The sequence below is a fragment of the Solanum stenotomum genome, chromosome 3, assembly GCF_019186545.1.
Source record: "Solanum stenotomum isolate F172 chromosome 3, ASM1918654v1, whole genome shotgun sequence".
NCBI lineage: Eukaryota > Viridiplantae > Streptophyta > Magnoliopsida > Solanales > Solanaceae > Solanum > Solanum stenotomum.
Genome location: NC_064284.1, coordinates 1,168,300 through 1,447,405, shown reverse-complemented (window position 1 = coordinate 1,447,405; position 279,106 = coordinate 1,168,300). Strand labels below are relative to the sequence as shown.

General features: G+C 33.4%; 34 protein-coding genes and 1 non-coding gene across 52 annotated transcripts in view; 20 read left to right on the top strand and 15 right to left on the bottom strand.

Annotated features, from left to right (window-relative positions):
- The first annotated feature begins 757 nt into the window (after positions 1 to 757).
- Positions 758 to 3,451, top strand: LOC125860947 (beta-fructofuranosidase, insoluble isoenzyme CWINV1-like). Of its 2 annotated transcripts, none has more exons than XM_049541004.1 (5): positions 758 to 931; positions 1,206 to 2,224; positions 2,529 to 2,770; positions 2,894 to 2,993; positions 3,242 to 3,451. In XM_049541004.1, exons 1-5 carry the CDS (start codon positions 769 to 771, stop codon positions 3,422 to 3,424), a joined length of 1,707 nt encoding a protein of 568 aa, XP_049396961.1. In that variant the 5' UTR covers positions 758 to 768; the 3' UTR covers positions 3,425 to 3,451. The 2 variants fall into 2 exon arrangements, with proteins under 2 accessions (XP_049396961.1, XP_049396962.1); XM_049541005.1 differs by lacking the exon at positions 758 to 931 and adding an exon at positions 1,086 to 1,126.
- Positions 3,452 to 3,988: 537 nt separating this feature from the next.
- LOC125860952 (uncharacterized) lies at positions 3,989 to 4,648 on the bottom strand. The gene has a single exon (XM_049541013.1). It carries the CDS (start codon positions 4,646 to 4,648, stop codon positions 3,989 to 3,991), a length of 660 nt encoding a protein of 219 aa, XP_049396970.1.
- Positions 4,649 to 6,220: 1,572 nt separating this feature from the next.
- On the bottom strand, positions 6,221 to 11,770 carry LOC125860949 (nucleosome assembly protein 1;4). 3 transcript variants are annotated; one of them, XM_049541008.1, is made up of 11 exons: positions 11,646 to 11,770; positions 11,527 to 11,570; positions 11,345 to 11,440; positions 8,099 to 8,191; positions 7,877 to 7,964; positions 7,730 to 7,791; positions 7,462 to 7,649; positions 7,198 to 7,378; positions 7,070 to 7,113; positions 6,732 to 6,909; positions 6,221 to 6,484 (listed from the first exon to the last, which is right to left on the bottom strand). In XM_049541008.1, the coding sequence occupies exons 1-11, from the start codon at positions 11,716 to 11,718 to the stop codon at positions 6,434 to 6,436; spliced, it is 1,098 nt and encodes a 365-aa protein (XP_049396965.1). In that variant the 5' UTR covers positions 11,719 to 11,770; the 3' UTR covers positions 6,221 to 6,433. The 3 variants fall into 3 exon arrangements, with proteins under 3 accessions (XP_049396965.1, XP_049396966.1, XP_049396967.1); XM_049541009.1 differs by lacking the exon at positions 6,221 to 6,484 and adding an exon at positions 6,567 to 6,605; XM_049541010.1 differs by lacking the exon at positions 6,221 to 6,484 and adding an exon at positions 6,591 to 6,608.
- A 1,691-nt stretch (positions 11,771 to 13,461) lies between these two features.
- On the top strand, positions 13,462 to 17,604 carry LOC125860948 (heterogeneous nuclear ribonucleoprotein 1-like). Of its 2 annotated transcripts, none has more exons than XM_049541006.1 (7): positions 13,462 to 13,607; positions 13,734 to 13,868; positions 13,995 to 14,035; positions 15,970 to 16,133; positions 16,243 to 16,345; positions 16,416 to 16,585; positions 16,687 to 17,604. In XM_049541006.1, exons 2-7 carry the CDS (start codon positions 13,768 to 13,770, stop codon positions 17,263 to 17,265), a joined length of 1,158 nt encoding a protein of 385 aa, XP_049396963.1. In that variant the 5' UTR covers positions 13,462 to 13,607; positions 13,734 to 13,767; the 3' UTR covers positions 17,266 to 17,604. The 2 variants fall into 2 exon arrangements, with proteins under 2 accessions (XP_049396963.1, XP_049396964.1); XM_049541007.1 differs by having other exon boundaries at positions 13,554 to 13,572.
- A 702-nt stretch (positions 17,605 to 18,306) lies between these two features.
- Positions 18,307 to 23,546, top strand: LOC125860951 (glyoxylate/succinic semialdehyde reductase 2, chloroplastic). Its single transcript, XM_049541012.1, is given in 12 exon segments — positions 18,307 to 18,526; positions 19,099 to 19,180; positions 19,500 to 19,565; positions 19,824 to 19,899; positions 20,000 to 20,055; positions 20,626 to 20,710; positions 20,868 to 20,928; positions 21,989 to 22,041; positions 22,113 to 22,183; positions 22,278 to 22,350; positions 23,054 to 23,158; positions 23,238 to 23,546. Coding segments are annotated over 12 exon segments (1,014 nt in total). The 5' UTR covers positions 18,307 to 18,393; the 3' UTR covers positions 23,391 to 23,546.
- Positions 23,547 to 27,132: 3,586 nt separating this feature from the next.
- LOC125859666 (uncharacterized) lies at positions 27,133 to 31,665 on the top strand. The gene is made up of 10 exons (XM_049539454.1): positions 27,133 to 27,650; positions 28,170 to 28,264; positions 28,425 to 28,492; positions 28,604 to 28,647; positions 28,823 to 28,900; positions 28,986 to 29,139; positions 29,808 to 29,960; positions 30,605 to 30,715; positions 31,117 to 31,182; positions 31,449 to 31,665. Exons 1-10 carry the CDS (start codon positions 27,340 to 27,342, stop codon positions 31,545 to 31,547), a joined length of 1,179 nt encoding a protein of 392 aa, XP_049395411.1. The 5' UTR covers positions 27,133 to 27,339; the 3' UTR covers positions 31,548 to 31,665.
- A 4,089-nt stretch (positions 31,666 to 35,754) lies between these two features.
- On the bottom strand, positions 35,755 to 37,720 carry LOC125860169 (transcription factor MYB26-like). Its single transcript, XM_049540068.1, has 4 exons — positions 37,588 to 37,720; positions 37,029 to 37,158; positions 36,324 to 36,867; positions 35,755 to 36,157 (listed from the first exon to the last, which is right to left on the bottom strand). The coding sequence occupies exons 1-4, from the start codon at positions 37,718 to 37,720 to the stop codon at positions 35,855 to 35,857; spliced, it is 1,110 nt and encodes a 369-aa protein (XP_049396025.1). The 3' UTR covers positions 35,755 to 35,854.
- A 9,857-nt stretch (positions 37,721 to 47,577) lies between these two features.
- Positions 47,578 to 143,864, top strand: LOC125859714 (protein phosphatase 2C 16-like). 8 transcript variants are annotated; one of them, XM_049539521.1, is made up of 6 exons: positions 47,578 to 47,582; positions 138,813 to 138,868; positions 139,908 to 140,611; positions 140,911 to 141,270; positions 141,415 to 141,520; positions 143,266 to 143,864. In XM_049539521.1, exons 3-6 carry the CDS (start codon positions 139,967 to 139,969, stop codon positions 143,598 to 143,600), a joined length of 1,446 nt encoding a protein of 481 aa, XP_049395478.1. In that variant the 5' UTR covers positions 47,578 to 47,582; positions 138,813 to 138,868; positions 139,908 to 139,966; the 3' UTR covers positions 143,601 to 143,864. The 8 variants fall into 8 exon arrangements, with proteins under 8 accessions (XP_049395478.1, XP_049395476.1, XP_049395479.1 ...); XM_049539519.1 differs by lacking the exon at positions 47,578 to 47,582 and adding an exon at positions 66,960 to 66,964; XM_049539522.1 differs by lacking the exons at positions 47,578 to 47,582; positions 138,813 to 138,868 and adding an exon at positions 138,552 to 138,739.
- On the bottom strand, positions 50,295 to 52,970 carry LOC125859718 (protein IQ-DOMAIN 8). Its single transcript, XM_049539525.1, has 5 exons — positions 52,795 to 52,970; positions 52,441 to 52,695; positions 51,684 to 51,899; positions 51,369 to 51,476; positions 50,295 to 51,272 (listed from the first exon to the last, which is right to left on the bottom strand). The coding sequence occupies exons 1-5, from the start codon at positions 52,858 to 52,860 to the stop codon at positions 50,634 to 50,636; spliced, it is 1,284 nt and encodes a 427-aa protein (XP_049395482.1). The 5' UTR covers positions 52,861 to 52,970; the 3' UTR covers positions 50,295 to 50,633.
- LOC125859724 (IQ domain-containing protein IQM1-like) lies at positions 54,873 to 63,023 on the bottom strand (the record flags this gene model as incomplete). The annotated part of the gene is made up of 10 exons (XM_049539531.1): positions 54,873 to 54,958; positions 55,089 to 55,190; positions 55,579 to 55,809; positions 56,153 to 56,240; positions 56,548 to 56,636; positions 56,835 to 56,900; positions 57,489 to 57,603; positions 57,700 to 57,730; positions 62,904 to 62,918; positions 62,990 to 63,023. Coding segments are annotated over 10 exons (849 nt in total), but the record flags the coding sequence as incomplete, so codon positions are not given.
- On the top strand, positions 65,339 to 66,516 carry LOC125859725 (serine/threonine-protein kinase STY8-like). The gene is made up of 4 exons (XM_049539533.1): positions 65,339 to 65,505; positions 65,598 to 65,784; positions 66,090 to 66,224; positions 66,346 to 66,516. The coding sequence occupies exons 1-4, from the start codon at positions 65,339 to 65,341 to the stop codon at positions 66,514 to 66,516; spliced, it is 660 nt and encodes a 219-aa protein (XP_049395490.1).
- LOC125859723 (coatomer subunit zeta-1-like) lies at positions 71,356 to 74,268 on the top strand. Its single transcript, XM_049539530.1, has 6 exons — positions 71,356 to 71,482; positions 72,084 to 72,243; positions 72,584 to 72,731; positions 72,832 to 72,909; positions 73,085 to 73,169; positions 73,997 to 74,268. Exons 1-6 carry the CDS (start codon positions 71,459 to 71,461, stop codon positions 74,054 to 74,056), a joined length of 555 nt encoding a protein of 184 aa, XP_049395487.1. The 5' UTR covers positions 71,356 to 71,458; the 3' UTR covers positions 74,057 to 74,268.
- On the top strand, positions 75,780 to 80,552 carry LOC125859712 (probable phospholipid-transporting ATPase 4). The gene is made up of 9 exons (XM_049539512.1): positions 75,780 to 77,661; positions 77,750 to 77,860; positions 78,109 to 78,385; positions 78,469 to 78,645; positions 78,720 to 78,929; positions 79,021 to 79,146; positions 79,341 to 79,439; positions 79,548 to 79,739; positions 79,825 to 80,552. Exons 1-9 carry the CDS (start codon positions 75,869 to 75,871, stop codon positions 80,470 to 80,472), a joined length of 3,633 nt encoding a protein of 1,210 aa, XP_049395469.1. The 5' UTR covers positions 75,780 to 75,868; the 3' UTR covers positions 80,473 to 80,552.
- On the top strand, positions 82,086 to 88,464 carry LOC125859716 (casein kinase 1-like protein 2). The gene is made up of 14 exons (XM_049539523.1): positions 82,086 to 82,539; positions 82,630 to 82,670; positions 84,395 to 84,464; positions 84,563 to 84,711; positions 84,786 to 84,881; positions 84,972 to 85,042; positions 85,837 to 85,898; positions 85,999 to 86,062; positions 86,152 to 86,236; positions 86,317 to 86,443; positions 86,575 to 86,657; positions 86,734 to 86,797; positions 87,187 to 87,323; positions 87,816 to 88,464. Exons 1-14 carry the CDS (start codon positions 82,464 to 82,466, stop codon positions 88,104 to 88,106), a joined length of 1,416 nt encoding a protein of 471 aa, XP_049395480.1. The 5' UTR covers positions 82,086 to 82,463; the 3' UTR covers positions 88,107 to 88,464.
- On the top strand, positions 94,775 to 97,481 carry LOC125859717 (glycylpeptide N-tetradecanoyltransferase 1-like). The gene is made up of 2 exons (XM_049539524.1): positions 94,775 to 94,914; positions 95,951 to 97,481. The coding sequence occupies exon 2, from the start codon at positions 95,976 to 95,978 to the stop codon at positions 97,272 to 97,274; it is 1,299 nt and encodes a 432-aa protein (XP_049395481.1). The 5' UTR covers positions 94,775 to 94,914; positions 95,951 to 95,975; the 3' UTR covers positions 97,275 to 97,481.
- On the bottom strand, positions 98,674 to 105,078 carry LOC125859719 (single myb histone 4-like). The gene is made up of 6 exons (XM_049539526.1): positions 104,753 to 105,078; positions 102,786 to 102,985; positions 101,558 to 101,642; positions 100,387 to 100,470; positions 99,224 to 99,680; positions 98,674 to 99,061 (listed from the first exon to the last, which is right to left on the bottom strand). Exons 1-6 carry the CDS (start codon positions 104,900 to 104,902, stop codon positions 99,030 to 99,032), a joined length of 1,008 nt encoding a protein of 335 aa, XP_049395483.1. The 5' UTR covers positions 104,903 to 105,078; the 3' UTR covers positions 98,674 to 99,029.
- LOC125859713 (uncharacterized) lies at positions 109,225 to 127,293 on the top strand. Its single transcript, XM_049539513.1, has 10 exons — positions 109,225 to 109,523; positions 112,464 to 112,983; positions 116,070 to 116,217; positions 117,972 to 118,082; positions 118,667 to 118,772; positions 120,682 to 120,903; positions 122,857 to 122,926; positions 123,743 to 123,897; positions 125,971 to 126,037; positions 126,930 to 127,293. The coding sequence occupies exons 1-10, from the start codon at positions 109,368 to 109,370 to the stop codon at positions 127,058 to 127,060; spliced, it is 1,686 nt and encodes a 561-aa protein (XP_049395470.1). The 5' UTR covers positions 109,225 to 109,367; the 3' UTR covers positions 127,061 to 127,293.
- On the bottom strand, positions 130,474 to 131,363 carry LOC125859722 (mitochondrial import inner membrane translocase subunit TIM23-1-like). The gene has a single exon (XM_049539529.1). The coding sequence runs from the start codon at positions 131,242 to 131,244 to the stop codon at positions 130,669 to 130,671; it is 576 nt and encodes a 191-aa protein (XP_049395486.1). The 5' UTR covers positions 131,245 to 131,363; the 3' UTR covers positions 130,474 to 130,668.
- LOC125859720 (tRNA N(3)-methylcytidine methyltransferase trm141-like) lies at positions 132,039 to 135,864 on the top strand. 2 transcript variants are annotated; one of them, XM_049539527.1, is made up of 9 exons: positions 132,039 to 132,297; positions 132,539 to 132,628; positions 132,693 to 132,797; positions 133,800 to 133,907; positions 134,059 to 134,130; positions 134,235 to 134,285; positions 134,681 to 134,743; positions 134,830 to 134,954; positions 135,561 to 135,864. In XM_049539527.1, exons 1-9 carry the CDS (start codon positions 132,106 to 132,108, stop codon positions 135,613 to 135,615), a joined length of 861 nt encoding a protein of 286 aa, XP_049395484.1. In that variant the 5' UTR covers positions 132,039 to 132,105; the 3' UTR covers positions 135,616 to 135,864. The 2 variants fall into 2 exon arrangements, with proteins under 2 accessions (XP_049395484.1, XP_049395485.1); XM_049539528.1 differs by having other exon boundaries at positions 132,044 to 132,297; positions 135,407 to 135,863.
- A 2,769-nt stretch (positions 143,865 to 146,633) lies between the features above and the next one.
- On the top strand, positions 146,634 to 148,965 carry LOC125860342 (pollen-specific leucine-rich repeat extensin-like protein 1). The gene has a single exon (XM_049540281.1). It carries the CDS (start codon positions 146,877 to 146,879, stop codon positions 148,602 to 148,604), a length of 1,728 nt encoding a protein of 575 aa, XP_049396238.1. The 5' UTR covers positions 146,634 to 146,876; the 3' UTR covers positions 148,605 to 148,965.
- A 1,407-nt stretch (positions 148,966 to 150,372) lies between these two features.
- On the bottom strand, positions 150,373 to 150,923 carry LOC125859572 (putative lipid-transfer protein DIR1). The gene has a single exon (XM_049539339.1). The coding sequence runs from the start codon at positions 150,875 to 150,877 to the stop codon at positions 150,557 to 150,559; it is 321 nt and encodes a 106-aa protein (XP_049395296.1). The 5' UTR covers positions 150,878 to 150,923; the 3' UTR covers positions 150,373 to 150,556.
- A 2,774-nt stretch (positions 150,924 to 153,697) lies between these two features.
- LOC125857925 (threonine synthase, chloroplastic) lies at positions 153,698 to 155,661 on the bottom strand. The gene is made up of 2 exons (XM_049537583.1): positions 154,036 to 155,661; positions 153,698 to 153,936 (listed from the first exon to the last, which is right to left on the bottom strand). Exon 1 carries the CDS (start codon positions 155,615 to 155,617, stop codon positions 154,058 to 154,060), a length of 1,560 nt encoding a protein of 519 aa, XP_049393540.1. The 5' UTR covers positions 155,618 to 155,661; the 3' UTR covers positions 153,698 to 153,936; positions 154,036 to 154,057.
- A 1,935-nt stretch (positions 155,662 to 157,596) lies between these two features.
- Positions 157,597 to 159,202, top strand: LOC125859353 (uncharacterized). Its single transcript, XM_049539083.1, has one exon. The coding sequence runs from the start codon at positions 157,962 to 157,964 to the stop codon at positions 158,991 to 158,993; it is 1,032 nt and encodes a 343-aa protein (XP_049395040.1). The 5' UTR covers positions 157,597 to 157,961; the 3' UTR covers positions 158,994 to 159,202.
- Positions 159,203 to 160,684: 1,482 nt separating this feature from the next.
- Positions 160,685 to 165,531, bottom strand: LOC125860371 (PHD finger protein ALFIN-LIKE 4-like). The gene is made up of 5 exons (XM_049540312.1): positions 165,271 to 165,531; positions 165,155 to 165,187; positions 163,030 to 163,258; positions 161,640 to 161,775; positions 160,685 to 161,325 (listed from the first exon to the last, which is right to left on the bottom strand). Exons 1-5 carry the CDS (start codon positions 165,368 to 165,370, stop codon positions 160,990 to 160,992), a joined length of 834 nt encoding a protein of 277 aa, XP_049396269.1. The 5' UTR covers positions 165,371 to 165,531; the 3' UTR covers positions 160,685 to 160,989.
- A 611-nt stretch (positions 165,532 to 166,142) lies between these two features.
- On the bottom strand, positions 166,143 to 170,800 carry LOC125860370 (nuclear transcription factor Y subunit A-3-like). Of its 2 annotated transcripts, none has more exons than XM_049540310.1 (6): positions 170,602 to 170,800; positions 169,658 to 169,834; positions 168,780 to 168,871; positions 168,570 to 168,641; positions 167,117 to 167,284; positions 166,143 to 166,625 (listed from the first exon to the last, which is right to left on the bottom strand). In XM_049540310.1, the coding sequence occupies exons 2-6, from the start codon at positions 169,824 to 169,826 to the stop codon at positions 166,275 to 166,277; spliced, it is 852 nt and encodes a 283-aa protein (XP_049396267.1). In that variant the 5' UTR covers positions 169,827 to 169,834; positions 170,602 to 170,800; the 3' UTR covers positions 166,143 to 166,274. The 2 variants fall into 2 exon arrangements, with proteins under 2 accessions (XP_049396267.1, XP_049396268.1); XM_049540311.1 differs by having other exon boundaries at positions 169,658 to 169,826.
- Positions 170,801 to 172,114: 1,314 nt separating this feature from the next.
- Positions 172,115 to 183,533, bottom strand: LOC125858499 (polyadenylate-binding protein-interacting protein 4-like). Of its 3 annotated transcripts, none has more exons than XM_049538288.1 (15): positions 183,381 to 183,533; positions 181,740 to 181,927; positions 181,524 to 181,670; positions 181,126 to 181,259; positions 180,695 to 180,885; positions 179,445 to 179,622; positions 178,590 to 178,826; positions 177,384 to 177,508; positions 177,152 to 177,221; positions 177,013 to 177,046; positions 175,593 to 175,909; positions 175,321 to 175,467; positions 174,387 to 174,479; positions 174,178 to 174,240; positions 172,115 to 172,540 (listed from the first exon to the last, which is right to left on the bottom strand). In XM_049538288.1, the coding sequence occupies exons 2-15, from the start codon at positions 181,870 to 181,872 to the stop codon at positions 172,508 to 172,510; spliced, it is 1,902 nt and encodes a 633-aa protein (XP_049394245.1). In that variant the 5' UTR covers positions 181,873 to 181,927; positions 183,381 to 183,533; the 3' UTR covers positions 172,115 to 172,507. The 3 variants fall into 3 exon arrangements, with proteins under 3 accessions (XP_049394245.1, XP_049394247.1, XP_049394246.1); XM_049538290.1 differs by having other exon boundaries at positions 177,152 to 177,200; XM_049538289.1 differs by having other exon boundaries at positions 183,385 to 183,533.
- Positions 183,534 to 185,704: 2,171 nt separating this feature from the next.
- On the bottom strand, positions 185,705 to 192,549 carry LOC125857978 (phospholipid:diacylglycerol acyltransferase 1-like). Its single transcript, XM_049537637.1, has 6 exons — positions 191,964 to 192,549; positions 190,378 to 190,600; positions 189,978 to 190,258; positions 189,092 to 189,419; positions 186,998 to 187,254; positions 185,705 to 186,424 (listed from the first exon to the last, which is right to left on the bottom strand). The coding sequence occupies exons 1-6, from the start codon at positions 192,395 to 192,397 to the stop codon at positions 185,941 to 185,943; spliced, it is 2,007 nt and encodes a 668-aa protein (XP_049393594.1). The 5' UTR covers positions 192,398 to 192,549; the 3' UTR covers positions 185,705 to 185,940.
- A 9,471-nt stretch (positions 192,550 to 202,020) lies between these two features.
- LOC125860699 (protein BIG GRAIN 1-like A) lies at positions 202,021 to 203,692 on the top strand. The gene has a single exon (XM_049540706.1). The coding sequence runs from the start codon at positions 202,373 to 202,375 to the stop codon at positions 203,582 to 203,584; it is 1,212 nt and encodes a 403-aa protein (XP_049396663.1). The 5' UTR covers positions 202,021 to 202,372; the 3' UTR covers positions 203,585 to 203,692.
- Positions 203,693 to 223,447: 19,755 nt separating this feature from the next.
- Positions 223,448 to 231,458, bottom strand: LOC125859566 (developmentally-regulated G-protein 1). Its single transcript, XM_049539335.1, has 12 exons — positions 231,265 to 231,458; positions 230,310 to 230,394; positions 229,184 to 229,251; positions 228,886 to 228,962; positions 227,077 to 227,257; positions 226,908 to 226,964; positions 226,177 to 226,251; positions 225,530 to 225,649; positions 225,255 to 225,425; positions 224,577 to 224,690; positions 224,196 to 224,366; positions 223,448 to 223,833 (listed from the first exon to the last, which is right to left on the bottom strand). The coding sequence occupies exons 2-12, from the start codon at positions 230,377 to 230,379 to the stop codon at positions 223,735 to 223,737; spliced, it is 1,203 nt and encodes a 400-aa protein (XP_049395292.1). The 5' UTR covers positions 230,380 to 230,394; positions 231,265 to 231,458; the 3' UTR covers positions 223,448 to 223,734.
- Positions 231,459 to 232,946: 1,488 nt separating this feature from the next.
- LOC125859267 (uncharacterized) lies at positions 232,947 to 239,207 on the bottom strand. 2 transcript variants are annotated; one of them, XM_049538965.1, is made up of 9 exons: positions 239,050 to 239,207; positions 238,574 to 238,710; positions 237,077 to 237,251; positions 236,856 to 236,917; positions 235,249 to 236,070; positions 234,639 to 234,776; positions 234,144 to 234,428; positions 233,967 to 234,023; positions 232,947 to 233,303 (listed from the first exon to the last, which is right to left on the bottom strand). In XM_049538965.1, the coding sequence occupies exons 2-9, from the start codon at positions 238,679 to 238,681 to the stop codon at positions 233,130 to 233,132; spliced, it is 1,821 nt and encodes a 606-aa protein (XP_049394922.1). In that variant the 5' UTR covers positions 238,682 to 238,710; positions 239,050 to 239,207; the 3' UTR covers positions 232,947 to 233,129. The 2 variants fall into 2 exon arrangements, with proteins under 2 accessions (XP_049394922.1, XP_049394923.1); XM_049538966.1 differs by lacking the exons at positions 238,574 to 238,710; positions 239,050 to 239,207 and adding an exon at positions 237,336 to 237,356.
- An 11,300-nt stretch (positions 239,208 to 250,507) lies between these two features.
- Positions 250,508 to 279,106, top strand: part of LOC125860549 (25.3 kDa vesicle transport protein-like) — a 49,771-nt gene continuing 21,172 nt past the window's right edge. Inside the window, exon 1 of the mRNA XM_049540533.1 lies at positions 250,508 to 250,517. The gene's annotated coding sequence lies outside the window, so the exon portion shown is untranslated. The remainder of the gene's footprint in view (positions 250,518 to 279,106) is intronic.
- Positions 255,919 to 265,280, top strand: LOC125860545 (transcription initiation factor TFIID subunit 12b). Its single transcript, XM_049540528.1, has 9 exons — positions 255,919 to 256,812; positions 257,292 to 257,501; positions 260,210 to 260,710; positions 261,176 to 261,250; positions 261,509 to 261,587; positions 262,831 to 262,895; positions 263,663 to 263,698; positions 263,779 to 264,005; positions 264,924 to 265,280. Exons 1-8 carry the CDS (start codon positions 256,039 to 256,041, stop codon positions 263,950 to 263,952), a joined length of 1,914 nt encoding a protein of 637 aa, XP_049396485.1. The 5' UTR covers positions 255,919 to 256,038; the 3' UTR covers positions 263,953 to 264,005; positions 264,924 to 265,280.
- On the top strand, positions 266,135 to 266,207 carry TRNAA-UGC (transfer RNA alanine (anticodon UGC)). The gene has a single exon. It is a non-coding gene; the product is annotated as a tRNA-Ala (tRNA).
- Positions 266,948 to 268,489, top strand: LOC125860547 (trihelix transcription factor ASIL2). Its single transcript, XM_049540531.1, has one exon. It carries the CDS (start codon positions 267,328 to 267,330, stop codon positions 268,432 to 268,434), a length of 1,107 nt encoding a protein of 368 aa, XP_049396488.1. The 5' UTR covers positions 266,948 to 267,327; the 3' UTR covers positions 268,435 to 268,489.
- The window catches only part of LOC125860544 (COP1-interacting protein 7-like), a 10,648-nt gene continuing 2,966 nt past the window's right edge, over positions 271,425 to 279,106 (top strand). Inside the window, exons 1-10 of one of the 2 annotated variants that reach the window (XM_049540527.1) lie at positions 271,425 to 271,733; positions 272,055 to 272,180; positions 272,268 to 272,450; positions 272,529 to 272,628; positions 272,720 to 272,747; positions 273,335 to 273,377; positions 273,486 to 273,638; positions 276,052 to 277,615; positions 277,664 to 277,957; positions 278,102 to 279,106. The exon at positions 278,102 to 279,106 is cut by the window's right edge and continues 394 nt beyond it. In XM_049540527.1, the coding sequence (XP_049396484.1) occupies positions 272,122 to 272,180; positions 272,268 to 272,450; positions 272,529 to 272,628; positions 272,720 to 272,747; positions 273,335 to 273,377; positions 273,486 to 273,638; positions 276,052 to 277,615; positions 277,664 to 277,957; positions 278,102 to 279,106 (3,429 nt within the window). In that variant the 5' untranslated portion in view covers positions 271,425 to 271,733; positions 272,055 to 272,121. Of the gene's footprint in view, positions 271,734 to 272,054; positions 272,181 to 272,267; positions 272,451 to 272,528; positions 272,629 to 272,719; positions 272,748 to 273,334; positions 273,378 to 273,485; positions 273,639 to 276,051; positions 277,958 to 278,101 lie in introns of both variants that reach the window. The other variant, XM_049540526.1, reaches the window with a different exon arrangement.

The window sequence follows — 279,106 nt, the reverse complement described above, 5'->3', positions numbered from 1 at the left end:
AAAATTTTTATTTTTTACCTCATCTCACCCCTACCGCTCCCCCCTCCCCTCCCATCCCAAAAAAAAATAATTTAAGTTTGTTTTTAAAAAATATTTTCAATTTTAAATTTTTAGTTTTTTCACCCCAACCCTACCCACGACCCCCCATCAACCCCCACCCCCCTCCAAAAAAAATAATTAAAATTTGTTTTTAGAAAATATTTTCAATTTCAATTTTTTTTTTATTTTTTCATCCCACTCCACTCTCCACCCTCTACCCNTTCAATTTCAAAAATTATTTTCTACCCTAGTAAAAATAAAAGATATTTCTCAAAAAATAAAAATCATTCATAAATCAAACACTACAAATCTTTTCCGGAAAATATTTCTACTCACTAACCAAACATGAGAAAATAAGTCAAAAATCAACTTGTTTTCCAGGAAAACATTTTCCTTNATAAAAATCATTCATAAATCAAACACTACAAATTTTTTCCAAAAAATATTTCTACTCACTAACCAAACATGAGAAAATAAGTCAAAAATCAACTTGTAGTGTAAACAACCCCGGTAACTTCTTCCCATCATTAATTTAACGCGTGCCAAGAAGAATGGTCCATTTCACTTTTCAACTTATGTACAACATATCCAAAAACCAACTTTGCACATGGCAAAAGTTAATTTATCAGTCACCATGTCTCTAACAACTTCACCCACTACTAGTTGATCAAACTTATATATAGATATAGTTGCCTCGAAGTAGTACGTAAGTAATTACTTCAACTAAAAATGGGATATGCTAGTAGTGTTTGGCTTGGAGTTTTGGTATTCATTTCAATTCATGGCTATGGCAATATGAGACTATTTGAAGCTTCTTCTCGTGTCATACAGACACCTGATCAGATATACCGCACTGGTTATCACTTTCAACCTGCCAAGTATTGGATGAACGGTAAATATTCGGAATATCACTCATTAATCAAAAAGACATTCAACTACGAGAAAAAATCGATCCTTCTAGGATCATTTCTACCTTGTGCCATATAATCTTAATTCTTTTTGTTGTTTTTCTTATATTGTGTTGTCACGTGCGACTTCACGGTGATCAAATTTACAATTGTTGGTTTTCGTTCCGCAGATCCTAATGGTAAGTTTCTCAAATTATTTGTTTTTCTGTGAATGTGTTTGGTACGACAAAAGTAAGGTCGCTATAATTATGCATGCAGGACCAATGATATACATGGGGATTTACCATTTCTTCTATCAGTACAATCCTTACGATGCACAAGCAGGTAACATAGTATGGGGTCATTCCACGTCGACCGATCTCATCAACTGGACTCCTCAGCCGCCGGCGCTTCTCCGATCAGAGCCATACGATTTCAAAGGCTGTTTTTCCGGTTCTACAACTCTTCTCTCCGGCGGAAAACCGGCGATTCTCTACACCGGCGTAGATTTCTCCGATAACCAGGTTCAAAATCTAGCCGTCCCCAAAAATTTAGCTGACCCGTACCTCACCGAATGGGTAAAATCGCCTTATAATCCATTAATCGCACCGAATTCGGTAAACAAAATTGATGGACAAAATTTCAGAGATCCAACTACTGCTTGGCTAAATCCTGACGGAAATTGGAGAATGGTAGTTGGAAATCAACAAAACGGGAACGGAATTGGCTTATTGTATAGAAGCAAAAACTTCATTGATTGGATTCAAGCTGAAAATCCACTGCATTTTATGAACAATTCTGGAATGTGGGAATGCCCTGATTTTTTCCCTGTTTCAACAATCAGTCAAAATGGTCTAGAAACTTCTACAATGGGTCCAAATGTGAAACATGTATTCAAGGCAAGTAAAGCAAGCACTGATTTCTACACAATTGGTACATATAATCCGAATAAAGATATTTTTATCCCGGATAACAAATCACTGGATATTGGATTAGGATTTCGTTACGATTATGGTAAATTTTATGCATCGAAAAGTTTTTTCGATAGTTCTACTAGTAGGAGGATTTTGTTTGGATGGATTAATGAATCAGTAAATAATCTTGAGACGAATAGTATTAGAGGATGGGCTGGTCTTCAAGGAATTCCTAGAAGGATTTGGCTTCATAAATCTGGAAATCAGCTGCTTCAATGGCCGATAGTTGAAATTGAAAAGCTTCGAATGAATCCAGTTATTGGAGAAACTACAGTGCTTATGCCGGGATCAGTACGTGAAATTACTGGAGTCAATGCTACGCAGGTAAAGAAATTTTTTGCTGTAAATTTATTGTTAACATGTTTCAAACAAGTAATCTGTGGGCCGTGGCCGAGCCAGAATTTCGTGGATATCTCACTATCTTTAAGGAGATTCAAGTCCAAGGCATAAATATAATGCCCATCAATAAACATAACATGATATATTACTATTAAAATGTCACACTACCACTTTTCTATAGGAAATTGCTTATTGACGAACCAAATTTTGACGGGATATCGTCAAACGATCACCAAAGCTTTAGATTCCTTCTGTTTTTAACTAATTGTAACTATGATTTGGCTTACAGGCAGATATAGAAATGTCATTTTCAGCTAAAACGTTGGAAAAGGCAGAGAAATGGGAAGCAAATTGGACAAATCCACAACAAGTGTGTAGCATAAAAGGTGCATCAGAAAAAGGTGGGCTTGGGCCATTTGGGTTACTAGTTTTGGCATCTAAAGACATGCAAGAATATACTGCAATTTTCTTCAGAATTTTCAAAGGAGATAACAACAATTTTATAGTCCTCATGTGTAGTGACCAGACCAGGTAACAAATTTGATCTCTCTTTCACTATTAATTGTCAGTGTAAGAAATTTTTATGCAATCGAGTTATTTATAATACCTTTTTTTCTTAATTAAGTATTCTTTTTTTTTTTTTCATTTTTGTAGGTCTTCCTTACACTTGCCTTCTAGTGATTATGACAAAACAACTTATGGGGCCTTGTTGAATGTGGATCCTCTTCAAGAAAAATTGTCTCTCAGGACTTTGGTATGTTTTTTTAGTCATGAATAAAAGTCATGATAAAATTGTATACAATTCAAGGTGTTGGGTATGATAGGAAAATATTTTTAAGAAATAAGTTACTTTCTTATAAAAAGAAGAATTGCTTGAGAAAACATTTGTACGACTACCAATCTTTAATCTCTCTAAACATTTTCTAAATGACTTCCGTTATACCAAACACATTCTCAGTTTCAACCGGAATATAATGAATATGTTTTGTTTTGTTTTTGTAGATTGATCACTCAATAGTGGAGAGCTTTGGTGGAGAAGGAAAAGCTTGCATTACAGCTAGGGTTTACCCAACTAATTTAGCAGTGGATGGTGCAACCCATTTATATGTCTTCAATAATGGTTCACAGAGTGTTGACATCTCAAAATTGACTGCTTGGAGCATGAAAACAGCTCAAATTAATTGATTAATTCCAACATATATAGATTTATTTTCTTAATTTGATAACATTATATTTTATTAATAGACTATGTAATCTGCATATTGTGACACACGTAGTCGAATAAACTGTATTTCTCTTAAAGTATTATAGTTATGTAGCACATGAAGTATGTGTTTAGTCCGGTCCAATAGCGAAGGATATAGATTGAAGGGTGGTCAGTTGAACACTTTTTTAAAAAAATAAAAAATTAGATGGTATATACAAAAAAAAAACTATATTGTGTATATATATAAGACAAGAATTACTTAATATAGGTAATTACTTTTACTATTGAACTATTACATAGGAAAAAATTTCAAACTATTGGTTGAAAATAAGACGCACAAAAGACCAAATAAAAAAATCCTACAACTTTCTTGAATAAGTGAACTCTACATTCTGAATTCACCTTTATGCAGATCAAGAAGACAACACAAAACAACAAATTAGCAAGACAAACAAACAAAAAAAAGATCAATCTTACAACATTCTTGAACAATTCAACCGGGTCAATTGAACTCCAAATTCTAAATCTGCCTCTATTCATGATCAAGACGGCAACTCAAACCGGCAAGTTGGACAAACCCTCTTTACCCCTAACCAATTCATCAAACAATTCCCATGGTACACATGAGAACAAGGCATTTTTGTTGCTTCCCTTCCAACTTCCATCTTTTCCATACATATCACACACACAAAATCACTTCCCAATTCTGTTTCTTCAATTTTCACTTTCTCCAATTTTTCTTCAACCAATTCATTAGCAGGACGAATTTCCTCATCAATATTTTCATTTTCTTCAATGAAGTAATCAATAGGAAGGCTAATATAAACTTTCATTGGCAATATTTTCTTGTTCCTATTATAAGGTTCATTAGCAATTCTATCAGCAAAAGTACATATTTGACGTAATATCATTGGTTGTCTATGTACCGGCACTTCCATTATATGTAACATTCTTGTAACGTTATGCCACGATAAGTTGTTATGGGGCAATCGATCACATCGCTCTTGAAATATTCCGATTTTAATAATGCTCTCTAAACGAGACACATTGAGTTCTTCATCTTCATCTTCACCTTCTTGTTCTCTAAGAAATTCGACCTCGAATTTGATGAAAAATTGATCGTAGGATGCTGGTTCAACACTGCTTGTGTCAAGACTTTCATCTTGGTGAGCATCACAATAATCATCTCCTGCATAATCCATTAGGAATTTTTTAAATGGAATTTGTTTTAGGTTGATATATTGTATTGTGAGCTTTAGAGTATTATATATAAATTTTTAAAAACTAATGGAGAATCCTGACATACTAGGAAACATTTAAAATTTGTTTTTAAGTGGGAAAAGGATTAAGGTGATATCCTAAAAGTATAAGGAAAGCTATTAGAGTGGGTTAGGAAAATATTAAAGTTGGTTTTAATTTGGAATGATAATAATGAATTTTCTTTTTATGGCTTTAATATGGAAAAATATGAATATACTATTGTTAGTCTATATTAAGTGAATCAGTGAGACAATACATACCTAAAAATAATTTAGGACATAAATTGAATATCATTTTCCATTTTTGTTGTTTTAGTTATTCTTATACTATTCTTGAAAATAAAAATAATTCAAAGTAAAATCATAAATATAAGCAATTAAGTCTCTTGAACTTACAATATAAATGAACGACAAAAATGGAACAAAGTTCAAACATTTATCTTAAATTTTAAAAGAGTACTCCCTCCGTCCCTTTTTAGTTGTCCACTTTAGAAATGGCACACAGATTAAGNTGAACGACAAAAATGGAACAAAGTTCAAACATTTATCTTAAATTTTAAAAGAGTAATGATTAGGAAACATTTTAAGTAATATTTTGATTACATTGAAATTTGAATGATTATTGTTACAAAAGAATTGTTTAGTAACTTACATCATAATGAGGCAATGTTGAGGATTTTTTTAAATTTGTCCTTCATATCAAAGATATTATTTTTACACATTAAAAAAATATGAAAAAATAATCATATTCTTCTACTCAAATTGTTAGTAGTCATAGGCTATTTCCTCCTTGTGTTAAGAAACTTTGATGAAATAAAGCTAAAATTGAGAAATTTGTTAATAGTTATAGGAGGTCATTTCCTCTCTATGTTAAGATTTTGATGCATTAAAGCTAAGATTGAGAATAAGGGTTTGTTTGAATATGTGATATGGAATCATAATTTGAAATGAGATCAATTTTAATTGAAATTGAAAGTTTTGTTTTAACATGCAATGTGAACTTTTCAAATTGTATTATTACTATTCATAAACATAAAACCACACAAAGTTGTGAAAATTAGCCAAAAATTTTCAATTCTTATACAATCTTACAAAATAAGCAAATTATACTTCAAAACAAAATAGCCAAACTTCATAAGGCCCTGCATCAATTAACCGCATACCTTTATATTCTTTTTATAAGTAAAAAATGTGTGATTACAAGCCACATAATTTTATAAATATCTCTTCACACTAAACATAATTTTTATTTTTTCTGAAATCTGAAATAAAGGATTTTCTTTTTACAATATAAATTTCAGTCAAGTTTTACATTTTAAAAAATAAATAAAAATGGAACCATAATTTGGATGGTTTTTAGAGAATTTGGAATAAGAATCATAATTTTATATCACCATGTCCAAATGTTGATTTGAATCATAATATTAAATTGCATGTCCAAAAAAAGACAAAGAAACTATCTAACTTGGCTGAACAGCTGCGTAAGTTGAGCTAAAACGAGCCCAGATGTTGATATAGGCAAAGAACAGGACATAAATATGAAATTCTTGTTATAAGCAAAGCTGACCCCAAGCAAACACACAAAGCCCCACTAGATTTTACAAAATTGATAACTAAACAAAAAGGAAGATCGGAAAGAAACAGCAGACATAAAAACACGGCCAACGCGAAATCAACAACGAATGACATGGTTGGGGTTCATGAGCTGTTATGGGCACACAACACAAACTACTGCTGCTTGCACTCGGGAGCTTCTCCAGCTTGTGCTTTGGCACTCTTCTGCAATTTTGTCAAATAAATACACATCACATGCTCAAGAAAATGAAAGGATATTTACATTATCACCTAAAAGAAATGATGCATCAAAGCAGTTCCTTCATATAAACTTTACTGTTGAAGACTACTAGGGCAATCGAATAAACCATTCGGGATAGACACAAAAGAAAAAGAAAATAAAATCAGCATCACCAGAAAAACAAGAGGAAAATATGAATTACTTTGTAGAAGCAAGCTAAACAAATAATACCTTCTTTTTGCTCTTCTCCTCTTCTTCTTCTTCATCTTCATCTTCATCATCATCCTCTTCTTCGTCCTCATCTTCGTCTTCATCATCACCTTCAATATCTTCAAATTCATCCCCCTCAGCAGCCTCACCAGTAAACCATGACACAGCATGGGGGATTATTTTATCTCTGATTGTCGAGCTGCAAACATGGAAGTCCCAAATGGAAACGTCAGACACTCATTCAGTGTAACACATAGAAAACATAGCACCATAGAATTCTAGAACATGTAGAAGTTATTGGGACACCAAGTTGTAACGAATTCTAAAGGTAAAGGGGAAAGGTGGAAGTAGCGACGGACCCAATATCATAATCTTGTTCCATTAGATTTTGCAGGTCTTCAGCCTGACAAGACAGTGATTACCAAATAAGATCAAGAACATTCTGCATTACATAGTAAACGAACAAAATCAAAGTTGTTGAACCTACCGCATCTTCATCTATATCATCATCATCATCTTCAGGTACTTGGGGTGGATTAAAGAAATTGAAAAAGCTCTCACAGCTTTCAGTCTTAATTACGAATTTAGCATTCTTTGACCCTTTCTTTGGCTTCCTTTTTAGGATCTTCTGTGTCAAGCATTTACCGGGATACCATTCAATGTTGGTCCTGCAAGACATCTCACATCAAATAAACAAACAAAAATAGGATAACAGTATGTAAAACCAGAACATAGAGAAGTTAGAACTTACCCTATGGCCTTCTCCAATATGGGATCATCATCATCATCAATCATGTGATAGGTTTTAGTCAAGACAGAATTCTTGAAGAAAGGGTTTGTATCGAAGAAGAATTCAAGCTTAAAGCCCTTTCGATCATCAAGCTTGCACCACTTGATATCCTTGAGGTACTTCAAGGCTTCTTCATCACGCTCAGAGATCTACAGCAGTCAATTGCGATCAGTTAAAAGACCAATAATTCAGACCAAGAAATATTTGTATCATTATTATTATTATTTACCTCCTCTGCCAATATCTCGTTAGTCTTCATTGCAGTCAGCCAAAAGTTGGGAACACCTTTCTCTGGCACCAAATTAACAGCATAAAAAATTAAAGTCTGTGTCAAGATCAATCTGCATGGATGAAAGAAATGCAATAAATAGTTTACCATTTTCAGTCTCATTATCCTCGCCCTGGATCATGGGAGCTTCATCAACACCATCCACTTCGACAACCCCATTTACTATTTCATATCTCTGCAACACATCCATAAAACAGCCAAACCATAACTCATTTCCTTTCTCTCTTTTTTTGGGGGGGTGGGGGTGGGTTAGGGAGGAGTGGGAGAGCTAATTTCAACTGCAACCATGGACAGAGTTATTCTTCTCACCTTTGAATACAATGGTTCATACAGCTTTTGGTATTTAGATTCTAGTGCAGCCCTCTCCTTGAAAAACTTTGCTTCCAGCTCATCATGTTGGCTCTATATTTAGATAAAATCATGTTAAGGTTTTTTCTTCCATTTAGAGGGAGCAATCGGAAATATGCCAGCCTCATATAAAAAGCTAATCTAATCCACATATAAAAAAAATGGTAGGAGAAAAGAGAATGGTCACTGCAAAATGCAAATTAATCATTAGGTTAATAATCTGTTTCTCTGTGACCATATTTCCCAAATTTTAAGCCTTATTGGGGAAAGAAAATAGGCATGGCTGAATAAGAGGCCATGCCATCACAAAACATAGCAAATTTATCTGCAATATGCGCGTCTTTCTAGATGGGCACAGTTTATACCAAGTTATATTATGTAAATAAAGGATAACCAGTTGCAACAGGGCACAGTCACCAAAACCATGATCATATTCATCTGTTAGTCTGTCTTCCTCCCATATAACTGTAGATGAATATCAGGCATGACTAGTAGCACACCATGATCTTCACTGTTATCTGTCATAAGGACATCCCTAACAGCCTGCTATTATGTTAAAACAATGAATTAATAGCTTGCTGGTTTAAGAAATTTAAAGTGAATATTCATTAAGACCAAGTGTGATATTAAGTCAAAGCAATCTTTTCCTCACTCTGGATCATATAAAACAAAATTGTCTAGACACAGGCTTCTGACGAGTGTGACCTTTTTGAAGTACTCAATCTTTTAAGGACCTAAATATGGTTACTAAAAGAACTACACTGCCATCACATATATATCCCAAGTGATATATATATATATATATATACACGCACACACACACACACATATTCAGATTCTTTTGAAACAAGATTAACGGTGCATTGTTAAAAAAAATTATAAGTAGAATAACAATGCATTATCCCCACAGTGAAAATACTTTCAAGGTCTTATAATTTAAGGTATGATTTTGCTTGAATCTTCTTCTTTAATTTTCCCCCATCATCTTCTTGAATTTCCTTAGCTGCTGTTGGAAACCAGGAGTGACATCGGATATGTCCAGGTTGGAAATATGCTAAACAAAAATGGATAAAATATTTGACCTACCCATATTTAACAAAGATAAAAAATGGGTCAAGGTTAACTGACAAATAATATGGATAGTTTCAGGAATAGTTAGGTGAGAACACAAGCTAAAAGTCAAATAAGCTTAGACTCCAAGAAAGTAAGAACTCAAGAAATATTAAAGCAGACAAATGGGTATTGATAATATGGATATCCATATTATCCATCTGGATATCGATTTTTAGTGGAAAATACGAATAGTATCCATATTTGATCCATTTTTACTTAGTCAGTTATCCAACTCAGATTTAATGGGTTGGATTGGACGGTTACTTGTATATTTAACCATTTTGTCGGCCCTTCCGGAAACTGTTAACTGATTCAGGTGTCTGCTTATTGCTTTAGGTCCTTAACTTAATCAAGCCTACTGCGGCTGTGAGAAAGCTGTTTGTCACGCTTAGTTTGTCTTCGGATTTGCCAGAAGTTGCTTTTGGAGATGAAAAACAGCTTATGCAAATTCTTTTAAATGTTGTTGGCAATGCTCTAAAATTCTCAAAAGAAGGCAGTGTGACAGTTTCTGCGGTTGCTGCAAAATCAGATAATTCAATAGATCCTAGAGCTCTAGAGTCTTTTCCTGTGAAAAGTGAGGATCACTTCTATTTACGTGTACATGCATGTTTATAGGTTTATTTTAATGCTTGATATTTAGTATTTCCAGTATAAATGGTAGTTGCTCTGTAATTCATTTTGGGTAGTGATTGTTGTTGTTGGTTTTACTGCTACTGTTCCGTGGTACTTGGGTAAAAGATACAGAATCAGGCATTAATCCTCAGGATATCCGATATCCCAAGTTGTTCTGTAAATTTGCACAAAACCAGACACTAACAATTAAAAATTCTGGTGGCACTGGACTTGGCCTTGCAATTTGTAAGAGGTATCTCACTTCACTGGTGTTAGTTTTGAATGCGGTTTTCAGTTTGCTATGATAATTGAGAACTGCTCTAGATTGAGTTCTTTGTGTTTTTTGGGCTGATGCACATTTCTTGGAAATTTTATTTATGGGATGTTGAGGCACTTAACAACAGTGGTCATACATCTGATGTTGGCCTGAATCAGGTTTGTTAATCTCACGGAAGGACACATTTGGATTGAAAGTGAAGGTCTCGGAAAGGGGTCTACTGCTATCCTTATTGTTAAACTTGGCATTCCTGGCACATGCAGATGACTTTTCAAGGACCAAAGGTCTTGGTTATGGATGATAATGGATGAGTGCTCATACTACCTCTTATCTTTAGACCTCTTATTTGTCTTGCATTTTCTGTCCAATAAATCTTTTTCTACTGTACGTTGGTCTATTTTACGTGAGACTGGACATTTACAAGCTGACAAAAGTGGTATTTGTTGGACATCACTTTGGAACAAGGACCCTGACCATCTATTAAATGTCTATGGAAGTTAGAGTCTAATAACTTCATGTATGGTGGAATGTTCTAAAACTTAAATATATTAGGAGTATAATCTAGATGATGAGCATCCGAAGGGTAGCGATTGCGAGTTCTCTTGTCATGAAAAAGAAGTCCAAGGTAGGGACGGTAAAAACAAGAGACTATTTTTCCTAAATAGTTCATTTAACTATTTCTTGCAAAGATCATAATCATTTGGTTCTGGTTCCACTAACGCTCAGAAAAGATAGAAGAAAGGAAGCACATAGTCAGTATCTATTGTGGATATTTTTTTAGCTTATAGTTGGTTTACGGCACGTGCTAGCACGGGCCATACCCTATCTAGTAAAGAGAGAAAGGAGTTCAACCAATTTGGTGAAAAAAACTCTACAGATAATAGCAAAAGCCTATATGACACTCCTAACTTCTTTCCCGGTGCCACTATACAACATGGAACATGAAAAACTTTAAACTTCCAAAAACACAATTTGTTCTCCTAAAATAGTACCTCAAAACCTTCAGATATCACTCACATTCCTCTCTATATTTATCAACCTAGACATTATATTCAAACTATAGATTGAATTACAACGCAGCTTTAACTCAATCGTTCACATACAAAACAAAACAGATTAATCAGTCCTACTATACCATCAAATACCAAATTAAAAACATAGAAAAACAAAAAAAAAATGAACATCTTAGCGATGAATAAAAGCACCTGAAGCTCTCTTAGAACATCTACACGCTTCCTAACTGGTGGCGTCAAAGTCTCGAGTATATCCGTATGCTTCCCAGCCAAATTCTGAAGCTTATCCTACAAATTCCACAAAAAGAAACAAAGATGAAAACAGGTAGCATTTAGATAGAAAACAAGTGGAACCAAAATATTATTAACCAAACCTTGAGCGCGTTGACTAAGCCAGCACGATCCTCGGCACTCAAAGCTACACAGAAACAACCATAAAATCAATGGAAATAATTTTAATTCATCAATAAAAACAAACGATTAGGGATTTTACCGGCGGCAGCGGCGGGGAGGGAACCACCGAGATCGGACATGTCGAACTGATCTTTATTGGAATTATTACTCATGGTGGACGGATTAGAAATCCGTGCTGGTTTTGAAACGACAGAAGTGAAAAGGAGGGAACTGGTAAAGGGTTTTGGGTGCGAGCAGTTTTTTTTATGGTATATATTCAAATTTATAAAGCCACCTTCGGCGGTGCCGCTCGTGCGTGTTCGAGAAAAAGGCAATAAATCAAATCGAATTGAAAAATAAAATAAAACTATCGTATAAACACGAAAAATATGTTCTGTCAAAAATGAATTAACATAAAATAAGTAATAATCTACTCTAAAATCTCACTAAATCAATATAAGTGAGATCATAAATATTATTATTTTGTAAAGACATTATTTAATTTTTTTTGTGAAAACATCATTCATGAACTTGAGGTCATTATTAATGATCTTGGTTACAAAAAAAATAAATTGACATCAATAGCCTTAAAGATTACCCGAATGAAAGTGATACATGTTTAGAGGTCCATTATTTAGGAGAAATTGTGGATATCATCGAATAAAAACAATGTTCATGATGAAGTTGAAGATAATACAATACTTTTGCAGTTAGTTACGCGTAAGAAAACACTTATCGCATCTAAAACTCTTCACAGTTTTATGGTGCACTCGAAAAGACAACTCCATAACTTTTTGCTGCAAATAAGAACAATAAGGGATCAACTTCAATTATTTAAATTTTAACAAAGAAACACAATAGAATCATTTTACTAAGTTGTCTTAGATATATTTGTGCTTTTAAAATAATTATTACTTATAATATTGATGGGACCATATATTTATAAAGGGATCTTCTGAAAATATATTATCGTATTGAAATGAATGATTTTTTCCATTAGTCCAAATTGAATAAAAAAATATATATAAATATATTATCTTAGAGAGATTATTAATTTACCAAATATCAATTCAGTGAGATTGTATTGTAATCCGTTTAATATAAGTGCAAGTAGTTTGGATGACATAATGNCTGGAAATATATTATCGTATTAAAATGAATGATTTTTTCCATTAGTCCAAATTGAGTAAAAAAATATATATAAATATATTATCTTAGAGAGATTATTAATTTACCAAATATTAATTCAGTGAGATTGTATTGTAATCCGTTTAATATAAGTGCAAGTAGTTTGGATGACATAATGGATTGCCCTATATAATGGTGCTTTACTTTAAAATTTAATATTTAGATGAAACTAATAATATGATAATTAATTGAAAAAATTATATGAAATAATAAATTATTAATTTAAATTAAATGCTATAGCCATAATTTATTTTATTTGTAATTCGCAATAAATATTCCATTTTCTTGTCATTTGATTTGATATATAATTAGTCATTTTCGATATACAATTACCCATTCGGTATACAAATGTATAAAATGCGTTTGTATTTGTATAAAACGAGAGAAAAATGTATATACAAATACAAATACATATATTTTCGTTCTATACACTTATAATTATATAAATACAGATCTTATTATACAAATTACAATATATCTAGCGAATTATACAAATCAAAAGTTCCATAGCAAACATAAAATTTAATATGAAGTGCAATTATATAAATTATAATTATAACATACAAATATGACTTTTATATTTGCTAAATGTGAAATTGCTCTAATTAATTTGTAAGAAATATTATACAGTATACACTAATTTTCGTAAATCACACTGCTGAGATTATAATGAATATTTAATTAAATTTTATTCTAAAAAAAAATGTAATCGAACCCAACCTATAAGAAGTCCGACTCGACAGCAACTTCCCCGTCTCCACAGTAAGAAAAGGGCAAAGCAGCTAGGGTTTTTGTAATTACAGGCACTCTCGGCCTTCCGTTACTCTCCTCAGTATTCAGTTTCGTCTAAATTCACAAGCTAGTTACGCCTCTGGTATTTGCCAAGGTTTTGTTAGGGTTTCTTCTTTTCCCCCTTTAGGGTTTAGACGAAAAACTGCGGAACCACGGGTAAAAAGAAAATATAAGGTGTAGTTGGAAATAATCTCGTATTCATTTGCAGGTATCTCCATAGTTAGAGAAATAATAGGAACCAAATGGATTATGTAGCTGAACAAAATGTCTCAGAAGAGCAGGAACGAAACGATGGTAGTGCAGGACATGAATTAAAGCATTCACTCGATGATTCTTCTGCAGGGTTAGTTTGTAGTTAGTAGTTTATAGCTTATAGTTTGGGTCTTTAGGTTTTAGATAATGGCAAACCCCCTTTCCTGCATGAGGCCATGCCGAAATTATTGTAACTGCTGGTTTTGCTTGTTGATAGAAAGCTTTTCGTCGGAGGCATTGCTTGGGAGACCAGAGAAGGTACTCATGTTGTTAATTTTCCATACTACTTATTTGCTGTTTTAATGTCCCTTTCACCTGTTTTTTGGTGGGTTGTTTTAACAAATACTTGGTGTATACAAGTATTATAGCTTTTCATTAATATATGAATCAATGATAATTTTGAAGACAAATATTAGTTGATTTCCTAGTATAGCTGTATAGCAGTCCTGCTTATAGGAAAATTTCCATCTTACATGGAAGTTAGTATTTTAATTACAAACAACAACATGCCCTGTGAAATCCACGCGAAGGTAGTGTATACACAAACCTTATATAAGTTGTTTCCAATGGACCTTCATCTCAGGTGCAACAAATCAAAGTAGTTATGAAAAGAAAAAAACGATAGTGAAGAAAACATAACAATCATTAAGAAAAACAGTGTAGAGCATTCAAGAAAGGAACATTAACAACAACAAAATTGCGCGATAATTGATACACAATAAACAACAAACAGTGATAGATATGAAAATCAAGGAACTACAAGAATAAGGCTAACATGACAAATACCAACAAGCCTAAATTTGTCGAAAAGCAAGACAACACTCTACTACCAACTAAGTACTAACCTTGTATCCTAATTATCCACCTCCACACCCTCCTATCTACACATGACCAAACCATCTCAGCGTCACTTCCCTTATCTTGTCCATCACGGATGCCACTCCCACCTTGTCATGGTATCTTCATTTCTAATTTTTTGCTCCTAGCCTGCTCATACCTCCATCAGACCATCACACCATCCTCATTTCCCCAACTTGCAATTTTTGAACACGAGAGTTTTTGACTGGCCAACACTCCCTCATACAACAAAGTTGATCTAGCCACCACTCTGTAAAATTTACTTTAAGTTTATGTGGTATATTTTTGTCACAGAAGACTTTAGAGGCAAACCTTCATTCATCCACGCTGCACCAATACAATGTGTGACATTAATGTCGATTTCCCTCCTTGAATTAAAGATCCAAGATATTTAATATATAAAATTTTTGGTCTTCATTTCATAATTTTATTTCTTGAGCATTTTCTTGCCCAACAAATATGAAATGTTGAACTTTTCTGAATCTTATAACTCATAACCATCTTTGCTTACTGATTTATTCACAATGAAGTCATGCTCACACATTTAGCTCCATCACTAGGTGTAGTTCCATGGTTTGTTGAATTTGGTGTGCATTGGTTCGTTTTTTCAAAAAAGGAGTAACAAAGTGTGTTGTGGTTCTTCTCCAAGAGAAATTTCTTTCTGAATGCATGACACAAATTGGTATTCTATGGAGGAAGTTCCCCCTACGTTGATTGTCTTCTTTTTTCATCATATATCAACCATAATGGAGGTTATAGTATCACTACACATGGGTGGGGGCGGTCAACTTAGTGTGGGAGAAGTGTGACTGAAGTTTGATCTTGTGGTGTATTCTTGAGTACCTCTGTTGGATATACATCAGAAACAACAACATACCCATTGTAATTTAGAAGTTGGGTCTGGGTGGTGTGAACCCAGACCTTACCCTCCTTGTTAAAGTAGAGATGTTGTTTCCGAAAGACCCTCGATTCAAGTAAAGCAATTCCAAGTAGGTTTGACAAGGAAATACACAGTAGTGTATAGGATAGACCTCAATAGAAAAGTAGAAAACACTGCAACCTTTGAGTTATGCTTCTTTGACATGAAAATTCTGCTTTGTTTGAGCTTTCTTGTAACTATTTGCGAGTTCATTATCTCCTTTCTTATTGGCCTGTCTTTTTCTGCTTTGGGTGAATCTTTGTATTTTTAAACAGACAAACAATTATATTGTTGTATAAATGCACTTCCAACTGGTGTATGTTAGTTAATGCATATGTATCCAGTTTGTCTATACTCTGTACTCTTATATCCTATTCTCAGCTCTATGCTTAATTTGTACATGTTATTTTTGCAGAATCTTTTAGGAAGTATTTCAGCAGGTTTGGAGAGATAACAAATTGTGTAATAATGATGGATAAGGTCTCTGGAAGGCCACGGGGATTCGGCTTTGTAACATTTGCAGACCCAGAAGCTGCAAATAAGGTTTTAGAGGAAGAGCACATCATAGATGGTAGAACGGTAGGATTTATGTGTGGGAGTATCTTGTACTGTCATATTTTATCTAGTTTATTATCCTATTTTATGGAAGTTTATGTGTTTAGTAAATATAATGCAATTTGTGTATCAGGTGGAAGTGAAGAGGATAGTACCTAAGGAGGACATGCAAGTTAAAGGATCTCCGAAAACAAAGAAAATTTTTATCGGCGGTCTTTCATTAACTTTAACTGAAGGTATAATCAAAGACGAGTTCTTATTATCTACGATCTAAAAGAGATGGTTTAATCCAGTGATTCATTGTAGATGAGTTGAAGGAATATTTTTCTTCTTATGGCCATGTTCTGGAGCAACAAATCATGCTGGATCGTGAGAGTGGTCGATCCCGAGGCTTTGGCTTCATTACTTTTGATAGTGAAAATGCCGTTGAAAAAGTTTTAAACAATGGCCGTATGCATGAAATCCATGGCAAACAAGTAAGTTATGCGGACTCTGTGCTAATCATGATTGTGTTTGTCTCTCTGGTGCTTATGTTAAATGAAATGCATCTGTCTCTTTGACATTTTGATATTTTCAGGTTGAAATTAAGAGGGCTGAGCCAAAAAGAGCTGGTGCTGAAAATGCAATTGAGAGCCGGCAGCATCGTGGTGGCAGTGGTTCGAGATCGTACAATAACTTTGGTGGGTCTGAAGGAGGGTATGGTGGTGGATACGGTAGAGGGTATGGTGGATATGGAGGCTATGGTGGTGGCATTGGTTATGGTGGTGGTGGCGGTGGCGCTGGATATGGCGGTGTCGGCGCTGGCGCTGGCTATGGTGGTTATGGAAACATTGGAGGAAGTTATGGCGGAGGTGGTACAGGATATTTCTCTGGATATGGTGGATATGGTTATGGATTTGGGTTTAGTGGACCTATGTATGGCGCAGCTGGATACGGAGGCACTAGCTATGGTGCTCCTGGTAGCTATGGTGGTGCTGCTGGGTATGCTAGCGGTAGAGGATACACAAGCAGTGATGATGGTAGCTGGTATGGTGGGGCTAGAAGCTCTGCATCTTTCAATGCTAAAGGGTATGACACCGGGGGTAGCACTGGAGGTGCTAAAGCATATGGTAATGGTGGTGCTACAGGTGGAAGGTTTCATCCTTACATGAATTGAGACCTTCCTGACGAGTCTAATGTTGCAATTGTTTTGACTACTCTTGGTTGGCTCAAGCTAGACGTAAAATCTTTGCTGCTGAGTTTGTTTTCTTTGGGGTTGATGATTCAGTTAGATGTAACCTGCTTATTTTTTGAGTAAACCATCTGTAGATTGTATGTATTAGCATACTGATCTGCGTGAACTGTAACCACACTGTCTCTTGGCTTAAGTTATTTTACCCTTTCTGTTAAGGTAAGGGAAGAAGTTACAAACTCTGTAGTATTGCCGTACTGCTCTGAAATTTGGATGATACGGTTGCTTTTACCTACAGGGACGATTGATAGTTGTTAAATTAGATATGTACCATAGATCCCGAATATTTTTCATTTTATTTGAAATTAAAGAAGTTGATGTTGAATGTGGAGTTATGCTTGGTTAATATTTTTTTCTGAAGAGATAATAAAGCCATTTTCTCGCGTTTGGTGCATTTTATCAACTTGAAATTAAAGGTGAAGTTGGTAAACAAGTTTGGAGTAGTTTTTCAAATTTGAAATTCAACTTCAAGTTAGAATTAAAAAATTTCATGGTCATGATTTTTAAATAAAGTGAAACATAATTTGGGTAGTCTATTTTTAAGTCATATTGAAGTTTACAAGTTGTTTGGTAGTTGATTTGAAGATGTGACATCTGAAGATTCATAAACCACGTTTAATAGTTGATTGGAGGTATTTGTGAAGAGAAGGAATAACTAGTTATGGAATTAATTTTATCATGAGTTTATTTCATGTTTGATTGAAATAAAATTATTGAATAAATCTTAGAATTAGTTAATTTGGGATTATAACACTTTATCTCTCATGGAAGGTGGATAACAATTCTGATAGTAACTAATTTTAGAATAATAACTGGTTTACCCTCGAAACCAGGTATAAAATTTGTAAATCCTACATTTGGGAATATTGAAATTCAGTATTTAAGGCGAAACATGGATCATTAGGCAAATTTTTAGTGAGGCCTTGAAAGAGATAGCAAAATGACAAAAGTGTGTCAATAGGCAGAATAGCAAAACGTATTAATGGCTTAAACCCAATTGCAGTTTCGACATCCTCCTATCCACTTGCACTGTTCAGTTCATCATCGGAAGCCATGACAATGTGCTCAACATTTTATCCCCGGCTATCCACTCACCTAAATTGCAAATCTTTCTCACTTTTTCCAGTTAAACATCGTTTTTTGGTTTCAATCAAGGCCTTCTATTCTCAAACTTTTGCTCCCAAAGGTATATTCTCTTTTTTTCCCTTCAATTTTCACTATAACTAAGTGCTTTTGTTTGTCCTTTTGTAAAATTATTCTCCGTTAGTACACGTCGACTAATTTCACAGGATAGTTACCAGGTAAACTCTGTCCACCAAGGCTAGACATGAGAGTTCTCTCTTATCGCTAGACTTTGTGATTTAAGTTGTCTATTGCTCACCTATACTTAAAATTCAATTAATAGAGCTATCGGCTACACTGCCTGCTACTACTGGCTGTCTATTACGGAAAAACCTTAATATTTTGCAATTTTACAGTACTGTAATGTATAGTTTGGCACCATCAGCTAGTAGCAATAGAAAAATTTCAAGGCATTTGTCTTGATCCGTTCACCTGAAAGCAAGAAGAAAGTATCATGGCAGCATGACATCATGTGAAAATTGAAATTAGTATGAAATTATTGATTAACAAAAAAAACCTGATTTTCTCTTTTATGGTGTCATTTTGTGTCGAGTTATACCTCTTTCGGATGCTATTTTACTACTGACAAAAATATTAGGTGTTTATTTTGTCTTATGAAGTTTTAGTTTTCTGCAGCTGATGATCTTCCAGCAAGTATTGGCTTTCTAGGTCTTGGAATTATGGGCAACCCAATGGCACAAAATCTCATAAAAGCAGGGTATGTTCCAATTATTACTTTGATACACTAATTTGATGAATTTCAATGAGATTTTGCTTTGTGAACTTCATAAATCAATGGACAGCGTGTAGTTAACTTTATACTCATCATTGTTAGCGTTCTTTGTTAACCAACTGAATTATGAGTACTCTAAACTGTTCATCTTTCAGAAGTACACATTGTTAATACCAATGATGTGCAGTCTGACAAAGTGGTCTTGTTGGAGCAATGAGACATTATTCTTATACTTAAACACCTCTTTCTGAATAATCAACTTTCAATCTCTTACAATTTTATTGTGTTTGTTCTCATGCTGCAGATGTGATGTGACAGTTTGAAATAGGACCAAGAGCAAATGTGAACCCCTTATCTTCTTGGGTGCAAAGTAAGTATATGCCAATTTTGATTTATGTTGCAGACTTATGTTTGTTTATGTTGGTATCCAGGAAATGTGGGTTTAAACTTATAAGATAACCCAACAGTGAAGTACTCAATGATAATCTATGCTAATAATCAACATCAAGAAAACGAAAGATCTATGCAAATGCTTGTATGATATCACTTAAAGTTTTCTCAACTGTTATTACTGCTTGTACTTGAAGATAATTTGCATTTCAAAGTAAGTTGAGGTTATTTTCTGCAGTTACAAGTCCTCCCCTGAGGAGGTTGCAGCATCTTGTGATGTCACATTTGCCATGCTTGCAGACCCTGAGAGTGCAGTGAGTTTAAAGTTTATTTAAGTGCAATTTCTCATCTTTATGTATATTGACATGTCTAGTAAGCTGTAAGCATATAGAAAGTATCACCTTATTTTTCTAGGCGGATGTTGCTTGTGGAAAATATGGAGCTGCAAAAGGAATGGGTCCAAGAAAAGGGTATTGGTTACTTTCTCTCCTCTAAAAATTTAAAGGTTTGGACTTCACAATTGTTCTTTTTAGCACTGAGTAACAGGTAAAGAATTCTAGTTAGTGTACTGTTAGTTATATGATTCAGTTTAAAAGTGATTCTAGTTAAGAGTGCAGCAAATGCTTTGTTGGTTTTTTTGATTTGAAAATGAATTTTCTTCTTCCTGCTGCTTATTGTGTTAGATGTCTGTCTTTTATATCTAGAAACATGAGGTTTATGATTGTTCATGATGCAAGAAATTGGAATGAAAAGAAATCCAAAGTTGTCGTCCTTTAGGAGGAACTAATTATAAGTTACACCTTTATGGCAGATTTTAAGTCAATTTTTTATATAATCTGTTTTTTTGGTACTGCAAATATTATTTCAGTTTTAACAAACTGTCATATGTAAAACTGGTGATTACATCATTCTAGTTATTTAAGAATTTGTTAGAGCAGTGTTTTCTGAACGCAAGTTTCTTTGATTGCTTTTTTTATGGCTCTTTCATACAGCTCTCTGAAATTTATTTATGCCTTTTTACTCTGTATGGGTAAATGCAGTTATGTAGATGTCTCAACAGTTGATGGGGAAACATCTAAACTGATCTGTGAACATATTAGGGCTACTGGAGCTCATTTTTTGGAGGTGAATAGTTCCCTCTCTGTCATGAATTCCTTATATGAAAGCTTTACTTCAGTTTTACGGCCCCACCTTTCCCCCAGATCAAAGAAAACCCAAACAACAATAAAATATTATCTTGTGCGCGTTACCATGTTGAATAATGTTCCATTTTCTCGAACAGGCACCAGTATCAGGGTCCAAGAAGCCAGCAGAAGATGGACAGCTAATATTTCTCACTGCAGGTGAAGCTTGTCCCTTCAATGTATTTGAGTCATTGACTATGAAACCTGCATTAGTTAGATACTGTTACATGTTTTTAATATTTTTAACTTTTCTTGTTGTTACACTTTTAAGTTCATTGTTATCCGATGATCGATATATGCTTCATATCTAATTGCTGAAAAGTCTTCGCTTTTCTGTTTGTCTTGAAGAGGGAAGAGTAAATGAGATAGCTTAGTGATTACTAGAAAAATGAGGCAGTTCTATCTACAAGCTAACCTCTCATATCCAAAACCACCTTCTGACCATATAATAAATATGATACTAAGACAAAATAAAAAGATCTCAATTAAGGAAACTCTCGTTAAGTTGGGAAACAGAGTTAATGCAGAAAAGATATATAAAAGTGAAATAACAAGCATCTGAATGTCGCCTATGTAGAGCAATTGGTCATCAGAGGGATGAACTTTGGGTAGTGTATAAACCTATCTATGGTGTTAACTGTATTTTGATTTGTGATTTCAACTGGAAGACAACACACCATAACATTATGTAAATTGATTGGGTAATATATTTCCAAGGGATGGGGGTAAACTGTGAGTTGTGTATAAACCCATGGGTGGTCATTCTTAAATTGTGATTCATAAGTCTAAATATAGATGCAACACCTAACTCTATCTCTCCCTTCGACCATCACCCAGAGAAGGTGTGCCCTGTATTGGGGACTGGATTTTTAACTCTTAGTTGACATTTTATGAAATGTACTAGTTTTAGAAAGATAAAAAAAGACGTCGTTGTTACTATAAACTTAGAAGCATGACGACTGGTGTCTTACAAATTTAGGAAATTAGCAGTCACCCTTTCATTTATAATTAGTTTGTATTGCTCGAACTTTGTTTATAGGACAACCTATTTTTGACAAAGAATTGACTTTTAATTTGTCCACATGATACTTTTACCTACGAAATGTATCCACAGACAATATATGTATATCTCTAATTTTGACAAAAGTTGTTCAGTCAATTTCTTGTGACTATCAAAGAAAAAAGAATTTAATTAAAACCATGGATGCAAACTTTTCAGGTGACAGCGTGCTGTATGAAAAAGCTGCTCCTCTATTGGATATCATGGGGAAGGTCTCATTCTGCCTCTTCACTGAGTGTGATGCAACTCTTTCCACCTTCTAATATTTTGCCCTTTATATCAGTCAAGATTTTACCTTGGTGAAGTTGGTAATAGAGCTGCAATGAAACTTTTTGTCAATATGGTTATGGGAAGGTGCTGTTTTTTAATCCATTTTCATCTCTTCAGAGTTTTCTTCTATCTAACTAAAACTAACGTCATCCTTCCTTTCACTAAAAAAAATTTGCAGTATGATGGCTTCATTTGCTGAAGGATTAGTTCTCAACGAGAAGGTTGGACTTGATCCAAGTGTATTAGTGGAGGTATTCCCTGATAAAAACAAATAGCTTATTTTTGAGGTTGGCCTCCCGCCTCTTGTGAATATGCTTCTTGTATCACTTTATCTTCTTAATGATTTGTAAATTATCTTGAACGATTTTCTGTTCTTTGCCTAGTCTAGAAGCAGCACCTGTGCTCTTTAGGGTTTCTTAACTGAATTTCTGTAGAATAATTAATGTTGATAAGATCCCAAAAACTTCTTGGATTTCTAAGGGAGAATTGAATTCCACGTCGATTGAAATTGTTAACAATTTACCTTTACTCGGATATGATTTGGCCAGCAGTAAATACAAAAGGAAAAACAAATGGGAAAGCCTATGTCCATGACCAATTCTATTTGCGAATGGAAAAGTTATAGAGATGGCTACTTAGTGAAAAATCTGGACTGGCTTAAAAATAGTTCCTGGAGTTTCGGGACAATGCATGGTGTGAGAAAGATGTAAAATAGATAACTGTGCCCGAGGAAAAGTAAAATGAGAAAACGCATAAGATGAATCCTTAATTGATTTTCATCTTCATTTGAGTATGCAGGGTCAAGATTTGCAGCCTTTCTTTTTGCCTCTAATATGCAAGGAGATCTTCATCCTCTTTTCAAAGGATTTCCTACTATAAGATTTCTCACATGGTGCATTGAACCTGGAAATATGTCTTATATGTCGCTAATATTTGCTCCATGGTCTAACACAGGTGATCTCACAGGGTGCTATTAGTGCTCCAATGTATGCCGTTAAAGGTCCTTCAATGGTTAAATCTTCGTATCCAACTGCGTTTCCTCTGGAGCATCAACAAAAGGTTTTCTTAACCCTTCCAGGACTGCCTAATGTATGCAAACTAAACTTTGTCTTCTAACTGAAAAATATGCTTGTCTTAGGACTTTCGTCTAGCTCTGGGTTTAGCGGAATCTGTTTCACAACCTATTCCAATTGCTGCAGCAACTAATGAACTCTACAAGGTTGCGAAATCTCATGGACTTAGTGACCAGGACTTCTCTGCAGTAATTGAAGCATTGAAAGTGAAATTGTAACAGTAAACATAAAAACAGTCTTTGCTGGTAAGTTTGTGTGCATTATGCTATATATCCACCATGATATGGTAAATCTTTTAGGTTCAAAACTAATGTTTTCATTGTTAACCCATTTCAAAGGGTTTTACATGTATACCTCCTTTCACATTTTTTCAAAATATGTCTGGTGTCTGTTGAAACTTGAAACAACGTGTCGTGAATGATCTTTAATTTGGATTAGTTAGCAAAGCCTTAAACGAGGAGACAATGTAGTCATTTTCTCTCGACTAACTTGGTAACATAATTACTATTATTATTGGTGTTGTTATTATTATTACTATATTGTCATCATATATGTTCTCATTTTACTTTTATTATTATTGGCAATTGTTTGTAAAGATGGTTGAGAAGCTAATGGTTTTATTTGATATCATAACTGGTATGGTCTCCAACGCCTTGCCCATAACCGGCTTCGCATCCCCAAAAGGGAAAAGAATAAAGAAAGGAGTTGGTGAAGTTATCATGGATGCCTGTCGAAAATATCAGGTACTTTGTTCAATTAATGGAGATGTGCGTGTAAAGCTGATCCGAGCATCATAATTATAAAAATAATAATAATCAAACAGGAGGGATCTATTTGGTTTATAAAAAAATAAAACTTGGATGGTTGCAATGGATCCGTCAAAGCCTATATTTTCTCTCCGAATATTCTTTTTCCGACATTTGTCCACGTTAACCACTCTTCTTTTTGGTTTTTGGGGACTTCGTCAGATGTTATCTTTCAATATCTCTGAAGCGGATTAATGAATTCATAAGTTACCTAAAACTAATTAAATCACACTTTCTTATAATCACAAATATTTAGAAAATCTATGAAACAAAGGGTGTGTTCGGTGTTTTCTAGAAAATAAGTGAGTTTTATTTATATTTTATTTTTGATAGATAAGCAAAAAATCCCAAAAGTATTTATAAATAATTTAGAGTGATGCTAAGAGAGGTGGTTGGTAGGGGTCGGACTCGGAGTGTTGGGTGGTGGGGATGGAAGCTACGAGGGTAGAGGTGAAAATGAGGTATGTTAACCAACAAATATACAAAAAATGGACAACATTTGAGGTGGTTGGTAGGAGTTGGGGGGTTGGGTGGTGGTGATGGAAGCTACGAGGGTAAGGATGAAAATGAGGTATGTTGACTGATAAACATACAAAAATTGGAAAAAAAACACTAGTATTTGATTGGACAAATCAGGAATATGAACCCCTTTTTCCTCTTTTAAAGATCTAATTGCCAGATAGAAAGTAGTTATTTTACAGCTAAAAGATCAAATCAACTTTGACATATGAGTTTCATTTTGAAATGAAATGGTGGGTCTGAGTATTTAATTTCAAATGTACTACTAATAAAAACAGAAGAATAGTAGTAGTAATGGTGAGATCCAAAGGACAAAAAGAGTTGTCTTGTAGCTAGTAAAAGAGCATTGTTGTAAGATCTATTTTCATACAAATGAATGGTCCCTTTTTCAAAAATATAGACCATGTCCTTTTCTCATCAAAATATTAGAAATTAAAATACATAACACTAGTTTTCTTTGGTAGGTATGACTTTGGAATTTCATAATGTGAAGCTCATTGAAATGTTTAGAATATACTATTAAATGTTATGAAGTGAAAACATTACACAATTTATCTATTCTTTAGTAGATTTATTTTCACAATTGTAAATAGGCGTTTGGACATGAGTTCGATCACAATTGAACGAAAAAAAGTAATATTTGAAGTTAAGTTAAATAAAGAGTATTTAAAAATTGAAATGTATAAGATAACTTTATTCTGTAATGACACATATTTGGTGTATAAGAAATACGTAAAGGTATTATAAATGTATTAGAAAACTTTATTCTATTTTTTTTCTTCATCTTACTCCATGTTGATGCTTAGATTCCTTTTCCAGCTGCTCTCTTTCTGATTCTAGTCCAAAACAATACTCTATCCTCTTGTGTCTTACTTCTTCGTTTTAGTTTATTTGTTTAATTTTGATTTAATATAAAATTTAAGAAATCTTTTTTTAATTTATAATCTTAAACTAAAAACATGTAGCGTATATCAAAATGTCATTTAATTTTGTGATTTTAAACTTGTCAGGTAGAAAATTAAAATAATTTTAAAAATGTCAAAAATGAAAGAAGTATTTAAATAACTAAAATGAAATGTATATAGAAAGTAACAAATTTCACCTCAACTTTCTATGTAATGTTGACAAATACTCTATTACGTTCGCATTACTATTATTTTTGTTGTAATTTGATCGCATTCCTTATGAAACTACTAGCTAGTAAACCATTTTGCTTTTTCATATCCAAATTATTCCTTTTTCTTTCATTATACTGATTCAAATAAAATGTAATAGTAGTAGTTATTTAAAACATTCAACTTTTCATAATTATGGGGGTCAAAATTAACTTTATTTGACCGAGTTGAATTATGAATATATTAGTACTAATACTGTTTTTGTTGTTGATTATAATTAAGAAAGTTGAGATTATGTAGACAATGTCAATTTACAGTACATTATTGAAAGGCTAAATGCATCATTAATCGAAAAATGGGACCCAACAAAAACAATTTCGCAATTGCAGGAGGCCACGTTGATAATTACTTATACATCGTCTATTAGTTCTCCGTGCCAATTCACGCTCTTTCACCCTACGTGTCAGGCACGTCGCCAATTTCAAAATCATTGCCGCCCAATCATATTAAAACGATGAATAATTATAAATATATGATATTTTTATCGTATGTAATGAGTGTTCATGTATATAACGGATATTAGCTTGCAAGATTTTATTTACTTATTATGGAAAAAAAATAACTAGCATATGATGTTACACCTCAAGATTCTTAATTTTCATGTGCTTTCTTCTATTGTAATCCAAATAGCTAGAATAGGGAACCTTTAAATATTTAGTTATGCCCATAATCACATGAATAAAGAAAATAATTAAATTTTCTACAATTAAATATATTAATTAATGAAGATCACCTTAGATTTTCTCCAAATGTACTTTTCTCATTAATAATTCGTCTTAATTAGCAAAGTTAATTTCAAACTTACAACGAAATACATAGTACTAATTGAAATTATAGATCCCATACATTGAATGCACTTTGTGTGTGTCATTTTACCATAGTTATTATTACTATAAAAACTCTTTGATATATACTCGCTCCAGTCACTTTAACATATTAAAAGAATATATATTAATTACTCAAAATAATTTCATAATTGCAGGAGTAAGATTTAAGACATGTGCTAATTAAAGAATGTGATAATAAGAAATATATTTTCGTAATTATAATTTTCTTCATTCCAAAATAAGTATCACTTTAGTACAAAGAATTTACCCAAAATAAGTGTTATCTAAGAAATTTAAGATAAAAATATAGTATATGTTTTTCTAACTATATTTTTATACTTCATCTTCTTAATATTGTTAAATTTTCAAAAAAAATCTATTAAATACATGTAAATAATTTAATAAGGTACGTATTATATTTATTAATTTCTTGATAAATTTGAGTTTTATTAAAGTGATGTTTATTTTGAATCGAATAGAATATTAGTTTATTGTGGAGTTGAAAATTCAACCCAATAGATGTGCTTTTTAATTAGTACGTGTAGCTAACGCGTCGTGAATGAGAATGGGGTTTGTTTTGGTTTTTATAGGCTTACAATTTCATCACTGTTCCTTCAGTCTTTTCCTTCCTCACGGTACCCCATTGGAGAAACAAACCATTTTCTCTCATTCTCTCTCTACTTTCTCTCTCTAGAAAAACTCCATTGCGACAAGTATATCCATTGTTTAAAGTTGTTTCTAGGGTTTTGAATTCCATTCCTGTAGCAGCACAGCGAAAAAGGGGGTCTTATTTTCATCATCAAAGAATTACCCACTTTTTTCTTCTTCTTCTTCTCTGTAATGACGACTTCTGCTGTGAAGAACAACTTCTTGCCACCGGGATTGGTGTCAAATCTTCAGGAAGTTCTTCTTAACAGAAAGGGTGCTCAAAATGATAAAGATCAGCAATCGAAGCCGAAAGTTGATGACCCATCAACTCAGCCGTCGTCTTCTGACTCGGTTCCCGACGTTGCTGCCGATGACGCCGACAGTACAAAGCCAGTGGTATTGGTTACTAATGCTGATGGGATTGAATCTCCTGGAATAACTTGTCTTGTTGATGCTCTTGTTCGTCAAGGTCTCTGTAATGTTAATGTCTGCGCTCCCCAATCGTGAGTTTCTCTACTTGTGTATGTTTTTTCTTTTCACATTCATATGCAAGTTAAATTTTGTTTATGATTTTAGTGTGGATAATTTTGAGATAATTTTGTGTTTTCAACTGATATTGTGTAGAAGTTTGAATTTTGAACCCTCGAGTCTGCTTTGCCAGTGTCTTTTAGTTAAAGCAAAAAAGAAACATATCCGAGATTTTGGAGGTTTATTGTTTTGTGGTTAAAGCATATCGGCTACTGTTGAGGTAAATCGTGGCGGGTCACTCTGTTTTTTCTAAAAGAAACTGCAGCAGTTACTTGGACTTACATTCACGGTGCTATTGCTATTGAAGTTAAGTGTAGTTAATTTTGAAGTTCTTTTAGTATGTGTTCAACTGAGTTTTGTGTTGTTGTTTGAATGTGGATCATTGAGTCTGTTTTGCGAGAGCCTTCTGGTTAGAGCTAAATATCAACATATCTGTGATTTTGAATGATCTTGAAGGTTCCATTTTTGTGATTAAATGTTATCTGTTATTGTAGAGATAAATCGGTAGCGGGCCATTCTTTTACACTTAAAGAAACCATTGCAGTTACTCCGACTGACATTCACGGTGCTACTGCTTATGAAGTATCTGGTACGAACAGACAATTACTGTAGGGTTATTCTGATTCTTTTGTGTTGAAGAGTTTGCCAGACGTATTAACTCTATCTCATAGAACAGTTTGTATGTTAAGAATTCTATACCATATTTTAGCTTAACAGTGTTATGGTTTGTGGATTTAATCTTCTTTCAGGGACTCCTGTAGATTGTGTGTCATTAGCCTTGTCTGGGGCGCTCTTTTCCTGGACAAAGCCAGTCCTGGTATTCTTAGGCACCCTTTCTATTGTATATCATTTCTTTTTAAAAAAAATTGGATTTGGTATTGCTTACCTGCCGTGTCTGTCTGTTATTTCTTCCCCCTTGGATGGTTAGGTAATAAGTGGAATCAACAGGGGTTCAAGTTGTGGCCATCAAATGTAAGTATTATAGTCTTTGTTAGTAATTCTAATTTAGTATGCATGTATTCCTGAAACTCTTTAGTTACTAAGTTATTCAAAGTTCAAACGGTTATTTAAGGTTTCTTGTACTCATATATCTTTTGTTTTTGTCTCCTTGGGGATATGTGATTGTGCTTATTACTTCGTTGTACAGGTTTTACTCAGGTGTAGTAGCTGGTGCTAGGGAGGCATTGTTTAACAGTGTTCCATCTATATCGATATCACTTGACTGGTACTTACCTTTCTTTTTTGATCAATTGAGGTTTCGTTCGTTCTTCTTGTTCTTAACTAATAGTTTGTTCAATAATCTACTTCAGGAGGAATGATGAAAGTCAAGAAAGTGATTTCAAGGACGCCGTGAGTGTTTGTTTACCATTGATAAATGCAGCCATCAGAGACATAGAAAAGGGAGCATTTCCTAAAAGTTGCTTGTTGCATATTGGAGTTCCAAAATCTCCTCTGACAAACAAGGTCTGTAAAATGATCCTCCATCTCAACTGCACCTCTTTTGAAAAAAAAAAGTGAATGAAATCCAGCCTTTTCATTTCTCAACACAGGAATCTTAAATGTGTAATATAATTTTAGTTAGGACTTCCTCTTATTTCTATTATTAATACAAAGCAGTGAGATTTGGTTTAGAGGGGACCTGTGGTGATTAGAGGTTATTTAGAGATAAGCTACAGTATAATAAAAATGTCTACCTTGGAGTTTTATTGTCTGTTAATGAAGTGTGAATATTCGACATAAAAGAAATAGTTTTAAATATTATACAACACCTAATATGCCATGGGACATGCCATATTAAATACTGCTAAATGTATCACACATGTGTTTGCTATAGTGGGTTAGCGCCAAAACAGTCATTCTTGCACCGACTCCAGTTTCCAGAAAGGAAAATGATATCATTTTCTTTCAAATTGGGAAGAATAAAGAAAAGAACATTTGATTTATGATATGGTCTACCGACCATTGCATTATAGAGAGGTAATGACTAATGCCCTACTATTAGTCATACATGGACTTATCACTATCATAACTTCTGCAATGGTTGCTGAATCACATCTCCATTTTTTCACCAGTCCACCTATTGGTGAGATTTTAAATAACAGATATATCATTTTGAACCCTCTACTTGACAGGGATTCAAATTGACCAAGCAAAGTCTCTGGAGCTCTAAGCTTTGCTGGCAAGCTAAATCATCCACCAGAAATCTTGCTGCTGGACGTTTTCTTCCAAATCAGCAAAGCCTTGGGATGCAGCTCGCACAATTAGGTCGAGATGCTTCTGCAGCAGTGAGTAAATGACACTGTATCTGGCATAACTGCTCCTTTATATAATATAGTTGCCTAATAACTGCATGCTGGTGTAAACAAGTTCATAATAGAGTGATCTTATGAATCTTTGGAGTAGAGCGTCTATGGAGCTAAACAAGTAATGTTCGAATTGCACATTGTTGTGTTACAGTTGTAGAAAATCATGAATTAACTTATCCCCTGTTCTTCTTCTAAAGGAAACTTGTAAAGAGTTGAAATTATCATGAATGAGTGTAGAAGTATCAACCAATCAATCATGTCTCTATCCACTGTATTTAATACCCCATTTAGCAGTACAATCTGTCGACCCAAAAAAGAAATAGAAAATCTAAACTTAGAACAGAAAGAAAAATAAATATAGGATTCCAAGTGCTTAAGGGAAAGGCTAGTTATTAGGAAGCTATTCGATAACCAACTTCAAGTTTGCTGGGTAGTATTTTCAGATTCTTCTTGATTCCTTGTCATATTAATTAAGACAATAACGGGCCTTAAATGTTTGAGAAGTGTGACTTGTGTTTGGAAAATGAGTAGTGGCATACCTACTTCTTGTTGGTTGTCCCAGTCCTCATGTCTTTCCTCCTCTCTTGGACATCACTAACCTCTGCCTTCTTATTTTTGCACAGGGTGCTGCTCGCAAATTAGTTACTCAGAGAAAGAACATAGAGGTCGTTGAATCTGTTGGTATTGCTGGGAAAGCTGATCCGGACAGGAAAGTCAAGTACTTTAGATTGGAGGTAAGAATACTTTTTCCTTTTTTTGCTACGTAGTATTTAGTTGCTGTGCTCAATGAGTACAAAGGGTCAGTTGGATTTTTAATTGAAACTTCAAATTGTAACATCATAGTCTCTCTCAATGGAAGTAATTTTTAATTTCTCTGCTAGTTCTCTTTTCCATATATATGGCTAAGTGTTGGTCACTTTGATGATATAACATGCTTCTACAGTTCTACTGTTGATTCTTGAAATGCTGCAAAATTGTGGTTTATACGGCCAAATACGGACACCAGCATTCCTTCTGCTACCTTTCACATCTCTGCCATTTGCTCTCCTTCCCCTACACAATCTTCTTTTAAAATGTGGTACCAACTAGGTTTAATTTGTTCTCTTATATGCTTTGTTGGTTATTTTCACTACAGTTGCTTGACAAGAAACAGGAAGAAGAAGACGAGGATTTAGATTTTAGAGCTCTCGAAAACGGATTTGTAAGTTCATTTCTGCTAATTCTTGATATGGTTTTCTTTCTTCTACACGGCACTGTGGGTATTCTGTTCCAAACTGGAAAGCTTTCTAGTCTGCTTAAAGGATGAGAACTCATAGTCAGAGAGTTCTGTGCTCAGAGTGTCATATTGTTCTCTGCCCTTGTAGAGGCATATGCAATATCAGAAATTACCTTACATGTTTTCGGACCTGAGACTATGAAAATCCATCACTGTGGTCTTGACCAGTGGGTCTTTTTGTGCTCTTTCAGGTGGCAGTCACTCCAGTATCTCTTGAGATGCATGTGGAAGCAGATGTTAATGCAGCTGCATCAAAGTGGATTTCTTCTGCATTAGAAGTGGAACAATGAAAAGATGAAGCTAATGTTCAGTACTGTTTGTTGTACATCTTTAGATGACTTTGTTCAGGTCATATTGCAAATTTTACATGGGCCATAATTGTGATGCCTCAATTATTTATTTGGTTTTGCTTATTTCATACAACCTTTTGATTTGTGTCCCGCAAAGCCAATGCTTCCGCTGTTTATTTAAAAGGCCAGCATGTTGTAAAAGTGCCATACTTTTTTGCTTGGTACCACAAAATTGTGTTTTAGGTTGGTTTTTATTGGGCAAATTTGTGCTGTTAGGCAGGATGATGGAATCCTTGTTTTAACCTTATAAACTGGAAATAGCTTGATGAAATATAGTGGAATGATGTTGTCTGTTTTTACTGGAGTTGATTGTCTTCTTTCTTAAGCTTCTTATTATTCATTTGGTGAAACCAGAAAAGGACTTGAGTTTTCATGGGCTCAAAACATTGCTTAGATTAAAGATTAAGAGGCCATTGACTCAGGATTTATTATAAAACATCTAATTTTACCTTGTCTGGTATAAGTCGCATAATATTAATACGGTAAGGCATAAGTTTAGAGAATTTTTGTCTTGTCATGCAAAAGTTATGTAGAAATAAGTTAGGAAAAATTACTTAAATACACAACACTTTTTTACCTATTCTCAATATTTCTCTACTCTTTTATTAAAATACAAAAATCCCTTATTTTCCCTCAATTCAACTTAACCGGATACTTTATTAGTTTAAGTATCCGTCCGTTATTAATTAAAGTATCTGCGCTGCTATATTATGCATCCGCCCGTTAATTAAGTATCTGTGCTGCTAACAACTTAATAATTTAAGTATCCGTCTGTTATTAATTAAAGTATCCGCGCTATTATATTATGCATCCGCCCGTTAATTAAGTATCCGTGTTGCCAACAACTTAATAATTTAAGTATTCGCCCGTTATTAATTAAAGTATCCGCGCTGCTATATTAAGTATCCACACTGCTATATTATGTATTCGAAAAACACTAAAAAAGGGATTTTTGGTAATTAATGAAAGAGTAGGGAAAGAAAGTAATTTCTTTCTTATACTATGTCATTTGCCTAATTTTTACAATAAGTTATGTCTCAACTTTGTGGATTTTGAAATTGGACCCAAGTTAAGTAAGAACAAAGGCATAACTTGTGGCTATAAGTAGGGGTGTTCACGGTTTGGATAAAAATCGATCCAAACCGAAAAACCAAACCAAATCGATAAAATAAAACCGATTTTATTTGGGTTTGGTTTGGTTTGGTTTTAGATTTTTGAAAACCGATAGTATTTGGTTTGGTTATGGTTTTATTTGAAAAAAATAGAAGAAATAACTGAACCGAACCGATGAATTATATACATATATTTTATTAATATACATACTTAATATATTGTTTTTATAAACAATTTTAAATATCTTATACATATTTTCATTAAAATTTCTTTATAATTTACTTATTGAAAGCAAAAATTCTCAAGATGAAACATTTATTTTATTGATTTCATGTATATGAGTGTCTGACAATTCTTTGTGAAACTGAAAATATTATTTNTACTTATTAAAAGCAAAAATTCTCAAGATGAAACATTTATTTTATTGATTTCATGTATATGAGTGTCTGACAATTCTTTGTGGAACTGAAAATATTATTTTCTCTTCCTTCTAGACCAATATAGTGAATTTTAAAGCTATATTGATAGTAAATTTAGTGATCGAAAGTTCAGTAATTTAAGTCATTCTAACTATTTTTCGTTTTGAATGGATTGTTGTCACTTTTATCACATTTTAAATGAATTGTTTCTTTTATTTTTGTGTATGGTTAATAACCGAACCAAACCAAACAGAAACCGATAACCACCAAACCGATAAATGTATATTATATTTGGTTTGGTTTGGTTTTGATAATTTTAAAATCGATTAAGTTAGTTTGGTTTTGATTTTGACCAATAACCGATCCAAACCAAACCGTGAACACCCCTAGCTATAAGCTTCTTAAGGCATATGTTTTGAAACTATACTTGTGCCTTTGCGAATTTTGCCTTGCAAGATATAATATGCCTTGCGATATTTTAATTGTTTTTTTTTTTTTTTATGTTAGGGCCTTGGGGGTATATGGGTCATTTGGTATGGAGGATGGAATATTCCATGAGACTGTTTTAGTCCATATGCTAAACCATTTATTAAAATGTTGAAGGATAAAAATTAAAGATCAATCAATTTAAAAACAAAACTTAATACCACCTCAAAATAGGAATTTTATCTCTTCTAAGTTATATTTGATCGATTTTGTATGATTTCTTCACCTCTTTTTATCAAACAATTAGTAGCAACTTCATAATATGTATTAACTTTATAAGAGCAATATTTTTAAGTTCCAACTCATAGGCTTATATATATATATATATATTCTTTTCATTAAGCAAGCCAATACATTCAACAAATGAAGAGATAGTGTATACGAAGACTTTACTTCTATTTTGATAAGGTAAAGAGGCTGTTTTCGAGTCCAAGGCAAAACAATTTAAATCTGCACTAGGATTGTGGAAGGACTAAAAAATCAAAGGTACAAATTCCATCATTATATTTTCTGAATTGTATGTATAGTACTTTTATGTTTGAGGAGTCAACCCAATACAATATAGTAATGTATACGATTTCAAAAGATAACGTCCTTTTACACAATTATATGCACTTATCAGCAGATTTATCTTTTTACAACTTTCAACGCCAAAAACTCGATGGACTAAAATTGTTCACGTACTTTCCTACTTTTATACGATGGCATTTGACTGAGCACTGATTCTAAAAATATCGATAAAGACTTTTGACATATATCAAAAGTTTCCTTAGAACATGTAGTATTAAATATTTCATAACATTTTCGTGGCTAATAACATTCGGTTATAAAATGAGAAGATTAAAATTAAAGAGTTTTCAAATTAATAAACAATATGTCATTCTTTTGAGAGCAGATTATAAGACAGATTTGCTTGATCTTCTAATTAATTAGCATATAATAATAATAAAATGTAGTGTGGTCAAATTTGATTAGGAAATTTATAGGATGTTGACACCTCGTAGAACAAACATTACATCTACTGTGGAAAACATAGGAATTTTTTTCCAAAATTGATAATAATTTTCCATGAATTTTTGTTCTTTATAAAGCTACCAAACATAATTTCTTTGTTTTTTTTAAACTTCTTTTGGAGAAGGAAAATGAAAATTAAAAAAAAAAGTTCTTCTGGACCAAACACTACGACAATTAATAATAAAAACTTTGATTCATTGACTGACATATATTCTTAATTAAGATGTGAAAAGGAATAATTAACAAATGTAGAAATTAGAGATTTACGTTGAGAAAAAGAAACGAAAAGACTAGAAATTAAAAAATTAATGGGAATATTAAAAATTTCCCAATATGAACAATGGTCCCCTTAGTATCTGCAAATAGCTTGGGTCTAAATTAACTTTTCAATTCAGTATTTTGACTATTAGAGATTAGGAAAATTATTTACTTCTTCCTTTTTCATATTATTTGACAATATTACTCAAATTGTCCATCCTAGAATACTTGTCAATTTATAAAATTAAGAAAGAACTATTTTTAAAAAAAAATTATCTTTAAAATTAATTATTTTTGAAAGTAAACTATATTAGTAAAAAACAGTTCTTATTAATGATTTCTTCTAGAATATATATGTATAAAAGAAAAATATGACAATTAATATGAAACGGAAGAGCAAAACTTTAGCCACACAATTACTTAAATTGGAACTTGCTACTGTCCCAACTCAAATGAAACTTTGTTAAAGTGAGAGAATATTCTAGTTTAAGTTTTATTCCTTTTTAATCTTTTCTTATATATACTAGTTATGTAAAGAAATTTTACGTAGTGTCTTTTATTTGTTATAATAGATAATCTGTATTTATTTTTTTCTCTCTATTGTTTTCTTTTGTTCAATTTATATGATGCATTTTTTCTTTTAATCTGTCATATCGATTTACAAGTAAAAACAAATTGTTCGAACACATGAAATTACGTAACTACTTATAATATTGATATCATAAGTATTTATTGTTACAATACAAAGACTAGTACTTCACGGGAGGGAACAAAAAAAAAACTGCATAAATTAACATAAATGTAACAAAAGTTCTCAATTTAACTATGCAAATTATAATAATAACTGCACAATAATAATATGAAACTTCCTTCATCATAAAAACTCCCTTAGAAAATAAAAAGCTTACCATCTTTTTCATGACCATTTTCATCACAAAAGCCAACATGTCTCTATGATCAATCCCAAGTTCTAGGGTTCATCATAAATTGACTGCATGAAAGTGCTGACAATGACGATGAATTTGATGATTTTGACGATGATGATGATGATGACATGTGTAAGGATTTCATTAGCTCAATTTCATTGACGACTCTATGCACATTATTATGTGGATTCATAATATAACTAGTTGGGAAAGTACATGGGAGAGTACTATTGACCACCATGGAGTCATGTTGTGACACAATTGGAGTTGATTCTAGAATGCCATCTTCGTTCTCCTTTATAATTTCAGAAAGCTTAGGCAAACACGAAGGTGTCTGTTGAAGATGTAATTAAATAAGCAAAAGCGTTGAATATTATAAGATGGTCACAACTGACATGTTATCAGAGCAAGATTTAAACGCGACTAGACATGTTGAAAATATAATTTAGTAAAAGTATACTCTCTAACAACTTAAACTGTTAGATGAATAGTATACGTACCATCATTAAATCTTGATGAATTTTGATAGCCGTGTTTGTTGAATCCATGAAATTCTCCCCATTAGTGCAATTCAATGAAATGTTGGAGGTGAGCATGGAATTAATGGAGTTGTCTTGTTTAATAACACTAGGGTTGTATTCAAGATCATATTGAAGATGATTAGGATAATTGAAATTAAACCATGTAGGATCATTTGAAATTGAGTCAAATGACAAATTTGGAAGGGAATTAGGCATCACTTGATTAGTTAAATTCAAATCCCCATTATGATTAATGTTGTTCATTTGGTCAAGAATTAGGGGAGAATTTATACTTGACATGAAACTATTAGTAATAGGAACATTGGGGTTGAATGAGTAGAAATTATCAAAAGAGGGATTAGGGTTTGGATTAGTCATGAGATTATTATAATTAGGAAAGATGATGGAGAGATCAGGGAGGATTCCATGAGAAAGATGGAGCTTCTTCTTGATGCTTGAATTCCAAAAATTCTTCACTTCGTTGTCTGTTCTTCCAGGTAAATGCTTTGCTATTTGTGCCCACCTGTAAAACAAAACAAAATGTCTCTTTTGCATGAAAATAATACAAACATGGATCTTTTTGTCAAAAAATTACACAAAATATTCTTTCAAAAGCTATTTTTTGTTCTAGAAAAATCAATTGACATCCTTTCATCGAAAAATTACATTGTATATATTAATTACCTGTTGCCAAGAATGCCATGGAGCTCAATGATAAGTGCTGCTTCTTGAGGGGAGAAACTCCCACGTTTCAAATCTGGTCTTAGATAATTTATCCACCTCAATCTGCAGCTCTTCCCACATCTTTGAAGCCCTACGCCGTCGAAACGAATTCAAGATATAAATTTAATTTAAAAAATGCGAGTATAAGAAAAAAAAAGAAAGATGTTTGCTCCACATGGGCATGTTCACAAACTATACTAATGGTGGAAAAAACGAGGTGAGCTCAAGATATAAACTTGTTGAGTTCATTCTTTGAAATTGAATTATGAAATTAATTCTGGATCAATATATATAAAAATTCTAGTAATTCTTTGTTGTTTCGTATAAAAAATACTCAATTGAATGGAAAAAGAAGATGAATATCATAGTAGCTCTAAAAAATCGACTCAAAGATAGGCATACTAATTATGTTACGATATAAGTGGACTACCCCGGTCAATCTTTGCATCACGATGTTGATTTATTCAACGTTATGATGCAAGGAAACCCGAAAATAAAAAAAATAAGAAGAGAATAAAACCTGCAAGCTTAGGAACAGAGCTCCAACAAGCATGACCATAATTAGTAATGTAGTTAATAAGTTTTTCATCTTCTTCAGGAGACCATAGCCCTCTCTTCACTTTTTGTTTGTTACAACATGTATGATGTCCCATTTCTTATATATAAACAAACACAAATTAATTACAAACAGGTTCTACAAATAGATAACAAATTTTTTAAATACATTGAGTTTGTGTGGAAAAAGAAGTGGAGGGACTCAATGTCTTATATAATAGATGCTCATGAGAACTGATGAGTACTACAGTACAATAATTTTTTGGATTATAGTACTATCATATATCGATAGTGTAAAGAATTTTTTATATTATCGATGTAATTAATTAGGCGCGAAGTTATAATGGTAGTTACATATTCGACAAATTCATTTTGAGTCAGCATTATTATAGTCGTATTAAAAATTCATTACTTTTTTTATTTTAATTTGTTTGTTTGATTTGTTTTGACATGAAATTTAAGAAAATAAAAAAACATCTTTTTAATCTTATAGTTATAAACTAAGGATACATAAAATATACCAAAATTTTCTTTAATCTTTTGGCATTATGTTACATATCACATGAAAACTTGAAATTGAAGAGTTGTCAGAAAAGGAAAGAAAGATAAAAATATTGAAACGGATACTTACAGTGTGATGATTTTTTTTTATATCGGTGTAATTAATTAGAGGAGTTATATGATAGTTGTGGAATTAAAGATTTAGTAATTTTGACTCAAATTTTGTAATTGTATTAAAAATTCAGTCAATTAAAAACATTTAAGTAAAAAATAAATAAATTATGATTACCAATTCATAAACTAAAAAACTTATTGGTACACAAATAAAATTGTTATAGCAAGTTATCAATCATCTAGTTCGGATTACTCATAAATATTAGTATTAAATAAAATTATTCATAATTACTTTTAAGTAATTTAAGATCCCTTTTGGACATAATTTGAAATCACGGTCATTTAAAGTTGAAATTATGTTAAGACATGTAATTTGAATTTTTTAAAGTTGTAGACCCCCCCCCCCCTCTCCCACCCCAACCAATAAAATAAGAAAATTTCACAAGTTGTGAAAATTATAAATCTTATACAATTTTATCGAATGAACAAGTTATAGTTCATAAACAAGATACTCAAAATATTCTAAGACACCGCATATCGTATATCTTCATGTTCCTTCTATTAGCAAGTGTTTGCAATACAAACTTTCAAATACACAAAAATTTATAAAAATTCTTTTGTCAACAACAATCCTAACTATCTACTCCATTTCTTAATATAATCATTTCGCATGGTATAAACAATATTTTCACATCAATCATAAGTCTTGTTTTTTCTGTAAAATTGAAAATGATAAATCTTTTTTAACAGAACATAAATATATATTATTTTAATAAAATTAAATTCATAATTTAAAATTTAAAATTTCACCATTTTAGAGATTTAAAATTTAAAAAATCATAATCTCAAAGCACGAATCATCCATTCAGAAATAGTAGGTCCCACGTGGTTTTACAGTGTCCCACTTAGGAACCCAAAGAAAATTTGACAGCTGCCTACTAATTTGTCTTGACAAAAAAATCAACTAATTTAAAGGGAATATGCATTTTTTTTCCTTCTCTTTTTTGGGTTTTCACCCGATGTTCGATATTTATATTGGGCTAATTTGACTAAAATCAAATTCATGCATCGTGAAACTCTTTTTGAAATCTCGAATTCAAAATCTCTAATTAAAGATGAAGTAATTCCAACTATCTCACTCCAATTCATGTTAGGACATGAAAATGCTGTCATAGTAATAATAATTATGTCGCACATTATGTCAACTATGCTTTTCTAATTAATTATTAATCTGGGGGTCATGAAGTGAAGGGTAATTAATTGAGTACATATGAATGTGATTAATTATATGCAACAAAACAAAATTTCATGAATAATAGTAGTAGGACATGATTAACATAATAATTAAATAAACATATGGTCCATGTGTGTGTATGTTCTTATTCCCTTCTACCTACATATTTAGCAGTACTTGAAGAAGATGCAGTGTAGGTTAAAGTACCCTAATGACAGGGGGCCTCATTGATTTTATAATATCTATACACAATAACAACAATAACATATCTAGTAAATCTCAGAAGTGGGGTCGCATACGCAACGTTACCTTAGCTTCTGAAGGTAAAGAAGTTGTTTACGATAGACTTTCGGCTTAAGTAAAACATACTAGAAGGTTAATGGAAGAAAATAACAATAGCAACAACAAATAACATGATAATTGATGCAAAGGAAATAATGAAATAATATTAACAATAATATTGATAAGAAAAACTAGACAATACACGACTACCTACTAACCTTCTACCCTAATCGTTGACTTTCATACCTATCTAGCATTATGTCCTCAATGAGTTGCATGTGTTTATAATATCTATACACAAACAACATAATTTTTTTTATATATATTTTATTATCAATTCGTCCCACTGCTATAAGTTTTACTAAATTCCAACTAACTTCTTGTTAGAATTTGACTCATCGGTTAGGGAAACATTACTAATCAACGTGCCAAATTCTATAGAAAATGAGTGATTTTCTTATCGTAGGGACTAAAAGAATTTTGACAGTTAAAAAGTACATCACAATAAGGGAAATTAATTTGTATCCTAGGTAACTTGAAAATAAGTTAGGCAACTAAACATGTCACAATAAGTTAAAATAGGATGATCGATCGCGGTGTTTAACTAAGTTAAATTTTTGCTATGGACAAGTGGAGTATTAAATAAAAGGAACCATATAGTCATATGATTAGACAAATTGGTGTTGAAAATGGTTGAAATATACATAGTGCTAATTAAGTAAGCTTTCAATATAAAAAATGTCATGCTTACAATCGATTGGTTACTACAATCTCAAGTCAATTGTGACACTTCCTCTATTTAACGTCTTCCAACTTATTTGTCTCTCTTTATTTACTCCTATAACACTATTAGGTAGGTACATTGGTAGTGGGCCAAAGTAGTCTACCGGCGATGAAAAGACGATAGTAGACCAGACGGGGGCACCACCAGAACACCCGAATAAGGATGAAGAACTTTCAACCACTTTTAATTCATATATATTTCAATTTAATTTTAATTATGTAGGGCTATTTTTAACCAATTTTTAATCTATATTATCTTGAACCTTATTTTCAAATCATGGCAAACAATACTCTTTCATTCAATGCCCCACAAACATTCAGTGGTGAAAATTATCAAATTTGGACAGTTAAGATGAAGTCTTATCTTAAGGCATATGATTTATGGAAAGCTGTAATGGAAGACAAACTCATACAACAACTCTCTGAAAAATCTTCTGATGCTGAAATCAAACTTCACTCAGAAGAGAAAATCAAAAAATACAAAGCCAAAATTGTAATTTAAAATTCAGTTGCAGAATCATTTTTTTTCTAAAATCATTGTATGTGAGACAACAAAAGAAGCTTGGGAATTCTGAATTTGAAGGAGTACCGAGGAAGTGAACGAGGCAGACAAAATTAAATTATGAATTTGAATTTGAGATTTTGAATCTCTTAGGATGCAAGAGGGGTGAGACTATCACTAATTATTCTGACGGAATTTCTTTGATTGTCAACAGAATCAGGTTGCTTGGTGAGAATTTTAAAGATAATAGAATAGTTAAAAAGATTCTTGTGACTATTCCCGAGAGATTTTAGTCTAAAATCTCTGCTTTGAAAGAGTCTAAAGATCTCTCTATCATCTCTCTTGTAGAATTGATAAGTGCACTTCAAGCACAAGAACAAAGAAGAGCTTTTAGACAAGATAAAGTTATTGAATATGTCTTTTATGCAAACTATCAAAAAAGAATAGTTGATTATCCTCCTTGTAAATACGGTAAAAAGAAAACACACTTGAAAAAATTCTGTTGGTGGAGATCTAATGCACTATGTGGAAGTTGCAAACAAACATGTCATGTTACAAAAGTGTGTCAGTTCAAAGAACACTCAAGATAAATCATAAGCACTACTAGTAGAAGAAGAATGTGATGATGAATTCTATTAATTGTCACAACAAAAGTAAGGAGAAAATATTTTTCAAGAATAACTAAGTGTTCAAACACAAGTTAGATACATCAACTTGAGTTTGAGGGGGAATGTTGAAATTCGGTAGAATCTTTTTACCTTTTTCTTTTTAGTCTAAAAATATTCTATAGTATTTAATTTCCTTTAAAGTCTAGGGTTTACATTAATTGTAAAATATTTAGTTTTCTTTTAGTTTAGTATCTAGAAGGAAAATAATATATTTTATTCTCCTTAATTATTTATAAATAATGATGTACTCTTCTATTTGAATCAATGCAAGAATCAATACAAAGAGTTATCATTCATTCTCTCTTTAATTTTTCTTACTAGTTCCTTCCATTCCATAACAGTGTCAAATAAATGAACTGAATTGCATTTGAATGAATTAAAATAAGTTGAGCTAATAAATGAGTAAATTATTGATCCGCTCAAAAGTTACTTAGACAGAAATAAATTAAAATGTGAGTCATAATCTAACATGGCAATTTTCTACTAAGTTTTAATTATTTTACTTTCTTTATAAATATTTTTTTTATACCTAATAAAATTATTATTTTCTTTATTGTCTCCTATAACGCTATTAGGTATGTCGGTATGTAGAGGCGGTGTCAAATAGACCAGTTGGTTGCATTTAAACGAATTAAAATAAGTTGAGCTAATAAATAAGTAGATTATTGATCCGCTAAAAAGTTACTTGGACTTAAATACACTAAAATGTGGGTCATAATCTAACATGATCAATTCTTAGTAAGTTTTAATTATTTTAAATATTTTTTTGTAAATTTTTGTACTTAAAAAAATATTATTTTCTTTATTATCTATATAACATATTAAATTTTAAGAAAATATCTTTTTAAAAGTTTTTTCATTAGATTTCTGATAAGTTAATTTGAACAGATTAAATTTAATTTTATCACCCTTACAGACTGTATCTATTGACTATTGCACATGTAAAAAAAGTTCTACCTATATATCTTCGATACTTATACAAATTGAAATGTGACGTGAAATGAACTATATTCTTTCATCTTTAATTACAAGTTAGATAGGAAAATCCGTATTATAAAGAAATTTAAAATCTCATTAATGAGATATATGCGACACAAATTCAATTTTATAGGTTGAATGACAATTGATTAATAACATTATAAGAATTTAGTGAGAAGACAGGAGTTTACTTTTTTTTTTGGTGTGTTGTAGTATTATTGACGTGGAACTGAAATTTGATGAAATGACGTGTCCTTAAATTGTTCTAACATTGTGTTAGAAGTTGCTTCTACTTAAGAAATTCTTTGATGTTGGACATTTTACATTAAGTGATTGGACAATAAATATATTTTATTCTTCTTGCTATTTATATTTATGCAACGTTATTTGATTAAATACATATTTTTTCTAAAATATTTTAAAAATTTAAGATCTAAAACAAATTTTAGAGCTTGTTGAATTAATTTTTGGCGTATGACTTATAGGTCATAAAATTTTAACTTATAACTTTTGGCTTATTTTCATTATTTTGACCTAATTTGTTTTTAATTCAAATATTATAGAAGTGCTTAAATTTGATTTTAGCTTTAAAATACTTAAAACAAGACAATTCAAACATAAAAGACATTTATATGACAAATCACGAAGGAATTTTAAAGTTAATAAGTTATTTTTAATTATAAAAAAATACTTCCTTCGTTTTCAATTTGTTATTGGTTTTGACTTGACATGTAGCTTAAGAATATAAAAATGATTTTTGAATTTTATGATCTTAAATTGAAGATATGTAGAATATACCAAAATGTAATGTTATTAATGTTTAAAAATGTCAGAGTCAATTCCCTAAATGGTCACCTAAGTTTGGGGAATTGCCTTGAAATATCATTTATGTTTCACTTAGGACCAAAATATCACCCAACTATCGCTATTTTCCTCCAAATATACTTAAAACTTTAAAAACTTTACTCTCTCCTAGTTGGTATGCCATGCTATTAAAGTCTTTTTTAAAATAATAGACTTATTCAATTCATCAAACTCATTTAACTAAAATAATAATCTTATTATTTTTAATATATATATATATTTGTTTATTAAGAAGAAAACTTCATACTAAAGAATCTTTTATCATAATTAAACTTTTTTATTTTTTTATGCTATGAAAAAATAGGGTTTTAAAATATACTATACTGTCATCAATTTTAAATACCTATAAACACATATATTCAAAAAATAAATAAATTGATATACAAATCACTCATGAATGTTAACTTACATCAATTAATCATAAATTGTATAATGAATCAATAATATTAAATGTCAATTAACTACTACAATATAATTAATTGTGTACTTTGAAATTCATGCTTACAATATTATTTTTTAAAAAAAAATAGGAAGTGACTAATATTATTACTAATTTATTTCCCCCAAAAAAAATATACTAATACCTCAAAAGTCCCCTTCTATTCTAGTTGATATGCCATGTCATTAAATCATCATTTTAAAAAAAAGAATAATAGACCTATTTAATTCATTAAACTTATGCCTCTACAAAACAAATATATAAATTACGTGAGAATTTATGAAGATTATAAAAAAAATACTTTTAAAATATCTAATTCCTTCATATTGTTCTACCAAACAAAATTCAATGAATTTTTTTTGTGTGCAATTGTTACCTGAGAATTTTTGAAATCTCTAAGTAAATTATTTGAAAATTTTAAGTAATTTTTTTCATAAAAGTATTCAAATAAAGTTGTAAGGTTGACAAAATAGTTGGTAAAAAGGAGAAATTTATTATTTAACTTTTGTTTTTAATTTAATTATGATCAGTGATTTATATATCAATATTTTTTGAATATATGTGTTTATAAGTATTCAAAATTGATGACATTATAATAAGTTTTTTTTAAAAAACTATTCTTCATAGCATAAAAAAAATAAAAAGTTAATTATGATAAAAGATTTTTAAGTATGGAAATTTCTTCTCAATAAATTTATATATATAAAATTAAAAAACAACAAGATCATTATTTCAGTTAATTGAGTTTGATTAGTTAATAAGTCTATTATTTTAAAAAAAAGGCTTCCATGACATGGCATGCCAACTTAGAGAGAAGGGTTTTTTGAAGTGGTAAGTATATTTGGAGGAAAATAGTGATAGTTAAGTGATATTTTGGTCCTAAATGAAACATAAATGATATTTTATGGCAATTCAATAAACTTGGGTGACCATTTAGGGAATTGACTCAAAATGTCATGTTGAAAGTTGCAAAATTAAGAAAAAAGACATTCTTTTTTAAATAGACTAAAAAGTAAATTAAGATAAATAAATTAAAATAAAAGAAAAAAGAAAGTAATACTCTTTTTGAGATTGACAAAAAAATTAATGTGTCATATACATAATTTTCCTTGAGAAAATATTTTTCAAAACTTTTTAATCATTCAATCATAAATTTCTTTTTTTAGAAATCCTTGATACCAAACACACCCTCAACCAACAATAATTTTCGATTCAAATTTTGATAAAATGTTGCTAATGAATATTCAAGAGGGCATTTCAAGTAAACACATATGTTATGATTTTGTAAATTTGATGATTTGAAAATATGACACTCAAATATAATATTTAATGATTTTAGAATTACAATATTATCTACGTATCGATATCAATAGAGTTTAGTTCATTGACTAGTTCAAAATTCAGTAAATTAAATGAGTAAATCAAATGAATTATATTCCGAACTTAATATATAAATTCTGAATTCATCTTTGTTTAATACTCCCTTCGTCTCTATATACTTGTTAAATTTTGACTTGACACACTTATTAAGAAGATAATGATTGATATAGTGAGTTTACCATTTTATTCTTATTAATTGAGAGAGTCCTGAATATATTTACTCACTACATTTTTCAAAGACATCAACTCAATATTAAAAACTGAGAATATAATAGAAAAAAAGAAAATTATCCTTTGATTTGTTAAAAATAACAAGTAAATAAAGAAATCAAATTAAAAAATATTTGGACTTCCCTATATATCGTCTAACACTATGTTCTTTTAATTGGATAGATTAATAGCATATCCTTATCCAATCATTCCTTCTAGATTAATGTGACAACTAATTGAGAACTTCATTGAATTTGCATCAAAAGTAAAAGGTACATTTCAATATGTCTCTAACTCTAACTATTCAATTTTTCTAAATTCTAACTAAAGATAAGAGATTGAGAGTTACAGCTTAACTTTTTTAATTTTAATGAGGAATATTATACATGATATAATGATTAGAAGGAATTATAAGGAATCTTCATAGTAGTTTTGTTTTGTAGAGAGGTTTAAAACATCTTCTACTAAATTTTCTTTCGCATAAATTCATATTAATCTTATGAGTGGACTCTTGATACTGAATGCTTGAGGATTAAAATAAGAATCACTTAGCCAGTGTAATCCTTCAAATATAAACTGTAAAGGTATTACAATCTGGGGCTAGATCATATCTAGCCTATAATAGAGAGTGCACGTGCACGTGCACGTGCACCTGTTAATCACAGAGGAAAAAAAATGATATATATATATATATATATATATATATATATATATATATATATATATNATATATATATATATATTCGATTGGGGTAGTTGGTTGTTGTGGGTGGCTTGAGTTCGAACCTTGGGGCAACCTCTACGTATTTTTATTTTTCTTCTTGAAAATCCTTATTTTCTTTGTTGGAGTAGGCTATACAACCAGGGGCGGAGCCGACTAGGGTTTCATTCGAATCCCACTTTGACAAAAAAATTATATTAGTATTAATATATGATTTTAATTATTTTTATGTATACGTAAATTAATATATGTTGAACCCTCACCAGCAAGTTCATGTGTTTACTTCTTTATATTTTGAATCTCTTTAATGAAAATTCTGATTCAATCACCGCATACATTTGTATACTAAAGTTAGTGGTGCCCTTGTTGAACTTAAATTCTGAGTGCGCCTCTAATTACAACAATAACATATCGCCTATGATCACACAAGTAGAATTTATAAAGAGATGTACACCGACTTTACCTCTAACATATGTAATACTCACAAAAAAATAAAAAATATAACAAACATTTATTTTCAATGGGAACCCTAAGTGAGGAGGGGGCAAAGCCTATAACAAGAGTAGATATCTAAAAACAGTAAGCAGTTTCGTTAAATGACATTCGATCATGTAGGCAATTTTGGAATATATCGACCACCATGAGAACCACATTAAATGCATAGATTTTTGAAAATGATCATTCAAAGATGTGGTTAATGGTAAAATAAAAAAAAAAAAATTCAAAAAAGCAAAGAAATAAATGGGACCAAATGCTCTGAAATAGTCTTCTATTCATTGTCAAGTTGGTTCGAGACATCTCAGACAAAATTGAAATTTGAAATTTATGAATTCTGAAATTTATGTATTTTTCTTAAGTTAATAGATTCTAAATTAATAATTTATAGAATTTAAATTAAAAATTACTGTGAGTCGACTGAATATATAATCGTCGTTGAAAATGATCATTCAAACATGTGGTTAATGGTAAAATCAAAAAAGACTTCAGAAAAAGCAAAGAAACAAATGGGACCAAATGTTTGAAATAGTCTTTTATTCCTTTTCAAGTCTTGCTTAACAAATCAAAAAAAAAAAGTCATTGGTTTGAGACGTCACATCAGATGGACTTAGAATTTGAAGCTTATGAATTTTAAATTATTTTTAAGTTGATAGATTTTAAAATTAATAATTTATAGAATTTGAACTCAAGTTACTTAGCTCGACGGAATAAGTAACAACAAATTATATGTTGATGCTTGAGAAGGAAGTATAAAAAAATTAAAGGGGACCAAACAAAAATCTTGAATTTGTATATAGTTTGCACATGCAACAATTAATGGCACAAGGTGTTTGATTGCTTTATTAGGGGACACATCCTTTGCTTCAATTTTGTTTCTTATCCCAACTTATTAATAAGGAAATTCCTATCAACATTCTTGTCTTTTCTCTACAAAAATCATAGCTTTTTGGTACTTGTCACTTTCACACACTCTCTAATTCTTTTTTCTTTTCAATTTTAATGTGTTTCAGTTTAAGTAGACATTAGTGAATGCAATAAAAAAAAAACTTAAATATAGAGGACCAAAATCAAAAAACAAAAAAACTATACATTATATTTTGTAACTTGTATAATCAATTAAATTATAATAACAATAGAAAATATATTTAGACTATTTCGATAACAGGTTTTGGAGGTCGAGAATTAAGGTAAAAGACTAGTAATGGGTAGTTTCATGTTTTGCTTTTCCTTATATTTGGTATATTTATTGTTTTTGTATTTCTCATTCTTAGTTTTCTATTACTAAGGGTTGTTTCTTATATATGCTTCAATTTCTTACTATCTCGTTGTTATTACTATTTATGTTTCAATAAATACTGTGTTTATAGTTTCCTTGAGCCTATGGTCTATCTGATACTCTCTCCATCCCCTAAAATAAGGATAAAATCTACGTACACTCTATTTTCGTCAAATCCGAATTGTGGGCTACAATGCAACTCTTACAGCAGACAGGAACATTGGATATTTATACCTAGGTAAAATCTTTGAGATAACAATTTAACTATGAAGACAAAACTTACAAACATTATATTTGTGACATATTAAATCAAATCTTAGCGTTTTCATGTTAATTAGAGAAAACATAACTTGCAAAATTCAAATTATATGTTCAAATTAAATTTTAATTTTTAACTAACTTAATTTCAGATCATGATTTCGTATCATGTCTTAATGGTCCTAAAATCAGTCAAAATACAAACTCGAGCAAGTAGTACTTCTTTGGCTCTTACTATCAATTATTTCCATCCCAAACAGAATCTTATAACAGAAATATTAAGCTCCAAATCCTCACATGCATAACTTATGACAGCTCGGCACACTAAGCTCCCGCTATGTATAAGATTTGAAAAAGGATTGGATTATAAGGATCTATACACAACTTTATTCCTACATTTTTGCAAGAGACTGATTTCACAACTCGAAATTAGTTACTCCAAGACTCCCAGCTTCAAGATCTTAAGGGAAATTCAGTACACTAAGCTCCCGCTTACATGTGCACTACAACAAAAGAAACATTAATGTATTTTTGCTTTTAGTATTGCAACAAAACATTTAGCAACAATTGAGTTAAAGACATTTCATTCAAAGTTGTTAAAACCTTTAACGACATTTATATAAAGTGCTAGTTATATATATTCATATTTACTATTGTCGCTAAATATAATAATAACGAAAAATTATATAATTAATGTCACTAAATTCTTAGTAATATGGTCCGGAGAAATTAAACGTCAAACCTGCACAAAAATCTATTTTATGCAACTCAAACTTGTTATCTTCTGATCACATAGCAACAACTATTACGCCGAGGCTATATAGTCAAACTTCTTCTGTTTTCTCAAAAGTTATTATAACGAATTAAAGATTATTTTTTTTTTCCAAACTGATCAAATGTCCTTCTTGAGATGGGACTCACCAACGACATATCCATTCTTCATGAGTAGTCTATTTGAAGCACAAAAATGGGATGAAGTTTGAAAACTTCAAGATGAGATTCATCATTATTTCTTCTCTTATCAAAAATTCATCATGGTCCAAATTGATGCATGCATGTGATCCAATCTTTAAGCAAGCCCAAAATATGGGCTTCAGTAATTTTTCATTCACTTCCATATTTTGTACCTTATAGTTGTGACCCATGATTAGAAGAATGAAAGAAATATACCCTCTATTTCAATTAATGCGATATAATTTGAATCGACATATATTTCAGGAAAGAACAATTTTTTTAATTGAAATGCATAACTCTAAATATGTCATAATATTTGTGTAATAGCTAACTTCAAGCAGAGATAGAGTAGAATGTGTGGATTCGGCAGAACCCAAATAACTTTGATTTGGACTTTTTCATTATCTTAAAGAAATTATCATTTAATATTTATAAATTATTAATCTAGATTTCAATCTATAACACTAAAAGACCGTAAATTTACTTACACCAGTCATTTACAGCAAACTAATAGATGCATGCTTAGCCATAGTGTGACACCCGGTTGGGGTAAGGTTTACTCAAAGTGGCTAGCTAGAATTCAGAACTTGAAGTTCTGGATCAGCCTCTAGATCTGTGACCTTATACATGTCATAATTATTCATGCGACTATAAACTTATCCACAGACCACAAAGGTAACACAAAATGTGTTAAAGTTAAATGTTTTCAAATATAGATGTGTCATTTTTTTTTTGGAATGGATACTAAAAAGGAAATAATATCACATAAATTGAAACAAAGTGTGTGTTTTCTCTAGTGATATTCCAGTTCTAAGTCTTGTTGACTTGTTGTTTACCAATTGAATATGAGAGAATATGAACTTTTAACATTAAATATAAACTTAACAAGTGAAGTTGTTCAAGACCTTCATACATTTCTTTAAAAGTCCTCATATATCTGATTTGATATACTGGAGATGTTATATTTCTAAAAATTTACCTGCATAAATAACCCGAATCAAGAGCAAAAACATTATCCATCCAATATATATGTTAAGGCAACGAATAAGTTGTCCGAAAACAAACAGAAACTCATACACAATCAACAAATAGAACACAGTATGATACAAAGACTTTCCGAGATAATTACTACTAGTTGAGTGATCATCACAGCAATCAACTCGTAAATCAGCTTTCTAGAGAAAATCTCATCTAATGCATTATGTATTGGTTAAGTCTAAATGTATGTAAACAAAAGAAACTCATTTTTACTATCAAGACAACAAGTTGTTGAGCTAAATGGACAAATAAAACTCACTAACACTCCCCTTTCATAACACCAATCGCCTTTCGTCTTCCAGATTAATTGATCAAAATGCATTTGAGGGAGGGTAGAGATCCTTACACAGATCAACTGAATACAGATCATAATCAGCACTTCTCCTTGCTATCGTCCTCGAAAGTGGACTTAACTTCCTATGGACTTGTAAGTTATCAGTTGAATTCCTCTGCATACTGTGAGACAAGTAATTTGAATTCCTCTGCTTAACCTTCGCCTTAATAGACTTTGTGAGATTCATGTAGTTTGGTTTCTTGCTATGTCCCTCTTCTGGAGGTGTCTGATTCGATCCAAGAGTTTCAGAAGTCGATATGGAAGAATGAGAAGTCGTACTATCATCATATTGATAATAATCAGTATAAGGCTCAGAAGATGAATTAGCAATTTGACAACTCATTGGTCCTCTTGTAGATATCCTGGTAGACATGTTATTCCGCCTAATGTTCACCGAACTACAGTCAGTGAAAGATCCAGCATCATAATCTTCATACTTCCTAGAACTCGGAGTCATCCCTGATGCATCAGTATGGAAATCTTCTACCAGTCTGTTTTCCCAAGGCTTATTCGCCATCCAACGTTCTAACCAAACTGAATCCCCATTAGCCTTAAGCTTATTCGGGGTTTCAACTTTCCTTGTTCTTGAATTCGGGCTGGGGTTTGTTCTCAGTTTCTGAAATAGATCAGTTGAATATATTTTCAGGCCAGTTAGTTACATGTATAGAGAAATTTGTGTCATATTACATGTTTAAGGAGTTAAACATGATACCTGTTGGGCATATGCAATGGCTCTCTCCCTCTTAATTGCTCCAACTTGTCTCATTTTCAACTTACACCTCACTTCATCCACTGTGCCAGGGCTATCACACCATCCACCCTGAGAAAACGAAAAGTAAGATAGTTTGAAGCAACAATAATATAGTCAAACTTCTCAATAACAGTCATCCTCTGTACTAACATTTCACTATTAACAACCATGATTTTGGTGGAACCAATGAATATATTCTCTATAACAGCATTTCGCTATAGCAGCTAAAAAATACATATCAGGACAAACAATACTGTTTATAGAGAAACTACATACCTCAGCTTGCTTAATTGGATCAGCTTGGCTATCAACAAGAGACCCTTGTGTAGCATCAACGGATGTTTGATGGCATCGGGCTCTAACTCGAGACTGCAGCTTGACAAGAGTCTGCATACACTTGAGGGTTACATCAGCTTGCTTTCTCACCTGTCGCCCACGAAATATAGCTTGTAGCCTAACCACTGCTTTGAGTGCCCTTAGCGCACGCCTTGCCTTTTGACATAACAATAAAAATTTCTCATTAACTATATAAATCATTTGCAAAAGATCAAGTGGGAGCAAAAATATTATAAGGACATAATAACATCTCTACATTTAGAGAAAGAATACCATACAACAACTATGCCTCAATCTCGAGTCAACACTAACATAGTCGCTCCATTTAAGCTCATCTCACACAAGAGAGAGAAAAACATAAGGATATAAGGTGTTATAGGTCTAGTTTTTGTCACTCAACATACAATCAAGCAGTTACCTATCTACTAATTGTACAGAAAATGCACAATAGCAACAACAAATTGATACGATAACCAAAACACAGAGGATAAAAGATGGTAACAGATATCAATAGCAAGAAACTACATGAATAGGCTAATACCACAACAAACACGGTGCTCTAGACTATCACCAAGCCAAATCACATCGAAAAGCAAGACAATGCTTAACTATCTACTAATCTTCTACACGGATTAATAAGCTGAACCAGGTATAACAAAAAAGTTAACAACTTTGGGTCCCAAGTCATTCAAATTACCAGAAAACCACGAAACGCAGCCTGAATTCGAAGAGCAGCCCATTCTTGTTTCACAACCACAAAATCCTTGTGTGGAGCTCTGATGACAGTAGCCATAGCAGCAGCCAAAGCACTGTCAGACAGGAATGAAGATTCAGATTCATCCGAATCTCCTAAATTCCCACCCCCTTTTACACCTTTCGAAAACGCCATAGCAATTCCACCCGATGCACTCCTCCACAGCTTCCATTTTCTATTCTTTCCACTACCCTTCTCCTACAAAATCCCCCAAATAAAACAATTCAAATTATCAAAAAACATCAACAAAAAATAAAACAGAAACAGAGTATACTAGAATTAGCCAATTCAACTTACAGAATCATTTGATTGATTCTTTTTTAAACCGATTAAAGATTTAATCCACTTCCCCGAACCACCCATTTCTTCACGATTCTTGAAAAATATGATCTTGATACAGTTTCTGCAGCTTGATAAATGGTTTTTGTTTTGAGGAAAAACAGAACAGACAGAACAATTTTAGAAAATGGTGTCTGGAACTTAAAGATAAATGTTGGGATTTGAGAATTCGAAGAGATTTGAGGAGCTTTAATTACTACAGCTATGAGTTTCTTTGATTTTGAATTTTAAAATTCGAAAAAAAGGAAAAAGCTGTAACGGATAGTTTTTGGAAAGAAGAACGACGTCGTTTTGGATGACTTTTGCACTTTCCGACCTTAGTTTAAACTGACGCAATACAATAAACTAGTGGGAAAGTGAAAGGAATTTCCGGAAAATAAGATTAGTTAAAACATGCTTTTAAAGTTTTAATAAATTTGCGTGTAAAGTGCGAAGTAATAATCAAACAAACTCCCCGCGCCTCACGACGTGGGTTCCGTGCGCCTTATTCCATGAACTATTGCTCCCTCCGTCTCGATTTGACGGAGTTTGACTAAACACAAAATTTAAATTATATAAAAGACATAGCAATGACAAAGTATAACGGCCAACAAGAGTTGTGGTGGAGTGGTAAATACTCCTTAATCCTTAATCAAAAACGTTTTGGGTTCGAGCTCTCTTGAGTACAAAGTCACCTTTGTTAGAGAGCGTTTTACTCCCAATGTGGGACTTTTCGGTGCAAATCCGAATTTAGTCGAGCTCTAATGTGAATACCGAATACCGGATGAAAAACCAAAAAAAAAATGACAAAGTACGATGAAATTAAGCATATTACCTTTCAAATGAGTTGATTTTTATTTTTATATTTTGAAAATTGGACTTCTATCTGGCAGGACATAAGTTCTTTGAAGGGTAGAAGTCATGCGGACATAATTTGTGACGTGATGATTAGAAAATATAAATTTGTACTTCACAAAAAAAGTTATTTGTAATGATGGACAAAAATTAAAGACCAGGACAAAAGTGCAAAGGACCTTAAAACTACTTCCATGTTTCGATTGTAAAAATTTCATGGATATCTTATTTGGATATCATTATTTGATCTGTATCCTCTTTTTTTCGGGCATCTATCTATTTTGATATAATTATGAACTCTAATTTAAGATATTTGTCAAAAATTGTATATACATTTCATTGGTCGCCTGAAGCCTTGAGAGCTAGGATGCTTGCTCTTGAAGATGAAGTAAATACGGTCATGGGCCAACATCTCGATGCTGTTGAAGTTATGAATGAACACTTTGTCCTAACTGGTTGGTAAAAATGACTAAGTTTAGATAAAATGGTTGAGTTTCAATCATATGTGCGTGGAATTAACCATATGAAATTCCAGACACACAGTAATTTCAAAATCTAGTAATTGTGTACTTTGGTTGTTCATTTCCAAGCTTGCAAAAAGTTGTTCTCTTGTATTGTATTGTTTGGTTCGTGAGCAAAGTTATATTCTTTGTGTTTTATTTTAGTATGAAAATGAGTTAAAATTTACCATTTTACTCTAAGTTATTTCACTTAAATATTGTCTAATCGACATTTTTTTTGGTTCTTTCTCATGTCGTTTTCTGAAATCAACTGATGTTCCTCCCTCTTTATATCTGGTCTTTTTCCTGGTAACATTTATTAGAGAATTTCAAATTTTAAGATTTTAATTTTTTTGAATTTGAATCATTTTTTGTTACTTGATTTGAATCTTGAATCCAAATTAAATTTCATGGACATATCCATACAGGCGTAAATTTAATGACAAAAGTCAAAACATGTTTCTATATATGTTTAAAATAAAATATATATTTCTCTCTTGAATATAAACTAAAGGTACTGAATAACAGGGTGCACTAAAATCATATTTATTTTTGTTATACTTTTTTTTATGAAGTAGACGATGATTAATAAAGAACACTACTATTATAATTTCCCTATAATTTGTTTACATGAAAGTGCTTGCAAAAAACGTATAGGAAACTTTCTCCTCCTATGACTTGAGTAAAATGATTTATTCGAATTTTCTCTTTTATTTGGTGCAATCATCTTTTGATTCATTTGATATTTTTGACTTGTCGGGTACTATGTCATCATCTATCGCGAATTTCTGGATTAAGAACAAAATAAAAATAAAAATATAGTTAGTTAATTAATCCTTACGTACCTTAATTATATTAATAATCCATATTTAGCAGATCAACTAATTTAAAATAGCATCAATTTATAAATATATTGACCTTAACACTGGTGAGGTCAACATGGTGGTCCTGAAGAAAGCTTATTATCTCCTCAAAATGCTCATCTGTTGGTCTATAATGACCACTGTATGCCCATATTGCCTGTCAAAATTAATTACATGAGGAAAAAAAAAAAAAATTCACCAAAAATATTTATCAAGATATATTTTTTTTAATCTATTTTTTAGTGCAGATTGGTAAGTAATAAAAAGTATTATCACAAAAATACTTATATATAATTCAGGTAAATATTATGGGGTGGGATCGGAGTAAGGGGTGTCGTGAGATGTGTTGGAGGATGGGTATAAGAAAGATAATTTGTATACAAAGACATCGATCAAAGGCGGAGCTAGAAGCCTGTAGGTTGTATATGTTTTTGTTCATGAATAGAGATCTCTTCATGAATATGTACAAATATTAAATTTAGAATATAATTATTAACACTTGAAGTGATTTGTTTTAAAATTCAAAACTCATAAAATACACGTACCTCGAGGTCCCCATTAGAGACGACCAATCTTCCAGATGAAAGAGAAGCACCTCCAGCTAGAAAACTGGAATGGTGAAAATGATGTCTTTGCTTCTGACCAACATATAAGGTCCTTGAGGTACTGAGAACAAATATCCATTTGGTACCCTCAATTGTGTCCACACAAACACCATTTTTCTTGTAAATAAGCTTTCCATTCTTCACAATTACTTCATATGCTTCCCTCTCTTTCTGCATTAATTACAAAAAAATATTTCATAGTAAATACACTATCTCTACCAACAATCGTCTTCTATAACAACATTTTCCTATATATATATATTCGGATTTTCTTTTCATGTTATGTCGTTATATATGTTCATTATAATACTAACATTTTGTTATAACAGTAAAAAAAAAATATCTGGATAAACGACGTTTTTAAAGGGGTTTGATTGTAGGATACAAGAAATCATTAGAAATATTGTTATAAAGGATGACTGTTGGACAAACATTAGAAATATAAACTATACTGATAATTATTATATCCTTATTTTTACTATAATCAGACTAAAATTGGCAATAAAATGCCTACTGGTCCAAGATACTTGATGCATTGGGACTGTAGATCACTCCTTGAACATTGCTCCACAATAACTTCTTTTCCATCACCAATATCTAACCTGTAATTTTTATAGTGCACAAACAAAATTAATAATAAAAATAAGTAGCTAGCTAGTGATCACTATTATATAATTGAGCTTCTAAAAGTATCACCAATTTTATTTTTTTTGGTTGTAGCTACTAAAAAGCTAAGAAGTAGTTATGGATAAATTTTGTAGCTAAACAAAAATTTCATTGTTAATCCTAGTAAGAATAGATTAGCAACACTTGTTTTAAAGAAATGTTAGGTACGAACAATTTAACAACAGATTATCAATGAGATTTATAACTAATTTTAGTTTTATTGTAGTTCTAAATAGTACATACCAGTAGAAAAATGGTTGTGAACTTCCACTGTTGCACCACACATCATGATAACGATTTAGGTTGACACCATATCGATGGCGTGGGTCTATCTGAATTTGCATTAAAAAAAAATGTTGTCAAGAAAACTACTAGCAATAAATTCGTAATATATATCGTGAAATTAGCTCAGAAAAATAACCATAATAAAAATTGCGAGAAATTAGCTATGGATTAAAAAAAATGGAATTAATATGAAGTGCATAACAAATATTAATTTTGTGCTTTATAAGAGAACATATTTCACTTACAGCTTCTAACCAGCTCTTGATAGCTAGTTTTTGAGCCTTCTGATTCTTTGACGAGCCCTTTCCAATCTACACCAACAAATTATATAAAAAATAAATAAATAAATATATATATATATATATATATATGTATTAGTAAATGATTTTCACGAGTCGAACAAATGACTCTTTAATTTAGCCAAACTGAACGATTTGCTTATTTGACTCAAACAAACATTGATCAAATGTTGGTCGACCTGCTCATTTGACACCTTAGTCTTTAGCGATAACTTTAAGATCTTCTTTCCATGGTATAATACTATAATATATGAAAAATCCAGTCAAATCTCTTTATAATGACAAATATGAAATAACGTTCTGATAAAAAATTGATCATTATAGTGGAAAATGTTACTCTTTTTGTCTCAATTTATATGACATTTTTCATTTTTCGAGAGTCAAACTATTTAAGTTTGATTGGCAATTTACTTATGGAATCTTCAATTTTTTTAAATTAAAATTTTTATATTTATAAACTACGTAAAAAGTACTAATTGACAATTCAAAATATTTAAAAGATGTATAAAAAATTTTCGGTCAAAGATAGACTTGTGTAAATTTCGAAATCCGAAAAGTGTCACATAAATTGAGACGGGCAGAGTAATTGTTATACTGTACCTTTGAAGCTCGGATTTGAGCTCGCGCCCAGCGCGAAACTGTTGTCTCTGTCTTTCCAACGTCAAAGAAAGAAACAGAACTTTGTGCAAGAGTTGCAAAATTTAGTGCCTTCCATCTGTATAAATTATTATAATTATAAGAAATAAAATTCAAATTGTTTTGATGAAAATTATACAGAAAATAAAAATGATAGAGATTAATTTAAACTAACAAGAATTCTTCAAGGATAACTGCAGAATCAGTCATTAGAAATTGCGCGATTAATGAGATTGATTTATGATTTGCTTCGATTTTCCTTGTTCTTCACTTCGATATTCTTAATTAAACCTGATACGTGCTCATAAAAAAAGTTATAATATAGACACATATAACATTTCAAAATTAGTTGAAGTCGAATATAAATATAACACGAAAGAGTTAGAGATATAGAGCCTTGTTGATATATGGAAAATATTTAAAGTCATGACTTCTAGTTTATTAATTTATACGTGACCTTTGAATAATATTTTGACCTTTGATCTTTTCTCCAATCTCTGACCATTTTTATTTTTCCTCCTTCCGTATAGGAAGGGGTGGAATTTGCGCTATTGTCTTTTTTTCTTTTTTTTTTTGCAATTAAAATCCTTATTAAATATTATGCATTTTTTAATAGATTTAATCTGTTGTTTGATTTCTGGTCATTCAAATTTTGCAATTATTAATATCTGCATAACACGATTAATGTTTTAATCTCAGCACAAATGTACTTCTCTGCCTTTGTATCTTGTGAAAGGTTTATTTTCTTGCGATTCTTTCAATTATTAGAAACATAAGTGTTTTTCATCTTAAATTAGTGGAGAATTTTTGCTATTGAAGATAATTTTTTTCATTCATTTTCTACCAAATCAACTTACTAAAAAAATACATGATGAAAAATATATGTCCATTGAGTAGTAAGAAACTTTTAAATTTTTCAATATGAAAACATTATTACTTTTTTTTTCACCATTTCATTTTAAATAACTTTGAGAATAGCCACAGAATATTTTTCAATAAAAAGTATAGTGGGAAAATAGATTTTTTTTTTTTTGGTAGTGTTCACGAGGACCAAATCAAAGAACGATAGGGGGAAAATGAAGTAATTAACAAATATACAAAAATGAGAACTACCGTGAAATGCTAGTTCATTGACTTTTACCATTTGTTTTCTGCAATTTGATATCTTATATTTAGCTATTAGCCCTATCTATTAGGCATTAGCTCAAATGTTCATTGCTATGCCTAATAACCTATATATGAAACCACAGTAATTTCCCTAGATAGTCAGTCACCCATGTTTAGGTAAATTACCTAGTAATATCATTTATGTTTGTTTTAGAACTACAATATCACCTAACTTTACTATTTATCTTAAAATATACTTGACACAAAAAAAAAAAAACATTATCTCTCTCCTAATGGGATGTCATGTCACATTTTTTTTAATTTATTAATAATATTTTTTTAATTCTTTAAGCTATATCTTTTAGTTTTAAATTCATATTCTTTAGTTATAGCTTTATTATTTTGGATATCGGTAATATCTTGTAGCTACTTTGAGTATAAAATCAATGATCGATGACGAAAAATACTTTAATTATGGACATCTTAATGAACCGCTTCACATTAAATTTGCGCAAACAAAAAGTAACTAACAACTTAAAATATCTAAAATCATATTAAAATTTAATTAACTTTGTAAATTCTATCGACATCACATAAATTAAAATAACAAATATTGAGCTTGTGCTAGCATAGACACGTGTGTCTAGTCATGTATTTTTTAAATTTTAGTTCTTTAAAGTAGAGAGTTCTAAATCAATATTTTATATATTTTTTAATAACTTTAAAATCATAAATATAACTAAATTCTGTGTAACCGAAGGTTAGCTCCGCTCTCGATTTCTTGTGAGAATCGACATGGTTTTATCTTTACGATTAATAAGGAGATTTTTTGTGCGAAGAAAATCACGCACATAATAAATACACATGTATCCTAATTAATTACTTTTACTTGTTTTTATAACATAGTATTTTTTAAGTTAATAGTAAAAAAATACTTAATTAAATATTATTTTTCACGAATTTCATATTTTAACTATCTATTATTTTCTTTATTTATCTAAATTGTTATTTTCTTTGTATTAAAATAAACCTCGATTTATAATGGTGGTTAAATGTTTGAAATAAATAGACATGCAACAGGGGCACAAACACTTCAATTCCTAATGTAGGAGTTCTGCAACTAAACTACTTAGTATTAGGAGCCTACAGACATTTAAAGAATTAAAAAAAATTATTAATAAAAAAAAAAGTGGCATGGCATTTCAGTAGGAGAGAGATAATATTTTTTTGTGTCAAATATATTTTGACGAAAATAGATAAAGTTGGGTGATATTGTAGTCCTAAAACAAACATAAGTGATATTACTAGATAATTTTCCAAACATGGTGACTATCTAGGGAAATTACTCTATGAAATCAATTATTGTACCCTAAGGCCTAAGCCCATTTAATTGTTATAATTTATTCCTAATTTTGTATTTTAGAATAACAATTGAATTTGTTTAGTCTAAGTGGTTTAAGAACATACCGATTATAATGACCAAATAGTGAGTTCTTGATGCTATATTTTATTGATAAATGTAATTGATATAATGGATGAAAAATTTAGACGATGAAGTAATTAATGTCAGAAAAAATAATACTATATCTTATTAGTTTTTCCGATTTAATCTATCATATGGTCATTAGTTTTTTCACAGAAAGTTATCCAACTTTCTTTTAACACAATTTATTTTATTATATTCTCTAAATTTCTCTACCATTTGAAAAAATTACAAAAATCCCTACGTTATGCGATGTATCGGTCGGATATATTACTTTACGTGATGTATCTATCGGATACATCACTTTACGATGTATCGGGACGTATGTGATGTGTCGGGATGTTACTTTACGCAATGTATCAGTCAAATGCTATCACTTTACACAATGTATCGATTGGATATATCACTTTATGCGATGTATCGATCGAATACATCACTTTACACGATGTATCAGGATGTACGCGATGTATCGGGACACTGAGTGATGTATTCGAAATCGAGACGCGATGTATCAGGACTTTGAGGGATGTATCCAAAACCAGGACGCGATATGTATCAGGACGTTTTTGGAATGTATCGGGATTCCACCTAATTTAAGAGATTTTTGTAATTTGAAAAAACTATGGATTGTAATTAACTCTTAACACTATGAGATTTGTGTAAAATCTACTTCTTTTAATACTCAAAGTCACTCAACTAAATATTCTTCTCACATAAAGTCACTCAACTAAGGATTCTTCTCACTCAACTTTCTTTTATAACCTCAAAGTCACTCAATTGTGAATATTTTACCTACAAAGTCATTCAACTATTATATTTCGCTTAGAAAGTCACTCAATCACAAATAATTTTTTCATTAAATTTTGTTGAAACACAAATTTTATTTTGAACTATTTTTTTTAAAAAAATAATAAGATGCTCATTTTAATAATTTTATTAAATTTTATTGATATTAATTAGACGACTAAATATTAGAAAAATTACAAATCAATTTAAAATAAAGAATAAATAATACATTATAATCATTCTTAGAACCTTCTATTTAATTAATCCCCTTCCATCTCGAAAATGGATTATAGTTTCCTAATATATAATCATTTAGGTAAGCTCATTATATCTATAAAAGTATTTACTAATTACTACTATTACTATACCATATATTATACGCGATGGTGGACACATTACAATTCATTGTACATAAAAATCTACTACTTAATATTTGAGAATTAAATCCTTTGAAAACTTATTGTCATTTGAGGTTTGGAATCAGCTTACAAAGGCCTTTAAGATGAAAAACATGTTTCATGTAAATACTAATTTTCATTCATGTATATTTTCTATTGCTACTTTTCATTCAAAGGTAAATTTAAAATAGAATATGTATATCAATTTTTCTTATAATACATATAATATAGTATGAATGAGGGGTAAATGTAAATGACCAAGTAGAGTTGAGTAACTTTTGGCAATTAAAGGCATAGTTTAATTTGTTATTTCGGATTTGAGTTTAATCTATTTTTAAGTTGATAGTAATAACTTTTTTGTAGGGAAATTCAACAAGGTAAGGTATAAACATAGTAATGTGTATAATAAAATTTTAATGAGTATAAATCTTGATTCACCCTATTAAAAGTAAGCTAAAAGAAATGGCAAACCAAGTCACTCCAATAAAATAGGTGACCTAAAAAATTCTTTTAAATAAGGTCCTAAAATATATGATAATTACTTACAATTGATAAGTAGTATTTTTTTTTTTCAATTGACACCATAATATTTTTTGTTTTTGTAATATTTTGAAATCACAAATAAATAAATATATATATATATATAAGTATCAAAATTATTCTAGAAGTAGTAGAAATATTTAAAAATAAAATTAAGACTTAATCTTATTGAATAACCAATTAAAGTATCATTTTTACTTGTATAATATTTCATATTACTTTTAATTATGAGAACATAGCTAAATCATCAATATTGTAGTGATTATTGAGCTTTGAAAGATGTTCATAATTAAGAAGACACCATTATAACTTTATATATTTAATTATTTGATAATCCAATTAGTTTGAACTTGAAATATCTAACAAGACATCTCAAAAAACTGAAGACAATCTTACAAAGCCAATATTAAACTTGATTGATTCAAATTGAAGTAATTAGAGAAATTTAGAAGTAGAAAATAACGATAAATTTAATTTCCTACGACTTTAAATTATAACTGATTTAGTGAACACTTTGCATGTGTGTCTCGTATCAGTCAATAAATTTATATAAGCAAAAAAAGAAAAAGAAAGCTTCCATAATCTAAAATCATAAATATTGTAAAATATATAACTATTAATTTACAATTTTAACTAGTGTGAAATATATATTCAAAGGGTAAAAAGGGCAACCAATTATTTTCTAAGGCCTTAGTGCATTTGTAACGACCTGTTCCCGTCGTTATATAAATGTCAACGGGAGAAAATTTGGGGTCGAAAAACTTTTTCGTAGTATATGGATTTTCCTAATCTTGTCCAGATTTGGACGAAATCAGAGTCCTTGATGTGTAGAGAAATCTGGTAACAATCGGGTGATTATTTATGATTTTGATTACATGAGTGGTTAGATAACTCGTTAAGGAATCCATACGACTTTACAAAATTGAATTTGGGTGAATAGAACTCCTGGAATCGATCTTAGCGTAAAAGGGTATTTTCTAGGCGTCGTTGGTTAGAGGTGTGTTATGAAATGAGGATTTTGGATTTCTCAAAATAGCTCTCTGTTTCGTTCCAGCCGCTTTGGCGCTAGATTTTGCCGCTCTGGCAGGGCCGCTACAGTGGGATGATGGCCGCTGTGGCGGGCTCGAACCGACTTAAGGTCGTTAATAAACCTCTAAACGACCTTATTATGCACTTTTCGACTTTTAGAGCTAAGGAACGAACCCTAGGCGACTCCTACTCATTTTTCACCTTTCTTGAGGCTAAAGGTAAGTTTTTCACTCCCCGAATTCATTTTTCGATCCGTAGAACGTAGTAGAATGGGTGAATATTAATGGGGAAGGGTTTTGTTATATATTCTATGATGGAAGCAACCCTAATTTGGATAATTGGGATCATGGGTTTAATCTAGGGTTCATAGAATTGTTAGTAATTCGGGTAATTAGTGATTGTTTATTGATTCCCATATTATATCGATTGTTTGTAAACCAAGAACAAGCGGAACGAATCCAAAAAGGGAAGGATCAAGTTTCTTAGGGTTTCAAGCTTGTTTCGAGGTAGGTGATAGTCTCTGTCAGTATCAAATTCCAATAAAAAAAATTGCGATTATTTACCAACTAACATAAAACTTATTAATTCATTATGAAATATTGTAATACAGTAGATTTAAAACATTTTTCTTTTTAAATAACTCTTAACTAATATGTATTCAACTATATATTTAAAACTTTGAATTAGGAGTGTTAAAATGAACTCAAATATAGGTAATTCATCCAATTCGCTCATAATTTTATGGGTTGGAATCAAGATAATTTAAATTGGATTCAATCTTAACTCATTCAAGCCTTAATTCATTTTTAAAGAATCTTTAATTGAGCCGAATGTAATCACCAATTTCAACCCATTATAAGACTCTTTATTTGATTAGTGTAATGTATCATCTGATATTGAATGTATGAATCAATATTTATTTCATATCTTCTAGGATTTATCTATCCATTTTAAACTTATTTTTGTTATTTTATTGAGTTGAAATTCAAATTTTGGTTATAAAAGTTGAATAACAATACATTAAAATTATTGAGATTAAGCAGGTCAAATTGAGCAGATCATGACCCAACCCAACTTTTAGCCCATTTGAACCCAAAGTAAATTTAGACGGGTCATGATTCAACTCAATTTTTATTTCAACCCATTTTAACATCTCTAATTTCAACCCAACCTGTTATATACGATGAAATAATTAGTTTTTTTTTTTGTCAAACTCACTAATTGAGCGTTCTATAAATATTTGGTGGGAAAGGGAAATAGAACAAAAAGAGGAAGAATCTAGAAGCCTAGTATTAATTATATTATTTGATTTCACTTTAACCGGCTATTTAACTAATTAAGCACATTCATATAGGAAACAGATTATAGTTTCCTAATATCTATCTTTCAAATAATAAACCAATTCCAAATAGAAAACAATTTCCTAATATCATTAAGCCTATTCCATATAGAAAACGAATTTACTAATTACTATATATAATTATGGGTGGGAGACATCACAATTTCAACACACAAAAAAATTGTTAGCAAAATATTAGGTCGTTAAGTAATACTAGCTAGATTAATTAATATGAAGATCACCATGGAGAAAGAAGAATGGGAATTGAATCCTAAAAAACTCAGAGTCAAAAAACTCATTGGCTATGGAGGTTTTGGATTAGTTTACGCAGGTGTTTATGATGGAAAAAAAGTCGCTGGTGAGTACTAACTTTTTTTGATGGGTTCAATCTTTATGATTTTTAGTATTGTTATTATTCTAATTATGTGTTCATAGGTAGTATGCATTAATAAAAAAATTGGTGACTTTTAATTAATACACGTTCTTTCTATGAATTTCAGTTAAAATATTTGATTTGGGAGATGAAAAGAAGAATTCATCAGTAGAATTGATGGAAGAGGTATTCATGCAAGAAGTTTCTATTTGGAGCACTCTTGAACACTCGAATATTGCCAAGGTACATATCTACTTAATTATTTTCTCTTTTTCCTTATAATATTATTCGTTTATTTACAAAGTAACTTCCCATCTATTGAAGCATTTATTTGAAATATGCGTAATACATGAATATGCCTTTTAACTTGGTATCAACTAGCATCTACGCCTTCTAATTTTGAGTGTGTACACGTAGACACTTAAACTTGTATAAAATTAAACAAATAGACACATTCATCCTATGTAGCGTCCTACATGAAAGTTTTGTATCCTATGTGGTATCCTACATGTATTATGTATGCGATGTAGGACTTGTGTGTCTACCTGTTTAATTTTAAACAAATTTAAGTTCCTACTTATGCACAATCAAAGTTGGAGGACCTACCATGCATGTCCGTTGAAGCCAAATTAAAGAAATATCCTCCTTTCTTTTCTCATTGAGCCAATAATAGAATATTAGCTGATGACAATTATATATATATATATATATATATATATTAATTTTGTGCAGTTTATTGGAGCTATAAAAAAGAATGATATGTCAAAAATAAAAATGAAATGTCAAAAAGGCTCAGTAAATGGATGTTGCATAGTTGTGGAATATGTTGGTGGAGGAACTCTTACATCCTATCTTTCAAAATACACAATGAAGAAGAAGTTACCTTTGGATACTATTCTACAACTTGCAATCGATGTTGCTAAAGGGTATGTATGCATCTTCATCTATTATCTAATTCATAAACATATTAAGCCATATGCTAAACTTTTTATCTAATAATAATACGTATAAATTGCAGATTAAGTTACCTTCATTCAGAAAAGATTGCTCATAGAGATGTGAAGACTGAAAATTTACTTCTTGACAAAACTGGAAGAGTGAAGATAATTGATTTTGGAATATCAAGTCATTTTTTTTCTCTTGGCTTGAATTATCCTCCTATGATGGTTGGAACAACTGGAACTATCGGTTACATGGCTCCTGAGGTACGTTACATCATTTTTCAACTATCGACCCACATCTAAACTCGACGTAATTTGTTAATTAGTTTCATCTCCGAACTATTAATAGTGTTAAAAACACCACTTTACTTGACAAGCTAAATTTAAATACACCCCGATCTTGCAACATGAATGAAATACACCCCTAAATTCTCGGCAAGTTTAGAAGTGTTTCCAACACTTCTCTCGACTTTTTATTAAGAGTTTCATGCTCCTACAAGAACTTCAACACTTACTTTGTAAATTGAAGTACTAAATTATCTTTTCTCTTTCTTTTTGTATTTCACCAGGTTTTGAGCGAAGTGTCGTACGATCATAAGTGTGATGTCTATAGCTTTGGAATTTGCTTGTGGGAAATGTACACTTGTTTAGATCCATATCCTGAACACATTTCTCGTAGTAAAATCTCAAATCAAATTTATATGGTACTTACCCTTTTTTCATCGATTCATCAGTTAGTTAAAAACTCAACATGTTATATATATGTACGTACTTAAATGTGAGTAATTTGGCGTACTAACGATCGAGTTGTTTTGGAAATTTCAGGATCGAAGGCCTGAGATACCAAAATGTTGTCCAACAGCATTATCAGATATAATGAAAAAATGTTGGGATGCAAAGCCACAAAACAGGCCAGAGATGAAGGAAGTGTTGCAAATGTTACAAGACATTCAGACAAGTACAGGAAAACGAAAGCACATGTTTTGTTTTGCCTAGAAAAACATATAACCAGAGGAGTTCATAAGAAGAAGGAGATTATACTTGCATATAAAAGAGACAACCAATGAAGGCAATGTGAAGTATTATTAATTGTGAAAAGCACCATCACCTTGTTTGGAAGTTGCTACCCGTTGTATTGTATTTTATTGTTAAAGTATGTTTGACATTGTTGTTGTAACGTCAAAAACACTTATTTTGAATGAAAAACATTTATTTACGTGTTTGGGTAATCACTAAAAATGCTTTTAAATAGAAGTAGAAGCCAATTTTTTGCTGTCGGGGAGAAGTAGAAGCAAAAAGTTATTTATTTCTAGCAGAAAAATATTCTATTTGGGTAAATCAAGTATATTTAGTTGATAGGAAAGTTCTTGGCTTGTTAGAAGAAAAGGAAGGACTTTTTTGGTGCCCTCTAATCCCAATATATCAAACTGTTCAAAATCTTGAACACACAGAAAGCATGGTCATTGAATGACAGAGACCACAGTGTATCATCAAATCATTCACTGATTGAACATCAATGAAAATAAATAATACTAAAAACACAGTACCCAGAACTCTGAAATGTACATGATATTGTTTAACTAACCTTGGCTTTACTATTATCTTCAATCTTTTAAAGAACTCATACTAAAATCTGGGTGGAGCTACAACTTTACTTATGGGTTCAGTAGAATCAAGTAGGTTTGCTTAAATCCCGTATTTATGTTATAAGTTCACTTAATATATAAATACAACAACAACAACATATTTAGTATAATTCCACAAGTATGGTCTAGGGTAGGTAGGATATAATACGACGCAAGGTTGCAAGGAAATAAGATGGCAAAATAAAAAAAAGCAGCAGATAGTAGTAACAAATAATTTATCAAAAACTTAATGAACAGTATTTTCTATAATCCCAAAACCATATGCTATATACTACATTGCTAACACCTGACTTTGTCTGCACATGCTACTTCACTGCCATACATCAGCTAGTACTAAAGCAAAAGAAAATGAAAAACAGTGCATTGAAGGGTACTTATCAGCTTTCCTTTTATATGTGCTTGCTTCCCAGGTTTGGTTTCACAGTTCTTACCTAAAATGTATAAAGAACCAAAATAAAAAGTTTGTTTAATTATTGGCTCCTCATTCTTTCTTCCCTATTTATTGCAACTCATTATTCAATGGTGATGCTGCAATCAGCTGCACTTACTTCACTTAGTTCAACTTTAGCCTAATGCTAAAAGTCAATGAAAGGCTTCATTTCTTTGGATAGATAAATTCAGAAACCCTTTCAGGATCCAATAGAAAACCAAGCTCTTCTTTTTGGATAATAAGAAAAACTATTTTGGTCACAGTGCTCCCTAGCAGGCGCGGAGCCAGAGTTTCAATAACGGAATTCAAATTAAATAGGAAAAGTAAGCACACAAAAAGATCAAAATGGTTTAAGTTTTGTCCTACTTGGCTGCGCCCCTAACGCTTCCCTATCCATGAAAGTAGTTAACTACTCATACATTTTATTATGTACTATATATATAAGTTTTGTTCACTAACATAAATTAAGATTTTTTTTTGGTACTGAATCTCTCAGACATTGATTCTGTGTACTTATTTCTTGAATTTAAAAACTCAAAAGAATTTAAAGAAAGATTTTCCTTCTTGTCCAGTTCCAGAATATGACCAAAAGGGGGAATAGGTGGCTCTGCAGTCTAGGCACCCACAATTTTTCCCTGTTAATTAACGTGCAATTTCTATAGGCTGCTGTATTCAGGTGTTGCTCAGAACCTAAAAAGGGTACTTCCAGTTTCATTTCAAGATTTGAAGCAACGTGTACATAGAGAACAAGAAAGAAAGAAAATACGTAGATACTTTGAGTTGTCAAAACAAGACTAGTACAACTAAGAAAAATAAAATTGAAAGAAAAAGTTGTAAAGGTGTAGGCTTTTTAGCCAGAAAGATGCAGGATAAGAGTAGTATCACTTGTTTGAGAAGTAAAGATTTCGTTTTTACCAATACAACTTACAGAGTGAGAGAGGCTTAGAGAAATCCAAGGAGCTTTGGAGGGATTGCTTTTTGGGAAATGGGAGCTTGACAATTTTTAGCCTCCTCTTTTTCCTTTGCTTCCTTTATAAAGCTATCATGATATGGACACCCTTTGAAGTGAACCAAATGATCAATCTCCAATTATTCTAAATCCCCTGTTTTTTTTTGTCTCTTTCTCTTTCAGACTTTCATTGCCTCATTTATACAAACACTTGGTGTGCAAGTAGAAAATGAAGTGTAAATTCTGCTATTTCGTCCTAATCATAATTGCACTCTCTTTATCATGTGTTAATTGCAGGCCATTGACATCAAATCAACAATCTCTACACAACAAATTGAGTACAAATAAGGTAATTCTTGACATCCTTTGCCTTTTGATTTCTCTTATTTCAAATAGAGTAGTACTAAACAAGTTCTTTCCCTTTTTCAATTTAAGGGAAATATGAGCATAGAAGGAGAAAGACAAGTGAAGGAAGTAGAAGAAAATAGTAATGTGAGTAACGAAGAGATGAAATTGATAGGATCTAGTCCTCCAAGCTGTGAGCACAAATGCTATGGATGTATGCCTTGTGAAGCCATACAAGTACCGACCAACACAGGTCGAGTGGGAGTTCAGTACACTAATTATGAGCCTGAAGGATGGAAATGCAAGTGTGGCCCTGCATTCTACACTCCTTAGTCGGCCTAATCTGTTCACGCGTTGTAAAACATCCCCGCGATGGGAAGGTTCTCGAATTCTACCTTATACTCGTGTTAATTGGATTACTTTGATGTTGTATGAGTTCTTATGAGAGTATGTATAGAGAATTTTGTTGTTAGTGAAAGTTGGGTAGAAAACAAAAGATTTGTTTAGTTTTCATGGATGGTTTAATCTTCTAATTCTTGGTATAAATTTACTATCATTACTTGACATTGTTTTGGCACTCCGTTTTTTAGAAAAAGATTACGTTCCAGATAAAATATTTTCTAATAAAAATGACTTCATATCGAAAATAATTATCACTTTATTATAATCATGTTTTCACAGTTGGCTTAATGGTTTTAGGTGGCCAATATGCTGTAATTCGAATCACTATTAACTTCCAGACTATGAATTAGCAGCACTTTTCTTTGTTTATTAAATCAAAATATTTTAAAAGGAAAAAAATGCATACGGCAGCAAAAACGTTTTTTAGTTGGGTTATTTTTTTTCTTTCAAATATTTAATTTGTAGCCAATATTGACAAAGTTTAGCTCCTTCTCCATAAGTAACTTCAAGCAAAACAAATCAAACATAATTTAAGCGCAACTTCAACAAGCAAAATGCCAAAATGAAACAAGCCTTTGATTTAGATACTTTTCTTTTTGTGACATCAGTTGAGAAGGAAATCATCATTCTTTACTTTTGCACCACTATGATCATGCTTACCTAAATTTTTAATTCTGATTGATTGTCTAAATTTTTAATAACTAATATGATCGCGTTGTTTGATATTTAGTCTAGAAAAAAAGAATAGTTAAGATTGTCTAAATTTTCAATAACTAATATGATCGCGTTGTTTGATATTTAGTCTAGAAAGAAAGAATAGTTAGGAGAGTTTACTGAACTTCGTGCATATATATTTTTAATTTTATTTTTTATCAATAATCTTACAACCTCAAACAAAAATGACAAAAGTTTCAAAGTTTCTTTGCATACATATTAGAGAAAAGACATAAAGTCACCATTGAAGCTGTCCCGAATTTTCAAAAAGACACCTTAACTTTACAACCGTCCTATTACCCCACTAAATAATTATAAACTGATATTATTATATCATTTTTCGATCATCCCCAGATTTTAAAAAGCAAGTGTGTTCACACACCAATCATTACATGACACGTGTTAATTTTTCTTTTCTTTTTCTTCTTCTTCTCCAATCAAATTCTTTATTTCAATGATTTTTTTATTTTTTAAAAAAATCATACTATTTTCTAGACTTTATTGAATTATTGATAACAAAATTAATTATTTTTCTAAGAAAATTTTAAATTTTGATGGTATTATCAATTACTCTTTTTCATATAACTTCAAAATTAGAAATAATAATTTAAAAAGAATCAATAAATTCCCCGAAAATTGAAAGAACTTGATTGAAATTGGATAAAAAAAATTTATATGATACCTCTTAATGATCTTGAAATCTAATGGATTTATCAAATTGTTCGAAATGTAAGAAAATATTTAGATAAAGTTTTAAAATTAAAGAGAGTAAAACTAATGGTAGTAAAAAAAAGAAAGGTAAAATTATGGTAAAAATGATGACATTGAAAGTGAGAAACTTCAATGGAGATGACAATGAATTTTTGAAGAAGAAAGAAGAAAGAAAGAGAAAAAATAATAAGGAAAAAAAGTTCGTAAAATAATAAGAAAATATATTTATAATAAAATTATATTAGTTATTTTAGGTTGTTCACTCTCTTTTGAGAGAGTACACGCACTCTCTATGTAAGGTGGACGAAAAATGATGTAATAATATCAGTTCTAGATTGTTTATAGTGGGATAGTAGGACACCCGCATAGTTCATGTGTCTTTTTAAAAATTTAAAACAAGTTCAGGTGTCACTTTATGTCTTTTCTCTACATAATATCTAAAATTTGACTTTAACAGGATACATATGTCTCGTGAATCTGAAGTTATTTAAATTGGCTAAACTTGTAAATATGTATGAAGTGGCTATTTGTGAACTTTCCCCCATGCTACAAGGATGGGAGTCATATGGGCTGGGCTTTGTTGAACTCTCAAAAAGTCCATTTCATTAACGGCCCAATTTAATCCTTGACCGTAAATATTTATACTAATGCCCCTCACAGTTTCCAAATCTGACGCGAATAGCTACTTCTTTCACTGCAAATCAACAAGAAATTTTCCGGTAGTGAATCGCTCTTTCATCAATGGCCGGTTTCCTTCTAAATTATGTATGTAATCTTCCTCCTTCTTCTATTCTATGTTTTATTAGGCGCAAGATTTAATTAGATTCTTCAACAAAGTTTGCATTTTTTGTTAGATCCGATTTTTCAATGCTTAATTGTGTAGTGATCTCGATAATCTTCTTGTTTTAGTATATCAATGGTTGCGATGTAATCAATATTGGATTTCCCTGGTGTTAACCATCATTTGTTAGTTATTGCCTTTTTTACTTTATAAAAAATTAGATCTCAGTCGGTGCAGATGCTCATATGTTGTTAGTAATCGCCCTTTGAATTTTAGAAATTAAATGTGTGTTATTGAGGAATCGTGTGTTGGAGTACCTGTTTAGTTAGATACTCCCTTTGTTTTAATTTGTTTGTCCGTTTAGACTTGACGCGGAGTTAGTTTAAGAAAATAAGAAGACTTTTGAACATGTCCTGTGGAAAGCTACAATCGAAGAGTTGCCAAAAGAAAAAGATGTGTACTTTTTGAAACAGACCAAATAAGAAAGTAAGACAAATAAATTGAAACAAATGGATTAGTTTGGTACTTGTCTGATGTGAGTGAATGGTTTACTCATGGCAAAATGGTGATTGTTCAATTGTATAGGATTCTTGTCCTGTGGTGAAGAACATACTTCTTTTGGATTCGGAAGGAAAGCGTGTAGCTGTTAAATACTACTCTGATGACTGGCCGACAAACAGCGCTAAGGTTGCCTTCGAGAAGTCTATTTTCACCAAGACTCAAAAGACAAATGCTCGGACCGAAGGTATTGGGACCTGTTCTTGCTTGAATGATCCTTGATTGTCATGTCTGAACTATTTTTAGCATGTTTTTGTGGAATACCGTTGCATTCTGTCTTATATAGTGAAATTCAAAACAAGTTACATTCTTGTGACCCACAACAACTAATAGGGCCAACATTTTAGAACTAATACTATTTTTCTTTTTGCAACTACATACTTTCTTGGAATAAGAAAGAAAGCCTGAAGGTGACTTAACTACTTTTTGTTGAGTTTTTCTATTCTGTCTTCTAACTACTGTGAAAGGTTTGATTTTTAATGTGCTTAAGTTGTTTTTGGGCTTACTCTTTGAGTTCTGATCTGCAGCTGAAATAACAATGTTTGAGAACAACATTATTGTTTATAAGTTTGTGCAAGACCTCCACTTCTTTGTCACTGGAGGTGATGATGAAAATGAATTAGTTCTAGCCACTGTTCTTCAGGGTTTCTATGATGCAGTTACCCTTCTCCTAAGGTATTTTTAGTGAAGGCTCTAAAACTACTCCTTGATTTTGGGATTGAGATCTTTTGATCTGTTCGAATTTTCTGCCTTATTCGAGGTGCAATTGTTTCAGGAATAACGTTGAACAGAGAGAGGCACTTGAGAACTTAGATCTCATTCTTCTATGCCTTGATGAGATTGTGGATGGAGGGTAAGTCGGTGGTTCCCTAGTAGTTGTATTCTAGCAAGTGCACTGAAAGAAATTTTATTCAAATGTTCATTCCTCCAGTATTTTGATTGTGATAGAGCTCTCTTGTTCCAAACTTCCAATTTCTACAATCAACACTTTTACTTGACTTTTTGGTGCTTGGAATGTATGCTTGCAGGATGGTTCTTGAAACTGATGGTAATATTATTGCTGGAAAAGTTTCCAGTCATAACATGGATGATGGAGCAACCTTGTCTGAACAGGTAAGCAACGTATTCTTTGCATTGCTGAATCATACTTTAGTCATGTGTATATGTATGTGTACTTATGTAGAATCTCATATATTTCCTTGACTTTATATAACCGTCGGAATTTTATGGGTTTTAGGACAAGGTAAAATAACAGGCTTAAAAAATAGACCCGTAGAGTAATCCATCCTTCCCTTGTAAAGGTCTAAAAATCAAGCCCTTCCAGATCTGTAATGTTGCTTAGGCTGAAACTTAAAAGGGGTGAGGAAAATTTTCTAGTGAGGCAATGTTTTAAGATATCCCAAAATGCTCCTGCTCCTTGTTTATAGCTTATAAAGAAAAGCAACTGTTATGGTAATTTCATAGGATATTCATTTTACTTGTTAGATTATACTCCCTCCGTCCCAATTTTTAGTCTTAGTTTGATTAGGCATGGAGTTTATGAAATATTTGTGTAGTCCTTTAAATCTTGTGATCTTAAGTTTGCCATGTAGAATGTTGGAATTGGAAAAGTTATATTTGGACAGACCAAAAAGGTAAGTACGACACTTAAATTGGGACAAAGGGAGTAGTTAGATTTACGATCAGTTCCCCTAGTTGGCTTGTTAGCGTGAATTTCTTGTACCATAGCCTTTTGTAATAATAAGCTATTGCATATTAAATCAGTTGAAGAATCCAAACCGAACAGTAAACGTATCCAATGGATGAATTGATTTTGAAGATTAAAACAACTTAATTAGTTGAAATGTTCACCATCTCTATGATTCTTTACCAGCTTTGCTTTTAAAAAAGGAACCACATCAGATGTTGCCAGCTTACACTAATTTGTTTACAATTTTCAGACAATAACTCAAGCATTGGCAACAGCGCGCGAACATTTGACAAGATCACTTCTCAGATAAAAAAATTCTTCAAGTTTGGAGAGCAATTATTTTTTGACGTAATTCTTTATGATCATATACCTGTAGTTGTTTTTATTTCAGATGGTGATGGTTGCGTATTCGTAGAGTCAGTTATTTTATACCATTTATTATGCTCCGTTGCCTGTACTATCTTGTAAGATGAGGATATCCTTATTGCATTTTGGATCAACATGAATTTCTGTTTCTTTAAACCTTTTCCTTTTGACTTGTTCAAAGTCCAACAAATCATAAACAAACCGTCAAGCCATGTATTTTTTTTATAATTTTTTTTTTATTACAGTACTAGTATAAAGGGAAGCTCATTGCACTAATCCTACATTATGTGTGAGGTTTGGGGAAGGATGGGACTACAAGAGTCTATTTTCGAACACTTTAGAAATGTTTCTTCCTAAACTAAACATGTTTTGACTCGAAACATGTGTGTTGCATCCAAGGTGTTGTATAGTGGATGCAATTAAATAGATGTAAACTTTGGAGATGGAAAATACACCAAGCATTTGGATGATAAATATGAAATTGTACAAGACTAATTGTTACAGGAGAGATTCCTAAAAAAAAAAAACTTATGTACTTCTTTTGTGTTTGACGACTAAAAAGTTATTATTTGAAAGAATTTTCTCCTTCGTCAGAGAAATAAAAGAATATACTACTCATAAATAGTATACACGGAATTAAGCAGATACGAAGAGGAAGTAACAAATGATAATAGAAAGACCACAAAAAGTTGCACCGAATTGAACACAATCCTTCTATTCTAAATAAGAGGTTTTAAGTTTGAGTAGATGAAAATGAAGAAAAACTTTTGATATGGGTGCACATTTCTGCCTTTAATGGGTTTTACTTTTCGATTAATTGGTTTTAAAAAAGATATCAAACATCAGTTGGAATTTTTTTAAAAAAAATTACTACTAACAAAAATGTGATCTAGTGGTCAATGAAGTGCGTTGATAACTAAAAATATTAAGGTGATTTCTTTTCATTTGTCCAAGCCGAAAGTGAAAAAAATAGGAAAAAAAAAAAGAGAGGCCCGTAAAATACTGGCATTTATTGGAGAGTATAGAAGGGAGAGAGGAGTTGAATTACTTGTGATTCCTAATTCTACGTAAAAACTTGTCTCTGCATTCTCACGTTGCAACCTCCGTTTCTTCCTCTCCCCATCTCTCTTCTTTTTTTTTCTTTTCTTTTTTTTTTTTTTTTTTGCACTTTTTCTCCTTCAGGTAACTTTTTGTTCCTTCACTTTTCTCTGTTTTACGGGCACGTTACCAAAAAAATTAAATAAAAATGCATAATGTATTTCCCTCAAATCCCATATTGTGATTCTGTGAATGTGTTATTCTGGATTTTCACCTTCTGAAGGTCAATAATATCTCTTATTTGTTTACCGTTACAATAGCTGAATATTTTGTCATTTTCCATCATTTTTTATATTCTCTTTCAACATGGGATTGGCGTTCTGGGTCGAGCTGGTCCGTAGTGCGGTTTATGGTTTACCTTTCATGTGATTTGCGCACAAAAGCAGTTTTCTGTGAAGTATTTGGTTTATAGATTTTCAGCTCTCAAATTTTTTTATTTTATTGATCTGTGGACTCAAGACTTTATTCAGATTAATTGATGCCAAAAAAATGTTTTTTTTTTTTGGATGTTTTCAGGTTAAGTAAATCTCAACGTTGTTTAACTAGAGTTGTGGCTTAAATGATCAGTGAAGCATGATGCTCGGGGTGTTTAATTGTGTTATTGTTGAAGGGAAGCTATAGCTGTGTGTGTTGAATCTTTTTCATGTGGTGATAAAGAATGGCTGGAGGTAAGATAAGGGCGAAGATCCGTAGGAGTAGTATTTACACATTTGGTTGTCGTAAAAGGCCACCAACTTCTGAGGAAGAAAGTCCTCATGAGTTAGGACCTGGTTCTTCAAGAGTAGTCCATTGCAACAAACCTCAACTCCATGACAAGAAACCTCTCAAGTATTGCACAAATTTTATATCCACTACAAAGTACAATGTCATCACGTTCCTACCCAAGGCCTTATTCGAGCAATTTAGGCGTGTTGCTAACTTGTATTTCCTTTTGTGTGCAATCCTAACACTTACAACAGATCTTTCGCCATTTGATCCGTTTAGTACGGTGGCTCCTTTGGTATTTGTTGTTGGTTTGAGTATGGCAAAGGAAGGATTGGAAGATTCAAAGAGATTCCTACAAGATATGAATGTAAATCGTAGGAAAGCTAGTGTACATTCGATAGATGGTGTGTTTGAAGATAAACCATGGATGAAAGTCCGGGTTGGAGATGTCTTGAAAGTGAAAAAGGATCAATTTTTTCCATGTGATTTACTTCTTTTATCATCTAGTTACGAAGATGGAATTTGTTACGTGGAAACTATGAACTTAGACGGAGAGACAAACTTGAAGGTAAGAAGAGCTTTGGAGGTTACCTTACCCTTGGATGACGATGAGGCTTTCAAGGAATTCAGTGCCACCATAAAATGTGAAGATCCCAATCCTAGCCTTTACACTTTTGTTGGCAACCTTGAATATGATCGTCAGGTTTATCCTCTTGATCCTAGTCAGATTCTTCTCCGAGATTCAAAACTTAGGAATACCGGTTATGTCTATGGAGTTGTAGTATTCACTGGCCATGATAGCAAAGTTATGCAGAATTCTACAAAGTCCCCTTCAAAGAGGAGCAGGGTTGAATTACAGATGGACAAGATCATTTACCTCCTTTTCGCCCTCCTTCTCTTGATATCATGTGTTAGTTCCGTTGGTTTTGCCTTGAATGTAAAATTCGACATGCCAAAATGGTGGTATCTGCAACCTTTTGACAATACCAATAATTCAACTGATCTAAGCGAGCCTGAGTTGTCTGGCCTTCTGCATTTGCTCACTGCACTTATTTTGTATGGTTATTTAATTCCCATATCCCTCTATGTCTCCATTGAAGTCGTGAAAGTCCTACAGGCATCATTCATAAACCAGGATATCAGTATGTATGATGATGAGACAGGAACTCCTGCTCAAGCTCGTACTTCAAACTTAAATGAGGAGCTGGGGCAGGTTGATACAATCCTCTCGGACAAAACTGGCACTTTGACATGCAACCAAATGGACTTCCTGAAATGCTCTATTGCTGGTCTTCAGTATGGAACACGTGCTAGTGATGTAGAACTTGCAGCTGCAAAGCAGTTGGCAGAGGACATGGGTGGGCAAGATCTTGAACCTTCACAGACAACTGATGGGGGCAATGGAGGAGTCCAATTAGAGACTGTCGTCACCTCTAAAGATGAAAGAAACCTCAAACCTGCAATAAAGGGGTTCAGCTTTGAGGATAGCCGCCTAATGAAGGGATGTTGGATGAAAGAGCCAAATACAGATGTCATCTTGCTTTTCTATAGGATACTTGCAATTTGTCATGCTGCTATTCCCGAGCACAATGAGGAGACTGGAGGCTTTAATTATGAATCAGAGTCTCCAGATGAAGTATCATTTCTTGTTGCAGCCAGAGAATTCGGTTTTGAGTTTTTCAAAAGAACTCAAGCAAGTGTTTTTGTAAAAGAAAGATACCCTTCTTTTCAAGATCCAATTGAAAAGTAAGACCAAGTTTCAAACCTCTAAAAGTTGCTCCCAAGAATTGCATTACCTTTGTTGCGCACTTACATTTTGTTCCATTTACTCCAGGGAATACAAAATTCTTAATCTCTTGGACTTCACCAGCAAGAGGAAGCGAATGTCTGTTATTATTCGGGATGACACTGGCCAGATTCTTCTCTTGTGTAAAGGAGCAGACAGGTCTTTCTTTCGTTACCCTTTTTTATTCTCAATTATACTCCTGCATATCTAAAACTTGGTGATTCAAGATTCATTCTGCTGTAAAACATACTGTCAACGCGAATGTCTTGTTCTCCGTGTGAAGTAGTAAATATCATAAGGGATGAATTTCCCTTGTTTGTGCTATTTGTTAAGTTTGTCAATGTAGCTTATGGCTACCTGTCTTGTTTAAATTTTAAAATTAAACGTTGTCTATTTGGATTATTCAGCATCATCTATGATAGATTAGCAAAGAATGGAAGGAAGTTTGAGGAAGCTATGACTAAGCATTTGAACGAATACGGGGAATCAGGGTTGCGTACTCTTGTGCTTGCCTACAAGAAACTGGATGAGGCAGAGTACTCGACTTGGAATGAAGAGTTTACTAAAGCAAAAACTTCAATTGGTGGGGACAGAGATGTAGTTCTTGAACGTGTATCTGATATGATGGAAAAGGATTTGATCCTTGTTGGTGCTACAGCTGTGGAGGACAAACTACAGAAGGGAGTATGTTCCTTTTATTACTATAACTAGAAAATGAAAGTATATATATTTTCCTTCACTGTCCTTTTGACATACGTTTTCACCAGGTTCCTCAGTGCATAGATAAACTGGCGCAAGCTGGTCTCAAAATATGGGTTCTGACAGGTGATAAGATGGAAACAGCCATAAACATAGGGTACGCGTGTAGTTTGCTTCGACAAGGGATGAAACAGATATGCATAACAACAGTGGATGCAGACTCAGTGGCTCAAGATTCTAAACAGGTAGATTTTCTGGAATTAAATAGTGGAATAAAGTATCATTTGTGACAGTTCTCCGTTTGTTTGTTACTGATCAGGCTACAAAGGAGAACATTTTGAAGCAAATCACAAATGCTTCGCAGATGGTCAAACTTGAAAAGGATCCTCATGCTGCATTTGCTTTGATAATTGATGGGAAAACACTATCTTATGCATTGGAGGATGATACGAAGCTTCAATTTTTGAATTTAGCTGTTGATTGTGCTTCAGTCATTTGCTGCCGTGTCTCTCCTAGGCAGAAAGCTTTGGTAAGATAGTCTCGAACTTGATTTAGTTTGCTTTTCCAAATCTATCCCGAATATTCTTTCTTCCATAAGTGAACCTATTCATACTTGTCAGGTAACTAGGTTAGTGAAGGAGGGAACTGGAAAAATCACCCTAGGCATTGGTGACGGTGCAAATGATGTTGGGATGATTCAAGAAGCAGACATTGGTGTTGGCATTAGTGGTGCAGAAGGAATGCAGGTTGGTAATGCGTATACCGGGTTTTTGCCTTATTAATCTATTAAAAGCAACTTTACATTATTCTTGGGACTATAATATGCATATACGAAGGATTCTTGCATCAGTCTTGAGGAATGAAACAAGGTCATATTTTCCCCTTGGCGAGTATATCCTCCTGCTGTAACTGCGCTTAAATGGTTATCAGCTTCTTGCAGGCAGTGATGGCTAGCGACTTTGCTGTTGCACAGTTTCGGTTCTTGGAGAGACTTCTCGTTGTACACGGGCATTGGTGCTACAAACGAATTGCTCAGATGGTAATTGATTTATATCTGTTTCATTTTAAGCACAGAACATGAAATACATACATTACTTGGATCCTTTACATATTTCATCTAATCTGCACCATAATCTTCTGTATGCAGATATGCTACTTCTTCTATAAGAACATAGCTTTTGGCCTCACACTCTTTTACTTTGAGGTTTACGCTGGCTTTTCCGGACAGTCAGTCTATAATGATATGTATATGATTCTATTCAATGTGCTTCTTACCTCATTGCCTGTAATTGCACTCGGAGTATTCGAGCAGGATGTGTCTTCTGAAGTTTGCTTACAGGTGAGTGAGTCCTTTGGCAATAACTTCTTCTTGGAGTTCCTTTTCCTATCTGTTAACCTATTAAAACCTTTATTGCCCTCTGCAGTTTCCTGCACTGTACCAACAAGGCCCCAAAAACTTGTTCTTTGACTGGTATAGAATACTTGGGTGGCTTAGCAACGGTATCTACACCTCCCTCGTGATTTTCTTCCTCAATGTTTTATTCTTCTATAATCAGGCATTCCACTCTGAAGGCCAGACTGCTGACTTGGCTATTCTTGGTACTTCAATGTTTACCTGTGTCATCTGGGCTGTCAACTGCCAGATCGCGCTCACAATGAGTCATTTCACATGGATACAACATGTTTTTATCTGGGGGAGCATTGCTGTTTGGTACCTCTCTGTTGTTCTCTATGGTGAGATATTCCCAGGTTACGCTAAATATGCCTTCAGAATCATGCAGGAACACTTAGGTCCTGCTCCAATCTTTTGGTGTACCACCCTCCTAGTAACTTTAGCCTGCATTTTGCCTTACCTTGCCCACGTGGCTTTCCAAAGAGCGTTCCATCCGAGGGATCATCACATTATTCAAGAAATCAAGTATTATAAGAAAGACGTTCAAGATGAACGTATGTGGAAGAGACAACAAACTAAAGCAAGACAGAAGACGAATATCGGTTTCACAGCCAGAGTAGATGCCAAAATTAGGAATTTGAAAGGAAGGCTGCAGAAAAAACATTCACAGATGGAGTAAACATAAGCATAACTGTGCATTGCTTTTTCTTCTTTTCCCCATGAAATGGAGGTTGGCCATTTCCAAATTTTCCCCCCTGGCCCTTTATGATTTATTTTCTTTTTTACTCACAAGTATAGTGATGATCAACAAATTAGATCATTCATTAGCTAGGAAGTACTTACTGTGAACATTGCAGTGTACAAATACTTATACAATCCTTGTAAAGTTATGAGAAATAGCTAACACACATTTCTCTTGGTTTCAATGTCAACAATTTATGAAATTGTTAACAAGTTTACATGACTAATTCAAGATCAAACTACCTAATCCATTTACTTTGGATACATATAGCCAACTTATCATTAAAATATAGTATGATATTTTGGAATTGATGTTGACTAATTAGAATTAATAGAACATAATGAAATCAAACTATCCATAATAACAATTAGTTGGGACTGAGATTTAGTTGTTGTATATTGTAAAGTACACATTATGTTTGGTGTTTGTTAAATGTTTTCTTTTTCATCATAACTCCTTCACAAGTTGTTTAGATGGTTGTTAACTTGTTATAGTATATTGTATTGTATTATATTGTTACTTTAAATCTTGAATGATGGTTTGAGGAGAAAAATAAAGTTAGGCTTGACGGTTCAATATTATTAAAACAAATGTTAGTTTATTTTCAGACGAAGACAATGTTTAGTGTGGATGATAAAACAATATTGTTGTTTAATGATTTCTAAGTTTGATATGGGATTATAAATATATATTTATAAAAATTACACATTTTGGCATCACCTATATAAATGTGAAGAAGTGTAAGTCGCTTAAGGAAGCTTCTCTAAGGTCAATTCTCTAGGTACTAATAAAATTGAATGATGTTCATGGAATAAAGCAATGAAAATCAAAGATGGTTAAAGAGTTGATCGTGTGATATGTGGTTGTCTAGGTATATACCAAAACTCGATGGTTCACAGCTATCAGATTTACCAATTGACTAATAGTATTATGAAAGTTCAAAGAAAAACTTACTCATCTAAATGCAATAAATTCATATTTGTGAGTTGCACAATTTTTTTCATGCCTCATATAGTTATTTCCCATTCGTATGGGGAATTGTTGAATTTTTTTTTGTTGAAGATGTGAATTGGAAATAATGAAACATAAAATAGATGAAATTTAAGTTCATTTGTCACTCATTAAATAGGAAAAAAAACTTTAGTTGAACTTTTGTGATAGAAATTTGAGTTGATGAGAGAATTTCACCTTTCATGAACCGTTGAATGTGGGTTTGGAATAAAAGAAGATTCAACCCAAATAGCTATTTAATAATTAATAATTCAATTGATTGAACTAAAGAATAATTTTTATACACTAACTACAAAAAATAATTAGTAAATTTATCAATTATTTATGTAAAGATCTCATAGGTAAATTCTCTTATAATACTTTTTTTTATTGCTTAATAATCAAATAACTAAAAAAAAATTACTACTTTTTTTTCAAAAAAAAGAAAAATCTTTTCACTAAAATATTTTCCTTTCTTATCAGACACAGCCTAAGATAATATTAGTAATTAATTGATTGAAAAAGATGGGATATATTTTTTAAGAGCTAACACATTTTGACAAAAGTCATCACCAATTCACCATAGTCAAGTTGAGAGAGAGAGAAGAGGAGAGAGAAAGGGAAAAATGGTGGATTGAATTGAAATTTGGATCAGAAGCAAAGCTGAAGCAGTAATATGTAAAGAAGATTCATCATGCTTCTTCGCCATGAGGCAGAGGGACAACAAGACAAAAAAAAACCTAAAATCTGCAATCTTTTTGTTTTATCCAGTCATATGGATCATCTTGCTCCATACGTTGCTACTTTCATAAACCTAATTAATTAATTAATTAATCCCTTTTTTGTATTCTTAGATCCCTTTTTTGGATTCAAGATTTCGCATTTATAATTGGGTATCCTTTAAAAAAATTCATAATTAATCTTTGAGCCTCCAATCAATGGAGCCTCGTGTTGGTAATAAGTTTCGTCTCGGACGGAAAATCGGAAGTGGTTCGTTTGGTGAGATCTACCTTGGTAATTTATGCAACCCCATATTCTTCAATTTTGCTATTTGTGATTTTTTTTTTCTTTTTTCTGATTAATTCTGGTTTTTGTGATGTTTAGGGACTAATGTTCAGACCAATGAAGAGGTTGCAATTAAGCTGGTAAGTATTGATTATTATTTTTTCATTTGTTTTCCCCAAATTTTTAACTTTCTGTGTTTGCCTGTTCGTATAATTCTGTATTTTGTTGCTTCCTGATTGTGTAAGTAAGGAATTTGAGCTGCTGTTAGTTGAAAGTTGGAGTCTTTCTCATTATTTTTTAGTTGGAAGTGATTGAAGTTTTTCCTTACTTGCATTTAGATCAAGCATCTGCACCGCGCGATTTTTAGTAACTGATTAGAGGATCGTTGTTGTATGGGTCGAGTGTTGGCCTGTCAAGAACACTCATGTTCTGAAGATGAAGGTAGCGGAGATGAGGATGCTCTGATGGATGTGTGGGCATATTAGGAGAGATATGCTTAGAAACGAAGTTATACGGAAAAAGGTGGAGTGGCCTCTGTGGCAGACAAGCGAGACTGAGATGGTCTGGGAATATGAAGAGGAGGTGCACGGATGCACCAATAAAGATGTGTGAGAGGTTGGTTGTAGCAAGAGTTAGGAGAGGTAGATGTAGGCCAAAAAAAACTGAGGGGAGGTGATTAGACAAGATGCGATACAACCTCATCTTACTGAGGACATGCCCCTAGATAGGAAGATTTGGAGGTCATTGTTAGGGTAGAGAATGTTAGTAGGTTGCCGAGTGTTGTCGCCTTTTATGTGTGAGAGAGAGGTAGGATGCTAGCCTCCTCCTCTCCTTATCAGTAGTATTATTTAATAGTCGCGTAGTCTCTTAATCTTCAATGTGTACTACTATTTGTTGCTGCACTTCGTATCTTGCTATTTTGAAGTCATATTTTTCGTGCGATCCTTCTTTGGTAACTTTTCTTTTGAGCAGAAGGTTTATCGGAAACATCCTACCCTCCCAATACCCCACTTCTGGACTACATTGGGTATTGTTATTGTTGTCGTTGATCAGAGGATGTTTGGCAATAAATGAAAAGATGTAAATAACCTAAAGATTCTAGAAGAATTGGAGTGCTATATAGCACACTGATTTTAGACAAGGTTCGACACTAATTTCCAGCAACAAAATAAGTATAAACTCCGAAAACTAAAACACAGCATTTTTGTGAAAAATAGCAAGTTCATGAAACCAGCTCCTCTGCTTATCAGAAACATCACCAAGATTAAGCAAATGTAGCTGCACAAGAGATAGAAATTTTGGACTTGTAACTTGAGGTGACGTCTGATCTTACCATTACAATCTGGCTAATGTGCTGAGTATCAAGATGCTTTACATGGAAACATTTAGGGAACCAACTAATAACAAGACCACTAATACGTGAACGTGTATAAATTTGTAAAGAATTTACTGTACATGTTTCTCATGGCCGCTTTTGCTGGCTGATATGTTTACCTTAGATTATTTCCTGCCATCTAATTTGCATCTTGAATTTGCCTGTCGATTTTGTAGATATTATTAGAACAGCTTCACTGCTTTAATTTCGTGGAGATTTGGTAAACTGAAGTTCTGCTTTTACTTGCTGATATTCATGGCATTGATTTCTCTTTTTTCCATTTTGGCATTTAAGCTGACATGTGGTTTTATGACTTCTGATCTCTTTAAAGATACTCATGGCATTGATTTCTCCTTTTCCCATTTTGGCACATAAGCTGACACGTGGTCTATGACTTCTGATTTCTGTAGATATTAAGTTATTTATCTTCCATCACTAGTGGAATTCTTTTAGTTTGTGATAAATGCTTCTGCTGTTTCCTTTGCTCAGGAAAATGTGAAGACAAAGCATCCTCAACTACTCTATGAATCAAAACTGTATAAAATACTACAAGGAGGAAGTAATTTCTCATTCTTCTTGTTGGCTAGTATTGCTTCTTTACTATATAATGTTTATATCCTGTCCTCATCGGTTGGAATTTTTTGTTGACATTGATAGCTGGAATTCCCAATTTAAAATGGTTTGGAGTTGAAGGAGATTATAATGTCCTTGTGATGGATTTACTGGGACCCAGTCTTGAAGATCTCTTCAATTTCTGCAGTAGGAAGCTGTCCCTAAAGACTGTTCTTATGCTTGCAGACCAGATGGTAAGTGTGAAGTTCTGCACTTGTTTATTTCGTTAACTATTTAAAACATGTTTTCATTTGTATTCAATTTTTAGATAAATCGGGTCGAATTTGTTCATGCCAAATCTTTTCTTCATCGAGATATAAAACCAGACAACTTCTTGATGGGATTAGGAAGACGTGCAAATCAGGTATTGGGATCAGAACTATTGATTGCTATTTCATTCACCTGTTGCTGATAGGGTAATTACTGATTCATTACTACCATCGGTTACATATAGGTCTATATCATTGATTTTGGGCTGGCTAAGAAGTTTAGGGACTCCACCACTCATCAGCATATTCCATATAGGTAAGCTCCCCCACCCAACAAAAAAATGATATTTGATTTTTGATTTTTGATTAATCATATAGTAAGCTCCTTTTGAACTTATTCAAGAGAGGATAAGATAATGCTTATATTTCATGGATTGATATAGTTTTTCTAAGAAGGATGGTTCATAGCAAGTATTAAGCTCTTTGTGGTCTCTTTGCTGCATTTTCTATAAAGGTACCTCTATAGGATATTCTGGATTACCTCATTTATTGCCAACTACGGTAAGGTAGTGAAATAAACCAAAAACTGATAGCTTTTTCCCATGTCCGCGTAAAGATGGAAAGTTGCGGTAAGATGACGGCTAGCTTAAAGATAGTGAAATTATGATATTGTCAACCCCAAGTTCCAACTAGTTTGGAATTGCGGCAAGTTGGTTAGTTCTCCTATGGTTATAGCTTATTCTCCCGAGTTCTCGGCATCAATTTTCTCTCTCTCTCTCTCTCTCTCTAAGTTACTGGTGAAGACACCATCAATCTAGTGCCACCATGTCTAATTGCCTTGGAGATGTTTTCATTATTTATTCAAAAGACACTATTTACTGAAATCTAAGTAGTGAGAGCAGAGTTTGCTGTTGGTTTGTATTGAGGTGGGTTATTGACTTTTTTCTATTTTGAGCATGTCAAAGTTGTAGTTTTTGTTTTGTGGGTTGAGTTCCATTACTGTAAATGTTTTTGGCATTCTTTTCTCATTTAATCTATTAGCTAAGGAAATTATGTATCTCTAGATAATGAATGGCTAATTTTGTTTTATTCTTCTAATTTCAAATACAGAGAAAACAAAAATTTGACAGGAACTGCCAGATATGCAAGCATGAATACTCACCTTGGCATCGGTAAGATTTTGGTTTTATTAACTTTTGTACACTTTTGTGTTTGTGCATTGTGTTTATTCTTGAAGACATCCTTGATTCTTTGTTGCTTTCAAACTTTTAGAACAAAGCCGAAGGGATGATTTGGAATCACTGGGTTATGTCCTAATGTACTTCTTAAGAGGAAGGTAGAATCTATTCCTGTAATTCTCGCTTTGTGTTTGTCTTTCGCTCTTTTTTCATGGTACTTCTATTTACTGATTTCCAAAATGTGTAGTCTTCCTTGGCAGGGGCTGAAAGCAGGGACAAAGAAACAGAAGTATGAGAGGATCAGTGAGAAGAAAGTTTCAACATCAATAGAGGCATTTTATGTTCTAACATTTTTCTTGTGCTAGCGCTATGATTTTTAATAATGATACTGACACATATTTTCCTTTTCTAGACATTGTGTCGCGGCTATCCTACAGAGTTTGCATCATATTTTCACTACTGTCGATCACTGCGGTTTGAGGATAAACCAGATTATGCTTATCTCAAAAGAATTTTCCGTGACCTTTTCATTCGTGAAGGTATGATCATTTCTTTTGCTCCATGCAATGATACTTGCTGTATAGACAATGTTAAGTGTTCAGTTAACGTTTTGCTCAAGAGTCTGTTTTCAGTTTTTCTTTTCTTCTCCTCTCTTTTTTCGTTCTTTCAGGTTTTCAGTTTGATTATGTATTTGACTGGACCATTTTGAAATATCAGCAGTCACAGCTTGCCAATCCTCCATCTCGTGCTCTTGTGAGTGACTTAGGTAGATCAGATTATGTGTTAATTGGCCCCAGGATGTTAAATGAAATGATAATTTTTTGTACAGGGTGGTACTGCTGGACCAAGTTCCGGGATGCCTCATGCTCTTGCTAAAGCTGAGAGGCAATCAGGTGGGCTTCTTATGTGTTGTTCACTTCAAGCATAAAAGAAGATTATATGCAATCAGTACATTTTAGAACTTTTGTGTGCATATAATGGCATTGGTGGTTTGCTGATGATAGATTACAATAAAACTGGACATAACTTGCAACAGAGAGCTTGTATAAGTTTCTTTTATGTTTACTACTTACTGTGCAACTCATTTCACCCCTCATATCTTTCCTAATAAGTGCCATCTTTAGCCTTTTACGAAAAAGATAATATTAACATGTATTTTTCACTACTTCATCATGTTAGTTATTTTGACTGTCCCAGGTTTGTTAAGGAAAGTATACTACCTCCAATCTGCTAGTTTGCTATTTATTGGGCCTATAAACAACATGCTGTGCATACTGTGCAGGTGGTGAAGAAGGTCGGCCTACTGGTTGGTCTTCAGGAAATCTTGCTCGTAATAAGAACACGGGGCTGCAATTCAACTCTGGAAGCTTAGCAAAGCAAAAAGGGACAGTTGCCAATGATTTATCCATGGGTAAAGAGGTGACTATCTCACTCTGTCACTCTTGTTATTTTACAAGTATCTCCCTGCTTATGTTGAATTCAAAGTGGTAGTAGTTAGTACTACATCAAACTAATTGTGCTTTAGTAGAACACAAGTTGGCACAAGATTATGAGTGTATTTTGATCTTATTAGTAGACTATAGATGGCATAAATTTTGCGTCATTAAAATTTACCAGGTAGGGATATCATGAATTTTGCCTGTCTTTTTTTTTTCTTCTTTTGTTGCTTTTTATGTGTATTTATTTCTCATCAACTTATTGCACATTCTCCTAGTCGAACATCACAAAAGTTTCCATCCTTTGACATTTTCTTTCTACAACATAAATGCTAAGCTGAGAATATGAATTCACTCCACATGATAGAAACGTGATTTAGCACAAGGTCATTCTGCAAGCAAAAATAAACCCATGTGTTGTGATTCTATTGGCAACCAATGGAATAAAGGAATTTTGACTGAGCTCTTGTTGCAGTTATCTAGTTCAAGTTTTTTCCGGACTAGTGCATCAGCAAGGCGTCCAGCTGTCTCTAGCAGTCGTGATCCAGTGATCACCGGTGTTGAACCCGATCCCTCTCACATTCGGAAAACAGATGAAAGCCCAGGACATCTCCGTAAAACTTCCAGTGTTGCTCAGAGAAGTTCACCAGTCGTGTCATCAGATCAGAAGCGCAGCTCCTCCACTAGAATGGATAAGAACTTTGAAGCCGCCCTTAAAGGAATAGAGGGCCTAAGTGTCAAAAATGATGAGAGGCTGCATTATTAGCTTTGCTGCTTTATCTCAGTTCTCTGGTTACTGTAAAATCTTGGCTAAAAAATTGCACCAACTTTGGGGATTTCGCTACGATTTGCCATCAGGAAAGGCTAAAACTAGAAATTAATGTGAGATCCCTCTGGTAATCTTTGGCGTATGCTTCTTCTGTACATTTGGCACTTTGTTTTTCTCATCTCCTTCTCTCTATCCCCTTTATAAGAGTTCTTTGTATTTTTAATGGTGTTATGTTGTGAATTATGAAAGTATTTTTGTATGGTTGGAGACTAAATATTCACTTGAGACTTATTGTATTGGAATTACACCCATCTTTTTGCTATTGTGCATGAATCTGAATTGCAAGTTGTTGAGTGTTTATGTGCTTTTTTAATATTAAAGTGCATCATATATTAGTAGGTATAAAGGGGAGAAAGGTGTCTTTATTCTTTGTATTTAATGTATCCACTATGACATGTTCTTCTCATTATTTCCTACACCTATATAAAAGATTATTATTTTTCGTTGTTGTGTAGGTGAGAAGTGGATGAGAAGTATTATGTTTGTTTATATTTTGAGGTTAGTGTAGTTAAAAGGAGGAACAAAATAATATTTTAAGTCTCAAACTTATATAAGGACGGTGTTCTTTTAGTTGCGTTTTGTATTCTTCAATTATTTTAAAGTTGTTTGAGTTTACTCATACTTATGGAGGGGACAATTCAAAATTTATACTAAATTGAAATTGAATCTTGTTAAGTGAGTGAGACAATTCGTGACTCAATCTAAATATTTATTTATTTATGTTCAACGGTAATTTATGATATTTTCACCCCTAAATTGAACAATATTAGGTATGTTCAATTTTTTTTTAGCAGATTCTTTGTTTTGGAATTCACTTTTTTTGTCCAATAGATAGAAAAAGTGAAGTATAAAGTAAAAGGAAGCAAAAAAAAGAAAAGGTACCCTTTCTTTATGTGTTAGTCAGAGATCAATTCATGGGATTTTAAAGACAGTATGAACCACTCCCAAATTATTTATTTTTGAACAGGTAAACATTAACCACTCCTATTTTCTAAGCGATCATCGAAGCGTGCTCTTTTTTTTTTTTTAATAATCATGGCGTTTGATTATTTTGCTGTATATATATATATATATATCGACATTACTAGAATTTATTATCTTTTCATCAACAAGATATTGGTTAACTATGTTGATCACCGTTTAGATAGATGAAAAGAGATTATTTTTGTTTATTTTCCACAAGGTGTTTGATATTTGCATTGAAATCTAACTATTTCAAATTCACACCACGTATGATCCACGTTGCCTACCAAGAATTCTTCTATACTTAGAATTCGAACTCGAAATATCTAAGTTAAAGGAAGCACATCTTTAAGGATTTTTTTCCCTTTTTACCCTCAATATTCTCTTTGTGCTAAAGACAAAAACTCCGACCCACCGGTGGAACCACCTTGTATTGCATTTTTTCCCGTCAATTTAGAAAAAAAAGGACCAATATTTTCCCTCAATTTCCTTTTAACAAAAGTGTATTACATATTACATAAAACTCATAAACACAAAATCTCAATTCTCAATAAAAGATGAATCTATATAATAACATTAATATATTTTGCAAGATCACAACCATCTAAGAAAAACACCCCAACCCCCACTTTTATCTCTTCAATTCAACAATAATAACAACAAACTCAATATAATTCTACGAGTAGAGTCTGAAGAGAGAGTAATTAATGTATACGCAACCTTGTAAAGTATGAGGAAAATAGTGTGTAGGCAAATTTCACCAGAATCCATGGACAACATGATTGCAAGTATTTTTGATCCACCTGAAACTTTTTCTAAAAGAACCTTTCATTTTACCTTCCATAGCATAAGATTTATATCCAAGAACTCTTTTTTTCCTCTGTAATTCAGGGTCATTAAAAGCCCAATTTCTTGAAGAAGAAGAAGATGAGATTCTGCTTTTACTCTTTTTTATCTTCACTTCTTTATCCCCATAGGAATAATATGAATTAGTACTATAACTCCTCAAATCTTGCATATTTGTTGGACCCCCACCATAGTAAGTTTCTATTTGCATATTTCCTTCTCTTGTTGACATAGATCTAAAATTCTCCATTTTTTGAGGAAGAAAGAGGTATTGAGTTGTGTGAAAAATTGGGTGGAGTTGGGTTTTGATCTTTTTATTTGTAAATAAATCTTTCAGTCTCTCTTTTATGATATTTTTTTTTTTTACATTATTAAAGGCATGCTTTGACTTTTCCTATATAGGAATAGTAGAATGGTCTAAAGCTTTCAAGAGATATTTGTTCCGTTCCTTTTTATATGTCATTCTTGGTCGTTTAATAATTGTCATTTCATAAAAAATTATGTATAAACTAAAATATTTTTCCTATTTTACCTTTGTGAGTTGTTAGCCTTAAAATTATATATTTAATTAAAATTAATTAATTTATCATTAATTGAAAAGTTGACTTAAAAAATAAATAAATAAGTAAGGATAGAATAGTAACTTACTTAATTTTTTAGTGCACTTGAAATAAAAAAATGGTGACATATAAATAGAAACGAAGGGAGTACTTTATTTTTACTTCGTCACACTTTAACTTGACACTCATTAAGAAAATAATTAAATAATATATGTATTTTACTAAATTATTCCTATTAAATAATATTTTAAAAAATAATTAGTAAAATAAGTGTTTAATACTGAGGGTAAAATATGAAAAAAAAATTATTATCTTTTTTTTATATGAAAAAATATTTTTAGGAATAAGTCATAAGTGGCGAGTAAAAGTAATTTTTGATAGTTGGATAATTTAACCACTAGTAATTAATAATGCACGTATTAGTTATAATTGATTGTTTTAATTTTTTTTCTCATACAAGATAATATATTAATTCTCNAAATTATACTCAAATATCATACTAAACGACCCATATCATAAGCTTGGGGACACATGACTGGAAAGTGGAAACTAATTATTTTTTAAAAACTTCTTCAAACAGTTTATAAAGTTTTTTTTTCCTTTGAAAAATATGGTCAAATACCTTAATTTTGAAATAAATTAATTAATTAAAAATATCTTTAACTTTGAAGAAACTTGGCCATTGGCCAATAAACAAAATAAAATCGCATAAAATAGTTGAGGGAGTACTTCATATTGAATTTATCTTTTATACGTTATAGCAAACAACAACAAACGTGATCTTCTATACGTAAACAATATATTTAAAAAATTTAACATTATCAAGTTGTATAATCCCCTATGAAAGTTTAAATTAGAAAGCTGGCAAATAAAGCATTTAATATATTATACTACAACATGATAGAGTATAAACTAATATAAAAACCTTTATAAGTTGTTTAATTTTTTTTGTTTCTCATTCGATATTCGATATTCATATTGGAGTCTGACTAAATCTAGATTTACATCGAAAAATTTCATATTAGGTTGATAAAAGTGATCCCTAACAAATGCAACTCCATACCCAATAATTCAAATCCGAGACCTCTAATTAAAAATAATGAATTACTCTTTGATATGCTTAATTTCTTTCATATTAATACAATATAGTATTATTTAAGAAGAGGTTTAGTTAAATGTGACCGAAAGTTCCTTCCTTTTCTATTTTGTCCTCTATTATTACTAAAATCAATGGCTGCCAAGAATATTTAAAATAAATAAAACGAGAAAAATCACATGCCACATTTCATCAATGTTGACTGTTGAATATCACATTCAAATTTTGTCTTTCTTTACTTGTGGTCAATATATAAAAGATGTATACTAGTAAAAGAAAAATTTCATTTGTTTTAATTTATTTGATTTAACACAAAATTTAAAAAAAGTGATCTATTTTTTTAAAAAAATGTTATGTTAAATTAAAAATACATAGAATATATTGAAATATCATTTATTCTTATGATTTTCAACATTTTACCATCAGAATTTGAATTAAAGAATTAGTAGTTTTTTTTTTAAAGGAGTACGATAAGCAAATTAAAAAACATGTGATCTAAATGAAATGATTGGGTTCTTGAGGAATATAGATAGCTTTCATTTTTCAAATTGAAATGATTGTTTTGTCTATGACCTTGATTGTGTTTTAATTAGATCTAAGAAGTCAATTAAAAATAAATTAAAAGGAGGAAATTTTGCTATTCATTTGACTTTTAACTTCAAAAATCACACTTGTACGTTACCTATAGGTATGGTATATTATAGGATATTTAAATACAAATTTATATTTCTATATATCTATATATACACACATCAATATTATAACAAATCCTAACACTATCAATACAATTTAAATGCGTAGATCAGTTGTTATGTTGCTTTCAAGATTATCTTATCAGGTTGGATACTTCATGAAGTGTTATTCGTTATTCTATCTGTTTTGATTTATATATGACAATGTTTAATTAACTAATGCGGTTTTTTAAAAAAAAAGAAAATTTTAAAACGTATGATCTAAAATATGTTATAAATAATCATTATTGCAGACGCAAAATAAAATTTAAATAATATCATTGTGGAGCAGTCTATTTTTGAAATGAGTAGGTAGAAAATTCTAATCAAATAAGTAAGAGCTTATATGGACTTTTAATAGTTAGTTACCAGAAAGGAAGTCTGACCAAGTAGAACTACTTTTAACTAGCTTGCTTGTTTTCACACGTAATTAACATTAATTGATTATTGTAAAAATTGTTTAATGTTAAGTTAGTAATATAACTAAATTTGTACAATTTGGTCATACTTAGATGAATTAGGTTAGGTGAGAAGAAGGTCTGGAAAGAGAAGATGATGTGACCTCGAAATTCATGTTCGGTTGGTTCAAAATTGTAACACAATTAAATGATGTGTTTGAATCAATTTATTTGCAACTCAATTATATTTTTCACTTGGTTAAAATTTATACGTAAAATTCTCCTCCTATGTCATTGTCCCATGAAATACGAGAACCAGAGTGTAAAGGACAAAACACAAAGGGTGTGTTGGATGTGAATGGAAATATTCTTAAATTTTCTCATATTTTGTGGGTTTAGATATTTTTTTCATAGATTTATTTTCTTTAGATTAAAGGAAAATGACTTCCATTGATAAAATAAGAAAAATATTTTTCAAAATTCTCTTTCAATCTCATTACCCAACTCCTAACTCAAGTTTTGGATCTCAACTCTCGATCCCGACTCTGACTTAGGTTAGGGTCGTGTCCTGGGTTAGCATCGAGATCGAAAATTGGATCAAGGTCAGAAGTTCAAATCCGGATCGGGATCAAGATCGAGGATGAAGTTAGGTCTCGGGTAGGGGTTGAGATCGTGAGTCGAGTCTCAGCTCGAAGTCGGATATCGAGTCTCAAATCGGGATCGGGTTCATGTCATAGTATTCATCCAAATTATACATAAATGCTCTTGAAACAATATTTTTTTTTCTTACTAACCGTTAACCAAACACCTAAAAATAAATAAGAAAATCACTTATTTTTCAAGAAATTTTTTTTTAGAAAAACATTTTCGGTGGGAAACATTTTCTTTTATGCCAAACACACCCAAAATTATATTAGTTTTTTTTTTTTTTTGGTTGTTAAAAGGTCCTATAGTTGTTGCTTCAATATTAAGCAACCAGATCTGTCTCTTGGCTATTTTTTTTGTACTATGTGTGATAAATTTGAAATAGTTAAGAATGATTACATATGGTTAATGGTACTCCATTATTGATTACCACTATACTAGTTTTGGCTCATGTGCACTTGAAGTGTAGAGCATCACTTGCTCAAGAAAATAATTGAATATAATTATGTATAGTACATAGTTTGGTAAACTATATTTCCATAGTAATAATCCCACTTGATATGTTGGATAAGGTTACAATCTTAGCAAAGGTCTCCTTTTTTTTATCTACTTTTTCTGTACTATTCACAAGCCCAACCTTGTTGAGCTTGCAATTAATAGCAATTACAAAGTATCCTTTATTGGACCTCCCCATCATCTCCTCCTTAAAATAGGAAAGAAAGAAATTATTGGTAGGTATCTCTTTTTGAAAAACTATTTAGTAAATGATCTTTATCTTTCTTTCATTTATAATTTATGAACCCTTTAGATAACAATAACAATAATAATATATTCATTATAGTCCCATAAAGTGAGATCTAGAGAGGGAAGAATATATGTAAATCTTACTTCCATCATAGAGGAGAAATGTTTCAATACACATTCCGCTCAAAAAGACCTTTTAGATTACATGAACAAAATTGAACAAGTTGAAGATCTTATGAGAAAACATATGATCATGGTCTAAAAAAAATTCAACCTTAAACTATTGTCTAATGTTTTACAAGAAATTACATTTTATGGCTTTAACAAAGGGTGATCTTGAATTTTTTTCTCCCGCTTACTCAGGGGTGAACCTTTAAGATCAAAAGTTTAAACTTGATGTATTCTTCATGTACAACCGGGGTCAAAAGTTCAAGATCTCCACCTCTAAAGTCATTTTTGAAAATCATTAATTTCAAGGGATATATTTGCACAACTTTTAAAAAAGGGCCCAAATTTAAATGGTGGCTAAATAAATTGGACATTTGTGTAAACCCAGCCCAAAGGAGAATGATGAACAAAGCCCATACGGAAAATAAGGCCCATCTCCCATTTCGATCATTTCATATTCTCATCCATAGCTTCGATTCTTCCAATTTCAACAATTTCATATTCTTTGCTTTCTCCGGTGCTCCTGCAGGTAACTCAGTACGGCTCTGAAACCCTAGATCTCTGTCGCCGGTCGGAATTCGAAGACGCTGCTAGGTTTGATTTGATTCTATCCATTCTCGGAAAACTAAATTCTATTGTTTTCGTTATTATATGTGGAAGATGTTGATTGATTTTGATTTTGAAATTGTGGAATTTTGGATCCTGCTTTGATGCTCTATTCTTATATATTAGCGCACTCTGCACGATTTTGAATAAAGTGTTAGTTAACGTGAATAGGAAGTCATGCAATAGTGGAAAATGATGTTTGATTTAGTTTCTGAAAGAACATGTAATTTAGCTGGTAAACTAGCTGGTCATTCTCGTTTAAGAGTTAGAATACTGCTTATTTTACCATTTAGTTTCTTGGAGACAATCAACTTTGATCTAATACATTGTGCCTGTTGTTATACAATGTTCATCCATCAGTTTGATATTCTGATGGATTCTATGTGTATGGTGGATTCTTCATTAGTATTCTTGCTTGCAAGTTGTAACTAAGTGAAATCGACTAGTCTTGTCGAACAGAGTTACTTCATACTTGTTGCTCGTGGGAAGTGGAGGTATCAGGAATCCCATGGAATTAGTCTGGCCTGAACACCACAGTTACCAAATAGAGAACGTCCTTACATAATATATAAGATGTTTGAGGGATGGTGCCTAGTTGAGCTGATTAGGGCTACTTTTTTAGTTTAAATCATACATATAAAGACAAGTGACTTTTGTTCATTTGATATCAAGTAGTTGCTGAGACTCTCTTTTTACTGCAAAAACTGTCTTTATGGTTACAATTCTATTCATCTATTAAAAAAAAATAGGAAGCAGATAAAATTTGAGAAGAACTTCCATGTTATTTATTAAATTTGTTTTACGCCAAAATGCTAAAAGATTTAAGTACATGGATCTTTCGTTGTCCTCACAGACTTCACTTAATAAAGACTGTTGACTGATTCCGTCAAAGTACGTGTCACAACCCCTTTAATCCCCCTGATGCTTAGTTAAATTTCCAGATCTCTCTCACCACTATATTGCATTTTGTTGCTTATTCTTTTAGTCATTTGCTCTTGGTTTTGAATTTATGATGTATTGACAGAGAATAATACACTGAAGCTGGTGAAATGGCTGACAACAGTAAGTCAACCGAGAACCACAACCAAAGTTCTGATGATAATTTAGCTCCGGAGAATGGTAATGAGGTAGCCATTGATTCCTTGGCACGAAAGGGCCAAGAATCTCTCCCCCTCTCAAAGAGACATAAGTTCTGGGAGACCCAACCAGTGGGACAGTTTAAGGATCTTGGGGATTCAAGCTTGCCTGAAGGCCCTATTGAACCTCCAACTCCTCTGTCAGAAGTTAAGCAGGAGCCTTACAACCTTCCAAGTCAGTATGAGTGGACCACCTGTGATATGGACTCAGAGGAGATGTGCAATGAAGTCTATGTTCTCCTAACAAACAACTATGTTGAGGATGATGAAAACATGTTTAGGTTCAATTACTCTAAAGAATTTCTTCGATGGGCACTTCGCCCTCCAGGTTTCTATAGGAGCTGGCACATTGGAGTCAGAGTGAAGACCTCAAAAAAGTTGGTTGCTTTTATTACAGGGGTACCTGCAAGGATACGCGTCCGAGATACTGTTGTGATGATGGCAGAGATCAATTTTCTTTGTGTTCATAAGAAACTTAGATCAAAAAGACTTGCTCCTGTCATGATAAAAGAGGTCACAAGGAGAGTTCATATGGAGAATATCTGGCAGGCTGCTTATACAGCTGGGGTGGTCCTTCCAACACCTGTATCAACCTGTCAATATTGGCATAGATCTCTGAATCCAAAGAAGCTAATTGATGTCGGGTTTTCCAGGCTTGGTGCAAGGATGACAATGAGTCGAACAATAAAGCTGTATAAGTTACCTGATCAGACTGTCACACCTGGGTTCAGGAAGATGGAGCCCCATGATGTTCCTGCAGTTACTCGATTGCTTAGGAATTACTTGAAGCAGTTTGTGGTTGCACCTGACTTCGATGAAAATGATGTGGAACACTGGCTTCTGCCGAAGGAAGGTGTTATTGACAGTTATCTGGTTGAAAGTCCTCAAACTCATGAAATCACAGACTTCTGCAGTTTTTACACACTCCCTTCATCAATTCTTGGTAACCAGAATCATACCACTCTAAAAGCTGCTTATTCGTATTACAATGTCTCTACAAAGACTCCATTGATTCAGTTGATGAATGATGCCCTTATTGTGGCAAAGCAGAAGGATTTTGATGTTTTCAATGCCCTAGATGTTATGCAGAACGATAGTTTCTTGAAGGAACTGAAGTTTGGCCCCGGTGATGGGAAACTCCACTACTATCTCTACAATTATCGAACAAAACATGTTTTAAGATCATCAGAGCTTGGGCTTGTACTCTTGTAGTTGGAGCTCACAAAACTGTTTATTACTTGGGACAGAGAAGCATTTTTGGTAATTTTATTTCGATGTAGAACTCTCTATTTTGCTCTATCTGTCTCTTATCCCTCTCAATTGGACTTTGTAGTTCCTGATCTTGCCTGTTTCATTGTAACTATGGATAAGTACCAGTTCAACTCTTTTTGTGGGTAAACTATCATATCTTTCAACGTCCTTCCTAAATCCATTACTTGCTTGATTGACGTTGTCATTAATAAAGCAGTTATACCTCCTTCAGAAATATTTTGGATCGCAATTGGGCTTAGTTTGTGCGACTTCATACTTTGAGATTCAGACGGTTTCTGGATTGTTGCATTAGACAGTTTCCAGAGAAAAAAACAAGAAAAAAGGGAGACTTGTTTGCTGAGATTTTTAAGTTGACTTGATTACAAGTGTGCTATGGAAAATGGTTGAGTTTTTTATTATTCTAAAAGTCTGTATATAATCTAGACTGAGGGTGGGAGCTACAGGATGTTGAAGTGAAGATAAAGTGCGTTGAAGGGTGTGGGTACACAATTAATGTGGAATGTCATTTGTGACTTTTTTTCCTTATTTTAAAGGAATTTATTTTCTAGAGTATTTATACTATGTTTTTTCCTAATTTTGACCTAGGGAACATGCAAAATTGAATGTTTTCCTCCAAAGACACCAACATTCATTTGAAGTCCATTGATGAAACTTCATTACCATTGGATGGTACTTTTACAAGTTCTACAGAAGCCTCTAACTATATGCGTGTATCGGAAACAACTTCTACCTCACAAAGGTAGGGGTAAGATATGCATGGTATGTATGTTGTATATTTTTGACAGGCAGATCTTTCTTTTTTTCTTTTTGTAGTTACAGAACTGAAAGCAACTTTTCTTAGCATGATACGTATAGCTGCTTTACGCAGGAGAAGCAGAGGACTCTTTAACAATTTTTAGCATCTTAAGAATTACTATACTCTAAGCAAAATGAATACGACATGCAAATTTGAAGAGCTTTTCATTTCTATATTGTAGCTCATTGTGATCAAAAGGGGATACAATTTTATCACTTTCACAGTTTCAAAGTAACTGCAACAACATACCACAGACCTTACCCCACTACCTTGGTAGATAGAGAAGAGATTGTTTCCGATAAACATCGGCTCAAGAAAAGCATTTCATAGCTGATCCAAAAAAAGAAATAACAGGAGTGAAGTTGATTCACTTTGTTGGCGAACACTTTTACCTATATCCAGAGCACTTTACCCAGTGTTTTTCCTGGTCAGTCATTTGGTGAATTGTTTAAAGCCTAGAAAGTAAAAACCCAAAGCACGTTGACGCCAACACAAGAAACCTCAGTGAAATTTGGTTCCAGGAAATAGTTTAACTAGCATGCCAAGTTATTGCAAAACAATATCTCCGCAGAGCTGTTGATTGTGTATGCCAATAACAATAAAATTCTCATCTATATAGCTTCCTCTCGCTAAAACATAAGCGAAAAGGTCAATAGCAAATCTATGAACTGGATTTTGAAATTTGAAACATAACCTATAGTTTGTAGTCTGTACTAAAGAGCTTAAATGGGTAGATAGTAATGATCATAGTCTCTGAAGCTCCATTATTTTTCTCAAGTATACTTCTAAAGGAAAGTAAATTGGTTGGCACCCTAAAGTTTGGAACCCACTGCTATCAGAAAATGAAAAGCATCTCGGCATCTCAACGAGCAGTATATACAAGCCATTCCACATGGTGATCAAGCCAAGAGAATAATTTCACCTTGTGAACCTGGAAACACCACCACAAAAGGCAACAAGAAAAGAAACATTTGTTCAATTAGCAAATCCAACCCAAAGATTGGGAAATGACTGCATTTAAACACTGAACCATCAAAAAACCTAAATCATACGTACAGAATTTAGCACGTTAGGTAACAACCAGAATACTTACAATGATCATAGATCTCGTTGATAATTTGTAACATTAACTCTGCTTCCTCAGCCATTTCTAGCTTCATTTCTGCATCTCTGACTGCTGCAACTTCCAAGCAACGCTTATTTTCTGCATCAGCAACCCTGTCAGAAGCAATCCTAGCAGCTTCTTCTGCTGTTCCACTGGAGACTTTTACAGCCGAATTTGGAACTTGCCATGACCGGACATCATTTTGCTTTGGAGCCATATTCGGAACTGACCATGACCGGACATCATTTTGTTTCGGAGCCGAATTCGGAACTGGCCATGACAGGACATCATTGTGTTTTGGAGCTGAATTGGGAACTGGCCAAGACGGGACTTCATTTTGTCTTGGAACTGAATTCGGAACTGGCCATGACCGGACATCATTTTGTTTTGGAGTAGGTATATTGGTTTCTAATGATGCATCTTTCATCTTATAGCACTTCTCGACCTGCAATTCATCAAATAGAGAGGAATGCTAAGCTTAATGTCAAAAGTGTTTCAAAGCAAGATTTTTCCGGGTTTCGAAAGTGTGAAGACTATTTGTAATCCCCCCCACCCTACCCTTTTGTTTTTCAGGGTGGGAGGATTGGGGGGTTGCCAAAGTTCTAGTTGCTGGAGCTAAAGTGATGCTTATTGCAGACAAAAGAGTAACAGGGTATCCTTGTCTTCAAGTGCCAAAAGATTATGCTTCCCTCTATCTTTGTTTTCTGTCACAAAGAACTGGACATAAGATGTTATCACCCCATGAAATACAAAGAACAGAATTCCAATCGAAGGTTCTGCAACTACTTTGCAGGTCAGAAGTTGGAAATAACCTGTTTCACCCTTCATTTTTTCAGAAGGCTAGTATCAGGCTTAATTAATCAATGGCTGCTGACTTTAAGCTATGTGCAGTGACTACTTAGATGCATCATCAGTTATATGCTGATGAATACTTGGTGAAGATTCTCCACAAATAACATAACACTGAAAGCAATTTCAAGATGCAATAATCCTAACGGAGCATTAGATGCATCAATCAAACCACATTTGTCCAAATTCCTCAAATTGCATGGTAAAACAAGTAAAGTCATCCATCAACATGAGATAGGCAGTAAATAAGGAAGAGATCATTACTCCGGTAGCTTACTTTAAGGAATTCAGAAACTATTTACCTTTTCAAGTTTTCCTTGCATAACCAGTCTTCTCAACTTGGAACTCAAGAACCTTCTAAAGTTTGGTGGTACTTCATGTCGTTGCTGCAATAAGAATAGAGAGTCGACTTCCTTTGTAAAGTTTAAATGCAACGGTAATCAAATGGAATTGTCACTGAAAGTTACCAGCAGATCATACAGCCTCTCTTTTTTGTTTTTCCTTTTTAAGCAAAAGACAAAGGATCGCATGCAAGAGTTTGACATATCAACAGATAAAAATATAAACAAAAGGACATTACTTCCTCTATTTGAGTTGTTAAGTGTTAATATTTAAGCTTATAGGACATCAAATGTGTGTTTGTAATACGCAGAAATCTTCTTTTTCTTCCAATAGGGAAAAAGATAAGAGAACTACGTGTGCAGTTCAAAGCCTTCTTTTACCGTTATCAGTGGTGTCCAGGCATCTGTCCAGCCCCACAAACAAAGTTGCCAAGGTACACTTGCTAACCAAGCTGAAGCAAGTGGGCTCACACCAAATGTCATAATTGTAATTATTCCCATGCCCCAACCACTTAGCCATCCCCTTAGGGGCTTGTATTGCACAGAAGCATAAGCTCACAGATTAACGAAGAAAGACAAGTCGACATATTTGTATTTTTTCAAAAAATCATATTCAACTTCAAAAAGAAAAGAAGCTGAAAAGGGGAAAAGCTGTCTGGTTTGGCATTTCAATGTTTATTAGAAAGATAATAAGAACCTTAAGGGCCTATCACAAACCCCCAACAGAAATTGAACATGGTGGAAAACTCACATGAACTGTCATAGAACTTTTGAAAGCAAATAGAGGGCAAAACCAAGAACCATGATTTGTCGGAAAATAAAGCACAAGTATTCTTTGCAAAAATTATAGGGTATTCTTTGCTAAAGTAAATTGCCTCCATATATGACTCAAGAAATCTAAGAAAGTATATATGGAAAAAAGGTTGAGGTTAATGAAATTAAAGCATTTGATACAGAATTCCAACATGCATTGACTAATTCAATGACCTCTTAAAGTCTGAAATCATTATGATGTCAACTGAAAAGCAGAAGAAGCAAAACCAAGCATGTCAACATGATGATCATGAAGTCATATAAAGCACGACTTTCCAAGGAAGTTCTAATGCAATAACGACAAGCTGATCGAGCTCACCTCAATAAATCCCACAATGGCACCAAGATCAGATCCATTTGAATCCCTCATGGATGACAAAGCTTCAAAGATCAAATCAGTATACCTGGAAGTATGGCAGAGATATCAATATATAATGAAAGCCAGCAAACTTGCATAAATTAGTTTGAATTTCAACAACTGGTGTAAAGATGGACCAGTAGATCGGCTACTTACAAAAACAATCATACAAGCAGGATGAGAAAGATTTCTATCCTAAGCATTTTTAAATTCAAAGTGCATGAAGATCCACATGCTCTCATTAGGAAGTCCAAGTGTGCAGTACAAAGATTGACAATAACAATTCTTTCCAAGCCCAAAACATGCAATATGCCTTATCAACCTCAATATGGCGCATGTAGATAATCTCATATTTATTTTAGTAATAGATATTTGCTTCTCCCCACTTCGACTTACACCATTCCAATTTTGACCTTACATAGTGAAGAATTCAGGGGAAGAAAAAGAAGAGTAACTATGTCGTAAACACATCTAAATGGAATAAACTTCATCAAACCAAGGATATATCCCAAAAGAAAAGATCCAGACATCCACTTCTTAAAGTACAAGAAACTAATGCAAATAGCAGACTGTACAACAGCTTTGCAAAAGGTCCTATTAAATAGATTTAACTTCTAGATAATGAAAGATCACCCAGTACTGTCATACAAGAACAAATGCATTTTCAGCTCTTTCCTCTTTCCTTTCAGTTGACTTCCTTTCTCTCCTTATCCTTTTTTTAATGAAGGTATTTCAAATATCACAAAAATCCATCACCCAAAGGATGACGGGGAGGGGATCTACAGTCCAAATCGGACACTGGGATGAGCAAAAGCTTTACACTTTTCCTAAGAAATCTGCTAAATCCTTCATACCCTTTTCTTGGGGAGGTGTAGGGAGGAAGAGGTGAGGGTAATCAGGAGTAGAGAAGAAATTTCCTTCACATCTCCTTTCAAAATTATAACTAATTCCTTGCTCCCCCCTCACCTAGAAAGAAGAAGAAAAACGTTACTAACAAGCTTGTTTTAAAAAAATTGTTCCCTGGAGGTACATTTTAAACAGTAAACATGCATACAGTTGGTTAGCCTTGATAAATTCAACAATAAAGTAGTCAGTTATAAACAAAAAAGTATTAAACAGTTTCAAAAAAAATACACAATAAAGTAGTTAAGCATACAAGTAATACAAGAAACGGAAATGACCCACATACTTTGGAGCATTCAAGCCTTCTTGTGGGATTTTGGGAGAATCCTCAATGGCTTCATTCTCGAATGCTGAAGTAATAGGCGGAAGACTTTGAATGGGGGAAGGCACAAATGCATCTATTTCCATTGGTCTTGAACGAACAACTATAGATTTATCTTTAGAACCTTGTCCAGCAGTGTAAATACACATATTTCTCCATTTGTCCTGTTCAAGGAGAACAAAGAAAGTTTGATGACTATCACATTGAATCTGAAAAAATTCTAAAATAATCCTACTCTGGATGAGAGACTGTGACATTTGTAAATTGGCAAAAGTTGAAATTCTAAACGAGATTAATATCTTAGTTCCATAAGCAAAGATTTTGCTGCATATCCCTAATTAGAGTCCCTCCTTTTTCCGATTGAGTTCCTTCAATCTGGAACACTCATTTAGATTAATGTATTGCATTTTAATGATCGAAAGGAAACAATGCTCGCTCTCTTTTGTATTAAGGAAACACACTCCTAGTAACAGTTTTTTCATAAATGGACATCGTCCAAACAAATATTTGATATGTATGTGAAAGAGGCAATGTTTGGACATGAGGCACCAACATAAATAAGAGTTGCATGTTCTGAAAATTACTCCCTCTATCCCCAGTTTGTAGTCTTACTTTGACCCCACATGGATGTCATGATTATATGTTGGTTTAGACAAAACTGGGCCCAAAACTAGAATCAAAGGTAACTTCTTAAGGTGTGAGTATATTAGGTTTAAAACTGCCCCATATGACTTTTGAGATTGAAAGTATTAAGCACTACTTATTTAAGCAATGGCTAGTGAATGAAAATAAGAATCATGAGAAAATTGAGCTTGATTTTGGGACAAACAAAAGAAAGGAATGTGAAAATTATTTTAGCAATAAAGAGAAAATATAACATAGATCCCATTCAGAAGTCTATGTTCTTCCCCATATGGCTCTATGTAAAGGACAAATCAAGGTCACTAACAATGAAATCCAAATATTTTGAAGGTCGGGGGGAGGAAGGCGAAATAACATTTAATTAGCAAATCTAATCTTTAGTTGCAATCAAGCCATCACTTTATGAACAACACAAGACATGAAGCTTCAATCTGACTGTATCACCTCCTAATGATTAAGAAAGGAGTTGCAATACCCATAAAGTATGAATCAATAGCCCAAAATTCACACAGTTAAAAGCAGTCCCATGACAGGTGAATACTACTATACTGCATATTCCAAAATAATTGGGACAGATTCGCTATGAAGCCACTATCCACATTGTAACCAGGGACGGATGCAGCATTATAACATCGAGTTCATCTGGACAGTATTTTCGATGCTGTGGTATAAGTTCATGTGTAAAATCACTAACATTGCAATAAATAGTAGGTATGAACCTGTAATTTTAAATTTTTAATAGGTTCAATGCTAAGAAAGACTGAACCCATGGAGTTCAAATCCTGGATATTTGCTGATTGTAAACACATTAACTCAAGTCCTTTTCAGTTTCAAGTATAAATTAAGGGTAGGTAACCCCAGAACAGAAGACAAATATTAAAAACAAAAAAAAGGAAGATAACAACAACAACATATCTAATATAATCCCACAAGTGGAGTCTGCCAATGGTGATGCATACACAGTCTTATCCCTACCTTGTGAAGGTAAAGAGGATGTTTCCGATAGACCCTTGGCTCGAGTAAGCATATCAATTGTAGAGATAGCAAATAACACGATAAATCAAGCTTGGCTCGAGTGAGCATATCAATTGTAGAGACAGCAAATAACACGATCAACAAGTAAAAACATTAATAATAACAATACCGATAACGGAACTAGACAAAGCCCAATTACCTACTAAACTTCAAACCTAATTCTCAATCTCCGTATCTTCCTATCTAGGATCATGTTATGTAACACAGAAAAATGATCTTACGGAAAACGAAAACAAAACGTGTGAGATACAAACCTTGAGGTCGATGTTAGAGCGATTAATCAAAACCAGGGCAAATTCAGGATCCCTGAGAATATTCTTCCACCTTCCGCTACCGTGCTTTGTCACACCGGCTTTTAGGGCATCTTCCTCCTCCGACGTCCACTTCACCTTCGGATTCCCCATCCCTCTCTATCTCTAACGCTCAATCTTTTTCTCTTTCTCTATATGTATCAGAAGAATTGAAGAAATTTCCAGAAAAACCCAATGAGGGAATCAAATAGTGTTGAAGTGAGATTTTGTTAATACTGTCAGATTCTGTTGGAGGAACAGATTACATCCTACTCATAATTCTCCTCCCCTCCCGCCCAAGGACAATTTTAGTTATAGGAGGTCCCTTTTCACCTTATTTATTTATTTATTTATTATGTGTAATAATGTTGGCTAAGATAATTTTATTTTAGAGAAAAAACATAAACTCACCACTGAAGTTGTCTTGAATTTTTTAAAAAATACATTAACTTTGCAACTGTTCTATTACGCCACTAAACAATTTTGAATTGATATTATTATATCATTTTTAGTCCATATGACACAGAGAGTGGTGTGCACTCTTTCAAAGAGAGTGATCAGCCTAAAATAACTAATATAATTTTATTTTTACAAATATTTTATTATAGAATATATTTTCTTATTTTTCTTATTATTTTAACTTTTTTTCCTTTTTATTTTTTCTGTTTCTTCCTTTTTTTTCCATTTTTACCACAATTTCACATTCCTTTTTTTACTACTATTAGTTTTACTCTCTTTAATTTTAAAACTTTATATAAAAAATTTCTTACATTCGAATAATTTGCTAGACCCATTAGATTTCAAGATGATTAGGAAGTATCATATAGTTTTTTTTATCCGATTTCAATTAAGTTCTTTCAATTTTCAGAGAATTTATTGATTGTTTTAAAATTATCATTTCTAATTTTGAAGTTATATGAAAATGAGTAGTTGATGATACCTTCAATTTTTTTAATTTTCTTAGAAAAATAATTAATTTTGTTATCAATAATTCAATAAAGTCAAAAAAATGGTATGAATTTTATAAAGAATTTGATCGGAGAAGAATAAGAAAAAGAAACGGAAAGAAATGGGAGTGGGGTTCAATTTGACATGGGGGTGGGAGGTGAAGAAAAAGGAAAAAAAATGGAGGGATGAATCACTTGAAAGTGGGAAGGCGAAGATGAAGTGAAATTTAAGATAAATCAAAATTAAAAGTCAAAAAGAGAGAGAGAGAAACAAAGAAAAAAAAGATAAAGGAAAAACTTAGAATGAAAAAAAATACATTTTAAATTAAATTAACATGTGTCATGTAATGATTGATGTGTGAACACACTTGCTTCTTAAAATTTGGGGCTGATAAAAAAATGATATAATAATATCTATTCAAAATTATTTAGTGGGGTAATAGGACAGTTACAAAGTTAATGTGTCTTTTTGAAAATCCGGGATAACTTTAATGGTGACTTTATGTTTTTTCTCTTTATTTTAAATAAAAGAAAGAAATGTTAGTGATGATTCATATAATTTGGAGATTGAAACATTCTTTTTGTGATAATTAATTAACAAAATGTTATAAAACTAAAGCAAAATAAGACTAAGTATAGAAGATGAAAGCAATAAAAATAGGGAGACAAGAGAATAAAGTTTTTCTTATTATTCCAAGTATTCAAGTGTATCCAACTCTAATTCTTCTATTTGTAGTATTACATAGAGGCACACAAAAGATTAGTCATAAACATGATATTAACCATAAAAGTTATCGAGTTACTATACATTATGGTGTAATTACACCTTGAAGTTATGGACATTCACATAATTATATTTACAACACAAGAGTAATTGTTTTTATTTTTCTGAAGTATTTTTGTATTTTGAGGCGTTTAATAATAGAAGTTATTTGTTTTGTAAGGGGATCAGTGGAGTAATATAAGAAGCGGAAAAAGACTTGCACATAGTGCTTATCGATCTAGAAAAGTTTTATGATTAAGTCTCTCAAAAATATATATGAAGATATTTAGAGGGTAGAGGTGTATGTGTTACATTAGAGTATGTATGATGAAGTTGAGACTCAGTTAACGGATATGGGTGAAAAAGCGAAACACTTTTCAGTTTTGATGGGAATACACTAAGGATTAGCTCTTGACCCGTTTTATCCACATTGGTGATAAATGAATTGATGCGACAAATCTAAAAATTGGTGTTGTGGTGTATGTTATTTGGGAATGACTTAGTTTGACTGATGAGACTTGTGACNCTAAAAAAAAGTATGAATTTTATAAAGAATTTGATTGGATAAGAATAAGAAAAAGAAAAGGAAAAAAATGGGAGTGGGGTTCAATTTGACATGGGGGGTGGGAGGTGAAGTAAAAGAAAAAAAAGGGAAGGATGAATCACTTGAAAGTGAGAAGTCGAAGATGAAGTGAAATTTAAGATAAATCAAAATTAAAAGTCAAAAAGTAAGAGAGAGAAACAAAGAAAAAAAAAGATAAAGGAAAAACTTAAAATGAAAAAAAATACAGTTTTAATTAAATTAACACGTGTCATGTAATGATTGGTGTGTGAACATACTTGCTTCTTAAAATTTTGGGCTGATAAAAAAATGATATAATAATATTTGTTCAAAATTGTTTAGTGGAGTAATAGGATGGTTGCAAAGTTAATGTGTCTTTTTGAAAATTCTGAACAACTTTAATGATGACTTTATGTTTTTTTTTCTTTATTTTAAATAAAAGAAAGAAATGTTAGTAATGATTCATATAATTTTGAGATTGAAACATTCTTTTTTGTGATAATTAATTAACAAAATGTTATAAAACTAAAGCAAAATAAGACAAAGTATAGAAGATGAAAAGCAATAAAAATAGGGAGACAAAAGATGAAAGTTTTTCTTATTCTTCCAAGTATTCAAGTGTATCCAACTCTAATGCCTCTATTTATAGTATTACATAGAGGCACACAAAAGGTTAGTCATAAACATGATATTAACCATGAAAGTTATCGAGTTACTACACATTATGGTTACACCTTGAAGTTATGGACATTCACATAATTATATTTACAACACAAAAGTAATTGTTTTTATTTTTCTGAAGTATTTTTGTATTTTGAGGCGTTTAATAATAGAAGTTATTTGTTTTGTAAGGGGATCAGTGGAGTAATATAAGAAGCGGAAAAAGACTTGCACATAGTGCTTATCGATCTAGAAAAGTTTTATGATTAAGTCTCTCAAAAATATATATGAAGATATTTAGAGGGTAGAGGTGTATGTGTTACATTAGAGTATGTATGATGAAGTTGAGACTCAGTTAACGGATATGGGTGAAAAAGCGAAACACTTTTCAGTTTTGATGGGAATACACTAAGGATTAGCTCTTGACCCGTTTTATCCACATTGGTGATAAATGAATTGATGCGACAAATCTAAAAATTGGTGTTGTGGTGTATGTTATTTGGGAATGACTTAGTTTGACTGATGAGACTTGTGACATAGTTAAGGCTGAACTAAAGATTTGAAGACACCAATACATAAAGTTTGGAGTGTAAACGCACTGAAATGGCGTGGAGGTGAGACTTAACGTGTTTAAGGTCACAAAGTTAAAAGACATTTCGATACGTCAATCAACATATATTTTTAATTTAAGACTGTTAGATTCAAAAATGCTTTTACTTTTCTAATTCCGTGCCAAGTCAAATTCTAACAATCAAATTGAAACTGACATGGAGAATTTTTTTGCTTTGTTATGCTTTAATTTTTGTTGCTTCTCTGTCTGAATTGCTTTGGATTGTTTTTCCTTGACCCGAGGGTCTATTAAAAACAATATGTGTACCATTGAGGTAGGAATAAAATATGTCTACGCTTTATTCTTTTCAGACCTTGTTTTGTGGGACTACGCCGTGTATATCGCTGTTGATGGGTAAAATGCTAATATGATGTGATTGAGACGTTTTTAAAAAAAGTTAGAAATCATAATTTCATACCATATGTAAGATCAAGTCAAACAAACTATGACTACTGACTAACCGTATCACACTTCACTAAAATTAAAATTTTAAAATTACCGAATCATACTGAATTACTATAATATGATTATAATATAATATTATTAAAAATAAAAAAATTATAATTATCGAATTAAAATTTCCAAATACCGTACCATTGATAAGTAAAATATTATTTATTTTATTTTGATTTGACATAAAATTTTAATTTTTTGTAATCTTAAATTAAAAACATGTCAAATATATTTTAATTTTATAATCTTAAGACTTAAATATACTATGTGAAAAAGTAAATAAAAAATAATTATTATTTTTGAAACGAACATAAAAAAAATTAACAAATAAATTTAAATAAAAAATAACATATATTGGACCAATAGTTTCCCATTAGTAGGGTAAAAGTGACATTTTGTGAACTTTTCTTTAACACCCTAAAAAAGGGAAAACCCCAATTCCCCCCAAAATATCCCAGGGCGTTAAACCCCATGCTTCTTTGCATGCACATTGCATTTTTTTTTTTTATCGAAATTCTCCTTTCCGATCACTGATTTTTGCACCACCAACTATAATCTAGAACTAGAACTAGAGCTAGAATCAGATGACGGAAAAAATGGAGGTGACGGAGAAGGTGTGTGCAACAGAGGAAGTAATTCAGGCGTTGCTGGAATGTATGGTGGAGCCGTTGTTAGGGCACAGTTCTTGCAAATCAAAGAAAGTTCCGACACTTGATCAACAAAAATCCATGGCTAAACAGGTACTTATAGCCTTCCAATTACTGTTCATTCATTTGGTATGTTTTTATTTGATTAATTCAATTTGATCTTTTTTTTTCGCAATTGAATTCACTGAGTAAAATTAAAAGATTTCTCGATTAGAACTCCGTGTGAAGTTTCTATGCTTTAATAGAATGTGTATGGAATCTCTGAAGTTTTAGACTATTCGGTGTAATAGAAGGGATTGAAAGGAAAATGATAACAAGATAAACAGTGGAAATGAAGCAACATGTAGTAGTGAAAATTGAAGAATAAGATACTACCTGAATACCATCTAATACTACTTAATTTGGAAAAGATGAGAAGAGGAGACTGACCCACTGCCTCTCCCACATAAAAGTACGACAACACTCGTCTACCTTTCTACCCTTTATCGTCACCTCCATACCTTTCTGTCTAGAGTCATGTCCTCATGAGTTAAAGATGCATCATGTTTTGCTGTCTAATCACTTCTGCTAATTCTTTTTCGGTTGACCTCTACCTCTCCTTAGACCTGCTATAGGCAACCTCTCACACCTCCTCTTTCACATGCCCAAACCGTCTCACTCCCACTTCCCTCATCTTGTTCAACACAGAAGCCACTCCGACCTTGTCATGCATAATCTTATTCCTTATCGTATCTCTTCTAGTATGTCCATACATCAATTTGTTTGATAAAGTTATCACTTTAAGCTTCCAGGCCTTATCTTTTTATTACTTTTGAATATTTAATAAGTGCAGAAGTTTGCGAGTTTTAGAATATTACATGTGGTTTTAAATCTAAAGTTAAACAGGGGGATCCTCTTTCCCCATTTTTATTCATCTTAGCTATGGAAGGAATGAGTAACCTTATTAAAACAGCAAAGGGAAAGGGGTGGATCAAGGGGTTCCAAGCAGGAGAACTTTCTAGTTTGGAGATAACTCATCTACAATATGCAGATGACACATTGGTTTTCTGTGAAGCTGAGACAAAACAAATCCTGATTTTGATGGTTATTTTTGTCATTTTTGAAGCTGTCTCTGGTCTCCACATAAACTGGGGGAAAAGCTTCATCTATCCTATCAATAGTGTGCTTAATACAGAAGTTCTGGCCAGAACACTTGGAGGTAAGGTTGGGGAGCTTCCAACTACTTACCTAGGTATGCCTTTGGGAGCTAAAAGCAAGTCCAAAGGCATATGGAATGGGGTCTTGGAGAAATGGAAAAGAGACTCACCAACTGGAGGAGTCAGTACTTGCCCTTGGGAGGAAGATTGACTTTAATTAACAGTGTGATGGATGCATTACCCTCTTATATGATGTCAGTCTTTCCTATGCTTGCCAATGTATCTGATAGCATTGATGCTCTTAGAAGAAATTTCTTATGGCAAGGAAGTGAAGATAAGAAGAAGTTTCATCTTGTTAAATGGAAGGAACTGATTGTGAGTAAAAATACAGGAGGCCTAGGCATAAGAAATCTGAGGAAACAAAACCAGAGTCTAATGATGAAGTGGTTGTGGAAGTTTGCAAATGAAGATAACATGCTCTGGAAAGAGGTCATCACAGCAAAATATGGCATGGAAGATAAGTGGATGACTAAAATGATAAGTACTCCATATAAATGCACTGTATGGAGGGCAATCAGAAATCTATGGCCAGTGCTATATCACAGAACCAAGGTAGAAGTGGGAGATGGGTCAAAGACATCCTTCTGGGAGGATAAGTGGAATGGGTCTGTCCCTATGAAACAGTTGCATCCTGAATTGTTCATTTTATGCCAACATCAACAGGCCACTGTGGCTACAATGTGGACTGGACAAGGATGGAATTTGTTCTTAAGGAGGAACCTTCAGGATTGGGAGATAGACAAAGTGGCAGAATTTCAAGATTCAGTAGGCTCTTTCAGCAACCTCACCGAAAAGGACTTATTAGTTTGGCAGAATGACACCAAAGGTCAATTCTCAGTAAATTCAATTTATAAGGAACTCAACAAAAATGCTGGACAGGAGACGGAATGGCCATGGAAGAACATCTGGAAACCAAAAGTACCCTACAAAGTAAACTGCTTCATGTGGTTATTGACAAAAGAAGCGGTTTTGACTCATGAAAATCTAAAGAAAAGAGGCTATCAGTTGGCTTCTAGATGTACTTTATGTGAAGAATATGCTGAGACAATTAACCATCTTTTCTTGCATTGTACATGGACGGAACAATTATGGAGAATGTTCATCTGTCTAAAGGGGATAAGATGGGTGAAACCAGGGAGCATTAAAGGAGTTCTGAGCAGCTGGAATAGAGATGGCAATGCTTCTGACAAGGAGAAGAGATGGAAACTTGTCCCAACATGTATTTGGTGGACAATCTGGAAAGAGAGAAACAACAGGAGTTTTGAAAATTGGCAGAATAGCTTACCGAAGATCAAGATGGACTGCTTAACTCTTTTCTATTTTTGGTGTAAACAAGATATATTTAACTAGGACAGAAGACATCTTTAATGTGCTAGATTGTTTATAGGCAGCAGTTTAGACTAAGACTATTTTATTCTGTAAGCTGTAACATTTTTGATGGGGAACTACACTTTTGTTGTAGTATACCTGTGGATATATAGACTAAAGTTACCAGTTTCAAAAATAAATAAATCTAAAGTTAAACACGAACTTATCCATACACATTTTTCTTTTCATCTGTATACTCTAAACTTCTATATCTCATGCAATTGACTTTGGGGAAAGATCTTCTGTGATGGGGATGGGTGGATTCTATGTAAATGATTCTAGGGGAAGTGAGCTGCATTTTGATTGAATTTAGATTAATTAGTGAGCTAGCATACTCAAGCTTGGTATGGAAGTTGAGTAATAAAGGTTATGATATTTTTTGGTTAGTGAGAAACCTTCTTGCAAGCGCTATGGTATGTTTGTTATGTTCTACTTAATCCATTCTTCTACTGGCTGCTGATGTTGGCAGGTGGGTGCTGTTGTGTTGCTCTACAACTACTACTACAGGAAGCAACATCAAGATCAGAAAATAGAGTTTCTTAATTTTGCATCATTTTGCCAATTAGCTGTAGTTCTGAAACCAACTTTGATGACATATGTGAAATTAATGCATCGATCAGATTACACAGACGTGGACAATTTGGAAAGCCAACTTTCACTCACTGAGAAGGAAATTATGAGGGCATGTGATATATCTTCAACGCTGGATGCTGCAGAAGTTGTTCCGCTATCACAGAAATGGCCTACTTCCAAAGTTGCTGTATTCTTAGTTGATTCAAGGAGGGAGAATTGCTTGCTCATGCATAGTTCTATGACCTGTGCAGTTTGGTCCATTATTGAGAAACATCTTGATGTCTCTTCAAGTTATCTTTTTGATTCAAAGAGCATAAGCAAAAAGAAAAAAGCTAACATGTTTTCAACTGGTCTTCAGTATGCTGATGGATCATCGCTCCAAGATCTTGCGCTTTCCGCTGCCACAGAAGCAACAGGTATATGCTTAATGAGGAATCAAAATTCTAGAGTTTTAAGTTCTCAAAATTTGCCTTTGGAAGTGATTTTCTCCTTGCCCACCAAATTGGGTTTGAACTGATCTTTCCTGTGGTGCCTGCTTGTTCTATCAGTACTATGGAAATAGTTCTTTTGGTTTGTTTGTGCTTCCTATCAGTACTAAGCAAGTGGTTCTTGTGGTTTTGTTTGTGAGAAGTGATGTCCATTGTGGTTCATGTTGTGAAAAGATGTTTCATGCACCTGCCACTCAAGGCTATTATAACTACATTTTATTTCTTTTAATTACAATCTATATATATATATAAAGTAGAATATGAAAACGGTGATGTGGCACCTTTCAATGACCATCATTAGTATTTATCTATTTTGTCAAATTTTTAAGCTTTTATCTCATTTTTCTAAATTAAAAATAAAATATATTCATGATAGGAAAACACATTAAACCCCTACAACCCCTACAAGATTTAAAGAGACACGTTCTATAGATTACTTCAGCCTTGCATTTATCTTCTTTTAGTACGTTTCTTTTGACCTTTTGTCTTTCTTTTGATAACAAATTTAATAGGATTAAAAGAAATCACATTTATTTATGCATTTATATGAATCATTGTAACTTCTTTCATCACTTTACCATACTATAAATGAATGAATAAAATAGTGTTTGCAAACAAAATGTGCATGATTTCTCTCAAGAACACACAGCTACATATGCTCGATAATGTTTGCATATGAAATCATATATACATGCATACAAAGATGCAGAATATGGAGTGAATGTATGTATTTTGTTGTTTTCTTTATTTTCTATTTTAATATTTTTTCTTTTCTCTGTTGCATTTTTATTCGTGATGATATTACTAATACATGAAGATGGTAGTTAATTTTATGGATGATGTGAGTTTATTTTTTGCTTTTATTTTCAGGAAATTATACATTACATTGCAATCTTATTTTAACTAAAAAATCATTTTTAAGATATACCAGGATTGGTCAAAATTTGGTGAAGTTTCTAATTATTTGATTTTACCATTTATTTTCAAGTTTCGAATATGTATTTCTTTGTTACTATAGTTCTGATCCATTGAATCCGGATGGAACTTCCACTCAATCTCAAAATTCACCCCCTAAGAGTCAAATAGAATTAAACAAAAAAACCAATTAAATGTTTACCGTTCCTATTAATAGTGGACAAAGAGATGTTGAAGTTATCATGAAAAACTTTAATCCTTAGACAGTAGAATTTGTATTTGACATGTATAGTCTAGAAATGACTATTATGAAATTCAATTGATAATCTACTACCTAAATAGCAATTAATGCTTGGCCATATATATAATTAAAAAAAATATGAAGCCCGGTACATTACGTGTATAAGCAAAAAACCAAAAATACAAAAGCAACCATTTTACATAGAATAATATCTTCTTTACTTATGTATATGTCTTTTCCTAATATAACACACAAAGTATCTCGAGTCTCCACCATATAATGAAACTTAATCGCATATATTCAACTAATGCGAGGCTTCAATATTGCAGAATAATTTATTGTCAAATCTATATACAATAATAAAATTAGAAATATAAAAAGTGATGCGATAGCGAAATACAATTATTATTTTTCTCCTTTTGGGGGGGGGAGGTCTCATTTTCATTTCCCCCCGTTTATGTGCTATATTCAAAATATTAAAAAAAACACTCATCTAATCCTCTTGATTATATTAAAGCAATGTTAAGAAACTAAAAAGTCATTTCTTTAAAAAAATTAAATGTAAAACTTAATGGTCTTTATTTCATTATTCTTACAACCTTTTATCATCATAACACCTAAAATAATTAATGTCATATTCATGACATTATTTGTTATTTCATATTGTAGTCCTATAAATAGAGACAATAATGATCATATTAGCATTTTAATTTGTTATGTTTTCATTCATACTTTGGACTTGAAGAATAGGATGAAGGCTATTGAATGACGATTGACTTATGGGAGTAGATGTCGACCAGAGCTCGGAAGATTGTATATTGATTTCATATATATATATTTTTTTTTTTAATGATTATGATTGTAAAAATGACGTCGTATTATTTACTTTTTTTGTATGCTCTCTCTATAATTACTCTTCATTTTATATTTTATATGAATTTTTGATTATCGTAAGTCTATGATTTCTTTTCTTTCAAAATATAACTCATGATTTTGTTGAAAGGTTACTAACAAACCAAATATTCATAGATAGATAGAGATAGAGAGATACATATAGTAATATTTAATTTTAAAAGATGATATCTTATTATCTTTTATAACCGCGCGAAGTGCGGATAAGTTCACTAGTAACTACATAATACAAAGGAAGTTGAGGTGGTTTTATGAATCGTCACTGTCCATATTGTTCCAATTAAGTCCGTCTCAGTTCAATTTTATTTAAAAAAATGTTCCACTAGGACTAAAGGTCAAATTATTTTTTATGAATATATTGAATCTCCTTGACTTCTTCGTGTGTTTGCTCTTTTACATTTTTAATCTTAGTGAAAATTGTGGTTCTGCCACCCACAAAGACCTCAAGTTAATTTACAATAATAACTTAGTTGACAATCATTTTTTTTCTTGATATTTAATGATTTTTTTAATGTATAGGGGTCTGGGCAAAAGGTAATGAGTTCCCGTGAATCCATTGGTTGTGTTCTAGATCTGTCACTGCCCCCATGGGTCTCTATCTTTGAGTTATAAGAATCTTCCTTACATTTATTTTGTTTGTTTGAAAAATACTCTCAAGTTTGGTTTGATTTTTTCTGTAGCTAGCTGGATTGATCTGTAGTTATTTTTATTCCACTAGAATCAGTCATGATTAGTAACCATTTTCCGCCCTTTGATCTCTTTGAAGTAATTAACTCTGCTACTAGTATATTGATTAATATCCTATCTTTTAAGCAACCTTATATTCTTCACTTAGCCAAAGGCAGCTTCATATGTAATGTTGGAAATATTGCCATAATACTTCAGTTTATGTGCTGTAATATTTGTAGAATGACTAAATATTTCATGTAATTTGCATTTGAAACAGGCATCAATAGAAGTGATCTGGTTGTCCTAGAGAGCCACCTTGTATATTCCTTGGATAAAGAAAAAGCATCCGCGCGATTATATCTTGTACAATCCACTAAGTTGGTGAATGAAGGTTTTATGATTCCTATTCGCGACATCATTGAAAGGTTGGTTCATTTCTCTACATATTCAAGTGCATGCTTCAAGAAATTACGACAAAAACAATAATAAACTGGACCTTTAAAACCAAATACATCTCTTGTCAAATGTGAGTCTTGTTACCAATATTAATGCATAATATATAAATCTTTAATGTGCTCATAGGAGATCCAATTTTGCATTTTTTTATCAAGTAAAATTATTTTCATTCATAAACATGGTCAAACTAGGCGTATTCAAGTGATATACTAAAAGGTAAAGAATCTACAAAGTATGATTCTCTACAAATTCCATCCAATCGTCTATACAATAAGGAATTTTTTAATTACACCAAAAGAAAATGAAGAAACGGAGACTACTCCTCAACTGAGAGAAACTTGACTCTACACTTTCAAAAGCTCTCCTATTTCTCTCTCTCTCTCCACACTACCCATATTAACGCATGTGGAACCACGTTCTAAGCCCTTTATCTCCTCCTCCTTCTCCCACTTTTCTAGCTGAACATCAAATCTTCACAGTTTTTGACATCACCCAAAGAGTGGCAAACCACCTAAGCATATCTCACCATAGTTTCATGGTTTGCCACAATGAAGTAAAAGATGATCCAAATCCTCACCCGCATGTAACACCAACTGACGCAAGCAACTTTTCACTTTCTAAGATTATTTGCTATCAAGATCACCCCTTTATTGGCCAAGTGAAGAGACCGTCCTTCCTCAGCACCTTTGGAACCCATATTGCATTACATGGGACTTCAACCTCCTCCCTAAATAATAGTTTCTCATCGAAGTACTTCATGCTGACGCTCCATTGTTTCCCAAGCCCCACCGCAAAACATCGAGATTATCCATCGAATTGACTTGCCTATGCAATAAGGCTAACAATATTTGAAGCTCATTCACTGCCCAATCTTGAAAATCCTTTCTAAATCTCAAGTCCCAAAAAGTCTCTCCATCGTGTGTGCTCCTAATTTGTTGAATTGTAGCATCAAATCTTTAATTCCAACGCCTCTCATTTTGTAGGAGTTGTGACAGGCTTCCACCGCACCAAGTGAAATTTTCTTGCCCCATTCGCTGCATCCCAAAGAAATCTCGTCTGAATCTTTTCCAGCTTTTTAGTGACCACAGTTGGAGCCTGAAACAAAGACATGTTGTTAGTGGGGATGCTCGATAATGTGCTCTTTATAAGCACTTTGTTCTGCTTTTCGATATTTATCTTTTCTGCCACCCTGCTAGTCTCTTTTCAACCCTCTGAAAACCCGGTTTTCACACCGCATGATCCTTGTTCGAAGTACCTAACGATACTCCCAGGTATGTAGTCGGAAGAGTCCCAGCCCTACAATCCAATACTCGAGCAAGCAATCCAAGGTCATTCACCTCTCGAACAGGAACAATCTCACACTTCCTCAAATTAATTTTATCAAGCATGGTGACAACGAATGAGGCATTCATACTTTTTTTGAATTCACCTCTATCTTGGAACTCAACAATAGTATTCATCACATCATTTTGCACTTGTATGAGCATAATTCAATTATGTTGATCTATTGATGTGTTAAGTAGCCTGATAAGTGCATTTCATGGATGAAGGATCAAATTTTATAAGGAATTGATCTTTCCTTAGTTTATTTCATAATCTGTTAGAAAAGCTGAATTTTGCATTGCATAAATGAATATTGCTTTAAGTTTTATTTTTAGTACTATAAATATTGCTCCAATGTCGACCAATGGCTGATTTTCCCTTGAATCTGCTTCTGGAGTAGCTTGCAGGGTCCTTTAATCAAGAAAAATTCATGTGAATGGTCGGTTGCTCCAGCTGTTGAGTATTTTCACTTGCTTCCCTACCGAGAGATTTTGTCGAATTGGCATTCTAGGTAGAAGTTGCATCTGGTTTCTTTTGTTATTTCTTTTCCTTTTTTTATTGCAAAATGTTTAGTCGAACATTGCCCTCTAGTCTCTGCAGCGAAAATGCTTTTTATTCTCAATTTAATATGCTCCATCATACCTGTTTTCCTTCCAGTAGAAACTATCCTATGATTTTTCTTTCTCTGACGGGATTTTCACAAACTTGATAATATTTCTATTATGGTGGCATCGGAAGTGTCTTCCTGTGCTTTGTATATAGAGGCTGCAGAGGCTTTGCTTGTAATAAGCGTATAGTCTTCCAGTCAGAAGTGGTATTTTTGGCCTTGTTCTTTGCTTGGGCCCTTTTCCCTGGGGCGTTGTAATAATTATGTATTGCTTCATTTGGGCCCAAATTAGTTGGACCTTTTGCTCCTGAAACACTAGCTTCATTGTGCCTGCTTACTTTTGCCTTTGAAGTACAGCAGAAGCACGTGGGTGGTCAGATAATTTCTTGTTTATTTCCTAGATATCTAGTTTCTGCTCTTTCAAAAGGATCGTGAGGAGGATATTAAGCATAGTTCCTTTTTTGTTGTAAATGGTGTTCTCATCACAGGGAGCGGTTGTCAAGTGGCTTGCAAGATCTACATGTAGAAGTGGTAGCTGCCCATGCATATGATGTACACGTTGGAGGTAGCTCCAGCGAGAAAGAAGTAAATCAGGTGAAAACTAACTCCTACAGTAACTACACTATAAGGAATTCCAAGAGATGCACCTTTTTCAAAGAAAGCTGGTGATAAATGACTTGTTTATCCAATTGGCTTGGTGGTCCTCATCAAGTATGTGTGAACGACTGATGTGATTATCATTTAGGCAAGAGATAAAATCGTAACAATTTTTTCAGCATTTATTATCACCAAATGAATCCTATAGTGCCTTATATGCTCTTTTCTGTTTAATGTAGTACATGTGGAACTTTCTTCAATTATTTTCCCATCTCATAGTAATATTTTATCATATTTATTTGTTTATTTATGGTGGAATGGAGTAAGAGGGTGAATGATAGGATTATGGCTATTAAACTAGCTGTGGGAGGTCTGACTTTTGACATAGTGCATCAGGGTTTCGACGACGAGTTCAAGAAGTGGTTTTGGGAGGATCTGGATGAGGTTGTGAGAGGTATCCCACACATCAAGAAGACATTTATGGGAGGTGATTTTAATGGTCATATAGGGAGCACTTGAGGGGTTACGATGATGTGCATGGCGGTTTCTACTTTGGGGATAGGAACGAGGGGGTTATTGCACAAAGGTTGTTGACTTTGTCATTTCTAACTCGAGTTTTCAGAAGAGGAACACTTGGTGACCTACCGTAGTGCGGTGGCTAAGACCCAAATAGACTACCTACTTCTTAAGAGGAGAGATAGAAGCTTATGTAAGGACTACAAGATTATCCCGAGCGAGAATCTAACAACCCAACATAAGAATTTGTTTAGATATTTAGAGTAAGAGGAAGAAGAGGGTTGTAAATGTGGAGGCTTGACAATGCCAAAGCTTTGGAGTTGGGAGAAGTTGATAGCTATGTGAGCTTGGGGGAGTAGCGGCCAGAAATAGTATGTGCACTAGGACAACTAACTGCATCAGATAAGCAATAGCTTCTTGATATTTATGCGACTGTAAAAAGGAGTCGACTACAGTTTCCTAAAGACAAGACACAAGTTTTTAGACAGTGAGACATTTACAAACATAACCCGTGTTAGGTTGCTTAAGTTTACTTTTAAACTATGTGTCGCTGAAGTATCAAAAAACAAGAAAAGTGTCATCCTAAATATTATATTGCTATATTAGAAGAGCTACATAGAAAACAAATTACACCAATTCAATTGATTATGTATAACTTACAAAATGTTGTAGTTTCCTTCAAAAATTTCAATTATTCATTACTTACATATGGTTTTAAAGTTCAATTGAAATGAAGCATATGTGCAACACACATGTTGCACATGTCTAGAGACTAGTAATAAATAAAACTAGGAGGAAAAAGAAGCATATAAGATGCTCCAAACTTCTAAAAAAGAAAGACAATGCTCACTTGGGCATATGTGCAGATCTCTTCACATGCCCAAACATCAAATTTCCTCTGTTTGTCCACCACGAAGTCTAGTCCCCCACCTTATCTTGAAAAATAATTGAATTCATGATAACTATTCATTTTAAGTTAAAGGCCTCTTGTTTGATTAAATGACTGGACTATGCCATGTCATGCTTTTCTTAATAAAAATTGAGGCCATTTTTGAACCATAAGGTGAAAGGAGGGAATTTTTGTTACGCGAAGGACATTTTTTATCCTTTTTCACATGACGTGTTTAAGACCACAAGATTAAAGTGCATTTGGTACATTCTACATATCTGTAGTTCAAATGTAGTTCAAATCACATGATTCAATAGTCCTCTTTACTTTTTTAAACTTTGTGCCAAGTCAAAATGGACAAACAAATTGAAATGGAGGAAGTAATAATTTCTGAGTAATAACTTTGAATTACCTGCAAGTTTTGTTATCACATCATGCTTTCAGAGTCAATTTTATGGACGAAAATGTTTGTGAGTATTCAATATTCAAGCATGTTGACAGGAGAATGTGGCTCCACCCATGATTAAGTCATGCATTACTGATTACGATGATGAAAAGATTGTTGAAGCGAAAAGAAGAAGAGTTATGCAAGGAGTCTCTGCAGTAGGCCTGTCTCAGTTGGGTTCCCAACAATCTGAGGATGGAGTAACCACTTTGGCTTCAAAGGAATATGCAATATCACAATCTGCCTTGACTGTTCTTCGCTGGAAAAGAGAGAAACTGGTAACTGCCTCTGATATTGCTATTCTTCCTACGTCTTCCTAGGTGCATGCCATTTCTAGTTTCCATGTTGACAATCTTTGATTCTATGGTTAATAAATATGGCTTCTCGTTTCACTTTTGGAAAAATTGTTAATGTTGGATCAGAATTTGCAAATGAAACTTTGGGTATTACATTTTCTGGACCTCCTAAAAAGAGAATTTTCACTAGTTGATCTGACAAGTGACTAACATCCTATTCCCTTTCGATGATTTTTTTCCCCAATTTTCCTTGACGAACTCTGGACTCGTTTTCAAGAATGTTCCCTTCATCTCACGACCACCAAGATAGGCATAGTAATTCGATCTTTTAATCACCCATTTTTTGAAAACCATTTTTAGGGGCTTCCGCCTTACACTCGGAGGATTGGATTGCCTGAATCACGAGTCTTACGATCACCTCATATTGATAAAAAGTCGAGAGAACAATTTTTTATGAAAATCTTATTCAAAGGCGAGCAGCCCTTAAACAAAAAGGCCCCGCCTCCTTTGAGCCTACTGGCCCTTCTCCTATACCTGGTTACTTCTCGCTCATTTAAGTATACTTCGTTTCCCAGGACGTGCAACTCCTTTCTTCCTTCTAATTGATAAGAAAACTGTTTTTCTTTTCCCTCTGGTTTAGATTTTATTTTAGTAGTTATTTGTTTCCTGCATGAAGCATCTGTTAACCAACTGGAGGAATCGACTGAAAATTCCTCCTGTTGGTTATCCTGAGTTAGGATAACATCTTTGAGGGTTGCCCATGAGAAGCATTTGACTTTGGTTGGGATTTTGGTCTCTTAAATTAGTTTCCAAGACCATTGATCTATCGTTCCATTTGATGTGCACAGCCTACTATATCCTTCCTTCACAGTTTGGATTCCTTTTTCAGAGCTACTCCATCTTAAGCTATCTGGGACCGGAGGATTCATTGAAACTCCTTCAAGTACTTTAATAAATCAGTAAGCTCATTTAGTTTCCAGTCCTATATGTTCCTCCTGAAGTGAGGGACCCATATTTCACCTACTCTGTTTTGTGCCACTGAAGAGTCTGGGTCAGAAGCCAAGTGATAGAGGTTAGAATGGGAGGTTCTGAGGTTTGATTGTTAAGCCACCTGTCCTTCCAGAATTTTGACTGTGTTGCCATTTCCAGTCCTGAAGGACACCTCTTGAAAGAATTCATCTTTCAGGTTGTTATCATACTTCCAAGGTCCAACTCCATGTGGAGCTCTATTCTGTTTTGTGTTCCTTTTGTCCTGACTCCCGTATTTGGCAGTCACAACCTCTTTCCATAAGCTTGCTGGTTCTTGAGCATACCTCCACCACCATTTCATTAGCGGACTCTTGTTGTGCTTCTACAAATCTCTAATTCCCAGTACTCCCTGTTGCTTTGGCATAATCACATTTTACCACTTCACTAGATGGATCTTTTGGCCTTCATTGTTCCCCTTCCATAGGTCCATAGGAAGGGCCTTCTGATTTGTCTAGTTGTTTCTGCACCTTGAACAGTGACATGATGTAGGTGGGAATACTGTCAAAAAAAGACATTGCATCGTCCAATTTGCCAGCCTTTTCTCATTTTTTCTCAGTAACTTCATTCCAGACATGTACTGCTTTGAACTTTGCACTTACAGAAAGAACCAGGTAAGTTGTTGGAAATGAGCCAATGCCACAACCCATAATGGTAGCTGTTTCACTCCCACTTTTCTGTTTCTTATGTGTTTCTATTTTTGCGTGCTGTATATGATAGGGGTGTTGTTGTTCCTGTTCATGCTCAGATTGGACATGGAAGACCATCTGTGTGAAGGTTTAAGGAAGTCCACATTTTTAGTTTTCTCGATATGGTGATAGAAATGGTAGAAAACTGTGGATTATGATTTAGGTCCCTAATGTGCTGTCAAATTTTGAGATATTCACTTTCTTTCTATATTACTTTCAGCATTATCAGCTACGCATTTTGGAAGATGAGATTGCTTTGTGCAATAAAACTATTCAGACAGAATTAAATGGTACGATCTTTTTTCCATTGCTAGCGTGTTTCATCTGAATCAATGAATATTAGATTCTTTCCTGAAAGTTAGATTTTTATTAGGCAGGAAGTTCGTTTGTTTCCTTTAAGGCATTACATAGATTGATGTGAATGCAAAGCAACAAACTGCCAGTTGAAGGTTCCATGTATCATCAGTTTTTTTCTTTTTCTTTTTTTGTTCTCATATATTCTTGTATTGCTATCTATCTTGTTATTTACAACTTGAAAAAATCAGAAATGAAACTTCCCTTCTCGTGTTTGTTTTCCTGTTTGCTCTTCTTCAAGGATCATATTGTTCCTTACGAGTTGGTAAGGGTTTGTTTTTCTTGTTTTCCTGCCATGACAGTAGTATTTTGTTCTTCAAAGGTGGAAAGAAAATTTGATTATTCCTCAACTAGTTATCTTCAATCAAACACCTTCTCTGTTCCTTTTAGAGACGCAGGCCCAACATGGATCTAAAAGTTGCATTTTTGATAAGTTTCAAAATTTAATGAGATAAATCGAGACCTATTTGTTTCTTAAAAAAATGATAAATAACGAAAGGAGTATCTTTTATTAGAAATAGCTGACATTTTTGTGTCACTTTAATTGGAACTGAGAAAAAGAATGGGCAGAAACTATTCTGGTACCTTTTCTCTTATGACAGGTGACATTATCTGTTGCTAATATTTGATGTTTCAATACCCATTATGATACTTTATGTCAGCCTTTGGGAGACTTTTCAGTTGAATAGCATCAGTTTAATCCAATTGGACTGGGAACTGTCAGCATGATTTCCTTCTTAATATGTACGCAGGGGGTGAAAATGAAGCTCTTATAGATGGCTGTAATGACATGTGTATAGAAGACGAAGACAGTACCAATCAACTGGTAGAAGACTCATGTACTATTCAATATAGCAATGGAAAAAGATTGTCCGAGGCTATTCTTACTTTGCAAAACCAATGTCAGGCAAGATGAGGCATCCAAATTTGACACATTATTTTTTTTCGCTTTTCTTATTTTCTGTCTGTCTTGTTTTTTCTTCTTGAGAATGGTAACCGTTAATCTCTATAGCCACATGTATACTACATCAGAATATGTTGTCCCCCTTCAAAAGTATTACAACTTACAACTAGATCACCTATTTGTTGCTTTTCCTACAAATACTCTAGAACATCAAAGTAATCTTCTATTTGAGCTAACAGTTCCTGTTTACACCAAAAGTAATAAAGAGCTAAGCAATTCATCTTGAACCTCTGCAAATTGCTCTGCTTGTCCTCAAAACATCTTTGATTTATTTCTCTCCATACTGTCCACCAAATACATGCTGGGACAATTCCATATCTTCTCCTTTTTGGTGCATTGCCATCACCGTTCCAGCAATTTAGAACTCCTTTTATGCTCCCTGGTTTCACCTACCTAATCTTTCTCAGGCGGATGAACATCTTCCATAGCTGATCTGTCACTTGCATGTAAAAAAAGATGGTTAAGTCTTAGCTTGCTCCCCACATAAGAAGCATCTAGAGCATAGGTAAAAACCTCTTTTGTTCAGGTTCTCATGGGTCTATGCTGCTTCCTTTGCCAAAAGTCAGGTAAAATAGTTCACTTTATAAGGAACTTTTGTTTTCTAAATCGTCTTCCATGACCAACTTTCCTACTTAAGATTTGATGAGTTTAGGTCCTTATATGCTGAACTAACAGAGAAGAACAGCCCTTTGATATCCTTCTGCCATACCATAGTATCCCTTTCCCCAGATAAGCTATTGAAAGGTGAAAACTGGCGTTGTAGAAGGCTGCTATTCTTTCCATTTCGCGATCATTCAAATGTCTTCTGTTTGTCCTCTGTTATTGGAAATTTTCTTCATGTTTGATATTTCTAAGATTTCCTTCAATATACATAGGAAGTCATTGTTGAGACACATATTGGACATGCTTGTTTTATTGAACTAAGAAAGATGAAGTACTAGTTTTGATTTGGATGCATTTGTTCCTTGTATAAAATTTTGTATTGGGTTACCGTATGGCATAGTGAAAACTTTCAACTGGTTATTTCTTCCTGAAATCAATTCACTGTTTTACATGTAAAATTTTGGGCTAGCTGCGTTTGCTAAACTAGTTCAGCTGTCAATACGCGACTCATGACTTGAAAAGAAGACGGCAGTATTTTCCAGTATGTCAATGTGATTTTTGGTATCAGAATAGTTTGTATTATTCATCGGTAGAGTATACAATTTATTTAAGAAAACAAATCAATTAAAAGAGGAAACTTAATTCCTTAATTTTAGATGATCCAAGAGTTGAGCGATAATTCTGATCTAATTCCTAAGAATCTGAAATCTTCCTAACTTATTTGGTCCAGTTTGATATCTTTAGTTCCTCCTCCATTTTCTTAAGCCAAATCATCTCATAGATTCCAGGATCAACCTTATGCTTGGTGTCCAAATTATATTTAGGTTTTGGTTTTCAAACTAAATGAACAGCTCATGTGTGGCTAGGGTTATCCCAAGGCTGTAAACCCCTCCAAATCGACCACTCTGACATTATTTGGTGCTAGTTTTTGACCATAGCTTAATTTAAGTGTATCTATGAACTTGAGGGGATCAGCAGACTGAGAAAGTCAAGTGGAATGTATTTATATTTGATTATTGAAGATTTTATTGATGAGGGACAGCACCAATACAATACTAGTGTATGCCAAGGTTAATAAGAGTGCAAGAAACTGAGTCACTTTGCTAAACATGTAGGAAACTGAGGAAGTCAAGTGAAGTATATTCATATTAATCTACGCCGAAAATCTATCCAAAAGATATATTTGTATAATGTTTATTTACAAATATAGTATTTGGTTATATTAGTTGTCTACAAATACATGAAAAGATGAATGTGATTCTCCCACAAATGCTTTAGAAATGATGTAGTTTCACATTCCTGTTGTGAATTACTTATCCTAAAAGTATTAGTGTCTTTTCTTCTTTGTTCCAATTTTTACTTGCTGGATAATTGTAACATGCATGCATTTATGTTTGAATTCTCTGTCCGCAGCAACTGGATCAATTGTGCTGCAGGAATAATTGGGTATTGCCAACATATCAAGTCTTTCCACTTGAGGGTAAGATGTTAAAACTTTCCCATGTACCTCAAAAGTCTATATATTTTATATCAATTAGGATACATGCTATTGTGCTATTGATGGAAATGATTGGACATTTGATGAGATCTAGCCTAGGAAAAAATCTATTCTAAACTTTTGACCATTTTCCATCCAACTTTTTTTGTATTTGTTTGATTTTGATGAATCAATGGATCTTGGGTGTAACTCAACCTCAATAGCGCTCATGAGGGAATGATTGCTCATGACCTTGTAAGGAGACCACAACTCATTCCCTTAACCAATGTTGGACTTAACACACCCCTATACACCTAGTACTGGACAACTGGAGCATGGAGAATATAAGGCGTCAAGAAAATAGTCTATCCTTGTGGGGACACTCTTTTTTCTTGGTGAGAAATTAGAAGGGGAAGAGAAGAGAATTTGGAAATTAATGTCTTGATTATTCCCTCAAGCTAATGGGATTAAATAGTGGTTACAAAAAATGTATTAAGGTAAGAAACTGATAAAAATATTACACTATCTCCTGATTGCCTAATTATGAGGATTTGGCGATTCAACCCACACTATCTAATCATACAATATTTAACACTATATTGCTTTCATGGTGGGATATGCGAGTAGGAAAACAAAGGGAGGGATGCTCTGTCAGGGAGACGCTATTGTTCCTTTACCATCTTGCAGTTGATTAAGGGGCTGTATTACAGGCAATGTAGTTATCAATTGCCAAATGGTATAGCCGCTCCACTAGAAGGCTTGTCGTAGACTTGGTTAAACCTCTTAACTTTTAGTGTTTTTTCTTTCCTATTGTCGTCTCAATTAACCGAGCACTCCAATTCTAAAATGTGTTGCAAAGTTGAGCTAATCGTTGTCAGTGTTTACCCCTGTTAAGGTGGATTTCTTGCCAAGGTCATTGTAAAAGCTGCAGATTCAAAAGTTATCAGTAAAAGCAAGATCTGTGAGAGTCCGCGCAAAGCAAGGGAATCCGCTGCTGCACACATGATTTCAAGCTTTCAAAAGTGAGCGTCCGCGTGAGTCTGCTGCTGAAAACATGAATGCAAGAGTAGCTCCGTGGTAGTTCAGAATCCATAGCTTTGCATGGCTATGGCTCTTTGCAAGTTGTACCAAAGATCGAATCTGTCCCAACATTTTCCCGTGTAAACTCGACATGTACTCATAAGTTAAAATATGTAAGCATGTGTGTGTTAACTTATCGATTCTAGTTATGAAGAAATACCAGCTGTTGTCGACTCTAAGATATATGCTTGTCGATAATGCTCAGCACCAAATAGATAATGGCGCCTATAAGTTGTTGTCTGGCTATCTACGTAGTATGTCAACGATGCCTAAACAAAGGATCAGGGTAGATAAACAGGGCATGAGAGATAACGAAGCCAATTTCTTTCAAATTTCAACTCTGTCCCAACAAAGAAAGAAAAAATTGCAATATTATAGATCGGGTTAAAAGTAGCAAATTTGAATTTTTCCTTTGTATTGAGCAGTGGGAGTTAATTCCTTTTCTGTAGTAAACATCTAAAGTGAATGTATTTTACAGCAGTTTCCATATTTTGGTAAATTGTTGATGATTTTTGAAAGCTATGGTCTATTGATCTCTATAACAAAATTTTTACGGTAAGAACCCACCTTTATTGCAACATAAGAAACCACTTATTAAAAAATCATCAATTTTTCATGTTATATCATGTAGCATATTTTGTATAACAATATACCCTATTAAAAACTAAAATTTATCTGAACAAACTTTGCCGTTGTGGGTGTACTTCAAAATTGCAAGTGTCATCATACTAGTATATATGTTTAATGACATTTCATTTTGGAATGAGATATTTCCCGTTACTCCCTCCGGATTTATATGGAAGATTTGATCTTTGCTCACTACATTTTTCAAAAACATTAACTCAATATTAATAAATTGACATGATAGAAAAAGAAAAATTGTCTTTCCTTGAATTGTCAAAAAAATGACTAGTAAAAATAGACATCAAATTAGACAGTATTTGACAAGTATATCCGAACAGAGGAAGTAATTAACATCTCTGATTTAAACTTAAATTTGAGCGGACACTTATACCATACGAAGACCACTAAACCAAATTAAAGTGAAATTGACGCTTTCTGCTCCAATTTCACAATCAACTGGAAAGAAAAACTACACTTTTTTTTAATCCAATATCAATCAAATTCAAAATCTAATGACATAACACACAACACATGTTCCATAGACAAAACTTCTACGTCTGATCCAAGTCACAAGTACTAAGGGTTTGCTTCTTCTCCCCAATATCTCATTGTGTTATGTCTGCTAAACATTTTGGCGCTCTCTTTTATGCTACACGGTGTGTGAACATACATGGCCTCTCATAGCATTTTCATAACAGAATCTGAGAGGGTAATGACAGCAGGACTTAGGACTCCAACCCAAGGATAATTTCCATCTCTTGTATCCCTTTGAACACTGCAAGGACCTTTACATGAGAGAGATTGAATGAGCAGTACTAAGAATGGGGCGGTGATAGGGTACTGTCGCAGCCAGAGAAGATGACAACCAAGGTTGTGGTGATATGAGGGTTTCTGTGACTTGGGGGGAGGGGAAACGAGTAGGGGTGGAATCTGGCAAGAGAGGAAATAAAGCATGGTTGAGCAACTACTTGGTGTGGTATTGTGATAAAGAACCTCAAATACCAAAAAGACAAAAACCAAGGGATCGGGAGTCGAACACGAGCTGGAAACAAGAGAACCATAAAACACATAGGCAAATGTTTTAGTAGAAAACAGTATCAAACACATTCTTCCTCTTTATCCTATATAAGTATATTTTCAAGTCTTAAACACAATCTTTTTTATATCCAAAGTCTAACACAATCTTTTTTTCAGAATGAAATCTAGCACAATCTTAGCAGCAGTAGCACATGAAATTCAGACACCAACAATTGTCGATAAAAACTGCCATCAGAAGGGGTGAAACTCAGAATCATTTCAAAGTCCCATCCTTTGCTTATCCAAGGCATGAAACTCAAAGCCCTTGCGCAATTACCCAAACATCATATGGCAGTACAAATAGCTCGAAACAAAGAGAACCAAAAACATATAGACAGTAGGGAAATATGCAGGTAAAGAGAAAGAAAGATAGTATTTTTTTCCTCCAAAGTGTCATTGAGCTCCTCCAATGAACAGAGAATCAAAATTACTCTTCTTAACACTTAACGTTTTAGTATATATAGAGAGAATTATCCAAGTCTAACACAACCTTAGCAGCACTAGCACATAAAATTCAGACACTTGACAACAATCATTGATAAAAACTGCCATCAGAAGGGGTGAAAACTCAGTATCATTTCAAAGTTCCATCCTTTAGATATTAATGGCATGGAACTCAAAGCCCTTGCGCAATTACCCAAACATCATGTGGCAGTACAAAGAGCAGGATCTGAGACAACCAAAAACATATAGACAATATGGAAATATGGAGGTCAATATAGTGAAAGAAAAGATGATATTTTTTTCCTCCAAAATGACAATCAGCTCCTCCATAAAACAGCAAATCAAAACTAGTCTTCTTATTACTTAGCATATATAGATATAGATAAGCAGTCTTGACAACAATCATTAATAAAAAAATGCCATCAGAAGGGGTGGAACTCAGGATCATTTCAAAGTTCCATCCATTGCTTATCAACAGTATGGAACTCAAAGCCCTTGCGCAATTACCCAAACATCATATGGCAGTACAAAGAGCTGGAAACGAGACAGCCAGAAGCATTTAAACAACAGGGAAAATTCAGCTACTTGGTGTCTCGAGTCCTTCCACAGATACTTCACAAAGCATATACATACACATGCGATTAATAACTGGCAGAGTTTTATTCATGAGAACCACAATTAATTTCTATCAACTAGCTGGAGCTTGCCATCAAGAGCACACTCTTCAATACAGTAACACAAGTAAAAGGATCTAAACACGGAGAAAACACATTCTATCATCTGTATAAATCTGTCAACACATACATGGACAAAATAAGTAATGAAACAATCATATCAAGATTCAGTTTCTTTCAACCTTATTCAAGAGAAAATCTCCTCTAAACCTAGTTTCAGAATATATATTCAATAAAATTGTTAAAATATATCTAGAAAGCATGAAACTTTCATGCCAAATTACATTACTGGGCAGTGCGAGAACACAATTTCTCATGNCAGAGTTTTATTCATGAGAACCACAATAATTTCCATCAACTAGCTGGAGCTTGCCATCAAGAGCACACTCTTCAATACAGTAACACAAGAAAAAGGATCTAAACACGGAGAAAACACATTCTATCATCAGTATAAACCTGTCAACACATACATGGACAAAATAAGTAATGAAACAATCATATCAAGATTCAGTTTCTTTCAACCTTATTCAAGAGAAAATCTCCTCTAAACCTAGTTTCAGAATATATATTCAATAAAATTGTTAAAATATATCTAGAAAGCATGAAACTTTCATGCCAAATTACATTACTGGGCAGTGCGAGAACACAATTTCTCATGGTATTATCAAAATTTTTTAAACAAATAACAGCTACCAAGATTGAGGTCATAAATCCAAAAGCAAACCAGCACAAATCTTAGATCGGTACATATCGTTTTAGCGCCTGTTTTCCAGTCACCCCCAAGCCAACAACGACGCCGCCAATAACTCCAGCCACGGCAGCTGACCTTAGCCCCGAAGCCGCCCTGTAGAACGCACCAGTCCCCAAGCCAGCAACCACGCTGTTGATAACATCATCCGTATCCCTAATAGCAACCATTCCACTCTCCATCCCAGCATAAAGCAACCCAATAACACCAGCTCGATTTCCAAACTTCCGGCCTGTATGACCCGACGCATTCAGGATTCTATTGATCCTGAGCTTCGTAGTATCACCTGGCTCTGAAGCTTTCACACCTTCAACAAATCCTTTACCGGCACCGACAACAGCACCAGAGAGATAACCGATACCAGTGTAGTAAGTTAAATTCTCTCCCCATGATCTACGCTGAGCAACAGATTCTTCCTGAAACAGAAACTCAGGCGAGGTAGGAAGCTTGTAAAGTGTTTTGATTGGAACTTGTAGGTCTTGGTAAGGGTTATAGAGCCGGCGATTCTTTCCGTCGTCGTTGTCTCCGGTGTGATTAGGTGATTGGTGTTGTTGATACGCCATGGGCTCCTTCCTGGTTTGTTCTAGGGTTTTGAGCTAGGGTTTTGCTATTTTCCCGATCGCAGAGAACCCAAGAGGAGAAAAAATTGGTTCCTTTTTTCTTGTATATTATTACACTATTCCAGAATGTGGCTGCGTTTAATTATTAATAAAAATCGGACCGGTTTAGGTCGGCGTGTTAATTCGAGAGTTTGGTGAACCGGTTCATATAACTTGGACTTTGACCGGTTCAATTTTAGTGACTAGTCGATTTTCGAATCCCACCTCTGATATCAGGGTGAGTTTTTGACATCTAGAAGATTACATCTAAATGAAAGATGTTGCCACATATAATGATTAATGCATCATGTTTAATATAATTCAAGATGGAATTGATGCAATATAAATCTAAATATTTTAATTTGTCTTCTTAATATATATAACAATCTTTGAATGGATTTGAATTCTGTTAGTTGAACGATCAAAAACATAAATATTACTTAATACTTAATTCAGGTCATCTTCATTGAATATCATAGGAACTAAAACGGGAATAATGTGATAACATAGGAAACAAAAAAGTTTTTTTTTTCCCTTGAAATTATTTCATTTTTAAGTTTTCTCTTTTATGTTTTGTTAGTTGAAAACAAAAAGTGGCCAAACATAACTTGGATTTACCAATTTAAGTGTAATTGTATATTTAAAGGATGAAATTAGACAAACCAAATACTTAAGGGAGTATTTATTAAGGTTTAAATGACAGCTGTGACAGTCCTACGTGGCCGTTTTCACTGCCGTCTCCCGTGTACGTCGTCGTTTTAGCTTACTTCATCCAAAATCTCCTAACAACCAATCGTAAGCGTGGGGGATTTGGGTGGCGTAAAAATGCATGCAGCCGGTGCTCCTCCTGTTACGGTGTGGCCGGCCAAGTGGGAAGGTATTTCAGCGCCACGTGTAAGCCGGAGATATTTGAGTATTCGAGTTCGGACTTCATTTTACAGTCAGAGTGAAAACCACCATTGCAGCAGAAGGTCTCAACAGTACTGGGATAAGTTCTACAAGCTCCACAAAAACAAGGTAACAAGTTTAAAAAGAAATTCAAATCTTCGATTTTAGCTCAAGTAACCGGTAAAATTGTTGTAATGTGATCGGGACCAGGTAAACAGCCTCTTGCAGAAATGCAAGGTAAGGTTGCATACCATAGATCTTGTAGTTCAGTTTTTCCCTGGACCCTGGCTGTGTATACTGGTAGCTTTAGTGCACCGGGCTGCTCTTTTATATTGTTGAATTCAGTGACGTACATTTGCACATTGGGCAGTTTTTCAAGGACCGCCACTACTTGGAGAAGGATTGGGGAAGATATTTTGATGATGAAATTGAATCTTCCAATGGGAAGGTTGTCTTAGAGGTAATTTCATTATCTTACTGTAGTAGTAGTTACCTGAAAAGTTCAACTGAATAGACATTGGCAGGTGGGTTGTGGAGCGGGGAATACGATTTTTCCTCTCATAGCTGCGTTTCCGAAGCTCTATGTTCACGCCTGTGATTTCTCAGCTAAAGCAGTAACCCTCGTTAAGGTTTGTCAGCTTTCTTATGTTATTATGTCATCAACAGTAACCTAACTTAATCATAATATTCCCTAGACGTTGAACAAATATACGTAAAGAATCAGTTTTTAGCTACAAGTTATACTACAACAACAGTGTAATCTCACAAGTTCGATCTGGGGAGGGTGGTGTGTACACAGTGTTACCCCTGGCTTTTGGCTACAAGTTATTGTATTTGGGAATTTGTTGGTATTTGCTCTGTCACTGTTTAATGGCTAAGGAGTCCTTCCAATATGGTATGAGTCGTATGAAAAGTAATTCGATTTGAGATGACTCATCATCCGAAAAATTACTACAATTTAGTGCTGAAAGAGTGAAGGTCCTCAATGGAACTCTATGTTGCTTAGCATGGATCATATCTAAATGTTCTTCTTTTGTGTAGAGGAATTTTTCACATCTTTGAGATCCTTTATCTGCAAATTTCTAAAATCATTACCAGTAGTAAAAGTATTTTTAGTGTTATGGTTACTTTACGCCTGTTGCATTGCCTGTAATCTTGTTGGGATCTCAGTCAGTACGCCGGTCCTTTTATCTTAGGTTAGCTACTATATCAGTTTCTGTTCTCTGATTCTTTTAGCTTCCATTAAATTAGTCTATTGGTTAAGATCAGCAATCTTAAAATATTTCATTTCTTATTTATCACTTTGTCATTTGCATTTAAGTTTACAGTATTTCACCTGCATTGCATTTACTGTAGTCTGCTTAGGATCTCATTGAGCACCTACAGGCTACATTGTTCTCTCGATGACTGTAATTTCAAATTTTATTCTTCAAATTTGTGAGCTTCCATTTGATAAGTCTGTTATTTGCATTTAAGTAATATATCTGAGGAACTATGCTTGTTCTCTACGTACAACAAACTCAAGAGTATAATCCTTTCTTTTCTATGACATGCTTGTGGTGTAAAGCTACTTATCCTATATGATGGAGTCCCGTGCAAACTCCTAAGTCTATTTATCATATATGATGCAGTCACATGCAAATTACAGTTCGGAAAAGATTAATATCTTTGTCTGTGATGCTGCAAAGGATGATCTCTGTGCTAATGTCGTGCCTTTTACTGTTGATGTTGTAACCTTGGTAAGTGAAGGGAGTAAGTAATAATCATCAAATCTGAATATGTATTAAGTGCTTAAAGCACAGTGTTTCACCTAAGAGCAATCTAATAAACCGTATCTCCTTCCTTTGGGAAAAATATATGCCTACATGAGCATCTGACTCCTTTAAGTAGATTTTTACATTGTCTGCAGTTTCACCATGCAAGATGGCTTCAATTCTGGAGAACTGTAAGCAAGTACTAAAGGTAATACATGAGCTATGGAGATGTCTTGCCTCATTTTGTTTTTTCTTTCTCTATTATTTGATAATTTAATGGGTGTGCCATGCTATTGCGATCTCATTTTGCAGCCAAATGGTCACATTCTTTTACGAGATTATGCAGTTGGTGATTCTGCTCAGGTAAAGCCCTGTATGTGCAGCCTTTGAATCTTCATATATAAATGATGATGCGAGAGAGTTCCCCATGTCTAGCTTCTTCTTTTCTCAAACCAGAGTTGCATTCTTAACTTGAAATAGGTTGAACATATGAAATACATAAGACAAGACACGTGATCTACTCTGCTGGTCAGGGTTAGAAGTGGAAAGAAATTGCAGTTGGGGGAAATGGGATCTCGCTTACTAAGAAAAAAAAAAACAATTTCTTTTCCCAGGGGTCTAAAAGAGAGAAAATGGATATGTATAGTCATTCATCTTATAAATTGTTGAAGGCTAAGATTAGGTATTTCTTCACTGTTCTTCGAGTCTGGAACTGGAAGTAATTTTTTGGCATGGAATTTACTCTACAAATGTTTCAGGTGAAACTGCATGATAGAAACCAGATGATTAGTGAGAACTTTTATTTCCGAGGAGACGGAACTGTAAGTATTTTCCGGGGTTTGTTGGGTTATACATGATGTCACACTCTTATATCAACTTTAATCAAATCCTGTCATTATGGTCTCAGTGTTCGTTTTACTTTTCCGAGACTTACACGTCAACCTTGTTTCAAAGCGCTGGTTTTGCAATTGTGGATATTAACACATACTGCAAGGAAATTACGAATCATTCTCGGAATATTACCATGCAGCGGTATATCTCTCTTGATTCCTTTCCGTTGATCCTAACTTATTTGTGACTGACTGTACTATCATCATCTATTAAAAAGGGAACGTGAATTCTTTAATCAACAAAGTAGAGATCATCCTTGTTGTCATTAGTTTTTCTGGATAGGCTCATTTACTTCAATAGCAGTGATCTTTGTTCTATTAACATCTACCGAAATTAAGTTAGATATTGGACATGAATACCTACTTAGGGAGGAAATGTAAGATAAACGGATCGTAGAAAAGCATTTCTTTGGTATCAGTATATTGATATATTCACATGTTTTTGCTCTGTTAAATGCTCTACTAGACTACTACCTCCTGAAACTTTTGTATTCTGAAACTAAGAATTCAAACTAACTTAAGCCTTATTGATTTTGACTCTCCTGAGAATTCAAACACATTGTGCTTACTGCTTACTTGACTCCATATGCTTAGGCGCTGGATACGTGGCATATTTGGTCGTTCATGATTGCAAGTTCTTTTCTCCTCTTCCATTGTGGATTCAAAGTTGATAATCCAAAAAATTAGACGATGGCACGCCATTTGTACCCTGGATCCTAAACCCTGAACTCTGAAGTTTGTATTGTAGAGCAGCCATCATTGATGAGGCTTGTAAAGCTGGGAGTATATACTTGGCAAGCTAGCATCTAAAGTCTAGAAGCAGTGATGAAGAGTGTATTTGGTACGACTGAAATTATTTTTCCTGGAAAATGTTTTCTGATTTTTGGTTGGAGAGTGAAAACTATTTTCCAGAAAAACAGTTGATTAAAGATTGATAACATGTTTGCAAACCGGATAATGTGTTGAAATATTTTAGTACTAAGTTTGGTATTAATGTGGAAGTGTTGGTTAACGAAGGAAAATGACTTCGATACATAATAGCAAGAAGTCATTTTTCTCCGCAAATATAAGGTAGGACTAAGGAGTAAGGTCTGCTAAGTCCTATTATTTTCAGACTATCCGAGTAGAGTAATTCTTTCTCATTTCAATTTATTTGCTCTACTTTCTTCGACGTTCAAAATACTATCTACATGTTTATTGAAGTAAATTTGTACTTAAGTAAAAACACACACTAAATAATTAGAAAAAATACTTTCGTTTATTCCACGGTCCTTCATGTTACCCTTTTGAGGAAAAATACTAATCCTGTACTTTTCACCCTCTAAAAGTAATCAAATATTTAAAAAATTATATTTGATCAAGTTACCAAACACTCAAATAGTGCGGTGATCCTAATCAATAAAAGTAAAAACAAATGGCGTGAAAGCTCATGTAAAAGAAAAAATTAATACCACTTTGTCTCATCAACAAAGTTATAATAACAGATCAATTCTTAATTAGATATCTCAAATTCGAATCTTAAAAATAAAACTACTTTTAGTAAAAGCTATATTATTTTCAAAGTGAATTTTTAACATAAGTTAATTAATTGAGCTATCAAACAACAGTGCTACCAAACTTGGTTATTGACCTACCATCTTTAATTCAAAAGCCATTCTTTATTGAGCCAAGCAAAGTAAAACCTACTCTTTGCTTCCTTGTACCATTTCCATTGGATTCTTTAAAAAAATAGCCTCTTTTTTTTCTTTATGTAATCAATTCTTTTATTGTAACCTTCGACGTGTTATGTTTATAATATTTTTGCTATTTCTCTTTATTTTCAAAGCTTATCTTTATTTTCTTTGGCCAATCATATAGGGCCATTAATTCAATTCTTACACGTTAACCTTTTGGCTTATTTTTTTTAAGAAAAGAAAAATCTAGAACATAGAAAATTATGAACTCTCTTTTTATATATATAAAAAAATGAAGTCGATTACGTATATATCTTGACTTCACCATACTGACTTGTCTCTTCCTCCTCCTCTCTTATATTTTTACTTCCGTTTATTTAATTTTAATTTGAGACGGAGTTTAAGAAGTTAAGAAATATATAAAATGTATCAAAATGTTATTGAATCTTATAAATTTAAATATATCATACAAAGATTTAAAACAAAAAAGTTATATCGAAGCGGATTAAAAGATAAAAGTAAAATAAATTGAAAAAAGGGAGTAATATTTTTACATTTACTGTGATATTGGTTTATACGTGGGTGGATGGATATTTAATTATTTGTTGTGAAACAGTATGAAACAAAAGGAAAAAATATATAAAAATCATTTTATAGTAATTCAATGTAAATTATACGAATCTCTTTGTACTTTTATATCCAACTTTGAAGCATGATTAATAAAATTTCTACCATCATACATGGAAAAATATATTTGTATTGGATAAAAATCAAACTTGATTAGTGGACTAATAAGTGTTCGACACATGGAAGCATTACCTTAATTTGATTCAAGTTCAAATAATTGTCTCGACTCATGAAACAACATCGATAGGATTGATGATATCTCAATAGTCAATACTATAAATATTTTTTTTCAATAAACAATACTACTCCTAAATAATAATGTAGGACTTTTTAGCATAAGGTTTGAACATGATTTAGTTGAGATTAACCAAAAAATGGAAGGAGTAATAATTGAAAATATTTGGAAATCTAACTTATTCTTGGATATAAATCTTTTTTATGTGAACAAAAGTTATAAAAACTTATAAAATCTATTTTTCAGACTTCAAACTTTATATTTCAAGATTAAAGTTGAAACAACGAATCAATTTACCAAATAAAAACTTATGTAGAATAATTTTTCAAATATTATTTCGAATATTCCAAATCCCAAACTTTCCAAGTTTAGCTATTGTCCATCAATGTACATATAGACAAACATATTTTATTGCATCATTATGTAATGCATGACGAAGTGCACAAAGTTGGCCTTACAGCATACATAGTTGGCATAAATTTGCACTAAAAAGGTAAAAACATCAATCTTGTGTGAAATGTACCAAATAAAAATAATATTCCTTCGATTTAATTTGTTTAACCCGTTTTTTTTTTAATGTTTAGAAAAGAATGACTCTTTTTTTAACAATTCCTTAGTTTTAATTGTTTATTTGACATGTTTTAAATAACAAATTAAAAACATTTGCCACATTTAATAATAACAACAGCATATCTACTAAAATTCCAAGTAGGGTTTGAGAAAGATAAAGTGTATGCAAACCTTATTACTATCTCATGGAGATGCTGTTTCCGAAAGATTCATTTTGGTACATTTGATTCATATGTAAGACCACAAGATTTATAAATAATATTAACTTTCTTAAATTTCGTATCAAGTCAAAATAAATCAAACAAATTAAAACGAATGAAATAGTAAAAATTATAATGAAATAATAATATTTTATTTTTAATCAAAAATCTCAAATTTAATCGAATCTTAATAAAGAAACAAGATATTTAACAAAATAACTTCTTGTTTGAGAAAAAAGAGAAAAAAGGAGTAAATGCAATGTGTCAAATAATAAAGAGTTGAAAGATAGTTGAAAGCAACATACAACCCCAAAATACCTAATTTTTTTTAGCAATAAAAGTGGAAATGCAAAGGCAAGAACAGACGTAGATGAGTAGTAAACACATGATAATTCAGAGAAAAAATAATGGAGACATTATTTAGGTAATGGCTGACCTGCCAAGAAAGGACACGTGTTGTTCTTGAAAATGGTCCTCATGGAAAGTCCATGAACTCCCTTTTGTTTTTTTGTAATTAAGGGTAAGCACAAAACAATTCAAAGCATTTCTCTGTCTGCTAGCATTGATTGGAGTTAGATAATTGAATCTACACGTGTCTTCCTAAGGAGTCAGTGCATCAAAGGTAAAATCTTTTCTACATCCCATGTTGTATTTTCTCTCTCATGTGTCTCACAAAGAAAAAAAATAAAATCTTGAAAAGGGGCTGTAGAGGGAGAGTCTGCAAGGTGTTTTGGTAAAAGGGTTTTTGTTGGTAAGCTTAATTATTACTGTTTTAGTTGAATTTATTGTAAATAGGACTGTTTTTTTTTATGTTCTTGAATGGTTTGTTGCTTAAAGATTCAATTTTTATCTGTTGGGTTGGAGGAAGGAGAGTATATTTAGTATATGACTTGTATTTTGAGAGGTGGACATGAGTTGCCTCAGATCCATGAAACCCAAGTTACATGTGGCAAAAAGGTTGTATCTTTTTAGGGTTTCTTGTGATTCTTGATTAGTTGTCTGTATTCTTCTCCTTACTAGGTTCTTTTCCATGATTCTTTCGCTTTCTCTTCTTGAATTCATGGATAAGGGTTTGATTTTGTCGTTTCCCCCATTTTCTTGTGTATTTAAGGGTTGGTGGTGGTGGAGCTAGGATTTGCTCTACTTAGTCTTGTTTCTTCTTTTGAAGAAAGATAATTGCATGATGCTTTAGTTTTAGGTACAAGAAAGGACCCCCTAAGTCTTCTCAGTCTAGAACTTGCCATCTATAGAAGTTTGGATCTGTTTATAGTAGCAGATCTCCTTCACACCCTTGTTTGTCTCACTTATCTGGAGCTTGTTCCACCTATTGTTTGATGTTGGTAGTGTACCCTTTACTTCTTGTAGTGAGCTGTTGACTGAGATTTTCTTGCCTCATTCAATTTTTGTCTCTCCCCATTTTTTGTGTATTCCTACCTCATTCTCCTTGTGCTTATAATTTAGCTGTCTTGCCCATTTTTGTGGATTCCTACCTCATTTCATTGTGGATTCAATTTTGCTATTTTACCGCACTTGTGAATTCCCTTCTAAAGCAGTCCTACTCTGTGAAACATAAAGCTTGGAACAATTTGTTGCTGGTAGTGCTGCACGGACTAACGCGGTTGACTCAATTGCATATTGTTTTCACTAGAAAGAATTAATGGAAGAGATGTCTCCAGCTGTTGCTGTTACACTCAGCTTAAGCAGCTCTATCTGTGATAACCCTGCAATTTCAAAGCATGTAGAAATCACAAGGCTCAAATTAGTGACTGACACAGCTAGCTTACTTTCAGATCCTGCATCTTTGTTGCATGCTGAGTCAAATACCAGTTGGAATGGAAATAGCAACGGTATGAAAGTTGGCGTTGGTAGGGTTCCCTTGTTGACACTAGGAGAAAGCTCTGGAAAATGTAGTCTGCCGCCGACTATATTGGGAGCTGAAAACTGCCTGATTGTTAGCGATAGCATCATTCAGGGAAGTGATGAAGATGAGATTTTATCTATTGGAGAGGATCCATGTGGAATTAATGGCGAGGAGTTGTTGCCACTGGGAGCTAGCTTACAGTTGAGCTTGCCAATTGCTGTTGAAATCGAGGGCATTGACAATGGACAAATAGTTGCCAAGGTCATAAGTTTGGAAGAAAGGAGTTTTGATAGAAAGGTTAGTAATGCCATAGTTGCTCTCCCAGATGATGAAATTACTAGTGGCCCTACACTAAAGGCATCTGTAGTGGCCCTTCCATTTCCCAGTGAGAAGGAGCCTGTCAAAGAAAGTGTCAAAAGTGTGTTTGAATTGGAATGTGTGCCACTCTGGGGTTCTGTATCTATCTGTGGAAAGAGACCGGAGATGGAGGATGCTCTTATGGCTGTTCCTAATTTTATGAAAATTCCAATCAAGATGTTTATTGGTGATCGTGTTATTGATGGACTAAGTCAAAGTTTGAGTCACCTGACATCTCATTTCTACGGAGTATATGATGGTCATGGAGGATCTCAGGTATAATGATTACTGTTTGTTTTTCTCTTGATTAATTAGCCAACTAAGTAAATCAATTTTGCACATAGATTATTTATTCCAGAGCTTGCGATCAACTTATATGCACTTTGCCAGCCATTTCTTCACCCCATAATTTTTCAGCTGTGTAGTATTTCAGATTTTCAGAAAAATCTACAAATTTAACCTAGTTCTCAAGTTTAACTGCCTAGATGTTTGTTCTATCATCAGTTTGATTCCTGACAAATTTCAACCCAATGACAACTAAGCTGATCATAACTGACTGATGTTTCGTCATGCAGGTTGCGGATTATTGCTGTAAACGTGTTCATCTAGCATTAGTTGAGGAGTTAAAACTTCCCAAACATGATTTGGTGGATGGAAGTGTAAGGGATACCCGGCAGGTTCAGTGGGAGAAGGTCTTTACTAATTGCTTTCTCAAGGTTGATGATGAAGTTGGAGGAAAGGTGAACATAGATCTTTGTGATGACAACATAAATACCTCTAGCTGCACCTCTGAGCCTATTGCCCCAGAAACTGTTGGGTCCACTGCGGTTGTAGCGGTGATTTGTTCATCTCATATTATAGTTGCTAACTGTGGGGATTCAAGAGCAGTCCTTTATCGTGGCAAAGAAGCAGTGGCATTGTCAATCGATCACAAAGTAAAACACACTTTAGCATTAACCTCTTGTTCTTTTTTTTGTTCTTCTCTTTCTTTTTTTCACATACATGTGTCTAATTTTGGCAGGAAAGAATGTGGTTGATGCATTACCATCTCACTCTTTTACCTTGTATTCTTTTACCAGCCAAGCAGAGAAGATGAGTATGCCAGAATTGAAGCATCTGGTGGTAAGGTCATTCAGTGGAATGGGCATCGTGTATTTGGTGTTCTTGCTATGTCAAGATCTATTGGTTGGTGTTCTAAAACCTTTCAGCTTGCATCTGTTGAATATTTTGTACAATATATATATATATATATATATATATATTTAACATATGAATGACTGTTGCTTTCATGATTTATTATTGGTGTGCTGTGCAATGGATTTGCTTGATACCTGTTTTCTTTGGTAAGTGTAACATTCGTGTATAGAAAATACTTGGCTATATTATCCATCATAAGGGAACCTGTGAGATCTTTAGGGAATGTACGTCAGCTGATGTGTGGCTAATACTGATATTTAGCTATTATTGCCCAAGTTAGAAGACAGCTGCTAGTATAGAAGATGGTCTTCTGCACTCTCGCGTTACTTTAGGTTCAATGGTTCCTAGGAGTATTGGCTAATACTCTCACGTTAGTCTTGTCTTGTGAAAATTTTTATGCCCATTGGAAAGGTAGAGAAATTCAAGTGCCAAGAGAACTTGAACTTTTTTATATATTGGATTAGGACACCTTTTGACCTTTATCGAAGAATATTGGATTGAGATGTGATCTAGATTAGAGACATGAATATCGAGAATTCATATAACCAAGCCCAACTTAGTTTGAGATTGAGGCGTAGTTCTAGTGTTATTTTCCCTCCAAATTCTGACTTCTAATAAGCAGGATCCCATGAGGCACTTACTGGGTACAACTCACAGAAATGTCCAACAATATAACTAGGCATTTCTTTGATTACCAACAGTTTCAGTACTCTCCATGGACCATGGTCAATAAAATCTAGGAATGTCAATCAGAGGTATCATTCTGCATCCTCTCTTTAGTTTTGCAAGGATACGTAGAATGACTTTTTGGTCGTTATCATTAATAAATTGAATCGATAACTGTGTGTGGGTGCTCAATCTGGCCAACATTTAATATATTCTCAAGGGGCAGCCTCAAGGTTCTGCACGTTCTTCATTATGTTTAATTCAGTGATACACCCCTACATTTTAATCCTCAACCTTCCTTTATATTACATTATATAGAGTTTAATAGAGATGTTGATCAAGTAATTGTTCGAATTGTAAAGAAGAACAGGTAGTTGGTGACATGTTAAATCAAGTATTAAATACTCCCTCCGTCCCAATTTATGTGGCACCGTTTTGACTTGGCTCAAAGTTTAAGAAAGAAAGGAAGATTTTTGAAATTTGTGGTCTGTCATACTCTGACCATTTGTGTAGCTAGCTATAAACCATTTCATTAAGGGTCCTAGGGGAATTTTATAGTTAAGTTGTTTCTAATTATAGAAACGTGACATTCTTTTTGGGACGAACTAAAAAGAAAAGTGTGTCACATAAATTGGGACATATGGAGTAACATATAACAAGTAGAAGTATATGATTTTATTAATTTGGTTCATTGGTTGGCGGGGAAATAATTTCCATTTATAATGTAGGTCAGTTTTTTTAAGAAAGAACTGTAAAGGAAAGTAAGGTTAAGTCTTTTCTTAATGGAGAGAGTTAACATATATGACCTAGGATGCATGCAATCTGTTTGTTTTTTCTCCATGAGTTTCCGATACCACCTTGGTTTTGCTTTCTCTCAGTTCTTATTTATCGTTTGTCTTAAGTGCCTTGTCTTCGGTTTATTTGTCTCATTTCTCTGCAGCTGCTATTGCTCATGTATTGATATGGTGTCAATTTCCCAATAGAGTTTGGATAGATGAAGTGAAAGTTAAAACTACATACTTTACTGTTTCTCTCTATTGTTTATTCGTGTATCCCATTATCCTCAGGTGACAGATATTTGAAACCATGGATTATACCCGAACCAGAAGTTATGTTTGTACCACGTGCTAGAGAAGATGAATGCCTAGTTTTAGCCAGTGATGGATTGTGGGATGTGATGACAAACGAGGAAGCTTGTGAAGTGGCTAGACGACGAATTCTGCTGTGGCACAAAAAGAATGGGACTAACCCTCTGCCGGAAAGGGGCCAGGGAGTGGATCCTGCTGCACAAGCAGCGGCAGAGTATCTTTCATCGATGGCTCTTCAAAAAGGTAGCAAAGACAATATATCTGTGATTGTGGTGGACCTTAAAGCTCACAGGAAGTTCAAAAGCAAAAGTTAGAGATTACATGTTCACCCACATTTGGTTTAGTATAAATCTGTACACGGCGACGGGTATAAATCTCATTATTACATAACTCAGTCCATTCATTTTTCCTATGGGCTTAAGGTGTGTATGAGAATAGTATTTTAGCAATGTATTATAGAAAAAAACAGTTAACAAACGACGTTTATCCAATTTTTTTGGTGTTTGTTGCGCCAGAAAATGGCTATGTAAATTGAGCATGTTTTAGCAATATCAGAGGTGCAATTTCTTAGTTCTTCCGTTGTTCAGTATAAAAGCAAAGCCATTATTGGTTACTTGATAAGTTATGCACATTGCGGGTCTCACGAGGATCTATGAGGTTGAAGGGCCATTCGATTCATTAAGGGGCATAGTGGTGCTGTGGTTTCGGACTTAGCAAGGTCGAAGGGCCATTCGATTCATTAAGGGGTGTAGTGGTGCTCTCAAGCGGTTTCGGACCTAGCAGCATACAAGTGGGTGATGAATTGAATTAGCTAACGAATCTTCCGTAATGCTTGCAAAGAAATCATTTCTTCTTTTGCCCCTTGGCGACTCGGAACGAATGGAAAGAAGTGAATCAAAAATGAACTTATATAAGAGCGCTTATTCCGCTTCCTTCTACTCTTGAAAGGTGACGCCTAAATTGACAACGGATTAAACTCTGCTGAGGATTTCTTTTATTTGTCCTGGACAAGTACGTAGAAGAGCTTGAGCTGCTTTAACCGCTTAGCAATGCAGATCGAAGATCTTACTTATCTTGGACAAGTATATTGAGATTTCGAAGAAAGAGTAGAAAAAAACATAGCAAGGGGAGTGTGATGAGAGAGAGAATTTAACGTGTTAAAACAAACCATGTAACATAAATATGGAATCCAATTATCATCACTTGTATGACTCCACATGATTTATTTAATTATATATAACTATTCTTTTTTTATTACGATCAAACAAAAAAATTAAAAATATTTTAATAAGTTTTCTCAAGGGTCATTTCAGGTTATATATTTAGCTTAAATCAGTTCAACTTTTAGAATAGCTGAAACAAGCCGATTAAACTGAATTGAATTAATAAATATAGGAGTTATTCAGAGATTTCAGTAAAGCTCGAAGGCGGAAAAATAATACTGTACTTAATTAAGTGAAGAAAATTTTACATACTCCGTAAGAATAGAAGTGTTCAAACATTCATGATTACCAAGAGAGAAAAAATTTAAAAATAGAAGATACTAGTATATATTATGACACATAAAAATGTTGGACCACAATCTTTAATTTGATTAAAATTTGTCATTTCAAAAAGTATATATTATTCTTAGCTGTTCAAAATTGACTCGTAAAACTTAATCAACTAAACTTTTTATAAATTTGTCCAATATACTATAAAGTTTTTCTAGGCTTGTGGTGTACAAAAAAAGAAAAAAAGGGACTCCTAAAGATGAGTGGCTAATTAGGAGAACCTGTCATTAACAATTCAGTAGTATAATTAATCAAGTTTTATTCTATAAGTAGGACCTGTGTAATGCAGTCAATACATGGTGCATGGGCCATAAAATATACATTTAAAAATATTTATCAAAATTAACATAATTTGAATATGAAAAAACGAAAAAATATCATATAAATTTGAAATATTGATAAGAAGGTCGAATAACGCAAACAGTAGGCCGTTGAAACTTTCAAACTTCAATAGTACAGATTTTGTTGGAAGTTTCCAAAGACTTGCTGTGGCATGCATTATTGTACTAGTCTAAGATGCCGAATATTTATAACGCTATGTAGTATAATATTGGTCGATCAATTAATGTGACTTACAATAGTTATTAGAAAATAATCAAGTTAGAATTGTAGCCATGAGTGTTATAGACGGTTTAGCGAGAAGAATGAAAGTGACTAATGCATGAATTTTTTACCCGTGTTTCCATCAAACAAATTTCTAGTCGAAATTTAAACTTATATGAGTTAGTTTTTTAAAAAATATCTATAAGTATTTTACTATAATATATATCTACTTCATATCAGTGAATGAACATATAAACTTTATTTGATAAATACTGAATTCGCCTTGATCCATAGTTGATCATAGAGATGTTTGGACACAAAAAATGGGAGCGTAGTTGATGAAGACGTGGGATGTCAATATCACACGATATCTACGTTATTCATTTTTTCTTCTTTCTTCACTTGAAATACGGTATATGAGCTGGTGCATGCATTGCCCCTAGACCCTAGTATTAGGAAAGTAAAGTTTCAAGTCTCAAAACTCTCAAACTTTTACCAACAAATGGTATGGTAAAATGGTAATGACACTTTTAATCTGTAGTCTCGAGTTTGAGTTTTGAAAAGTGAAATTTTCTTTAATACAGAACGTCAAAATTATCCATAGTGAATTTTTTTATAAGTGAATTCAAATTATTTCAGTTTGTGTCTTACGCATCACCGTAATTTTGCGGATGGATCATGGATCTTTCCGTGGTGCTAGCTAGAGCTAGGCTACTAGTTAATTGTTTTATATGAAGGATTCAAGGACTTGAAAATTACTTCAATATCTGGATCCAATTAGGCTGTGAACAAGGGGCTAACATAGAGTAGATACGCTATATTTGTTCGAATTCCGTAACTTTAGATAAAGCTCTCAATTTAAAGATTCTATTAAATGTCAAACTCAATAGAATTCAGTTAGAATTTTAAATTTGAACCTATAATTCAATTTCCTAGATCTGAGTCTACTATTAATTGTCGACCTCAAATTTATAAAATTTAAACCCTGAACCTGACTCGACTATGCACATAGTAAATGTCATGGCTTTTTGTTTCTTTTTTCCTAGTTGTTGCTTAGGCAAATGTATGCTTGCTTTTGAGTAATTTGTATGCTGTCCATAATAACAAGCGTCAAAATATATCCTTAAACGTTATTAAAATTCATATGATTGGTTCAAAGATACTTTAATTACAATGTACGCGGTATTGATATTTGATTATATAGGCTGTCATTCTTAGCTAAGCATGTGAAAAATTCCAACTCTTGCATCATACACACACTTATAATTCCATTATTTAATAAATATAACTTTTCAATATTCCCCACAACTGCTCCATTTCCAACCCCACAAGTAATCTTACAACTCCAAAATCCATAAACTTTATATTATAAATATATACTATCGAAATTTTTAATTTTATCCATCCAACAAAAAGTGTCGAACCCAAAGTCTTAAACAAGCAATACAATACAACCCACAAAGTGTCCAAAAGAGCTCCTTTTAGCCTAAATCAATGGCAGATGATGGGGAAGACATGACCCCATTTTGGCTACAAAACACCACCAATCTCCGCCGTACAGAGAGGCTACGCCACCGGGTGTCGTCTCTCTTCTTTAACGCCGGACTGTTGCTCATTATTCTGCTGGTGACGGCGATTCTCTTTGTAGTTTTCATAGTTCCTTCAACACTATCTATATTTAAACCAACCAATGTAAAGAAAAGCTGGGATTCCGTGAATGTATTGTTGGTTCTAGTTGCTGTGATTTTTGGTTTTCTCAGTAGAAACAACAATGAAGAACAAACAGTTTCTCCGGTTAACAGAAATCAAGTTCAGAAATCGAATCCATCAACGCCAAATAGTCGATGGTTTAGTGAAGTTCGAAATTCAAATCCGAATCCAATAACACCACGAACATGGTTCGATAATGGAGAACGGGATTGTTTTAGCAATAATGGTGGCGGAGGAGGTGGATTGAGGAGGAGTTTTAGTTCGTATCCTGATCTGTGTGAAGTATCGCCGCGGTGGATCACGGCGGAAGATCATTGGCGGTTCTATGATGATACTCATGTGGATAGTCATAGATTTTCCGATCCCGGTCAGCTTAATCACCGTCGTAGCTGGAGAGAAGTTGATCGTTCACCGGAACCTGAAATTAAAACTATTTATGAAGATCATTTAAGATCTAATAATGTTCCTACATTTACTCCACCAGCTTCAATTCCGGCGCCGCTCTCTCCGCCTTCACCGCCGCCAGCTCCGGCACTGGTATATGAGGAGAAAGTGAAGAGAGCATCTCATAGTGTTCGGCGTAAAAAGGAGGGAGCAAGTAAAAAGAGGGAAAATCATGAGCGAGAAGCAAATAAAGTTATTATGGCACCGGCGACGCTTCCTCCACCACCTCCACCGCCACCGCCACCGCCGCCGCCTCCATTGTCACAATATGTGGAGCCGAGGAGCAGTAAAAGCGATCGGAAAAGAGGTGGTGCAAGTGCGACGAGGGAGTTTATTAACTCTTTGTATCACAAAAAGAAGAGAAAAAACAGATCAAAAAGTGTTGATAATTTTGATGCTCTTCTCCACAAATCAGAACCACCTCCTCTCCATTACGAACGGCCGGCATCCTCCACTCCACCACCGCCTCCTCCGCCACCGCCACCACCTTCTTCTCTGTTTCAAAACTTATTCACATCCAAAAAGGCCAGAAAAAAGAGAAATGCACCTCCACCACCGCCACCACCTCCTCCGCCAGTCAAGGCAGTACCGGTCAGGATATCAAGACCAAATACCCCTTTCACCAGAACTCCAGCACCAAAGCCAGTGAAAATAAGAAGTTTCGACAGTGTCGAAGAAAACCCAAACAGCGGAGGAGAATCGCCGTTGATACCAATTCCACCACCACCTCCACCGCCTCCATTCTTCAGAAAACACGCCTGGAAATTCGTAGTACAAGGCGATTACGTGAGAATAGACAGCACCGTCAGCTCACGTTCTGGATCGCCTGAACTTGAAGATATAGATTCAGCCGAAAACACCCCGATGGCGGAAGACGCCGGCGCCGGTGAACGGATGGCGTTTGCACCGTCACCATTGTTCTGTCCAAGCCCAGATGTAAACACAAAAGCTGAAAACTTCATATCAAAATTTAGAGCTGGATTAAAGCTAGAAAAAATCAACTCCTTGAACAAAAATGATCAAGGACGAAGCTTATCAAATCTAGGCCCAGGAGTAGGCCACAGTTAGATTCTTTTCTTAATCACCACATTGATCGATTTGTTAAAGTTTTCATTTTTTTGTTACATTTTTGTTCATGATTGAGATTTGAGTTGTTTTTCAACTTGTACTGCATAAAGTTATTAGTGTACAGAAAATAGAGAGATTGTCAGGAAAAAAAATTATCATAGGTTACAAGTTGGATTAAAAGGGGCACTTAAGCTTCCGCTATGGTTGAATATTTGTTAATTTTGTGTTTCTTTGTTGGATTTGATAAGTTGGTCATGTAGTACTTGACTAGCATAAGTTATGAAAGATGTGTGATTTTGAATAATCCATCCATGATGATGATGTATTTGATAAGAGGAAATAATATTCGATCTTTGGTTGAGGAGATCTTGTTGTTAAATGATAGCTTACTTGTATTTTCAAATTAGATATTTGTTTGTAGCAGAGTGTTTGTATCAAACTCATAACATGCATTACTTGATTTCGCGTAGTGATTATTTTTCCTTAACTAATTGGGGGTCAATTGCCATTACATTTGTATTTTTTGTGTATGGGTTAAGTAGAGTTGGTGAATATTTATTCAGAGTCCAAATTAGATATGAATCTAGTTCCTTGCTTATATATGGAGTAGTAATTATTTCTTACCATATTGATTGATTTGTCAAAGTTTTCATATTTTATTGACATGTTTTGTGTTTATAATGATTGGGAATTGAGGGTATTTTCACAAATTACATGCACAAAGATAACAGAAATGTGTGATTTTGAATAATCCATGATATAATGATTAATAATAAGAAAATATCCTTGGATACTACTGCTTGTAGAGATTTTTTTGTCAAAAGCAATATTTGGCATATCAAAAGTTTTGAACCTTTTTATCAAAAGCATGATATAACTTTTCGATGTGAATTCATATTAAATTAAATTTCAATACGAATATCAAATATTAGCTTGAAAATTGAAAAGGATAGCTGGCTTGGGCAAGACTACGAACATGATACCCTTCACAATCTACTTGTGAGATTACTTTGAATATGTTGTTGTCGACCTGTTACAAAGAAGGGACACATTTTGGACGCAAATTGGCAATTCATTTGGATTTTAGGGGCATGGGACCAGCAAAAGCTAAGTTGTTGAGTATTTGGTTGAACTGTGACGTTTGCCACACATTTGCAATTACATTAGCTTAGCATTCACACATTTCATCCCTTCTATAATGCTACGTTTGGATTTGTTAGGGCTGTTGCCAACTTCAAATATTTCAAAACATTATATTGAAGGTTAATGATAAGTGTCACAAACCTAGACACTTGTCATAACCGTATTGGTAGATTTGAGGGTTAGTGACAATTGCACAAATAAGATGATGACACTTCTCATGTAACCTTGAACTTGCAATAAGACATGTGGCGTTGAATGAGCTATTTTCATTACACCTATAAATATATATACCATTACGTCTTCATTATTTGATCACGCAAGACTGAGCCCTATTATATCACTGCATCATAATAACTACACCATCTTTTATACTAGTAGTTGATTTTATTGTTTTGGATTTTGTTGTTGTCTCTACCCTCGTAGAGAAAGACTCATGAAGAAAAACTTCCAAATCGTGAAAGTAGTTTTTGAAGATAGTGCATAGCACGACTCAAGTGTTACTTGTACTTGTTCCTTACTCAAGCCTAGGCTAGCTACATTCAAACAATTTAGTGAATATGGATTAGAGAGAGTAACATTATAAAATTGAAACGCAGTAGAAGAAAAAGGAAGGAATAACAATGCAAAGAAAACTTAGACAAACAACTGAATTACAAATACAACCATTAAGTAAAAACATATAGGACAAATAAAGCTCAAAATACACACAACACATGTTGATACAAGTATAGTAAAATGGGGGGAGCTAGCTCCTCATCAGTTCTCATAGCGAGCTTATTCAAGTAACTTTTCATGATCTCTGCTTTAATTTAGCAACGGGGAGGATTAGGTAGTCTGCATTTCTGAGGGAGCTGAATTGCGAGATTAGGATCAATTCCGAGAGAAGGTAACAACTGGGAATTTTTGTAAGAGCAAAGGCAGGCCATGTCTGCATGGGACAGCGCGTTACAGCACTGGGCTGTAGGCGCTGTCGGATAAGGTGGTGTGATTGATGGTCTGCATGACATTAATCCTTCACCTGACACGTTACATATTCCTTGTGCCTGCGACACCTCTATACTAACACTGCTCAACACGATGGCAACCAAAGCCAATGTCATAATTTTTTTGGCAAAGTTATAATGCTCCATCTCTATTTCTTTCTTTCTTTCAATATGTGTGTATGAAAGTGAATGAAATAAAGGGTTTATATAGTTATAATTAGATAGGTAGGAATTTAATGTGTGTGTGTGATTGGTTATGGGTGTGGATAGTGTAAGAAATGGGAATCCGTGAAGGTTCATTGGATTTACTTTTATGGCAAAAGTGTGGGTGTCACGGGCTCTGGTTTTTTGTGCAGTCAAGTAGCCATTCTCATTATTAAGTGACCATTCATTGCGCTCGCAAACCATACATGAGATTTATATTGCATTAGTCAAAGCCTTATTTGACAAGCTCATAACTGAGTAGTAGATAGAGGCTGGATTCAATTCCAGGACCTCCCAACCACTCAACCATTAATTACTTCATTCGCCACAATTTATGTACTGTTATTTCTTCTTGTTGTTTATTGAGAACTAATTTAAATTTCGAGATGCAAAAGAATATTTGCATAAATTGAGACAAAGGAAGTCAATATTCAGTCATTGTAAAGTAGTCTCAAACAAAGTTTGAAGATATATCCAAGCAATTGAGTATGAGATTTTCAAGATTAGGGACTTGACAATCACGGGAATAGATTTGATTTATACTCCTTAACTGATATTCTACGTCACGAGATGAACTATGACGTCAATAGGTATATACTCATGCTACTACTACTGGTCGTGACTTGCGTTTGTCTAAAAAATAGACAACTAAAAACATAGGTCGCGATGGATGATTCACATCTCTCTAATCTTAATTAGAGGTTCCGGATTCAAGCATTTGAGAATGAAAATAAATCTTATTCAAAGTGTCATCCCCAAATATAAGCTCTACAATGCGCAAATCTGAATTTAATGAGACCCCAATGCGGATAACAAACATCAGGGGAGGATCTAGAAAAAATTGGAGCAATCGTATAGCACTAGTCTTCAACCCCAAATGATGCTTAACATCTTGTGTAGAAAGTAATGGGATCAGAGTTGGATAGGGGAGGGACTAATGCTTGGTCTCCATTGTACAAAACAAGCTCCTTGCATCAACAAAATAAGAGACAGCATCTGTGTTTACGAAAATAAATAAACTCAAAATGGAATTTCTTGATCAATCAGGTATGCTGAGAACCATACTGTCTCAGGTTCAAATCTCAGTGAGGCCACTTCCCATCTATTCAGGACACGATTACCTGTGTTACTAGGAGGTAGCAGGTACCCCCATGACGAACAAATGTAACTGTCTAGATGCTATGCAATTAGATTAAGAGAAAGAACCTGATATCTGAAAGTACTGCTGTTCTTCAAGTTATTTCAAGCTTCAAGAATGAGATGCAAATCATTAAGCGCCTCATCCCATTAGCAACTGAAGATTAGGACAAAAATGCAGGGTCTATAGTATGGAGTGAGAACATCAGCTTTTTTACTCGCACAAAAAGTCATGCAAGCTGGGGATTTGGATGTTTACCTTTCACTTCATCTCATTCTATGTCAGCCTGCACTTTCAGTCTATACTCCAGTATACGTTTAACCCTAAAATTTCATCAAGTACACACATTCTTCATCCAAGCTGTTGTAAATTGCAATTTTCAAAAACTTGAACATGAGGTATTCAGATGTTGTGGTTAGACCAATCTTACCATTAGTCCACCATAATCTGAAGTTCTGAACTGAATCTAGAATGGAAAAGAAAATAGGTCTGAATTGTTCACAAGGATCAAAATAACACCATGATCTGTAAAGCTTTTATTTCTAACTTCCAGTCAGAACTCATATAGAACGTAACAACGCGTTAAAATAGCTGGTCTTCTGCACAGTACCCCATGACTATTAATGTTGTAAACAGTTTGACTTGTAGATTCCGTCACCAGTACAAATGTGCATCTTTAACATTCCCCAAACTACCAGTACTAACTAAACTCGGTAGAAGTCTTTCAAAATGGATTCCATAGTAGATTTTTCAAGATTGGATTTTGTTATATCCAATTCGCCAGACCCCATTTGCGGGACCACACTGGGCATGCTGTTGTTATTGTTTGAAGTAATACTAACCAAGCAAGAAACAAACTTACGTTTTAAGTGTGTCCAATCACCTCAATGCCAATCAATTTACTCTACCTAAATTTGCTATATGAATCTACTATATCAATTTTGCTAATATAAGGTCCATTTCATTCCAAAACAAAATAAGGATCTCCCTTAAAGTAGAGTTCCTCTAAATTTCACATATATTTTGAGATAGTAACAGCGAAATGCCTAGATATCACCTATTCCTACAAAGTCAATCAAGTCTCTAATCAAAATGAGAAGACACTTGACAAACACCAAACTTAATGTATGTTAAATAGCAAAACGTAATTTTCACTAGTTGGTCTTGACATATTGCACTCAAAGGTGTGGCCTAGCGGTTAATGAAGTGGGAGGAGAATGGAAAACCATGAAGTCTCAAGTTCAAATCCCAATGGAGGCAAAACACACTAGATGGTTTCTTTCTATTTGCCTGAGATTTGGCGGGCAGATTGCCCAGTATTGTGCTGGTGGGAGGTATTAGGTACCGGCATCATTAAGGAAAAAACCAATTAATTGATATCGCCTATATTAGATGCAATGCAAGCTAATCCAGATTTCTAGTTCCAAAGATCATAGTAACTGATAAATGTAGATTATAGTCCCACACTCGCAATATTCAATACGTTACAACCCAATGTGGCATGTGACAGAGCATGCACAAGTAACTTGAATTTTGTGAATAGTAATACAAGTTTTGGTTCAAGATTTCAGATTTTGTAGTATACTATGGCCAAACCAGAGCTTTTTAGGCATGACAAGCATATACATGTTAAAAAGAAAGGAAATACTAATCAGATAAGATACAAGTTTCTAGCAGCAGTATCCAAAGTGGATTCTCTTTAAGGTCATATAATTCAACCAAATAGGTCGAATTAAGGCAGTTTCCATTGTGATGCACCAAAGCAATGCCAAAAATAAGCAGACTGCTACACAAAACAGAGTTCCATAAAAGGACTCGAGTTCATAGTACTCTCAAAAGTAATTTAGAGCCTCTCTCCCCAACTCTGCCAACAACAAAATCACCATCTGGTCATTTCTATACGGCAAATTAATGACGATAAAGAACCAAATGCTGACAAAAGGAGTACATATTACAAACTTACTATGTTTAAAACTGAGAACAAATCATAGCTTGGAATTTTGGCTCAACAAATAGCTCTTCAGAACATCCATAACTGATCCAAAATCCGCCTTCACTTCCACAGGTGGGTTAGCAAACCGACATTCCATGTCTTTTATTTCCTTCGAGTGGTAATCAATCTTGGATTGAGTAAACTTCAATCCATGAGCTGTACTCACAACCACAGTCCTATCAGTTGGTGCAATGACTCCACTGTTTCTCAGCTTGAACAGTGCAGTCAATGCCACACCAGTATGTGGGCAAATGAACATCCCAGTCGAGTCCGCCTGAGCCATAGCATCCATCAACTCCTCCTCGGTTGCCTCCTCCACTATCCCATTGCATTGCTGCAGGGCAAAAACAGCTCTGTCTATAGATACCGGGTCACCAATCTGTATAGCAGACGCAAATGTTGTGTTTGCCTTCACAGGTTTGAAGTCTTTCCAACCAGATTTGTAATGCAAGTAAAGCGGATTAGCATTGGCAGCTTGAGCACAAACAAGCCTAGGGATGCGATCCACAAGCCCCAACTCTTTGCACATCTGAAAACCTTTATAAAATGCATATATGTTGCCCAAGTTCCCACCAGGAACTATCACCCACTCCGGAACTTCCCAATCAAACTGCTGCAAAATCTCGATTGCTGCCGTCTTTTGCCCTTCCAACCTCAAACTATTCAACGAATTCGCCAAGTAAATAGGCAACTCAGCAGTAACTTCACGAATCAACTGCATACAACCATCAAAATCAGTGTCAATACTCAACACAAAAGCCCCATTTGCAATAGGTTGAACCAGTTGCGCCATAGATATCTTATTCGCAGGTAGAAATACAATTGATGGAATGCCTGCAGATGCACAGTAAGCCGACAGCGCCGCAGATGTGTCTCCAGTAGAAGCACACCCCACACCGACAACCGGTTTATGCATTTTCCGCAACCGATTAACTTGACTCACCAAAACAGTCATCCCAAGATCCTTAAAACTACCAGTATGGCTAATCCCACAGTGTTTGACCCACAAATCAGTCATGCCTAGAAACTGTTTGCCAAAACGCTCAGCCCAAAACAGATTCGAGTTCCCTTCAAAAGCACTAACAATATCATCACTATCAATTTCAGGCAGGACCCATTCCTTCTTAGACCAAACACCGGACCCATAAGGCCAAGTAGTCTTACCGACACGAGAATCAAACAAGGATCGCCAATACTGACCATCAAACTTCTTCAACGCATCCATATCATGCTGAACATCAAGTAATCCACCAGACCGACTCCGATAAACAATCTCATCTAGAGAATACCATTCATCAGAATTGGGACCAGCATTAAAAGGAACATACCTGGCTGAAAAATTATGAGATGAGCAGTGACGGCGCGCTTCTTCACGGATGTTCTCGTCAGCAGGACGGCGGTGCTTCTGTTGGGAAATCGCATCGTTTGTGGCTGTAGCTTTAATCGGAGTGAAGAAATGAATACCATTATTGGGTTTTGAAGTTGATTGATGATGAAGTTGAGGAAGACCAGGAGAGATGAAAGAGGATCTAAGCATGCAAGAAGCCGCCATTGTTGTGTGATTGTGAAGCTGAGAAGGCGCGGCTTTTGTCTATAAGGGGCCATACCATATACATCTGCTAATGCTCTGCCCTTAACAGGTACTGCATTAAGATTACGACATGTGTACAGGTGATACGATCCAGTGGCTTACAATGACTTGCCATTTTCACGTGATTAAATTATTACTACTATTCATATCACCATGAAATTTATGCATTTTTATTTTAAGTCAAGCAAAAATAATTGAATTTGTCCCAGCTTTCATTGTAATATAAAATTTTAGATATTTGTCTGAGGTTACACTATTGCATATCTAACTTTATCCGTAGGCATTTGTAAATAGAGATGAAAACTTAGCAATTTCTAGATGAATTCGATCGAATTTAATAAATTTTGTAAGAATAATATATTTGTGTCAATTTAAGTCAAATAGGGGCATCAAAATTGAGTATTTGTGTTTGGCAATGTCACCGGCACTAACGTGTTGTCACATGGCAATAGTTGTATTTACATTACATACTCACCTCCGTGTGCATGACTCGTGACCTATTTTAAGGGTTTTGGGGTGCGGGGAGGGGAACGGTATTCCTTATTTATTTATTTTGATAAAATAAGTGTAGGATCTATGTATATTTTTATCTTTTTTCAAACTTACTTTGTGGATTACATTAGATGCATTGTTATTGATATTATTTCAATTACACATAAATGAAAATGCTGAGATGAATGTGTGAACATACTATTACTAGGAATGATAAGATTAGAATGAAGACATTCGGGATAAGGTGAAATGACATATGTAGTGGATAGGACGAGGAAATGAATATTGAGATGATTTGGACACATGTGAAGAATAAATGTACAAAGGTTGAATATAACGGGTATGAGAAGAGGTAGAGATCGACCAAAAAATTATTGGAGAGATATGATTAAATAAGATATAATGCAATTTCAACTTATCAAAAATATGACATTAAATAGGTAGACATTAAATCACAAATTAAGATACAAATTAATAGGTAATTGAACGTTACCTTGCTTCTCAACGGGATTAGGCTTAATGCTAATCTAGGGACCATATCTGTCAAAGTAATATCCTTATTCATATAATTTCTTACTTTTGTTATTTGTTAGCATATATTGTCTATTATGTTTTGATGATCATTGCACTATTTTGTTAATATAACTATTCCTAATTATTGTATGCCTTATATTGTTTTTCTATAATTAGTTGTTATATTTTCCTTATTGACGTTTTTTCTTTTTATTATTATTTTATTCAACTTCACTTCATTCGGGGGTGTTTTAAAAATAATCTTCATATCTTTACGGGATATGAATAAAATCTAAGTATATCTTATCCTCTATCAAATCTATTTAATTATTTTCTTTTTCAAAAATAGTACACCTTCTGTCCCAATTTATATGACATCTTTTATGTTTTGAGAGTCAAACAGTTTAAATTTGACCAAAAATTTGCGCATGTAATCTTCAATTTTTTTGAAATGAAACTTATATATTTGTAAACTACATAAAAAGTACTATGAGTCACAATAATTGATAATTCAAAATATTTAAAAGATCTATGAAAAAATTACGATTAAAGATAGACTTGTTTGAATCTTAAAATCTGAAATGTAACATATAAAATGAGACGGAGGGAGTAAGATCCAAAATACAAATTTGTATTACCAAAAATCATTTAATAAAGGGACCGCAAAGTGGGATTGGGCCTAATTAGATGGCTAGTCGACCCAACAATTGGGCAAATGCAGGTACAGGGAAGACTAAAATACGTGCACGCAGCGTATCGGTTTTACTGATGAAAGGATAAGGTTGGGCACGTCAGAATGTCGTCGTTTTGGAACAACTTCAACTTGTTTGGACGAATATAACCCTACCCACTCTGCCAATTGACAGTTGGCACGTGGCTCCTTCTCTCCACTTTTTCTAAATTCCCTGAAAAATATATAGTACTACACAAAATTGCTCATACGAAGAAGAAGAAGAAATAGCAGCAGCTGAAGCAGCTCACCTGTTTTAAGATAAGCTCCGATTGAATATCTCCGGCGATATCCTAGATTTTCCGGTGAGTTTTTCCGATCCCTTACGCCGTTCTGATTTGTATAGTTGACCATTATGAATCTTTCACATATGATACGGATACAGAAATGTTAGGTCCTTTTGCTATTACCCATTTCCGATCCAAAATATGGATTCGCCAGCGAAAAAAATCGTTACCTTCGTCATCTAGCTTCAATTTAGTAGAATAGACGTTGATTGTTACTGTACATTTCCGGGAGGGAAAAAAAAGGATTGAGAAAATTGAGACCGAGACAGGAAAACTGGGGAAAATGAGTTTAAGTGTAGCGGAGGAGGAATCGGCTAAGGAAATCCAGTTGCCGGCGGATGTAGACTGGCAAATGCTGGACAAATCTAAGTTTTTCTTCCTCGGCGCCGCCTTATTTTCAGGTGTTTCAGCTGTGCTTTATCCTGTTGTGGTGTTGAAGACTCGTCAACAGGTAGCGCAAGTTCATCTTTCCTGTTTCAAAACTGCCTTTTCCGTTGTTAGGCTTGAAGGGATTCGCGGATTGTATCGTGGGTTTGGGACTTCGTTGATGGGTACAATTCCTGCTAGGGCACTTTATATGACTGCTCTTGAGGTTACCAAGAGTAGTGTTGGTACGGCCACGGTTAGGCTCGGCATTCCTGAGCCTACTGCGACCGCGTTAGCCAGTGCTGCTGCTGGGCTGAGCGCAGCCGTTGCCGCACAACTGGTTTGGACTCCGGTGGATGTGGTGAGCCAGCGGCTCATGGTGCAGCGTGTTTGCGCTGCTCCAGCATCGTGTAAATATCTCAATGGGATCGATGCTTTTCGAAGAATCCTCAAGACAGATGGACCTAAGGGACTGTACAGAGGTTTTGGGTTTTCAATTTTGACATATGCTCCATCCAATGCACTGTGGTGGACATCCTACGCCATCACTCAGCGGCTTGTCTGGAGTGGGTATGGATGTTACTTCAGCAAGAATGGTGATGACAGAATTGAGGATAACATCAAGAGTACTCTGAAGCCTGATTCGAAGACTGTTATGATGGTTCAGGGAGTGAGTGCAGCCATGGCTGGAGGCGTTTCAGCTCTGATTACAACACCATTAGACACAATCAAGACAAGATTGCAGGTCCTGGATGGCGATGAGAATGGACGGAGAGCGCCAACAGTAGCTCAGACTGTAAGGAATTTAGTAAGGGAAGGTGGGTGGATGGCTTGTTACAGAGGATTAGGCCCTCGATGGGCTTCAATGTCCATGTCTGCAACCACAATGATCACTACTTACGAATTCCTCAAACGCCTCTCCACGAAGAATCAAGAAAATTGGGCATAGTGATCCCCATAGACAGTTATCGCTCTTCTTAGGTTTACTTTTCTCTCTTTGATCCATGTATAAGTTTTCTTTTTGAATGATCCTTTTTTTAGGAATCAGTATGCTGAGTTTAGACATAAACAATGCCTAGATCAAGAACAAAAAGAATGATGAATGTAAGTTGTTCATGTACAAAGTATGAATCTGTATATATAGTCCAATTCACTAAATTTATTTGGCTGTTGTTACTGTTTCACTTTCCTGTATGCTATCCTATGCTTTCTCTAGTACTTGTTTTATCTCTCATCTTCGGTATGTTTTTTGATTTGTGTTATCTGAGTGGGTCTTTCGGAAACAGCCTCTCCATCTCTATGAGGTAGGGGTAAGGTAGGTACTCTCTACCCTTTCCAGACCCCATCTCGTGGAACTAAAGTGGGTATGTTGTTGTTGTTGTTGTACTGAGCAATTTGTCTACTTCCAGATGTGAGACTTCTTCTTCTTCCTTCAAGAACTATACTTTTTCAAGAATGGAGCCAAATAGTAGGAACCTATCCTTCTCAGGCACTGATCAAATAGTAAGATGAGAATCTGTAGTGGGCTTAATTGACTTTTAGCTAATCTCTGCCAATGGAAGATAAGATTCTGCCTGATCATGATGTTGATTTGAACATGTTGCGTGCACAAAGGTTTTAGCATATTTATTCTTGATTTAATGTGACAGGAACTCAGTCAGATTGAGGTTGTTCATATTGTCGGATGAGGGTTGTTGTTGTCTGACAACCTATGTAAAATTTGTCAATTTGGGAGCAACAGGAGTTAGGAGAGATAGAGGTAGGTTGGTATGGATATAGGAGGAGGGTTGTTGTAGGCTGACATTCTGTATAAAATTTGTCAATTTGCGAATAGTAAGAGTTAGGAGAGGTAGAGATAGGTCAAAAAGGGAAAGTGATAAAACAAAATATGACACAATTTCAACTGACATGGTGGTCGAGGATCATGGTATAAGGTTAGTGAATGCTTGTCGTACTCCTAGTACTCTAGTAGTATGATTTAGGTATCACATAGTTTTTTTCTCCAATGTGTACTAATATCCGTTGCTACATATGTTATGTGTATTGTTATTTTGTTGTCTCCTTTTCTCTCTTACTTTTCTGTTTTTCAGAGTCGAGGATCTATAGTCTCTCTTACCCGCAAAGATAGGGGATAAGATTTGTGTATATCTTATTCTCTCCGCACTTCATTCGTGAGATTAATGTCATTGTAACATGAGTTTAGTGGAAATTCATGCAACTAACCCAACTTGTTTGAAAACGAGGATAGTCAGGAAAATGTGGTGGGGCCAACGTAATTATCCAACATTAAGGGATTAGATTTAGTAGATTATCTTATTGTTTAATAGTCAGATGACTAATGATAGTGGTTAACAACAACACAAGTAGCCGACCATTATACATAAATTTATATTAATAGAACTTTTGTCTATATGTAACTATTATTTCAGCAACCACGTTTCTTCTGTTTTTTTTTTTTTTTTAAGAAAAAGAAAAGCATTTAGTGGAAAAAACCTGATTGCTTCACTTGTTATATTCAACTAATTTCTTAATAACATCAACCCTACCTACCGGAACTATTCAGGATATTTTAAAAAAGTCGAAGATTATCGAAAACTTTATCCTAATCAATCAAAATTAAAAAAAAATACAGCTAATGATAGCGAGCTAAGTGGTTTAAAAAATAAATACTTTTAAAATTGGGTGGGGGTAGGGTAGAGGAGTACACATAGACCTGATTTTGGTGTCACTGTTTAAGTTATGTCCTAAAATTTTGGCACATCTACTTACTTGGGGACAACTTCAGACATGCAACGACTGAAGTTAGTCTTAACAAAGTCTAACTTGAGATAAAACGTTTGAAGTTTCATATGGCTGAGACTGAACTTCAGACATTTTTGCTAAACATCATGAATAGCCTAACTAAAACAGTTAGCTGCACTTAGCAGCAAGAGAACTCTTGTTGATCAGTATTCTGTAAAGTGAGTCCGGGATCTTTTGCTGCTGCAAGGCGGGCACTTGTATTGCTTAATGTACTCAGCTGTGGCAGCGGTGATCTTCACACACTGGCCGTGGAACCATGTTTCACAATGATCGCAACATATCCAAAACTCATCCTTTGCATACTTCCCCTCACATACGCCACACAGTGTCTCACCTTCCTCCTCTTCAACATCCATCTCAATACCCCATTCCTCCTCGTCTTCTTTATCTTCTTCTTCTCCTGCTTCTTCTTCATCATCATCTTCTTCTTCATATTTTTGCTGCAACTTTGTAAGCATACCCTGAGGCTCCGATGCCCTCTGTTTTATCAAGTGGAAAAGGAAACATCGATAGCTCAAAAAGAAGTTAACATTATGTGGTAGAAGGGTACAATACAGTCGAAAGATCACGGACAATTAAGCTAGTTTAAGACAAGCTATTCATGCAACAACTAGTCTAGATACCAGAAAATCAGAACTTTAAAGCAGAATTTGAATCAAAATCTGCCAAAAATGACCATAAGATTGATATTCAGATGCTTGCAAACACATCATTTTAGTCTTAACAACACGCAAAAAGGTATCACAGAGCTGACATGCAAATAAAGCATACTTTGGGAACATAATTTCTTTACCTTACTGGCGTTTGGCTTGGATTTGTTTTTACTTTGATTAGGGACTGTAGGTTTTTCTTTTTGTTGCGTCTCTGGCACACCAATCACTACTTCATGTATTGAAGGTAAATCATTTATCATGTCAAAGAGCTTCTTCCTGGAAAAGAGAAGGCAACTAATGAGCAACAACACAGTAAACATCATGAAGTGTTAAAGCACAATGACTTGTGTCACAATTGAGGCAAAAGACTATCTCTGGTAGCTTAATAGATATCTGAATGTACTAATCCTCTATCCACAAAGTTCAATGCGAAAAAAAATCTAGAACAAGGGCTTCCCATTAGAATCACCATTCAATATGAACGATTTCACATACAACAAACACAAAAGTGCAGAGATGAATTTAAGTTGAACCACACAATTCCATATTGATGTTGGTTGGTCGACTCAGATAACTGCAAATATCAGCTTGACAAGCATGAGTTACGTTCACCATACAACGTCAAGAAACCACAGCCCAGAGGTCAATGATCAACGTTCATTTGAGAGCAAGCCCTACTAAATAAACCAAGTTAATGTTCTTTTTAATAAACCAAGCTAGTTTAATCTAATTAACCTGTTAACAGCCACTCCTACAAGTGCGCTTCTATCAGCTCATTTTAACAAGTGCAAGCTAGTATTCAAGGTAATACTCAACGAGCTATTTGCATTTTTCACACCTCTTTTTATGCATATTTTGCACTATGCATCCCGTCCTTCCTTTCACTTTTCCTTCCGAACCTCTTCATCTTCTTACAAAATGACTAAAATAGGTTTCCATTCAAACATGAACATTCTAGAGGGAGTAAAATGGATATATTACTTATAAAGCTAATTAACGACTTCTATATCCTGAACATCCTCCATTGTTTCTGCTTAAGTACTAGAGGTGCTATTAGGAATTTCGGCATGAAATTCATTTCATAGGGTAGTAGTTCCATTTTAAGTAAGTAAAATATTCATATTTGGACCAAAAAATACTTTAATGATTTTTCCCAGAAAGTAAAATGTGCACCAAAGGTGCAAAATACAATGAACTGAAATTAAACAAGCTTACTGCTTTTAACTTTTCTTGCTAGTAATAGTTACGGGCAGTGTTAGCTCAATACTAAAAGTATTAGTGTAATCTATATAACCAACCTAAAACACATTAATCAGATGCATTACTTCTGCTTTTAACAGAGAGCATTGAGAAAAAAACTTTAATGCATTGAGAAGCAGAATCAACACAAAAAAAAACGTCAAATGAGGTACTGGAGCAGGCAGAATCGCTAAACGTATATTGTCAATCATCAGGACATGCTCTCAAAGATAATTTTACGAGCATGGAGATGTTTTGGCTGCATAGAAGAAATCAAGTGAGAAGAAGTACCTCTCGGCTTTACCAAATCCAAATCTAGCACCAGCGTAGAAGGCAATAGCAAGCAACCAAGAATCACTGTGATAGGCAACAAAAGAAAGCCACTCCTTTTGTTCCATCCCCTCTCTAGCAAAGTTGATACCAAGAACAGGCTCTGGAAGGCTTGGTGGTGAATCTTCAGCAGGTAGATTGACCTCCCATTGCTCATTTGGGAGTCCATACAAGCTTAAGTTCTCCTTTTCTGCATAAAAAACAGTTGATATGTTTGAGCATGAACAAGAAGAAATAGGAGTACCGTGTTATAAGCAATTTGAGATAAGACAGATTAAACATATTGACTGTAACAAAACTTGGAGGAGGACAGGGGAGGTGCGGTGAGGAGGGAGCTTATAGTAGATGTTGCTCGGATTCTCCAAAAATTCTGCCACACCCGTGTCGGATCCTCCAAAATACACTACTTTTGGAGGATCTGATACGCACTCATCAACATTTTTGAAGAGTCCAAGCAACATAGAGTAAAAGAAGGTCCAGCAATCAATGACATTACTCTGATCAGCCACCCTAAATATCACTTCCAAAAACATGACGTACAGCGTCTTCATTCGATATCTACCACTAATTACAGCTGTAAGGCTTAGTATCCTGTGTATACTTATTTTTCACCGCTGTAACGAGGAAAGCATTATCAAATCAAAAGCAAGGGATTAGAATCAGAATTGTTACTTTTAAGCTACACACAATGTAACTTGATTCTTCTTCTGCTTCAAGGAGGGGTAAAGAATTCCCTATAATGCATGTGGATATGAGAACATTCATATCCAGATCTACCTTATCATAACGGAATAGAGATTCTATGTTCTGGGTAACAATGACTAAAATGTTTTGAATTTCATCTTCCCATATATAAAAGTTCAGATACAGGAACAAAAGATCACTGATGGAATGATGTTAAAAGCAATGTAACGATCATTGGAGAGTAAAATTGATGTTCTTACTCTATCATCCAATATTCAGGGGTGGCTCTACTCTAGAAATAGTGTGCACATGAACCCAGCGGTGGAGGCAGGATTTTCATTGAGGGTTCAAAAAAATAAGTAAGCATGCTAATAGTATCCCATGTAAACGGATCGGATCAGATATAAATGGATCAGGTTGGATATAAGTAAGTAGATAAAATTCAATTCTACGTCAACAAGAACAATAAAACATAGTAAGTAGCAACAGCAAGCTAAACTGTGATTAAAAAAACGATGCTACCCGGACTCGAACTCTCGCAGCCGAGTAGATTTGACCGAATCTTGAACCCAGTTTACCACTGAAACAAGCCTTTAGCTTATGCTGAGGGGGTTCATTATTAAATATATACTCGTAAATCAATAAATCGATGCTATATATATGGTAAATTTTCCGATGAAGGGGGTTCGGATGAACCCCATAAGTTCCATGTAGCTCCGCCCCTGCATGAACCCATATTCTCTTCGCCAAACTATGTATTTTCTAGAATTATATGTTGCTATCCATGCTCCAAAAGCATTGAATGAACACTTGGTTGAATGTTGAGTTATTTATCTAAAAAGACAAGGAACAATTCCAACTTAATATATTATTTTTTCTCCTTTGTTTAGTAGTGTACCTAGGTTCTTGAAATCCTAGATCCGCCTCTCCCAATATGTCCAAAATCTTTCAACTTCAAATAACTAGAAAAAAGACATATACCTAGAGTCCAAAGGCGGATGGAGTTTACATACTATTGAGTGAAATTGATGTTCTTACTCGTTAATCAATATTGTCCAAAATCTTTCAATATCTATCTAAAGAAAAGACATATAGACAAAGGCGGATGGAGTTTACATACCACAATCATTGGACAGTGAAATTGATCTTCTTAATGGATAATCCAAAATTTATATACTATGGATACAACTGTACCCAGTATTTAAGGAACCCTTAATTTTAAAAGCACTTAATAACTTTAAAAGTTGAACTCATCAAGTTTAAATACCGAATTTAACGTAATGCATATAACATACTACAAATTATTACAGAAACAAAAAAATTTCAACCCTATTCCACTGATAACCCAAAATTCAAACAGAGACCATAACTTAAAAAGAATACAAAGAAGAATTATCCTTACCAGGATCACACTGCTTATAAAGTTCTTCAACATCTGAATACAAAAAAAAACAAAATCAATTAAATAAAGCAAAATTAAACATGATAACAAAAAAAGAAAAAAACACAGGAGAAAACCTGTTGTGAGAGCTTTAATTAAACCAGTATATCTGCCCTTGACATTCTTAAACACATCAATGGGTTTAGGCTTCTTCTGTCCTTTTGCTCCAAATTCCATCTCTTTTTTTTCAAAAAATACCTCTTTTGCAGCTACAAACAGCACCGGCAAAAATCATATGAAAAAAGAAGAAGAAAGTCAAAAGCAATTTTGACTTCGTACAAGGTTTTTGAGTCTCAGAGAATTTGATAATAAGATTACCAATTCTGATACTACTATACTAATTATTCTATTTTCTCCCAAATATATCAACGGGTTTTTTTATTTTTTTTATGCATGATATATATATAGTCAACATAATTAATAATTTGTAACAAAATATTTGAGTACAAAGAATAATTTTTCTAATAGTTATTTTTTTTCGAAAATTATCAATCTAACTTAAATATATATCCTAATAGAACTGAGAAAGCAAGAACATAATTAACTAACTAATGTTCGGCATATTTATGTCTTTATTGTATTACTTTATTCACATTTTAATCGCTTTTGAGTAATAGATTATATTAGATATGCTCAATTTATGATGATTATTAAATTTTGGACTAGTTGAGTTTTTCATAATTTATTATTGTTAATTCTGATTCTATGGACATATATATAGTGTTAGGTTAACATGAATAACCGGAAAAAAAGAGAGCAAGAAATAGAAACGAATAACAAAACTTTACGAGAGCACGTAGGACATTTCGATGCAAATCAAGATTTAGTCAAGAGTTCCAATATGATAGCGGATACCAGATGAGAAAACAAAAAAAAAGGAAAAAAACCACGCAATTATTCGATAAAAAATTGCGAAGAAGACATAAACCAGCCACAATAAACTAAAAAATTGAGGTATTTAAAACATTAAATAGAAAACAACCATGCCAGGTTATGGACTAACTATAAAGTTTTCAGAATAATGTACTACAATACTAACATAGCCAAGGATGACTTCCCACTTTTAATAGCAACACTTGCATCAAAAACATGGATTGCTCGCGTTATCTTTCTTCTCTTTGTCCAGCTGTGAGGTCCCTCTGTTACGCGCTGAGAAGGCGTAGTACTTAAATGATTGGTGATGGTAAATAGCATCACCGTTCGAGCCACTAGTGATTCCAGAGTATGCTGGTGTGGAGTAGCTTCTGGATTGATGAACATTGGGCTCCAACATTTTTGTGTTGAGTTGCAGCTCATCAGATACCTGATTGTCTTGACCATTCATCAAATCAGGGGATTTGGACTCTCGAGGCTTCTTCATATTGACAAAGCGCCCACCGGGTCCCCTAGCCCTATTCAATGCATGACGGTGCCGGGACTCATGGAGATATGGCTGAAATGTGTTGTCAAAGAAAAATAAGAGAACTGAAGCACATAAAGGCGGATGCAATCTAGATTTAGCAGGTGTAAGCTGTGTGTGAACATAGCCCAACATGAAATGTAGAAAAGAACAAACTACTTATACGGTGTTGGATGCACTTAATAGTGCGAGACCTTCTAGGTGAAAACCATGCAAGCTTGGCCCAAAGCAGACAATATTACACCACGTTAAGGGTAATCATTGGGTTGTCTTACCATGATAGTAGGTTCAAATGAACCCAGCTTCTTTATATGAAAAATCATTAAAGATTCAAAAAATATCCAAACCCATAATTGCAAAAATACAATGGATTTAGTGGTGAGAACATAAAAGCTATACGCATTAGTTAGGTGTAAATCCTGGATTTGCACTGAAAGCACATTAACACATGTATACCCGTACGAGTGAGTGACTAAATACTAAGCAACAAGAAGGGTGAAGCTGAACCATTATCAAACACTTACCTTCCGTCCTTTAGAGAGTTTGTTTTGAGCCTCCAGCCTAGCACGGTACTGTCTACGCCTGAGGATAGCCTGATATTGTTTAGCATTGACAAATATAGGCTCATCTTGCTTAAGGTCAAGCGGAAGTGGCACGCGAGGAGAAACCATGCCTAACATTTGGGATTGAACCTGAAGAAAACTAAATGGTAAGGATCCAACAGGGGGCATCGGCAGATCACACTGGCTTAAACAACTACAAGCGTAACAAAAGACTTGGTTAATCATGGGCAGCTTGACATAAAAGATAACAATAGGTATCTATATAAGAGAGAAACTGAGGGATGGGGACCATATACTTATACCACTAATTGGAGATGCCTTTGATATTTAATGTAGCGAATCTAATCGAACAAGTCTGTATGAAGGATCTCATGTTTGGTGTTATAATATTTAAATTCACTTGAACATATGAGTGGACTTTCCTTCTCCAAAGAATAAGTTGGCCAAAAAAAGCAAGGAATCATCAAAGTAAAGCAGATGCAAAGTGATTAGGATAATTCAAAGAACTCTAAAATGGCATAGACCTTTTCTAGAATTTACTTATAATCCTTCACAGAAATGCAAAGCCAACACAAGTTTAGCGCATCTCTAATTCCTTTGAAGAAAAAGTTAAAAAGTGCTGATACCAGATTGAATCAATTCAACCCTGACTAGTAGTTTTAGGTGGTTTTCATTTATTCTAATAGTACATAACAAATATTATAAATTGGTTGGAGGGGTAGGGGGGAGGGGGTGTTGCAGGTGGATCATGACCTAGATATCATACTGAGAACCATATAACACTATCCTTCCCCCCACCCCACCCAAAGAAAGTTCTCTTTCCTACGGAACAAAAAAAAAAAAAGGAGAAGAAGAGTTGAAAACAAGTTCTTCATTTTTGAGTGATTATTTGGAGCACACTGGTTATTCACTAGTTGGGTGGTTTTTCAAATACAAGTGCCTCGCTAAAAGCTATAGTATAACTTGCTCATATTCAATGGACTGAATGATTTACTCACCCTAAGATGGTCAAGATCACTGGAAACAAGAAAATGTCCACAAGAGGTTTCATATGTTTGTCGCATATGTTAATGAAGAACAAATGGAACTAGTAAAAAAAAAAAGGTGGGGGGGGGGGGAGGTTTCAATGTAAAATTAGGAATCAGCCAGACAGATTTAAAAGGGAGGTTTTTCTTAGATGACATAACCAAAATTTTTAATTGAAATTCTAGTGAAAATATTGATGACATAATGGCTCTTTTAGAGCCGGTTGTGCTAGAATTACTCAAAAGAATTGCTGATCATCATAAAGAAGAGAATGTGATAAAACAATCAAATGGAAAAAGCTCAGTTCTCTTTCTCTGAGTGTCTTACACAACCAAATAAGCAGTGCACGTCATCAATACAAAAATAATTGAGCTTTAATTGTACTCACCATGGCTTGATTTCCATAGGCAGCAACTAGACCGTGATAGTAAGGATCCGGATGAGGAAAAGGAACAACAGCCTAATAAAGACCAATAAATACATAAATAATTTACTAGAGATTGCATATCCCCACTTGTGGGATTACACCGGGTATGTTGTTATTTTGTTGTAGATTGCGTATAAAAAGAGTAGGGAAAAACTAACTTAATGAACTCACAAAATTTTTCTGATACATATCGAAAGTCCAACCATGCTCCTGACTTGACACACTTCGGGAATCATCGGACTTCCCACTACTTCTAACACTGCCTGGTGTGGTCCAAGCAGATATCCACAGGATCAGATTAAGAAAATGCAGAAGTCAGAAAAGAAATAAGTGAAAATTGAGGGAAAAGGAGAGTTGTGGCTGTTTAAAATAACCAAACTCACTAACAGCTAGTAAGCCAAATACGAAATACAACATAATCAACCTTACATATCATGTGGGTCATGAAATAGCTAGATGATTTAGATATTAAGAATGTCTGCCCTTCTAAAGGAACGAGAAATGAAGGGGCAGCATGACACAACATTTAGTATGCGTATATCTTTCGATGCTTAAGTGGGGGTGTACGGGTATTACGCCCCAGAGCAATAAAGCTTGAAAGAGATAACTTTCTCCAGTCTGTTCAATCATCACTGTCTAGCAATAGAATTATAACCTACTTTCAAGAAATGAGCTCTCTATTCTAACTCAAAAAACAAGTGAAGCAATCTGTAGTACAGGCCTTGTATCGACATTTCAAGTTCATTTCTGTGGTGCCTCCTTAGCAGGCTAACAAGAACATACAATCCACCACATTAAAAGGCTGTGACCGATCAGATTTGGAGGAACAACATGGAAGTACTTAATTAGATCAACCTACTAAACAATCAATTTGCAAATTTCTCTTCTACACTCCTATCAATTAGCTTCTCCTTATTGATATAGAGAAAACAGTTATAAACAACCTAATCGCAAACATGCTTACTTTGTTTCAAAAATTCTCTGACATAACTTAAAAGTGTTCTATTTATGAATCTCAAAAGATGCAGAACAAAAGTGAATATTCTCACCTGCTCGCAAAGGCATACTGCTTTTGCCGTGGCTTTTTCTTTCTCCTTCATTAACAGCTTCAGGACATGATTGACTCGTTGATTGAGTAGACGAGGAATCCTGATCTTGAAAATGATAATTCAATTCCTTGGAATTCTGAGGACCAGGAAATGTCGACATTTGTTGCATCTGTAAATCTACAGAATTGAGTGATGATCATTAACACTAACAAAATGGGGTTAAGATACTAACTCAGCTCAGAATCCTTTCGGAAGAAATCCTGCATTTTCTGACCATAGGTAATACAACATACTTAAGTCATAACTTTACAATCCTCAGACTTAGACATAATACACTTCTACACTGTGTAGCTAGGTAACTTCTTAAATCTATATATACTACATATTGAATAAACTTGGCTTCTTTGTGTGTACTTCATATTTTTTGCTCGCCTTCAGTGAAAATGCGGGCTCCTCCACTGCTTATGACTCTAAGATGAAACATGTATTTTATCTTCAAATATCTGTTTGGCCAAAAATATTGATCAAATGTTGGAAGTCTTCAAATATTTCAAGTTCCCAAAAAGGGGCTTGAACCTATTGTTGGGTTTTTGACTCGTGCACTCACAAAACTTCAAAAAAGTAAAATGCATGTCCAAACACAACTTCAGATTCCAAAAATCACAACATCAAAACTCAATTTTGAAATTTCTATCTAAGGCCAAACAGAAGCTAATTTTACTTGTTAAAAAATGGTAAATCTCACAACAATGAATAGAGATACTAAAGCATCAGGCATAGAACCGACAAACAAATGCACTTTTTTGAAACTCAAAAGAAATGAAAAATGCAACCGAGGTAACAAACAGAGTAGTATACTAGTATATCCCTAAAGAATCAACAAAAACAAAGCAGTTGTTAAAGATAAAAACCCCATTTTTGCATGCAACAAATAGTAAACAAACCTTGTTGATTTTGTGAAAATTGAACAGAGTTTGTGGTTGAACCAAACCCAGAATTCAAACACCTCTGATTATTTTGCTTCTTTAAGAAGTCCAAGTCCCAGTCCAGTCTCTCTGTATACAGAACAACAAAACTTTGGCTGCGAAAAGGACACAGAAGAGGTTTTTTGTTTTTTTTCCCTCCTTACTTGAGCAAGAAAAATGGCACTGCAGAAAAAGACAAAAGCCAAAAAAAGTAGAGAAACTTGAAGAGGTGTATTTCTTTTTGACTAGATTAATATTTACATCAACAACTTCTTTTGTCATTTTATGTGGTGTATAAAGGACTCTCTTCCTCTAACATGAGAGATTGTTCCGAGATTAGTTATGCGGGTATTAAATTTATCCAGGTAAGTTTAACATTTTGTTTGATTTGCTATTTAAAATCTGGCATAATTAATTTATATATTTTACCTATGGTATAATCTATGATAAAAAATGGAATAGTTAATAGTACATAAATAATTAAACTCCACATAAATAATTCGCGTACAAAATAATATTGGTACATTCCTTTTATTATTTGACCATACGGTTTGAAACGAAGAATACAATTACTATATATCGAATACATTAAAGATATAAGAGTTTTTGTCCTCCTTTATTTCAAGAAGATGAAATAAGACTTATGTTATGATTGTTATATTATTTGTAAGCTTTAATCAAGTTTGGGTTTCAATTTTATTCTTTTAGGCATTTCACTAACATGTCTATATTGTTACAAAATACCTATTTTATTTTTATTTAAACTATGGACAAACAATATTTAATCAAGCCTATGGACGAATCCTTTTAGATCTATATAAGAGGAAAGCCCTCTCTCAAATTCAAAGATGTAACACAAAAAATGACTCTCTTCGCAAGCCAATCAAGCCTAGCCTTTTATTAAAATCACTGTACTATAATTTCCACTTTTGGTCTATTCACATTTCACGAAGCAAATGGATGTTTTATGGTTGTCAACTCCGACGGTGAGTATGATTGGTTCTAATAAAGTAGAAATTTTCACATGGAAGTATGTTCAAAGTGGTCTAAGATGCAAGTCAAGGAACATTAACATCAAGAAAATAGTGCAATCACCAACAAACGAACACTACAACAGATGACAAAAGCAAGAAATTACATGAATACGGCTACTACTATGACAAACACGGTGCTGCAAACTATCACCATGCCTAATCCCGTCGAAAAACAAAAGAACGCTCAACCACCTTACGGCTCCTTCCATCTAATCCACAACCTCCCTATATATCTAGTGGTCTTTGATGAATTTTGCCTTAAAAATTTAAAGGATTATAGAGCCTCTTACCAGAGTATCAATGTCATATAACCACATCCTATTCTTCAACAATACCATGAATATGCAAAGACATGGATCACAGTTAAATTGCCGGAGACACGAGGAAGTGACACCAATACTAAAATCAGACTTAACAACTGCAAAATTTGTCCATAGAAAATCATTTTGCACCGCAAACACTATCAAAGAGCAAAAAGATGAACGGAAATGAATTTTACACACCAAAACTATCATGAAATAAGACAATATAGGGCAGACTGGTTAAATATTGTCCAAGGAAAAAAAAAAGTTGAACAAACCCGAAAGATGAGAAATAATCTCCAGTATGACAAAGAACACCTAAGAGCTTACAAAAAACAAAAACACTACGATTACGAAAAGCAGAATAATTAATTCTTCATTATACAGGAGTGCTAACAGAACCATTTCAGCCAGCAGGTGCAGATTGCAGCTATTTTATCAGAAGACTTTATGCACCAATAAATGATCCATGCAATCTACTGTCAGAAATTTGTTTCCAGTATCAGCAAAGGGTTAAGCCACCAAGTGATGCAGGTCACCAAGAACTGGTCAATACTCTCCTCTTCCATTGTACGGTGATTCCTGTTGGCATCAATCAAGATAGATAAAGAAAGAAAGCTAAAGCTAATAGTTTGTAATTCTATTATCATATGTTCTCCTTATAAACAGAAAATTCATCAGATAAATGGGAAGAAGGTCCCATCACATGGCTTGTGTGAAGCTTTGCTTAGATTGCATAGTCCTGACTCTTGATAAAAGAGAAAAGTTGTGGTAGGTTGATCGCCAATGTGAAGCTAACCAATAGGATGATGTATCCTTGAAAATACAGAAAACATTGGGACATGCTCAACTAAGCACATGTAATATTGCCAGTCGAGTGTGATCAGCAGCTTACACAAGATCTTTTTGCAAGTGATGTCGACATTTAAAGATATGAATAATCCATGTAACATCATATTAAAAAACATAATTCTACTACATTATGACAACTCTACTTTGACAGTGTTCATTTCTCCAAATGAATCTACAATAACTTGAATGATTATAAATAATTATTTTTTATTTTTATTTTTTTGAAACTGGTAACGTTATAAATAAAAAATTTTGTTGGCATTAAATTAACTTATATCACCTTATATATTGCAAAGGTAGTCGAGATAAAGTGGTTGCATTATTCTCGGCTTGTTGGCAGTGACTAGTTTCCTATTTCCATTAGAAATTATGTGACAGACCCTTCGGGGTGGCCCAGTGGTTTGGGCTTGGGACTTCCATGTTGGAGGTCTCAAGTTCGAAACCCCTTGCCAGCGAAAGCAAGGGGTTTGCCTTCTGGGTCGAGCTCGTCGCACCAGGCTTGCCTAGTGCGGGTTACCTCTCCTATGTGGTTTGCGAGCTATTGCATAGGAGCGAGGGTTTTACCCTGTGCGCACCCAAAGGGTAGCGGCTGCGGGTTTCCCTTGTCATCAAAAAAAAATTATGTGACAGCTCTTCTATTTTTGCAAAATAAATAGCCAAATTCTGAAGCATTTTTTACTTGGTTAAAAACAGGTTGTAACACACCCATTGTAGTTCCTGTTTGTATAGAGGATTGGGTGTGTTTTGGAGAAAACCATGTTTGTAGGTTTCCCCCTTTTTGGTATATCTCTTGTCTATGGCCAAGTTTGGCCTAGTTATTATTAATGAGAACGTTTACTTGAAAAGAATGTCTTATATCAACCTTCGGATGTCGGTAAGTGTAAAACCTCAAACCATGGTAAATTGGTAACTGAATGAGTTAAAAAGAAATGAGGTAGACCCCAAATCACATGAAAGAAAGGAAGACATCCCCCAAGACCTACAATCTCTTGAGATCTAAGCAGACCTAGCCAAAAAAAATGGATTGGAAAAACAGATCTCAACAGGAGATACCAATTAGTTGGGTCTAATTTTTAGTCATGCTCCCATGTCAGAAAGTAGAGAGTAGTTTCTAGTGCTATAAGAACTAATTTTGTTTTATCAAATTGGATCGAGATGAATTTAAATGGAGTGACTTGGATATTATGGATTCATATAACCGATAACCTGTTTTTGGACAAGGACCAATATGAATGATCATCAATTCATTATCAAGCAAGGTATCAAAACTTGACTTTATCACAATGAGAGCTACTAAAATGGCCAGATGACTGTAACTGTGCAATACTGAAAAAGTAGAAGGTACAATGCCAAAAACAGATTCTTACAGGGGGATAAGTTGGCATGTAGACAACTTGCCGAGGGTGACCAATCATCATCTGCTGTCCATACTGCAACCGAAGGAAGAAATTATAAGCATTATGCAATCCACTTAAATTTAATAGGCACAATGATTAGTGCATTGACCAAATCTCTCAAATAGTACAGGCAGAACAATCAGCACGTACAAAGGGAAATTGCCAAGATATTGACGAACCTGAGGTCCATTTGGATGAAAATACGGCTGTGGCGCAGGGGTACCCTGTGGATTATATACAACAGACTGATGTCCAGCAAACGATGGACCAACCTGCAAAAAGTATGTGAGCAACGTAAACATCAGAAACACCTACGCCCAAAGGAAAAAGTTAAGACACGATGAGAGAGAAGCAACAGCTTGCCCAATCACACAAGACAAACAGATTCAAAAATTCATGAACTTCACCAGCTATCTAACAAATTTGGGAACAGCTTGCAATTCAATCTCGTATCTATGTTCCTGAAGAATACTCCAAATATCTAGTCTAAAGAGGATCACAGTCATCACTAGTCAACAGAATTGCAGCCATGATACAGTCACCAGTGGAAACTGGAAAAGAATCACAATTAAGGGTACATGCAAAATCAGGTGGCTGTTACTTTTATCTCTTTCTATACCCCTTTTATGTTGACTAACCATAGAACTCCCAAGTCAAGTGTGCTTGGGCAAAGTACTAGGAAGGATGATCCCCTCGGAACGGAAGTCCTCATGTTGCAACCCACAAACTTCGTCCACGTCCTCAGCAAATAAAGGATGAGGTAACAACAAAATATAAGAGGATGAGTGACCACAAAGTATTCGTTTTAACACCACTATGGAAAATATATAAGTAATATTTTGAATAAACTATTAAAAGATTCAGTGTCCGTTATTCCGCCAACAGAAGTTACCATCCTATGAATCATTTTTTTAAGAAAAAAAGTAAGACAGGTGATCATTTGCAAGTCCTACATCCCATACTGGTACTTTGATTCTATATTGGTCCAACTCTATCAAATGAAATATCTTGTCCTAACCAGATCATATGGACTCAAAAGTACCCAGATAAACAAAAAGCAGCAGCAGCATCATAAACACAACACGAAGCAGTAATAACCACAAGCATCATTACCCCAACACCCATAGACATGCCATGCATCTGTGGCATAGCAGCCATCCCAGCTGGATAGTAGAAGGAATTATCAGACACTGGAGATGCCGGTCTCAAAGTCGCTTGAGATGGGACAAAGCTCTTCGCACTGGGATTAAATTTAAATTCCTGACAGAAAATTCAACATAAGCATAACTGGACAGTGTAAGCTAAGAGCCCATTAAAACTATGAAATGATTGCTTGCTGACAGTCATGGTTTGCTGAATAGAAAAAGGTATCAAAGAACTCTTACCTTAGCATGTGGATTTAAGGTGGACTTCGTGGATTTTTCTGAAGAAAGTGAACTCACGGAAGAGTTACGTGATAATCCATTGCTAGACGCAGCACCTGCTCCATGAATAGAGGATAAAGCAGAACTGCTAGGTCTGACACAAGAATTAGCAGATCTGGTATTGTCTCGACTCTTGGAAGACCCGACAGCCCCCTTTTCACTAAAAGAACCTATGATCTTTTCCTGAAATTCAGGAAGGGGAGACAATGCAGAGACATCCATAGACGACACACCCTTTTCCAAGGTTTCCTTTTTCACTCTTAGTGATGACTTGGAATCTACATGTAAAAACCTTAAAATCAACAGAGATGCATGAAAGGTAATTTATAACCAATGTTATTAAAAGTAAAAAGCGCAAAAAAGCTCTAAGGTACGTAGCTTTAAGCACAAATAAAGCGTGGACTCTAATGAAAAAAGGCACAAAGGGAGAAAAATACAAATATATATGCCCAAGACTAATAATTATAAGCATGCATGACAAATATATGATCAAAGAAATTGATTATAAAAAATTAGGATAAAGTGAAATATCAATAATTTAGTGTCGCCTTTTCAGAAGAGGCACATAGGAAAGGAAAAGTATGCCTTAGTGCCTTGATGACGAAGCTAAAGTGCACATTAAGCGAGACAAAGCGCTCAACAAGTTATGAGCTTCACTCAGGGATTAAGCGCGGTTTAAGAGCAGATCTGATAACACTGCTTTTAACCCCCCATAAAACGAGACAAAGAAACACGTTTTTTAAACACACAAGATAGAAAGAACAGACACAGCACGAAGCGCGCCAGTTGTCATGGATCAGTATACTGTACAACAGCCTAGAAGTAACTATCATCACACAAGTATGACTGTAAAGGAGATGAACTATAGTAAGAAAGGGAGACCGTTAAGTCTAAGATTTACCATTAAAAAAGAATATCTTTAAGGAGCCCATGCATCCTTGATTCACATGAACATCCATAAAAGTAATGCCACCAAAATTAATAAATTACTTTGACTGCTCAGTATACAATTTGTTTAAGTAGAATTAGAGATGTACAAAATCTATCAAGAACTAATGAAGCATACCTAGACCTTCACTACCCACCCCTTCTTTTTAGCTGGTGGGCAGTAGTTAAGAAAAAAGAGAGTTTTTTGTTTTACTGATGGCAAAAGACCAAAGTTACATGCTCTACAATCTTGAGGCAGACAACTTTTATCCTCTAGTATGACATCCTATTTAAATATCAATTCACGGGGGGAGCTATTTTGAGGGGAGGGAAGATGATAGGCTACAAGTCAGCTAGCAGCATGTAGCAAGAAGGGAAATATTTATCAAAACTCTATTCTAACAAGTTGCGGGCATGGATATTTGACTACTTGAGCACCTCAAGACAAACTCACCTTCAGGTATTGATGTATGAGCCCCTTCAGATAACTACAAGAAACAAGTACAGACCATGAGAGCTTTTCAAAGCAAGAACAAAAGGAATAATAAAGATGTAGATTTCAATGACAGCAATAAGTATATAAGTTAAGCTACCATTTGCATTCTTGTCTCCTCTTCATTGCAACTAGCTCCATCATGTTCACTGAACGTGATTTTGTGCCCCCTAAAGGACAACTTGGTTAGGAGCAACAAAATTTGACTGCTAAAGGGGTAAGGATTTATTGTATTTCTCTTTAACAGTAATAAACATGATACCAGAATGTAGACTTCTCAGACTAAGTAGAGAAGGAACGTCAGAATGACAGACAGAAACACTGTTAACAACCTGCTCTCATCCATCTTCGAGGCACTTTGAGGAACATGTTCAGCTGATGCCTGTTTGCTATGATCATCATAGTAAGTCTGATAGACATCCCTGCTGGTACTCAACTGAGAAGATTGCAATTCATCCTACAGACAATAATATGGCAAGATTAACACCGGCAATATAATCTTAAGACACAAACAGAAACCCAAAGGCATAGATCTATCACATGAACGCGGGCACTTTAAACCACCATTTTGATTTTTTAATTTTATTTTTGATACTGATGGCTTATGAGGTCAGATTGTGCACACCTCAACTAATCTACTGTGAGGTACCGGAAACTCAATAATCATAGAATGATGAAAAGAAATCATTTAAAGTTTTTTGCCTTGGCTGGGATTTGAATCGCAGACTCCAGAAGAAAGATGAAAACTCCACTGAAGATGTCGAAGATTTTGGAAGAAACACATGATTAAATAAGATTTAAGACGAATATGTCAAGTTAGAGAACAGATTGAAATTGCTCTCTTACTGTTCCTCCACCTAACTGTAGTATAGAACGAATCGAATGATGAAGACGTAAAACAATTAACGTGACATTGTCCACGGAGAACCCACCCTATAGCAAGTCACTATGGTATCTCCTAGTACAGATATGGTGCTAGCAAATCTTGTAACTAATTAGCTTCCCAAAAGCTCATATGACCACACCTCATTCCGGTGCCTAATTTCTTCCATAGCACCTGATATTTGTTGACAGATTGTTGTGTTAATCAGGCAGTCGATTCCAACTTCATTAACCACTAGGTCACATTCTTGAGTGCCACTTCAATCCACTTTACTGGAACTATGAAAAGGTAGGGAAATTTTTTTGAGTGCCACTTCAATCCACTTTATTGGAACTATGAAAAGCTAGGGAAAATTTCTTGCTAGCAGGACTTAGTGTCTACAAGACATGGATAGTTCTCGACTTCTCGTATTTGCCAGCACTTTCATAGCAGTACTCTGCAACAAAGTTCCCAACTAGATGAGACATTTGACTAGTTAGAAAATACTTTTCCTATATCAGGGATATCCAAATAAAATGCCTAGGCAAGTTGAAAATAAATTAAGCACAGACGTAAAACCGTAACTAGAGTACATCGATTCAAAGGATTAAAGTTCTCATACCACAAAGGAATAATGTATGCAAGACACAATGAACCTAAATGAACATACACATACCACTGAGGAAGATCTTGATGAGAATTCCACACCGTCAACAACTTCCCCAACACTCGTACCAGTGAATGACTTCCCCATAGAAGAACTAGAGATACATTGAAATGTTTCATCATTACGCGAATCCAACAGTATGTCCTCACAATCACCATATCCACTATCATCAACCCCTCTAACAACTGCTGAAAATCTGGTTTCTTCATCAACTTCAAGGCTCCCATGAAGTTGAATTCCTCTCTCCTGTGAAATAAAATTCAAAGAAACGGACCATGTTAAAATAAAAAGAAAGAACAAGAACTGTTAGAGAATGGCAAGAAAACAAAAGATTCACACAATTGGTGTTTTCAAAAGTAGAAAAGACTCCTGGGGTTTTAAGTAAGAAGTGAGTAAAGCACGCTTCTTTGTAGTCAGAAGCAAAATTTACAGAAGATGCAAAAATTCCGTAGCATTTCGTTCTTATAATCAAGAAATGGAAAATAGTCAATGAAATAGAGAAAAAAGAATAGACAAATGGAAAAACGAGTCATCTTAAAGAAGAAAACAATAATAAAGAAGCAAATCTGGAAAAACAACGAACTGCAGTTGTTAGCCCTGCGATAAAAAAAAGACAGCGAACACTGGAGTGTATCTGGAAAGTAAACAGCACTACTTTATTATTACTGTTATCTTTTCAAGTTAAATTAAAGAAGCGACTTCTTGATCGAATCACTAACTGTCAGAAGCTTGCGCTTCTTTGAAATTGGTTTGCTTCACCCATGTGATGAGAGGACCCCTTGCTTTCATTGCTCATCGCTTTAAACAACTGAGCTATAACTTTTAAGAACGCTGCACAAGTAAAAGGTAACTATGTAATCTTACCTCTGCTAGATGAAGATCACGTGTTTCCTCACCCTCGATTTCCCTAGCTATTCTTAAAGCTTCTTTTTCCAACTCCCTCATTTGAGGACCTTTGTCAAGCTTTGTAGTATAAAGTTCCTCATTGAATGTACTTTTTACTCCAAATAGTGTTTCATTGGCCTGAAACTGATCCCAGCCCCTGCAAGCACATATTTATTCAGTGATATAGGAGGTGAAACACATAGCCATGCTTAAGAAACATAATTCACAACCAGCACAAATTAAACAACAGTGGGAAAAAGAAAACTTATAGGCATGTATCACTAATAATTGAAGAATGCAATTGTTGAGCAACCATTCTATGCATTTATCTGGCACCACTATTGAGCAGAAAAAGAACACCGACTCAAATCTGACTTTCGGTAAACTTCCAATGAAGAAGTAGAAGAGACCTTTGAACACGGGAAAGGCACCGCTTTCTCCCCCGGTAATAGACAGCTCAAAGGAAAAGCAAAACATAAGCATGAATTAACAATTTCCACCGAGAGACGAACTACTTAGAGGCATTAGAATAGGATTCGAATGATTCTGGAAAAGGTTTTTTAAAAAATAAATTTTTTCCACGCCTAATATTGAATTCATAGTCCAACTCAATTCCCTACTCCAGAAAACATTGAATTCATATATGCTTAGGTTTATGTATGTTTATTGATGTGAAGGGTGAGAAAGAAGGAAAGTAGAGGGATATCTAATATCTTACTTTCCTGTTGGATTTTTTGGCCATGACCGGGGAGAATGGTAGACTGGAGAGACATGGCCAGGAATCAACACACAAGAACAGAGGGGAAAGGATACCTCTTTCAGCTTCTCACCTTTCTTTTGTCTTTCTTTCATTCCGAAATATCTGTTAGAAAGAACTTCTAAAGAATGCAAGAAGATCACAAACAACTTCCAAAACAAAGAGGGTAAACAGCTGTCTAAGTAGAGAGAGAGAGAGAGACTCAAACTAATAAAATGCTTATGTGAGTATGATTAACTATAGAGAATCGAACACAATCTCACTTGAAGTTTTAACATTTTCAGCACATTGAAGGGTGATTAGGAATGGGTAAACAGCAAAAAAAAGATGGTAACTGAAAACAGATCTTTTTTTTGAATTTTTCGTTGTAATAGTCGGTTTATCCAATTACAGGATATTTATAACGTATAGATAAATCACACACTTCCTTTTTTTGGTGGTGGAGTGTGTGTGTGTGGCCGGGGGGGGTTACCTGTTCCAGTGGCCGTCAAATATGTTATCCAACTCGGGACATTCAAGAGCATCATCATCAGGCACCCAACGTTCCAACTGCCGCTCTACCTCACCATGATGGGACTGTGATATGCAGGAATCTGTCAACAGTTCCAACTGTTTTTCCCGCAGCAATTCAGCTCTGAAGACATCTAAAGTTGCAGGCACACCCTATTCCAAAGCAATAGTCTCATTATTATAGCTTTAACTGTCTAACATATAGACAAGACATAAAATCTGATTCTAGCATCTGTCAAAAGTGATCTATAGCTTAGTCTTGCATGAAATGCCACCACTATCTTACATCATAGCATCAATTGTTTGGTTGATCATTTAAGAACTATATTAAAGTTAGAATAACAGAGTACATAAAATTATTGGAAGCAAAAATCATAGAAGCAACACACAAACCTTTGCTAAAACTTGCACAAGCTCTTTACCCGGTATAATCAAAGTCTTAGATGGAGGTTTGACGAGAGATTCAGGAGTATTCTTACTCTCCTGGGAACCATCTTTTATCAAGTGGGCCAGTTTCAGAACAATACCTGTGCAAAGATCAACGATAGAATAAAGCGTCAAATGCATAATAACTCAATACATGCCAGAGCACTGTTCAAAGTCATAAATACCAGATAAAATAATCTAGCAACTAGTAGATATGTTAGGATCTTTGTAATTAGCCTTCCTAGCCCCTCTATGTACGAATTTTTGGAGGTCACCAGCATAGCCTTGATGCTGAGGAATACAACATTACTAATTTCAAAAAAAAAAAAAAAATCTAGAAATCTATTTTAATTTTTCAGACATACCAAAATCTTTGTCAGCATTTGTTGCATGAAATATCCCTGAAAACACAGATCCATCCATTGTTTGTACTTCCACTTGATGTCCAAGAAGACATGTACTAAAATAAACTAGTCGATCATGTGAAGGACTTTCGTATGATCCCCTTTTACCTGAAAGATATGGCAGTTAGAATTAAGCATATGATGCAATTTAGACAATTATTAGTAAGCAGCTCTCACCTACAGCAGTCGACTTGCTGGAAGTCGTTTTTGTAGACTGCATTCTACCCTCCAACCTTGTCCCCATTTCTTTTTCGCCTTTCCGACTGCCAAATCCATTGGCAACGGACCTTGACTGAACAGCTTGCTGCATATTGTTCCCGAAAGATATAAGCAGGATACAGTTCAGCTCAGCTTCAGCCTACACACTGCAGAGGACAATACTCCAATAAATATATAGTCCTTGCCCAAGAGATGAAAATGCTAGTGAAGCATATTCTTTCTCAGATATGACATATTATCTATCCACACACCAAGTTCGAGCAGAAAACATGTAATAGAACACGGAAAAAGAACGATACAAACGGCAGCCAGGTGCACTAAGTTCCCGCTCTATCCGTGGGTCTAAAGAAGGGCCATATCGAATCGGATCTATCATGCACAGCCTTACCTTGTGCTTCTGCAAGAATCTGTTTTCAGGAGAAAATGTATCTCACAAACAATAATTAGGCAACAAAGGCAAGTTAGCAATTGTACGTACTAGATAAGTTCAAATACCCTACAACGCTAAGGACTTCAACCCCCTACCCCCACCCCCCAACAATATTCTTCTTAGTGAGAGATCAAAACAAAATCATCACTAAAATTTAAAATGGAACATAATATACATAAAACAACACCTGAACAACAAAAAGACTTCTGGTTGGTAATATAGACGATTAACAAATTACAAATCAATGCTCTTGATTCTATGTCAGATGTTCTTCCTGATAAATTCACTGAATTGTTAGGCTCATCAATAATGTATCAACCCTGAGGAGAGTCAAAGGAATATCAACATTAAACCACCATTAGAAGTATTGGAAACTTCACTAGCTTAGATTTTAACATTGTCTCATACAAATGGAATGCTATGACTTTGGCATATTCCCTAAGCACATATATCTTCCTAATCCAAATGGAGACATGAAACTAGGCCTTAGTAAATGGGTTCTCAAGTAAGTAAAAACCTTCCATCTGTCTTAGTACCTGGCCTAGGTAAACTCATTAGATTCTAGAAGAATCCAAAATTACTAAAGCAAGTAATTGCAGCCAAAATATGATCAAGAATCTAGGCTAACCACCTGAAAGTAAGGAAAACACCAGAGTTGGATACGTAGAAACGACAGAAAACCGTTAGGGTCTGGTAGACTGGCAATAGTTCTAAAATCTTGGAGCAATCTTGACACCCCCACCCCACCCACCCACACAATCAACCTTTCCCTATTCAATATAAAAACCCTAACCCCAAAGTCTCTATACTAACCCACATTGGGAGTTTCTTTTTCCTGTAATTACAATACATATAGCTTACAGTTATCAAGTAGAATTAACCCATATAAGCAACAAGAAAAATCAAGAAACACTAAAGATATAATCAGTGTAGCGTACCAAGCACAAACAATGAAGCTGTACAAGAAAACACAAAACACCCCATAAGAAATCTTCCCCAAACCGCACGAATTCACCACAAGACAATCAATAAAGTTGTGCAAGAAAACGAAAAACAGTAATAAATAAAATAAAAATTCTAGCTCAGACACAAGATAAGAAACTTCATCAATTTTGCCGATCCAAAACAGATGATCCAACAAATATACGATCAAATACGGATGAAGAAACTTACGAATAGATAGATATATAGAGAGAGAGATTGAAGGTAGCGATCAAGAAAGGGGGATTGATCGGAGACGACGATGCTCTCTGTGTCGAAGAAAAATTGAAAGATGAACACAATAGTCTTTGCGGGTCTACCGGTACCGGATAGCCCAACTTAGACCAAAGAGAGACTCAATGGCCCGTTTTATAATATGGGTTCCCGGGCTCAACCCAAGACCCGAAATACGTAATAATCTCGTCCAAGGAGCTAAGTATTTGTTACCGTTTAAAGTTTTAAGCGCACGTTGATCCTTTGACTAAGTTATTTCGGTATTAATTATTTGGAGATTTGTTATTTCCAGAGGCGGACTCATGTTTGAGGGAGTGGGCGCACGTGCACCCGCTTACTTCAAAAAAAAAATTATGTGTATATACATGTATATACCTAAATAAGGATCATATAATTAAATGTGCACCCTGAAACACATAAGTTGAGTTGGTGCATTGGTTTGACCGTGTTCATTGCACTCTTCGCAAGCGGAGTATCATGAGTTCTATTCTGGTGTTGCGTTTTTTTTTGTCTTTTTTTTTTTTCAAAAAAGGCATATTGAAAAGAGTAAATTTTAGGCTTAGCAAACATAAAAATCATATTTGTATGTTATAGCTATAGTTTGTATAATTGCGCTCCATAGCAAATTTTATGTTTGCTATGGCTATTAATCTGTATATTTCGGTATACATATACATAAAAATCTGTATTTGTATATTTCGGTATACAAACGAAAACACAGTAATTGTATATAAACAAAATTACTACATATATACAACACATATGTATACCGAATGGGTCTATTTGTATATTTCGGTATACAAATGGGTCTCTATTTGTATATTTTGGTATACCAATGGATTCTGTAATTAATTTTTATACAACACATATGTATACCGAATGGATCTATTTGTATATTTCTATATACAAATGGGATGGCAAAAAATATGGAATGTTTGCTGCGAATTACAAATAAAAGAAACTATGGCTATAATATTTAATTTGAATTAATAGTTTGCTATTTCATACAATTTTCCCTATTAAAAACCTCAAGCNTTGGTATACAAATGGATTCTGCAATTAATTTTTATACAACACATATGTATACTGAATGGATCTATTTGTATATTTCGGTATACAAATAGGATGACAAAAAACATGGAATATTTGCTGCGAATTACAAATAAAAGAAACTATAGCTATCATATATAATTTGAATTAATAGCTTGTTATTTCATACAGTTTTCCCTATTAAAAACCTCAAGCAAGATTTGAACTAGAAAACCTCAAAGTGTACACCAAGGGTCAAGACTATCCAACAATAGAGTGAACTATGTTATATTTTTGTTTAATTTATATTTATATATACCTTCGATGTTGTACTTGTTTGACATTATTTTCCGATGAAGTGTCAGTGCTTTGACTAACCCGCATCCGCCTTTAGTAGAGCCCCAATCGACTTCAAATCCTGGGTTCGCGTCTGGTTATTTCAGTATTATCATTCTACTTTTAGTACGGGATAAAAATGATACTACTGCATAATTTTGGGTTAACTAATTTTAGCATAAGTTATCCCGTGATTTTTATTCCAATCCAAATATGGATAAATTAATCCCGAAATTAGTTATTGTTTAACTCTCGTATGCTTTAATCTCTTTTTGGTAAATTTTATTTAAATACTCAAACTATTTACTTATTTTAATTGAACCTGAAAACATTAGAAATTTTGTGTGTTTAAAAAGTTGTTTAAGTTAATCATATAAAATATTTTTCTATTTTTTTAGTTATACACATCAATCTTCATTGAAACATGTTTGACGTTTTATAATTTATTAAGACTAAATCATATCATTAAAAAGAAGGTGAGAGTATTACAAGTTGCACATATCTAAGTTTAAACTCCTTGTTTTATCCACGTGAATCAAGGCCTTTAAAAAACTATTTTCATCACAATGTCTTTTATCTTTATTAGTATCAAGTTTAGAAAGAAAATAATATTGACAACTCTCCAATGAAACAGACACGATGAACACCTTACCTTGCGTGCTCCCTGTTTGGTGAATCAATTCCCAAGAATCTCAAGGCAATAGATCAAACACCCCTTAGTGTGAAAGGAAGCAGAAAAGGTAAAGGGATAGTGAGAATCGAATCCTCACAAAATATTGCATGAGAACTTCCACTTACACCGCTAAATTATAAGCTTGGATAGCGCGGGTTGATCTTTGACTACACAATCATTTGAATATTATCAACAATCACCAATCCCAAGTCCTTAACTTGCAACAAATTCACAATGCCAAAATGATACAACATCAACTCAATCCCTACTACACACCTATTATTCTTTGTTATTGCATAGCGAGATGAGCTGCGTTAATATTACAATTTACACCACCGGAAGCAATAAATCCTGCACTATTTCTGGAAAAATACCTGTTCATTTCTTAAGATTTTGAATGGCATCCAGTGGAAAGGGTATGTAAGTTTATAAATAAGATGTTGTTGACACAATGAAACTGGTGAGTAGATGATCGATCACAAACGTAAATTGATCTTCTCAGACCACTTGAAGATATCTGAGTAAACTTGATCACCTCCCAAGTTTTCACTTGTACCACCAGCAGCAACTCTCATTATATCCTCTATCAAAGCGAAATTTCCCATTATATCAACATGTGCACCACTCTGTGTACCACGACCCTCGAGAAGGTTTGCAGGGGGGGCATGAAAATACTCCCTTATATAAGTTTTGATACCAGAGGGATTAAATCTAGTTCTTCCTCGCCATCCTTTTGCACACATGAATCCGGCGCTTAATGCAGGCACAGTCTCATCACCATCTATCGTGACAACACCAGATTTCAAGCAGCTACCTTCATCACCATCATCAGCTGAAGTATCAATCTGGAATGGAATATTGCATCCTGCTGTAGGTATCCGCTTGTAAACATATGCTCTTTCAGTTTCAATGCCAACTCCATACATTGAATAGATCTCCATGTCAGGAGCATTTGGTAACCTGCAGAAACAAATCAGATCAAAACAAAATGCAAGAGCAAAATAACTAAGACTAGTTTTAACTAAAGAAGCTGCTGCAAATTTTAGCAAAGCCTTGTCATGGACATTCAAGTTTGACTAAACCTTCTGAGAAGTCCAAAAAGGGGGAAAGGGATAGAGAACCCAAAAGAAGAGAATCTAAATGACAGTTCAGGTAATTTCCATGAGCAACAAGAAAACAAAAGTATCTAAAAAGGGCGTGTGATCCAAACTTTTTCCTGTTTAAAAAACTGTATGAAAGGGGAAGAAATTATTGCCCAAGTGGAAGCTAATAATTTTTCTTTACCACGCAAGAAGGCAAATGATAGAGCTTTACTGCCTAGAAGTGTTGGTTCTTTCTTCAGATTGGAAATCGCTAATGAAGTTTTGTGTGTTTTTAAGTAGGATGGTCAAGACTCTTAACTGTAAAAGCAAATTTGGTTTTGGTTCTTGAACTTCAACCTATACAGTTAAAGACCTCTTTTCATCTTATCTGAAACGATTCAAGTAAGAACTACATTATAAGACACAAAAGCAACAATATGAGAGGACTCACTTTGTCTCCAATGGATTTGACCAATATTTGTAGTGTGAATACTTAGGATCATCCAAATCATCAGCTATCCCATATGAAAAATGAGCATTACCACGGGCCATCATTTTCGGAGCAACAAAGTTGAGCAAATCCACAATCTCTCCAGCTGTATAAACCTTGTACTCTTCCACTGCTTTAGTACCACTAACACCCATGTCTTGGTACTCGTTCCACACATCACAGGTGTTATTTGCAACATTACTGCCCTTAACAGCATCCTGCATGTAAATAAATGCTGGTTATTTACAAACATCAGGAAGCAAGTGGAAAAGACAATTTATTTTGGAAATTACAGCCTGTGAGCACAAAAAAAAATCTGATAAGGAAGTTAAGACAGACAAAAGTTGTTACAAATTTGCATAAATAGGAAGAAAAGGCACCCATATCATAGAAGGACACTGAGACATCACAGACCATCCATTTTTAATGTTATTCAGTTCAATCTCCTGGCAACTTTTATTTTTTCATGAGGTCAAATGTTATTTTGAAAAAGTATCAAGATGGTACAGGGAAGTACAAAAACTAACTGCATAAGAAAACAGCACCGCATCAGGTCCCCCTCTAGCAAGCCAAGGAAATCCATGTACTGATCTAGGCTATATACCCTACGCCTATAACACCAGAAATATAAACTAAGCAAACAAGAGTTCTTAATTCTAGAAACATGCATCTTTTTTCCTTCAAAGCAAGCCTTTTTTTCTTTCCATTCATTAGTCCAAAAGATGCATATGGGAATGGTTCTCCAGATCTGCTTCAGATTACTTGATTGATGCACATTAAACATATGCTGCTGCTGATGTAGGGATCTTAAATATGAGTAATAAGAACAAGAAGAAAGGAAATAGATATTTTGTTGCTCTATATGAAGCACACTGTATAGCATAACCAATATGGTCTTCACATTTGAAATATTTGAGAGAACATGGTTCCATTTTCCATTGCTTTTCCTAGCAGTTGTGATGCTTTGCTTGTCTAGTTCTGCTTCTACTCAGTAGCTTTTCAGCAAACCCATGGAAATTTTTTGACTCTTGTGGTCTTTTTGGAGCATTATAAATTCAGACGAACTGGCATAATGAATGGAGTTCCTCATTTGGGAAAAAAGAAAACGACAAGTGACAAGCTTGGAGTATAATTTGCAAGTAAAGAAACACTTTTCAGCAGGGAGTTCAATATGACCTTAATTGTAACCATCTCGTCCCATTTACATTGGCAGCATATTTTTCTTTTGAAGGAAATTCTGAGCAGACTTTTTCTTTGAGATAGCAAGTGTTTAAGGAATGCCTCGTGCAGTACTTTATCTTATTTGTTTCTTTTTTAAGTGGATAAGTCCTCATCTAATATTTATCACAAAAAAAAGGGAATGCCTTATTAAGGATGTGTAGAAAAACAATTGATATATAAGGACATCATCCACTTGTAATATATGGTTAGACTTCATTTATTTCCATTATTTTACACTGACATCACACCAAGCACATCACATTGGCTCTTAAACATGCAACACATGCTATGTGTGCCCACTGGTTTTATTATGACCAGCCAGGTATCCAAATCATTCTTTGGCAATTCCCCAAAAGAAGCAGTTTTTATAAAGGCAACAGGCCATACCCCTGCTTGCGTATAGCATAAAAAATATAAGTAAAAGACTCATAATTAGAACAAGAAATTAACATCAAAGTGCTAACTACTTCATAGATAGTTTTGTTTATGCTATTTTTGGTGCCTCTGGCAGAGGCGGATCTAGGATTTGAGCTATATGGATTCAGATTTGGAATTCTGTCACATCCCATATTAACTGGGTCTGAAATCTAGTATTTGTATTTATCTGGTTCATTTTTTAACACATATACATGGTCTAAGTTAAAGCTACTGGGTTAACATGAACACAGTTAAATCCCTTGGACTTTAGCATTTCTGTTGATCATAGAAGTCCATAAACTGGTCATCCAGAATCACCCACACCCACCACCAATGAAATCAATGCTCAAAGTTGAAACAAATAAAGGAAAATAGCGCATACAAGAGAAACAATGAGAAAATTTGGTTTTGGATTACCCTAAAGTCAATCCTCTTAAGATCTGATGGATGAGCCTCTGCTGCATCCTTTCCAAAGGACATCATCCTTCCATAACTGTAATATTTTGCTTTAGAATCTGTAGTTTGATTCTCGTGATGTCCTGAATTCTGAGCAGCATCGTCTCTGGACTTACTTTTGCAAGGAGAATAGCCTTCCTCGGGTGACCAGTCAAGACCGCCCCAGATCGTGTCCCCTCCTCTTGGTATCATTGACATGGTTGCATCCCAGGTTCGTGACATCTTCATTATGTGCTCTAATGTTTGAAAATGGAATATATCCGTGTCCAGAACACCTGGGGCCAGAGCCCTGAAATTGAGGTGAATTACTAAAGAAAGAAGAAGAAAAAATACATTACATACAAGACAAACTTAAAGACCTTGCTGCTCTGGAAAAGGATTAGGAGGATGTTGGTGCTGGACTGAATGATAACGAAGGGAGGATGAAGAAGATGAGTACTGACTACTGAGTGAGGACATTATGGAGTAATATGTTTGTTTGGTGTTGCCTGGTTGATGGGTGTTTATGGCACTAGAGCAGTTTGTTTTTCCTTTTAGTGCCTACTCTAAAATGAATTGTGCTGATATGAACAACAATTTTATACATACTTTTTAATAGTTCAATGATTGAAAGGATATTAATAGAAAGCTTTCAGGAATCTGGTTAACATTTTGGAGATGCTCGAAGTTTTCAGAACGCAGCTTGAAAGACACAAAACAAGGGATAATTTCATGGCATGTAAGGAAGTTACTGCATGGGTCACAAATTAGTTTCAGTAACCAAATAAAAGGATTTAGATCTACATAATCTGCACCCTTCCTTTTAACTGACGGGCAAAGAAGAAAGATTTCCAGAGAGTTAGTTTACCTGGCAACAGCAATATCCCGTGCTTCAGCTGAGAAAAGGCCAGCTATAGATTTTGGAACACCAAGCAACGGCCCACCAATATTCATCACTGCTTTAATGTGCTTGGCGCACCAATCGGGTCCACCACCACCACCCACAGGAGCTGGTGCCTCCACCCACTTCATAAAATGCAAGAAGTATACAACTCCCATGGAATGTGGAACAATTACTGCCTTCTTGCCACTGGTTGCAACCATCAGTTCTATATTGCTTTTTATCCGGCTTAGGGTCTGGTCACGCACCTATTGAGAAAAATTTAGCATCACAGTTATAACATTTTAAAATGATTTAATGGAACAGCTTTTAACGTGATTTGATCAAATACAAACACAGACGACACCACATAAGGAGACATTAGTACCTCGGTGTTCTGAAAGGCAAGCCTCCAATCATATGCAGCCATATACATGGTTTTCTCCTCGTATCCTATTCGAGCCAAGTTAGCAATCAAAACTGCCCAGACAAAGTATCCTGGAGCAAAGTAATCTGCAGCAACAAGTCCACTAACTGGCCTAACTCTAATACCAGGAGGATCCATCCCAGTTTCATTATCTAATGTCATGTGGTTCACCCAGCATAGTGGTCTGCAAAGGACCATACATAAAATTTAAGAAGTGAAAGAAAATGCTAGCAATGGCGACAGAGATTTAGTTCTTACGGGGTGAGCTAGAGGTTAAGATGTTTTTTATTTTAGTTTTTCCTTTAAAAAAGAAAAGGTTTTAGGTTAAGAACCATGACTTTGAAGTGGAAAAAATACAAGAAAGAAAGTAAATATGAGATCCCTTCATTCCTAAACAGAAGTCTCTTACTAAATCAGAAAGTCGCACTGCCTAACTGAAAGATGTATTACACTGTGAGGCTTACAATTCCTGGAGGGAAAAATTCAACGGGCAAAATTAATTATGGTGGATTCCCTATTAGGAGTAATTTTTTTCAAACCTTATTGCTAGATATTAGTAGTTTCTTTGACCGAACAATTTCAGTGTATTCAATGCCACAGTTGTTCTACCCCAAAGACAGATGATCGTTTATAACAATTTCAGCCGTACATCCTTCCCACAAGTGAAATTTATTCGTTGCACTTGCTCTGCCTCATTTTGTGGCCTTATTTGACTAGAATGTATATGCGTGAAAAAATTGGAAATTAGTGGACTTCTTTGTTGAAAAGGCGTAACATGATGTTCTTCCTTTCCTCTTTTTGATAGATGTGTCATATGATGCTCAAAATTTACAATATAGTGGAGTGATGGTTTGTATGATAAACTTTTTCAATTAAGCAAAGGATCATGTAAACCAAAACAGATTAAAATGGATTGTCCGCTTGTGAATTGAGACAGGTAGAATATCTAAGTAGTTATTCTTGAGTATAACTGTCCATGACATTCGGAAAAAATTGAGGCTAATTATATGCTAGTTTTCGCTATGGAAACTGAAATCTCTAGTTTGTTTCTTGGTCAATCTGGAAACAGCAGTCTAATATGATAAGGGTCTATAATCTCCTCTACTTAAACCACTTAAGTTGTAAAGCTAGATCTTTTATCATGACTATAGAATTGTTTTTAGTAGAATTAACTGATGCAAGAAGTATATCTTATATTGAGCTTTGTATTAATCATCAACAAGAATTACAATATGAACCAACGCCAGAAGGAAGATATACTAAAGTACATCAACTTAAAGACACTGTATTAGTTTGTAAGTGGTAACTTTGACAGAGTTGAAATTGCAAGCAATAGAACAACATAAAACTAGAAGGTTTCCAATGTCAAACAGCTTTCCTTATTCAGCAATATTTAGCTGAAAGAAGCTATCTCAAGAGATGAGGTCAGTGTCAATATCCAGCTGAAACTAAGGTAAATCATGCTTCTTGCCATCAAAACAGTATTTAAGAACCAAAATCTTTGCAAAAAAACAATTACCCTGAACAGTAACAGACAGAGACATTACCTTTTGTACACTTCTCCAAATGTCCCGCCCCAAAGCCGCTTCCGAAACAATCCTTCAGCACACTGATGTCCTTCCCACAGTTCAAGTCCACATGTGACAATTCCAGGAATAAAAACCACCGGATGCTTAGCCTTCAACCCTTCCTTCTGCAACTTGATACCCGGCGGGTCAGGTAACGGCCCTGTAATCGCTTCCGTCACATACTGCGGGAACGACGCCGGCATAGCATTGTATAAAAACAACAAAATCCACCACACACAACATATGCATCCTACGAACCAACAGCAATTATCGATACACGACCATTTCTTCTTCTTTCCAGACTTTACATTCTTCTTCTTACTCTTCTTATCGTCTTCTTCCGCATCAAGCTTTGGCTCCACATCCGATTGAATTTCATTTTCATGTGCTTTTCTTCTTCGTAATAACGACATCTCTTTATCTTTTATTTAGCTTCAATTAACAATAATGAAAATACATAATTTATATATAGCTTCCTAGGGTTCTATGAGAACAGAGACCACCGGAAGTCGCCGCCGGCAACGGCAGAAGAGTTGGCGAAACAGGGAAGATAATGGGTGACTGAATTAAAAAGAAAAAAAAATGTGAGTAATTTAGAGGGGGGCGATTGGGTGGCGGAGAGCTGTGTGGGACCGGAAGAGGGAAAACAATTAATTTACGTAACGTGGCGTGTAATATTATATATTAACATACTGTTTGATTGGTGAAGACTGTTATGCACATTTTATTTTAATAAATAAAATCAGCGTGCCATAGAGCTGATTAACCGGATGATTCGTTTTTCATTTGATGTTTGATATTTTTAATAACGCATCAATTATTTCAGCGTAAAACCCATATGTTAAGTTGTGGAGGAAATCAATCAATATATTGGTTGTATGGAGAGTGGGGACACAACTCAATAGTTCACAAGAAGTCAAACTTTTTGAGTAGGATTGTAGGGGGTTGGTTGAGTATGGAGGAAAACAGCCAATTGTCAGTGTTACTACTCCAGAAACTTCTAATATTGGACCACATGAATGAATAATGGGCAAATTTTATCTTCGTTAATTAACTTAATTTAATGTATGATATAAGAATTTGAATTTAAAAATTTTAATTAAGTGTGGAACAATACATTAGATAAAGCTTTTTTTTTTTATGATTAGGTCTGAGAGCAATTTTATGATCTAATATATTCCCTATAATCAAATGACACAAAAAAATATAATAAGCCGATTGACCTAAATAATATGTCAATTAAAAAGGATTTGTGAGTTAGAAAACACATAAGCTAGGTATAGTTTACAATCTTGTATTTTTATTTATTTTTTTGGTTTATTATTGTTGTTCACTTTTGGATTTGAAAAAAGGAAAAAGGTAATAAACGTTTGGAATATTTTGCATTGTTGAATTATTTTGTTTATTATTGCTGTTAACTTTTGAATTTGATAAAATGGGAAAAAGCGATAAACGTTAGGTGAAACCTTTTGCCACCATTCCCATCTTACGGGATATTAAATTATTTGTTTTGACATTTTAAAAATATATATTTTGATTGTCCCTATTAATTAATTATACATTGTGTAAACAAATGATGTGCAATTTTAGTCACATGTCATAGATCTATAGTTAGTTTTCATTGAATAAAAGCTAACGTGTGTCGTCACATGCCTTCACGTCTTTAGACTTTATGTTTTTTTTTTTTTTTTGGGGGGGGAGGGGGGGGGTGGATTTAATTAAGTGATATGCAAAATCTTTAATTTGGATATCGTCACATACGGTTGAAAAATTAATTTAAATTATTTTTTTGCTTGTGTTAACTATTTTGGTTGACTTCATTTATTTATATTTGAAGTTCATGCACATAAGATTAAAGTTTAAATAGAAATGAATAAATATTAGGAGTATATATATAGTCAACGTTCAGGTAAAAATAATTAAAATCCATCTATTTTGCATAGCGTGTCTGAAGTATTATATGAGCAAATTTTTTTTTAAAATAAGTACAAATTAAATAACGCCATAACAATGTCAAAAGAAGTTGTCCCGTGAATTTTTACGTGATAGCTGATTCAAAGGAATTTGCATATTGTACATAAGCTTTTAATACATGTGATTTGGGATCATAATTTTAAGTTATAAAAAAAAACATGATTTGATTTCAAATTTTTAAGTGTAATTTTTTTGTTTTGACTCAAATTTGATCCAAGAAGAAATCTTGGCCCAAGAAACAGATGCAGATTAAGAGCAGAGGAATATTTTGGGCCAAGGCCCATATAATTTTTTTGAGGAAAAGCAGGAGTAAGAGAAGAGTTGGGTTAAGCCCAAAATCATTCAGTAGAAAAAACTTGGGCTACGGCTTGAATTCATTTAAGTTTTGTTCTTATTATTCTTTGTTTGATTTGACACTTAACAGTTAAATATCTACTTTTAACTTTGATGAATTCCCACAAGAGTTTGAATTTATATAATAAGTGTTGCTATGATATGAAAAATTGTCTTCATCTTTTTGTCCTTGCAATTATTTATCAAACTTCATTTATTAGGTAAACTTAAGCTTTGTGAGACTAACTTGATAAATCGTCCATATTCTTTCATAAAGTGATTTGTTGTTTGTTGGTGTGACTAAAGTGGCCAATCTTTTAAACTGGCACAAAAAAACACCAGTTGGGCCTCTCTCTTTGTTTCGCTAAGTGTCTCAATACTCGCACTCTTGGGTAACTATTTGGAAAAACCTACTTAATTAGAGATATTTTACTACCATATATACTATTACTATCTATACTTTCAAAATATTATGTATCTACCACTAATTAAAAGTTTCCTACCAAATATTAAAGAAGATACACTTAGATACATATATTTTTTTATCAGATACACTAGGGAGAGAAGCAAGCGAGACGGGGAGGGAGGCGAGCGAGATGCATATATTCTGAACGTATCTAGATACACTAAAATATGTAGATGAATTAACTTAAATAGTCATCAATTCAACTCTTTAAACTAGAAATAGTGTGTAGATGTATAATATACGTGTATTATCTACGTATACTGATTACGAAAAGTTAACAAATGGGCTAGTTATTTGATTAAAGATGATCAACTTTCACATATAGCAAACATAAAAATCATATTTGTATGCTATAGCTATAGTTTGCATAATTGCGCTCCATAGCAAACATAAATATGTATATTTCGCTATACATATACAAAGAAAGTAGTTGTATAATTCGCTATACATATACAAAGAAAGCAGTTGTATAATTCGCTATACATATACAAAAGAAAGCAGTGTATAATATGTTTCGGTATACATATACAAAAGATCAATTGTATAATCTGTGTTTGTATAAAGCGAGAAAGAGAGAAAGACAAAAGAAAACTGGGCAAGAGAAGATTGTATTTGTATAATCATAAGTGTATAGGACGGAAATATATGCATTAGTATTTGTATATACAATTTGTCTTGCTTTATACAAACACAAACGCAGTGTATACATTTGTGTTTGTATAAAAGCGAGAGAGGCGAGCGAGATTGCCACCAAAACTAGAGTGGTGAGCGAGATTCCACCCAGGAGAGAGGCGAAAATAGCAATAGTTTGCTATAGGGTATAATTAAATCAAACTATGTTTCTAACATTTAATTTGAATTAATAGTTTGCTATTATATACAATTTTTCCATTAAAGATCCCATTCATAATATGCTAGACACGAGAACAATATTACATGGGGAGGCATAATAGTCGTGATGCATGCAAGTTGACCTGAACATCACCCTCGGGATACAAGACAAGTGAGGTTTGGTTGATTTGCATCATGATTTCAGATTCCTGCTGATCTGCTTTGGTAGTTACTAATTTTAAAGCAACTTACAGTACGTGTGAACAGCCAGAACAAAAGTTCAAAATTCCCTCTTGATCTCACTTTAATACCCTTTTCTTTTCTTTTCTTTTCTTTTTTGCTTTTAAGGTGTTTTTGCTTGATAGAGAAGCTGACGGACTTTCAAGTTTCACATCTAAACATCTAAGATGATTCCTTTATATTTTGTTCAATTTGTTTTTTAGTGCAAGCGTGCAGCTTAATCACCTAGGGATCAACAAAGATTACTTTATAGGAATAATCTTTTTGACGAGAATGATATTTTATCTATGTTATTTTATATTTTTAAATATTTTTACCCTTTTAACTTTAATACATTTTAACTAAAAAATGGAAAAAAAGATTAATTTATATTAAAATAAAAAAAACTGGTCAAATTTTCTGATCATTTAACACTTCCCTACTTTATATACCTTTTCTTCATTTATTTTTTCTTCACCTCTTTAATTTTAAACAGAATAAAGGAAAAAACTTTGATACGTTGGAGGAATATGGAACAATCTTACGCTCTTTTACCCTTTATTAAACTTGAAACTAAAGCCTTTTTTTCTTTTTCTTCTTTGTCTCTTTGGTCATATATAATTTGATCCAATACTTTATGTAGATTCTTAATACTACTATTTCACATCAGGGATCGTCAGTGCTAAAGTCAGAAATTTCGTTAAGGATATTCAAGATTTAATAGAATATGTATGAAAAATAATTTTTGACATATATATTTCGTATAATTTTCTATTTACATAGTATAAGACGAAGGGCGTCGAATAGGCCACCCTGAGCTATATGTGGATACATCATTGTCGGATTGTAGAAAATAGGAAACTTTGAAAATTGAATTAACATTTTATTTCGTGATGAGCTCTCGTTGGTACCACTAAGACTATATATAAGTCATAATGGTGTTCTTAACCTGAACCTTGAATCATCAAAGCTTTTTTTTGGTAGAATTGACCTACGCCGCTAGGTAATCAAAGTTTATGTGTGGATTACATGAATCTGGTAAAAAAAAATTATTCACGGAATCTCTATAAATAATAAACTGTAAATATGGTTATTATCATATGTTAACTTGTAAATGTTATAAGAATTTATATAATTTAAATTATGAACCTACGTGTTGATTGATGCTTCAAAAGGAGAAATTGTTGTAGTTTGGTTACCTATCTTCAGTTGGGGCCGGAAGGCCTTTAGTCTTTTGATTAAAGTAGTGGTCATTCGTTATTGAATTTTATACTTCAATTTTTTTATGAGATGTTTTCCAACTTTAATTTAAAGGACTTGCTTGGTGGAAGCTTTTAAGGTGTCTTAAACCCTAATAAACCCTTCACTTAATGACTGAGCTCTCAGTATGTGAATATATTGAATGAATGTGTGCTTAAATTATACTGTGGGCGCTGAATTTTCAACAGTGATTACGAAACATAGCCGATTTTGTTTTCTTTCTTTAGGGCCGGCCACTCTTGAGAAAGAAAAATCCAAACACTTAGGTCACGTTTTGTTAGGAAATAAATTATTCTAAAATTAACTATTTCAGAATAAATTATCTCGAAACTGTTAAATACAGAATAAGTAATCTTAAAATTAATTTCAAAATTGTTAGCAATTAGCATAATAGTTGTAGTGGACAATTATATGCTCCCACGTGATGATAATAAAGGCGGATTAATCATGATTTTGAAGTTATAAGTTTAACTTCATGTTAATATTATAATAATTATGGAATCTACACATACATATATATGGTTTATATAAATTTGTAATCAGACTTTTAAATCTATCCTCATATACAAATATATACATGTCACCGTCAAACTAAAAGAATATGGTATAATGGACGAATCTTTTCGTTCTTAATCAGATATGTCACATTCAAGTTTTAGGAACAAGAATACCTCATTTCCTATTTTACATCATGAAAAGTTGAATTAGTCGAATCGATATATTTCAGATTTAACAAAATATGGTGTGATGACACGATATAGTAGCATTAATAGAATGGGACAAATTGTATTGGGATGAGCACTAACGTCAATTGATAAGACAAGTGCAATTGGAGGATAGCAAAGAGCGTGTTTCTCATGAACTTTAGTTTACATCTAACATGACTCCAACGTAGTACAATGTTTTTTCTATTTATTGCCATGCATGGAAATAGAATCGAAAATGGATTGACACTTTTTCCCTAAAAAAAATAAAATTGTTTTCCTCTCACTTTCATGGATTGTACATTTGGTCATTTCAATATTTAAGAATCTTTTGTTTTAGTTTTCTCCTCTTTCATTTCCTCACGTATATCACTTGGACTTTCAAGAGTAATCGTCGTATTCGTGTCAGTTTATATGTAGAATTTTATTAATTGTATGTAATGTTTGTTGATGAAAATATCATAAATTATAATTGGAAATAAAATGAAAAGAAGCGAGTAAACAAATGTATATTCTGATTGAGGCACATCTCGTTTTTTAAAGGGAGATTCAGATTCGCTATGATAGTAATATTCATGAATCCAGAATAAACTCAAACAACTTCAAATTTGTTGAAGAGTATTTGTTAACTTTTCATCCAATACATTTATCGAGTAATTCTATTCACCAAAACTTGGTCAGATGAGGAGAAATCACAACTACTATTTTTTTTATTTACTAAGCTCTGAATCTTATAATTTCCAACTATTCACACTTGTATATTCATGAATTTTTATATTTTGGAATTAGTAGTTTGAAAAATAATATAAATTACTTGTTATAATACAAATAAATTGTATAGTTTTTCTTATTCTAGTAGAATTAGAATTCATAAATTGAATTTCTTTAGTATTATTTGTAGGTCAATTTTTATGAATTGTCATATATTTGTGATATTGATCCGTTACTCCATAAAGATTGATAGCCACGAGTGCAATGATTAATTTAGCATTATGTAAATCATGTTTGACATAAAGTTGGCCACTTTTGGGGTCTCTTTCTCAATCTAACACATATCATCTGTACAAATGATAATTATAATAATAATAATGAACGACTTGGAAGTATGCACTTATGCACATCATTGAAATTCCTGCCATCTTTCTTTTATTATATGATAGAGAATCCTTTTTTCGATCTCATATAAAGTCATTTTCGTAATCGTATTAAATCTCCGAGGTGAATAATAATATAATCTCTGATCGATGAAAATAAAAGTAAGAAAAGTCGATTAAAATGGATTAATAATTTCAAGAAAATAATTAATCTTGTATATGTCATAGAGTCAAAGTCCCGAAAAAGAAGAAATCATTTTTTGTAAATTTAGATTATTTCAAAATATTTAGGTATTTCTAGACTCTAGAGCTTAGGGGAAGGTTTAGATTACCCCTATTCCTTTCTTCTTTATGATCGATTTTTTGCTTTGTTGATGTATATATTGGGTAATTCAATTTTAATGGTCAGGAGGCTCCGTTATTTTTGTAGGTGTTATCAAATTTATTCCACATATAGCATCTTCTTTGATCAATTTTATAATGTTTTGATCCGAAAAAGAGAAATAAAAGTTACTTACGAATCCTACCTTTTTAAAACCTAATTTTATTGTTCCAATTAATGGGTAGTTGAGATATTTAACAAGTACACTGAATTGAAAAGATAAGTTTGGACAAAACTTTGATAATTAGAATTTAGAGCTATTACTTAAATGTTTTTTTTTATGAATGAGAGTGCAACAACAATCCCGTTTAAATAATATAGATGGAATGGAGGAATATTTAAAGATGATTTTAATGCTTAAAAGTTCCAAAAAAATTCATCTTATAAGGTTTAGATTGATTTCAAAATAAATTAAGCAAAAAAATTAGTTAGAAGTTAATTAATTCTTATAACTAATTGTTAATAAGATATAGTACGTCTTTTAATTTAATTCATGAAAAAGAAAGATAATGTTGGAGATTAAGGTAACATAATTAAATAATATGCAGACTGTTATGTTAAAAGGAATGTCTAGCTTAATATGGCATATTGCTTCATCTTTAAGACTCATTTTTTGCTAAATCTTTTCAGTTTTCACACTCATCATTCTTTTATTATATTTATTTATTTACAAAAATGAATTATATTCATAGATATAATAAATAAAAGAAATTTAAAAGGGGAATAATTTATATAATATTTCAGTTTTGTTAGGATAAATTATTCTGAATAAGACATAATACTAAACAGTTCAATTGTATTTTCTTTAGCACTCGCTTGTTAAATCAATACCTACTGTTTATTCATATATTAAAATACATGTTAATACATGAAGTAATTCAGATACGATTAAAAAATCTAATAAATAAACGGTCTAAATTATGTCTTGTTAACTATACTTTTGTAGTTCATTTTATAAATCATAATAATTAAAATTAACGTGAATTTACATTTACTAAAAAGTTCTAACATATAAATCTTGACCCCTTTATTTAATTTCACAAGTGAAGTAAAAATGAAAAGTAAAAATATATTATTGTCCGAAATTATAATCTCTTGACACCGAGTTATCTACTTAACTTTCTTCAAATAGCGAACGACATCAACAAAAGTTGGAAGCAGCAATTCACTCAACATCATAATTATTTTCTAAAAAAGTGTATATATATATATATATATATATCATTATTATTATTATTATTTTTATTTTTTTTTAATTATCGTAGCTTTTAAAATGTTTTGAAATTTTAAATTTTAAATACACAATAAGAGAAAAAGAGTAAAGACTATTCAATAAAAGAAAAAAGAAAAAACTATTCAATAAATTTCTCTGGTTTCAATTAAGAATTGTTACTTCTAGTCTGGCAAGACAGATTATGAAGGGCAAGTATTTTTTATGTATTTTAGAAACATAGAAATTAATAGTCACTAATTTTTAGGTGCACAAAGTAAATTTATAAAATTAGTCAAATTGACTTTCGAAAAGCGCAACATGACAAATAAAAGTGGACAAAGGGAATATTTGTACAATTATTTACCAATCACATTAGAATATAAATTACATTAAACAGATTTAATGCGACCTAACTCTAATAAAAAAGATATTGATAGAAAATCAATAGTTGGTCTCCCTTATGGGATTGACACCAACTCAGCCAATCTTATCCGTACGAAGGGCAAGTATTTTTATTGTTTTTTTTTTTGGAACTTTCGCATATAGCTGCTCAAAAATAGCTTCATTACGTTTCATAACTATAGTTTGCTGATAACGATTCATATCTACATGTTATAGGGAGGAGAGTGACGAGCAAGATTGGGGGAGGGAGGAGAGAGGTGAGCGAGAGAGGGCAAAGAGTGGGAGAGAGGCGAATTGTATATGTATATCGGTTAGATAATTGTATATATGTAATTGATATACATATGTATTTGTATATCTGGTGAGCGAGATTGGGAGAGGGAGTAGACAGGTGAGCGAGATTGAGAGAGAGAGAGGAGAGAGGCGATCGAGAGAGGGCAATTATTTGTATAATTCGCATCTCGTTTGTATAATTGTGGGTATGTTTGTATAATTCGCGAGTATGTTTGTATAATTCGCGTGTTTTGTATAATTGAGTAATACAAAGTCTGGAATTATACAAATATGATAAAATTCGAAATAACAAATTGATAAAAACATAAACATATGAACTTTAAACAATTATACAAATTAAGATTGATTGTATGTGGTGATAAAACTGAAAACCAAAAGAAATCATCGGCATATACATATACAAACCATCGTATACAAATACAAATCAAACAAAGAATTGTTAGTTGCGAATTATACAAATGTGACGAATTATACAAACGTGACTAATTATACAAACTCAAAGACAACCTACGTAATTAATGATTAATGGTAGTTGTGAGTTGTAATTATAGCAACATATAACTATGATGACTAATTAAGTAGTATAAATTTGTTTAATCGCGTAATTTTCCCTTGTTTTTATCATATTAAGTTATATTATATTATACATTAACTTATTAAATTAACGTACGTATTCCTAGTGAAGAAATAAATACGTATTGCCAAGTCATCATTGCCAGGTTGGCATTGCCTCCTTGTTGGACCACCCCACCCCCTGGTTACCCCCACCCATCACCCACCACCCCCCACCCCCGCACTGTTCCCCTGTTTTCAAGTTTGATAATCATATAAAGCCCAAAGTGGAACAGAACACAGAATAAAAACACACACACACAATGTTCTCTCTCTCTTCTTCAGGCGTGTCATCCAAATTACAGTCTCTCATTATGCTCTGTTTTCTCTCTCCCTAAAACCATCATCAGTTATCCATAACTCTTTGTCTCCATTGTCTCTTCTTCGCATTCATATTATTATTATTATTTTTGTGTGTGTATGTGTATGACGATCAATGGCATGAATTCTTCATTGACATCTATATTATCCCGCAGCTTTTGACTCATCTATAACAGACAATAAAGACATTCCTTCAATCATTTTTCACCCCACTCCTTCACTTCCTCTGTTTTTCTTCCTGTTGCTCTGTTTTTTTCTACTTCTATAAAAAAAATACTCATATATGGATAGGTATAGTTATCAACGAGAGAGGGAAATTTCTCATTCCTCAAACCCATCTTTTTCTTCTACACTTCTTGACGCAATTTATCGTTCAATTGATCAAGGAGAAGAAGAAGAGGTTGTTCTTTACAAAGAAACAATGCGTAAGAAGCAGAGCAACAATATGGAGAGTTTTCAAAAAGCTTGTATGATTGAGAAATGGATGGAACATAAAGTAAGTGAAAAAGTTGTTGTTCGGAGAAAATCTATAGCTGATTTCGAGAGGAAATCGAGGAATCTGATGAACTCGAGCTCGAGTTCTTCAGATTCCAGCTGTGGGGGTGTGTTTTCTTCTTCGGAAACTGAATCCAGTTACAATAATGTAGTAGTAAATCCAACTGGGTCATCTTCTTCATGCTATGGTCTAAACAGGCCTAAACCAATCAGAACCTCAATTTCCAGTACAAACCCAGAAAAACTCAGCAAAAACCAAGCTAAGCAGCTCAATAATTATGGCCATAATAATCCTCAGATGGAAAGAGATTTCGCTCCGAAAACCAAAAGTGAAACTGGTTTTATAAAGACGAAATCAAAAGCTTTGAAGATTTACGGAGATTTAAAGAAAGTGAAGCAACCAATTTCTCCGGGAGGTCGATTAGCAAGTTTCTTGAACTCACTTTTCACTGCTGGAAATACAAAGAAACCCAAAGTTGTTTCTGCAAATGCATCGTCTACATGTTCTTCAGCCTCTTCATTCTCCAGGTCATGTTTAAGCAAAAGCACACCCAAATCCAGCAGCAACGGAACGAAACGTTCTGTGAGATTTTACCCAGTGAGTATCATCGTAGACGAAGATTGTCAGCCATGCGGACACAAAAATCTGTATGAAGAAAAAATACCCAATCCAGAATCTCTAAAGAATATCAGAAACTCCATTAACGAGGAGCTCAAATTCCATTCAATGGAGAAAAATCGTCGAGTTGAGGAAGCTACTAAAGAGTTGCTGAGAAATTATCAGAGAAATTCAAATTCCCAAATCAAGAAAATGGAAATTTTCGACGATGAAGATGAAGATGAAGATGATGGTGCAAGTTGTGCTAGTTCAGATTTATTCGAACTTGATAATCTTTCTGCAATTGGAATAGATAGTAATAGGTATCTTGAAGAATTACCAGTTTATGAAACTACTCATCTTGATACTAATCGAGCCATTGCTAATGGTTTAATTTTGTAATAAGTGTATTATTTATTGTTAACTAATGTAATTTTTGTAATTGGTTTGATTGGGGGTTTTATTTTACATTTGAGAGAAATCAAATTTCTTCTCAAAATTAATCTTTAATATCTATCTTGTGTATGTGTAACTTATTTACATCAATTTGCTTGTTTGCTTAAGGAGAAAAATAGGTAAACTTATCTCTTTGTCATAGCTTGGGTGTTGAGTCAAGATCGAGTTCAACTGAGTTACAAATAATAATATTAAGTTCAACTGGATCCAATCGAGCTTGTTATAGTAGTATTAAGTTGAGTTTAATAAAGCCTTATTAAGAGTATAATTGAGCTCTGATTGAGTTGAGCAAGTTTGAGTTTGATTCTTTAATATTTGATTTTACATAGTACTATGTCATTGGAAAAGTTAAATTAATAATAATAATTTGGCTGATTAAGGGAAAAAATGTAAATACTAGTAGTTTAAATTTAAATATGATTGAATTATTAAAAGTAAAATAATGTTAACTTAATTTTATTTTTATTTTTAAAAAAAAGTTCAGTATAATAGTTGTCAAACTCCAAAAATGAAAAGGAGGATTATTGAGAGATCATGTTCACACGAGAAGAATATGAAGTAAAAGCAATTCAAGAAAAGGTCACAAAGGCGGATCGTTGTATTCATCAAAGAGAGAGTTCAGACTGTTTCTTTCTTTTTTAACTCCGTTTCTATGAATTCGTTCACATTATTGTTTTGAACTCCAAATAAAAATGAAGAACTATCGAAGGTTAATCGAAAACAGTTTTCCTCTCCAATAAAAGTAAGAATAAGGCCATACATATCTTGTTCTCTCCTGATTACATTTATAAAATTTCACTGAATTTATTGTTGTTATCGTTATTGTATTGCTTTTTTTTTTCTTGGTTATTGTGGGTCCTTTTTTTTGCTTGAAGATGGAGCTAGCATCACTACCATAAATATCCCCTTCGAATTATCAAGTCAAAAAGCAATTCCTACTATAGCTTATTTATCAAAACTAGAGTAGTACAAATGCTACTTCTTCAACTTGGATACATTTATTATTTCCTTTATTTATGAACTATATTTCACTGCTAGTAAATGCTACTTTTACTACTAGTTGCATGTAGCAATTTTTCAAAAAAAAAATTGTTTTTATTGCTCCAGCAGAGTGTTAATTAATTAAGATAGATATTTGAGAGAGAAATAAATAAGAATTTAGGCTAATATAATTAAAATTGAAGTGATTTAGTATTTTAACAAGTGTATTAATATTTTAAAAGATAAGATAATAAGATCAGGAGACACTAACCATGATGGTAATTAATAAAGCAAAGTAAAAATGTGGATGATGAAAATGATAATTGAAAGAAGAAAAAGATGATCAAAGGATCAAAGAGGGATTGCTCATGGTCTCCAAAAGTTTAGGACATAATATCTATGGTCAGATTTTTGTTGGGTCACCCTTTACCTATTCTTATTTTTTTATGTTTTATTTCTTACTCGATATTCGATACTCACTTCATCTCAACTAATTTAAATTTGCTATGAAAAGTTTTAGTTTGAAAGTAAAACATTCTCAACGACAGAGCTAAGATATTTGCTAAAAATTTCAAAATATAAAAAGATAAACACATGAAGAAATCAAGAGAATTCAACTTCTACTATTTATATATAGATAAAAAATATTTTTAACCTTATACATATATATATATATATAATCTATAAAATGTAATTTTTCCAAGAAAGAGGTTGGGATAAAACCACGTATGGTACCTTGGCTCCACCCCAGCTCACTTCCAAAGTCAATTTATTTCTTAATTCTTAAATTTAAGACATTTAATTAAAAATAAAGAAATTAGAAACATATATATATAGCTAAAATATAAATGGATCGAACTGAATAATTTTGGCCCAAACTTAAAAGATCATTTTTTTGTTGGGTGAGGAAACTAGTCATTATTTTCCATTTCTACTTCTTTTTTTAAGTAAAAAAATAAAATAATCATCACCTAATATTTTACAGTTATAATTGAAACTCGATCAAATATACATTGAAAAGTTCTATTTAATTAATAAAATATTCTATTTTTTCCACTCAAACTCGATATATCTAATAAAAAAATAATATTTATCATTCCGTCACGAGATGGACACAGTACTGCCACCTATTTAGGTAGAAAAATGAAATAGTCCAAGAACTTAATTAAGTATACTGACAGTACTACTGGTTTATGTACACAAAGGTCAAATTAAAGGGTCTTTATTTTTCAAAGGGAACTGTTTTTCTTCTCACCCCAATATGCCAACAATATACAATTTTGTTCCTACTGGAACCACATTGATATGATGACCTCCAGTGGAACTCTCAAGAAACTATATTAAAATTATCATATAAAAACTTTATATTATAATTATTAATATTAATAATAATGTGTGGTTGTCCACATATATAGATCAAACATCAATAGACTGAGGCCCCTCATTTTGGAATCCTAAGTTGCTTAATAACTCTATTTTAAATAAATATATACAATAGTAATATGTGCATTAAGCTTTTTTTAAAAAAATATTTTAGAGACAAGTTAAATATGTAGGGATCATCAATAATACATAAATTGTAATGGAGAAATTAGTAATCTAAATAATGCAATGCAGGAATTGTTTTTATTAGGTGTTTAGTATAAATATCAAGTATAAATTAGTATATAATGTATAATTGAAAATTCATATTTATTATTTGATTAAACAAAATAAATGTTTGTTTTACTCACTATTAGAAACAGTGTTTCTCTGTCATGAATCAATGGAACTTAAATAGTGAGAAGCTTTCTTATTTTTCTGTATGTAAACATTATAATTTTTTTCTCACGATTCAATCGAGATATTTATGAAAATAGTCACTAGACATTTTTGCCCGAAAAACTTTAGTGGGAAAATAGTTACTTTTTAGTAGTGATTGTTATGAAGGTTAGTTTTTATTTATTTTTTAAATAAATTTTAGCGTTTTTAGTCTGACTATAATTGATCACATTCCGTTTCATATAAAATAATATATATGCATTTATAGGACAATTTTTAAATTTACTACTCATAAAAAGTTTTTATTTTAGGACTAATAAAAAGTTTCTCATTTTCTTATTCATGCTTTTACTATTCGTTTGATGATTAGGTTTAGTTCATTTGTTACTCATCCTAGTACTGTTAACTTTAATTAATAAATTAATTAATTGCTGGTTAGGGGTGAAATGTACAATTTCTACAGCTAAAAGTATGCCTATTGTGAGCTGTGATACGTACTGAAGTAATCAGAAATTTTGTAAACAGTATACTAAAGCAACTTAATTAATCAGTACACGTGATGTCCACGACCAAAAGTTCAAATTAAAGTAACTACTCTACTAATTAGCAACTGTAATGTTAATTATCTTGTGATTACCGTAAAGATATGTGAAATCTAAGAAAAAGGAATGCTTAGGAGAGAGAAACGGATTCAAAATTCTGAATTTATTAATTTTGGGACAGAACAGTAACTGGGTTTAGAATAAATCATTTATGGGTTAATAACTTTTTCTTTTTCGTTTCTCACTTAGTTATGATTCTGATTTTAATCTTTGTAACAGCCGACTAAGCACATTTAACCTTCAATCACTTGAAATATATATTTTTGATTCCTTTGCTCATTAATGATCATAAATTTCTCGAAGTACAATAACAAAATCAATATAATTTCACAAGTAAAGTCCGGAGAGGGTGAGATGTATGCAGACCTTACACGATTGTTTTCGATAGACGATCAACTCAAGATTTTTTTTTTTCTTTTTCAGAAAAGTACAAGCGTAAAGAAAGTTATAATGAAAATATCGAAGATGGAAAAATATTGACATTAAATTATTAATGTGCACATTTGACGGTAATATTTTTCTAAAAATAATTTTAATATAATATATTAATCGCATAAAATAATAAAAAACACATATTAATTAATTGAAAATATCATAATATATACGACATATAAAATAAAGTCTTAACGCTATTATATAGTTTAACTTAATATTATTAAATTCAGTTAAATTCGTAACTTGAGAGGTGGACCTTCCGCACTTGTAATTAGAATAAGTACCCTAGAAGGGAAGTTAAAAAATAAAATAGGAGATTAGAGATGAGGACCACTAAATCAGAACAGTTTGATACGCTAATTAAACTATATATATATTTTATGCTTAACTTCCACATTAGTATAATATAATATAATCACAAAGTTAAGGGTAGCTTGAACTACAGGAAAAGAAAAGCCTATATCCTACTTATAGACTTTGAATTGCCTATGCACAAAAAAAGATATAATTTTTTTTATTTAGGACCCATTTTTGTTAGTTCACAACCAAAGTTTGATGGCTCTAAGGACTTTAACGTACAATATTTAATGTAATTAATTATAGAAAAGACTTTGAAGTGTATAGAAGGTTTATATCAATAAATTGTAGTACTAAAAGAGAATACTCATTATTAGGTAAATGCTCATTTAAGACTTAGCTAGCACTCCCTCTGTCTCAATTTATGTGACATATTTCGCTTTTCGAAAGTCAAACAATTTAAGTTTGATCGAGAATTTACTCATGAAATCTTCAATTTTTTTTAAATGAAATTTATATATTTATAAACTACATAAAAAGTACTATAAGTCACAATAATTGAAAATTCAAAATATTTAAAAGATATATGAAAAATTTACAATCAAAGATAGACTTATTTGAATCTCAAAATCCAAAATATGTCACATAAATTGAGACAGAGGGAGTATGATATGCTAAGACTTTAAGCTATGATTTTTAAATTTCATACTATATACTAAAATTTTAATTAATTTCATATATGAATAAGTACATAATACTTTTGTTGATCATGCACGCCTATAAAGTAGGCATGTTGCATGCTCAGATTCCTTGTCCCATTTCACATTACACTAAACTAGCTAGTTAAATTAGTGGTACTACAATAAATAGCCCTGTCTTATTTTTTCAGGCTATTGATTTCACTTGTATGGATAATTATATGTATGGAAATTTTTTTTTGGCCAGAATGATATTTTTTTTTTTGAGTATTTTTATCTTTTTAACTTTAATATCTTTTAATTAAAAAAAATAAAATTAGTTTATTTTAAAATAAAAAAGATATATATTTTAAAATTTCTGGCCAAATTTCGTGGTCATTTAGTGAAAAATTACTAGTTTTTCAATGCAATCTTGTGCTGAATAATGTTTAGCGGTTATTTTTTTTAGATATTTTGATTGAATCAGTGTGAAAAAAATAATAGTGTTTTTACACAAAAAAATAAAAAAGTTTTTCGATATTTCAGTGAGACTCTGTTTAATTTTCACCACATATTTTTTCAGTGAGCTGATTCGATGGAAAATAAGTAAAAATTATGTTTTGTGGGAAAAGCCTTTATTTCTAGTTGTGTGTGCATGTATGTATGTATGCAAACCTGTTTCTAGTTTCTAATTCCAAAATGTCAGTGTCTATAGATGAATGTTTAGATGAAATATAACTCCTGAATTTCATGCTTCATTGCATGCATTTGTTAATTCACTTCTCTCAACGACAATGAAATATATTCCAGGATATAATACAAGATTATTTATCTCACATAGAAAATGGGATAGCTAATTTCATCCTTGTGTTTATCTCATCCCACATACCAAACGATCCTACGTGTGATGACCGTGTTAAAATTTAATTACAATCTCAATCTATAAAAGTTAATCAAACTCAATAACAATACATGAAATATGTGTTTGTTTTTTCAATTCATTTTTAAAAAAAGTTTAGTATTCATTAACCAAGGAATAGTGGGGAATCAACATTAATCACGAGAAGAAAAAGGAAACTCCTCTACTCAAGTCAAAAGTTGCTAAAAGAACATTCTCTAAAGTTTATTTAGTTTGGATACATATATAGAAATGGATTTTTCAAATGAGAAAAATTAGCAAAACAATTTAGTTTAAGACATAAAGCTTTGTATATATTTAATTAATTAATGGCGCGTTGAGATAAGATCCTAAACTTGCTTTATAATATATGGTTGGTGAGGTGGGGAAATTAAGTTAAACTTCAATTAATCATGAAGTTAAATAGGAGGCTAGACGTGAGACCACTCTGAGTTGACTATTTTGTTTAGTTTCAAATATAGAGATAATCATGATCCTAATCTTCTCCATAATGTAAAGTTTGACACACTTACTAGAACTAGCTAGTACAATTTTTTTATAATTATTTCCTATTAGAGTAGGTTATTTCTTTTATTTTTCAGGTTACTAATTTCAATCGAAATGAATTAGTATGAGTAGTTATTTTTTTTGAGTCAATTCCCTAAATGGTCACCCAAGTTTAGGGAATTGCCTTGAAATATCATTTATGTTTCATTTAGGATCAAAATATCACTCAACTATCACTATTTTCCTCCAAATATACTTTACATTCCAAAAGCCCTACTCTCTCCTAGTTGGCATGACATGTCATTAAAGTCTTTTTTTTAATAATAGACTAATTTAATTCATTAAACTCATTTAATTAAAATAATGATCATATTATTTTTTAAAAAGATTTATTAGTTTATTAAGAATAATTTTTCATACTTAAGANAAAATAGTGATAGTTGGGTGATATTTTAGTCCTAAATGAAACATAAATGATATTTTAAGGTAATTCTCTAAACTTGGGTGACCATTTAGGGAATTGACTCATTTTTTTTTAGTTGACTTGGTAAATCATACTACCTTCTATCTCGATGTAAATTACTATAATATCCATTTGCAAGTTTGAATTCTATGCACCATTTTTTTTTATATATAATATATATATATTCGGTCTCTAATAAAATAATTACTAATAATTAATTTCTAGGATAATCATTAATTAGTGATCTGGTAAAAATTGTAATTGATAATCAATTGTTACAGCAGGTTAAACTATACTTAGAGTCGGAGGTAAAGCAGAAAGTTGGTCATAATTCAGTAGTTGTGGTTCAAATTCTATATAGGTTTTTAAAAAATACTGTATAAATTTAAAACTCACGAATTCAAATTTTGAATTTCCATCTGGTTATACTAATATTGAATAATTTTAACACATATATATCAGTGAAGCTAATTAGCTAGCCAAAAAAATCTGGAATAATATGCTTCCCCAATCAATAATTAAATGAATGTTTCAAACTCAATCTGAGTTGTTACAATCACAGCATAGTTAGTGTCTTTTTGTGTGCATATCCTATACAAGATCCAACTATAACTCATCTTTGAATATGTATTATTCTTATATTATAATTATATACAATTATTTCTTCTATATATCATGTGTAATATGCTGGAGTTGTTACATACCAACCATGCACATGGAATTTTCATATATGTGGCTGCTGTTACTGAATTTATCAAGTGTGTAGGACACATTGATTCAAAGTTATATACTCAAAAGAATGACACAAAAGGTAGAAATTAATTGTTTTTTGTTTTTATTATTAGTAGTTGGTTAGTTCTTTCGATATGTTGTGTACTACTTTTCATTTCGCATTATTTCGTTGTTGTTACTGTTCTCATTTATGCATTAAAAACAACCTCTCTATCTCTACGAATTAGGCCCTACAAGTAAGATTTGCTGATCTCACCTAACCGACTTGTAGGATTACACTGGATATGTTGCTATTTGTGGTTTGAAAAAGAAGAATTAATCAATGGGTTCTTCATAAATAAGTTGTTGTTTTAGAAGGGTGCATAGAGGGTCATAGAGTAAGGTACCTACCCAGACAAAACTGATCCTTTTGTAAGGCTGTGTTTCATCTGTTCTATTCTTGTTACCATCTTTTTATTTATAAAATGATTTATCTATTGTCTGGTCTTGATGATAATAGTTTCTCTATATTGTTCTTCTCCTGAATTATTCACATGTATTCACAATGGAAACATAATATCTATATTGTTCGGATTCTTAAAAAAATATTGTTGTAATCGTGTTAGACTTACCTCTAAATTTATAACTTCTAGAAGATTCGATTAGAATTGAGCTATAGTTCTGCTTACGAATTCGATAAAATTTAATAGCTTCAACCTAAACGTTGTATTTATGTTAAAAATTCACTTAATATATATAATTAGTTTTTTCATAATCAAATAAATTTCCTATTTTAAAAATTCAGAACTTGTAAAATTGAAATACCTAACTGATGCTGAAACTATTATTTGCCTGTACATGGAACTGCCTTGTCGTGGAAGCTAGGGGTGCACTATGGACTCATTGATTAGTCCCCATCCACAGAGAACAACATATAGATATTATGACTCTAGACACCGAGTGGAAAACCAAAAAGAGAACATATAGATATTTTGATTTTAATTACTACAATATTTATATCGACTAATGAAATCAGGTTATGAGTAACCATATAGTACTGCTTGGTACGTGATATTTTATGTGACAAGCTTTCTTTAGTCTACTACGAAAAGAATCACATATTCTTATATTCAGTAAAATTTAACTTGAATTTCTCATTTTTTTTCTTAATTCCATGGTTTTATAGCAACGAAAATGCTTATGGCATGTTCTAGAGTTCCATATGTTTTTAAAGTTCTTATTTCTTTCTTAACCTTTATGTTCAGTCTAACAACGTCATATAAATTGAGATTGCGAACGAGATGCTTAACAAATAGATATACACTCAACTAAAGCTTTTATGTGCTTAACAATATCTTGCTTTACAAAAATTCCCAATACTATTACTATTATTATTATATATACAATAAACAATACCATAAGTTTATGTGATCTGTTTATACATGTTAATCAAAGACCAAAACATAGAGTTATATCATTTAATTACTTTGCAGTGATAACATATAGCAGTAAATATGGTAAAATGTGAGAATGATACCACGTAAGGCAAAGTAATGCAACAGATTCTGATAAAATTGATTTAATCCCACTTCTCAGATTACACTTATTACTGTCGTAACCAATATCCACAAAAAGGAGACAGCGCCACTCCGAAATAAGTCATGCAGTGCATGATTCAAATTTTAGCCGAGACTTTAATGTGGTTTTCATATAGGAACAAAAGAAGAAGAAATAAGGGAAAATTATGCAGAATATCAAATATTTAACCTATATTAGGTACTATAACTATAGTTTAAGAAAATTGTATTTCGCGGCTATAGTTTCTCCAATTCTTTCTATTTGTCTATCTTGTATAATTCGCCTATTTTGTATAAATGCAGAATTTGTATAATTTGGTTTTTGATGGTATAAATTCAGATTTTTGTATATGCTTACCCTATCTATTTGTATATGATTCATAATAAATTACCTTGTTGGTATATTGGCAAGCAATATACAAACCGCAATCTCTACAGAGCTATAGATATGAAATACAATTATCGAAATTATAGCTATAAAACTTTATTATATTTGGTATTTGTAAAATTTTGTTGTGAAATAATGTGAGAAGACAGGGTGAGGGCCCAGTGTTGATCTGGCAAATCTGTATATGTGGTTGGGTACGGGCCCAAAAATGACTTTCGGGCGCACGTGATGGGCTGGCCTGCATCTACAGTACCCTTTTGTCGCGCATGCACACGTGTGTTCCTTCTTCACTGATCCTCATTAACCCCCCCCCCCCGCCCCCCCCCCAATTATTGTACTCTTCACTCCTTGCGTTTCATGGTCCCGTTGAAAAAGTTTTGAAAAAAGGTGATTAGATAAAATATGATATATATAGCTTATTGAAGATATAAAAGTCGGGGATCATATAAGGATGTCGAGTCGGTAAATAATCGAACATGTCTAGTTTTGTTTCGTGTTGTTAGTATTACTCTTTTGATATCTTATTTGATTTGATTTTAGTATTATTACTTGTTTTATTTTCTTCAATTATCATATTATTTGTAGTTATCGTTCTTTTTGTTTTTAGTTCTTACTTTACATACTTGATATTTGATAATTGATATGTTTTATTTAAGTTAAGGGTGTATCCGAAATAATTTATCTATCCTAACAAGATAGAGTTAAGGTTATGTAATGTGTACACACTATCTTCACCAAATAGTACGTCTTATAATGAAATTACATTGAGTATTTAGTAATTGTAATTTTTCGTCTATTAATATAACTACATTTTATAATTAACTCCTAATTAAATTGAATCGAAAACTCAAATATTGCGCATATATATATTTTCTCACTTGAAATATAATTCTCCAACAGAAAAATTCAATTGAAATTTAATTCTTTATCAGTTATGTGATCTGCCATTAATATCTAATTTTTGTAGTTATACTTCAAGTGAGAAAATATGCCACTTAACTATATTATTATATTATAAAAACATTTATAAAAGACACACGGTTTCTATTATTGGTTTAGCCAATATTTTAGATTTGTTTAATATACCATTCATTTATCAACACCTGTAGGTGTCACTCCTAAGCTTACACAAAATGTAAAAACTTAACGAAATATCTTATATTAACATCACTATTTAACTAATACCCATTTTTAAAAAAACATCATTTAGATAAAAATAATTGAATTTTAGTTACACTTGTCTTCAGAATAGACATAAGTATAATCGACTTAACTTCAATCATATAAGACTTCAAACATGATCAACGTTATTTTGAAATGGATACATTTATATTTTTTGATATACTACGAATATGATTTAAATGATGATCCCGAAATAGGGTGGCAAATATCAGTGTCTGTGGGTAGGCAAGTTGAAAGATGGGCCTTGAAAAAAAAGAGTTGATATACAGTAAAAGAAAAGCAAATAAATACACTAATAAAGAGGTGGAAATTAGTAGATTTATAAGATTAGAAAAGAAGAAGAGACAGAGTGCAATGCAGCTTTGGTTAAAGTTAAAGATGAGAGGAATAAAGAAAAAGTAAAACAGTACAATATTTTTTTCAAAGTAATACTCTTTTGTTTTGGTGATCCCAATGTTATATATTGTCCTTCAATTTTCAGTATTATTCAAGTGGATGCAGCTTTTTGTTTTCTTTGGCTTTTCTTGGGAAAGAGTAGACTCACCCCTTTTTCCTTTTTCAATTTTTGAATTTTTGAATTTCATTCCGATTATCGTATTATTTTGTTATAATTTCTTCTTTGTTATTCTTCCTTTTATAATATCTTTTTTCTTGCAACATTTTGATTTTAGTTTTGCACATGATATACTGAAAGCCACAAGATTATAATATGACATAACTTTAATTTAGAATCACAAAATGTGTCGCTCAATCAAACTCTATATCAAATTCAAATTAGACCATTCATTTTTAAACGGATGAAATATTATATATTTGTTATTTTTTTATACTTTTATTATTTCTTTTTCACATTTATTTTGTAACAGAAGAAATAATACAACTTTTTTGTGCCAAAACATTGGAAGAGAGAGAAGTTGAATATCCAAGATGATATTGGTATTAGATAACTTAAAAGATAATTATAATTTAATATTGCAATAAGTAGAGAAAAAGAGGTTAAGTAAATTACTATGTATGAATTTATAACTAATTTCCTTTTACATCTTAATTTAGTGGATATAACTTAAATTTAATTTTTTATTGCTCCTCAATTTAACTCACATATAGTTGAACCAACTTTTTTTTTCTCCTATATATTATTTATTAATGTTCTTGCCTTTTAAAAATAAAAATGAAAAAGCCAAAAACAAATTTAATTTACTCCTAGGCAGTGGCATAGCCAAATGGGTTGGACACCCTTCGTAAGAAAAAATATCGTATATGCAAGTAAAATAATACACGAAATGATTAAATAAAATATTTTGGACACCCTCAACACAACGAGCTTTTGTAGCCTAGTGGTTTCACCTCCTTGAAATGATGTAGTGATTGTGTTAGAATCTCATTAATTCTACTTTTTGAAAAAAACTTTTATTGTGTTATTTTTGGACACCCTTTATGAAATTATTATGCTATTTCTGGACACCTTTTGTGAAATTCCTGTCACTCTGCTCCAAGGTGTAATGGTAGATCATGATGAGCACTAATTGATATTGCTGTAAAATTAATGTTAAAAGGACAATAGTAGATTAAAACCGAATTTACTATTTAGCAAACCAAATTAATTTTCATGAAAGAAGTTTTGTTGGTTAATTAATTATTACTTCCTTCCTTCCAATTTGCTCGTATTATTATTTTTTATTTTAATTCATTTAAAAAAGAATATTCTTTTTTGATATTTCTTTAATTTCAATGTTCCGCATGACATATTTAAAATTATATTTTGCATTAGAAAAACATTTTTTAAAAATTAATGCAAAATCAAAATTAAACAAATAAATTACAAACGCACGTGTCGTGTGGTCAAAGAGTCTTGAATGCCGATATTGAAGATTGCATCAGTTTGGTTTGATGATTGCAACTGTTGAATTTTAATACATAGCACAGAGTCATTGACAAAAATAACCCCAACTAACCCAAAGCGGCCACGTGGAAGGATCTACACCGCTAGCTAGCTATAACAGGTTCCATAGAATTTAATAATTTTGATTCAAATAATATATTATATTAAAAATTTACTTAGTATGTCGCAATAAGCTACTCCCTCCGTCCCTTTTTAGTTGTCCACTTTAGAAATGACACACAGATTAAGGCAACAATGATTAGCACAGTGAAGTTACAATTTTACCCTTATGACAACTTTTCACTTCAAAATTACAACCACTTATTTGAATTCAAGTGAAATAAATTGGAGGGAAACAACATACACTTTTACAATTTTCAAGAAGTGTAAATAATGATATAACAGGAAAAAATTTGTTGTCCTTTCTTGATTTGTCAAAATGGACAACTAAATAGAGACAACTAAAAAAGGAAATATGGACAAGTAAATAGGGACGGAGGGAGTATCTAATTATAAAAAATCTAATCGTTATACTATTTTAAAATTAAATTTAAAATTTTGAATCCGTCTTTTGACGAGAATGTACGATTCTTAATTGATGTTTTTTTCTATTGTCTGCTTGTCTAGTGTAACTAGTCTCTCCAGTCACAATCTGAATTACTGCTACTGTCTAGTATTTTATTTATTATTTTGACAAGGCAACCATAGTTTCTTTATAAGAATCACACGTTTAATTTCAGAAATTGACAAGAGAGAAGTATGTATTTAATTCATAATATGACTAACTGAATGGTAAGGACATGAATCTATCAAAACTGTATCTCTATCGTTGATTTGTTGATAGATTGGAAAGGGAAATCTTGACGTACGCAACTGATAAATTATTATCATGTGATCAGAATGTTACGAGTTTGAGTTGTGAAAATAATCTCTTGCCGTCCTTTTTTTCAAGTATAATTCCGCACATAGTTGGCACTTATTACACCGTGTTGTTCTTGTTTTCAAGTACAACTTATAGTCGTTGAATCTAGTAGTCATTTTGTTCTAAAATTCAAAACTCATAAACATAAAATCTTGAACTAATCTTTACCAATTTCTTTAAATCCTTGCGGTGCTAATAGTAATATATATCTATTGTCTGCTTGTCTAGTGTTACTGGTCTCTCAAGTCGCAGTCTAATGTGTCAAACTGTTTGTAATTGAAAATTGAAAAGGCAAGCAAAGATTGTAAATAACAATCACACGTTTGGTTTTAAGAAATTAAAGTTGACAAGAGAGAGATGCATTTAATTCATAATTAATCTCACTAATGAATATTGCCTGGTGGGTATGTGAGTCTATCAAGAATTCCCTATCCTCGATTTTGTGCAACTGCTCAACTAATAATATGTTTGGTATGAAGAAAAATATATTCTAAAAAATATATTTATATTAGACTGAGTAACATCCCCCTTCCCCCTCTCCATATTATATTGTCCACACTCATATTGACAGTTGAAGCATGTAGGTTGTTAGAATGGATTAGAGTCCGCATCAGCTGAGTAATGAACTAATTTGATGATTTGCTTATATGAACTCGGAGTGTGACATTTCTTACCTCCTCCTAATAAAAGACATTATTGTTACTTATTTTATATTATTTCAAACATGATTTGACATATTATCAGTTAAAGCTGTGTTATACTCTTATTCATTTTTGAAATTATCATTTTAGGAAATATTTCTCATAATAATAATAATAAGTTAAATCATTTAGCTTTATTTCCGTGAAGAAGAGATAAGGTTTCTCAGAGAAGAGAATAATATCGAGTGTCCCACTAGTCTAATATTTGCCCATGCAACTTAGGGTTTAGAGTCATGAGTATATAAATATTAGTATTATATAATTTCTCATTTAAATTATGATGACTCGTTTGATTTTATTTCATTTCTTTCTAGTGATTGATTGATGATAATGTACTACCTATTAATTAAACATAACTAAATTATAGTGTTAGTAATTTTTGAGGAACCCGACATCATGTTTTATAAATGACTTCCACTAACTTTGATCTGATTTTGATGGGACAATAATTCTATATGTCACATTTTCTTTGGTAAAAGAATTCATAGACACATAATTAGACACACAAATTTGATTAGGCATCAACGGACGATTAAACACTTCAATTCATTCCTATCAGGACATCCAATCTTGATGCAACTTACATAAATAAATTATGGAGGTAAGAAATATTTGATTTAATAGCAGCATCTTCCAAAAGTCTAGTAATTGGCAAAGGAAGCATGAAAGGCATTTAATTTTGAATTCAAAACTCGTAACTCTATCATTTACTTTTACCTAAAAGTTCGGCCTATGTAACTTTCAAATAATTATTATGTGAACTTGTTTCCGCCTAACTAAGTGAGTATTTTTCAATCTAGTCTAGTTTAGTACTCCTACGTAGGAGTACTATGCAATAAAACATTAAGAGGCCATTTTCCTGCAGGAATTAAAGAAAATTAATTTTGACATATACTTTAATTTGCTTGAGAAGATTATTTTTCTAAGTTACTATACCTTCTTTCACTTGGGTTAATTTTTGTGAAAATTTCATATATGACATATATTAAACTAATATTTTCAAGTTATAGCAGTAGAATTAAACTTTCAAATTATAACAATAAAAAATTTCAGGTTGTAACAATTTCTTCAAAAAAAAGCTTTTTTAAAAATAATTGTAAAAAATTGTTTTGAAAAAAATAAAAAGATAAAAAAAAAATAATTCGTTTCTGAAAAAAAAAAGGTAAAAAAATGGAAATAAGTGTGTTAATTAAATTTGAATTGATTGAAAATAATTACTAATTAGCATAAATTAAGGAAATTCAAACTAATTAAGAATATTTAGTTTCCTTATTTCACTCTAATTTGTTAAAATTAATTAAAAATCCTGATTTCATCCATTTTCTTTCACATTTCTCTCTCTTCGATTTTTTCCAGAAATCTTGTCACTCTCATCTAATTCATATTTGTTTTTATTCAATAATCTTTATTTTTTGGACGGCTTCTTCTTAATATTAATAAAACATGGTGGTAGATGGGATCCTTCAGGTTAGTGTTCTTTGCGACTTTTTATTTGTATTGTAATACAAACCAAACGTTCAAAAAAATTATGAACAGTGATTCTGGCAAAAAAATATTCAGATTTTGTTTGTGAATAATAGTTTTAATTATGGCGTTTTTGGTATGAATATTCACTTTTGAAATTACATAAAATTTGTTTGAAATTGGTATAGATTTCTGTTTGAACATTCATTTTTTTTTGTATGTTTCTGGTTAAAAAATTACATAAAATTTATTTGAATTTGGTATATTGGTTATACCATGTTGGTACGATTTTAGAATTATATTTGAATGAATTTCGTATACTATTTGTCTAATAAATGACAATTAATAGTTAAAAGTGATATTATTTTGATATTATAGTGGCATGATTCTGCTGTGAAAAAGTGACGACTTATGTCATGAAATAGGTATAATTTTGGCATGAAATAGGTATGAAAAATGTGCATAATAATTATATGAAATTTGTATACTGATTTCAGATTTTTTGTTGTGTATAATAATTTGAATTATGGCGTTTTTTTTAAATGTATAATGTTATATTTTGGTATGAACATTGAATTTGTTCATTATTTGTCTGAAGCATTTTTTTGGGTATATTTTTGGTTAAAAAAATAGATAATTTTTTCTTTGGAATTTGTATAATTATACTACCAAGCATGTATGACAATCGATAATGTTTTAGTACGATTTTTGGTTTGATTGAATTTTTTTTTTGGCATTATATTGTAATGAATTTTGAGAATAATAATGTAATGAATTTGGTATACTGTTTATTAAAGAAATGACAATTAATATTTCTAAGTTGGAATTATTTTGGTATTCTAGTGGCATGATCCTGGTATGAATAATTGATAACTTTTGGCATGAAATAGGTAAGAAATGTGTGAATAAGAATTGTATGAAATTTGTATACTGATATAACATATGTGTTTTTACTTTTGTATTCTGTAATAACATATGAAATTGGTTTAAAATAACATATGTATTTTTACTTGTGTATAAATTTTGTAAGCATAAAAATGGTATGAAATTTGGATATTGGTATAACATATGTATAAAAGTTATTTGTACTTTTGTATGATATAATGTTGACACAATAATTTATGATGAAACAGAAAAATATGCAATTCAAAAAGTGTCGGAGCAGAAATTATTGTTGCCTGGTTCAAAAAGAACTATATGGAGACCACAACTTGTAAATGGTTTGTTAATGTGAAATTCAAGAGGTCTAAGATTACGTGCAGTACATGTCGTCGGGAGGAACACAATAGGAAGACATGTTCAAATTACCCTTCTGAAAAAAAGACATAATTTATTTTTATTTTGATTTGGTTGTTTTACTGTGGCAAACTCATGTTTTGATTTATTTTGTCTTTTAAGTTAATGAATTATAATTTCAGAATATTTATTATGTGTGCTAGTTAATCATTTGTGTATTCAGTGTTTTTCAAATGTATACTAAAAAAATAGGTAATGTTTGTATGCGATTGATATTGACTGGAAAAATGAAGTCAAATCTTAGTATGAAATTGGTATACATTTGGTAGCCAACTGACGTCCCAGTGGTAAAATTGAAAAACAACATGTAATTGAGATTTCAACTGAAATAACCAATGTAAAACTAGTTAATATTGTATCCAATTTGTATAAATTTAGTATTGAATTGATATCTCATTGGAAAGTTGAAAAATCAACATGTGGTTGAGATTTCAATCAAATTAGACAACCTAAACAAGTTAATGTTGTATTCAATTGGTATCCAACAAATATCCCACTTGAAAATGAAAAAAACAAAATGTAACTGATATTTCAACCAAATTAGACAATCTAAAACAAGTTAATGTTTTATCCAATTTATATACACTTGGTATCCAACTTGAAATTTTAGAACAAAGACAAAAAATAAAAATGTATAAAATTAGTATCCAACGGGTATAAATCCGGAAAGAATAAATCTGGTTGTAAAACAATGCATATTATATATTGTTGTCAGAAATTGTAGCAAAAGAAATATACATCACCCAAAAATCAAAACATGTAATTAAAAGTCTAAACTGCAATAATTAATACAAGTTCTATATTTTCCTCTCTCTTCAATTTATATTCCGTATTCAAGTGTGATTTGTTTTATCATATTTAAGCTAAAACTTAAGAAATCCTTATTAAAGATTTTATGATCTCATATTATCTATATATATCAACAAATTTCAGAATTAAATATACTTATTTCACCAACAAAACAATATTTTAGATATAGAAAAACACACCAAAAACAAGTTCAAAACTTAAGTAAAACGTTTTTTCTCTCTCAAGAAATCAAGTTTTAGATTAATTAAAATAAAAAACGAAATCAAAATTTCAAAATATAGAATTCTTAATTCTAAAAAAATCAGATTAAAAAAAAACAATATCAAAATTAAAAATAAAAAAAAGCAAGAAAAGCAAAAAAAATAGATTAAAGAGAGAGAAAATTACATGTTAAAATATACGGTGATAAATTTATTTTTTAAAAAAAATTAAAGGCCCCAATAGTCATTAATAAATAAAAGTTATTTGAATAAGTTAAAAAATCCCTTAAAAGGTGTAATAGATAATTACAATTTGATTCTCTCATTAATATTATTTCTCTCACCTATTAATTATATAATAGGAACTGCAATCAATATAATTAAATAATTAATAATATAAAAATATAAAAAGATTAATCATTTAATAAAATAAATTTTAATTGATTTTTAAATAAAGTTAAATTTAATTGATATGTTATAACCCGTAATTAAACTGTTATAAGTAAGAATTTTTTAAGAATAGATTTAAAACTCGTAATATTGTCTCTTAAATGTGTATATGGTATAATTTTTCCTTAATTTTTTTCCCGAACTTCTTGAGTTGATGGTCTACTGGAAATTAAAGTGTCTTTCTGCCTCTCAAAGTAAAGCTTGCAGACACACTATCCTCCGCCCTTTAAATTCAATTATACCAAATATGTTGTTTCATTGTCGTAGTTCATAATCGAGTCGTTCTATGAGAATTGGTAAGTGTAGGAAAGTGAAACCCTACTAAAAAATGTAAAAGGGAAAGTCACTAAGAATAGGGATAGAGACTAGACAAGAATGATTGGACGTTAACCACTTCCTCAGCAATCTAAAGTGATCGATATCCCCACATATATATACTACTATAACTAAATGATTATTATTATGAGATAGTAAAGAGTTACCTGACATGCACAAAAGCACTGACCCCAAAATATAATTACTGAAAAAGAAGGAATACTCCATTGGTTACCTTTCTTTGTTCACTGTTTTCATACACTAAATTTTAGGCCCCTTTCTTGGACTTGTCGACCTTGCCTATGCGTTAGGCTACTGTACACAAGTTCGGTTCATTTGACAAAAGCATAATAAATATAGTGTTCATTTAATTTGGTTTATCTCCCGGGTGTGCATTTGACTTAATTTTGTATAGACTTGAACAAGTAAATACTCACATCTTATGTAGAGTTTTAAGTGTTATGTCATAGAATGTGTATATCTACTTGTTTTATCTTATACAAATTTAAATGTCTACTTATGCACTATGCCCAAAATTGAAGGGTATAGATACTAGTTGAGTTCAAGTTAAAAAGGACATATTTATAAGTTATGCCTTCGAGAAATATTGGAGAAACTGCAATCGAGCGAAAAAACTAATCACTGTCTTCATTAAAGTTTAAAAATAAATTCTACAAACTACAATTCATGCCAAGGATGCCACGGAAACCATCTATCTACTGGGACAAAATTGAATACACATCACCCATCTCAGACTCCACTAATGAAATTATACTGACTATGTTGTAGCTATTTAACGACTCACAGTTGGGTTAAACAAAATGACTACATTCATCGAGGGATGAATGTGATGGTAACTATTGAGATCCATTTCCAGTTCTCGACTTCTAAAGTCCAAATGTTTGAATGAGCAATAAAGAGTAGAAACAGTGAAAAGTAGCCATATTGTCATGGAGTTTTAAGAAGGTTTCAAATTCCCCATAATAATGTCCTAATTGCACCTAAAGAGTTTAAGACACCATCACTGTAACTTTTCATGACTAAAAAGTTGGTCATTTGTAAATCATCGCAACGGAAATTATAGTCTGACACTAATACGGACTGTCGAATTATAAGAATGTCAAGTTCACTAAATCCGACGAAAAGAATATTTATCTAACCTGCATTGGCATGTAGTCCTTAAAATATACTTCTTCAACAATGAACAAACTTGCAGTTACTCAATTCGACTGCAGATAACATGAAGCTAAGATATCCAATTATTATCGCCTAGACACTTCAAGGATCTAGGACCAAAACTTTTTATCTCACATTTCACAAAATGAACAGCAGTAAATATTATCTGGAGGAATAAAGCATGTCCCCAGATATTATACTTACTCTAGAGTGTAACATGATCAAATATAGAATACAACACTGAAATCTTCGGGCCACTTCTGATAAATAGGTTTCACTTCATAAAGTTGAAGAAACCTCTAGCTATTCTCATTGTATAACTCATTCTTCAATAGTAATACCTGGCACATGCATTCTTCCAGATCGGCATATAGAACTAGCACCTCCACAATCTGGCTCAATCAAGTCTTCAATGGAGCCTTCTTTTCACGGTCAGATATACGAGAAGGAGCATTAGAATGTGATTTGAACCGGCCTCTACCTCCTCCATCTTCCTTCTCCTGCATAACATAAACTATTTGTGAGCATCACAGGCATCAACTCTCTCTGGAACACCTAGTTTGATGACATTGGCACCAAACTACACCTCTATACATCTCAACCTTAGCTGTCCAAACTTCCGCATCCTGGGTGCTTTGGTCGATAAGACCACTCATACTTTTGTGACACAAATTCCTATTTAATTAGACTAGAAAGAAGCTAATGGCATTGCATGTTGCCTGAAGAAATGCCAAATCACCATATGATCATGAAGCTTATACACCTGTGGAAATGATGGCCAGAAGAAATAGCTCGATATGCCAGAGCTGATAACACTATTGATGGAGAGCAAATGTGAAAAGCACAAGCAGATATCCTTTACCTTTTTCTTAACAATCTGCACCACATCTTCATCCTCAAGCATTTGCGCAAGCCCACAATGCTGGGGGGAGTGCCTTGCACTAGTACCCCACACCAACACATACTTCACATCCTTAACAAGACTCCGATGTATGTGATTACAGAAATCTTCTACCGTACAGCCACCTCTATCCTAAAATCATTGACAACAAAGAAGATGCATCAACACAATTAGAGAAAGGTAATGAGCAGGAAATTAATTATTTCCCTCTGTGGGGGTTCTCAAGTTACTATTTTAACACGAGACCATCTCCACCAATCTATCATCAGTGGATGAAATTTCTAGAGTAACCAAGCATGGAAAGAAAGAAAATCTTCAAGCATGATGTGCAACATAACATACAGCAGAAAGGACCACAGGATCTGTGAAGTCTGGTTGCTGGCCTTGAGGCTTTGTGTAAATTCTGACAAGACCCATCGCTTCCCACATTTTTGCAAGCAATCTGTCCAGATTCAGCTGTATCATAAAAATAAGTGCAACATTAACTATATAGACAAGACAGAAAACTTTTAAAGAGCATGTCAGTATGTAGAGATCGTTTGCCAAATTCAAAAATCAGAGGTAGTGAGCCCTTATTCCAAAGCCATGTCCAAATTTGGCAAAGGAAAGCAAAGTAAATCTTTTTTTTCTGTACCATCATCAAGATCAAAAACCAACTTGAAAGTATCGTGGTGACCCTGGGAAAATAAGAGTTCTTATTATTTGCAGAAGGATAAACTACAGGTAAGAGAGATGTCTCCTTGTCAAACCAAGTTTTGGAAATTCTCCAGAGCCACACAAAAGAAAAGACTTCATATACTATCATGAGCTGCAGTTAACTTTATGCGCACCCAAAATACTCAATTATGTTATTTGATCTTGGTCCCAATATATGTGTTTGCAAATGTCAAAAACCGACGAATTATAATGAAAGTAGCACCTTGACACAAAATTAGATAGAGCAATGAGCTTATGGGTCACGAAAACATGCTATAGCTCATCTCATCAGTAGTCAAATGAATCTCACAAATTTTGAAATACCTTCATGTTGCAGCTGATGACGACGGAGTTTGGCTGTCGGGCTAATCTGTCTACATCATCAATACCAACAACATCTATCTTGTTGTAGACATATATGCACTTCATGTATTTACGATTGCCCTCAATAACATCAATTAGGTCATCCACTGTAGCATCTTCACGAAATAACACCTAAAAAGGTGAACAAAAAGACTATAAGGTAGGGAAACAAAGCAGAAGAAAAAAAATTCAAACTGGAGTTTTCCAATGATAAAAATCACCGCGTTCAACAATACCTCAGCATTGTGGATCTTGTATTCATGCAGAATTTGATAGCATAGCTTCTCATCCACATGTGTCAGATGCAGAGTGCTATTGAAAGAAATTCCACCAGTCTTTTTCTTCTTGAAGTATATCTGCAACCATTGCACAATTAAGTTAAGCACTGACATTCAATCTTTTCTATCGGAAGATACACAACCAATGATCTAAGTTGCTTGGACTCTCCAAAAATGTTGCCGCACCCGTTTCGGATCCTCCAAAAATGCACTACTTCTGAAGGATCCGACACGCACCCGATGAGATTTTTGAAGAGTCCGAGCAACATAGCCAATGATGGCATGGATTTTAAATTAACACTTTAAAGACCAGGAAAAGGTCTTTTCTAGACAGAAATATTGTGAGAAAGAACATTTTCTAGCTAACTACTTAAGGACAGGAAGGAACCTAGATCTATATAATGTACCCAGCTATAAGATCATGCAATAATAATAAGGCAGGCTAGTTGTGTGAATAAGCAATTAATTATTGAGAAGATCTTCCAAACACATGTGGAAGTCTTGGAATTAGAAAAACAGATAGAGAAAAGGAGACAAATGAATATATATGTTATCAGAACTAGGACACAGAACCTCAATATGAATAATATAGCATAATGGATCACCTGAGGAGGTCTCTTGTTTAATCGCAGACCCACCGCTTCCAGCTCCTTTGTCAATATTTGCCGATGGCCTTCACTCTGTTGTTGTATATTTAATTAAGAGTCAAGTGAATCAAGGAAAAAAGAAAGCATAAGCTAACAGAAAGTCTAGACAGAGAGATGACTTAATTCTAATTCGGTTTAACATGTAATGAAACATTGATGCTGCTCGAGATTAATGCTGGAAATAAGAATAGAAACCTAAGTGAACTCTTCTTTTATCATGCTCCATTTTTTGTTGTTTTGGTACCATGTGTGCGGTGTGCCTTCTTTTTCTATTTCTTCTCTATACCACTGAGATCAAAGAACAATACGTACTATGTTTTTTGGGTCATATACTATTATGTTGTTTGTGATTTTTTCTGTATTGGCGTGCGTAATTAATTTTTTAATAGGTGAGAGCATATATAGGGGGATCATCCCCAGGAATTCACCAGCTGAGAAATAGACTGGCTTCATTTCTTTTAATTATTCGGTTCTTTTTTATGACACTTCTACCTACAATTCTGGCTGTGCCAACTCAGCCCAAGCTCGAATCTGCTACAAGGATTGAGGTGGGCTCAGAGCAGCTTAATTTAGTACAGCCTGAGCTTGGCCAGAGCTGAGGTGCAATTGTAACCAAACGAATATGACCAAAAGAGAATAAAAATAAACCTCAACAGGCACAATTATCAAAATGAATTATCATCACTTACTTTTGAAGCATCGAGAACCATTAATACAATGTCCGCTGACTTAGAAACAGCAATGACCTATACAAAATGACTATTGTTCAGAGATGGTATTCACAATCAAGAGCGCCAGTAACTATACAAGGTACAACATACATTGTTTGTCAATTTGCTAAAGCCATCTTCAATTTACCTGCCTACCACGCCCCTTGCCTTCAGATGCACCTTCAATGATTCCCGGAAGATCAAGCAATTGAATTTTAGTATCATTGTAATGGATAATACCAGGGATGCAAGTAAGTGTTGTGAACTCATATGATGCAGCTTCAGAATGTGTTCCTGTCAACATTGTAAGGAGTGTAGACTTTCCCACACTATCAAAAAGAAAAATCAAAGAAGGTTAATAGCTTATCTGTACAAGCTTTTGAAATGTCTACAACAACGGTGAAAAGATAAAGTAAAGAACACTTATATTACATGCTTTTAAATCTCTCCTTATTTTACATGCTTTTTAAATCTCTCCCTTTTATAATGACAACATGTAGGTGCTTTCCGGCTCAAACGGGCAGGGGATTTATTTGCCTGCAATGCCGGTTGTTAGCCTTTAGTTAGAAGTAGAAGTAGAGGGCGCCATTTTCCCCACACTTACAATGAGAATATGTGAATTTGCAAGCTCACCCAACCTATTTTAGTTTTAAAATCTCAAGTGGATGAATCAGAATTTTGAGAAGAATAGTTGGAATCCATAGTCGTTATGCATTGTTGTGGATCTCAATCCAAAGGCTTTTTCTTGATCTAGTAACAAGGAGGGGGGAGTATGAAAAAGATAAAATGTGGAACCTAATGTAGATAACGTTAATAGATTGTGCTGCATGATTTCTTTGTGTGTTCTTATAGTTTAGGGCAAGACTTAATAACAAACACCACCACAGGTCAATGTGGTGGTCCACCACAAAGCTGCTGTATAAGGGGAGGTAGAATTCCAAACCTTTTCTCTCGAGCATACCCATTACCAAAAACTATACGTCACTTTGGGATACATGCGCATTGCCAAAGTCAATTAAAAAAAAAAGAGCTCAAACTCTTTTCTTTTAGTTCCACTGAAATTTATTTGGTGTTAAATTCAAGAGTTGTTAAGCTAAATCTGAAATTACAAATCATAACATGCAAGCTTATTTATCTATTTAGATGATATTTATCTTTTAATGAAGCCCATATCTTATTAAAATTAGACAAATTTATTACCAGAAAATAAGTGTTTAACCAATCTTTGTGAGCCAATTTGCTAATTGATTAATAGGTGGAAACTGGAAACTTATATACATATACTTTTAGTAAGTTAATCACTTTAAAACACTTTTTTTAAAATATTGGCCAAACACAAACTACTAACAAAAGCACTTCTCCAATGAGATAACCAAATACTAATTGCTACTCTCTTAAATCACTTTTTTAAGAAAGCACTTCTGATAAGTACTTCTCCAAATAAGTTCATAGCTTGGCCGAACAGGCTCTAAGACACCATGGAGCGGGTAGTTCAGGCAAGTGCAGACTGAAATTGTGTGCCTCATTACCAAATAGGACTAGTTATTATGTCTTAGTTTAAAACCATGCCCAGTTCTCCTCGCCTAAGAATATCAGAAAAAGGGGCACTAGTATCATAGTTAAATGATGAGGATCAACCTCCTGCTCCCATTACCAAACTGGTAGCACTTAAAATGTCACTAAAAGTCACCAAGATTCGGATTAAGTTAACACTATTTATATGGTCTCCCATGCCAAATCTCATGTCAAAGGGCACCAGCATCTTAAGTTACTAACGTTCAATATATCAAGACCAAGGAAGAAAATCAAAATAAGAAGTAATCAAAAGCAATTAATGATTCAATTACATAATCTATCAGAACTATGAGTATATCAAATGCTTTGGAAACTGTTCTGCCTGATGACAATTAAACTTTTATGACTGGCCAAAAATCACGAAAAAAGGGAAATGATAAACCTTGGAAATCCTATCAGTGCAACACGTCCATGGCCAAATTTCGTAACTTCAAAACCTTCTCCAGCACCACTAGAACCCTGTTTCACAGACATAATCAGGAAGTTATTGCTTGGTCTATCAGAAAAAAACAAGAACACAAGAAAAGGTGGTCACCCGTGGAAAAAATAATGAGTACAGCGCAACTATTTTTGTTGATATGATGATATAGGACACAATTATATCATGGGAACTCCATGAGACTAAGATAACAGGAAATTGACCCCTCCCAATTAACAGTTGAAATTCCAAAAAGACATACTTTGGGGGGCTCTAACAATTGTGTCCTCAGCTTTGCTATCTTAGCCTTCAGCTGACCCAAATGATATTCTGCATGACAGTTGAAGTCGATTATTAAGCTTCTGAAGAAAATATTTGGGGAGAAGTTCAATAAACAGAGAGGAGTTCACAAAAGATCCTCAATCACAAAGGAATTAAGAGCATAACAATGGATCTCCAAGGGACTCCAAGAAATGTAACAAATAATTTTCTTTTGAGTACAAGTTATATGCATTGTCGGTGTAAAAAAAATATTTGCACAATCATGTAACTTAGAAGGCAACGACAGGTGCTTCTTGATACAAATATCAATTTATAACCTTAAAGAAATAGAAAGCAACCTTCTATAATAGGTAAATATATACTTGTGACTCCCTAACGGAAGCAAGTGATGAGGACAGGTCAAGCAGGATGGGCAGGCTTCTAGGTTGGCATGCTTCGGAAGATAAGGTGCACATTACACGTTCGGTGAATCCCACAGAGAGGAAAGTGAAGAGTTTTATAAAGCATAAATCAAGTTCACATGGTACGCGCACTTTTGGGGCTCGATGTGGCGTAGCCCAAACAGACAAATTTGTGCCGCCCTAGGCCCATAACGGACAATAAGTGCCATTGAACCGACTAGTGTAAGAAAATCTATACATTGTCCTAGCATACAGCTTAAGCTCTTGTCTTCTATATATAAGATGAAAAAGTAACAAATAGTTGAGTCACAAACAAATATAATCCTGTGCTAAATGGCAAAGGGTGATCTCTTTTGACAAATTCCTGCTTTGAAATCTCGTTTCTGAATTTTGAATATCCAGTGGTGCCCCAATGAAAAAGATGGTGTCCTTTGTAGGACTAAAACCCTATAGTTCTAATCTACCAATGTTGAACAGACTCTTAGTAGACTTTCTGAGTGTCTATGTTGATTAATGTGCACTAAGACTGAGAGGCAATGAAGATTCATTGACGGTGATGCCTACTGGGGATTCAGTAACAGTAATACCAGTTCTTGTCTGAGTTATAGCTTAAACTCAAAGTGAAACAAACATTCAAAGTCAGTAGTATAAGACACAACCTATATGTAGGCATAAAGGCTTTAGTGATGTGACTATGGAAGTTACCAGTTGCTTTATTTTTCTGGGTACGAGCCATCTCGGCTTCAATTTCCTTGATCCTCTCTACAATCCCCATGGTTCTTTAGTTTATCTGCATAAAATATATAGAAGAGAAAAGATCAAGTTCAGTTCAACAACCAGTCCCATGACAAAGGTGATGCTCAAGAAAAGTACACGCAACCAAACATGAAACAACTAATCTTTGAAGAAAAGAAAGAGAGTTGCAGTAAAAAGACCGACAAGCAGAACAAGGAAGCCAGAGACACAGGGACCAAGTTAGATATCATATATTTTGACAATGACCCATAGGTCGTCCGTGTCACATGTATAATGTATTTAAAAAATGGAACTAATACAGAAGAAAATGCTATGAGAAATGGTTGTCTGTGCTATAATGAGCTATAATTATAAGCAGTAAAAGTTCAAAAAAAATCCAAGGACATGGGTTGGGAATTAAATGGGACTTGTTATGTTTTAACTTCCATTTCAAACCACCATATAGAAAATGTTCGAAAACGAGGAGTGAGCATAAATTGGATAAACATGCCACACAAATAGATAAAATAAATCAAACAATAGGCAATAGTATTGGAGTATCAAACTGTGAGGCCACTCTAGACTCTAGTAGATATAGATTGGAAAAATTGGGGGCAAGTAACAGCAGAAATTAACCAATACTTGAACAAAAATGGGGCGTGCAATTAATACTCTTCATACTCAAATGTTAACTAGCAAATAAACTAAACATACTAACATTAACCTACGGGCTCATTGAGATATACCGATTCGATTTGACCTCTTTTTTTTCAATAAATTCCACTTAGCTAGAGAAGCTCAATTCAGAATACGAGACGATATGTTTAAGTCAATGCGTGATTCAGCAGAATATTTAACAAAGAGAAACAATAGGAATGGAATTGTGCATAAATTGAACAGTTTTATAAACTTAAACAGCTCTTACTTCTAACCACGCAGCTCACTTGAGATTCCGGCAGCCGGCCACTGGATTCTGCTTCTCCGCCGATAAAGTGAGTTGGAAGCAAAAGATAGCAGAAGAAGAGCAGCCGTTCGCCGACGAGGAAGAGGGTTCAGAATGAAGAATGCCTCAACTTGGAGCCCTCATTTTTAATTTTAACTTTATACACTTCTATTTCGTGACGGTAAGAAATACTCCATTTACATAATTATTTCATTTATTCAAAAAAAAAAAATACAGACAAATTAATTGATAATCTAGTAATGATAGTAATTGACGTTGTTGTGTATTATTAAAAAAAAAAAAAAAAACTTACATATTAGAGTGGTTTGATTCACGAATTAAATTATTTCAAAATTATAATCCTTAAACTAATTTTATCCCAAATTTGATATGGAATAAGGTAGGTCATTTAGAATTAAATTTGAAATAAAATTTATATATAAGTATTTGATAACGATGTATAAGTTTTACCCCATTTTTAATTTTGAGATATTTCATGTTATCTCGTGTAACAAGCAAATACAACATGTAAATTGTATATCCCAAAAATATACCATGCATATACATACTGGTATTTTATAAATAATTTTTTACTAAATATGTATGAAATACTATTATTTATGTATATATAGAGAGATAGATAAGTAGTAAAATTGTATATCCCAAACAATAATTTATAACTTCACATCACCTTACGATTTCTAGTTTGGTATATACTCCCTTTGCAAAACTTAAGTGCATATATATCTAATAAACATATGATGAAATCTGTTAGCTCTTTATAATTTGTTCTCCTCCTATTCATGCACATTTGAGTTTGAAAGATATATCAATGATCCATCTTATAAAAGAGCAGCGATGAATTTATCATATTGTGTAAGATCTGAGCACACACTGGATATATTGTTGTAGTGATTTAGGGATGAGACCTCGTCATTGAGAGTCTGGACATCCATCATAACTGATTTTAAAAACTAGGTTGCTAAGCTAAGATAAAGTTGTTATCATTATCATTTTCCTATATCAGTGTTGCTGGAATTTCCCATTTTAACACACAAACACCAATCTTCTTTCTCAAGTTCCATGTACACAAATCCACCATACTTTTATTTGCACATCTGATTGTCAATACTCATCTCTCACAAACCTCATATTTCCTTTGCTATCCAAGAAGATTTGCAGGTAGCTAGCCGCTTGCTCTGTTGGAATAAACCTTAGGATGTACAACAACTCTGTTATTTCTCCCTTTCAAGTATGGGTTCAATGGAGCTTTATTTAAAGAACAGTAACCACCACTTTGACTGATGCAGACGCGGCAGTGCAGTAGTTGATGGAGATGTACCAAGTATCTTGTTACATATGTCAAACGAATTGGAAAGCAAATCTTTTGGCATGGTAGATCAAATCAAACTCTGCCTCAGTCTCAGACAAGTGGTGGTCGGCTGTATAAATCTTTACTGCTTCATTCAAGGTCAACTCATGTCACATGGTAGACCAAATCGCTGCTTTAAAAAGTTGGGGGTTGTACCACCAAGAATTCACGGGCATTGGCTACCGGGCGGGAAATGTGAGCTGGGATATCAAATTAAAAATATGCTGGCTGGGATATGACCAACTAGAACAATCTAAGCAGGTATAGCAGTCTTACTAGCTGTTTTCTGATGTGGGAAGGAAAACAAAATTGCTCTCAACGTCGCGACCTTGAATTAAAAGCTACCAAGGTGTGTACAAAAGGTTGAATCACACAAAAAGTAGCATTAGCACATGAAATATAATGGTTAGTGAACTGTCTGCCAATCACCATCGGGCTTATTCCAAAAAAAACAAACCTTTTTATGATGTTGAAATTACAGGAATCCAGACCTAGCTTCATGTACACTTCTATCACTACTACTATGTCCACTTGACTTGCATGCACTGAGAACTGGTGGGATCTGACCTTGCATATCAGCAAGCTCTCTCACACGCGAGAGAATTGCAGCAGGGATCGGAACTGAAGCTTGTTTCCGGGAATTCAGAATCTGCACCATCACAAATATGAAGTTAAAGAAGGATACTACGATCAGTCCCATAGTTTCCACAAAAAAAAAAGGGGGGGGGGGGGGGGGNGGGGTTGATGCTCAGCTAAGTTGCTCAAACTTGGGTGCAGGTGTCCGATACAGGTGTGGATCTACAGGTCGGATCCTCTATGATCTAAATTTTATGATTCAGGGATACGGATTCATGTTGGATACGGGTGCGGGGATTTGGCTTAAAATAATTCTAATATCTAAAAACAGAGTTATTAAACCTAAATTATGAGGAAAACTTGAGGAGAATATTGATGTAAAGGAGAATCTAGAAGGAGTAGAAAGGAAAGGGAGTGACAATAGAAATTGATAAGGTTATTCCATTTTCTTCAATTTCACCTTAGTTTTTGTTTTGATTACAGAAATCATTGAAGCTTTCCAGAATTTCTCCCTATAATTTGGTCAAAGTAGCCAAAACCAGTCGACCAGATAAATTAGTGAAAAGAACTTTCAAGTACGAGACAAAAACATGTTTATAATATCACACAGTAAATCACCACTTTCTACTGAAACAGAGTGAATGTATGAAGCCGTCTTATAGTTGAAAGAAGTCCTTGATAAAATCATCAACAACAATGAAACAACATGCATAATAATAATTCAAATAATGCTAACCCCTTTTTCTGCAGGCAACTGCACAAAACTAGCTTTCAGCAGATTTCTCCACTTGTCCTGCAAATACATAGATAATTTGCAGCATTACATCACATGTACAAAAAACAGTCCCGAACTAATTTATTCCCAATGAATTCCAATTACTAGATTCTATTAAATCGACAAGCCAATACCAACCTTCAGGTCCACCGAAGTTCGATAAGGGCAAGATGAAAAAGCAAGCCGTTTTATCTCAGACCATCTACCAGCACCATACCTGGCTACACCTTCCACTAGCTTAACAACCTCATTGATAGTCCAAGGTCGATGATGTTTTCTCCTCATTCCTCCTTTTTGGGTGGGTACAGTCACCACATTATCATCTGAATTGTCCTCAGAGCAGTCATTCACCTCTATGTCATTCTCTAGCTCAACAATTTTCATCCCACTGTAATGCTCATCCTTTTCACAAGCAGCAATAAGCTAGAAAACAAAAGGAGTTCCACAAAATATCATCATCAATTTGAGAGGGAGAAAAGGAAAATAGAGAGTCACCAACAAAAAAAAAGGGGGGGATGATTCATTTGGGTTAAAGGGAGCAATATTTGACTAAAGAAATATTGTAGTGATTTGAAAAAATCAAGCGCACACAGAATTCAAAGGCAAATAGTAGAAAAGGGAAGCTCTATTTACAGGCTGTTGAGTCCATCCAGGAGATGAGCTGGTCTTGATCAGGTCATTATTTCTCTTATCATCTTCTTGTGGCCCAGATATGTCAAAAGCACTCCTTACTTGTCTGGTCGCAATGTCCATACCACTGGGCTGAAGTTTCTGCAATATTCAACTTGAAGTGCATCAATAACCCAGAGGAACAAAAATAATGTTTCCATCAGCCATAGGAGTACATGGCATTAAAGCTGAAATTCAAAGTCTAAAAACCACGTAATTTAATTCAAAAGATCAATGATTCAACTTGATATAGATAGGCATAATGAATTCATTGAGAAACACACACTCTGACATGTACATAGTACGTTGGAAATGCAAACAGAGAATCATCTGACAAATGCAGTTCAAGCTGAAATTAAATAATCTATGCAAGGAAGAAGAGTATAGCAAAATTGCAAGTGATCCAAGTAGCCCAAAAGTTTCATTCACATGGATAAGGAGCGCAAGTCATGTCTATATGCGGGGTTTTATACTCATAGAAACAATTATAAATTATAAGTCCCAATATACAAATACATGCTAGGAATGAGCCATGTAAGCATTTATAAGTCTCTATTTAAGATATTTATATTACCAAAAGAGGCATGAAGTTCTCACGCGGACGGCTCCTTCGAATCCGAGAAACAAATGGAATTTGAACCCCAGAACCTCCCAGAGAATCTTGCCTGGTGACCAGAGGTCTCGCATTTGACCTCACATTTTTGGTGGGCCTTAAATGAGTTTCTGGACATGCAAATTGGTATCTGGAGATTTTATCTGGCGATGCTAACTTTTCACTGGTTTCTCTAGATTCTATTTCTGAAAGCTCTTCAATATATCTTTTTGTTGGTTTGCGAGCTCTTTTGGCTGTTATCTGCTCTGTGTTCAAATCTTTAGTAACATTACAACTTTCAAAAGCTGAACTGGAAACATCTGCCCCAGAAAGATCAGCATCATCATTTATTCTGTTATCATGATCACTTAATGACCCTCTAGAGTTTGAATTTGCCACTCCATCTTCAGAATCTGCAGAAATTCTGCTCTTTACACGATGACATATTTGTTCTTCACCTTTTTTCACCACTACATTATCTCTTATTATGAAAGTAGTGCATGAAAAATCACATGAATTGGTCAGACCCATGGTAATCCTCCTCTTAAGCCACTGTTTATCCTTGACGGAAGTTTCCCTTCCAAAAGTTGCTTTAAAAGTTTCCTGAAGTTCTTTAACTGGTAGATCATCTAAACATATCTTTCCCTCCAACTTTGAAAAGTCTGGCTTCCAACTAGAACCAGCAGCAGAAGTTGATGGTGTATCCTCATTTGGTGCATCCTGGGAATAGGAGCATACATCAGTCCTCACAGATTGGTCAACATTGCTGAGTTCTGAGAGAGGAGCCAATCCATGAACAGCCACCTGGAAGTTTATTCCAGTTTAAATCAGTCAAAGACGACTAATAAGTTGCAATACAGTCACTACTAACATTAGTAGAAGCAAAACGAAGTATACAAAAACCATAATATACTTCTTTTGACTCTCTAATGTCACACAAAAGAGAAACACTAAACAAGATACAACAACTAACTCTAATAGGTGAATGATTCAAAATCAAACAATTACAGTTGACCACAAAGAAAAATTTTGTTAGACACAGTAACATGACAAATAAGTTGAGCCAAACTAGTTTATTCCAACGATATGAATCCTCTGAATCAATTCCACTCAATTCAGGCTCATGTCAGACAATGTAAAGCACTCCTAGGTGAGCAGCAACATATTGTTCCTTCACAGCAACCCTCCTCCTATTTTTTAAACTGCTGTAACTATCTTTAATATGATAGTCAGCATACTGAAACCCCCTCCTCTATCTAACACAACATCTCATACTAAAAAATCACTCTCTACATCTTTTTGTTCTATTTTATATGGCACTCTGTTCATTTCAATTTATTCCGAACGTCAGATTCTAAACTTGGAAACAGTTTAACATTTAACTTATCATTTTACCTTTAATGGCATACTTTTATAACCACATAAATGTTATAGCATGTTTAAGACTAAAAGATCAAAATATCGTCCTCCTTTTCTAACTCCATACCCAGTCAAATACCACCACACAACAAATGAGAGAGATTTAGTAAGAAAAAGGCCCTAGATCAAGGAGATGTAGAAAGCAAAGCTGAAGAGTGCAACTTACATACCTTTTCAGGAGCATCTATTTTTCCCAAGTCGGGCACTGGGTCAACTAACACATTTGACTTTTCTGCACCAACAACAGGATATTCAGACTCTAATTTATCAGAAAATAATTCTCATTGAGGAAAGGCCAAAAAGAACCACCCTTTAGCTCCAATAATTTGAAGTAAAAATAGTCACAAATTAATTTGAAGACAAGGGAATTATTTAAAATCAAGTTCTAAACCTTCTGTAACTTGAAATGAATTTCTCTCAAGAAGGTATCCTTCAGTTATGCAGGATTTTGAAATCTGTCTGGTATCTGGAACAAGCTTGGATTCACACTTATCATCTTCAAGCAAGTCCTCAACCACCATAATTTCATCCTGAGTTGCCGGGACTAATCTCCCATCGCCATCAACCTACACAATTGTAATGACCATCAATTACTCTCTAAAACCACACCAAACTTGGTTCTCCGGCTACAAGTTGAATGTGTGATTTACCTTTACAACTTGGGAAAAAAGTTCTAGAAGGAAATTTGGAGGAAAAATATAATCCTCCTAATAGAATTCTAACAAATATTGACCCAAGTATGGTATTACACTTAAAAGCCACTGCGAGTTGTAAAATAGGACCAATTGAAAAAAAAACATTTATGAGGAGAAGAAATGTCAACCACAAAACAAAAGGTAACATAGAAGGCAGTGTAGAAAGAAAACACCTTTCTAGAACTACCTTTCTGAAAAATCCAAAACTTGTATTTATTTCTGACAAGATTGAGGATGACCCCAGACCCTTACAAAAAGAAAATAATTTTTTGTTGCCACAAAATAGGGGGAGATAATCAAAAGGGCGATGGTGATGCTAATTAATCCCTCCATCCCAATTTAAGTGTCTACCTTTCCTTTTTGGTATGTCCCAAAAGTGTGCTTGTTTCTATAATCATTTCTATATTTAGTAAGTTTTCCAGTTCCAACATGGCAAGTTTAAGACCACAAAATTTATAGGACTACACACATCTTTTAATTTAAGACCACAAGATTCAAAAGTCTCCCCCTTTATTTCTTAAAACTTTGTGACTAGTTAAACTGAGACACTCAAATTGGGATGGAGGGAGTACTATATAGAGTGAGCTCAAGGGATACTTCTTTCTAATTAGTCTTAACCTAGAGCTATTCGCTGAACTTATGATCTAAAAACAAGGGAGCTAACATCAACGCTCTAGGTAATCACCTAAAATTTTCTCAAGTAACTATCTCAACCATCACCACCCCCTTCCCATTTGAGAAGTACAATAAAATTGTCTTTCAACTCTCTTTCCCTACGGATTTAGCCTTTAGCTGCTTTTCTATCCTTCTTTCATTTTTTTGAGAATTAGTACTTACCTTCTTTCATTTTTTTATCAATATAGAAGCAAATGATTCATATCAATATTTTTAAAAAATGAACTTTCTTCCATTATTTGGCCGAATGGAGAATAAAGATGGAAGATAGATAAATAATCAGGTTATTAACAAAGAAGTTCCCTCAAAACTGTAAGTAAAACATTTGTTCCATGTTGAGGAAGCAAATTATTCTCCTACCATTCGCTGATCACTAGCAAGTCTTTCCATAAAGTACAGAAAATTAACACAAGTATATACCCTAGTATTATGTTTACAAACTATAAATAAAACATAAGCCCTTATGGTGCTAGACCGATAAAATAACAAATTTCAATTACTGTATTCACAAGTCATACCCGGACAAGCTGGTAAACAATAGGATGAGCAATCTCCTTCTCCAAAGCCCTGATTGTGCTTGTTACCTGAACAGCACAATCCTCAATTTTGGGTTCACTTGCCTCCATTGCAAATGCATAATATGTAACTGGAATTTCTGAAACACACACATTTGACAATTTACAACAACAACATACCCAATTAAATACCACAAGTGTGATCTGGCGAGGTTAAAGTGTGTGCAAACCTTAGCTTTACCTGGTGGAAATTAAAGAGGTTGTGTTTCAGAAGGAGCTTACACAAATTTGACTATTTGAGAGAGAGAATTCAATAACTATGCGTCTAAAAATCAAAACCTAGGGTGCATGCAGAACAAAAATCCACCTAATTACAGCAATATCGGAAGAATAATTAATAAATGTATATAAAACTCAATCAAAACTTTTAACTAAATTTAATCAGAATCAATAAATACTGGAATTGAAATTGAACTCACCATAAGGGAATTCCACAAGAACAGTCACATCATTCTTCCCAGCTGAAATTCAAAATTTTGATAACAGCGCCAATTGGAAAGAAAAAAAAAAGAGGGAGAGATGCGTGAATCGAAGAGCCAAAAAAAGATTGTATAATAATCGAATCCAGAAATATATATTATTATATTTTTGTGATTCGGGAGAGAAATAAACTGAAGTATTTTTCTTGCTTTGGAAATTGCTTTTCCAGTACGCTCAAAAAGTTCCGGAACCGAAATTTTTTTGTGAGGAAAGAAAGTGTGACGCCTAAGAGCGCGTGAAGTCCGACTTTATGAAATGGCACTCCGCTAACTCCTGAGGCAATTGGGCTTTATAGTTATTGGGCTTAAAGACATGCACCTACCTAGTGAGTAGTGACGTTTAAACTTGGATGTGTCGCAAAAATTCAAGACCACTCATAATATGTTTGGTTAGATGGGCGATTTTAATCAAAATCATATATTTATATAAAGGAAAATTCTAGGTCCGCCTACGTGACATCATCACAAGCAAGAATTTTCTTTGAAATTTATTTATTATCAAAAATACCCTTTTCCTTTCATGAAAGATGTAATATTTATTTGTGACTTTTATGATGAGTTGCGATTTTTATGAAAGATTGTGACCTTTCTGAAGTGTTGTGACATTTTCGATAATGCACAATAAACATTTGTTCACACTACATTTTTTGTCTATAAATAAAGGAAATTCCTCTCATTTTAAAACAACGAAAATTCTTAACTTCTTCTTCTTCTTTTACACAATTAAATATTCGTGTACTTTGTTCATGTTGAGTGCTCATTGACACCATTAGTTTTGTATCAATACACTTGTAAATAGAATCATTTCATCCTGAAAAGATCTATTTCTTTAAACCTTGGATATTAGAGGAGGATAATTTTCTTAAGGGGACATTGTTTTAGTGGCAACACTAGTCGCTGCTAATACATAAAATAATTGCCACTAAAAGACTGTTTTAGAGGCAGCATTAGTCGTTGCTAATAATTATAATAGTCGCCACTAAAAGACTGTTTTAGTGGCAACATTAGTCGCTACTAATGTCTATAATTGTCGCCACTAAAATAGTCTTTTAGTGGCAACATTAGTTGCTGCTAATACTATAATAGTGGTCACTAAAAGAATGCTTTAGTGGCAATTTTAGTCGCTGCTAACACCTATAATTGTCGCCACTAAAAGTGTATTTTAGTGGCAACATTAGTCGCTGCTAATGCATATAATAATCGCCACTAAAAGTATGTTTTAGTGGCAACTTTAGTCGCTGCTAAAACATAAATTAGTCGCCACTAAAAAACCTGTTTAGTGGCAACATTAATTGCTGCTAATGCATTTAATAGTCGCCAGTAAAAGTCAGTTTTAGAGGCAACATTAGTTGCTGCTAATGCCTATAACAGTCGCCGCTAAAAGACTGTTTTAGTAGCAACATTAGTTGCTGCTAATGCATTTAATAGTCGCCAGTAAAAGTCTGTTTTAGAGGCAACATTAGTTGCTGCTAATGCCTATAACAGTCGCCGCTAAAAGACTGTTTTAGTAGCAACATTAGTCGCTGCTAATGTTTAAATTAGTCGCCAATAAAAGCCTGTTTTAGTGGCAACATTAATTGCTGCTAATGCATTTAATAGTCGCCACTAAAAGCGTGTTTTAGTTGCAAAATTAGTCGCTGCTAATACTTATAATAGTCACCACTAGGTGTATTCACAGGTCGGTTTGGATCGGTTATTGATCAAAACTAAAATCAAAACCAAATCAACTTAATCGATTTTAAAATTATCAAAATCAAACCAAACCAAATATAGTATATATTTATCGGTTTGGTTCTTATCGATTTCGATTCGATTTGGTTCGATTATTAACCATAAACAAAATAAAAAACAATTCATTCAAAGCGTTAAAAAATGACAACAATTTATTAAAACAAAAATAATTAGAATGACTGACATTACATAACTTTCCATCATTGAATTTACTATGAATAAAATTTCCAATTTCATTATTTTGGCTTTAGAAGAAAGAGACATTGATTATTTCAATCTTATAAATAATTGTCATAGACACACTCATATACATAAAACCAATAAGATAAATATTCTCACCTTAGGCATTTTTTCTTTCATAAGTAAATTATAAATAAATTTTGATGAAAACAGATATAAGATCTTTAAAGTTGTTAATAAAAATAATATATTTCTTTATCAAAAAAAATATATATATATATATTATGTACTTGTCGGTTCGATTTGATTATTTCTTCGATTTTTCGAACAAAATCATAACCAACCCATATACTATCGATTTTTAAAAATTTAAAATCAAACCATACCTAACCCAAATAAAAATCAGTTTATTTAATCGATTTGATTCAGCTTTTCGATTTGGATCAATTTTTATCCAAATCGTGAACACCCCTAGTCACCACCAATATTTTGTTTTAGTGACAAGATCTCACTTGGACAAAACTTTCGTCCTTCTAGTGTTTTCTTTTTCCTTCTCATTCAACTCTTCTAAATATTTTTAGTTTCAGTTATGACTATTTTCGACAAGCTTAATTTGAAAAATATAAAACAAAATATCCTCCAAATAAAAGTAATATCTTAAGCTACAAAAGATATGTCTATTAACATAGATTTGTTGTCATTTATGTCCCAAGTTATTGCTAAACATTTGAGTTATCTAGGTTAGACTCATTTTTAATTTTTTAATGTTCGAGAATATTTCTTTAACATGACTCTAGAATTCAACATTTTGATCTACTTGTACTTTCATAATGCAACAATTATACATACATATTTCTGAAAAAATCGTAAATTGCATTAATGAATTATCTAAAAAGGCCTTCAAAGCAGCAGTTTAATAAAAAATGAATTTTTAAAAGGGTCAACAATATTATTTTGTTGTTGTTTCAAATTAATTTTTCTCCTTCTATAAATTTTGTTAGAGTAACGAAGTAACAATAACAAAAAGTAGTGAACATTTGACCTCAGACAAATAAATTGTCTCTAAAAAAATTTTTATGTTGTTGTGGTGTACATTTTTAACAGTCTTAACTTACTTCTAATTAATATTGATTATCGAAAACTTATACATAAAAAAAAAATTCACAAAGAGTTATTCTAACGATAAAATTATCAAATTCTATATTTTTCATTTACAAAAAAATAAAAAAACTTATGTTTAATCGCTACATAAAAACATCACTCAATTTTAACAACACAATTATATCATCAAACATATATTATGATAAATTATGTAAAATATAAAAATAATTAGATCTCAAGACAATTTTAATCATTCAATATATACTTGCAATTCTTTAGATATGTGATAATGTCAAATCATTTAATTTCTATTAAAATATTTTTAAAACCTACTAAAATCTACTTTTTTTTCTTATAACAGACTATTATTGGTAAATCACTAATCTGAGTAAACCTTAAGCATGGACCTGAAAGCATCTTCAGCAAAGATTTAACACCAACAGCCTGCAAAAGCATTAACACGTAAGATGACAGTGAGCAAACAGTTTAAAAAACAAAGAGTAGAACGGTTTAGATCCATGCATATCTAGAGAGACTTGGATAAAATAGGCAGATCAAAAAATAGAGAAGCAAAGATGGAATGTAATTGACAAATATAATTTGTCATTTATCGGATATTGCTCATTTGACTCTACTAACTAGACGAACTATCGCATGTTACAACCAAACAAACTAAAACGTATAACTAAACTACAATTTTCCTTAACATTACAGTGGATAAACAAAGTTGGGATAAATTATCCCAACATATATATGGAGATAACACATTATTATCGAATAAATGGTGGGATAAATAATAACACGACTAGCCAATACCCCTAAGCAAACACAGGATAAAATGAACTTGCATTCTACCCCTAAGGTAATCCCACAATCCAGTTTAGGTTCTCATTCACCTTAGGTCCTCATCAATAGCTTCAGCAGGATGGACCTGCTAAGAACAAAAATCATAACTTAACCTAACAGGAAATAGGTAAATTAGGAATTATTGAGATCCTGTAATAACAATACATGTAGAAGTATTTTCCAAACTCCTCTATCATGAAGAGTTCAAAGAAGCCTGACAAACTTCAAATTTAATGTCAGCATCGATGAGTAGCCTCTTCCACCCATTAGCAAGTGGGGGAGAGAATTAAGCAATGCTAGAACTAATACACTCTGATTTTAGCAACTTATATGTTCCACACACAAACTCATTTAGCACAAAAGCTCTTCTTCCAGGTATATGACAAATTGACAAGCTAAAAACATTATTGTATAGCACAGTAATGCATCTTTCAAGTCATTCTACAATATCCGAATACTTGGTCATAAATCATGCTCAATCACGTGCAGGAGCAACTTCTAAACTAAAAGAGAACATGTACGGGTGGGTGCGTTTGGTATGGAAAATGCTTTCCACTTTCCAATGTTTGGTAGGTCAAAAATTCTAGAAAATGGCTTCAAAACTGGAAGTAGGAAACAAATATCATCCTCGGCTTCAAAATATGGGAGTACATAATAAGGGGCTTGCAATACAAAAAGAGGATCCACTGGAACTAGCCATCATCCCCTCACCATCTTCACACCGCTTCCCCACACACTCAAAAGTTAGAAAATATATAAGAACCCCACTTATTATCCAAGAAACATTTTCAATGACACCAAACACACCCGTAATTAAGAACTCACTCTTTCATGTGAACATTAAAAGGAAAATACTTCAACTTACACATAAAAGAAAACTAAGGAGACAATTAAGTGCCAACTTTAAGTACACTTATATAGCACATAAAAGGAATTCTATGGCCGAAAATTGTAAATTGTACATGTTATAGAGTATAATTTGTAGGAGAAGTATTGAAAACCCCAAGGATATAAACAAATTCAAGGGGCCAACCATTCTCCAAACTTTCATATAAGCATTGATTATAAACCTTTTCACGCATATAGTAAAGGGAAGAGGAATAGAACAATCAATGCTCGTTTATCAGTACTGACAAGCATAAAAAAATATCAAGCCACAAGACACGCTACATATAACATAATAAAGCACAATCAAATCAAGGCACAGGTGTATCAGATAGGAAGTAAGCCATCTCAGTCTTTAAAGAAGTCATTCACTCACAACAAATCATTTCAAACAATTCTCAAGGATCTAGAATGTCGTATAAGACTCCCAAGTAATTGTCCATAGTTTAGTTTTTAACTTCTAATCAACCTCAATAACAGCTTCAGCTCAATGGAGTGCTACACACATAAATAGTAAGTTAGACTAAAGGGAAACAGATATATTACGATGAGTTCCGGTTGTAGAAGTATTGTCCAAACTCTTCTATCACAATAAGCAATGCTAGACGAATCCAGTCTTATTTTGGATACCTATATGCTATATGCATAAGGGAGTAATTTCCAAACTCATTTAAACTAAACACTTCAAGGTATATGACACCACAATCTATACCTAAACCTAAATATTTCAAAATCTGATTAATACAAAACAAGTGCACGAGAAGTCGAGAACTTTTAAACTCAAAAAAGAAACAGATACTTGATATCCAGTACTCAATTCAAAGATGATACGTTAACGAAAGCAGTTTGTTGGTGAAATCAAAAGTTATAATAGGTCAATTGTAGATCTAGATACAAGCTAAGCTAGAGAGCAATGATGGATTATTTGTAGGAGAAATATTGAAAACCCCAAGGACATAAATAAATTCCAGAGGCCAACCATCCTCCAAACGTTCATATAAGCATTGACTAGAGACCTCTTTACATACATAGTAATGGGAAGAGGAATAGAACAATCAATGCTCGTTTATCAGTACCGAAAAACATCAAACACTAATAAGAAAACCACGATCCAGATGCATTAAGAAAACAATCACTCCAAAATACTACCACTAAGAACGAACAGAATCAAGAAAGAACTTATAATCGTAAACCAAACCCATTACTGGTACAGATATTCAAAGCGTAAGTAGGAAGACCCCAATGTTAATCTCTGATATGAATTTAGTATTAGAGGATCCATCATTGTCTAACAATAATGATGAATCCTTTAATGTTGAATCCACACAGAGGCGAGGAGGGGCTCCGCCATGGCTGTAGAGCCGTGGATGCGGCTGCCACTGATTAGGGTTTTTACAAAGAGAGCTGTAGTGATGCTTTCTCTTATTATATAAGAGGGAGTTTATGATGGGACATTGTAATGTCCAATCATAAACTCTCTATATAATCTAATAAATCATTTTTTTTACTATATATTCTCTTATTATACTTCCTTCGTCTCTTTTTAGTTGTCCATTTTAGAAATGGCACACAGATTAAGGTAACAATGATTAGCACAGTGAAATTACAATTTTACCCTTATGACAACTTTTCACTTCAAAATTACAACCACTTATTTGAATTAAAGTGAAATAAATTGGAGGGAAACAACATACACTTTTTCAATTTTCAAAAAGTGTAAATAAGGGTATAATAGGAAAAAATTTGTTGTCCTTTCTTGATTTGTCAAAATGGACAACTAAATAGGGACAACCAAAAAAGGAAATATGGACAAGTAAATAGGGACGGAGGGAGTATAAGAGGGATATATTTATTTTTCTACTATAAGGAGTTTATATAATATATAATAATATAATATAATAAATCATTTACAAATGACTTAAAATATTTCATATTTAAAAGATATTTAATAAAATAGGTTCACTCTCAAAATTTTATCCGAATCACATATATTGGGACAGAAAAAATAACATATATCATTTTAAAATTACCAAAAAAATATTATAAATAATAATAATTAACAACTTAAAATATCTTAAAGACATTTTAAAAGGGTTAATTTTGTAATTGTAATTTCTACTATATAATAAAAGGGAGTTTATATAATATATATTCTACTATTATATAATATCATAATAAAACCCTTTTATTATATAGTAGAAATAAATAAATATATATATATATATATATAATATAATATAATAAATCATTTACAAATGACTTAAAATATTTAATATTTAAAAGATATATAATAAAATAGGTTGACTCTCAAAATTCTATCCGGGTCACATATATTGGGACAGAAAAAATAATATATATCATTTCAAAATTACCAAAAAAGTATTATAAATAATAATAATTAACAACTTCAAATATCTGAAAGACATTTTAAAAGGGTTAATTTTCTAAGTTTATCCATATCACATAAATTAGGACAAAGTAACCAGCAATGTAAGTTATTTGAAAGTTACATAAAAATATTATAAATCACAATAATTAATAACTTAGAACATTTTTTTTNATGTCACATAAAATGAGACAAAAGTAGTAATATGTATTGTTTAATGTGAAATTATTGAAAACTACGTAAAATGTATTATAAATCTTAACAATTAACAACATTTGATTGAATCTTGAAATTTTATCAATGCTACATACATTGAGACAAGTGGAGTAATATATATTAAGCATTTAAAAATTATGTACAACCATATTGCTTTCTGTAGGCTTCGAATTATCGCGGTCATTTTTTAGGCTGATAGAAGTTTTGTACCTTTTTTTTTTAATATTATAAATCGCAATAATTAATAATTTAAAATATTTTAAAAAATATATTAAAAATTTAGTTGGTTTCGGGAATTTTATTTATACTATATAAAATGGGACAAAGGAAGCAACATATATCATTTACAAATGACTTAAAAAGCATTAAAAATTACAATAATTACCAATTTAAAATATTTAAAAGCTATATAATAAAATATGTTCACTCTCAGAATTCTTTCAGGCTCACATATATTAGGACAGAAAAAATAACACATATCATTTTAAAATTACCAAAAAAGTATTATAAATAATAATAATTAACAACTTAAAAGGGTTAATTTTGTAATTTTATCCATATCACATAAATTAGGACAAAGTGACCAGTAATGTTGGTTATTTGAAAGTTACATCAAAATATTATAATCACAATAATTAATAACTTAAAACATTTTTTAAAAAAAATTAAAATTTGGATGAATCTCCAAATTTTATTTGTGTGACATAAATTGAGACAACAAAAATAACATATATTGGGTCAATTTTAATTTATTTGTCTTTTTTTTTTTTGGGTTTTTTATATTTAAAAAATGCGTAAAAATATTATAAATCATGATAATTGACAACATAAAATATGTTTTGAAAAAAAATACAAAAAATTCCACTCATTCTTTAAGTGAATCTATCGTAAAAATACTATAAATCATGATAATTGACAACATAAAATATTTCAAAAATGTTGTATGTGGATAGTCTTATTGTGCCTTGAATAGCGTCATATAAAGTACAAGTTTGTGATAAAAAAACTTATTCCTTTATCCACGCAAACAATCGCTTCAAAATCTCCGTTATTAGCCACAAAACATACCATTTATATTATTGGGCCCGTGCCCGTGCATAGCACAGGCAACATTACCTAGTATATTTATAAACAAACGTTTTTCAATATATTTATTGCGTTACAAAATAATTACTGTACTGTGATTTTATATCTAAAGTTTTTTCAATACATGAAATAATAATTAAAAAATAAATTGAATTATGATAAATGATTCATATTTGTTCTTGAATTCGGGAATGAATAAATTGTTGTATATGTATATTCCTGTATATTTAAGTGCTATATATATATATATTCACAAATCTGAAGAACATCATGTAATTGTATAGAATAAGTTTGTATATAGTTATTTGTATATTTTGATAGTTATATACAAAATTGTTTGAGATATATGTATATTTTTGTATATTTATATACTTATAATCATTTATATAGAGAGAGTTTATAGTAATATACAAACACAGATAGTTCTAATTTAAGACTTAATATTACAGCCTTTAGATGTACTTTTTTTATATTACTACTTATAACAGTTAAATTACAAGTATTAACAAATTAGTTTTAATTTATAATTTAATTTATTAATTAGTTATTATTTTTATAATTATAATATCATGAAAGATGGATACAAATTTTTGACTGCTACTTAGTATTGGCAATAGGTCTGAAAAAGTATCTAAAAATATCAAATTTAGATATTTCTACCCTGTCGAAGTAAGGAACCATGGCATATATGTTTGGAATAGATTCCATTTTGAGAGAGTTGAAAAAGCACTATCTCGTTGAAAGGTTCTATATATCTGCCCTTTCTCAACGCATTTCTTTAGACAAAAACTCCATTTTTTTCTCTTTTCGGATGATAAATCTTTCTCAGAAGATGGAGTGTGATATTATTTTTATAATTACACTATAATTAATAAATAAGAGAAATAACATTAATATTAGAGAATCAATTGTCATTATCTCTTACACCATTTTAGGGATAACATTAATATTAGAGAATCAATTGTCATTATCTCTTACACCATTTTAGGAATTTTTTTCCAGATTTCACACAACAACCTTCACCTTCCTCTTTTATCCACACACAAACCCCACACCCCACACCCCACCCCCATGATTCTCTTTTACAGAGAACTAACATTTTCTCTCTCACCATCTTCAACATTCATCTTCTTTATTCAAAAAGAAAATAAGTAGAGCTCTTCCACATTTATATGATTTAATAGTGGGATGACATCTACACACGAAGAATATTGAAATTCCTGCAAATTGTGGTTCCTCTCAGTCGAAGGATCAAAAAGANAACATTCATCTTCTTCATTCAAAAAGAAAATCAGTAGAGCTCTTCCACATTTATATGATTTAATAGTGGGATGACATCTACACACGAAGAATATTGAAATTCCTGCAAATTGTGGTTCCTCTCAGTCGAAGGATCAAAAAGAGAAAAAAAAATGAAGCAAAGAAAAGGGTGAGTCCGGCAAATCAAAAGGGAGAGAAGAGGAAGGGAAAAATTATAGAAACCCCTTTTGATTTGAATTCTGATTTTATTAGTGAAATAAAAAATAAAAAAATAAAAAAAACAACAAATGTAGAAAATGTTCAATCTTCAAAACCATCAACAAGAAGAACAACAAAAAAGAAGGAATCAAAAATCCTAATATCCAAAAAAGGCAAACAAATTGTTTAGGGTAAGTATTATATTTAATTTATTTTCACATTATTCAAATTAGTAATTTTTTTGCTAAAAATATCACATGCTTATTGTTGTTTCGAAACTTTTGTTTGGGTGAAACTTGTACAAAATGTGAATAGTATTTGTACGAATCTGACTTTAATATATGATTTTGGGATATTATAGGAAATGTGATATAATATTGGCATGCAAATGGTATGAATTGTGTTTTGACATTGGTTTGATATCAGTAGCTCAATGGTATGAATTGTTAAATTGGTATGTAAATAGTATGAATTGTTAAATTACTCAGTTTTACATGAATTATGACTAATATTGATATAAAATTGGGATTTTTTCTAATAGGAAGGTTTCTTTTTCAATTTATTCATTAATGTATTTAAATTTTTAACATTGGTATGAAAATGGTATAAAATGATTTTTCTTTCAATTTTTTTCAGTGATTGTGGTTTGTACACATATCTATTTGTTGAATACATCAGAAATGGAGTTTTTGATAGGCGTTCTGTTGATATCGATGCAAAGTACCATCGTCAAAAGTATGCCACAATCATATGGCATTATGGAAAAACAAAGAATGATGATAGCGTAACCATTGAAAGTGAAGTAACTGGCACTGTTGCTAGCAAATTTAGTGGATCCCGCATAGCAAAAGAACATGCTCCGAATATTAGTAATTATCCCACACCAAGATCACGGAGATCAAATTTGAGATAGTTGATTGCACCTTAGACTTTTTAGAATTACAAGTTTTTTTTAACTTTTGGACGATATTTTTGTGTTTGTTACAGCTTTAAGTATTTGATATATATAATATTCACTGTTTTATTCCAAAAAGATACCAACTACATATGAATTACAGATTGACTATTGTAATCGCAGGATACTAGTTATATACAGACTGCATTCCAAATGGATACACCATTCTAAAGATAAATTACACATTGACTATAATAATTCTCGGGATAACAGTTATATACAAAATGCATACAAATTGGATTCAACATTTAGAGTTTATGATTTTACAATGTCTTATTAACTAAAAAGAAATCATACTACTAATTTAGAGTTCATGAGCTAACTTTGACTTATAATTGGTATCCAAATTGTACACCTTTGGCATCCAAATTAACATTCTAACACAAAAAAAATAAAATAAATGAAGTTGGTATCTAACATGTATAAATACCTTGTATAAACGATTATGATAATGTAAAATAGTGATAATTGTATTTTATAACAGCCTCAATTACATTTTTGTTTTACATTTTTTTCATCCTAGACAATTTACAACCTAATTGTAAATTATATTGTCTTAACAAGCGTGGATTAAGTAATTTTAAAGATTGATGAGTCCACAAATTGGACTCATTTAGGGCTTTATTTTGATAGAAATAGTGTTCTCAAATGTTTATTTTGTCTCAATATCTGATAAAAACTCTTAAGTTTCAGGTATTTGAAGTTTTAGTGGAAGCATGGACACTTAAGCGCAAAAAGGAACAAAAAGGTTGAAAAGAACGAAGAAGCTGAAGTCTGAGCATCGCAAATCACACTTGGCGATTCGCCGAAGGGACGCACTTTGCCCTTTGTTCCAGTACGCAAAGCCCTGAAGGAGCAAGATAAAAAAGGCGATGAAAGGAGCAGTCGGCGTTTCGCCGAATAATTCTGCGAAGCAGTACCATCTTGCCCAATGACACAGAGCACGACCATGCTGAATGTTAGTGCAAGACGGCGACGAACTACACCAAAGGGCGAATCATCGAGTTAATCGGCGATTCCGACTAACCACGCCGAACTATCCCCTCCATCTGAAAATCAACATATTTCCCTGTTTCATTAAAAAGAAACAGTTAGTCTTACATAATACAAAACAATTATAAATATGTTGTATTTATATTAACTTTTCATACCAAAGATAATACAAATTTCATCCACAACTTCATTCTACTCACACAAAATTATACACACTCGTCATTACTTATTCATACAAATATCATTCCAGGCAATCTATCAAAATTCATACCATAAAACAGATTTCACAGAAAAATAACATTTCACATTTCAGACCGACTTAATACACATTTCATACAAATAATCATACTTCTTACTCATATTTTTTTACACAATACTGAATAATTTTTCTTACCAATTAGTTCATTCTTCTCACACAAATTTATACACAATCATCACTACTTAGTCATAACAATATCATTTCAAAACATTCTACAATAATTCACACCACAAAACACATTACATAAAAAATAACGTTTCACATTTCATACCAACTTAATACTTTTTTCATACAAATCTTCATACCTTTTTACTAAATTTTTTTTACACAATAGTAAATACACTTCATACCAATATCATTCCATTTACACTACCAAATTCATTCCTACCTATACATTTTATTTATATTTTTAGGAAACAAAATAGTATTCCATATTATAATTCTAATCTGCATACCAAATTCATCTAATTATTATTATCAAATTGACTAAAGAAATACCTGTTTCATAACAATGTTACAACAAATTTCACACTTTTTTTCCCACAAATTTCATAACTTTACAATGATAAAACTATTAATATTATATACATTTATACTCAAATCATTCATAGATTAAGCCAATTTCACACGAAATCAAGGTATATACAGTATACAAAATAACCAAAAAAAAATCAGAAACGTACCAACAAAATTAGAGATTTTCATTAACTATTGTTTCACAAAAATTATTATGTATTATGAACAAAATGCATTGTTTATACAAAAAACATCACAACTTCAATCTAGTAAACAAAAACAAAATCACAAAAATGTGATTTACAATTTCATTGCTCTTTTTTTTTTTTTCATTTCAGTAATATACAAATACAAACAATTAATCATACAAAATACTAACCTGAAGGATCCTATCTACCACCATGTTTAATTAATATAGATAAGAAGTCGTCCATCACAACAAAATCAAATTTTTTCAAACAAAAAAGAAATTGATTTACTCGCCAGTGACAACAATTCTGGAAAAAAAAAATGCAGAGAGAGAAACATTGAAGAAAAAATGGATAAAATAAGACTTTTTAATTAATTTTAACAGATTAAAGTGAATTAAGGAAAACAACTATTCCTAATTAGTTTGAATCTCCTAAATTTATGCTAATTAATAATTATCATCCATCAATTCAAATTTAATTAATACATTTATTTCCGTTGTTTTGTTTTTTTTTCTTCAAAATCGATTTATTTTCCTTTTTTATCTTTTTTTTTTCAAAACAGATTTTTTTTTTTTAATAAATTGTTATAACTTGAAATTTTTTATTGTTACAACTTGAAAATTTTATTCTACTACTATAACTTGAAAATATTAGTCTAATAAATGTCATATATGAAAATTTTCACTTTATACAATTAGTTTATACTTGTAAAGCATATAATTGTACAAAATGTGTCATTCGATTTTTCTAACCAACAATTACAATATAATTGTTAATATACAATTTCTCTATTTTTGTATAAACAAAAATACATACTTGTGAACCATTAGAATGAACAAAACATTGATAATTCATTTTTGAAAATTTCAATTATATACTATACAAATCAATCGTATTCTTTTTTGCCGTTCAAAACATGAAGTTTAATTTCCGCATTGAATATACAAGAATATTAATGAACCATACATTTTTTCGTTTAATATTGCTTCAGTGGTATGAGGAAACCAGTTGTTATGGTGCTTGAATCATGGGATTATGTAAATTTTTTGTTACCTTATTTAGCGTTCATGTATCTAGTTATTAAAAAAACTAAACTCTAATCATGAAATGCAATTAGATAAACTATACCTATAGAACGTTATTTCATTAAATCAATTTGACATATATAAAATTTTCCCAAATAAAAATAAACAGGGAATATGCTCAACATTTGATTTTGTTACCAACGTAACATATGATGTACTATTGCATTTTATTTTTGCTCATCAATTTATTTATTTGAATATATGGATTTTCCGCGAATTCATAAATATTATATATATTTATTTATTATCAAATTTTGTGCTAACAAGTATTATATTTTTTCCCTTTATTTTTTTATTAATTATTATTATAATAATAATATTGTTCTTCACTTTTCTACATTTATTTTTTATTATAGATATTCAAACGAATATTTCAAAGTTATTAATTATTTTATTGTAAATATTAATGAAATATATTTTTTTACAATAAAATATAGTTGATGACTTAATAATTTTATAGTATATCTTTACATAATAATTTAACTGTTATTAGTTTCATATGTTTTTTTAAAAAAAATCTTATTTAAACTCTAATATCACAAAATATAAATTTTTAAATTTCAAACTTGGTCAATTTTTTCATACAATTATACATCTGTTAAATATTTTCTTTAAACGGAAAAATATAATTTCTCTAAAAAAATTACTCAAAAAATATTGTGCTACATTTTTTTACTCATCCCCAACATTCATATCCCAATCAATATTCTAGTCCGGTCCTTTGACTTCAAATACATTTTCAAGAAAATTTTGACCTTGTTTTTAGTAATAAGGGGTCTTAAATTTTTTTCCTTTTTCATAAACGCTTTTTTCTCAATATTTTTATTTTTTTCTTCTATATATATAGACCTAAAACAGAGAGATAAAGCGGCGGAGAAAGCACCAAAATAATCTAATTTTCTTAAAACCTAAGCAACACTATCTACCACTAGTCATTTTTTGTTCAAATCACAGTTTCACCACTAGACTACATGTGAGCTCCTTCTTACTATAGCCATACTATTGTATTTTCTCCCTTCAATTACCTTAAAATTCATTGTTATATCATGACAATCTCATTTTCAAAGCTCGTCATTGAATTTGATATAGTCCAATCTAAGACATTTATTTTATTTTATTTTTTTGAAAATTGCTTTTATCAAGTTGCATTTTGCAAGCTAAACAATCGTTGATATTGTATCAAGATTGGATTGGAGTTTTTTTTTACCACACGAGTAAGTTCGTAGAAATCTATTTTTATCCCCTTTTGTTTCATTAATTCCTTAATCATTTTTGTCGACGTCTAGTTATTGTTGATTGATTTATTAACTCAATGGATCTTTAAGAGTATTGAATTGTTTGATACTATATAATATGTGTCAACTAGATTAACTATTAAAGAATTTTGATAAAAGTATTCTTTATTAGTTCATAAAGAATTTTCTTATATATAATTTGAAGGTCGCCAATCTTAATTATTTTTTTATAACATGAAGAATAAATCTCATCTACAAGAGAATTGCATTGTCATTAAATTTTATTTTTCTTTCAAAGCATGTAATTATATACAAGGATTTAGATTTATTTTTTCTTTCAGATCATGTAATTATATACAAAGATTTATCTTCTATCTTATTGTGAGTAGTTCATATTAATTTTCCTTGGGCGAAAATCAATTGAAGGCCAAATTCATAATAAACTTTTGAGAAGCAAAAGTTGATGTACAAAATTAGTTCATATTACGTTATATTATGTAAAATGTAAGAAATTGGAACTTATGTGTTTATTTTGATAAAAAAAAGATTTGTTATTTTAATTAGTCTAACACTAAGAACGTACTGCTTTGAATATCTTTTACATGTATATCACAATGGAATGTCATTGCTTGAAGTTCAACCACAACGATTGAATGAGTCAACTATGAAATAGAGTTCAAGTAAAATCGTTGTCTCGACAAGGCATCAGGTACATGACAAAAAAGATAGCTATACATATTGAAAAATACGAGCAATCATTAGTTTGATGGCGAAATATTATTTATGTTGCATGAGATATTTGTGAATCATTTTTAATATGTTAAAAATATTTTAACCCTTTCCTTTAAGGATTGTTTGGCAGATAGGATAAAAATAATAATATCAAGATTAATTAACTCCATCTCATGTTTGATTTAAAGTATTAAATAATCGCGAAATTAGTTTATCTCACCATTTATCCTAAAACAGTAAAATTACTATCCCCAAATTAGTAGTATAATACAGGGGAAACTAAGCAAATACCCCATAAAAGTAAAATAATTATAAACATATGCCCCTTACATTCATATACCATTAAATAATTACACTATATATCCTCAATTAATTTCGCTCAACTGATACTAAACAAGTATAAGACTGATAATTTCACTTATTTGATATTGTGTTGATATCATTAAGATTTCTTGTTTAGAAGTTACTCATTATTCAATGATAATTATAGTGTCATAAGTATCATTGACTAATGAGTAATTTGTGAACAAAAAACCTTAATGATACCAATACAGTATATATATACTGATCAGTTAAGCAAAATTATCAACCTTAAACGAAAATTATTAGCTTTAATGAAGAAATGTATGAACTGTAATTATTTATGAGAGAATGAATATTTCTTGAATTGCTTTAAATTTGAATATATACATGTAATTATTAGGTTTTATGGCTCACTCATGTAGTTTTTTTCCTATAATATATATACTGGCTAAACAAGTGAGATTGGGATTATCATATTATACTAGTAATTCACTTGTGCACAATAGTTAAACAAGTGGTTAAATATTAAATATCGGGTAAAAATTGGTTACCGCATGAAATTGTTACTTTTGACAATTGTTACACGTGGGCTACTATGGGACCCGCAGAAGTCTAATTAATCTATGCTAATTCACTTTCTTCTTCGACGACGGAGTCTTCCACAGTCCCCAAAATCCCCAAACTGAAAATTCAAAGTTTCCGATGACTCGGTTGATCTGAATTCCGTTCAGTCGACGAATCATCATCATCACAACACCAACCGATAAACAAATGGCTGAAATTCCGTCATCTTCACCAAAATTAACTCAACCATCGAACCCTATAATCGATACTACAAACCAAGTATCCGCCGCCGGAGCTGCATCGTCGGCGACGTTGTCTAATCCCGGAATTACGATGACTTCTCCGTCTAACAACAATTCAATCGCACAATCGCCTTCAATTGACCTCCCTCAAATCCCGTTAACCCAATCTCAGCAACAGCAGCAGCAGCATCAAATTCAGATGCAGCAGCCTCAACAGCAGCAGCAGCAGCAGCAATTGACACAATCTCAACAACAGCAGCAAATGCAGCTCCAGCAGCAGCAGAATAATTCGAGTAATCTTAACGGCAGTAACAGCAACTTGATGTCCGCCTCTAATTTTCAGATGCAGCAAAACTTGCAGAGATCACCCTCAATGGCGAGAATGAGTCAATTGCAAATGCAACAGCAGCAACAACAATTTGGTTTGATGAGGCAGCAATCAGGAGGACTTTATGGTCAAATGAATTTTGGGGTTGGAGGTACTTCGCTCCAGCAACAGCAGCAACAACAATTACAACAGCAGCAACAGCAACTGCAGCAACAATTTCAACAACAGCAACAGCAGCAGCAACAACAGAACCAACAACAGCAGCAAATAGGTGGTCAGATGGGTAGCGGAAATTTAGCTAGGGCAGCTTTAATGGGACAGACGGGCCATCTGCCCATGTTATCTGGACAAGCTGCTGTTGCAGCAGCGGCTGTTGCCCAGTTCAATTTGCAATCTCAATTTTTGAATTCGGTATCATTTCAGCACTTTTATTACACCTTATCATAGATTTATATGCCTCTAGAAAACTTATTTATTAAATTGTTGTTGTTGTTGTTATTGTTATTGCTATTGTTATTACTGCTATTATTTGTACATATTTAAATTCCTTTTCACTTTAATTTGGTATGATGACAACACGATATGGAGAAACGTGGTGAAGATTCATAAAGACGCCCCAACTTGTCCGGGACTAACACGTAGTAGTAGTAGTTATTGTTATCACGTTAACACTTGTAGGATTCATGCAAATGGATTCAAAGTTTTATATTATGTTTTACCAACTCTACTCCGGGCCATTTAATGCATAACTTTGTTTGAGAATTTTGCAGCGTTTTAAAAAAAATTAAGAAACGCAGCTTCTATTTGTCATTGTTATTTTACTTGATGAAGTTAAGTGTAAATTGCCGTGCTTTTAAGTGTTGCTGAAAGGAGTTTTATTCTGGTTTCAGCCACGGCAGAAGGCGGGTCTAATGCAGGGGAATCAATTCCATACAGGGAATTCCCATGGCCAGTCCTTACAGGCAATGGGGATGATGGGATCTCTCAACATGAGCTCTCAGCTAAGGGCAAACGGGGCCCTGGCATATGCACAAAGGGTGAATCAAAGTCAGCTGAGGCAACAGCAATTGGCCCAGCAAAATCCTCTCACCACTACTCAGGTGCCAATCTTGAAACATGCTAGTGATATATGTTTCATGCTAAAAACTATCCGTCTCATTTGTTCTACTGAATTTTCCACATGACACCGTGGTAAAATGGAGGTGACTCTTTCAGGAAACCTGGTTGCAATTTTTCTCACATCTGAGCTCAAGTTGTATAAACCAAAAAAAAAACTGTCCACATAATTTATTCTTCAAATCAATCAGGTCATGAATTTGGTTGTTAGTCATAACAGCTAGCCAAAGAGAATTTTTTGTGTTTTCATTGTCATGGAAATTTCCTTTCATGTGAGAGGGTTTTTCGAGATATTTTCGTGAAAGATTTCTCTGGGTATCTTGAAACTTTTATTTTATTTTCCTAATGATATAAATTAAACTTTGAAACTAGGATATGACTGTATTTATTAAATTGATCACCGGATACTTGGATTATGCGAACACAACAATGACACATATGCATAAATGTGTAACGCCATTCAAGTAATTCAGCATATAGCAAATAAATGCTGATTCAGCACTAGGTCCATGCTTAACCTTTTTATCCAAAAAAATGTCTCATTAGGACAATCTCAAGTTTTAACACATGGAGACTTTAAGAGCCTTTTAGCTCATGGTACTGTATCTCAGAGATTTTTCACTGTAACTACCCCTTTACAGTGTTCCACTCGAGGTGGCACAAAATTTCAATCCATGTAAAATCTTATGGTTAGATATGAGAATAGCTTTGTAAGGAAAAAATTCCCTTGTGAAAAGTTTGAATTTGATCCAAAGACACATAGGTTAGCAGTTAGCTGCTCTTACAGTTCCTCAGTACTATATTTCCAGCATGGCGTTCTTATCTGAACGAACAGTTTCTCATTGAGTATGCTGCAATTTCTCGGTTTATATGCTGTAATAGCTAAGTCCTGAGGTGCCAAGTATGAGCATTTAACAGCAGTGGAAGTATCATTAACACAGTTTGTCCCTTTGCGGACAGATTCATAACTGGTTTTCTTTCTTCATGGAGTCGAACTCTGGTTTTCTTTTTTCCTAAAAATATGTTACTGCTGGTAGACCTAATTTATGACTTGTTTTCCCCCTTTTTGTTCATTTTTATGGAAACGTTAGGGTTTATCGGCTCCTGACCCTTTTACGACTTACAATTTCTCAAATTTGGTTAGTGGGGCAGATGAATGGAACAATCGTTCTGATATAATTAATTTATTTTCCTAAGAGGTTGAACCTTTTTTTAAAGAAGTGCTAAAGAAAGCATGAGAATGATCGTCCATTTATAAGCTAAAATACACTAGCTTATTTATTGTTTTCCCTTCAATTCTTCTTTTTCCTAACCAATTGACCTCCATGCCAAGTTAGAACTGCTGACCGAAAGTAGGAGATTTACTATTTTAAAAAATTAACAAGTTACTTCAAGTTGACATTACGTCATGGAAGTGCAGTAGTCTAGAAGGAGCGAGAGATGGAGACACCCTTAAAGTTAAGTGGAAGTTTTGGAGAGGGGCAAGAAGCTTCATCGAGTGGTAACTCTGCTGAATGAAAAGGATGGAAGTGTTCTAACACATTGCAATTTCATACTTAAGATGAAGACGTTTGAAAACAACATTGAAATGAAGAAATTTAAAAACAAAATTGAAAATGAAAATGAAAATGAAAATGAAAATCCCAATGAACTTGAAATTGGTATGTTAGGGAATGCTGCAGTAGAAGCAATCATTTCTTTGTCATATGTGGAATGATGTATCTCCCACTTGTAGGATTACACTGGGTATGCTGTTGTTGTTGTTGACTGCCTAATTTGCTACTTTCTATAAAATACTTTGGGACAATTTGATGCATTTATTTTTTTGTAACTTCAAAGTTCAATCTTTTATTAATTTTGACTTTCTTAGTTAGCAACGTTTTTGGTTGTTATACTATTCAAGTTGAACGAGCTTTTCTTTCCTCTAGTAGACTTCTCACAAATGTCATTTTGTTAAATAATCCTATGATTTTAACCCTCAACTAGTTGGATTATGTTTTGTGTAAAACCATCTTTGAGTTAGTTGCTTCAATCACTTAATTTTCTCTAGATAAGAAATAGTTCATCAAGGGAGAAGATTTAGCCTGTAGGATCTGAACTTTCTGGTTATAATTATGCTCTAAGGCACGAAAGAGAATCTTGGATAAAATATTCTTGCCAATAGATATTTTTATTGACATAGCAGTAGGAATTCCTTTTACTCGTCTTGCTAATTTTCACACTTGATACAAAGAAACCCTCTGCATGCTTTCTTGGTCGAGTTTGTCGCAACGGGATTGCCTAGTGTGGTTTATCTCTCCTGTGTGGTTGGCGGGCTATTACACTGGCACAAGGTTCACCCTGTGCACACCCGAAGGGTTGTGGCGGGTGGTTTCCTTGTCTTAAAAATTAAATTAAATATATCCTTGTGTAATTACAAGTTAATTGAATCAGCCAAGATGAAATCTGGTTATAAAGTGCTTCATAGTTGTGGATGTCGTCATGTTGCTAGATATTTGAAGCTGATGGTCATTTAAGGCTGTCATAATTTCATGATTATCTTCACTTATTTAATTTTGCTTTCTCCGTTCAGTAGATCACATGTAATTCTCTTGTGGAATTTAATGTATATAATCCAATACTCTCTTGTCTTCCTTATTACGTTGCAATAATTTGTTTTTATTGCTCACTTTGACGTTACAATTTTCTGTAGAAAATATCGGCTCAGAGTCTTCCAAGGACGTCATTTGCTAACTCTCAGTTACCTGGGTTGACTCAGAATGGACAGTCTGCAATTATGCAGAACAATTCATCACAGCAGCAGTGGTTGAAGCCAATGCCTGCGATTTCTACTCCTAATTCCCCTTCCTTTCGTCTTCAACAGCAAAGGCAGCAAATGCTTCTACAACACCAAAACTCAATGGGTTTGAACCCACAACAACTATCGCAAATTGTACAACAGCAGCAACAGATTGGACACCCTCAGATGCATCAACAGCAACAGCAGCAGCAACAACAACAGCAGCTTTCACATCAGCAGCAATCTTCCCCGAGGATGGCTGCTCCAGCTGGCCAAAAATCTTTGAGTTTAACTGGATCACAACCAGATGCTACTGGATCCGGAACAACTACTCCGGGGGGAAGTTCAAGTCAGGGGACTGAAGCAAGCAATCAGCTTCTTGGAAAGAGAAAGATACAGGATTTGGTTTCACAGGTCTTTCCTCTGCTTCACTTTCTCAATCTTTAAAATGTTGTTATCAGTGTTGGGAACTTCAAAAAGAATTATGGATTTCTTTCCATCTGTCCTAGCCTTGGTAGACAGAGTTACCTGGTACCGGCTGCTAGTGGTAGGTATCCTGTGAAATTAGTCAAGGTGCGCAAAAGCTTGCCCGAACACCACGGTTATCAAAAAAAAAAACTTCAGAATTTTCTGACAGATTATGAATACTGATGGTGATAACATTCCTCCCCTCCCTCCCAACTACAAAAGATTCACTTTGCTTCCAATCATAACATGTAGAATTTCTCTGAACTAATTTTCTGAAGAGAATGGAACTGACTGAAATTGGAATATTTTACTGAAGAGATTGAGTCTGACTAACCTAATATTATGGTCAACACTGGTACTATTGTAAAGTTCTCCTACTGCTGATTTTGCTCACTGATGTTGATGTTTCAGGTGGATGCGCAGGGAAAGCTTGATCCTGAAGTTGAAGATCTTCTTCTAGAGATTGCTGATGACTTCATTGATTCGGTTAGGCTTGAAAATGCTTTAGTCATTTTTTTGTCTTTCTTTTCTGGGGGATGTTGGTTGCTGGGTTATTTTGGGGTTTGCTGTGTGTATCACATTTGACTAGCGCTGCAATATATTAGTTGATATTTTTCTGAACTAAAATTTATTAATCTGGGCACTTGTACCAGTTTGTTCTAGTTTCTTCTGAAATTCTTTGCGGATAAATTGTTCATGAAAAATGACATACATGAATATATTTTACATTGATTCTCATTGCAGGTTACTACATTTGCTTGCAATTTGGCGAAGCATCGGAAATCTTCAACTTTGGAGTCCAAGGATGTACTGCTACATCTAGGTTTGTGCCTGCAACTGCAAATAAAAGACCTGTTCTTTAGTTTGTTTCCATTATTTTGAAAAAGTGCTATGATGGCTTGGGATAGTAATTACTTGAAAAAATTATATTATTAGGTGTAAAAGCTGTGTTTTACTGCTATATATGTTTTTAAACTTTTAGTATAATTTCTTTATTTTCTTTTTGTTGATCAGTATGTTCTTTACAGTCTTATGCAGTGAGATACTCCTCATGTAGGGAAGAAACCATCCTTCCTCTGTGGAATGTTTAGTTTCACAAAATTTGGACCATATTTTCGTTGACATAAAATGCGCCAAAGGTTGTTATGTTTGTAGACAAATAAAATACCTTAGGTTTAAGGCTCTCCCAGTAGCTGTTGTCCTCTCCGTGTTCCTTAGTTTCTGATGATAATAGGAAGCTCATAGATCATGTTCACAAATGGAGCTATATGCTGAACTGGGTAATGGCAGTTTTGTCAGCATTTTCACTTTGATACCAACGTTTATCGTATCATCTCCTTCATTTTCTTATGCATTTCAAGCTTTTCATCTGCTTATGGACGCATCCAAATGCTATACTTGAATTGAAATGCCACCACTTTCTTATTTATAAGTAGCAAGCAAAATTTCAATGACGGAATGCAGTTTTAATACAAGCTCCCTCTGTCCCTTCGGTGACATCCGATAAAATTGGAATGATACCAAACTCTCTCTTATCATTAGGAGTAGTTGCAGCTTATGCTATATCTGTGTAAGCTTTTGAATGTGAGTTCCAGGAACTTAAAACATCAAACTTAACCCTTATGGTAGAACAATATGACCTTGCCTCTGAAAGATACACATATAAGCTGTATATATAGAGAGATCAAGTAGTTTTGAAACTTTCCACCCATTTCATGTTTTAACTACAACATACCCAATGTGATACATGTATATTTATTGTCAAGGTACTATCTCAAATATTTGTAATATGTAAACATCAATATCAGTAATGTCCAACTGCTTTGCCCAATGTCATATATTTTATCGCTCATAGAGGACTACTTTATGATGTCTTCTAATATGCTTTCGGTGGGCGCACAAGCATGTGCATACACCCACAGACATTTAGGGTACGTTGTTTACACTTTACAGTTGGTATTTTAGGGAGATGTTTGTATCGTCTAAAGATGTTTTATATCATATATTAAGAAATAAAGGAAACTGAGGTATTTTTCTAATCTAAATGTTGTTGTGATTCTCTACAGAGAAAAACTGGCACTTGACTATTCCAGGCTTCTCAAGTGAAGAGAGGAAACACTATCCAGAAAATGTATGTAGCTCTGCCTCTTTTTCTTAGCCTTTTCATGGGTGGTATATTCCCTTCTTGTATCTGCACTAATGTAGAATAATGATGTGACTTGAATTATGACTACTAAAAGAGCACCAAGGGTGTGACCTAGTGGTCAATGAAGTGGGTTGAGAACAACCCTTCGGGGTGGCACAGTGGTTTGGGCTTGGGACTTCCATGTTGGAGGTCTCAAGTTCGAAACCCCTTGCTAGCGAAAGCAAGGGGTCTGCCTTCTGGGTCGAGCTCGTCGCACCGGGCTTGCCTAGTGCAGGTTACCTCTCCTATGTGGTTTGTGAGCTATTGCATAGGAGCGGGGGTTTTACCCTATGCGCACCCAAAGGGTAGCGGCTGCGGGTTTCCCTTGTCATCAAAAAATGAAATGGGTTGAGAACCATAAGGTCTCAGGAACCTCCCTCCCAGCAGAGACAGAAATACTTGGTGATTTCTCTGTCCTAGCCTTGGTGGATAAAGTTACTTGGTATTTATTGTTGTTGGGAGGTGGGAGATATCCTGTGGAATTAGTGGAGGTGTGCGCAAGCAAGCCCTAACACCACGGTTATAAAAAAAAAGAATTATTACTACTAATAGTAAACTGTTACAATATCTTTAACTCATCCTTGCTCATTTGTTTAGTTGCTGATTGTAGTCCACAATTGCTGGTAATCTGCTTATTCATCAATGATTGTAGTTATTTAGATTGGGTGGAATCTCAGGCTACTTTTTGACATAATGTTTCTAACTCTGTGCAGTCATCAAGTGATCTCCACAAAAAGCGTTTGGATGTGGTGAGTGCAATTCTATATGATAATATAACCTGCCTCGATCTTGATGGATAATTTTTAGAATCATTGTTAATTTGACTCAGATACGTACCTTGATGGAGACCTCACAAACAGAAACAAGTACAAATAGTAGTGCTAAGGAAACCGTCAGACCAGGGGCGGGTGAATCAAATCACATGATCAGACCTCCAAGTTCGGACAACATGGTTTCACAGTCTAATGCTTCTCAAATGTTGCATGAGATGACAAGGTTTTGATGGTCCCTGGAGTTCTTTGTGTATCTCCCGTGTTAACTGTACAGACCTTGATGGTAAGTATTACTTCTTTTAAGATGAATTCTACTGTGATTTGCTTGTTTTCTGGAGAGCCCAGCCTATAGTGGCCCTGAATTTTCATGCCCCATCACTATGTTTGCACTTCACAAGCGATCCTTCTCTAGACCAATATCAGTTGCCCATTGGATAAATGTGCTGTATGTCTGGAGTTCTAAATCATGTCTTGGCTGCTGCAAAATGATAGTAATGTTATTTCTTTTTGGGTTTCATTGCAAATCAGTAGTTTAGTTCTTGGGTACATCCGATTAAAAAACGGTTTTTGTCATGACATGCTTCTAGTGATAAATGGGTACTTCTCATTTGTTGGTGTAAAGCATGTTTAGTATCATTGCATGTGTGTTAGAATCTAAACCCTGAAGCTCTACACCACTTGACTACGGAAGCCTGCTTTCTGCTTTTTTGTAGAAGTCTAGGATGCTACCTTCAATTTCTGGCATAATTCTGAACAACTCATACTGCTAAAGAGATGTTGTACCCCTCCATGACAATTACTAGTTTGCATATCCTTTTCTGGACAAGTCAGCATCACGTGCATATAGTAAGGCACTAAGGCTCTATCTTGAGCCAATTGAGCATGCATTGCTGTTAGAAACAATGTTTTACTTGGGCTTTTGGAAGTAAGTTTGCCACCACAGCTATGCATTCCAATTTTAGAGGCATCAGGAAGCTGTTCTCACCTTTACTTTGAAACAGCAGATGGGATCTGGTCCATCCATCTGGAGACTTGCTGCATATTTCCCAGCTCACCACTCTATTTATCTCTTATTTCACAAGTCGCTTTGTCATGCACTTTGCTTACCATGTTTGCATATACGGAGCTAATTACATTCTTGACATGCACTTTGCTTACCATGTTTACATATACGGAGCTAATCATATTCTCCATTTTGCAGATCAAGAAATGGGAGGCATAGGTTATATAGGTGTAGCATAATGGAAGTTTTTACAAGACGTTGGAGGCATCTGAAGGAACATTGCAGAATGAACCACCAATAGTTGAATGGTTTTGAAGGGCCTGTAATTACGCAGTTTAGTTTACAGTAGCTAGCTAATTCAGCCTGTGAGGATGAAGTTGCTCAAATTTGGTTTCTCCACCATACCCCTCTGGAAAACATGTTTACTAGTCCTGTAAATTAATTCCTGATACCAAAGAATGAGGTTAAGTTCTTTGTTTTCCCCTTTATCATAGTTGGCACGCTGTATCAAACAGGTTTTATGATGTTACAAATCACAAACGGTTTTTTTTTCAAGGGTACCTTTTAAGATTTCACAATGATAGAGACGTGAAAATTACTATAGAAAATCCTTGTGACATTTTCATTACAAGAGAACACTCTAGCAGTCACCATATTACCGATTTAGCTAAGCTTCTGCAATACTATCAATCATCATCTCAAAAGCTATGAGAATTTATAACGTATCATAAACTGCCTTCATCAACATATATACCTAGCAGAATTTTGATCGGCAAATTAGTCATCTGATTCAAATATATTGACTATTGAGGACGAATTTCCTGTAATTCACTTTCTGGTAATGGTTGATTTCTATGTACCTGTATAAACTAGTAACTTTCATTAGATTATATTCCTTCATGAATAAGAAGCTAAGGAGTTATCATATTCCTTTTCTTATTGATGCTGATATGTTTTTACTTGAGCTGAAGGTCTATCGAAAAGGGAATCTCTCTGCTTTTACAATGTAGGGGTAAAATTGTGTACACGTTGTTGTCACTGGGAGTTGATACGCACTTAGGCAAATGCAGATGTTGAAAGTGTAATAGTATGAAAGATATATATAGCCTTGGGAAAAGCAACAAACTAGTGATGATGAACACACAACCAATTACTTGCCTGGCATCTATCTCACTATGTTATATACATGATATTATTTAAGCGGTGTCGAATGCTAATAAATTACTCTAATAAGATCATTTTAATAAAAACACATTCAACTAACAACAACATACTATAAGTGAAATCTAGGGAGAGTGGTGTGTACGCAACATTACTGTTTGCAAGTGATATATTTTCTGAGTTCAAATAAGAATAAGCGTATTTGATGAGTTCAAGTAATATATTTGCTCTCTCATTGTTGTAGCATCGGGGATGTAGCTCAAATGGTAGAGCGCTCGCTTTGCATGCGAGAGGCACGGGGTTCGATCCCCCGCATCTCCATATGGGAATTATTTTTTTCTCATATTTCTACCAAATGTTGAATTATTATTTTTTTTCTTATATTTTAACCTCTTATGAGTGATGCATTATTTCTCTTAAGTTGTCAATTCAAACTATTTCAAGTTAAACTTGGAAAATAAAATAATCTAAAATTATATTAAGTTGTCAATTCAAAGAAGTAGGCAAGAGTAAAATCTAATCAAAAGAAGTTGATTATTTGAAAATTTCCTTAAGACGTTATGACCAATAACATTTCATTATTTGGAAATAGAGAGTGGTCCAAACACGTAAGTAAGAACGTTATAACTATGATATTTAGTCTTATTTTTCTCTAACTATTTATCATAGATTTTAGATCAAATTTTGAAAATGTATCTTTAAATAATTGTTTGATTATGAAATTTGATCTTCAAATATTTCAATCTCCAAAAAGTTGGTTCGAACTAGCTTTGGGGTTTTTGTAACTTTCACACACAAAACTTTAAAAAAAAAATCATGTTTGAACATAACTTCAAACTTCAAAAACTCATATTTTTAGCTTCAAAATCTTTGATCGAACGAATTGAGCCTTTTATTGAGACATCCTCACTAGTTTCATAAAATAAAATAACAATAACAACAATACTATACTCAATTTCATAAGTAAAGTTCAAAAAGAAAAATGTGTACACAATATCATCATTGTACTGTGTTAATTAACACAAGTATTAATTATGAGAGCAAAAAGAAGTAATTATAGTGTCCTGTTAATTATGTGATAATATAAAATATTGGAGTATTAACAAACCTTAAGCCGGCCTAATTGATCTTTACGCCGCCGGTGACGGATTTCCTGTAAAAGTAGTCGGCTTTCCCACCTATACCTAGCCGCCACGTGTCCTACTCCTCGGCACCCTAAGACCGACGCCGTCACGCCATCTCTGTTTTTTCCGTCCACCGATAAATTGTCCAAAAAATAAAACTTTTACCCAAAACTAAACTCAAATACTAACCAAACAGTCCCTTCCCTCATTATATACCGCCGGTCAACCGAAACCCTAACCTAAAATTCCTTCTTCATCTTCTCTTTCTACAAACTCTCAGATCGGCGTACCGGAATCTGCTATAGCGGTTTAAGTTTATGGAGAACGACGAAGAAACTCAGTCCCATCAGTCCGGTGGTTCTGGATCTCCGGAATCGCCGCGATCTAACGGGAGGATAACGGTGACGGTAGCATCAGCGCCTCCTCAGAACACCTTGACTTTGGCTCTACCGATACAGCAATCGAGACCTGCTGGAGCGTCTGGCGGCGGTGGAAGTGGTGGTGGTGGAAGGGAGGATTGTTGGAGTGAAGAGGCTACGGCTGTACTGATCGAGGCTTGGGGTGAGCGGTACATGGAATTGAGTAGAGGTAATTTGAAGCAGAAGCACTGGAAAGATGTTGCTGACATTGTTTGCCGTCGGGAGGATTATAGAAAAACGCCTAAAACTGATATTCAGTGCAAAAATCGAATTGATACTGTAAAGAAGAAATACAAGCTGGAGAAATCTAAGATCGCTGCGGGTCAAGGACCAAGCAAGTGGCCTTTCTTTGATAAGCTCGATATGTTGATAGGTCCGACGGCCAAGATCAATCCTACCGTCGCCGCCGGACCGTCTAATTTTTATTCAGGTAATCAACATGTGCCTATGGGTATTCCTATGGGAGTCAGGTCCCTTCCTCAGCTTCGACAACATCAACAGCTGCAGAAGCAAAAGCAACCGTCCCGGAAAAGGCCTCACATGGATTCAGACACATCGGAATCGGAGTCAGAACCGGACCTTTCACCTGCTTCAACCGACAGTTTTCCTCCGGGCACATTTCAAAAAAAGAGACCAAGGTTTCAGAAGGAAATGCTGAATTCAAGCGCATTAAGGCAGGGGGGAATTGGAGAAGCTAGTGGAAAGGAAGGTGGAAACAAAAATTGGGGGAATTCAGTGAGGGAGTTGACACAGGCAATACTAAAATTCGGGGAAGCATATGAACAAACAGAGAGCGCGAAGCTGCAACAAATGGTGGAGATGGAGAAGCAGAGGATGAAATTTGCGAAAGAAATGGAATTGCAGAGAATGCAGTTCTTCATGAATACACAATTGGAAATTTCACAGCTTAAGCACAGGAGAAGTGGAAACAGCAACCATCACAGCAACAACCATGCTGCCGCCACCAGCAACCATAACAACAACAACAGTGATAGCAGTATTTAAGGTCTAATAAAGATCCATGAGGCTCGGTATCTGACAGAGGTTTGTATTTGTAATGCGTCTTCATTTGAAAGCCAAGTTGTAGAATATTATATACTAGTTCATTAATTCTCAATTGAAAGTTTATTTAACTGAACTAAGCTTTCCATCTTTGCCTTTCCTTTTTATACATAGATTGACTTACATTTGTTTGAACAACAAAGTGAACCCAATAAAATAGTCTTTTAACTTCTACAAACTCCAAATTGTTTATGGAGTTTAAGTTCATTGGCCTCATACAGCAACAACTTCGTTTTGCTCCCCACGATGAGAGCTCTGATTCGAGACTCAATCAAGGCTAATGTGTAAAAGGTGTTCTGCCTTTATACAATGTTCTATCGAGTAATAGGTTTCTGAGTAGCTAAAATTAAGATAGAATGAGCCATCACAACCTGGGGTTGAAGAATGAGCAGCTACTTGTTCAATGAACGTAAGTTTGAAACCTTCCAGGATGTCAATAATGTGTTATATTATTCCCTATTAACAATATTGAAATCACATGAGCAACTCCGGATTTTGTTTTCTCCATGACTTTCTTACCATTGTATTTCGTTTTCTTACTGATTTTGATATGCTTTGTTTGAGTCGAGGATTCCCACTTGTGGAATTACACCACACCAGAGTATGTTATTGTTGTTGTAGGAGATCCCCAAATGGTGTATTTTTTTTTTTGTAGTTATCTTTGTGTGACTTAAAACAGAAAGTTTGGACATCAAAGTTGTTAGAAGCAATGTATATGAAATAAAGCTTCTAGAGACAATTTAAATATACTGTTCCGAATTAATATCAGTACTAAGTTAAATACAAATATCAGGAAGAATAAACAAACATTTTGTTATAAATTTTGAAACACTTTATTTTAGAACCGTCACCAATCACGTAATGCAACAGATCATAATTAGCTTTAGCCACGAAATGCGGCCTAAAACAGTAAAAACTCACATGGAAAATATTTTTCTAAAAACGTCAATATCAGTGAAGTGATGAGGAATATTCAGGAAGGAGCTGTGGGTTTGACAGAACTTAATAACTTTCTATCAAAGTCTCAAAGTTCATTTAATATGTATAAATAAGTAATTTATTTAAAATTTACTAAACAACAAAAGATTGTAATCGATGAAACCTATAAACTAAAAATCCTGGCTCTACCTTGAAAAATAGTCACGAGGAACACTTATTTCTTGTTGTGCCAAAGACATGAGAAACAAGTTTGTCCATCGTGTTCTATGTATACCTTTAACGGTTTTTTACACATGAGAATGATGCAGAAAAAAAAGAAGCTATCGACCATACTTTTATTTACTATGCACAATTCGATTTTTTTTATAATGACATCATTATCCAAATATTTTAGTTGTTGTAGCTAACAACTGTTATACATCTATATTAACATTTAAAATTTAGGAAACGATGAACTACCATTTTTTTCTTTTAAAAGGAAAAAGAGAAGAAGCAGTTCAGTAAAGAAACAATCGCTCCTTCAAAGAAATTGACCTACATTTCAACATTTTATTATATATAAACTTCTTGTTGTTATTTTACTAATCGGGTTGTGAACCGCTAACTATTAAGCTAGCTAATAGATTGGGGGGTAAAACTAAATATTGCTACCCATATAAAAGATGTTCAGATAGTTATTAGAATTAATTAATTTAGAATAAGCTTCATTAGTTGGTGGGTTAAGGTAATGAGATTAATGAGATGAACATGAACTTTAATTAATAAAGTCAAAGAAAGAACATTTCCTTTGCCAGTTATGTGAGAGAACCAGATTCAATTTTGATACTACTACTACTTAACATATCGTTGCACGTTAATATTGAATATTAATGTTTTTTATAAATTAATCTTAATTAAAATATCATTGACAATTACCACCTAAATGTTTTTTCCTTAGATGCAACTAATATTGTAGTACTAAATGCTTGTGGATAATATTGGATATTCATTATTAGCAATTTAATTAGTAAATTTCTTTGGATACAATTAGTTGATACTACAATGAAACATATCATTGCACGTTAATATGAATTTTTTTAGTAAATACTTGTTACCAAAATTAAGTAGTATATATTACAGTATATTCCGACAAAAATGATATCCCCATTATAAAAAAAATGAAAATTATCTATCAATTTTATGATTTAAAAATATATATATTTAATTTAATCTAAAAAAATATTACAAATTATAATGCTTAGCTTAAATATAAAAAAAGTGACCGCTAACACCGTAAAAGAATATATATTATTGAATCTTCATAATCACATATCTTATAATTTCAGATCAAACTTTCTTTTTTATTACCATGCTTTATCTCTCGATTCATTGATGAAACTTTTATTACGAGAAAAGTACTACAAAAGATTGTTCAAGTTTAAATACTTCAATTAATTTGTTACTTTATATGATTAGCTATTTTCTTTATATTTACCCAAATAAATAACATTTTCCACTTAAAAGAGAAAAAAATAGTAGATAAAATTTAATAGTTCACTACTAATTAATAATGCATAGTCGAAAACTTTGAAAGAAAAAGGAGCCAAAAAAAAGTAATTTGAAAATTGTTGGTGTTGATTTTCTAAACCTTAAAATAATAATAATAATAGTCATCCATAATTAATGTGGTGCACTAGATGTTGCTATTCCTTTCCTAATCTGAGGTCTCAAATTCGAGCAATGTGAGTATGAAAAAGAATTCTTGATAGAGAGTAGTAACCCTCTAGTGATGCCTTTTTCGACATGAATCTGAATTAGTTGAACTCTAACATTTACATCAACACATGGGAAAAAATAATTATAGAGAGGGAGACAACAAACAGGTGGCAGTCATTCATTGGTTAATTTGAAAACATCTACCCGCATAATGAAATTTCTCTTGTCTTTCATCCTAGTTAAAGATTACTTATTTTGTCCGAAACACAATTTTATTCTCTCTTTCTCTCTCTACTGTATCTACTATACTTATTCACTCACTCTCCATTTTTTCTCTGTAACTCTGTATTGTACATACAATTTTTTAATAAATAAATGGAAAAATAAAGAAGATCATTTGAGAAAAGAGTAAAGCAAAATCCATTGTAGGGTTTTCTTTGAAATTGGTGAAAACCCCCAAAACCCATTCTTCAGAAATTAATAAATTTGAAGTATTTTTTTTCTAACTGACATTCAGCTTAAAGAAACTAAAATGTCGGTTTGGGTATGAACCGGATTCCGCCGATCTAGCTCCGTAATTCAAGATCTCCGCCTTCACATTGCATTGGGTGAGTTTTGATTTCTACGATCGTCTCATCATTTTCCCCCAATTCGTAATTGTTAGGGTTTTATGTTCAATGACATTGACTTATAAAGACTTCAATAATTTAGCTTTAAAGATTGGATTTTTTTAGCATTTGGAACTGTGTTTTGCATATAAGTGGATCTAAAGGAAATGTGCTTTTCAGCAATGTACATTATATTGAAATCTGATAAGATCTATCATCTTTTAAAGACCGTGTCTTTGTCCTTTTTTTGCTAGTATACTACTTCTGATTCTTGAAAGTGGGTTGTGCTCATTGTTGATTGTATTTGTTCGGATTTTGAAGAGGCGGGGAGGTTATATGAAAGAAGCTGAAGGGAACACTGTGTTGCTTTATTGAGGGGAAGGCAAAGATGGAATCGGATTCACTACTTGATTATGCTGTTTTCCAGCTGTCACCGAAGCGCTCTCGGTGAGTAGTGGATATATTTTTAGTTTTCTGTGAAAATGTACAATGAATGCAGTAATAGTTATGGTGTTTTTGGATTTGCTTGGGCAGATGCGAATTGTTTGTTTCTCGTGGTGGAAACACGGAGAAACTAGCATCAGGATTGTTGAAGCCTTTTGTGACCCATTTGAAAATTGCAGAAGAGCAAGTTGCATTGGCTGTTCAATCTATTAAGCTTGAAGTTGAAAGGCGCAAAAAGGCTGAATCATGGTTCACGAAAGGAACCCTAGAAAGGTAATGACTTTTGCAGCTTGCTTAAAAAAAGACTTGAGGAAAATGAAGAATGATTTGATTTTGTGTCTTCCTCTGCAGGTTTGTGAGGTTTGTCAGCACGCCAGAAGTTCTGGAGCTTGTCAATACATTAGATGCGGAAATGTCCCAGCTTGAAGCAGCCTGCAAGTTATATTCACAGGTGGCAAACCGTGTCTGGACTTGCTGTAATTTAGAGTTGACCAAAATTACAAGATATTAACGTAATTTGCATGTTATTTTCTTTATTTCAGGGAGCAGGCGACCAGTTTAATGGGAATGGTAAGTTACCCAATGATCAAATTTGAGCTTTCACATTTTGTCAAGTACTTTTACCCACCTTGTAATCCCTCCCCTAACCCCATTTTTTTTTAGAACTTAGAAAAACAAGACTGCCTGTGTCGCTGCACAATAACTCCCCCTGCTGCTAAGCTACCTCGCATCTCGTCTAATTGGTCATCTCCTTAAACATCTGTCCATTCTCTCTTTTTGGCTATTGCTGTTTCCGTCTAGTATCATATCACATAGTTTTCACTAGAAAGCATTTGCAGATACCAAAATCATCTCTAGATTCTATTTTCCATCTTACTGGGGTCTAGGTTAGAGAATAAGCCAAGGTTAGGATTGTTGGTTGTCAGAGATATGATGGTTTCTGCATGGTGTTTTTGGCTGTTCTTCATGTGGAAGCTTTGCTGCCTGGCCTTGAGATTAGTTGTTTCATCTTATTTTATGTTGCTGTTGTTAAATTTAGGCATGAAAAGTGAAGACTGAATTTATTATGAGTCGTTTTGTTTAAGACCATTGATTCTACTGCCCTAAAGAAAGTGGTGTTTATCTGACAATCTTCTTTGCTTTAATACTTAATCCAGGTAGTGGTGGATCTGGGGTTACCATAACAGCTGATGCGACAAAGTAACTTCCTTACTCTGCTTCTTCATGCATTCAATGCTTTTACCGTTGGTTTTTGCTTTGCCGCTTAGTAAGCATCTTCATTTCATGTTAACTACTACCTATTTACAGGAAGGAGCTACTGCGAGCAATTGATGTGAGGCTCACTACGGTTCAACAGGATTTATCTACAGCTTGTTCTCGTGCAGCAGCTGCTGGTTTCAATCTGGAGACAGTAGCTGAACTTCAAACTTTTTCAGAACGGTTTGGTGCTCCTAGATTGAAGTAAGATCCTGGTGCTTTGACTTTGTTAATAGATTTTCTCAGCCTCTCCTTCATCCCTCCCTGCATATATCCTAATTATTTGGCTCGTCAAATATCCTAATTATTGTAGTTTAGAGCTGAGAGCACACTGCTGTTTGGATTTCTTGTCTCTGCCTATTGTTGCCAGGTGACCATTATATTATATTTAGCGGGTTAACCAAAGAAATGGGAACAAATAGCAAGTGATACCAATATGGTGTTCTTTATCTCGGGGGAAGAATAGATTTAAGTTTTAGTGCTTGGTTTCAGACTTCAGAGTGAGCATATATTTTCTAAGTTAAACAGGACTGATTGGTTGATTTAGTAAAATGGAGAATTGCATACCTCTCTGGCCAGGATAGTAGTCTATTAATTAGATTTTTATTACTAAGTAGTTAAATTCTCAGCATCTAGATAAATCCGGGGCAAAACCTGGGAGAAGCTGGAAAGGATCAGGGAAGCAAACATTGTTTCAAGAAACTCCAACTGATCTGTATCTCTGAGGTCCAGCAAAAAGCACACTGGAAACACTTAAGAGACCTTAATCAACATATCAAAGATAAAAGACTCGTGTTTAATTATGACCGCTAGAATAAGTTTGAGGAAATACAATGAAATTAAGAAACATGAGATCTGTCCCATTTTTGGCCTAGCTGGCAGATCAGGCAGGGAATTTTATTCAAGGTCATATAGCTCTATGTATTCTACTGTCATTGACTCTAGTATAATTTGTTCCAGACTTTGAAGTATGATATTGATGCTAGATATATACAATCTAGAGTTCACTGCTGAGACCTAAAGAAATGTACTCCCTCTGCTTCAGTTTGTTTGTCTGGTTTTGACTTGGCACAAAGTTTATAAAGTAAAGAAACACCTTTGAATCTCGTGTTCTTAAGCTAAACATGTGTAGAATGTATCAAAATGCACTTAAATCTTGTGGTCTTGACTTTCCGATGCCATGTGGATAATTAGAATTAAAGAATTGCCAAAAAAAGAAAGACTTTTTTTTGAAACAGACTAAAATAGAAAGTAACACTAATAAATTAAAACAGTGGGAGTAATATTTTTCAGCTACTTTGTTGCACTTTTGTGTCAATTCCTTTGGTTGAATCAATTGATTACACTAAAACTAGTGAAAGCTGAACTCGGTTTTTATTCCTGACTGTTTAATTTATCATTAGGCAGCTTCAGTGGCGTACGCAGGAATTTTCGTCAGCGGTGTCACCTTTTAAAATGAGAAACAATATATATATATACACACATATACATACACACACTAAAGTGAGAAAGAAGGAGAAAAAACATAAAATTTGTATAAAAAAGAAATAATTAGTACTAAAAAGTGAGAAAGAAGGCACAAACGGATTTCTCGGTTATCAAAAAAAAAAAAAAGTGAGAAAGAAGTTAGAAAACATAAAATTTGTGTTAAAAAAACGAAGTTGCACAGGTTTGAACACGCGACATAGTCTCTAAGATTTGAAAGGCTTACCAATTGAGCTACGCATACATTATGTTTAAGGAGTGTCACTCGCACTATATATCTCTTTTATATGCTTTTCCCATTTAATCGTGTATACATATTTAGTAAATTTTCCTGAGTAAGCAGTGTCACGTGACACCCCATAAGCCTTCTTAAATCCGCCCCTGGGCAGTCTATGAAGTACTACTTTCAGAACACTAAGAATGGTGTCACAAAAAGGTGGAGGATGAAAAGTAAACATGTATGCTCTTTTCTTCCTTGTCAAAATAACTGGAGATCGAAAATGATGGAGAAAAGCCGAGCTTACCTTTTTCNAAAAAAAAAAAAAAAAAAAAAGAAAAGCCGAGCTTACCAATTTTCGTAACCGAGAAATCTCCGAGAGCCAGCAATGCAAAGTTCGAAACTTGGTGAATAATGAGCCTGTCCCTCAATCCTTTTCTTCTTAATACCATGGTTTTGTTTGCGACAAGANCCTTTATCAAAAAAAAAAGAAAAAAAAAAGCCGAGCTTACCAATTTTCGTAACTGAGAAATCTCCGAGAGCCAGCAATGCAAAGTTCGAAACTTGGTGAATAATGAGCCTGTCCCTCAATCCTTTTCTTCTTAATACCATGGTTTTGTTTGCGACAAGATTGTAATCGTGATGTGCACTTAATCCACACATCACATGCTCCCACTAGATCAAAGCCTTGTTTTTTTTTTCCCGCTTTGTCTTGGGGGTTATGGATGGAAATACCTCTAATTTTTATTTTTAAGAAAGGTAACAATTTTGACTTACATAGATTTTTCTCACAATTAAATGAGGTATCAATTAATATTGGCGTATATAATTTTATCTGTATTATACTTTGCGAGATTTCATAAAAAAAAGAAAAAAATTGCATTGCGATTGATATGATTCTCTTGTTTTTTTCAGCGAGGCCTGCAACAAATTTTTAACCTTAAAGGAGAGGCGGCCAGAATTGATCAGCTTACGTAAAGTATCTGCAAGAGATGATGGAGCCGTACGATGTTCTTATGGATCAGACATGTCAATTGACGAGGACCCCACTACTCCCGACCAACGACTTACTGGGTCCCACTCTGCCGGCTTTGAAAAATCCTCAACGTGTCAGCAACCACAACCCCATGAGTCCAGCGTGGAACCAGATGAAAAGGACTCCATTGTTGAAAACGAAAAGGAGAAAGAGGAGGAGGAGACAGAGAAATCCGCGAAATTGAAAAGGCGGCTGAGTGTACAAGAGCGTATTAGCATGTTTGAGAATAAACAGAAGGAGAATTCCGGGGGCAGCGGCAAGGCTGCTGTAGCGAAAACCCCCGAGCTGCGTAGGTTGTCATCTGATGTCTCGGTTCCGCCAGTGTTGAGGAGATGGAGTGGTGCTAGTGACATGAGTATTGATTTGGGTGGTGATAGGAAGGATACTGAGAGCTCTGTATGCACACCATCTTCTGCCTCGGATGTACGTGGTGAAAGCAGATTGGATGACCATACTAGGAATGTCCAAGATTCTCCCAGGACCAGGCCAAACTCAAATTCGGGCATTGTTGATGTTGATCAGGGCCATGGGAAGACCAGGTCAAGCTCACATATAAGTGGAGGTGAGGATAAGAATGTGAAAAATCAACCAGATATTGGAGGGCCATTCTCCTCTTTCAATATGGGTAAAAGTGCTGATTTTGGTTTGACTACTAACTCAGACTTCAAGGGTTCTCAAGGTGTTAAGGAGCTTGAGAAGAGCAAAGGAAAAGTTAGTCGTCAGATTTTTGGCCTGAAGGACCAGGGTAATCTACCAGAGAAATCTGGAGCTGGGCAGACCGAGATTTTGTATCAGAAGGAGGATACTGAATCAATTGATCATTTGGTTTCTAAGCGGGATAAAGCTCCTCCAAAAACTGCAGGGGTCTCTGCACAGTTGGATAGTGGTTCTACAGCAAGAGTTACAGAAACTTCTGCTGCTAAAGTCCTCGAAGATAATTCACTGAATCTGCAGCCAAGATGGCAAACACTTTCTGAAACTGAGCAAGTTGAAAAGGATGAGCTGTCTCCTTCCGAGAAATCAGTTAGTGCTCCTCAATCAAAGGTCAAAGAGCTTGGACATGAACCAATGAAATTTAAGAAACAAGGTGGTGCAGCTGAACTGATCAAGAAGACTCAAGATAGGGGGTATGAGATCAGGTCTGGAACTAGCAAAACACCACTCTCGAGTAAAGTGGTTTTGGAGGCTGAGGAGGGACTTGACTCATTTTCGACACCCCCTATTGAGCAAGCTCAGAGGGGACGGCAGCCCAAAGCAAACCAGGAAATGAATGATGACTTGAAAATGAAAGCTAATGAGCTAGAGAAGCTTTTTGCTGAACACAAATTACGTGCTCCTGGTGATAAATCTAATTCTACCAAGAGAAGCAGGCCAGGTGACGTGCAAAGCCGTCCAGCTGCTGGTTCTTCATCCTACAGGAAATCTGTGGTAGATAATAACAATGTTAGAACTTCTGAGTACTTGTTTAATGAACCTGCCTCAAGTTCCAAGGATGTTCTAAATAGGAATTTCTCTGAACTAAGTTTTTCGGAGGGTTCTCGGGGAAAATCGTATGAGAGGTATATGCAGAAAAGGGATAGAAAACTCAGGGAAGAATGGAATTCTAAGGGGGAAGAGAAGGAAGCCAAACAGAGGGCTATGGAGAATAGCCTTGAGAGGAGTAGAGCTGAGATGAAGGCTAAGTTTGCTGGATCTGCTGATAAAGACAGTATGGTTTCTAGTTCCCATCGGCGAGCTGAGAGACTCAGATCATATAATTCGAGGTCTATTCTAAGGAGAGACCAGGTATAGTTCTTTCTCTATTCTATAATACAAATAGCAATACCACCTATGCATATGTAAGATAGCTGTTTCTATTACATGCTCTTTTTGTTGGTTTGGTTCTCTTGAGTTACATGTGCTTGACCCTGAAACAATTTGTTTTGGCAGCAACAATTAGTTTTTGAGCAAAGTGATAACGATGAAGATATGCCTGAATTATCAAAGCAGAAAAAATATGGTGAAGACAGGTCTTTCGATGAAACATCCTTTGGGGATGATGTTCGTAAAAACACTCGGGGTAAGAAGCCTTTCCCTGTCAAAGGTTTGTCTTCATCCACACCTCGCACCACAGTAGCACCTGTTCCAAGGTCTTCTGGGAAAGCTTCTAATAATACATCAGGTAAGCGGAGAATTCAATCTGAAAATCCTCTGGCACAGTCTGTCCCAAACTTCTCTGACATGAGAAAGGAGAACACCAAGCCTTCTTCCACAGCTGGTAAGACAACTCGTTCACAATCTAGAAATTACACCCGTAGCAAAAGCACAAGTGAAGAGGTACCCCTTATCAAAGAGGACAAATCACGAAAACCACAATCCTTGAGAAAAAGCTCCGCCAATATTGTGGAATTTAGGGAGACATCCACTTTCGATTCTGATGGTGTTGTTCTGACACCTCTCAAGTGTGACAAGGATGAGATGGAGCGGAGTATCGATAAATTTTCAAAGAGTTCTGGTTCAAAGACCTTACTAAAGAAGGGTAAGAATACTGACTTCAGCTCTAGAGGTGGTCTGACTAAGACAAGGGCTTCTGCTGTATCTAAGATTGTGGACGACAATGATGATATGGTATTTGAGCCCGAAGACTCCGAAGGCATGGGCCCTGATGAAGAAGAGGAAGAATTTGAGAACATGACGGCTGAAATTAATGAAAACTTTGATAACGGGGAACCAAGACTGAGCCATGATTCAGAGAAGTTGGAAAACTCTGGATCAGAGAATGGTGATGTTCTGAGATCATTTTCTCAAGTGAACTCTGCTTCAGAAGCTGTATTGCCTTCTATGGTCTCTAACAAGTTGTTATCTGGTGGACTTGTGCAAGATTCACCGGGAGAAAGTCCCGTCTCATGGAATACACATGCTCATCACCCTTTTTCTTATCCTCATGAGATGTCT

What these genes read in the sequence shown, in the direction of transcription:
- LOC125860947 (XM_049541004.1), top strand. Translation starts at nt 769, where the DNA reads ATGGGATATGCTAGTAGTGTTTGGCTTGGAGTTTTGGTATTCATTTCA. An exon ending in TGCCAAGTATTGGATGAACG is followed by an intron (nt 932 to 1,205) that starts GTAAATATTCGG and finishes TTATGCATGCAG; the next exon opens with GACCAATGATATACATGGGG. An exon ending in CTGGAGTCAATGCTACGCAG is followed by an intron (nt 2,225 to 2,528) that starts GTAAAGAAATTT and finishes TTTGGCTTACAG; the next exon opens with GCAGATATAGAAATGTCATT.
- LOC125860952 (XM_049541013.1), bottom strand. Translation starts at nt 4,648, where the DNA reads ATGGATTATGCAGGAGATGATTATTGTGATGCTCACCAAGATGAAAGT.
- LOC125860949 (XM_049541008.1), bottom strand. Translation starts at nt 11,718, where the DNA reads ATGAGTAATAATTCCAATAAAGATCAGTTCGACATGTCCGATCTCGGT. An exon ending in CCTCCCCGCCGCTGCCGCCG is followed by an intron (nt 11,571 to 11,645) that starts GTAAAATCCCTA and finishes GTTTCTGTGTAG; the next exon opens with CTTTGAGTGCCGAGGATCGT. An exon ending in ATATTGGAGAAGGCCATAGG is followed by an intron (nt 7,379 to 7,461) that starts GTAAGTTCTAAC and finishes GATGTCTTGCAG; the next exon opens with GACCAACATTGAATGGTATC.
- LOC125860948 (XM_049541006.1), top strand. Translation starts at nt 13,768, where the DNA reads ATGGATTATGTAGCTGAACAAAATGTCTCAGAAGAGCAGGAACGAAAC. An exon ending in CTCGATGATTCTTCTGCAGG is followed by an intron (nt 13,869 to 13,994) that starts GTTAGTTTGTAG and finishes GCTTGTTGATAG; the next exon opens with AAAGCTTTTCGTCGGAGGCA. An exon ending in TTCATTAACTTTAACTGAAG is followed by an intron (nt 16,346 to 16,415) that starts GTATAATCAAAG and finishes GATTCATTGTAG; the next exon opens with ATGAGTTGAAGGAATATTTT.
- LOC125859666 (XM_049539454.1), top strand. Translation starts at nt 27,340, where the DNA reads ATGACGACTTCTGCTGTGAAGAACAACTTCTTGCCACCGGGATTGGTG. An exon ending in AATCTCCTCTGACAAACAAG is followed by an intron (nt 29,140 to 29,807) that starts GTCTGTAAAATG and finishes TCTACTTGACAG; the next exon opens with GGATTCAAATTGACCAAGCA. An exon ending in GAGCTCTCGAAAACGGATTT is followed by an intron (nt 31,183 to 31,448) that starts GTAAGTTCATTT and finishes GTGCTCTTTCAG; the next exon opens with GTGGCAGTCACTCCAGTATC.
- LOC125860169 (XM_049540068.1), bottom strand. Translation starts at nt 37,720, where the DNA reads ATGGGACATCATACATGTTGTAACAAACAAAAAGTGAAGAGAGGGCTA. An exon ending in CTCTGTTCCTAAGCTTGCAG is followed by an intron (nt 37,159 to 37,587) that starts GTTTTATTCTCT and finishes TCGACGGCGTAG; the next exon opens with GGCTTCAAAGATGTGGGAAG. An exon ending in TTCATCAAGATTTAATGATG is followed by an intron (nt 36,158 to 36,323) that starts GTACGTATACTA and finishes CATCTTCAACAG; the next exon opens with ACACCTTCGTGTTTGCCTAA.
- LOC125859718 (XM_049539525.1), bottom strand. Translation starts at nt 52,860, where the DNA reads ATGGGTGGTTCGGGGAAGTGGATTAAATCTTTAATCGGTTTAAAAAAG. An exon ending in AGAATCAATCAAATGATTCT is followed by an intron (nt 52,696 to 52,794) that starts GTAAGTTGAATT and finishes GGGATTTTGTAG; the next exon opens with GAGAAGGGTAGTGGAAAGAA. An exon ending in CTGCGTTTCGTGGTTTTCTG is followed by an intron (nt 51,900 to 52,440) that starts GTAATTTGAATG and finishes TTATGTCAAAAG; the next exon opens with GCAAGGCGTGCGCTAAGGGC.
- LOC125859725 (XM_049539533.1), top strand. Translation starts at nt 65,339, where the DNA reads ATGTCAAAAATAAAAATGAAATGTCAAAAAGGCTCAGTAAATGGATGT. An exon ending in TCGGTTACATGGCTCCTGAG is followed by an intron (nt 65,785 to 66,089) that starts GTACGTTACATC and finishes GTATTTCACCAG; the next exon opens with GTTTTGAGCGAAGTGTCGTA. An exon ending in TCTCAAATCAAATTTATATG is followed by an intron (nt 66,225 to 66,345) that starts GTACTTACCCTT and finishes TGGAAATTTCAG; the next exon opens with GATCGAAGGCCTGAGATACC.
- LOC125859723 (XM_049539530.1), top strand. Translation starts at nt 71,459, where the DNA reads ATGGCCGGTTTCCTTCTAAATTAT. An exon ending in GATGAGATTGTGGATGGAGG is followed by an intron (nt 72,910 to 73,084) that starts GTAAGTCGGTGG and finishes GTATGCTTGCAG; the next exon opens with GATGGTTCTTGAAACTGATG. An exon ending in GAGCAACCTTGTCTGAACAG is followed by an intron (nt 73,170 to 73,996) that starts GTAAGCAACGTA and finishes TACAATTTTCAG; the next exon opens with ACAATAACTCAAGCATTGGC.
- LOC125859712 (XM_049539512.1), top strand. Translation starts at nt 75,869, where the DNA reads ATGGCTGGAGGTAAGATAAGGGCGAAGATCCGTAGGAGTAGTATTTAC. An exon ending in TTGTGTAAAGGAGCAGACAG is followed by an intron (nt 77,861 to 78,108) that starts GTCTTTCTTTCG and finishes TGGATTATTCAG; the next exon opens with CATCATCTATGATAGATTAG. An exon ending in ACAAACGAATTGCTCAGATG is followed by an intron (nt 79,440 to 79,547) that starts GTAATTGATTTA and finishes TTCTGTATGCAG; the next exon opens with ATATGCTACTTCTTCTATAA.
- LOC125859716 (XM_049539523.1), top strand. Translation starts at nt 82,464, where the DNA reads ATGGAGCCTCGTGTTGGTAATAAGTTTCGTCTCGGACGGAAAATCGGA. An exon ending in ATGTACTTCTTAAGAGGAAG is followed by an intron (nt 86,063 to 86,151) that starts GTAGAATCTATT and finishes CAAAATGTGTAG; the next exon opens with TCTTCCTTGGCAGGGGCTGA. An exon ending in AAGTTTCAACATCAATAGAG is followed by an intron (nt 86,237 to 86,316) that starts GCATTTTATGTT and finishes TTCCTTTTCTAG; the next exon opens with ACATTGTGTCGCGGCTATCC.
- LOC125859717 (XM_049539524.1), top strand. Translation starts at nt 95,976, where the DNA reads ATGGCTGACAACAGTAAGTCAACCGAGAACCACAACCAAAGTTCTGAT.
- LOC125859719 (XM_049539526.1), bottom strand. Translation starts at nt 104,902, where the DNA reads ATGGGGAATCCGAAGGTGAAGTGGACGTCGGAGGAGGAAGATGCCCTA. An exon ending in CCATTGTGGGATTTATTGAG is followed by an intron (nt 100,471 to 101,557) that starts GTGAGCTCGATC and finishes TTCTTATTGCAG; the next exon opens with CAACGACATGAAGTACCACC. An exon ending in CAACGAGATCTATGATCATT is followed by an intron (nt 99,062 to 99,223) that starts GTAAGTATTCTG and finishes TGGTGTTTCCAG; the next exon opens with GTTCACAAGGTGAAATTATT.
- LOC125859713 (XM_049539513.1), top strand. Translation starts at nt 109,368, where the DNA reads ATGACGGAAAAAATGGAGGTGACGGAGAAGGTGTGTGCAACAGAGGAA. An exon ending in CGCTGCCACAGAAGCAACAG is followed by an intron (nt 112,984 to 116,069) that starts GTATATGCTTAA and finishes CATTTGAAACAG; the next exon opens with GCATCAATAGAAGTGATCTG. An exon ending in GCGAGAAAGAAGTAAATCAG is followed by an intron (nt 118,773 to 120,681) that starts GTGAAAACTAAC and finishes GCATGTTGACAG; the next exon opens with GAGAATGTGGCTCCACCCAT.
- LOC125859722 (XM_049539529.1), bottom strand. Translation starts at nt 131,244, where the DNA reads ATGGCGTATCAACAACACCAATCACCTAATCACACCGGAGACAACGAC.
- LOC125859720 (XM_049539527.1), top strand. Translation starts at nt 132,106, where the DNA reads ATGCATGCAGCCGGTGCTCCTCCTGTTACGGTGTGGCCGGCCAAGTGG. An exon ending in ACAAGCTCCACAAAAACAAG is followed by an intron (nt 132,298 to 132,538) that starts GTAACAAGTTTA and finishes CACATTGGGCAG; the next exon opens with TTTTTCAAGGACCGCCACTA. An exon ending in AAGCAGTAACCCTCGTTAAG is followed by an intron (nt 132,798 to 133,799) that starts GTTTGTCAGCTT and finishes TATATGATGCAG; the next exon opens with TCACATGCAAATTACAGTTC.
- LOC125859714 (XM_049539517.1), top strand. Translation starts at nt 139,775, where the DNA reads ATGGAAGAGATGTCTCCAGCTGTTGCTGTTACACTCAGCTTAAGCAGC. An exon ending in CATTGTCAATCGATCACAAA is followed by an intron (nt 141,271 to 141,414) that starts GTAAAACACACT and finishes TTCTTTTACCAG; the next exon opens with CCAAGCAGAGAAGATGAGTA. An exon ending in TGCTATGTCAAGATCTATTG is followed by an intron (nt 141,521 to 143,265) that starts GTTGGTGTTCTA and finishes CATTATCCTCAG; the next exon opens with GTGACAGATATTTGAAACCA.
- LOC125860342 (XM_049540281.1), top strand. Translation starts at nt 146,877, where the DNA reads ATGGCAGATGATGGGGAAGACATGACCCCATTTTGGCTACAAAACACC.
- LOC125859572 (XM_049539339.1), bottom strand. Translation starts at nt 150,877, where the DNA reads ATGGAGCATTATAACTTTGCCAAAAAAATTATGACATTGGCTTTGGTT.
- LOC125857925 (XM_049537583.1), bottom strand. Translation starts at nt 155,617, where the DNA reads ATGGCGGCTTCTTGCATGCTTAGATCCTCTTTCATCTCTCCTGGTCTT.
- LOC125859353 (XM_049539083.1), top strand. Translation starts at nt 157,962, where the DNA reads ATGAGTTTAAGTGTAGCGGAGGAGGAATCGGCTAAGGAAATCCAGTTG.
- LOC125860371 (XM_049540312.1), bottom strand. Translation starts at nt 165,370, where the DNA reads ATGGAATTTGGAGCAAAAGGACAGAAGAAGCCTAAACCCATTGATGTG. An exon ending in TTATAAGCAGTGTGATCCTG is followed by an intron (nt 163,259 to 165,154) that starts GTAAGGATAATT and finishes TTTTTTATGCAG; the next exon opens with AAAAGGAGAACTTAAGCTTG. An exon ending in CCAAGCCAAACGCCAGTAAG is followed by an intron (nt 161,326 to 161,639) that starts GTAAAGAAATTA and finishes TTGATAAAACAG; the next exon opens with AGGGCATCGGAGCCTCAGGG.
- LOC125860370 (XM_049540310.1), bottom strand. Translation starts at nt 169,826, where the DNA reads ATGCAACAAATGTCGACATTTCCTGGTCCTCAGAATTCCAAGGAATTG. An exon ending in ATATGTATCAGAAAAATTTT is followed by an intron (nt 168,642 to 168,779) that starts GTGAGTTCATTA and finishes GGTCTTTATTAG; the next exon opens with GCTGTTGTTCCTTTTCCTCA. An exon ending in AACTCTCTAAAGGACGGAAG is followed by an intron (nt 166,626 to 167,116) that starts GTAAGTGTTTGA and finishes AACACATTTCAG; the next exon opens with CCATATCTCCATGAGTCCCG.
- LOC125858499 (XM_049538288.1), bottom strand. Translation starts at nt 181,872, where the DNA reads ATGCAGCAAGCTGTTCAGTCAAGGTCCGTTGCCAATGGATTTGGCAGT. An exon ending in CAGCAAGTCGACTGCTGTAG is followed by an intron (nt 181,671 to 181,739) that starts GTGAGAGCTGCT and finishes CATATCTTTCAG; the next exon opens with GTAAAAGGGGATCATACGAA. An exon ending in AGGAGACAAGAATGCAAATG is followed by an intron (nt 177,047 to 177,151) that starts GTAGCTTAACTT and finishes TGTTTCTTGTAG; the next exon opens with TTATCTGAAGGGGCTCATAC.
- LOC125857978 (XM_049537637.1), bottom strand. Translation starts at nt 192,397, where the DNA reads ATGTCGTTATTACGAAGAAGAAAAGCACATGAAAATGAAATTCAATCG. An exon ending in TTTGGAGAAGTGTACAAAAG is followed by an intron (nt 190,601 to 191,963) that starts GTAATGTCTCTG and finishes GGTCCTTTGCAG; the next exon opens with ACCACTATGCTGGGTGAACC. An exon ending in TCAAATCCATTGGAGACAAA is followed by an intron (nt 186,425 to 186,997) that starts GTGAGTCCTCTC and finishes TTGTTTCTGCAG; the next exon opens with GTTACCAAATGCTCCTGACA.
- LOC125860699 (XM_049540706.1), top strand. Translation starts at nt 202,373, where the DNA reads ATGGATAGGTATAGTTATCAACGAGAGAGGGAAATTTCTCATTCCTCA.
- LOC125859566 (XM_049539335.1), bottom strand. Translation starts at nt 230,379, where the DNA reads ATGGGGATTGTAGAGAGGATCAAGGAAATTGAAGCCGAGATGGCTCGT. An exon ending in CCAGAAAAATAAAGCAACTG is followed by an intron (nt 229,252 to 230,309) that starts GTAACTTCCATA and finishes ACTGTCATGCAG; the next exon opens with AATATCATTTGGGTCAGCTG. An exon ending in AATTGTTAGAGCCCCCCAAA is followed by an intron (nt 228,963 to 229,183) that starts GTATGTCTTTTT and finishes TCTGTGAAACAG; the next exon opens with GGTTCTAGTGGTGCTGGAGA.
- LOC125859267 (XM_049538965.1), bottom strand. Translation starts at nt 238,681, where the DNA reads ATGGAGGCAAGTGAACCCAAAATTGAGGATTGTGCTGTTCAGGTAACA. An exon ending in TTCATTTCAAGTTACAGAAG is followed by an intron (nt 236,918 to 237,076) that starts GTTTAGAACTTG and finishes TTGTTGGTGCAG; the next exon opens with AAAAGTCAAATGTGTTAGTT. An exon ending in GAACTTCGGTGGACCTGAAG is followed by an intron (nt 234,024 to 234,143) that starts GTTGGTATTGGC and finishes ATGTATTTGCAG; the next exon opens with GACAAGTGGAGAAATCTGCT.
- LOC125860545 (XM_049540528.1), top strand. Translation starts at nt 256,039, where the DNA reads ATGGCTGAAATTCCGTCATCTTCACCAAAATTAACTCAACCATCGAAC. An exon ending in CTGATGACTTCATTGATTCG is followed by an intron (nt 261,251 to 261,508) that starts GTTAGGCTTGAA and finishes TTCTCATTGCAG; the next exon opens with GTTACTACATTTGCTTGCAA. An exon ending in ACAAAAAGCGTTTGGATGTG is followed by an intron (nt 263,699 to 263,778) that starts GTGAGTGCAATT and finishes AATTTGACTCAG; the next exon opens with ATACGTACCTTGATGGAGAC.
- LOC125860547 (XM_049540531.1), top strand. Translation starts at nt 267,328, where the DNA reads ATGGAGAACGACGAAGAAACTCAGTCCCATCAGTCCGGTGGTTCTGGA.